At 42.7% G+C, this 288,358-nt stretch overlaps 2 protein-coding genes across 8 annotated transcripts; one reads left to right on the top strand and one right to left on the bottom strand.

Annotated features, from left to right (window-relative positions):
* Positions 1-48,409: 48,409 nt before the first annotated feature.
* Positions 48,410-174,954, bottom strand: LOC119559610 (putative serine/threonine-protein kinase haspin homolog). Of its 5 annotated transcripts, none has more exons than XM_037872639.1 (6): positions 174,747-174,912; positions 173,854-174,694; positions 128,896-129,099; positions 128,542-128,837; positions 48,612-49,110; positions 48,410-48,559 (listed from the first exon to the last, which is right to left on the bottom strand). In XM_037872639.1, exons 1-5 carry the CDS (start codon positions 174,809-174,811, stop codon positions 48,870-48,872), a joined length of 1,647 nt encoding a protein of 548 aa, XP_037728567.1. In that variant the 5' UTR covers positions 174,812-174,912; the 3' UTR covers positions 48,410-48,559; positions 48,612-48,869. The 5 variants fall into 5 exon arrangements, with proteins under 5 accessions (XP_037728567.1, XP_037728566.1, XP_037728565.1 ...); XM_037872637.1 differs by lacking the exons at positions 48,410-48,559; positions 48,612-49,110 and adding exons at positions 91,679-92,116; positions 174,922-174,954 and having other exon boundaries at positions 174,747-174,814; XM_037872638.1 differs by having other exon boundaries at positions 48,410-49,110.
* A 33,980-nt stretch (positions 174,955-208,934) lies between these two features.
* Positions 208,935-212,510, top strand: LOC119559609 (presequence protease, mitochondrial). Of its 3 annotated transcripts, none has more exons than XM_037872633.1 (3): positions 208,935-209,040; positions 209,150-209,764; positions 209,828-212,354. In XM_037872633.1, exons 2-3 carry the CDS (start codon positions 209,208-209,210, stop codon positions 212,352-212,354), a joined length of 3,084 nt encoding a protein of 1,027 aa, XP_037728561.1. In that variant the 5' UTR covers positions 208,935-209,040; positions 209,150-209,207. The 3 variants fall into 3 exon arrangements, with proteins under 3 accessions (XP_037728561.1, XP_037728563.1, XP_037728562.1); XM_037872635.1 differs by having other exon boundaries at positions 208,986-209,511; positions 209,578-209,764; positions 209,828-212,510; XM_037872634.1 differs by having other exon boundaries at positions 208,986-209,764; positions 209,828-212,510.
* The last annotated feature ends 75,848 nt before the right edge of the window (positions 212,511-288,358 follow it).

Here is a 288,358-nt window from a genome sequence, read left to right as displayed (position 1 = left end):
TATGACTGAAGCCAACAACTTATGTCTGCATGCCATAGGAACGATCGTAAAATTGGTGGGAAAATAATATGAAACAAATTATAGCTTCGGTGTTTTTTAACATTTAACCTCCTACGCTTGGAAATAACATTTTTAATTAGTTCTGAATTTCTAATTTAATTTTATCAAAATCGGACGACTATATCATATAGCTGCTATAGGAACGATCGAAAAATTGGTTGGATAATAATATGAAACAAATTATAGCTTCGGTGTTTTCTTAACATACAACCTCCTACGCATGGAAATAACATATTTTAATTAGCTCAGAATTTCGAATTTAATTTTATCAAACCCGGACGACTTTATCATATAGCTGCCATAGGAACGATCGTAAGGTCGGTGGGAAAATAATATGAAACCAATTAAAGCTTCGGTTTTTTTTAATATATAACCTCCTACGCTTGGAAATAACATTTTTTAATAAGTTCTGAGTTTCAAATTTAATTTTATCAAAATCGGACGACTATATCATATAGCTGCCATAGGAACGATCGTAAAATTGGTGGGAAAATAATATGAAAGATATTATAGCTTCGGTGATTTTTAACATATAACCTCCTACGCTTGGAAATAACATTTTTAATTAGTTCTGAATTTGGAATTTAATTTTATAAAAATCGGACGACTATATCATATAGCTGCCATAGGAACGATCGTTAAATTGGTGGGAAAATAATATGTAACAAATTATAGCTTCGGTGTTTTTTTAACATATAACCTCCTACGCTTGGAAATAACATTTTTTAATTAGTTCTGAATTTCGAATTTAAAATTTAAAAATAAAATGAATCAAATTATAGCTTCGGTGTTTCTTGACTTATTATCTTATGCTATTGGGAATAACATTTTTTGTATTTTTAAGAATTTCGAATTAAATTTAATAAAAATCGCACGACTCTAACATATAGCTGTCAAAGAAACGGTCAGAGAAATAATGAAATAATTATTTTTCAAAAAATGTTGCTTTGTTGATTTTGATCGTATTTACTTTTACTCTTGGTATAGAATATTTTAACTTTTCAGAATAACGAAATTAATTTTACACAAAAATCTGACGACTATAATATTTTGCTGAATGGGATGGTGTCAGGACACGAATAACATGGATACAGGTGTTCAAATTATAAGGTAGGATACCTAAGTATACCCGTTTTTCCTATTTTAGATTACAGAAATAACCATAACAAGGTTGCCACAAAACTAGATAACAGGTAATAATGTAGTTCTTACGCAATCCTTAAATTAGGTAGTCAACTTGGTTCACCTAATTTACCTACGAATTGTCCCTAAAACCGGGCATTGCCCGCCATCGAAAGGGTTATATGGAGGTTGATAGCAGGTATAATTCAAACCTATATATTGACTCGTAATCCTAATCCCCGGATTAGTCTGTAAAAACCAGTTGCCGAGTGACAACGTATATATTGTTGTGTGTATGTTTTATACTCAATTACTATAAACACACCGAACGTATAAGGTGAAAAGTGAATGAAAGTCCACCAAAAAGTACAAGGTGATATGTGAATATAAGCCCATTAAATAGTATAAGGTGAAAAGTGATTAAAAATCCACCAAAAGATATAAGGTGAAAAGTGAAAAAACTGTGTAACAAAATAATAAAGTATTATTATACTTTTTTCCTTTGGTAAGTATTTCTATAAAGTAAAACAGGATTCATAAATTTGTAACATATAAGTCTCTTCTGGTGAAATTCAGGTGGAACATCAATAAATATTTTCCAGAATCCCGACCAAAGAGATTTTGAAAATCTCTGACAAACTATAGCCCCTTAACTTTTATTCAATTATTTTTTAACAGCAAAATAAAGAGAATGCCGCGCATATCTTCTTTATCTCAAGAGCAGCGCCGCCAAGCTGCGCTTAGACGAAGCCGATCCCAGTATGCTCTAAATGCGTCACAAATAAGGACCCGTAATGCGCAGCACATTGCCTTGGCCCGTACTGCTACTTTGGAGGTAGCAGAAGAAGCTCGCTCGCGAAATTCCGCTGCTCGCTCTCAGAGAAGGAGAAGTGAAAGAATTCGAGCCAGCGAACGATTGAGAAACACTGACAATCGCGCTACCTGTAGAGCGATCGAGGAAAATCGTGAACCAGAGCGCGCTAGGGACGCTGAAGCGCACGCAAGCGCCAGGTTGAATTCGCCAGGTCGGATTTCGCAGTCGCGAAACACTGCTGATCATGCTACATGGAGATCGATCGAAGAAAATAGAGGAACAGAGCGCGCACGGGATGCTGCAGCGCGCGCAATAGTCAGGTCAGATTCCGAGGAGCGACGACGAGAGCAGTCGCGAAACACTGTTGATCATGCTACCTGGAGATCGATCGGGGAAAATCGAGGACCCCAGCGCGCACTGGACGCTGCAGCGCGCGCAATAGTCAGGTCGGATTCCGACGAGCGACGATGAGATTATTGGCGAAACACTATTGATCATACTAACTGGAGGTCGATCGAGGAAAATTGGGGACTCGAGCGCACACGGGACGCTGCAGCGCACGCAAGCGCCATGTCGAATTCCGAAGAGCGACGACGACAGCAGGTGCAAAACATTGTTGATCATACAACCTGGAGATAGAGCGAAGAAAATAGAGGACCCGAGCGCGCACGGGTCGCTGCAGCGCGCGCAATAGTCAGGTCGGATTCCGAGGAGCGACGACGATAGCAGTCGCAAAACACTGCTGATCATGCTACCTGGAGATCGATCGAGGAAAATCGAGGACTCGAACATTCACGGGACGCAGCAGCTCATAGGATCACTAGAAACAACCCTATCACTAGGTCACAGGAGCAAAGGAGCAACACAGTGCATCATAGGAACACAAGACTTCAGCAATGACTTCGGGAACAGCAAATTCAGGAAATGGCTGTCGAGCGACTTCTCACATACAGGTCGAGTTCACAAAATCGACAGGCGTAATCTTCAAGACAGTCACAGCGCAATATTACTGGAAGAGCACAACTTTCGAAGGATGAACGAGATGATCAACGGGAACGCCAGCAACGGAGGAGTCGAGCTACGACGAGGGAACAATATCTTCGTAACATTAAGGACGGACCAAATAAGTGTTGTACGTGCTGTGGAGGAACGTGATTTCCATCTCAGGTAAGTGGTTTTAACATACCTACTATTTCTTTTAAATACCCCAACTTTAGTGTAGACAATGCCTTTTATTTAAGTAGAAAGTTTCCGAGTCCTCCGGCAAATATCAATTTTGCAGTACATGTCGCCAAGGTATCCATCCCTTGTCTCTCTAATGGCTTCGACTTTCCAGAGATACCTGAATGCCGTAAAAACTTGGCATGTCTTGAGGAGCGCCTTATTTCTCCTCGAATTCCGTATCATGAATAAGAGGCGCTGTACTTAATGTTCCAATTTCAGAACCTGATACTGTAGGCGTACTCCCGCGCACCTTAGAATCGACCCATGTATTCCAGGTTCATTTAAAAAGAAAGTCAGAATATTCCTATAATTTCATGATGGAAACTATTCGACCCGCTCAGGTAATTCGACTACAGGTTCCGACAATTAATGAAATTATTTAAAAGCTCCGAGATATTTGGTGAGTTAAGACTCGTCCATTATTATTGGAGGATCGAGTTCCAGCACAGAGGATCGCCGCACTCTCATGGCATGTATTGGTTTTTTGGTGCCCCAAAGCTAGAAGGACCCGATAACGCCGAAGAGGTCACCCGCTTTATTGATCGTTTCATTACTACCAGCGGGGACGATACTGAAATTCATGAAGTATTTCAATATCAGCGCCATAAGCACAGCGCTTCATGTTTAAGGGAACTGCGAGGCCAACAATTCTTCCGTTTTAATATGCCATACCCACCAATGCCTGAAACTCTGGTTTTGTATCCATTTGAAGAAAACGAATCCAACGTTGAAGAATATAAAGAAATATTTAAAAAAGTTAAAGAGCTCCTAAAGTCTGTTTCCGAAGAAGAATCGGCCATGTTTAATAATTTTGACTATTTTCTCGGCCATCTTGAAATTTCATATGAGGAGTACAAGTTCGCCATTCGGTCTAGCTTATTTTTTTTTTGTATTTTTAAGAATTTCGAATTAAATTTAATAAAAATCGCACGACTCTAACATATAGCTGTCAAAGAAACGGTCAGAGAAATAATGAAATAATTATTTTTCAAAAAATGTTGCATTGTTGATTTTGATCGTATTTACTTTTACTCTTGGTATAGAATATTTTAACTTTTCAGAATAACGAAATTAATTTTACACAAAAATCTGACGACTATAATATTTTGCTGAATGGGATGGTGTCAGGACACGAATAACATGGATACAGGTGTTCAAATTATAAGGTAGGATACCTAAGTATACCCGTTTTTCCTATTTTAGATTACAGAAATAACCATAACAAGGTTGCCACAAAACTAGATAACAGGTAATAATGTAGTTCTTACGCAATCCTTAAATTAGGTAGTCAACTTGGTTCACCTAATTTACCTACGAATTGTCCCTAAAACCAGGCATTGCCCGCCATCGAAAGGGTTATATGGAGGTTGATAGCAGGTATAATTCAAACCTATATATTGACTCGTAATCCTAATCCCCGGATTAGTCTGTGAAAACCAGTTGCCGAGTGACAACGTATATATTGTTGTGTGTATGTTTTATACTCAATTACTATAAACACACCGAACGTATAAGGTGAAAAGTGAATGAAAGTCCACCAAAAAGTACAAGGTGATATGTGAATATAAGCCCATTAAATAGTATAAGGTGAAAAGTGATTAAAAATCCACCAAAAGATATAAGGTGAAAAGTGAAAAAACTGTGTAACAAAATAATAAAGTATTATTATACTTTTTTCCTTTGGTAAGTATTTCTATAAAGTAAAACAGGATTCATAAATTTGTAACATATAAGTCTCTTCTGGTGAAATTCAGGTGGAACATCAATAAATATTTTCCAGAATCCCGACCAAAGAGATTTTGAAAATCTCTGACAAACTATAGCCCCTTAACTTTTATTCAATTATTTTTTAACAGCAAAATAAAGAGAATGCCGCGCATATCTTCTTTATCTCAAGAGCAGCGCCGCCAAGCTGCGCTTAGACGAAGCCGATCCCAGTATGCTCTAAATGCGTCACAAATAAGGACCCGTAATGCGCAGCACATTGCCTTGGCCCGTACTGCTACTTTGGAGGTAGCAGAAGAAGCTCGCTCGCGAAATTCCGCTGCTCGCTCTCAGAGAAGGAGAAGTGAAAGAATTCGAGCCAGCGAACGATTGAGAAACACTGACAATCGCGCTACCTGTAGAGCGATCGAGGAAAATCGAGAACCAGAGCGCGCTAGGGACGCTGAAGCGCACGCAAGCGCCAGGTTGAATTCGCCAGGTCGGATTTCGCAGTCGCGAAACACTGCTGATCATGCTACATGGAGATCGATCGAAGAAAATAGAGGAACAGAGCGCGCACGGGATGCTGCAGCGCGCGCAATAGTCAGGTCAGATTCCGAGGAGCGACGACGAGAGCAGTCGCGAAACACTGTTGATCATGCTACCTGGAGATCGATCGGGGAAAATCGAGGACCCCAGCGCGCACTGGACGCTGCAGCGCGCGCAATAGTCAGGTCGGATTCCGACGAGCGACGATGAGATTATTGGCGAAACACTATTGATCATACTAACTGGAGGTCGATCGAGGAAAATTGAGGACTCGAGCGCACACGGGACGCTGCAGCTCACGCAAGCGCCATGTCGAATTCCGAAGAGCGACGACGACAGCAGGTGCAAAACATTGTTGATCATACAACCTGGAGATAGAGCGAAGAAAATAGAGGACCCGAGCGCGCACGGGTCGCTGCAGCGCGCGCAATAGTCAGGTCGGATTCCGAGGAGCGACGACGATAGCAGTCGCAAAACACTGCTGATCATGCTACCTGGAGATCGATCGAGGAAAATCGAGGACTCGAACATTCACGGGACGCAGCAGCTCATAGGATCACTAGAAACAACCCTATCACTAGGTCACAGGAGCAAAGGAGCAACACAGTGCATCATAGGAACACAAGACTTCAGCAATGACTTCGGGAACAGCAAATTCAGGAAATGGCTGTCGAGCGACTTCTCACATACAGGTCGAGTTCACAAAATCGACAGGCGTAATCTTCAAGACAGTCACAGCGCAATATTACTGGAAGAGCACAACTTTCGAAGGATGAACGAGATGATCAACGGGAACGCCAGCAACGGAGGAGTCGAGCTACGACGAGGGAACAATATCTTCGTAACATTAAGGACGGACCAAATAAGTGTTGTACGTGCTGTGGAGGAACGTGATTTCCATCTCAGGTAAGTGGTTTTAACATACCTACTATTTCTTTTAAATACCCCAACTTTAGTGTAGACAATGCCTTTTATTTAAGTAGAAAGTTTCCGAGTCCTCCGGCAAATATCAATTTTGCAGTACATGTCGCCAAGGTATCCATCCCTTGTCTCTCTAATGGCTTCGACTTTCCAGAGATACCTGAATGCCGTAAAAACTTGGCATGTCTTGGGGAGCGCCTTATTTCTCCTCGAATTCCGTATCATGAATAAGAGGCGCTGTACTTAATGTTCCAATTTCAGAACCTGATACTGTAGGCGTACTCCCGCGCACCTTAGAATCGACCCATGTATTCCAGGTTCATTTAAAAAGAAAGTCAGAATATTCCTATAATTTCATGATGGAAACTATTCGACCCGCTCAGGTAATTCGACTACAGGTTCCGACAATTAATGAAATTATTTAAAAGCTCCGAGATATTTGGTGAGTTAAGACTCGTCCATTATTATTGGAGGATCGAGTTCCAGCACAGAGGATCGCCGCACTCTCATGGCATGTATTGGTTTTTTGGTGCCCCAAAGCTAGAAGGACCCGATAACGCCGAAGAGGTCACCCGCTTTATTGATCGTTTCATTACTACCAGCGGGGACGATACTGAAATTCATGAAGTATTTCAATATCAGCGCCATAAGCACAGCGCTTCATGTTTAAGGGAACTGCGAGGCCAACAATTCTTCCGTTTTAATATGCCATACCCACCAATGCCTGAAACTCTGGTTTTGTATCCATTTGAAGAAAACGAATCCAACGTTGAAGAATATAAAGAAATATTTAAAAAAGTTAAAGAGCTCCTAAAGTCTGTTTCCGAAGAAGAATCGGCCATGTTTAATAATTTTGACTATTTTCTCGGCCATCTTGAAATTTCATATGAGGAGTACAAGTTCGCCATTCGGTCTAGCTTAAAAAAGCCCCAAGTACTTCTTCGTCGCCAATTTTCTGATAGGTTGCTAAATGCTTATAATAGAAATATTTTAGGCTTGCATAGAGCAAACATGGATATTCAATTTATTCTAGATGCTTACGCCTGTTGTAGTTATAAAATTAACTACATTAATAAATCCAACCGTGGCGTGTCGCAACTGCTTCGAAAAGCAATGACAGAAATAAGCCATGGAAGTGTTTCCGTCAAAAGAAAATTGAAGCATTTAGGGAGCAAGTTTATTAACGCTACAGAAATATCTGCCCAAGAAGCCGCATACAACATTTTAGGTTAACACTTGTCTGAGGCTAGTAAAGGGAATGTTTTTATTAACACTTGAAATCCAGATAAAAGGGTCCGGATAGTCCGATCTAACAGAGAATAAGAACAGCTTCCCGCAAACTCAACAGATATTTTTGAGCGAAATTTTCTTGATCGATACGTGCAAAGACATGAACAGTCGTTATGTCTTGCGGAATTTGCTGCTTGGTTCAAATTCTCCAAGCTAAATGCACGATCAGAACAGTCAAACGAAGAATATGACGAACAAATCCACTTTGATGCAGATGAATAAAATAACGTTGCTACACAAAGTTAAGTTAAGTTAAGTTAATAAAGAGCAGTATGAACAGTATGTTTGACGACATGGAGTTAGAGAGAGTTCTTCAAGATCTGCAAAATGTGGATAGATAAGAAAACGGCCCCCTTCCCGAAGGGCCAGCCTCTCAATACCTTGATGAAGAGTTCAGGGCTTTGGCAGTACCCGAAGTCGGACAAAACGTAAATGTACTCCAAGATGAAAATGATTCAAATAATTCAGAAGATGCCGAACTTCTTCTTATAAGACTTCCTCCGATGGTATCTGACGATAACTTTGGCTCGCTTACCCGGTCTCTCAACTTTAAGCAACGCCAATATTACGCCCACGTAATGCATAATGTTGCAGCCAAAAAAACATTTTATGAATATGTTGGTGGAGGAGCCGGAGTGGGAAAATGCAGATTAATTTCTACAATATTTTAGTCTATAACTTGGCGAGCAAGTAAACTTTCTGGGGCAACAGATTCCGCAAAGGTTTTACTTTGTGCTCTTACTGGAAAATCAGCTTTTGGGATTGGGGGACTAACGCTCCATTCAGTTTTCTCCCTTCCTGTTAATCAAACATCTGGTCCTTTAAGACCCTTAAGCAATGACACTTAAAATAAAATGCATTGCAAGTTGATTGATATCCAATTAATTATTATAGATGAGATCTCGATGGTCGGATCAAAAATGCTTATATAATTGGATTGACTTTGTCAAATTTTTAGAGGTCAAGATGTAAGTTTGGTTGGCAAGTCTATAATAGTGTTTGGAGACCTGAAGCAGCTAAGCCCAGTTGGAGATCGTTGGATATTCGCAGAAAATACATCTAATCCCTTTAACATTCTGGCAGGAGCTAACCTTTGGAATAACTTTAAGTTTTTCGAGCTAACTGATAATAATTATAACGCGGAAACGCGACGACCACGCTTTTGCTTTGGCTTTGAATAATATGTCTGAAGCCAACATGACAGATGCAGATATTGAGCTTTTCAGGACAAGAGTTCTTCCAGTAACCGATGTTCCTGACGACGCAATTCACTTATTCTGTTCTAATGCTGCCATTACAACTCCCTAAGGCTTACCCAAATTAGAACTGAAGAATTTGTGTCAACTGCAGTAGATACAGTTAAATCAGCTAATATGTCTGAAAGAAGTCGAGAATCAACTCTTAGGCATGCCCAAAACATGCCCTCTGAAACTCAAGGTCTACCATATATTTTACACCAGAAGACTACTGCAAAATATATGGTTACCGTCAATATTGACACAAATCCATCATTGTAATAATGTAAATGTAATGGGGCATGTAAATGGAGCAACTGATCAATTCATGCGAATTGACAACTGTATGCTTAACGGCTCATTATTAGTTACTGGACTGTGGATTAAGTTTACAGATGCCACTGTCGGTACTATAGCTAGGTCAAAAGTTCGCGGAAATGATCACCCAGACTGGACTCCAATTTATAAAACGGCCCGAGTATTCCAATGCGGAAATTCAGGACATTCTTCTATTGATCGAAAACAATTTCCAGTTGTTCCTGCTGAGGCTATTACCATCCATAAAAGCCAAGGAGAAACCTTTAGCAAAGTCGCAGTGCATCTTATAAGAGGCATTAAGCAAGCTTCGTTGTACATAGGTTGCATCAGAGCAACTAGCGCATCGGGTCTTCTCCTTTTAGGAGATTTTGTCCCTCCAACATGATTTGGAGCTACAAATGTCCAAGTAGAACTTGCACGTTTAAGAGGGGAAAAGGCTTTGACTACGCATTATGAATTTTCGGTCAATAAAATGAGGATATCTCTTTATATTACCACAACGTGGAATCTCTTCGCGCTCATCGCGAAGATGTTGCCAACGACAACATTATTTGTTCTGCCAATTTTTTATGTTTTGTTGAAACCTGGACTCTTCCGCAAGAGGAGTATACTTTAAGGGATTTCGACATTATAAGAAGAATATATTGCAATCGTTTGAATGGTATTGGGAAGAACGGAATACTTTTTTATGCTAAACAAAACATTTCGCAAAATGTATTATTTCTGTTTGAGACAAAGAAGTCCACAAACACAAGGGCAACGTATCAATCGATTGCATTTAAATATCTTGACACGTCATTTATAATTGTTTATAGGAGTCGCGGATTTCCTGAATGAAAGCTGACGTGAAAAAAGTGCGTAGAATGGATAATACTAAAGTAGTAATATTAGGAGATTTTAATATTTGCAGATCCACAGGGACTGATATTCTGGAGGAACATTTGAATGCCTATCAATGATTCTCCCACAACAAAACAAATAACACAAATTAATAATTTAATTTAAATTGTAAGAATTGTAATAGGTTAGAAAAAATAATTAATTGTATATAGCATATTGTATTTAAGTATTTTTATGGTATTATTAATTTATTTATTTCTATCTATCAACGTAGTTTTCAAAATTGTATATATATAAATAAATGATAATATTTTCCGCCTCGTGGATTGTAACCTTGACGTGGTGTGGGGGCTGAGTACGTGAAATTGTTTTAATATCACTGAAGCTAGCAACAATCCTTAAAATGTAACATGGTGTTACTAACATTGAATATTTCTTATAACTGCAAGGGTATTCAAACTTCGGCTTGCCGAAGTTAACTTCCTTTCTTGTTGTATCTGTTATATTCAAGTTCCGCCAATAGTCACTGTTGAATTTCGGTATTGTACTAAGAAGAAGCCCCGCAGTTGTAGACGTTTTCCTTTCAGCTAGACTGGTCAATTGAAGTCGTTCAGAATTATTGCGCTTGGCAGTACTTTCTTGAAGTCCGGTATGTGTTGATTTTTGATAATCTTACATTCTGGTTCTCGAAGGTTCATAAGAGATTTGGCATTCAGATTCCTGAGCTTCTTACGCAGCGCAAGTTTGTTTCAGCAGCGTGCCACGCCCACTTTAACGCCAACAAACTTCACAAAATCGTAAATATGAACGTGGATATCTCGGAAACTATCAAAGATAGAGAATTGGGATCTCAGATTTTGATTCCGTAGCCTTGTACGCAGCGCAAGTTTGTTACGCGAATATGCCACGCCCATTCTAACGCCCAAAAACCGCCCAAACCTGTGGCGCCCACAATTTTCATGCTAGATAAAATTTTTTAACTGAAATGTATTGGTCTCGTCAATACCTATCGATTGATAAAGTCGTGTGCAGTCGTGTGCAAAAACTTGATTGCTGCTGAACCTAATGAGCGTTCATTGTCCATTACAATCCATTTCGGCATACCGAAAGCAATTAACATTTCCCTCAACGGATTTTTAATATCTTCGGATGCTCTTGACTCTAAAATTTTTACTTGAGCATATTTTGAAAATTTGTCGATTCCCGTTAAGACTCTATGTTTTTCTGTGATATAAATATCAATGTGAACTATTTCTCCCGGGTAATTCGGAATGGGGGTCGGTTGGATCTCTCCTTTTGGGGGGTGTCTATCGTATTTTGATTCTTTACAAGTTTGACAGGCTTGAACTATTGTTTGAATTTTTTTTATTGCTTGTGGAAAAAAATAGTTTTTTTAAATTTGTATTTTATTTTCTTTCCATCTCTATGGGCTCTTTCATGTTCGAGTGTTATTATTTCGTTTTGTTGAGATTCTGAAGTTACGTCGTCTATTTCGTTTTGTGTGATCGTTACTTTAAATGATTTAAAATAGTTGGGGTAAATGTTTTGAATTTTTCCCATTACTTCTTCAGATGTAATGATTCCGTTTATAAGTTTAGGGTCAAGTCTGTTAGTTAAAATTGCTATAAGTTTTGTTTTTGAGGCACCGCCTGATTTCGGATAGAGTTGAATGAAATCTCTCTATTTGTCCGTTACTTGTCGATGCATATGGGGCAGTCGTGTGCACTGATATTTTGAGTTCTTTTCTAACATAAACTTGATTGCTGCTGAACCTAATGAGCGTTCATTGTCCATTACAATCCATTTCGGCATATCGAAAGCAATTAACATTTCCCTCAATGGATTTTTAATATCTTCGGATGCTCTTGCCTCTAAAATTTTTACTTGAGCATATTTTGAAAATTTGTCGATTCCCGTTAAGACTCTATGTTTTTCTGTGATATAAATATCAATGTGAACTATTTCTCCCGGGTAATTAGGAATAGGGGTCGGTTGGATTTCTCCTTTTGGGGGGTGTCTATCGTATTTTGATTCCTTACAAGTTTGTTTGAATTTTCTTTATTGCTTGTGAAAAAAAATAATTTTTTAAAATTTGTATTCTATTTTCTTTTGCATCTCTATGGGCTCTTTTATGTTCGAGTGCAATTATTTCGTTTTGTTGAGATTCTAAAGTTCCGTCGTCTATTTCGCTTTGGGTGAACCTTAATTTAAATGATTTAAAATAGGTGGGGTAAATGTTTTGATTTTTTCCCATTACTTCTTCGGATGTAATGATTCCGTTTATAAGTTTAGGGTCAAGTCTGTTAGTTAAAATTGCTATAAGTTTTTCTTCTGTATAAGACTTTTGTTTAATAACACCAGTTTACAAAAAAAAATTGATGAAATACGCACTTCAGGAAACCTTTCTTTTCCGGTAAGATACATCTCCCTGATTAAGAAAAGGGCATTTAAAATTTTTTCTATGGTACCAATTTTTTTTAAAGTGTAAAAAACGTTTTTCGCACTTTTTTATTTTCTAGCTCGAGTTGTGATAAACCGAATTCGGTCATTAAAGACTCATTTTACAGGTAATGGAATGCCCTTTAACTTTCTTATACACATCATTGAGTTCCATTCATTAGTTTAGAAGCTACACTTCGTCAAAGTTGAAAAAGTTGGAAAAAATGCAAGAACGCTGGCATAAATTGCTTCTTTAAAAATACACGCCTAAAAACCGAAATTAGTTTTATGTTGTTTTCTTAAAGGCTGAACTTTAACGGAGAATATAAGCCATTGATCAAGACAATCCGTTGGTAAATCGATTTTTTACAGATTTTTAAACGTATATACTCAAGTTCAGTGTTCGGGAGCAGCGGCCGTTAAACATTATTTTAAATTTTCAGTGTTGGGGAACGTAAGAATTTGGTGCAAGTTCTAGTGCATAACGTCAGTTTCCTTGCTAAAAATATATGAAAATGATATCCTTGTAACTGCAATCGCATACTTTTTAGCTTGCCCAGCACTAATAGCAAAGAAACTGACGTTATGCATAACTACTTGCACCAAAATCTTACGTTCCCCAACACTGAAAATTTAAAATAATGTTTAACGGCCGCTGCTCCCGAACACTGAACTTGAGTATATACGTTTAAAAATCTGTAAAAAATCGATTTACCAACGGATTGTCGTGATCAATGGCTTATATTCTCCGTTAAAGTTCAGCCTTTAAGAAAACAACATAAAACTAATTTCGGTTTTTAGGCGTGTATTTTTAAAGAAGCAATTTATGCCAGCGTTTTTGCATTTTTTCCAACTTTTTCAACTTTGACGAAGTGTAGCTTTTAAACTAATGAATGGAACTCAATGATGTGTATAAGAAAGTTAAAGGGCATTCTATTACCTGTAAAATGAGTCTTTAATGACCGAATTCGGTTTATCACAACTCGAGCTAGAAAATAAAAAAGTGCGAAAAACGTTTTTTACACTTTAAAAAAAATTGGTACCATAGAAAAAATTTTAAATGCCCTTTTCTTAATCAGGGAGATGTATCTTACCGGAAAACAAAGGTTTCCTGAAGTGCGTATTTCATCAATTTTTTTTTGTAAACTGGTGTAATATGTCTGTATGCCTCGAAACGAGATCTCTCCAGCGTTTTAGCTTAGCGTTATGATTATTTACGCTATTTGAAAAACTCAGAGGTTGGTGATCCGTGTATATTATCACCTTCGAGTACCCGTAGAGGTAATGCCTTTGGCTTTGGAGGGCCGAAACTATAGCAAGCATCTCTCATTTACTGGTTGCATAGTTCTCCTCAGTTTTTGACAGGGTGCGCGAAATAAACGTTATTGGCCTATGATTTTGTTCCAATACCGCGCCTATTGCGTAGCTTGAAGCATCGGTAGTCAACTGGAATTCTTTTCCAAAATCTGGATATGCAAGGGTAACGTCTCTGGAGACGAGGGTATTTTTAAGTTTCTCGAATGCTGTAATCGTGTCTTTGCTCAGGTCTATAGCAGTTCTGCTGGACTTGGTCTTAGATATACTGCCTTCTTCGCATCTTAGAAGGATGGTTAGAGGTTTTGCTATTTTTGCGTAGTCTTTTATGAACCGCCTATAATAACCTGTCATGCCCAGAAAAGAACGGAGATCTTTAATGTTTTCGGGACCGGAAATTTTTTAGTCGCTTTTATTTTATATATGTTGGTTCTAACTCCATTTTCTGATATTGTATACCCCAAGAAATCTACTTCGTTTTTGAAAAAATTACATTTCTCTATTTGGACTCGCATGTTTGCGTTTTGTAGGGTTGAAAATACCTTTCCGAGGTTTTGACCGTGGTCTACTTCATTTTTGCTAAAGACTATGATGTCGTCCACGTACACATAGCAGATTTTCCCTATGTATTCTCTCAGTATGTCGTCTAAAGCTCTTTGAAAAATGGACGGGGATTTTTTTAGACCGAACGGAAGTCTCGTAAATTCATATTTTCCACCGTTTACGGCTAATGCTGTTTGTTTGTGCCTAACCGAAGTAGACACTTCAGGGTCACACCGCGGGACAAGGGGGTAATGAGCACTTGTCGCTGGCACGGGGACGCTTTGCTGGCAGGATGATCGCGCCGCGGCAATGGTAACGATGGTTACTGCAATGCCGGACCACAGGCGATGCTGAGCTGCGCTGAGGTTGAGCTAACGTGGTTAGCTGCTAGTTGAGATAGTGCATTACGAGCCCTATTCCCAGAGGTAGGAAGTAGAACCACGAAATTATGAGGTGTGTTGATAACTGATTTATTCTTCATTTGATACATTATTATATACTACTTGGAACACGGAAATTTAGTGTAATGATTAGTGAAGTAAGCTATATTCTAAAGTAGGCCAGGGAATTATGATTATGGTAGCAGTTTGCGTAGTTGGCTCATTGACTGGCAGCAGCCTTGACTGTCAGCGCGATCTGAGCAAGAACATAGCGGGCCCGTTCGGGACAGAGCGAGGGACGGGTATTGCCTCGAAAGGCGCCTGGAGAGCAAGGCTTGTTCACCCTAGTCTGAGAACGGTGACGCTTCCCTAAGCCCACAAGGCCGAACTCTCTGCGAGTCTAAGGCGCAACAAGCGACCCCGAGGCAGCGCGTCGGCGAGCGAGCAGAAGCGGCCACTACGAGCGTCCCGAGACCCAGGAGCCAAGCGGAAGCCGAGTCAAGGCGTCGACAAGCAAGAAAGAGGAGCACCAGCAGCGGAACCAGAGCAAGGAGATACAGAAGCCAGCCCAGCCACACACCAGCTGTACGAATACTACGAGAATAAATCCCACTGTTGCCATTTGAACCCCTTCGTTTTCTCACTGATCTACGGGGCAGTCACGTCATATAAATTTGGTGGGACGAACACACAATCTTCTGAGCTAGCCGCACGAATCTCGTAGCGAGCATACACAAAATCAGTTCGTTACATCTGGCGCCCAACGTGATTGTCCCAAAAGTGAGAACAGAACAATAAAAATGGGAAAGAAGTGGAATTACCGCCTTAAGAAGGAGGACTTCGCCCATGTCGCACAGAGGCTTAATGTCACCCTGGAGGGCAGGCTAGACGACATGAGAAAGGCACTATCGGAATATTACTCAGAAACAGAGAACGATCCACAACTCGTCGACATCTGGGCCGAGCTGGAGGCGACATACCCCGACAGCCGGCCCAAGTATTACGTTAACGAACGCTGAAGGGGACAACCTGGTGGCAAGCCTGAGCATTGACAACATGCAAAAAGAGGCCCAAAGGAGAGAACCAAGCCAAGACAAGAAAACAGCAGCGCTGACCCCGAGACCAAGCCAGTCGGACAATGCAAAGGTCTCTAAACAGGTCCGCGAATGGTCGTTCAGGTTCGACGGGGCGGAAAAACCATTCGAGTTCCTGGAGCAGGTAGAATGGTCCGCCAACACGTACGGCTTGGATCTTGATATGATCCCGCGAGCGATGCCGGAGATGCTAAAAGGAAGGGTTTTGAAATGGTTCATCGCCAACAACAAGCAATGGAGAACCTGGGCAGAGTTCATAGAAAGCTTCCACACATATTTTCTGCCAAGAGATTTCTTCACCAGGCTGGCGGACCAGGTCCGGCAACGGAAGCAAGGCTTCAGCGCGTCGTTCAAGGACTACATGATCGACATGCAGACGATGGTGAGGCCACTTAACTATTCTACGAAAGAGACGTTAAGGGTCATTAAAGAGAACTGCACCCCAAGCCTACGGATTTTCTTAAGAGCATACAAAGTGTCGGACCTGGACACGCTAATGATCCTAGCCGATGAATACGAAGAACTTGAAAAGGAACGGGAAGTTTTCGCACAGGAGAACAAGTTCTCAACGACCAAGTCGGCGTCACCAACACAGGTGACATGCAGAAGATGCGAGGAGACAGATAACCAGGACACACAAGGAAACGACCAATGGTCACCACCACACCAAGCCAGACGACAGCAGGCAACAGACGCACCACGCGGAGGCCATTGGACACCACCCCCACAGCAACAGAGACAGCCAAACAATACCTTGTGGAGGCCGCCAAGCAACACACAGAGGCCACAAGATGCCACCCATATCACAGACCCGCAGGAGGCCTGTCGGAAATGCGGTGGGAACGGACACTGGGTTAGAGGATGTCGAAACCAGCGGCTGCTGTTTTGCTGGATATGCGGCAAGGTGGGTGTTAGGAGCGTCGATTGCTGCCAACGATCGGGAAATGGCCAGCGATCTCAGCCGCAGAGAGGCGAGCGGGGATCGCACAATGCCACCTCTCCAAACTAACGGGCAAGCTAATCGAGGAGGAGCAGCAGTTGTCCGCAGCTGTGATGATTGGTGGGAAAAGCTACAAAGCCACAATCGACACCGGAGCAACTGCAAGCTTCGTTAGCGAAGAATTGGCGGACAATATTGCTGCTCTAGGAAGGATTACCAGGACGAGACGGCAAGTTAGGTTGACAGATGGAAGGTGCGGCGGAATTGATGCGCAGCTCGAGGTGGAGGTCAAATTCGGCAACAAACAAGTGACCATGAGCCTGTTGATTTTACCCGGGGTAGTGGATCCATTAGTGTTGGGATGGAACTTCCTGAAACAAGTCGGAACCGAGATAAGGTGTGCTGGACACGAGATAATAATACCAGCCAGGAACCGACACAATGGATGGCTCGAGGAGAAGCTATCAGTAGCAGTCGTTCAGCAAGTAAACGAGTTGGATGATACTATAGCGTTCCTTGAAGCAGAGCTGGCAGACTTCAGCACAATGACGGGAACATCGAATATGGCAGAACACCAGATCAAAATGAAGGATGACAAGCCAATCAAGCAGAGATACTACCCAAAGAACCCAAAAATTCAAGGGGAAATCAACGCAAAGGTGGACGAGCTTCTCCAAATGGGGTTTATAGAGTATACAAAGAGCCCATACAGCTCCCCCATCGTGATGGTGAAAAAGAAGATCAACGCGAAGTCAGTGAAGGATGCCTACCCAATGCCCCACATAAACTACATCCTAGATCAACTAAGGGAAGCGCGGTACATCAGCAGTTTGGACCTGAAGGATGGATACTGGCAGATCCCAATGGAAGAGAGTAACAGGCAATATACGGCGTTTACGGTACCAAGCAAAGGTCTGTTTCAGTGAAAGGTAATGCCGTTCGGACTTCACTCGGCGTCGGCAACGTTTCAGCGAGTTTTGGACCAAGTAATTGGCCCCGAGATGTCACCTCACGCATTCGCTTACCAGGATGACATAATAGTGATCGGTCGCACGCTGGAAAAACACAAAAGAAACCTGATAGAAGTGTTCCGGCGTCTAAAGGAGGCAAACCTGAGGCTGAATCCAGAAAAATGCCAATTCTTTAAAAAGGATCTGCTGTACCTGGGACATCGAGTGACTAGCGAGGGAATAGGAACAGATCCAGAAAAAGTAGCAGCCATCGCCGAAATGGAACCGCCATCGACCGTCAAAGAACTCCGGCAATACCTAGGAGTAGCGTCGTGGTACCGCCGATTTGTACCAGATTTTTCCAGAAACGTTAGACCCCTGAATGACCTGCTGCGCAAAGGCAGTAAGTGGGAGTGGACACCAGAGCACCAGATGCCGTTTGAGGAAGTAACGGCAAGACTCGTGGCAGATCCGGTGCTAGCATGCCCGGACTTCAGTAGAACTTTCATCCTGCAAACAGACGCCAGCGACTACGGCATCGGAGCGATACTGACCCAGGACACCGAAAAGGGCGAAAGAGTAATCTCCTATTCGAGCCGAACACTGAACGGCGCGGAAAATAACTATTCAACGACGGAGAAGGAGTGCTTGGCGATCGTCTGGGCGATCCGGAAGCTCAGGCCATATCTGGAAGGTTACCACTTTGAGGTAGTAACCGACCACATGGCCCTGAAGTGGCTCAACAGCATCGAAAGCCCTTCAGGAAGGATCGCCAGATGGGCCCTGGAGCTACAACAGTACGACTTCGAGATAGCGTACAGAAAGGGTCAGCTAAACGTGGTGGCCGACGCATTATCAAGACAACCACTACCAGAGACGCTACGAGGATTAAAAGAGGCATCGGCAACAATAGCTTCAGGAGGGTGCAGCTGGATCAAGGACATGGGCGAAAAGATAAGGACCCAACCGCAGAAGTACCCGGACTATGTTATGGATGGTGAGACACTGTTCAGAAACATACCTCACCGAGCAGGCAGTGAAGACGTCGCGTCATGGAAGATGTGCGTCCCAAAGTCGCTACGAGAATCAGTGTTGAGAGAAAACCACGACGCACCGTCTGCGGAACACGTAGGAAGCCGGAGGACAATTGCGCGGTTGGCAGCCCGATACTACTGGCCAGGCATGCATAGAGACGCCCGAGCCCACGTAAGAAAATGCGAGATTTGCATGCGGTTTAAGCCCAATCAGATGCAGGCGGCCGGGAAGATGTTGACCCAAGTGCCGGAGGAACCATGGGCCACGGTATGTGCAGACTTCGTTGGACCCCTACCAAGATCTAAGCACGGGAACCAAATGCTGCTGGTCATGATAGACGGATTTTCGAAATGGACGGAACTGGTGCCCCTGCGCAGTGCGACAGCAGAGTCGCTCAAGAAGGCGTTTAGGGAGCGCATAATCGCAAGGTACGGGGTCCCGAAGGTGGTCATAACGGACAACGGAGTGCAGCTTGCAAGCCGTATCTTCAAGAGTTTTCTGGCTGAGATGGGTATCAGACAACAATCCACCGCACCATACACACCACAAGAAAATCCGACCGAACGAGCGAACAGAACGGTCAAGACCATGATTGCGCAGTTCGCAGGGCAGGACCAGAGAGATTGGGACGAGAAGTGGCCGGAGATTATGCTAACAGTGAACACGAGCACATCGGAATCCACCGGCTATGCACTGGCGTTTCTTACCCAGGGCAGAGAACCACGACTACCCAGCAGCCTATATGATAAGGAAACCCTAGGCACTGGACGAGCTACGGAAAATGCCAGCAAACTGAGGGAGGTATTCGAGATCGTGCGGCGAAATATGGAAACGGCGTCCCAGGACCAAGCCAGACACTATAATCTGAGAAGGAGGCAATGGTCACCAGCGGTGGGCGACATTGTGTGGGCCAAGGAACATAACCTGTCCAAAGCGGCTGAAGGATTCGGTGCAAAACTAGCCCCGAGGTACGATGGCCCTTACCAGGTTGTAGATTTCGTCTCTCCAGTGATCTGCAAAATTCGCCACACACAGTCGAAGAAAGAAAGGACAGTTCACGTTGGCGAGCTCAAGCAACAACAAAACGAGCAGACAGCAGAAACATCATATGTCTAACAACAGGTACGAGGCGACAGGATTAGGCGTCAGGCCGAAGCGAGAGTCATCCATACGCCACACGGAAAGGACAATCAGGATATCACAAGGATAAGGATAAGGATTTCACGTTGATCCAGACTGCGAGGCCACAGGATCATGCGTCAGGCCTAAGCGAGAGTCATCCACACGCCACGCAGAAAGGTCAACCATAAGGATAGGTCACAAGGACATGGATAAGGATTTCATATTGATCCAGACTGCGAGGTCACAGGATTATGCGTCAGGCCTAAGCGAGAGTCATCCACACGCCACGCAGAAAGGACAATTACACGGATAGGTCACAAGGACGTGGATAAGGATGGTTGGTGATCCCAACCGCAAGGCAACAGGTTTCAGCGTCGGGCGCGAGCCAGAGTCAACCGATTACGCCACGTAGAAGAGAGTATGCGCGGAGGGAGACAAGCAACACAAGTCGCGCAGTCCAGACATACACCGTAGCATTCGGAGATTCTATACGGAAGGCGTCGGACGAACTCGTCTAGTTGTTACCCGAGGAAAGGGGGAGGACGGTGCAGAATTAGATCTACACCGTATCCAGTTGGTCACAAGAGATAGGAACACGCAGCGCACCAACAGGTAACAGGAAAAAAAAACACGGCCAAACCCTGAAAGGTAAGAAAAGTAAATGCCGGTTCAACCAAAAATGCAACTCACCACGGGCAGAAAAGTTCTGCTACAAACGAAGGCCAGGCGTTATTCAAGGCCGCTGGGGTTGAGGGCAACAAACGGCATAGGAAGGAGCTGAGAAGATAAAATGGAAAAGACAGATCAGCTAGAAGCTGTGCGGGAAGATCAAAAGTTGCAAAATCTCCACGAGCCAGGGAAGGGTGCGCCTCGATAGGCGATCGGTTGCCACTAGATGAAAGTGCGATCGATGGGTACACGAAAATGTTAATATCGGCCAAAGGTGGAAATATCGCAACGAGCAGGTGGCAACAACGCACCGTCGGTATCGATATGCGAATAAACATCGATCACGCACGAATGGTGTGACCAGGCGGAGGAACCAATAAAAGGAGTAGAACGCAGCAATGAGCAGCGAGCTGGGGATCGATAGCCCATGAGTATCGATATCCCGGTGGAGTCAGGGAGAGTATCGGCGCAGGAGATTCAAGTTCCTACGAGGAGGATGACCAGCGCTGTAGAAACTCAACGGAGTTAAGAGCGTCGAGGGAGCATCGAGGGAGCAACGAGGGAGCGCCGCGGAAATCACAAGGACTCGAAGGCTAGGATAAGCAAGGAAACGCCGGAGAGTACGAACTAGTTTTTAATGTTTCCCGAAGTAAGGGGGGAATGTGAGGAGTTGAATAACTCCCCACAAATAGAAGCAGCAGCAGATGGCCGGCCGCTTACCAGATACGCGGCGAATTCGCGTAGTAACGGCGCGGCGAGGAGAGTTTGGAGACTTGGATGAAGAACGAGAGAGTTTGGAGACCAAGGATGGAGAGCGAGAGAGTTTGGAGACTTCGCAGGCAAGGCAAGAGTGCCGTGTGCAAAAGCTGGTAACGGAACTCCACCGGACTTTGGACTCTTCCGTGAACTTTTGACCGGTAGAAGAAGTGCCACATCTCGGCAGTGGAGCGGCACACAGGAGTGTCACAGGCATCACGGAGGCCCTATATAAGGCCGCAGAGCGCTGGCAGCTGGATCAGTCGATCACGAGGAGTAAACCTTCAAGACCAGTTAAAGTACCAAGTGAACAGTCAGTCAAGCAAGTAATCTACGAGGGAGCCACAACCAAGCGAGTCGTCGGAAACAGCGCCGTGGGAAGCATACAAGGATTGGGACATCAGGAATCTCCGAATTGAGACACAAGTGGCTGAGTTCCGGAAGGCATCACACGGCTAAGTCAAGGCGTTCGTTTTCCAACTTTGTCACGACCACACCCTGGCGAGTCGCCCGGCGGGTCTGTCAGAGACAAGCGGAAGAGTCCTACGACGAAGAACCGTCAGCTTGGGGATGAAAGTTGTCTGAGACCCAGCGTACCTTGCCCGACCAAGCAGGACCTGGCGTGACGGACGAGCGGTAGATCGATTTGCGGTTGCAAGAGGCGGTCGCCTGTAGAGCCCCGCGATTACCGGCGAAGTTCCCGAACAGCAACCGCCCAACTCCCCGAGAGCCAGAACGACAAGCTACTGGCCAGGAGACAGCGCAGAGGACATCGACAGCGACGCCAGCAGACATTTCCGTCAGCCACGTTACCACGTTATCGCCGTGCGGAGCTCATTGGGGAGCGCAATGCGGGAAGATCAAAAGTTGCAAAATCTCCACGAGCCAGGGAAGGGTGCGCCTCGATAGGCGATCGGTTGCCACTAGATGAAAGTGCGATCGATGGGTACACGAAAATGTTAATATCGGCCAAAGGTGGAAATATCGCAACGAGCAGGTGGCAACAACGCACCGTCGGTATCGATATGCGAATAAACATCGATCACGCACGAATGGTGTGACCAGGCGGAGGAACCAATAAAAGGAGTAGAACGCAGCAATGAGCAGCGAGCTGGGGATCGATAGCCCATGAGTATCGATATCCCGGTGGAGTAAGGGAGAATATCGGCGCAGGAGATTCAAGTTGCTACGAGGAGGATGACCAGCGCTGTAGAAACTCAACGGAGTTAAGAGCGTCGAGGGAGCATCGAGGGAGCAACGAGGGAGCGCCGCGGAAATCACAAGGACTCGAAGGCTAGGATAAGCAAGGAAACACCGGAGAGTAGGAACTAGTTTTTAATGTTTCCCGAAGTAAGGGGGGAATGTGAGGAGTTGAATAACTCCCCACAAATAGAAGCAGCAGCAGATGGCCGGCCGCTTACCAGATACGCGGCGAATTCGCGTAGTAACGGCGCGGCGAGGAGAGTTTGGAGACTTGGATGAAGAACGAGAGAGTTTGGAGACCAAGGATGGAGAGCGAGAGAGTCTGGAGACTTCGCGGGCAAGGCAAGAGTGCCGTGTGCAAAAGCTGGTAACGGAACTCCACCGAACTTTGAACTCTTCCGTGAACTTTGGACCGGTAGAAGAAGTGCCACATCTCGGCAGTGGAGCGGCACACAGGCGTGTCACAGGCATCACGGAGGCCCTATATAAGGCCACAGAGCGCTGGCAGCTGGATCAGTCGAACTTTGAACTCTTCCGTGAACTTTGGACCGGTAGAAGAAGTGCCACATCTCGGCAGTGGAGCGGCACACAGGCGTGTCACAGGCATCACGGAGGCCCTATATAAGGCCACAGAGCGCTGGCAGCTGGATCAGTCGATCACGAGGAGTCAAACCTTCAAGACCAGTTAAAGTACCAAGTGAACAGTCAGTCAAGCAAGTAATCTACGAGGGAGCCACAACCAAGCGAGTCGTCGGAAACAGCGCCGTGGGAAGCATACAAGGATTGGGACATCAGGAATCTCCGAATTGAGACACAAGTGGCTGAGTTCCGGAAGGCATCACACGGCTAAGTCAAGGCGTTCGTTTTCCAACTTTGTCACGACCACACCCTGGCGAGTCGCCCGGCGGGTCTGTCAGAGACAAGCGGAAGAGTCCTACGACAAAGAACCGTCAGCTTGGGGAGGAAAGTTGTCAGAGACCCAGCGTACCTTGCCCGACCAAGCAGGACCTGGCGTGACGGACGAGCGGTGGATCGATTTGCCGTTTCAAGAGGCCTTCGCCTGGAGAGACCTGCGATTACCGACGAAGTTCCCGAACAGCAACCGCCCAACTCCCCGAGTGCCAGAACACCAAGATACTGGTCAGGAGACAGCGCGGAGGATATCGGCAGCGACGCCGGCAGCCACGTTACCATCGCCGCGCGGAGCTCATTGGGGAGCGCAGGTGCGTCGCGGACGTCAAGCATTAGGATAAAGCCGAGTGGAACGTTCGTCTGCGCTAGGCGTAAAGCAAAGTGAACTGCTAGGCAGCTTCCTGGCGGCAGCCTTGACTGTCAGCGCGATCTGAGCAAGAACCTAGCGGGACCGTCCGGGACAGAGCGAGGGACAGGTATTGCCTCGAAAGGTGTCGGCCTGGAGAGCAAGGCTTGTTCACCCTAGTCTGAGAACGGTGACGCTTCCCTAAGCCCACAAGGCCGAACTCTCTGCGAGTCTAAGGCGCAACAAGCGACCCCGAGGTAGCACGTCGGCGAGCGAGCAGAGGCGGCCACTTCGAGCGTCCCGAGACCCAGGAGCCAAGCGGAAGCCGAGTCAAGGCGTCGACAAGCAAGAAAGAGGAGCACCAGCAGCCGGCGGAGCCAGAGCAAGGAGATACAGAAAACAGCCCAGCCACACACCCGCTGTACGAATATTACGAGAATAAATCCCACTGTTGCCATTTGAACCCCTTCGTTTTCTCACTGATCTACGGGGCAGTCACGTCATATAAATTTGGTGGGACGAACACACAATCTTCTGAGCTAGCCGCACGAATCTCGTAGCGAGCAGACACAAAATCAGTTCGTTACACAGTCCAAATTAAAATCGATGATTTAATACAAAATAATAACAACCAGTTCGTTATAATTTCTAAAATATTCAAAGAAACAAAATCTTTATCTGACGAATTTAAAACAGCCTTTGAAGATGAATTTCCATTTAGGAAATGTCGTCTGCGCTTGGTTAAATACGCCCTTATGGATTGAATGGACACAATTACACTAGCAAAATTTGATGTATTTAATACTTTAATTCTAAACAATGAAGACGTACAAGAAATTTATAAACATGAACAAAAACCTCCAATCATAACTAACCTAATGGATATATCTAAATTTAAAATCGCTTTGCACCGAGATCTTATTATACTAAACATAATAATACACACATATACATAAAATACCCATTACCATCGTTGTAACGTTTACTAATCAATATAAGTTAGTTAGGCTTAACTAGTTCTTATTTCCAAGTGTATCAATAAACACCTATGCACGTCGCGTAAAAACCCTAAAGTACGCCCGTGTTTTTTGCGTACCCTGAAGGCCCATCTATTTCAGCGATCAAGCCACCCCGCCCCAACAACGGGTATAAATATACAAAAAGAAAGGTCGTATATAAAGCCAATTTTTGGACAAGGGCGGAAAACTTGTCGTGAATGGCTGCTTCATGTACGACTAAAAATGATAATTCGTTTTTATAATCTGCATCGGGAATTCTGATAGAAGTTGAAGCAAACTAAAAGTCCTACTATACACTAAGTGCCTCATCAACTTTGAAGTTCACCGCTCTGGTGACCAATACAGCGATTTCACTACAGATGGTTGTATTTGGCACATCACACTTGCATATACAGCATCAACGCTCCATTTTGAGTGTTTGGATAATGTCGAAGACAAAGACTTCTTTGAAGTCCATGCCGACATGACCTCAAGTTGGATTAATCTCCTCTTTAACAAAAAAAGGACGTATATAAAGCCAATCTTTGGAAAATAAGTTTTGCTTAAAAAAAATAAGTTTGTTATCACTAAATCGATTTGAGTACAAATATTGGCTTCACTGATTTCCGGATATACTTCTGTAAGGCGAAATCCATTGCTCAAAAGATTTGATTTATTAGGAAAAAAAAAGGAAGCTGGCGCCACTGTACGGCGCATACGACAGTGAACGTGTGTGTCAACAAAAGAAGGACTCTGTTTTCGGTGTCTTAAGCACCATAAATGTCAATTCCAAAAACTAAAAGATTATTTTTGTTTTGGTAAACTTAGTAAAATACAGGTTGATAGTTGTTACCTTTGGTGCAGATGCCTTTCCTGAAACGTCCTCACAGTCCTCCGGGCCTGACTGCGAATTTTTGCGGGCAACTATCACGTTTTTCGTAGCGATCGACTAGCTTAGAAAAAGACAAAAAATCTAGTTTTCAATGAAATTGATACACTATTTGAAGCATTTAAGAAATAGATTTTTTATTCGAAGTAGACAAATTTATTTAGTGCTAGATACATAACTACCGTTACAGATTGCTGTCCGGCTTTTTTTAAATGTTCAATATTTGCCAAATTTAAATTTGTCTCTTTTTATCTTTAATTGAAAATATAAAAGTATTTAAAACTATTTTTTGTATATTTTTTAAGTTTTTTTTTTAACATTCTTGATATTTGTAAGTTTTAGATGTGCCTCTTTGTGATTTCAGCTGCTAGAGGCAAAAAAGGTTAAGAGCACATGGTTTCAGAAATTGTATATATGTCGTCACTGACGAAGTTCTTTCTAGATACGGGCGTAATGTATGCTGCTGAAGTACACTTGCGCTGACCAAGAATATCTAGAATCTATATTCTTAATCCTAACTTTCAAGCTCTTTCAGTATTTGTTCAGAGTATTTGAAGGGAGTCTAATGTATCTCTACTTCGTCAAATGTGAATTTATTTATTTCTCCGTTTCTCGTTTATCTGTCAGCATCACCAAGACGTCCCCATACATGAGTACTTTGATAGGTTGTGTTGCAAGATAAGCTTAAACTTCGTACGGAAAAGAATGTTCTTTGTTCGCTTCTCTCAAATTAAACATATGTCTCGCGCAATGTGCGCCGCTTTCAAATAACAGTATAATGCTTTGCAGTTCCTTTAGATTGTTAAAGTGCAGTCTGTGAACCTTTGAATTGATACTTTTATATTTAACGCTATCCATTAGCTTTGCAATAATATAGGACAACCATAGGATATTTGCTTTTGGGGAAAATAATGACCAGTTGTTCCTATAAAAGAAAATAACAATTATAATTATTATAACAGGATAGAAGATAACTTCGGTAAGCCGAATGAAATTAAAACTAGAAAAGGAAGCTAACTTTTGCAAGACGAAGTTTCTATACCCTTGCAGGACGTTCCAGTGGTATCATTGCACTATGGGGAATTTGACCACTTTTTGTGGCACTAATTAATAACTTAAAACCAAGAAACACTTGTTATACCCTTGCAGAGGGTATATTGATTTCAGTCAGAAGTTTGCAACGCAGTGAAGGAGACGTTTTCGACCCCATAAAGTATATATATTTTTGATCAGCATGACTAGTCGAGTCGATCTAGCCATGTCCGTCTGTCCGTCTGTTTCTACGCAAACTAGTCTCTCAGTTTTAAAGCTATCGGGCTGAAACTCTTCCAAAAGTCTTATACCTTTTGCAGGTAGTATATAAGTCGGAACCAGCCGGATCGGACAACTATATCTTATAGCTCCCATAGGAATAATCGAAAAAAAAAATTTAAAAATTATATCTTTGGTGTTTTTTAGCTTATAACCTCCTAAGCTTGGAAATAACATTTTTTAATTAGTTTTGAATTTTGAATTAAATTTTATCGAAATCGGACGACTATATCATATAGCTGCCATAGGAACGATCGGAAAATTGGTGGAAAAATAATAGGAAACAAATTATAGCTTCGGTGTTTTTCAACATATAACCTCCAACGCTTGGAAATAAAATTTTTTAATTAGTTCTGAATTTCGAATTTAATTTTATCAAAATCGGACGACTATATCATATAGCTGCCATAGGACCGATCGGAAAATTGATGGGAAAATAATATGAAACAAATTATAGCTTCGGTGTTTCCTAACATATAACCTCCTACGCTTGGAAATAACATTTTATAATTAGTTCTGAATTTTGAATTTAATTTTATCAAAATCGGACGACTATATCATATAGCTGTCATAGGAACGATCGGAAAATTGGTAGGAAAATAATATGAAACAGATTATAGCTTTTTTTTTGTTTTTTGACATATTATCTTATACTATGGGGAATATCATTTTTGGTGTTTTTAAATTTAATAATTATAGCTGCAAGGGTATATAAGCTTCGGCTTGCCGAAGCTAACTTCCTTTCTTGTTTTTTTTCGAATTAAGTATATAAAATTTAAAGGAATTAAAAAAAGAAAGAATGGTCGTGGTCCCACTATTTAAAAGAATAAAGTTTCTTTTTGTTAATCAAATAAAATACTTTTTTTATTAATTTTCTTTATATGAAAAGACCAATCTAAATTTAAAACAAGGAAGAACGCTATAGTCGAGTACCTCGACTATCAGATACCCGTTACTCAGCTAAAGGGACCAAAGGGAAATGGAGATATGCAAGCAGCAACGCGCGATTGAAATGGGCCACCTACCGGCGGTAGACAGATTTAAGTACATTTCAGTTAAACAATTTTATCTAGCATGAAAATTGTTGGCGCCACAGCTTTGGGCGGTTTGTGGGCGCTAGAGTGGACGTGGCATATTCGCGTAACATACTTGCGCTGCGTACAAGGCTACGGAATCTAAATCTGAGATCCCAATTCTCTATCTTTAAGAGTTTCCGAGATATCCACGTTCATATATACGATTTTTTGAAGTTTGGGGGCGGTTTGTGGGCGATAAAGTGGGCGTGGCAAACTTTTTTTGGGTCAATCGATAGGTATTGATGAGAACAATACATTTCAGTTAAAATCTTTATTCTAGCATCAAAACTGTCGGAGCCACAGTTTTGGGCGGTTTGTGGGCGTTAGAGTGGCGTGGCACTCTGCTGAAACAAACTTGCGCTGCGTAAGAAGCTCAGGAATCTGCACGCCAAATCTCAATAGCCTAGCTCTTACAGTTTCCGAGATCTCAGCGTTCATCCGGACGGACGGACAGACGGACATGGCTAGATCGACTCGGCTAGTGATCCTGATCAAGAATATATATACTTTATGGGGAGCCGCTCACTTCCCGGGGAGCCAACAAGCAGGTCATCCACCTGAAAGAGGAGCAGGAGAGGGAATCGAAATAGATCCACTCCTATCAGACCGCAACATGAAATGGTCTATTCATAGTTTCAAACCATACAAATCACCGGGACCGGACGGAATAACACCGGCTCACATCCAGCAAGCAGGACAAATAGCCATTAACTGGTTGAAAAAAATCTTCCGATCCATCCTGGCGGTAGGAGAACTACCAACAGCATGGCAAGAAACAAAGGTGGTTTTCATTCCCAAGGCAGGGAAGGCCACTCACACCACAGCAAAGGATTTTAGGCCAATAAGCCTAACATCATTCCTGCTTAAGAGCTTTGAAAGAATGATAAGCCTACACATAAGGGCCACCGTAAACCCGACACAAATATCAGAAGCACAACACGCTTACACCAAAGGTAAGTCAACCGAATCGGCGCTACACTTGGTGGTAAACAGCATCGAGAAATCACTCAACATCAAGGAATATACACTGATCGCCTTCCTGGATATAGAGGGAGCCTTCAATAACGTGCTTCCCACCGCTATAACAGAATCTCTCACAGAACTAGGGGTTGAGCCGCCAATGGTGAGGCTAATCCATAAATTGCTGATAAGCAGAATGGTCACAGCCACACTAGGGACCTCAACCCAGACTAGACTAGTGAACAGAGGCACCCCGCAAGGAGGTGTACTATCACCCCTCTTGTGGAATATCGCAGTAAATAAACTACTGCGGATTCTGGAGGGATGAGTTTGTAAGGTCGTGGCATACGCAGACGACGTCACCATCATCTTTAATGGAAAATATCCACAAACACTTTGCGATCTTATGACCGCTAAACTTAAAATGCTATCGGAATGGACGATAGCGAACGGACTCGGGGTAAATCCCTCGAAAACAGAACTTGTTCTATTTACAAATAGGTACAAAATTCCACAACTTAACCCACCCATTTTAAGCAATTGTAATCTCTCCTTTAGCGATCACGCCAAGTACTTGGGGTTAGTACTAGATAAACGCCTCAAATGGGGCTTAAACAACCAAGAGAGAACCAAAAAAGCGACCATTGCACTTTACTCCTGTAAAAAAGCAATCGGGCTAAGATGGGGCATGTCCCCAAGAATAGTTAACTGGATATACACAGCGGTAGTCCAGCCAATCCTACTGTACGGAGTGGCTCTGTGGTGGACCGCCTTACACAAACAATGCATACTGACTCCTCTAAACAAAGTACAGCGAATGGCGGCTTTGTGTATTAGTGGAGCCCTTCGAACCACCCCGAATGAAGCGCTGAATGCGATCTTGAACCTCCCTAGCCTGGACTTAGCAGGCATGGAAAGGGCCAAATCGGCAGCTATTCGACTGAGGGACACAGGGCAATGGAAAGCCCAATTATATGGCCATGCTAAAATTCTCCAGCATGATAAATCGATTCCGAAAATCACGGATCTATGCAAATCTATTGAATATAGTCACACACCCTTTGAGGCCCTGATTCCTGATAGAGGAGAATGGGAACAGGGCCGACCGGGCACGACGGACGCAATCTGTTTCTATACAGATGGCTCCAAATTAGAAGGACACGTCGGCGGAGGTGTATACTCCGAACAATTAGATATCAGGAAGTCATTCAGGCTCCCGGACCACTGTAGCGTCTTTCAGGCGGAGGTCCACGCTATAAAAGAAGCACTAACCTGTTTAAGGAACCTTAGCCTCCAGAGAAGACACCTACATATATAGTGACATATAGTGACAGCCAAGAGGCTATAAAGTCGATCTACTCGACAAACACCAACTCTCGTACAATAGCAGACTGTCGCAGATCTCTCCACGAGATGGCAAATCAGTTTACTATCAGCCTAATATGGGTTCCGGGTCACCGGGACATCGTAGGCAACTGCATAGCGGACGAATTAGCCAGGCAGGGCACCACCAAGCCTCTCCTACCAGGAGAGGAAAATGTCGGTATGCCCATGGCTACTTGCAAGCTAAACATAAAAAACCACTTCAACACACTAGCCAACACCCATTGGCAAAACGCACCACAGTGTCGCATCTCTCACCAGACATGGCCTGTGATAAACAACAAAAAAACCTCGGAGTTACTCAAGCTCAGCCGCACAGAGTGTGGCATGCTGATCCGAGCTCTTACAGGCCACTGGCTTGTTGGCGCGCAAGCCGGCAGGTTAGATTTCTGCAGAAGCTGTAGGGATGAGGAAGAAGTGGAAACGGTAGAACACCTTCTCTGCTTCTGCCCAGCCCTATGCAGACTCAGACTGAAACACTTAGGAAGCCCCTTCATCGACGATCTTACCGAAATATCGGAGATTAATCTCAAAAGCATAAGTGCCTTTATTAAATCTTCCGGGTGGAAGACATGCTGATCAGCTTAACACAAGCTGAAACTACTAGAAACGGGACCCTAGAGAAGGAAGAAACGAGATCATGCGGTATCACAACGGACCCATTGAGGTCTAAGTGTGTCGGACTATAGTCCGACAGCCGCCCTAACCTAACCTAACCTAACCTACACTAAGACCCATTTAAATCCAGTAAATTGTCAGAGCACCATGTTGAAAATTATTTAAATCGGATTATAAGTTGGACTGGCAAGAAGTATCCTTGTACTGCAGGCATAATTTAACATCATCTTCGTACATTGGTACTCGAGAATGAGTTATAACTAAGGAAAGATCATTTATAAATAAAGTAAAAAGTAGCGGCCCCAGGTGGCTCTCTTGTGGGACACTGGAGGTAACGTGGAGTAGACAAGAAAGAGTATTTTAAAAAAGTACCCTGTGTTTTTTGCAGATTAAGTAACTAAAGATTTATCTTTAAAGATCAATAATAAGTCGAGATTTTTAACCAGAAGAACGTGATTTATAGAGTCAAATGTTTTACTAAAGTCAGTGTTCGCAATAGTCTAAAAGGTTAGTGGTTGTTGATTTACGTTTTATAAACCCGCGTCGACACGGAGATATAACTGACCTACCGATGTGCTGCAAATGGGGAGTAATAATATTTTCAAAGAGCTTTGAGATCGCTTATAATTTAGAGATATTTGCTTTCTCTTTCCAGATCATCGATGATTTAATACAAAAAAATAACAACCAGTTCGTTATAATTTCTAAAATATTCAAAGAAACAAAATCTTTATTTGACGAATTTAAAACAGCCTTTGAAGATCAAGAATTTCCGTTTAAGTACGCCCTTATGGATTGAATGGACACCATTACACTAGCAAAATTTGATGTATTTAATACTTCAATTCTAAACAATGAAGACGTACAAGAAATTTATAAACATGAACCAAAACCTGCCCGGCTGGCGGGCGTCGGATGCTCCGATCTGCTTGGTAGCTGTAGGGGAGAAAACACACGCTGCGCGGGCACTTGACCGAAAAGTAATTACGCACAAAAGTTAACTTGTAAAGTAGGCGGGGGTGCGACCGCGGTTTATTCACTTTGAACTCCAAAATCGAACTACTCAAGTCTAAGCTCGGCTCTGCGCTCCAAAGCGCAGCGGAGACTTTACGGAGGGGAGCTGGGAACAGCGCAGGAGAGCGGGAGCGCGAGAGAGCGGGAGAGCGAGAGAGCGGTGCAGCTGGATAGCGGGGCCGGTCCAGATTTGCCGGACAGTGGGCATGAACATTCCGCCCCCCTTGCAATCGCTAGCGTGTAGAAACCTCGTAGTCTCCGAGAATATCTGGAGTGTAGAAACCTCGTAGACTCCGAGAACATCCGGAGTGTAGAAAACCGCGTTGACGCCGAGAATATCCGGAGTGTAGAAACCTAGTAGATTCCGAGAACATCCGGAGTGTAGAATCCTCGGAGTCTCCGAGAATATCTGGAGTGTAGAAGCCTCGTAGACTCCGAGAACAACCGGAGTGTGAAACCTAGTAGACTCCGAGAATATCCGGAGTGTAGAAAACCGCGTAGACGCCGAGAATATCCGGAGTGTAGAAACCTAGTAGATTCCGAGAACATCCGGAGTTTAGAATCCTCGTAGTCTCCGAGAATATCTGGAGTGTAGAAACCTCGTAGACTCCGAGAACATCCGGAGGGTAGAAACCTAGTAGATTCCGAGAATATTCGGAGTGTAGAAAACTGCGTAGACGCCGAGAATATCCGGAGTGTAGAAACCTAGTAGATTCCGAGAATATCCGGAGTGTAGGACCCCGGTAGACTCCAAGTTCACCCGGAGTAGATAAACCCCGCAGTTCACGCCCGGCGAAATCCCCATAGCAAACTCCAGTCGGAGTCATCCAAGTTCACCACCAAGCAGTGCGATCGCCCTCTCAGTACCTTGCTCTGCCAACAGAGGGCGTTCTCAGCGGAAACTCCCAAGTTCACCACCAAGCAGTGCGATCGCCCTCTCAGTACCTCGCTCTGCCACCAGAGGGCGATCTCAGCGGGACCCCCCCCCCCCCCCCAGTTCACCAACAAGCAGTGCGATCGCCCTCTCATTACCTCGCTCTGCCACCAGAGGGCGTTCTCAGCGGGACCCCTCCAAGTTCCCCACCAAGCAGAGCGATCGCCCTCTCAGTACCTCGTGCTGCCACCTCCCGTACAAATTCCTACTACAGGTTCCACCCTTCTATATAAATTTCTTGTATAGGTTCCTTGGCCCCGATTGAGGTTTTACCCCGGCCAGAGAACTACGTGACAAGTGGCGCTCGAACAGGGACCTGATAGGGAGAAAGACCAGGAAAATTACCACCTGTATGGGAGTGCGTAGCCCCGGACGAGTGACATAACCTAAAGGTTCCGCGAAAACAATCGAAAACTAGAACAAAAGTGCCCCGACCGTGGAAAATAACCTCAACGAACTAGTGAATGCGCCCGGTACCAAGCCCACGAGCTTACTCGCGATCCCGTATAGTCCACGCGATCGAGTGTCTGTGAAAATACAAACATATAGCCCAAGAAGTCCAGTAAAGACCCCAACCAACGAAGACCTTATTCCAAGACGAAAACACATCAAAGACACGCTGCAAACATGGACCCCGACCAGAAAATTTCCGGTGAGTCCGTTCAACGCTTGCTTAAAAATCCTGGGGTCCCCTCGCGCTGAATTTATTCCCGCTTGAAGGCCGAATTACTAGCCTTTGCTGACGAATTCGGGTTCTCCGCCGAAGGAGTCGTCGACGACTTGCGGCGAATCTTTTTCACCCTAGTTAGGGACTCTGAACAAACCCAAGAGGTGTGGGCTCGACTCGCCGACCTAGGAAGGCAATTTACCTCACGTGCCCCGAGCCCCGTACCTTTGGGGGAAGACAAACCTGGCCTTAGCGGCCCCGCCGCGAACATTAGCGCCGGATCAAGCCCCGGCGTCTCCTCCGTAGGCCGGTCTCGAACCACCCCTAGGTTCGCTATTACTGGCCCCTCTCCGGGGATAACTAACCGAGCAACTTTTATGGAGCCGAGTCACGACCGGAACCGCCACGAGGTTGTTTGCGTCCCCGAACGAATTCGTAAATGGGGCACCCAATTCGATGGGTATTCAGACCCCTTAGCCTTCATCGAGCAGGTCGAAGGCCGGGCCCTTTCCTACGGGATCGACCTAGAACTCCTTCCTCGAGCCATGGCAGAGCTGCTGACGAGAAGAGCGGACAAGTGGTTCCAAACAAGCCGCCTCCAAGGAGCTGACTGGATCACATTTCGGCGCGAATTCCTCGAGTTTTTCCTTCCACCCCGATAACTCCAGCGCTTCGACGACCAGATTCGGAGTCCAGAGCAACTGGATGGGGAAACGTTTAAAGACTTTATGCTAGATCTTCGAGTTCTCATGCGCCATGCGGGCTACAACGAACACCAAGAGCTGGATAGGTTAAACGAAAATGTCGCGCCAGAATACCAGTTGTATATCCGACGTAGCGAGTTCCGGACCATTGGGGAACTGGCTCAGTTGGCCACATGCGCATCGCCAGAACCCAGAGCTGCTCCGCCAGCTAGGGTTAACCGTGTGATCGCATCCGACCGTGGAATCGACGTGCGGAATGCTTGCTTGCGGAGCACCGGGACATTACAGCCGCGATTGCCGGAATCCACGACTGTACTTCTGTTGGGACTGCGGACGACGAGACGTCCGGACCGTCGAATGTTGTCGACGCTCACAACCGGGAAACCAGATGGGTCCCGTCGACCGGCGGAGTCCGTCGGGACCCAATCCACCAGAGAACCACCAGTAACCGCACCGCTTAGAATAGAGAGAGGAAGGATCGCCGCTGAGGTCGACCTTGGCGGACACGTGCGTTTAGCCACCATCGACACCGGGGCATCTAGGAGTTTCATTAGCCAGGACATCGCCGACGTAGTCGGTCAGCCACACCAGTTTAGGGAGATTCGCAGCCAGATTAATGTCGCTGACACGATTCGAGTCGAAGTAACGCTGTTACTCCTTGCGGACGTGACGCTCGCCCGGAAGTTAATTCAGGTTACCCTTCTAGTGATGCCCGCCATGCTGGAACCTTTAATCCTAGGATTTTCTCGCTTCCATCGGCACTACCATCCGATGTGGTAGGGCAAGCCTCACGCTTTCTCGTACGAAGACCCGGAGAATGTGAGACGATCAGACATAATGAACCGGAGCACGACAACCAAGGCAATCAATCGGAACCACAACCTCGACCCCGACCACGAAGACCACTCAGCCACGAAACTACGCCCAGGACATCGAACACGTCATCAACGGAACCTCGGCTAGGCATAGCCAATCTTGACATAGGACCACAGAATGACAGGGCAACACCGACCCGCGCACCAAAATACACGTAAGCAAGCATACCCAGTGTGAGGGCAGCAGCCAGGGCCCCTATTCTTATCAATTGCCAATACAAACCTGTAACTTAAAAACCCCGTGTGTTATTTCTACCCCTACACCCCCTCCTCCATCTCCTACCCTTTCTCGAGCCAGATCAACGGCGCGTGTTTGGTTTCGCATCCGCGCGGCGCATCTCGGCCGGGAGCTCCCACCTTAGAATCCTCGAAGACTCCGAGAACATCCGGAGTGTAGAATCCTCGTAGTCTCCGAGAATATCCGGAGTGTAGAAACCTCGTAGACTCCGAGAACATCTGGAGTGTAGAAATCTAGTAGATTCCGAGAACATCCGGAGTGTAGAATCCTCGTAGTCTCCGAGAATATCCGGAGTGTAGAAAGCCGCGTAGACGCCGAGAATATCCGGAGTGTAGAAACCTAGTAGATTCCGAGAATATCCGGAGTATAGGACCCCCGTAGACTCCAAGTTTACCCGGAGTAGATAAACCCCGCCGTTCACGCCCGGCGGAATCCTCGTAGCCAACTCCAGTTGGAGTCATCCAAGTTCACCACCAAGCAGAGCGATCGCCCTCTCAGTACCTCGCTCTGCCACCAGAGGGCGTTCTCAGCGGGACCCCCCTAACTTCACCACCAAGCAGTACGATCGCCCTCTCAGTGCCTCGCTTTGCCACCAAAGGGCGTTCTCAGCGGGATCCCCCCAAGTTCCCCACCAAGCAGTGCGATCACCCTCTCAGTACCTCGTGCTGCCACCTCCTATACAAATTCCTACTACAGGTTCAACCCTTCTATATACATTTCTTGTATAGGTTCTCGATTGAGGTTTTACCCCGGACAGAGAACTACGTGACAGCTGTTAGAGTAATTATACCCGTTACTCGTAGAGTAAAAGGGTATACTGTATTCGTCGGAAAGTATGTAACAGGCAGAAGGAAGCGTTTCCCCATAAAGTATATATATTCTTGATCAAGATCACTAGCCGAGTCGATCCAGCCATGTCCGTCTGTCCGTATGAACGCTGAGATCTCGGAAACTAAGAGCTACAATACTAGGATTAGACATGCAGATACCTGAGTTTCTTACACAGCGCAAGATTGTTTCAGCAGAGTGCCACGCCCACTCTAACGCCCACAACCCGCCGAAAACTGTGGCGCCCACAATTTTCATGCTAGATACAAAATTTTAACTGAATTGTATTAGTCTTGTCAATACCTATAGATTGATTCAAAAAAATATTGCCACGCCCATTCTAATGCCCAAAACGCTTAAGTCTGTCTACCGCCGGTAGGATGCGCATTTCAATCTCGCTTTGCTGCTTGCTTATCTCCATTTCCCTTTGGTCCCTTTAGCTGAGTAACGGGTATTTGATAGTCGAGGTACTCGACTAAAGAGTTCTTCCTTGTTTTTTTATTATAATGTGGTTGTACTAATTCTATTTGTGCGATTTTATTATTTTTCAGCTCGTTAAAATCTTTGTAATGTTGTTCAATCGTTTTTTAACATATAATAATTAGGGTATTCAATTGCGTTGCAAAAGTGTAAACTTTGTAAGTTTGCCAGACGAGAATTGTGAACGCCCTCTATTTTAAAACATCGTTGCAGGAAATTGACGTACAAAAGAAAGATAACTTTTAAATTTTTGTATTGCTCCAACATATAACCTAGGACTTTATTAACTTCGCTCTCAGACCATCGCTTAGTTTCGACCTCCCTGGCTCGCTTTCTTGAGGGTTTTTCTTCCATTGAAATTCTTATACAATGATTTTGTTTTATAGTAGACAAATTTTTTTTTTTGCATTTAAAATTCAAATTTGTTTCTTTCCTTTCACTGTCATTACCATGGATTTAAACCCAACTTTTCAGTATATTTTTAGTATTTTAGATAAAATTCCTACCCATTACTAACCCCCTATTTCTACACAAGTACAACAGATTTGTATACATAGGCTGGGGTGTTGTAGGTCTTGAAAACTATTTTGTATGGAAATTGTTGTCGGAACTGCTTACACTTTTACACTTTTCAAACGTTTGCAACGCAATTGAATACCCTAAATGTTATCCATACCCACTTGTTCTCTTAAAATATAATTTATTGCTCGTTGGAATATTCTAGGAGCGTTTGTTAACCCAAAAGGCCTTCTTAGGAATTCGTATTTCCCATTGTTTATTCAGAATGAGGTTTTCTGAATGTTTGCTTCGTTCATGAGAATGTGATAAAATCCTGATTCCAAATCAATTGTAGAAAAGTATTTAGCTTTTCCCAGACTTGACAAAATCACCAAACGGTTCTGCATTGGATATCTATAAGGTATAGTATTTCCACTAAATTGTTTATAATAGTTCACTTTTCGTTGGTACCACTGAACAGTGGAATTATACTACTTGGCCTTATAATTTCTTCTTTTAGCAATCGACTAATTTCAGAGTTTACAAAATGTGAAGCTGATAGAGCTATTTACAGCAAACAGTATCCTTATGTTTGCTGTAAATAGCTCTATCATTTACGGAATTTATTTCACCACGTATATCTATCCTAAAAGGGATCTGCATATTTATATTTGAATGCTCCTCATTGACAATATTTAATATTTCATTCTCCAAATCTTTTCTTTGATCTGCAGACGTTAATATTGTTTATTTTTTGGTTGTCAGATAATTGAACGACGGCGTATTCAGGATTTTTAATTCCCAAACATTTATTTTTGTCGGATGATTCAACGACGGCGTGCTCACATTTTTTACATCCCAAACTTTTATTTTTGTCGTATAATTCAACGATTCTTCTTTTATTTTTAATTACTCCTTTAGCTGTATTAGTCACAGCTCCTATTTTATTCAAACGGTTATAACCAATTAGTAAATTTGAATCTAACCCTTCTATTTCATAAAATGTATATCACGTACCAAATATAGTTATCATAATTTAGTATTTAATTATTGAACATTGGAAGCTCATTTTTATTTTTTTTAATTCCTAAAGATCATTTTTATTTTTTAGAATCCTGTTTTAACATATCTCAAGGTTTCCCCAGTGGCAATTAATATTTTTAACTTCTTATTTATTTAACTATCATTTCTTATTAAGTAGGGTAAGCCTTTTCCTGAGTTTTGTCTAAAAATGGTCCTCAATATTGTTTAATCTCATGGTCTTGTTAGCCGGTTGGTTACCAGTTTCAGTTAGTACCCTTTTATTTTGGGGTTGACCATGCTGAGTGTTCTGGGTTTCATTTCTTTTAGTTTGATCACACTTGTTCTGATTATAATTGTTGATTTTATAATTATTATAACCTTGATTATAACCGTTATTGGCTCTATTCTAAACCTAAATAGACTCGTCTCCATTGGCTCTGGCTTATTTTGTGGCTGCCTATAAGTGTTCCACTGATTTTGTTTATTAAACCTGCCAGGGCTCGAGGAAATATTTCTATTTTGACTATAATTACTATAAGTATTTTTGTTATTGTATTAAGCTGATTATCTCCAACTAACACATTTTTCTTTCTCACCCTTACATTCTGTAACCGTTTTGATGACGTGTCGCACTTAATATCATCAACAATCTCAATCTGAAAATCTACCTTTTTTGTTTTGTGAGATAACTGAGATCTCAGGTTCACAACCTCCTCTTTTAATGGATTCAATACAAAGTTTACAATTTGTTTTATTAAATCACCTACACTTAAGATTGCATTATATGTTACCGCCTGACGGTTTGTAGGTTCCAGAGGCGGATTCATAATGTGTGGTCTATTATTGTATGCTTATGGCTGGTTGAAAGTTCTAAAGGATTCATTTTAAGAATTTTTTCAAAATCAAAAATGAATTCTAAAAACTTTGTTTTATTATTTCCCGTATACAAAATTCTTATATAACAATACAAAAATATTATCGCTCACGAATCGTCTTCTTTATTTGTCTTCTTGTTGCTTGATGATCCTCTTTTTGGAGTCTCTTGATTGATGATCCTATTGGGGTCGTGCTTCTTTTAAAGACTTAAGGGGATTATAAAATTAATTATTTTTCACCTTATTTTTTTGATCAACAAAAATTTTTAATTTTCGTCGGTTTTTTCAGTTTTCGTCGGTTCTATCGGGTTTTTGGTATTTTTTCACTTAAACATTTTTTTTAGTTTTTGTTTTAAAGCCTCGTTTTAAGATTTTAGTTATGTGGCCCACGTTTTGGCGCCAATCCACTGTGAGGAGTTGAATAACTCCCCACAAATAGAAGCAGCAGCAGATGGCCGGCCGCTTACCAGATACGCGGCGAATTCGCGTAGTAACGGCGCGGCGAGGAGAACGAGAGAGTTTGGAGACCAAGGGTGGAGATCGAGAGAGTTTGGAGACCAGCGAGGAGAGCGAGAGAGTTTGGAGACCAGCGAAGGAGAGCGAGAGAGTTTGGAGACCAACGAAGGAGAGCGAGAGAGATTGGAGACCAAGGATAGAGATCGAGAGAGAATGGAGACTTCGCGGGCAGAGCAAGAGTGCCGTGTGCAAAAGCGGATAACGGAACTTCAACGGACTTTGGACTCTCCCGTGAACTTTGGACCGGAAGAAGAAGTGCCACATCTCGGCAGTGGAGTGGCACACAGGCGTGCCACAAACATCATGGGAATCAGCGGGACGGCAGCAGTGGGCGGAGCATCGATTGGAAGCGGTACATGAAGGACAAGTGGGTCAACCAGGAGGCACGGACTTTGGACCCGGAGTGGAGAGATCCAGCGTGCCGTGCGCAAAAGGGGAAGTAACGGTTCCCGTAGGCCCTATATAAGGCCGCAGAGCGCTGGCAGCTGGATCAGTCGATCACGAGGAGTCAAGCCTCCAAGATCCGTTAAAGTACCAAGTGAACAGTCAGTCAAGCAAGTAATCTACGAGGGAGCTACAACCAAGCGAGTCGTCGGAAGCAGCGCCGTGGGAAGCACACAAGGAGCAAGATCGCCACGTCGAGACGTTCGGGATTGGGACATCAGGAATCTCCGAATTGAGACACAAGTGGCTGAGTTCCGGAAGGCATCACACGGCTAAGTCAAGGCGTTCGTTTTCCAACTTTGTCACGACCACACCCTGGCGAGTCGCCCGGCGGGTCTGTCAGAGACAAGCGGAAGAGTCCTACGACAAAGAACCGTCAGCTTGGGGAGGAAAGTTGTCAGAGACCCAGCGTACCTTGCCCGACCAAGCAGGACCTGGCGTGACGGACGAGCGGTGGATCGATTTGCCGTTTCAAGAGGCCTTCGCCTGGAGAGCTCTGCGATTACCGACGAAGTTCCCGAACAGCAACCGCCCAACTCCCCGAGTGCCAGAACACCAAGATACTGGTCAGGAGACAGCGCGGAGGATATCGGCAGCGACGCCGGCAGCCACGTTACCATCGCCGCGCGGAGCTCATTGGGGAGCGCAGGTGCGTCGCGGACGTCAAGCATTAGGATAAAGCCGAGTGGAACGTTCGTCTGCGCTAGGCGTAAAGCAAAGTGAACTGCTAGGCAGCTTCCTGGCGGCAGCCTTGACTGTCAGCGCGATCTGAGCAAGAACCTAGCGGGACCGTCCGGGACAGAGCGAGGGACAGGTATTGCCTCGAAAGGTGTCGGCCTGGAGAGCAAGGCTTGTTCACCCTAGTCTGAGAACGGTGACGCTTCCCTAAGCCCACAAGGCCGAGCTCTTTGCGAGTTTAAGGCGCAACAAGCGCAGCGCGTCGGCGAGTGAGCAGAGGCGTCCCGAGACCCAGGAGCCAAGCGGAAGCCGAGTCAACGCGTCGACAAGCCAGAAGGAGGAGCACCAGCAGCCGGCGGAGCCAGAGCAAGGAGATACAGGAGCCAGCATAGCCACACACCCGCTGTACCAACACCACAAGAATAAATCCCACTGTTGCCATTTGAACCTTTTGTTTTCTCACTGATCTACGGGGCAGTCACGTCATATAAATTTGGTGGGACGAACACACAATCTTCTGAGCTAGCCGCACGAATCTCGTAGCGAGCAGACATACAAAATCAGTTCGTTACACCACTTTCTCACTAGCGCTTTTGTTAAAACAAGGAAGAACGCTATAGTCGAACGAAACCCGTTACTCAGCTAAAGGGACCAAAGGAAAATAGAGATATGCAAGCAGCAAAGCGAGATTGCGCCACCTACCGGCGGTAGACAGATTTAAGCGATGTGGACGTTAGAGTGGGCGTGGCAACGTTTTTTTTTGATCAATCGATAGGTATTGACGAGACCAATACATTTCAGTTAACATTTTTTGTCTAGCATGAAAATTGTGGGCGTCACAGGCTTGGTCGGTTTGTGGGCGTTAGAGTGGGCGTGGCATATTCGCGTAACAAACATGCGCTGCGTTCAAGCCTACGGAATCTAAATCTGAAATCCCATTTCTCTGTCTTTGATATTTTCCGAGATATCCGCGTTCATATTTACGATTTTTTGAAGTATGCGGGCGGTTTGTGGGCGTTAAAGTGGGCGTGGCAAACTTTTTTTTGGTTCAATCGATAGGTATTGATGAGAACAATACATTTCAGTTAAAATTTTTATTCTACCATCAAAACTGTAGGTGCCACAGTTTTGGGCGGTTTGCGGGCGTTAGAGTGGGCGTGGCACTCTACTGAATCAAACTTGCGCTGCGCAGGAATCTCAGGAATCTGCTGAAACAAAAGCAGCGCCGAGAAATGAGAGCAAGGGAGAGAGAACAAAGTGCGCGGCTAACTTATTCAATTAAATAATGAGCAAAAAAATAAACTATTTGTCCTTTTTTTCCCCTGTCCTCTAACCACTTTACTTATTGCTGTAATTTTGTTGATTGCTTATGTTCAACAAACATATATTAATACAAATGTTTTTATTCTATTTTATGTTTTGCTCTCTCTTTCTTGGCGCAGGCTGTAACAAATGCTGGTCAAAAAAAACAATGACAGTTACAGCGCTGCCAACGCTAAGAGAGAGCAGGTCAAAAAAAAAAGAGAACGAAAAGCGCTGCCAACGATAAGAGCGTACAGTGCGCGGCTAACTTATTCTATTGAATAATTAACAATTTACTCCTGTTATCTTCCATAACACCAATTCATTGGTCTATTAATTTTAATTACCTAATTCTGATTATTGTTAGATTTAAATTGCTGAAAAGCAACAGCATGGGCGCGGAAGGGAGGGCTTTTGCTCTTTGCATTTTTTCCCTTCTTAGTGCATTTTTATGCGCCAAAAGAGAAGTATGTTTGAGGGAAAAGGACCGAAATCCGTGCACGTTAAATTGGCGGGCTAAAACTTTACAGCGCTGCAAATATTTCTGTTGTCTTTTAAAAGATATGTATGTTTATTTATGTTGTTTGTATGCTTAATCAATGCCTTTGATTGTCAAAAAAAATAGCCAGTTCACTCCAACGCCCACAAACCGCCCACGGAGTTGAGACAATGTACATATGTAAACATCATTATACCCGTTACTCGTAGTGTAAAAGGGTATAATAGATTCGTCAGAGAGTATGTAACAGGCAGAAGGAAGCGTTTCCGACCCCATAAAGTATATATATTCTTGATCAGGATCACTAGCCGAGTCGATCTAGCCATGTCCGTCTGTCCGGATAAACGCTGAGATCTCGGAAACTATGAGAGCTAGGCTATTGAGATTATTGCGTGCAGATTCCTGAGCTTCTTACTCAGCGCAAGTTTGTTTCAGCAGAGTGCCACGCCCACTCTAACTGAAATGTATTGGTCTCGTCAATACCTATCGATTGATCCAAAAAAAACTTTGCCACTCCCACTCTAACGCCCACATCGCTTAAATCTGTCTACCGCCGGTAGGTGGCGCATTTCAATCTCGCTTTGCTGCTTGCATTTCTCCATTTTCCTTTGGTCCCTTTAGCTGAGTAACGGGTATCTGATAGACGAGGTACTCGACTATAGCGTTCTTCCTTGTTATTTTTATACCCGTTACTCGTAGAGTAAAACGGTATACTAGATTCGTTGGAAAGTATGTAACAGGCAGAAGGAAACGTTTCCGACCCCATAAAGTGTATATATTCTTGATCAGGATAACTAGCCGAGTCGATCTAGCCATGTCCGTCTGTCCGTCTGTCCGTCTGTCCGGATGAACGCTGAGATCTCGGAAACTATAAGAGCTAGGCTATTGAGATTTGGCGTGCAGATTCCTAAGCTTCTTACGAAGCGCAAGTTTATTTCAGTAGAGTGCCACGCCCACTCTAACGCCCACAAACCGCCCAAAACTGTGGCTCCTACAGTTTTGATGCAAGAATAAAAATTTTAACTGAAATGTATTGTTCTCATCAATACCTATCGATTGATAAAAAAAAAGTTTGCCACGCCCACTTTTACGACCATAAACCGCCCACAAACTTCAAAAACTCGTAAATATGAACGTGGATATATCGGAAACTATCAAAGATAGAGAATTGGGATCTCAGATTTAGATTCCGTAGCCTTGGGCGCAGCGCAAGTTTGTTACGCGAATATGCCACGCCCACAAACCGCCCAAGCCTGTGGCGCCCACAATTTTCATGCTAGATACAAAATTTTAACTGAACTGTATTGGTCTCGTCAATACCTATCGATTGACCCAAAAAAAAATTTGCCACGCCCACTCTAACGCCCATAACGCTTAAATCTGTCTACCGCCGGTATGTGGCGCTTTTCAATCTCGCTTTGCTGCTTGCTTATCTCCATTTCCCTTTGGTCCCTTTAGCTGAGTAACGGGTATCTGATAGTCGAGGTACTCGACTATAGCGTTCTTCCTTGTTTATTAATATTTTTTTACGCTAACATAATCTTTGTGAAGCAGCGTTATGGATTTAATAATATGATGGTGAGGCCGGACGGGAATACCTGGCGTTTTGTAACAAAGTTTTTCCGGAAAATCTAGTACTGTAGAGGACACTAGATAATACGGATCTCTTAGATGGTAAATCCGTTGTGTCAAATTCGGATATTAGATGTCCAACCAAAAACATTTCAAAATTGTACATTTCTTACTAATATTGACTGAGCTTAGAATGTTGACAAAGTTGTGGGTGGGAAATCGTATGAGTAATTTTAAAGCAAACTTTGAGGTCGATTCGCAAGGTCTAAATCTCAACAAAAATTTTTTTTAGTTTTGATTACATTTTTTACAGACCTTAATATACCATGTAAAATGGTGAGAACTTTCTTTCATTTTTTGGACCACCCTAGTGGTCACACATGAAAAATTTGTATGGAGCTTTTACCGATAAGACTCATTTTTTTTTTGGGAAGAGTCGAATTGGTCCTAACATGGCTAGAAGTTACAAACGGCATTGAATATACAAGGGTGGTCAAAAGTATTTTCACAAAAAAAAAGTTAAATATATTCATAATTTGAACTTACATCTTGTTTACTTTGGCATCAATGGAAAGGTAATTTAAATGCCGTTTGAATGATACAATACATTTCTTAACACATTCAATACTTATTGAAAAGGACGAAATTGTGTGAAAATGTCCTTTTTGAACTTTTTTCCTCGACTTGAAAACTTAAATTTTTTGATGCAAAAAGTTTCTTCAAACAAAAATAATAGTAACTGCAAAAAGAATTTTTCAAAAATCATTTTGCTTATATTTTTTATGATTTTTTAAAGGTGACACTGTCGGAAAAAATTTGTATGAAAAAGAGAAAAATATGGCTAAAATGCATGTTTCTAAGCATTTTCAAAAAATCATAAAAAATATAAGCAAAATGATTTTTGAAAAATTCTTTTTGCAGTTACTATTATTTTTGTTTGAAGAAACTTTTTGCATCAAAAAATTTAAGTTTTCAAGTCGAGGAAAAAAGTTCAAAAAGGACATTTTCACACAAATTCGTCCTTTTCAATAAGTACTGAACGTGTTAAGAAATGTATTGTATCATTCACACGGCATTTAAATTACCTTTCCATTGATGCCAAAGTTAACAAGATGTAAGTTCAAATTATGAATATATTTCATTTTTTTTTTGTGAAAATACTTTTGACCACCCTTGTATATACAGGGGTGGTCAAAAGTATTTTCAGAAAACAAAAGTTAAATATACTCATAATTTGAACTTACTTCTTGTTAACTTTGGCATCAATAGAAAGGTAATTCAAATGCAAATGAATTATGCAATACTTTTCTTAACTCATTCAGTACTTATTAAAAAAAACGAATTTGTGTGAAAATCTACTTTTTTAACTTTTTTCCTCGTCTTGAAATCTTAAATATTTTGATGCAAAAATCCAACAGGGCTCCCCCAAATACCTCAAGCTCCAGTAACTCCGTCCCAAAATTCCATGTCTTATGGCTGTCGGCTACCTCCTATCGACACAAAGTCTTTCCCTGGCGATTATCTTTGCTGGCCGACTTTCCGGGACCTTTTCACGGCAATAAACATGGCCAATCCCAGTCTAACGCTCGTTGAAAAATGATTCCACTTAAATTCAAAAACAAGTGGCAAAGCTCATTTCATAGTTTCGAGATCTCCACTCACCAATGATGGCTTTCGCTCAGCCTAGAAAAACATAACTGAGCGTTTCGAAAATAAGCGATTGCAGGTGAACAGTCACCTGAAAACACTTTTCAATGTGCAATCCATAGCACAGGAGTCGGGAGCAGCCTTAAAGGAACTTCAACGCTCTTTTCAAGGTTGCTTAACTTTCTTAAAATTTTCCGGTGCTAATATTGAGAATTGGGACCCTATCCTGGTTTATATGTGCTCGACAAAACTACCAAAGCTCACCCTCACCCCCTCAATCCATCCAAAATAAAGCCGAAATTCCTACGTGGCTTGAGCTTGATACCTATTTGACGGAGCGCCATCGAACTCTTGAGGCCGTCGATAGCTTCCGATCTGCCAATTTCCTCCACGTCCAGTCCAAAGACACAAATCAAGTCGCAGAATTTCCAAAAATAAATTCCTTCAACACAAGGTTAGTTCCGATACCCAAAGGCTGCGATCTGTGTTCGAAGAAGAACCACCACGGGCGTATATGTCCACGCTTCCTACAAATGAAGGTAGACGATCGCCTAGCCGATATCCAAAGGTGGCAGTTATGCTCAAATTGCTTTGCAAGCAGCCATCAATTGCCCAAGCGCTCACAACTGTCTCACTTGCTAAGATCGGCATCACACATTGCTTCATCGAAACAGCGGCCCTACTACTCCGCCGGCTCCATCCGACCCTCCAAGGCCAGTATCCGCCTCAGTTCCACACACCATTTCGTCCTATTCAGCGCAAGTTTCCGTACAAAAAGTCCCTCCTAAGAATACTCCATCCGAATATTGGGTTCCATACCCCGCCTTGGATGGCAGACGTACTCGAGGTATTAAATCCTACCAATGCCGAGTCTGCCAAAAGATCCATCCTCTACGGGAGTGCCACCACTTTCTACGGCTAAGCCCCAGGAATCGGCTCCAGGAAGTACATATCCAGAAGTAGTGCTCCAATTGCTTAGCTCACAATCATTCAAAGGACTCCTGCCGCCGTGGTCATCACTGCCACAAGTGTGGAAAGGGCCACCACACTTTCCTACATACGGACGACCGGTCTTCACTTCCAACATATTCCTGAGCCTACTATCTTGCTACGGGTGTCCTTGCAAGGATGGGGAGAATGTTTACGTCAAAAGGGCGTTTAATTTCAGGAGACAGTGCAGAGCGGTAGTTGTATCAAGATGTCTACATTTCGCGCGCTAGCACTGCCGTCCGCTCTCCCTCTCCATCTCTCCCCTAAATCTCCGCTCCGCTTTGGAGCGCTTAAGTTAAGTTAGGCTTAACTAGTTCTTATTTCCAAGTGTACCAATAAACACATATGCACGTCGCGTAAAAAACCCCAAAAGTATCCCCGTGTTTTTTGGATACCCTTCGTTCTTGGGACTTCATCTATTTCAGCGATCAAGCCACCCCGCCAATTTTTGGACAAAGACGGAAAACTTGCCGTGAATGGTTTTTATAATCTGCATCGGGAACTATAATAGAGATTCAAGCAAACTAAAAGTCCTACAATACACTAAGTGCCTTATCAACTTTGAAGTTCACCGCTCTGGTGTCCAATACAGCGATTTCACTACAGATGGATGTATTTGGCACATCACAGATGTATATACAGCATCAACGCTCCATTTTGAGTGTTTGGATAATGTCGAAGACAAAGACTTCTTTGAAGTCCATGCCGACATGACCTCAAGTTGGATTAATCTCCTCTTTAACAAAAAAAGGACGTATATAAAGCCAATCTTTGGAAAATAAGTTTTGCTTAAAACAAATAAGTTTGTTATCACTAAAACGATTTGAGTACAAAAACTGGCTTCACTGATTTGCAGATATACTTCTGTAAGGCGAAATCCGTTGCTCAAAAGTGAACGATAGTGAACGTGTGTGTCAACAAAAGAAGGACTCTGTTTTCGGTGTTATAAGCACCATAAATGTCAATGCCAAAAACTAAAAGATTATTTTTGTTTTGGTAAACTTAGTAAAATACAGGTTAATAGTTGTTACCTTTGGTGCAGATGCCTTTCCTGAAACGTCCTCACAGTCCTCCAGGCCTGACTGCGAATTTTTGCGGGCAACTATCACGTTTTTCGTAGCGATCGACTAGCTCGCCCTGAAATGCGAGTTCTAATCGCCCTAAAATCATTTCCCCTTATTGAGTTTGATGTTTATGAGTATAAAGCATAATACTTTATATTCATACTGTTATTATTACTTACTCTTATGTTTCGCCCTGGTTTGATATTAATGTATACCAGCAACACTACGCGCAAATTCAGTCCATTCAAGCTTTCCTTCTTTCCTAAAGTTCTTGATATGAATGTTTGGACTTAGAAAAAGAGAAAAAATCTTGTTTTCAATGAAATTGATACACTATTTGAAGCATTTAAGAAATAGATTTTTTATTCGAAGTAGACAAATTTATTTAGTGTTAGATACATAACTACCGTTACAGATTGCTGTCCAGCTTTTTTTTAATTTTCAATATTTGCCAAATGTCAATTTTTCTCTTTTTATCTTTAATTGAAAATAAAAAAGTATTTAAAACTATTTTTTGTATACTTTTAAAGTTTTTTTTTAACATTCTTGATATTTGTAAGTTTTAGATGTGCCTCTTTGTGATTTCAGCTGCTAGAGGCAAAAAAGGTTAAGAGCACATGGTTTCAGAAATTGTATATATGTCGTCACTGACGAAGTTCTTTCTAGATACGGGCGTAATGTATGTACCTATTATACCTATTATAAACAAGCATATTAATATAAAAACTAAAAATATTTTAAATTGTACCTTTAAAAATGTGCGCTCCACAAATGTGGGCACCCTGCTGAAGTACACTTGCGCTGACCAAGAATATCTAGAATCTATATTCTTAATCCTAACTTTCAAGCTCTTTCAGTATTTGTTCAGAGTATTTGAAGGGAGTCTAATGTATCTCTACTTCGTCAAATGTGAATTTATTTATTTCTCCGTTTCTCGTCTATCTGTCAGCATCACCAAGACGTCCCCATACATGAGTACTTTGATAGGTTGTGTTGCAAGATAAGCTTAAACTTCGTACGGAAAAGAATGTTCTTTGTTCGCTTCTCTCAAATTAAACATATGTCTCGCGCAATGTGCGCCGCTTTCAAATAACAGTATAATGCTTTGCAGTTCCTTTAGATTGTTAAAGTGCAGTCTGTGAACCTTTGAATTGATACTTTTATATTTAACGCTATCCATTAGCTTTGCAATAATATAGGACAACCATAGGATATTTGCTTTTGGGGAAAATAATGACCAGTTGTTCCTATAAAAGAAAATAACAATTATAATTATTATAACAGGATAGAAGATAACTTCGGTAAGCCGAATGAAATTAAAACTAGAAAAGGAAGCTAACTTTTGCAAGACGAAGTTTCTATACCCTTGCAGGACGTTCCAGTGGTATCATTGCACTATGGGGAATTTGACCACTTTTTGTGGCACTAATTAATAACTTAAAACCAAGAAACACTTGTTATACCCTTGCAGAGGGTATATTGATTTCAGTCAGAAGTTTGCAACGCAGTGAAGGAGACGTTTTCGACCCCATAAAGTATATATATTTTTGATCAGCATGACTAGTCGAGTCGATCTAGCCATGTCCGTCTGTCCGTCTGTCCGTCTGTTTCTACGCAAACTAGTCTCTCAGTTTTAAAGCTATCGGGCTTTTGAATTTTGAATTAAATTTTATCGAAATCGGACGACTATATCATATAGCTGCCATAGGAACGATCGGAAAATTGGTGGAAAAATAATAGGAAACAAATTATAGCTTCGGTGTTTTTCAACATATAACCTCCAACGCTTGGAAATAAAATTTTTTAATTAGTTCTGAATTTCGAATTTAATTTTATCAAAATCGGACGACTATATCATATAGCTGCCATAGGACCGATCGGAAAATTGATGGGAAAATAATATGAAACAAATTATAGCTTCGGTGTTTCCTAACATATAACCTCCTACGCTTGGAAATAACATTTTATAATTAGTTCTGAATTTCGAATTTAATTTTATCAAAATTGGACGACTATATCATATAGCTGTCATAGGAACGATCGGAAAATTGGTAGGAAAATAATATGAAACAGATTATAGCTTTTTTTTTGTTTTTGACATATTATCTTATACTATGGGGAATATCATTTTTGGTGTTTTTAAATTTAATAATTATAGCTGCAAGGGTATATAAGCTTCGGCTTGCCGAAGCTAACTTCCTTTCTTGTTTTTTTTCGAATTAAGTATATAAAATTTAAAGGAATTAAAAAAAGAAAGAATGGTCGTGGTCCCACTATTTAAAAGAATAAAGTTTCTTTTTGTTAATCAAATAAAATACTTTTTTTTATTAATTTTCTTTATATGAAAAGACCAATCTAAATTTAAAACAAGGAAGAACGCTATAGTCGAGTACCTCGACTATCAGATACCCGTTACTCAGCTAAAGGGACCAAAGGGAAATGGAGATATGCAAGCAGCAACGCGCGATTGAAATGGGCCACCTACCGGCGGTAGACAGATTTAAGTACATTTCAGTTAAACAATTTTATCTAGCATGAAAATTGTTGGCGCCACAGTTTTGGGCGGTTTGTGGGCGCTAGAGTGGACGTGGCATATTCGCGTAACATACTTGCGCTGCGTACAAGGCTACGGAATCTAAATCTGAGATCCCGATTCTCTATCTTTAAGAGTTTCCGAGATATCCACGTTCATATATACGATTTTTTGAAGTTTGGGGGCGGTTTGTGGGCGATAAAGTGGGCGTGGCAAACTTTTTTTGGGTCAATCGATAGGTATTGATGAGAACAATACATTTCAGTTAAAATCTTTATTCTAGCATCAAAACTGTCAGAGCCACAGTTTTGGGCGGTTTGTGGGCGTTAGAGTGGCGTGGCACTCTGCTGAAACAAACTTGCGCTGCGTAAGAAGCTCAGGAATCTGCACGCCAAATCTCAATAGCCTAGCTCTTACAGTTTCCGAGATCTCAGCGTTCATCCGGACGGACGGACAGACGGACATGGCTAGATCGACTCGGCTAGTGATCCTGATCAAGAATATATATACTTTATGGGGAGCCGCTCACTTCCCGGGGAGCCAACAAGCAGGTCATCCACCTGAAAGAGGAGCAGGAGAGGGAATCGAAATAGATCCACTCCTATCAGACCGCAACATGAAATGGTCCATTCATAGTTTCAAACCATACAAATCACCGGGACCGGACGGAATAACACCGGCTCACATCCAGCAAGCAGGACAAATAGCCATTAACTGGTTGAAAAAAATCTTCCGATCCATCCTGGCGGTAGGAGAACTACCAACAGCATGGCAAGAAACAAAGGTGGTTTTCATTCCCAAGGCAGGGAAGGCCACTCACACCACAGCAAAGGATTTTAGGCCAATAAGCCTAACATCATTCCTGCTTAAGAGCTTTGAAAGAATGATAAGCCTACACATAAGGGCCACCGTAAACCCGACACAAATATCAGAAGCACAACACGCTTACACCAAAGGTAAGTCAACCGAATCGGCGCTACACTTGGTGGTAAACAGCATCGAGAAATCACTCAACATCAAGGAATATACACTGATCGCCTTCCTGGATATAGAGGGAGCCTTCAATAACGTGCTTCCCACCGCTATAACAGAATCTCTCACAGAACTAGGGGTTGAGCCGCCAATGGTGAGGCTAATCCATAAATTGCTGATAAGCAGAATGGTCACAGCCACACTAGGGACCTCAACCCAGACTAGACTAGTGAACAGAGGCACCCCGCAAGGAGGTGTACTATCACCCCTCTTGTGGAATATCGCAGTAAATAAACTACTGCGGATTCTGGAGGGATGAGGTTGTAAGGTCGTGGCATACGCAGACGACGTCACCATCATCTTTAATGGAAAATATCCACAAACACTTTGCGATCTTATGACCGCTAAACTTAAAATGCTATCGGAATGGACGATAGCGAACGGACTCGGGGTAAATCCCTCGAAAACAGAACTTGTTCTATTTACAAATAGGTACAAAATTCCACAACTTAACCCACCCATTTTAAGCAATTGTAATCTCTCCTTTAGCGATCACGCCAAGTACTTGGGGTTAGTACTAGATAAACGCCTCAAATGGGGCTTAAACAACCAAGAGAGAACCAAAAAAGCGACCATTGCACTTTACTCCTGTAAAAAAGCAATCGGGCTAAGATGGGGCATGTCCCCAAGAATAGTTAACTGGATATACACAGCGGTAGTCCAGCCAATCCTACTGTACGGAGTGGCTCTGTGGTGGACCGCCTTACACAAACAATGCATACTGACTCCTCTAAACAAAGTACAGCGAATGGCGGCTTTGTGTATTAGTGGAGCCCTTCGAACCACCCCGAATGAAGCGCTGAATGCGATCTTGAACCTCCCTAGCCTGGACTTAGCAGGCATGGAAAGGGCCAAATCGGCAGCTATTCGACTGAGGGACACAGGGCAATGGAAAGCCCAATTATATGGCCATGCTAAAATTCTCCAGCATGATAAATCGATTCCGAAAATCACGGATCTATGCAAATCTATTGAATATAGTCACACACCCTTTGAGGCCCTGATTCCTGATAGAGAAGAATGGAAACAGGGCCGACCGGGCACGACGGACGCAATCTGTTTCTATACAGATGGCTCCAAATTAGAAGGACACGTCGGCGGAGGTGTATACTCCGAACAATTAGATATCAGGAAGTCATTCAGGCTCCCGGACCACTGTAGCGTCTTTCAGGCGGAGGTCCACGCTATAAAAGAAGCACTAACCTGTTTAAGGAACCTTAGCCTCCAGAGAGGACACCTAAACATATATAGTGACAGCCAAGCGGCTATAAAATCGATCTACTCGACAAACACCAACTCCCGTACAATAGCAGACTGTCGCAGATCTCTCCACGAGATGGCTAATCAGTTTACTATCAGCCAAATATGGGTTCGGCGTCACCGGGACATCGTAGGCAACTGCATAGCGGACGAATTAGCCAGGCAGGGCACCACCAAGCCTCTCCTACCAGGAGAGGAAAATGTCGGTATGCCCATGGCTACTTGCAAGCTAAACATAAAAAACCACTTCAACACACTAGCCAACACCCATTGGCAAAACGCACCACAGTGTCGCATCTCTCACCAGACATGGCCTGTGATAAACAACAAAAAAACCTCGGAGTTACTCAAGCTCAGCCGCACAGAGTGTGGCATGCTGATCCGAGCTCTTACAGGCCACTGGCTTGTTGGCGCGCAAGCCGGCAGGTTAAAAGCCCCGCAAAATGATTTCTGCAGAAGCTGTAGGGATGAGGAAGAAGTGGAAACGGTAGAACACCTTCTCTGCTTCTGCCCAGCCCTATGCAGACTCAGACTGAAACACTTAGGAAGCCCCTTAATCGACGATCTTACCGAAATATCGGAGATTAATCTCAAAAGCATAAGTGCCTTTATTAAATCTTCCGGGTGGAAGACATGCTGATCAGCTTAACACAAGCTGAAACTACTAGAAACGGGACCCTAGAGAAGGAAGAAACGAGATCATGCGGTATCACAACGGACCCATTGAGGTCTAAGTGTGTCGGACTATAGTCCGACAGCCGCCCTAACCTAACCTAACCTAACCTACACTAAGACCCATTTAAATCCAGTAAATTGTCAGAGCACCATGTTGAAAATTATTTAAATCGGATTATAAGTTGGACTGGCAAGAAGTATCCTTGTACTGCAGGCATAATTTAACATCATCTTCGTACATTGGTACTCGAGAATGAGTTATAACTAAGGAAAGATCATTTATAAATAAAGTAAAAAGTAGCGGCCCCAGGTGGCTCTCTTGTGGGACACTGGAGGTAACGTGGAGTAGACAAGAAAGAGTATTTTAAAAAAGTACCCTGTGTTTTTTGCAGATTAAGTAACTAAAGATTTATCTTTAAAGATCAATAATAAGTCGAGATTTTTAACCAGAAGAACGTGATTTATAGAGTCAAATGTTTTACTAAAGTCAGTGTTCGCAATATTCTAAAAGGTTAGTGGTTGTTGATTTACGTTTTATAAACCCGCGTCGACACGGAGATATAACTGACCTACCGATGTGCTGCAAATGGGGAGTAATAATATTTTCAAAGAGCTTTGAGATCGCTTATAATTTAGAGATATTTGCTTTCTCTTTCCAGGTCATCGATGATTTAATACAAAAAAATAACAACCAGTTCGTTATAATTTCTAAAATATTCAAAGAAACAAAATCTTTACTTGACGAATTTAAAACAGCCTTTGAAGATCAAGAATTTCCGTTTAAATACGCCCTTATGGATTGAATGGACACCATTACACTAGCAAAATTTGATGTATTTAATACTTCAATTCTAAACAATGAAGACGTACAAGAAATTTATAAACATGAACCAAAACCTGCCCGGCTGGCGGGCGTCGGATGCTCCGATCTGCTTGGTAGCTGTAGGGGAGAAAACACACGCTGCGCGGGCACTTGACCGAAAAGTAATTACGCACAAAAGTTAACTTGTAAAGTAGGCGGGGGTGCGACCGCGGTTTATTCACTTTGAACTCCAAAATCGAACTACTCAAGTCTAAGCTCGGCTCTGCGCTCCAAAGCGCAGCGGAGACTTTACGGAGGGGAGCTGGGAACAGCGCAGGAGAGCGGGAGCGCGAGAGAGCGGGAGAGCGAGAGAGCGGTGCAGCTGGATAGCGGGGCCGGTCCAGATTCGCCGGACAGTGGGCATGAACATTCCGCCCCCCTTGCAATCGCTAGCGTGTAGAAACCTCGTAGTCTCCGAGAATATCTGGAGTGTAGAAACCTCGTAGACTCCGAGAACATCCGGAGTGTAGAAAACCGCGTTGACGCCGAGAATATCCGGAGTGTAGAAACCTAGTAGATTCCGAGAACATCCGGAGTGTAGAATCCTCGGAGTCTCCGAGAATATCTGGAGTGTAGAAGCCTCGTAGACTCCGAGAACAACCGGAGTGTGAAACCTAGTAGACTCCGAGAATATCCGGAGTGTAGAAAACCGCGTAGACGCCGAGAATATCCGGAGTGTAGAAACCTAGTAGATTCCGAGAATCTCTTTTTATCTTTAATTGAAAATAAAAAAGTATTTAAAACTATTTTTTGTATACTTTTAAAGTTTTTTTTTAACATTCTTGATATTTGTAAGTTTTAGATGTGCCTCTTTGTGATTTCAGCTGCTAGAGGCAAAAAAGGCTAAGAGCACATGGTTTCAGAAATTGTATATATGTCGCCACTGACGAAGTTCTTTTTAGATACGGCCGTAATGTGTTTACCTATTATACCTATTATACCTATTATAAACTAGCATATTAATATAAAAATTAAAAATATTTTAAATTGTACCTTTAAAAATGTGCGCTCCACAAATTTTGGCACCCTGCTGAAGTACACTTGCGCTGACCAAGAATATCTGGAATCTATATTCTTAATCCTAACTTTCAAGCTCTTTCAGTATTTGTTCAGAGTATTTGAAGGGAGTCTAATGTTTCTCTACTTCGTCAAATGTGAATTTATTTAATGCTCCGTTTCTCGTCTATCTGTCAGCATCATCAAGACTTCCCCATACATGAGTACTTTGATAGTTCGTGTTGCAAGAAAAGCTTAAACTTCGTACGGAAAAGAATGTTCCTTGTTCGCTTCTCTCAAATTAAACATATCTATTAGCTTTGCAATAACCGAAGTAGACACTTGCAGGACGATCGCGTCGCGGCAATATGGTAACGATGGTTACTGTAATGCCGGACCACAGGCGATGCCGGAACTGCGATGAGGTTGAGCTAACGTGGTTAGCTGCTAGTTGAGATAGTGTATTACGAGCCCTATTCCTAGAGGTAGGAAGTAGAACCGCGGAGTTATGAGGTGTGTTGATAACTGATTCATATACTACTTGGAACACGGAAGTTTAGTGTAATAATTAGTGAAGTAAGCTAAATTCTAAAGTAGGTCACGGAATTATGATTATGGTAGCAGTTGCGTAGTTGGCTCGGCTGACACCGCAAATGTGCTGACTGCATTGGCGGGTCAGCGTATCGTTGTGACGTTGAGATGGTGAGTTAGTGAGACCATAATATGCTGACCAGCAATTCTCATCCGCAGTGAGTGCTAATGAGCGCCTGGTACTGTTCCCATCTTGGCTACTGCTTGATTTGTTGGGTGTGGTCATGTTGAGTACCTTTGGGTACGAACAAAGGCTTTGAAGGAAGTCAAGACGCTGGATGACAAAGCGTATCCTATGAAGCTGGATGAGCTAGGGTTTCCAGGGCGGGTGGATGTAGTGAACTTAACGGGTCTTCTCACCAGTCAGAGGTTCAGCTTTTGGTAGGAAGGGGGTTGCTGAAGTGTGATCCTTTGTTGGTAAAGGATCACGTCGGGGTCACCAATGTTTGTGCCTAACCGAAGTAGACAAATGCAGGACGATCGCGTCGCGGCAATGGTAACGATGGTTACTGCAATGCCGGTCCACAGGCGATGCTGAACTGCGATGAGGTTGAGCTAACGTGGTTAGCTGCTAGTTGAGATAGTGTATTACGAGCCCTATTCCTAGAGGTAGGAAGTAGAACCACGGAGTTATGAGGTGTGTTGATAACTGATTTATTCTTCATTTGTACATTATTATATACTACTTGGAACACGGAAGTTTAGTGTAATGATTAGTGAAGTAAGCTATATTCTAAAGTAGGCCAGGGAATTCTGATTATGGTAGCAGTTTGCGTAGTTGGCTTGGCTGACACTGCAAAATGTGCTGACTGCATTGGCGAGTCAGTGTGGCGTTGAGTCGGTGAAACGGTGAGTTAGTGAGACATATGTATAACATGCTGTTCAGCAATTCTCATCTGCAGTGAGTACTACTGAGCGCCTGGTACTGTTCTCAACTTGGCTACTGCTTGATTTGTTGGGTGTGGTCATGTTGAGTACCTTTGGGTACGAACAACCACTTTTTGTGGCACTAATTAATAACTTAAAACCAAGAAACACTTGTTTTTTTCGAATTAAGTATATAAATTTTAAAGGAATTAAATAAAGAAAGAATGGTCGTGGTCCCACTTTTAAAAAGTATAGAATTTTTTTTTGTTAATCAAATAAAATAATTTTTTTATTAATTTTCTTTTTATGAAAAGACCAATCTAAATTTAAACAAGGAAGAACGCTATAGTCGAGTACCTCGACTATCAGATACCCGTTACTCAGCTAAAGGGACCAAAGGAAAATAGAGATATGCAAGCAGCAAAGCGAGATTGAAATGCGCCACCTACCGGCGGTAGACAGATTTAAGCGATGTGGGCGTTAGAGTGGGCGTGGCAAAGTTTTTTTTGGATCAATCGATAGGTATTGACGAGACCAATACATTTCATTTTTATTCTAGCATCAAAACTGAAGGAGCCACAGTTTTTGGCGGTTTGTGGGCTTTAGAGTGGGCGTGGCACTCTACTGAAGCAAACTTGCGCTGCGTAAGAAGCTCAGGAATCTGCACGCCAAATCTTAATAGCCTAGCTCTCATAGTTTCCGAGATCTCAGCGTTCATCCGGACAGACGGACAGACGGACATGGCTAGATCGACTCGGCTAGTAATCCTCATAAAGAATATATATTCTTTATGGGGTCGGAAACGCTTCCTTCTGCCTGTTACATACTTTCCGACGAATCTAGTATACCCTTTTACTCTACGAGTAACGGGTATAAAAATATTGGCGTTTTTTATTTCCCATTTTTTAGGTGAAATTTAAAAAAATGGGCCCAACAAAACACCAAATTGTTTCTTTAACTTATTCTATCCAATGAGCCCTCACTCAGCGTGAAAGTTGGATATTGAGGATTGACTCGACAAAAAGAAATTACCTTACACTAAGACCCATTCAAATCCAGTAAATTGTCAGAGCACCATGTTGAAAATTATTTAAATCGGATAATAAGTTGGACTGGCCAGAAGTATCCTTGTACTGCAGGCATAATTTAACATCATCTTCGTACATTGGTACACGAGAATAAGTTATAAATAAGGAAAGATCATTTATAAATAAAGAAAAAAGTAGCGGCCCCAGGTGGCTCCCTTGTGGGACACTGGAGGTAACGTGGAGTAGACAAGAAAGAGTATTTTTAAAAAGTACTCTGTGTTTTTTGCAATTTAAGTAACTAAATATTTATCTTTAAAGATCAATAATAGGTTGAGATTTTTAGCCAGAAGAACGTGATTTACAGAGTCAAATGTTTTACTAAAGTCAGTGTTCGCAAATGAAGTAAGTTCTAAAAGGTTAGTCGTTGTTGACTTACGTTTTAGAAACCCGCGTCGACACGGAGATATAACTGACCTACCGATGTGCTGCAAATGGGGAGTAATAATATTTTTAAAGAGCTTTGAGATCGCTTATAATTTAGAGATATTTGCTTTCTCTTTCCAGATCATGATAATTTCAGAACATTTCAAATTAAAATACAAAATAATAACAACCAGTTCGTTATAATTTCTAAAATATTCAAAGAAAAAAATCTTTATTTGACGTATTTAAAACAGCCTTTGAAGATCAAGAATTTCCATTTAAATACGCCCTTATGGATTGAATGGACACAATTACACTAGAAAAATTTGATGTATTTAATACTTCAGTTCTAAACAATGAAGACGTACAAGAAATTTATAAACATGAACAAAAACCTGCAATTATAACTGACCTAATGGATATATCTAAATTTAAAGTCGCTTTGCACCAAGATCTTATTATACTATATGTACGTCGGGGGGGTAGCGGGGTACGTCGGCGCTGGTAGAATGGCGTGGGAGGCGACGGCGGTAAACTGGCGGCGTCGGCGGGACTGGTGAACGCGCTGGGCTTCGGCGTAGGGCTACTGGTGCGGCTGGCGGGCGTCGGATGCTGCGATCTGCTTGGTAGCTGTAGGGGAGAAAACACACGCTGCGCGAAGTGCCCCTTGACCGAAAAGTAATTACGCACAAAAGTTAACTTGTGAAGTAGGCGGGGGTGCGACCGCGGCTTATTCACTTTGAACTCCAAAATCGAACTACTCAAGTCTAAGCTCCGCTCTGCGCTCCAAAGCGCAGCGAAGACTTCACGGAGGAGAGCTGGGAACAGCGCAGGAGAGCGGGAGCGCGAGAGAGCGAGAGAGCGGTGCAGCTGGATAGCGGGGCCGGTCCAGATTCGCCGGACAGTGGGCCTGAACATTCCGCCCCCCTTGCAATCGCTAGCGTTGCAAATAAAAGGAAACGGAATTTCGGCCAGTCGCCTACGCCTTAAGCCTGCGTACAGGCGCCGGAGAGGATCCACCTCGTCGACCATGTGGAAGCCCGGCTGTATCACCTTCGGGTAGACGTCCGCGCCCAGGATCAATGAAATAGTGTCTGGCCGGTGGAAACGCTCATCCGCGAGCGGTAGCTCCTTAAATCTTTGGACGACGCTCTCACTGAGCGCACGGCTGGGGGTGCGGATGCGCACGTTCGGCTCGATCTTGAGGACCACCTCCAGCTTGATGGCCTCGTCGACCTTCGAGTGAATCGTCGCCGTGCAGTTGCTCTCATCGCCCACGTTTGTTGTCGGCAACCGAAACGCGGCGGCCAAGGATGCATCGATGGAGCTTGTCGGGGTGCACGGATCGATGAGTGCGGCGGTGTCGAACGTCTTCTCCCCGGTCTCGACGATCACCAAAGCAGTCGGGAGAACATTGACGCTATGACGCTGGAGAAGTGCCGCAAGCGACGGAGCTGGTGTCGAGGATGCTGAGCGCGGTGGAGGGGCAAGCGTTTGGCGAGTTGGCGGATCTTGCTGGCGCGAACGCTGTGGAGGAGCGGGCTGTTGCTTGGAGCCGGCCTTTGCCGGGAAACAAGTTCGTCCATGTGGAGCAGCGTGTGATGGTTCCGATTGCACGTTCTGCACCGGTCACCGCTACGACAGATCCCAGTGGAGTGCTCGTGTGCGAGACAGTTCGCGCAGTACTTGTTTATAAGAACTGCCGCAGCCGCTTCTCTGCGCTTAGCTTTAGGAACCTCTGACACTTCCGAAGAGGATGGATTCCGCGGCAGACTCGGCATCGGTAGGACTGAGTACCTCTCGTACGTCTGCTATCCAATGCCTGAGCGCTACGTGGACGGGGAGCCATTTTCCTGTTTAAAGTGTGGATAAGGAAAAATAAACAGGGCTGATTAACAATGACGTGGATAATGGCTACGGACTTAGGTGTGTAAGAAACGCGGCTCGTTACGAGGTAGTTTTGGACGGCTCTTTTAGAAGAACCACATTGGTCACTGGACGTTTTACAATGCCGCGTGTCGTACGAATGTCGACTACACGGACATTGCCATCGACTCCGGGAAAAACGGAGTCTATTCTTCCGAGTCACCACTCATTTGAGGGCAAATTGTCATCCTTAATGACGACCAGATCGCCGACACGCAGATTTTCTGTGGGGACTTGCCACTTGTTGCGCTTGTGGAGCTCCATAAGGTACTCATCCTTCCATCGAGTGCGGAAATGTTGATGGAGAGACTTTAAGTGCTGCCACCGGTTCAGAATGGACTTGGATTCGCCCTTTACTTCAGGTTCCACTATGGATAGAAGAGGTCCACCAACAAGAAAGTGCCTGGTGTCAACGCTAAGAGATCAGTTGGATCCTCGGACATGGGAGATAGCGGTCTGGAATTCAGACAAGCTTCGATTCTCGCTAGGAGGGTAGACAGCTCTTCAAAGGTGTACTTCCGTGTAGCGGTGGACTTGTAAAACAAGGTCTTGGAGATCTTGAGACCAGCTTCCCATAGGCCTCCCATATGGGATGCCCCAGGAGGAATGAATTGCCAGGTGAGCTGCTGATGACTATACGCATCGGTCACAGACTCCTTAACGGCTTGCAGGAGGTCTCTGAAAAGCACGGTGGAGGCGCCGACGAAGGTCTTTCCATTGTCGGACTGGACTTGGCGAGGACACCCTCTTCTAGAGACAAAACGAGCGAAAGCGGCAAAAAACTTTTCAGTCGTTAAGTCGGATGTAGGCTCTAGGCTTTGTAGAAAAGCAAACGAAAACCAACACATACCCTTTCGTAATGAGACAAGCTCTTCCGGTATAATTTTTTATATCAAACGGGCCGGCGTAGTCCATCCCTGTGTACGTGAACGGACGGGAAAAAGACACTCGCTCTTTTGGAAGACTTTCCACCATCTGGACTTACAATCTCGTTTTGTGGATAACGCAGACCTTGCAGGAGTTAACCACTGCCTTCACCAAGTTCTTTATTCTCGGAACCCAGTATCTGGACCGAGTGAGACGCACCACTAGCTGGTTACCACCATGTAACGAAATGAGATGCGTGAATTTTACCAGAAGCCGCGAGAGTGCACATTCGTACGGCAGGATTATCGGATGTCGTTCATCATACCGCAAACTGTCGCAGGCCGTTACGCGGCTGCATGCCCTTATTACCACTTTCTTATCTAGAAAGGGGTTCAGGGAGAGAATCGAACTTGCCGCGGGCGCAGGACGCTTCTGACTCAAGCAGCGGTATTCTTCAAAAAAATACCTGCGCTGAGTGCAAATTGTCCTGAGTTTTTCCGCGGCGGCAAGGTCCTGGGCCTCTAGACGGACCCCGGAAAGCGGTGATCGTCTTCGACATCGTTGGACAAATCGATGGACATACGCCAGGACCCGCAAAACTCTATCTAAATTGGAAAAGCGATCTAATAAATCTTCTGTCGGCATAGACGCCACATGGACTTTAACGGCACGCTTTTCGATCTCAGTCACCGGCAGGTCGGTTCCCTGGCTGGGCCAATGATCGCGTGGACGTTGCAGCCAAGTGGGTCCATGCCACCAAAGCGGGTTATCCACCAGCTCTTGAAGGGGAACTCCTCGACTAGCCAAATCAGCTGGATTATGTTCGGATTGAACGTGCGACCAATTGGCCGCCTCAGTGGACTCGGTGATCTTCGTCACCCTGTTGGCAACGAACGTTGTCAAATGGCACGCTGGTTTGGCTAACCATGCTAGCACAATCGTGGAATCGGTCCAAAAATGGAATTTTGAGGTCAGCCTCGGCATATTAGGAAGAATGGCTTCGGCCATCTCGGACAAAAGGAGAGCCCCACATAACTCCAGCCTGGGAAGGGACACCATTTTGACTGGCGCCACACGCGTCTTGGCCGTGAGCAAGTGCACCATCGTCTTGTGGCCCACTTCTACGCGCACATAGATCGCAGCACCGTATGCCTTTTCGACGACACACGTCGAAAAGTTGTGAAAGCAGAGAGTGCGGACGCGTTCTAAAATCGCTCCGTTTATTCCTTGAAGTTTTCAGCTTAAAACCAGAAGCGCAGCCGGCCATCCGGCGTGGAGCACTCGGGACACGCACCTGGACATCAGCTGGTGGACGGGAGGCCGTGGACGACATCCAGAAGCAGCTTTGGAATCTATCCCCAACAGGTTTGGCGGCCAGGCAGGGGCCGGTCGTAGATGAGGGAGGGGAGGCATCTCTGCCTCTTATTACATTCCACTCGTTGTTTGTTTAGAAGTTGCCAAATTTTTTCACTCGCGCTTTCTATTTTTGCAAACACTAAATCAGTGGTGGGAAGCGCTTGCGCGACCAGCTGATCGTAGTGTGCGAAAGGGGCTGCGGGTGCTATAGCAGCAAGCGTCGGACAGGGTGCAGGCCAAGCACATAAATAAGTGCGTGCCGTAGCACGTAGGGAATTTTGGGTGGCTCTTTAACAAAAAATTTAGAAAATAAAAACCATAAGCCTTATTACTAAGACTTATCCCTTTTATTAAATAATTCATAAAAATATTAAAGTCCGATCGGAAAACAGCAGATACTGCGGGTAAAGATCCAAGCTTACTGCAGTACCATCGAACTCCCCAGGCGGGGAAATGGCGGGCAGGGGATCGGGGGCACAACACCCTGGCGCTAGCCTAGGGGTTGGGCCAACCAATAGTGGAGGCACGCCGCCAAACAAAGGCCTGGCGGCGCCGGCTAATGCCGACGGCTTCCACACGCCTTTGTCCAGTCTACCTGACTGGGCCAACACGGGAGCTGACCCTTTTAAAAAAAGCAGTGTAATGGCGAGATCGCCAGAAAAAGGGGTGGAGTGCAGTGGCAGGCAGCCTGGCACCCCCCCAGCAGGAGATAAAAGCAGCCCAAAAGCTGCAGATGAGGAGCAGGGGGATATGCTGAAGCAGCTGACGGGCCTGGGATCAAAGGCCAGGGAGCTGAAGAAGCTAATGGAAGGAAAGCGTTCCATTACTAACCCCATGAGGGATATAGTCGACGAAATCGACTATCTCCAGAGGGAAGTCCTGTCGGCTGTGCAATGCATAGTCGAAGAACAGGAAAAAGCTAAGGAGATAGCAAAAAAAACCTGCGCAGAAGTGCTCGCGAGCGGCACCAGCAAGCGACCCAGGGGTCAAGAAACTGGGATGACGCTAGCGGTACCAGCGAAAAAGGCGATGCATAAGGCACCGGCAAGTGATGCCAGTCAAGGTGTAAAGAAAGGGAAACATGCTGGGACAGTTAGCACCAGCAAGCCCCAAAAACCCGGGAAGAAGCCAGAGGAGTGGACACAGGTGAAGCAGAAGGTCCGGAAGCCCAAGGTGCGACCGCCACGGAACGACGCGATAGTCATCGCAGCCTCTGCTGGAGGGTCCTATGCCGACATCCTTAAAAAGGTTAAGGCTGAACCGCAGCTTAAGGAGCTAGGACAAGCAGTACAGGCCGTTAGGCGAACAGCAAAGGGGGAACTCCTAGTGATTCTAAACAAGGTCTCTGACCCTAAAACCGTAGAGCTTCAGACCACAATGAAGGCTGTCCTGGGCAACAATGTCGACGTCAGAGCGCTGACTGAGACAATGCTGATCGAGGTAAAAGACATCGATGAGACCACCGACAAAGCAGACATCTTATGCGCGGTTCAATCACAATTTGATGTGGAACTGCCAGAGTCCGCGGTGGTAAACCTAAGGGTGGCATACGGAGGCACCCAAACCGCCACACTAAGAGTTATGCCCGACATAGGGAGGCGACTCTTGGAAAAGGGCAAAATAAGGCTGGGATGGACCTGGTGTAGAGTCCGCCCAAAGCTAACACCTAAAAGGTGTTTTAAATGTATGGAGTTTAACCATGTAGCAGGGAATTGCAGGGTCCAGGAGGACTGCTCAAAATGCTGCTACAACTGTGGCGCAAAGGAGCACCAAGCCAGAGGCTGCAAAGCAAAGGCCTGCTGCATGCTATGCAAACGCAAAAAGGAGAAAGATTGCGATCACCCAACAATGAGTGGGAAATGCCCGTACTTCAGGAGGGCTATGCAAGGGCTTAGGGGTAAATGAAGTTCCTTCAGATTAACCTAAACCATTGCGAGGTTGCCCAATCGTTGCTAGAGCAAAATGTCATCGAGAAAAACGTAGACATGGCACTCATAAGCGAGCAATACAGGAATAAAAATTCCGGAGAATGGGTAACAAATAATAGCAAGAAATCGGCAATATGGAGCTGCGGTAATCCAAGGCGACAGATTAGCAAGAAAAAATGCGGAAATTGCTTCGCTAGGGCCCAAGTGAATGGTATAGCTTTCTATAGCTGTTACCTGCCGCCAAGCCTTAGCCTCCCCCAGGCAACATCTGCGCTCGAAGAGATTGCAGAAGACGCCCGGGAAAATCGCCCCGCCGTAATTGCCGGGGACTTTAATGCCTGGGCTACGGAATGGGGCTCCCCCCGAACCAACGCGAGGGGAAAGGCGCTACTTGAGAGCTTCGCCGCACTTGACCTAGTGCTGCTGAACTCTGGAACAAAACCGACTTTTTCAAGAGCCGGCACCAGTTCTATCATTGACCTCACATTTGTGAACACTGGATTGGCCTCGGGCTCCAGCTGGGAGGTTAGTGACACCTACACGGGTAGTGACCATGCAGCAATAATCTGCACGATAAATTCTAGAAGTGGCCCACCACGAGTCCCTAAGACCGTGCCAGGGTACAAAATAGAAACGCTAGACGTGGAGATGGTACAGATGTTGTTCGAGGACCTCTCCACAAGCGGCTCAGCTGAAGAAAGGGCAAACCACATCGCAGAGTACACCAAGGTAGCCTGTGATGCATCTATGCAGAGGAGAGGGAAAAACCCATCAAGAAGAAGACCTGCATACTGGTGGAACCAATCCATTGCGGAAGCCAGGAAAGACTGCCACAGGGCAAGACGCGCATACCAACGCTCAAGAGGAAGGCCCGAATTTGAGGCACTCCAAATATACTTCAGGGAAAAGAGACGAGCCCTGGAAAAAACTATAAAAGAGAGCAAACGCAGGTGCTTTAACAATATCTGCGAGGAAATAGACTCCAACCCATGGGGTTTCGCATATAAACTCGTCACAAAACGGCTGCGGGTATTTAGTCGGCCATCACCGACATGCCCAGTCAGCCTAAAAAGGATCGTGGAAACACTATTCCCAGAGCAAGAAGGTATGGCGCGGACCTCACTGATCGTGAACAGGGCGAGCATAAAGCTCACAAGTGCCGAAGAAGTCCTCCAGGTATTGAAGACAATACTGGACGACAAGGCACCGGGACCAGATGGAGTCCCGAATAAAGTTCTCAAAATTGCCATAAAAGCAAACACTAAAGAGTACGTTGACATGTATAACGCATGGCTAACGGAAGGTGTGTTCCCTAGCCGCTGGAAAACACAGCGGCTGGTACTCATACCAAAGGGGGAAAAACCCGCGGAGGAGCCTTCTTCGTATAGGCCACTCTGCATGCTGGACACGGTGGGTAAAATTCTCGAAAGAATAATCCACTCCCGGCTAGAAGGTGCCCTTGCCGAAACCAACGGCCTCTCAGAGATGCAGTATGGTTTTCGGAAGGGGCTATCCACCATCGACGCCGTCGGTAAACTGTGTGAAATCGCAGATAAAGCCATTGAGGGGAAAAGGTGGTTGTACGGCACTAAGCAGTACTGCTTAGCGGCAACGTTGGATGTAAAAAACGCTTTCAACTCCGCCAGCTGGCACCACACACTAAATGCACTGAGCAACTTAAATGTACCAGTGTATATACAGAGAGTAATAGCGAGCTACTTTGAAGGCCGCCTGCTCCTGTACGATACTGATTCCGGGCAATCGACCCACAGGGTCACCGGGGGAGTTCCCCAAGGATCAGTCCTAGGCCCTTTGTTATGGAATATCATGTACGATGGGATACTTAGGATCACGATGCCCGAAGGGGCACGACTCATTGGATTCGCGGATGACGTGGCCATAGTGGTTACGGCAAAGAAACTCCCAGATGCGGAAGGAATCTGCAATGAAGCGGGGAAACGAGCAAGCGCATGGCTCGACTCCAAGGGACTCGCCTTGGCAGCGCACAAGACTGAAGCAGTCCTGATAAGTAGCAGGCAGAAAGTGGAGGCAGCTACTATCAAAATTGGAGAAGCCACAATTACATCGCGTCCAAGCCTAAAATACTTGGGCGTCATGATCGACCACCGGCTTTCTTTCAAAGAACATCTAGCGTACGCTAGTGGCAAGGCAAGTAGGACCGCGGCCGCGATATCGCGAATTATGGCGAACACTCGGGGACCAAGGCAACCAGGACGTAGATTACTGGTTAGTGCTGTCACATCGACGCTGATGTACGCTGCTCCCATATGGGCTCGAGCCACAAAAAATGGAAGTTATATGCAAGACGGCGACTCCGTGCAGAGATTGTGTGCACTACGGGTATGCTGTGCGTTCCGCACGGTATCCCATGACGCGGCGCTGGTAATATCGGGAGGCATACCGATTGATCTGCTGGCAGTGGAATCAGCTAACATCCGCGCGGGCAGCACAGGGGTCGCAACTGCAGAATCCATACGGAAAAGGTGCAGAGAACTCACCATTGCTAAGTGGCAAGAGAGGTGGGTAAATAGTAGCAAAGGACGATGGACGTATAAGCTTATCCCAGAACTGCAGAGATGGCTGGGACGGAAGCATGGACATGTGGACTACTACTTAACGCAACTGTTGACGGACATGGATGCTTTAAATACTATCTGAATAGGTTTAAGCATGAACGTTATCCGCACTGCCCACTCTGCGAGTCGGATAATGAAGACGCAGAACACGTGTTTTTTGTCTGTCCGAGATTCGAAAATGAACGAAGAGATCTGAGCATAAGGGTTGGGAGGACGCCAGCCGCTTGTAACCTGGTGGACATTATGCTCGAATCAGAAGTAAATTGGTCTGCGGTATGCAACATGGCCACAATAGTACCCAAAAAACTGCGCATCGCAGAAAGACTGCGAAATTCCAATAGGATAGAATCCTAGAGAGCCCTAAGGGCATTCCCCCCCCGGCGAAGTAATACCTAACGGCAGTACCGCCGGGGAAGCGGGGAGGGGGTGGAGTTTTTACTGGGTTAGAGTCCCAGACTTCGGCAAGCTAGTTCAGCTCCGAGTTGGCTTTCGATGCTTTAAACCACCACTAACACAAAAAAAAAAAAAAAAACCGTATGCCTTTTGCGAGGCGTCACAGAATCCGTGATGCTCTACGCGGAACTCTGGACGGAAGGAAACCCATCTGGGTATTCTGACCTGGTCTAGGACCGAATAGCTCTGGAGAAAGCTGTTCCACCTTTGGCACAGCTCAATTGGAAGTTTATCGTCCCAGCCTAGATCCTGAAGCCAAATCTCTTGCATAAAGATTTTGGCACACACAACAAATGGAGCGAGCCAGCCTGCTGGATCAAACAGCTTGGCAATTTGGGAAAGGACTTGGCGTTTCGTGTGGGAAATTTCCGTTGCTAAGTCTGGTGGGACGAAAAAGAACTCATCGGACGTCGCCTTCCATCGTACGCCGAGAGTTTTGGCTGTGCTCTCAGTGTCGATCTCGAGGAAGTCGGTTGTCAGAAGATGATCGCTTTGGATATGAGCTAATATTTCTTTGTGATTGGAGGTCCATTTTCTCAATGGAAACCCCGCGGAATCTAGAGCACTTTGTAGCACGCGAACAATGAACTTAGCGTCCTAGGCGGAGTCAGCTCCCGAAAGGACATCGTCTACATACATATGATTTCGAATGACGTTGCTCGCTCTTGGATGGCTGAGCTGCACGTCAGTTGCCAGCTGTTGCAGGTCTCGAATGGCCAGGAATGGCGCGCAATTGACTCCAAAAGTTACCGTCTGTAATTCGAAATTTCGAATGTGCCCCTCGCTGTTGCGGAATAAGATGCGCTGGAACGGGGAATGCTTCGGATCTACCCATATCTGCCGATACATTTTCTCGATATCGGCACTGTAGGACTGTATCGGACTGTAAGACTGGGCCAGCATGAAGGATATCATTTAAACTGACCCCATTCTCTGAAGGGCTGGAGGCATTGAAAACCACACGTAACTTGGTGGTTGTACTTTCCGGCTTGAGCACGGCATGATGCGGAAGGTAATAACTGCCAGAATTATGGGTAGGACGGACTTCTTTCATGTGATGGAGGTCGAGATACTCTTGAATCACGGAGTCGTATTTGGCTTTCAGCTGACTGTCCCTCTTTAGGCGTTGCTCGGTTCTTAGGAACTGCGACAACGCGGAGGATCTGGAGTGACCGAGGGCGGATTTTACGTTTTGGGGATCACGAAACGGAAGACTTACGACATACCTGCCGTTATCGTCTCTCGTAGTCGTTCGGAGAAAATTTTCCTCACATGTCAAATCGGAAGATTTTGTCACTTTTACGGGCAGATCCTCCACCTTCCAAAATTTGGTGAAAAGCCTATCCAGGGACGTGTCAACCGTGTGGGAGATTCGTGTGGAAAAAACGGAAATCTGATTTTCCCTTGGAGCAGGAACGGGACCTGTTAGGATCCACCCGAAAATGGTTTCTTGACCGAGGAGAGAGCCACAAATGTTCGGCCGGGTGCCGCTTAGGAGAACGGATGGCAGTACGTCGGCCCCTACCAGAATATCTATCTGTGCGCTCTCGTAGAACTTTGATCCGCTAGTGGCAGTTCGGGAAGATCTCGTAGAAACTGTTGCGGAATCGGACAAGATGGAAGGTTTCCAGCTAATTGAGGAAGAACATAGGCCGTCGTGCTTATTTGCAAGCCAGGCCTGGTCGGAGAACGGATGGTAAACTGACAGGGCTTTTTGGATTCAGCGGATACTGTCTGGTTTAAGCCTGATACTTGGGCTCGGATTACCTGGTGAGGCAACTTTATTAATTTGAACAGCCGCTCAGAAATAAAGGTTGCCTCTGATCCTGAATCTATCAAGGCACGAGGTTTAAAATTCGACCCCAGGTGACATATGTCAATTATGGCGGTGCCCAGCAAGACGGATCTATACCCCGTCGCGAAGTAATTTTGGACTGTAGAGTCCGTGGACCGGGAAGCGGTGGCAACTGGTGTACTTTGTCTTGATCTGGGTCTTGGGGAGGGATTCGAAGGCGATTGGGAGGAGTTGCCTCTGTGTAGTAAGGTGTGATGGCGGCCGCAGCTGATGCCCTCACTGCTTTCTCTTTATATATGCCGACCGCTCGTCGACCGTCATCTGGAGAAATCGTGCACATGTGCGGACAGGATGGTTTTCCTTCTTACAAAGGTAACATCCTTTGGGCTTGGGTGCTACCCTTGTCTCGTAAGAATTTATTCTTCGAGGCACTGCAGTGGGGGCGGAGGTTTTTGGCAGATATTGACTCGAGCCTGACGGCCGTACGTCGTCTATGGCTTCTAAGGTCCGGTACGCTCCGTAAGGAAGGCGTTCAGCTCCAGCCACGTCGGAATCTCGGCCTTGTTGTGCAGGGACTGTTCCCACAAGGATAGCGTGAGCTTCGGAAGTTTGGAGGAGCACATGTACACTAAGAGACAATCCCAATTTTCAATTTCGGACATTTCTAAAGCCGTGAGGCAACCCTTGATAGCTGTATAGCTGACCCAGATTCCTGATTAACGGACTGCACACCGAAAAGTATTTTTAATTGGCTATTTACTGACAACCGCTTGTTTTCGAAACGCTCAGTTAGGTTAGCCCAAGCTGAGCGAAAGCCATCGTTAGTAAGGGGGGACACTATCGACACTATCGTGTGTGCATCGCCACTTATTTTGGCATTCAGGTGAAACAGTTTTTCGACTGGCGTCAGCCTTGGATTGTTTATATATATGGCCCTAAACAGATCCCTAAAGGTCTGCCACCGCAGATAATCTCCGGTGAAAACCTCGGTATCGCACGGAGGCAGCCGACAGCCAGAGGAAATGTAAGTCTGGGTAGGAACAGCTTGAACTCGGGGAGCCTGGGCTATCATATCCGCGATCTGAGCCCCACATCTCTCGTAACGGATTAGCAGTAGCCGTATTTAGCTTTGAGAATTGGCAAACTATCAGCAGCACTGTCTCCGGCTTCTGCTATGCACCCGGTGCATTCATCGTATTCTACCTTGATGCGGTCCCATAACGCTCGTTTTTCTTCGCGTTGGATGTTCAGCATGGACAGAGTAGGAGGGATCGGCGAAGGAGTGTTTGTTCTCGATTCAAACTCACTAAGCCGATCTGAGACCTCAATGAATTTACTTAGAGCAATTTGGGAAGGTGTCAGTGCCATTTTGACGTTTCCGCGGGTGACCCTATTTCGGGGCGACGAGGACTTAGCGGTTAGTTCGGATGTGGGCGGATCTACGGCTATGACTGGAACTACGGCAGATGGAATAGACAACTTGTTGTTATCACTTCCAACGGACATTTAAAACAGATGACCTTTTTTGGGTCAGAATCTGCTCGCCCTTGTTTATGTCGAATAAATAGGAAACCTGGCCCACTTCTGAAACAGTGGAACGAGGTGTCGACAAAAAAAGTAGTGGATCGGAGAAATAGAAAATTGGAGCAAGTACCGACCTGGTTTACTTTGCGGAATTAAAACCCAATGATACGGATTAGGAACGGCGAGTAAGGTGTTCGAATATCACCCGTTGAGAAATAATACTATAATATTTAACCCTTTTGGTATATGTATTTTGGAATTGGGATCAATTTTGGTATATTTTTTTGCTGGTATTTTTTGCGTTTGAAATACATTGAGAGGGAAAATACCAACTATGTGTTAATATATAGTCCCCGGTGGAGTAATTGTAATATTTCGCCTTTATTTAACCTTCTGAATGAAGAAAAATACCAAGATATGCCAATAAGTTGTTGGCCGGAGGATGCGATCGGTTGGTTATTTAGTATTAGAGTATTGCTTTAATTTAATTTAATATTCCGAAGGAAAAATACTAAAAATATACGGAGGATGATATGCATGCGGTGGAGTGCTGGTATTTTTTGCGTTTGGATAAAATAAATTTTACGGAGTAAATACCAAATACCGAAAAAATAATAAAAAAGTTTGATGGTAAATAAAACACAATGACCAAAAAATTTTCACGTCGGTTGGTGTAATTTTTATTTTATTATTTTTGACCGGATGGCCGACGGAAAACTTTAATTAGTCGGAACGGGATGGTAGAGTTAAAAATTATGTGTGAATGTATGTAGATATGGGTATGTATGTAGATATTTGTAGATATTTTTATGTATGTAGATATTTGTATGTATGTAGATGTTGATAAACGCATTACATCCGTTATTTAATTTTTGAATCTTATTCTCTTTTTGGTATATGAAATACTAAGTTTGCCCTTTTTAATATATTTTGGTGCTGCGTCACACTTTAGAGATTTTTTAGGACTTAGTGTTAAGACTACAACGGAGAGCATCGGACACACAAAAAATGTGACAAACTTATTAATTGAAATACAGTCCACTCAAATTGGGAAATAAAACGTTTTTATTCTACACCTTCGAGCCGGATAGTTACTGATAAACATGGATCAGTTTAAACTTTTGAAGGCAGCTAGAAGTCGTGCGAAGGCAAGCATTACGCGGTTGCTAACGGCGTCTCAAGATCCACGTGCGGGATCAAAATGGGAGCTTGATGAAATACAAGTTTCATTGGAAAGGCTTAACATAGTTTGGAAACAATTCGAGTCCATTAGCGATCAAATGGCCCTTTTTGACGAAGAGGAAGGGTACGTCGATCCGGCCATCGACAACGAAAGGTACGAGGACACGTACTTACAGGCGAGCTCATTATTTCGCAACCTCATACGCACCTGTGAAGAGTCTCAGGAAAATGAAAGAGAAGGCAACAACTTCAGACAACCTGGCAACCCTGATGGGGCCGCATCAATGGCATCAGGAGTGGGAAACGAAAACCTAGTTCGTTTTCTGGAACAACAACAGCAGCTCAATGAGCGTTTGGCTGAGCAACAAGCAACGCTTTTAAGGGCAAACTCGGCAGCAAATGTAATGCATAATGAACTGCCAAAAATCCACATCAAGCTATTCACTGGCGACTACAAGGAGTGGCCAGCCTTTAAAAACATCTTAGAGAGTACGATCCATAGCAAGCAGCATTTAACAGCAATACAAAAGTTGCACTACTTGAAAACATACATCACTGGAGAAGCAGGATGCAGCTTACGACATTTGTTAACTTACCTTCGACCGCCAAAGCAGATGTAACAGTTCTGCGCAAGGTGCCGGACGGAGCCACCGAAATTGTACGCGGCCTGGATGCAGCAGGGCAAACTAATAGGGACTGCTGGATTATACACTTCATCCTAGCCAAGATCGATGCTGAAACCCGTCGCAAATGGATCGAAGGAAGCCGGGATCTGGAATCTCCGTCTGTGGATGATCTACTCAAGTTTTTAGACCGACGTTGCGAGGAATTCGAGCTCAGCAAAAGTGAGGGAGACATAGACTTCAAGGTTGGTCCACAACATGGCAAGGCAAAGCGATCATCACACGCTTTAGTCTCAGTGGAAGCAAACACTTGTGTGAAGTGTAACTCCAAGGAGAACAAGATCTACGCCTGCTCAAAGTTTGGTGAATTGTCAATCGAGCAGAGACGCACATTTGGGCATGTGTCGCGAAAGTGTGAATGCAAATTCACATGCAAGTTTTGCCATAATCGTCACCACTCTCTGTTACATGCTGATATTCTTCATTCTTAAGTCGCTGTCACTTCGACACACGAGATGATGAAAGGCACATTCCAAGCGCTCCCAAAGATGCTACGGTCACCATAAGCCATATCGCACGGACACAAGTGGCTCCCACAGCTGAATCCTTGTGCCACGGTTCAACAACAGCATCATAGCCACAAGGGCTAGGAAAAAGTGCATTGCCAACAGCTCTAGTGTTTGTCAAAAACGCAACAGGATCGCACACTACATGCCGGGTGCTTTTGGACAGTGGTTCGGAACTGTCGTACATCTCCGAGCGGTGCGTACAGGCTCTCGGACTGGCACGCTCTCCGTCACGAATTTTGGTAACCGGAATCTCGTCAATCAAGGCTAAGACAACTAGAGGCTGCAGCACACTGGACTTGCAGTCAAGGATCTCAGATCACACAATGAAGGTACGTGCTTACGTACTCAGCAAAATTACCTCCACGTTGGCAAGACACGATATCGGCGCCTCAGCACTCAAGGCATTCGCTGGCTTTGAGCTTGCGGATTCTGACTATCAGTGGTTGGCGCCAGTTGATATACTCCTGGGCAGCGACTACGTTTGGACCGTGTTCACCGGTCAAAAGATGTTCGACAACCAAGACAACGTCATCGCCATTTCGACCATACTTGGATGGGTCATAACATCTATCGTTACTACCGGATGTTCATCTACAACAACAATGCACACGGCTATTGACATTGACGCATCGCTAAGGCGCTTTTGGGAGCTGGAGGATGTCAATCAGGAATACCATGGGAAACCAGAGGACGATGAAGTTGAACAGCACTTTGTGAAGACGCACACTCGGGACTCTAAGGGGCGTTACATCGTCGAGCTTCCGTTCAAAAACTCAAGGGAACAGTTTTCGGATACATTACAAGGAGCGCTAACAAGATTCAGGGGTGTAGAACGCCGCCTAAAGAAAGACCCCAATCTGCATTCACAGTACGTGCAATTTATGCGAGATTATCTTCAGTTGGGCCACATGCGAGAACTATAGCCAGAAGACATTGACAAAAAGCCGAGCTTTTACTTGCCACATCATCCTGTAATTACTCAAAAATTACGGGTCGGATTTGACCGTTCATTCAAGGACACGAACGGACGGTCCTTAAACGAAGCTCTGCACATTGGACCAATCATTCTACGAAACCTTTTCTCGATTTGTATGCGTTTCAGAATGTTTAAGTTCGTCTTCTCGGCAGATATTGTCAAAATGTACCGACAAATCTGGGTGGCTGCCAACCATTGTGGCTATCAGCGAATTATTTGGAGAGAAGATGAAACGACTCCTATTAAACACTATGAACTGTCCACGGTAACATACGGCACATCCTGCGCACCATTTTTGGCAGTGAGAGTCCTGGATCAGTTAGCTTACGATCATCAACACGACTTTCCTACCGCTGCAAAGATCTTGAAGGAGCAGTTTTATGTGGACGACGTACTGACCGGAGCACACACCGAGGAGGAGCTCATTCGCAATCAAAATGAGTTGATCCAGTTGATGAAATGTGCAGGCATGGAACTTGGTAAATGGGTTTCCAATTCATCTCGTATCGCTGACACATCTCTCGCTACAACCGAAGTACAAGGCAAAGGATCCAATTCTACAGCAAAGGTTCTTGGCATTCATTGGGATCCAGAAGAGGACATGTTATCCTACAAAGTTTGGCTTACAACAAATCCGGACAACACCGAACGCCAAGTGCTGTCAGATGTGGCACGCATTTTTGACCCGCTGGGTATTCTGTCGCCAGTGGTAGTGCAGTTTAAGATTCTGTTCCAAGAATTGTGGCTACTCGATCTCGGCTGGGACACGGAGCTTCCTCCGAAAATTGTGGATTGGTGGAATAAATGCCGTAACGACCTACACATCCTTCGAGATCTACGCCTGCCACGGTTTGTCCAAAACAATGAAGATCACAACGAACTGCATGGATTTTCAGATGCATCCATCAAGGCATATTCCGCAGTCATCTATAGCAGAGTGGTGCGAGCAGATGGCACCGTATCTGTTTCACTCATAGCAGGAAAAACCAGAGTTGCTCCGCTGAAGCAGCAGTCTCAACCGCGTCTCGAACTGTGTGGCGCTTTGCTACTGAGCCGACTGTTCTTATCAGTCAAGGCTGCACTACAACACAAGGACATTGAAGTACATGCATGGTGTGACTCAACCATAGTCTTGGCATGGCTTTCACATCCACCATCTAAGCTTAAAACATTTGTAGCCAATAGGACCTCAGAAATACTCGAAGCCTTACCGCGCAACGCATGGCATCATGTGAACCCAAAGGACGTCTCGTCCTGGACAAAGCTGGTACGCGTTGTAGCTTACGCCTTACGCTTCATCCAAAAGACCAAGCCCATTAAATCGGCAACGCTGGCAAATGGGAAGATGCTCACATTTGAGGAGATTCAGGCTGCTCGCATTCTTTGCCTACAAGAGGCTCAGAAATGTTTCATGGAGACCGCAAACTACTGACGGAAAACAACCACTTCACAGCCGCTCCCAATTGCTGAAGCTCTCGCCGATTATCTGCAAGGATGGCCTTCTTCGAGTTGTTGGACGGCTGGACAACTCACAATTACCAGCTGATGTAAAACACCCTATACTGCTTCCGAAGTCGAACCGCATCACAAGAATGATTTTGGAACACGAGCATACGACAAATCTTCATCCAGGAGTTTCAGCACTTTTTGTAATCGCTCGTCAAAAGTATTGGATCTTTGGTGCGCGTAACCTGATAAGAAATCTGGTTCACAATTGCATCAAATGTTTCCGCCAACGTAAACTCACGGAACACCAATTCATGGCCGATCTACCAGGCATCCGTATAACAGAAGCTTTACCCTTCCAGCACTCAGGTTGTGACTACGCTGGTCCGAAAAACTAAGGGCTACATATGCCTCTTTGTTTGCCTTGTAACATCAGCTATACATTTGGAACTGGCCACCGATCTTAGCACAGACACATTCCTGGCATGTCTTCGGCGTTTCATGTCTCTTCGAGGAAAATGCTCACAGATCTTCAGCGACAACGGGACGAATTTTGTTGGGGCCAAACGGGCATTAGATGAGATGCAGCAATTTTTATCTTCGCAGGAGCATCAACGCAATCTAACACAATCGCTGGCCAATGATGGAAATAAATGGAGTTTTATACCTCCTCATTCGCCACATTGGGGAGGAAAGTGGGAGTCATCAGTACGTTCCGTCAAACTACATCTGCGTCGAGTTGTGGGAAAAACTGTTCTAACCTTTGAACAAATGCAAACTCTGATTGCTCAGATCAGTGCAGTGGTGAACTCGCGACCGTTATGCTATACACCTGACACTGACCTTACCTACTTGACTGCGGCCCATTTTTTAATTGGGCGCCCATTCACAACTGTTCCAGAGGGAGATCTAACTCATTTGCCGATCAATCGTCTGGACTATTGGCAGCACTTGCAATCAATGTATCAAGGGTTTTGGAAACGCTGGCACCAAGAGTATTTAACATCCCTGCAGCAACGTCAAAAGTGGAGCAACAAGGAACGCAACATCGCTGTAGACAATGTAGTCCTCGTCAAGGACTCAAATCTCCCTCCAGCAGCTTGGATACTAGCCCGCATAGTGGAAGCTCATCCTGGACCAGATGGACTTGTACGCGCTGTAAAACTTAAGACGTCTACTGGAGAGATGACCCGTCCCATCACCAAAATAGCTGTACTGCCTAATTCTGAAACATTGTTTCAGGGCGGCCCGGGATGTTGATGAACGCATTACATCCGTTATTTAATTTTTGAGTCTTATTCTCTTTTTGGTATATGAAATACTAACTTTGCCCTTTTTAATATATTTTGGTGCTGCGTCACACTTTAGAGATTTTTTAGGACTTAGTGTTAAGACTACAACGGAAAGCATCGGACACACAAAAAATGTGACAAACTTATTAATTGAAATACAGTCCACTCAAATTGGGAAATAAAACGTTTTTATTCTACACCAGTAGATATTTGTATGTATGTAGATATTTGTATTTATGTAATTTTGTATGTATGTAGATATTTGTATGTATGTAGATATTTGTATGTATGTAGATATTTGTATGTATGTAGATATTTGTATGTATGTAATTTTCGCCGGTTTTAAATTTATTAAATAATTATTGCCGGCGGGGTATGTGTTGTTGTGGACGTTTTCGATTTATTTGTGTGTGGACTGTATTTGGAAAAACGAAAAAATATGTGCAAGTACTTTAGCGGCTGCGGATATAAATGAATTATTCGAGACGAGTTTGGTTTCGCGCGGCGATGACCGTCACGATTTATTTCCAAAATTCAACTAACTCATAAGTACATAAATTCTTAAAATGTAAGCTAGCCCTATGCTCTGAAACTGCTGACCCGGCGACTCGTGCATTGAGTTGGGCAACCGCTGCTTCCGTTGCAGTGCATTGCCCGCTGATTGTGCTGACCGTAGCACCGTCATTGTGCAATGTCCGCAGGTGTCGCTGGCCTTGCATTATTCCCGTCTCGTTATGCGGGATTAGCCTGGGAACTTTCTTGTTGCTGGGTGATCGTGTTAACTCCTCCCCCACTTAGATGAAGGACGTCCTCGGACTTTTTGAAACCGTCAATAATAACTTGAAGGTCATGCTGGCGACGGACCCGCTGGCGTCTCTGATAGAGCTTGGAAATAGTAAAGCATATGGCCAAAAAGGCGATCGCGGCCAGGCCAGATACTATCGGCTTTTTTACCAGCCCCTTTTCCATTTCACCAATGTATCGTAAGTTTTCCATATTTAATTTTTGCAAGTATGGTAAGCTCAATAATTCTTGGTGGCCCGTAATGTTAATGACCGTTGATGCGGCTGGCGCTGGGTATTTCTTTACGTAGTTCTTTACGTTGCGGTAAATTGTGTTGTTTACTTTTGCTTCTTCGTCAAATGTAACGAGAAATGTTCCAGTTACAAGTTGTCCGCCCGTGCGGATTTTTAACATTGACTGGAATTTTTCCATAATTTCGTGGGGTACCTCGATGTCATCAACTTTTGTAAAATTAACATTTTCACATTTCAAAAACTTAATTTCTTCCGAATTGCTGTTAGTTATTAACTTTCTGAATTTTAGGTCAAGTACGACGTCGGTTTTTTTTAACAAGTCCAGTCCAATTATTCCGTCAAACGTTGTTAAGTTCGGTAATAAGAAGAATGTTGTAGTTGTGTTAAATAGGTTTAAGATGCATTTTTTGTTTACAGTGTTGTACCCATGGATTGATTTTACAGAAAATGGCTTATTTACGAAAATAACGTTTTTTAATTCTTTCATAGGTTTAATATAATTTTTGGAAGCCCCCGTGTCTATCAAAGGTTTGATTTTTCTCCCTGCGATATCCCTTTCTATGAACGGGAGCAGGGAGTCATGCCTAAAAAATTAATTTCGTCATAATCTACGAGGTCATCATCTATGTCTACTACTTCCTCTTCGGCTACTGTAGGGTATTCGTCATTGTTTTCGATAGGTTGGTCATTGTTTAACGCCAAATGGTTTATTCTTTGATGTTTCGGTCCCGTGTACCTCGCGCTACTATTATTGGGTCTTTTATGCGCCAGTCCATGGTTATTGTAAGCGTTGGGTTGATTATTTTGTTGATTGGTCTGCCACTGATTATTTTGGGTTTGTCTATGAAACGGATTACTTTGTTGATTTTGAGTTGGTTGTCTAAAACGAGATGAACTATCGACGTCCATTGGCTGGACTGGATCCTGTCTGAGTGGCTGTCTTGGTTTTTTATTAAAATGGGGGTTTTTACCCTCCAGGTTAGATCTAGAGTCTGTTATTGTATTTCTTTCTCTGTCCTGTTGTCTCTGTTCGGACCTTTGAAGTTTTTCCTCCGTGCTACGGGCAAAACTACTTGCGAACATATATCGCTCGTGATTAGCCTCTACCTCTTGTGCTAAGGCTAGAGCGGATGGAAGATCGGATGGTCTAGCCGAAAAAAGAACATCGCTTAGGGATTTTTTTGTTCCCGAAATAAATACGCGAAGCGCATCTGCTCTATATTTTTCGTTCATTGACGCTGCTACGGTATTGTCGTAGGTCATAATTGTCCTGTTTATTAACAGAGTCAGCTTTTTCTCCACTTCGTCGTAGTATTGCAAGAGAGTCATGTTTCCTTGGCGAAGCGTTGACATCTCCTTTTCTACTAAGTATACCGGTCGTTTGTCAGCTTATGTAAAATCTAGTCGGTTTATTATGGCTTTAAAGTTAAGAGGTGTGTCGAAAGACGAAAGAACCATATCGCCTGAACCTTTTATTTTATTTCTTAATATCCCTAATGCCTGGTAGTGCTTGGAACTACCGTCGTATTTTTCGTACACTTTATATGCTGTGTGCGCAGCTTTTCTCCATGAGACGTACGTCTCATTTTTACCCTCAAAGTCCGGCAGGGACTTCATAATATCTAAGGTCTCACTACACGAAACACTTATTCTGATCTCAGCATCTTCTATTTCACTATCACTCATATGTTTTAACACAAAGAACAAAGACTTTTTGTTCCTTTTGTATTTAATTTTTTCTCGAAAATTTTACGAAAATTTGTCTGAACTTGCGCCTATTTTTTGTCAGAGACTCTTGGAATAATTTATGAAAATTTTTGATTTATTCTTAAATTTTTGAATCGCTTTTTATTTGGGCCAGATAAGAGGGAAAAGTATCAATGAACACTCTACTTACATGGTCTTAAAAATTTTTTTTTTTTTAAATAAATGTTGCTGCTCCTGGTACTTCTTGTTGTATCTTCCTTCTTCCTGGCGTATTTAATTGTGTTATGTTATTAATGCTGCTGCTGGTGCTTCTTGTTGTAGCTTCCTTCTTCCTTCTTCCTGGCGTATTTATTTATGTTATGTTATTAATGCTGCTGCTGCTGTTGGTTCAGGGTTCGTTGGTACTCTTTTTATTTATTTATAACAAATTTTATTTTTTAACTGTTCGAGGGTCTTACGAACGCGTTTTAAAATAGTTTAGCTAAACGACGGATCGAGGGTCTTACGAACGCGTTGGGTGCCAATTATTTATTCGAGACGAGTTTGGTTTCGCGCGGCGATGACCGTCACGATTTATTTCCAAAATTCAACTAACTCATAAGTACATAAATTCTTAAAATGTAAGCTAGCCCTATGCTCTGAAACTGCTGACCCGGCGACTCGTGCATTGAGTTGGGCAACCGCTGCTTCCGTCGCAGTGCATTGCCCGCTGATTGTGCTGACCGTAGCACCGTCATTGTGCAATGTCCGCAGGTGTCGCTGGCCTTGCATTATTCCCGTCTCGTTATGCGGGATTAGCCAGGGAACAATCGCTAGCGTTGCAAATAAAAGGAAACGGAATTTCGGCCAGTCGCCTACGCCTTAAGCCTGCGTACAGGCGCCGGAGAGGATCCACCTCGTCGACCATGTGGAAGCCCGGCTGTATCACCTTCGGGTAGACGTCCGCGCCCAGGATCAAGGAAATAGTGGCTGGCCGGTGGAAACGCTCATCCGCGAGCGGTAGCTCCTTTAACTTCTGGACGACGCTCTCACTAAGCGCACGGGTGGGGGTGCGGATGCGCACGTTCGGCTCGATCTTGAGGACCACCTCCAGCTTGATGGCCTCGTCGACCTTCGAATGAATCGTCGCCGTGCAGATGCTCTCATCGCCCACGTTTGTTGTCGGCAACCGAAACGCGGCGGCCAAGGATGCATCGATGGAGCTTGTCGGGGTGCACGGATCGATGAGTGCGGCGGTGTCGAACGTCTTCTCCCCGGTCTCGACGATCACCAAAGCAGTCGGGAGAACATTGACGCTATGACGCTGGAGAAGTGCCGCAAGCGACGGAGCTGGTGTCGAGGATGCTGAGCGCGGTGGAGGGGCAAGCGTTTGGCGAGCTGGCGGATCTTGCCGGCGAGAACGCTGCGGAGAAGCGGGATGTTGGTTGGAGCCGGACTTTTTCCGGGAAACAAGTTCGTGCATGTGGAGCAGCGTGTGATGGTTCCGATTGCACGTTCTGCACCGGTCACCGCTACGACAGCTCCCAGTGGAGTGCTCGTGTGCGAGACAGTTCGCGCAGTACTTGTTTATAAGAACTGCCCGCAGCCGCTTCTCTGCGCTCAGCTTTAGGAACCTCTGACACTTCCGAAGAGGATGGGTTCCGCTGCAGACTCGGCATCGGTAGGACTGAGTACCTCTCGTACGTCTGCTATCCAATGCCTGAGCGCTACGTGGACGGGGAGCCATTTTCCTGTTTAAAGTGTGGATAAGGAAAAAACAAACAGGGCTGATTAACAATGACGTGGATAATGGCTACGGACTAAGGTGTGTAAGAAACGCGGCTCGTTACGAGGTAGTTTTGGACGGCTCTTTTAGAAGAACCACATTGGTCACTGGACGTTTTACAATGCCGCGTGTCGTACGAATGTCGACTACACGGACATTGCCATCGACTCCGGGAAAAACGGAGTCTATTCTTCCGAGTCGCCACTCATTTGAAGGCAAATTGTCATCCTTAATGGCGACCAGATCGCCGACACGCAGATTTTCTGTGGGGACTTGCCACTTGTTGCGCTTGTGGAGCTCCATAAGGTACTCATCCTTCCATCGAGTGCGGAAATGTTGATGGAGAGACTTTAAGTGCTGCCACCGGTTCAGAATGGACTTAGATTCGCCCTTTACTTCAGGTTCCACTATGGGTAGAAGAGGTCCACCAACAAGAAAATGCCCTGGTGTCAACGCTAAGAGATCAGTTGGATCCTCGGACATGGGAGATAGCGGTCTGGAATTCAGACAAGCTTCGATTTTCGCTAGGAGGGTGGACAGCTCCTCAAAGGTGTACTTCCGTGTAGCGGTGGACTTGTAAAACAAGGTCTTGGAGCTCTTGACACCAGCTTCCCATAGGCCTCCCATATGGGGTGCCCCAGGAGGAATGAATTGCCAGGTGAGCTGCTGATGACTATACGCATCGGTCACAGACTCCTTAACGGCTTGCAGGAAGTCTCGGAAAAGCACGGTGGAGGCGCCGACGAAGGTCTTTCCATTGTCGGTCTGGACTTGGCGAGGACACCCTCTTCTAGAGACGAAACGAGCGAAAGCGGCAAGAAACTTTTCAGTCGTTAAGTCGGATGTAGGCTCTAGATGGACGGCCTTTGTAGAAAAACAAACGAAAACCAACACATACCCTTTCGTAATGATACAAGCTCTTCCGGTATAATTTTTTATATCAAACGGGCCGGCGTAGTCCATCCCTGTGTACGTGAACGGACGGGAAAAAGACACTCGCTCTTTTGGAAAACTTTCCACCATCTGGACTTGCAATCTCTTTTTGTGGATAACGCAGACCTTGCAGGAGTTAACCACTGCCTTCACCAAGTTCTTTATTCTCGGAACCCAGTATCTGGACCGAGTGAGACGCACCACTAGCTGGTTACCACCATGTAACGAAATGAGATGCGTGAATATTACCAGAAGCCGCGAGAGTGCACATTCGTACGGCAGGATTATCGGATGTCGTTCATCATACCGCAAACTGTCGGAGGCCGTTACGCGGCTGCATGCCCTTATTACCACTTTCTTATCTAGAAAGGGGTTCAGGGAGAATCGAACTTGCCGCGGGCACAGGACGCTTCTGACTCAAGCAGCGGTATTCTTCAAAAAAATACCTGCGCTGAGTCAAATTGTCCTGAGCTGTTCCGCGGCGGCAAGGTCCTGGGCCTCTAGACGGACCCCGGAAAGCGGTGATCGTCTTCGACATCGTTGGACAAATCGATGGACATACGCCAGGACCCGCAAAACTCTATCTAAATTGGAAAAGCGATCTAGGATATCTTCTGTCGGCATAGACGCCACATGGACTTTAACGGCACGCTTTTCGATCTCAGTCACCGGCAGGTCGGTTCCCTGGCTGGGCCAATGATCGCGTGGACGTTGCTGCCAAGTGGGTCCATGCCACCAAAGCGGGTTATCCACCAGCTCTTGAAGGGGAACTCCTCGACTAGCCAAATCAGCTGGATTATGTTCGGATTGAACGGATTGACCAATTGGCCGCCTAAGTGGACTCGGTGATCTTCGTCACCCTGTTGGCAACGAACGTTGTCAAATGGCACGCTGGTTTGGCTAACCATGCTAGCACAATCGTGGAATCGGTCCAACAATGGAATTTTGAGGTCAGCCTCGGCATATTAGGAAGAATGGCTTCGGCCATCTCGGACAAAAGGAGAGCCCCACATAACTCCAGCCTGGGAAGGGACACCGTTTTGACTGGCACCACACGCGTCTTGGCCGTGAGCAAGTGCACCATCGTCTTGTGGCCCACTTCTACGCGCACATAGATCGCAGCACCGTATGCCTTTTGCGAGGCGTCACAGAATCCGTGATGCTCTACGCGGAACTCTGGACGGAAGGAAACCCATCTGGGTATTCTAACCTGGTCTAGGACCGAATAGCTCTGGAGAAAGCTGTTCCACCTTTGGCACAGCTCAATTGGAAGTTTATCGTCCCAGCCTAGATCCTGAAGCCAAATCTCTTGCATAACGATTTTGGCACACAACAAATGGAGCGAGCCAGCCTGCTGGATCAAACAGCTTGGCAATTTGGGAAAGGACTTGGCGTTTCGTGTGGGAGATTTCCGTTGCAAAAATCTGGTGGGACGAAAAAGAACTCATCGGGCGTCGCCTTCCATCGTACGCCGAGAGTTTTGGCTGTGCTCTCAGTGTCGATCTCGAGGAAGTCGGTTGTCAGAAGATGATCGCTTTGGATATATTTCTTTGTGGTTGGAGGTCCATTTTCTCAATGGAAACCCCGCGGAATCTAGAGCACTTTGTAGCTCGCGAACAATGAACTTAGCGTCCTCGGCGGTGCTCTCAGTGTCGATCTCGAGGAAGTCGGTTGTCAGAAGATGATCGCTTTGGATATGAGCTAATATTTCTTTGTGGTTGGAGGTCCATTTTCTCAATGGAAACCCCGCGGAATCTAGAGCACTTTGTAGCTCGCGAACAATGAACTTAGCGTCCTCGGCGGAGTCAGCTCCCGAAAGGACATCGTCTACATACATATGATTTCGAATGACGTTGCTCGCTCTTGGATGGCTGAGCTGCACGTCAGTTGCCAGCTGTTGCAGGTCTCGAATGGCCAGGAATGGCGCGCAATTGACTCCAAAAGTTACCGTCTGTAATTCGAAATTTCGAATGTGCCCCTCGCTGTTGCGGAATAAGATGCGCTGGAACGGGGAATGCTTCGGATCTACCCATATCTGCCGATACATTTTCTCGATATCGGCACTGTAGACGTATCGGAAATATCGCCACTTCAGGATCTGGATAGTTAGATCGGACTGTAAGACTGGGCCAGCATGAAGGATATCATTTAAACTGACCCCATTCTCTGAAGGGCTGGAGGCATTGAAAACCACACGTAACTTGGTGGTTGTACTTTCCGGCTTGAGCACGGCATGATGCGGAAGGTAATAACTGCCAGAATTATGGGTAGGACGGACTTCTTTCATGTGATGGATATCGAGATACTCTTGAATCACGGAGTCGTATTTGGCTTTCAGCTGACTGTCCCCCTTAAGGCGTTGCTCGGTTCTTAGGAACTGCGACAACGCGGAGGATCTGGAGTGACCGAGGGCGGATTTTACGTTTTGGGGATCACGAAACGGAAGACTTACGACATACCTGCCGTTATCGTCTCTCGTAGTTGTTCGGAGAAAATTTTCCTCACATGTCAAATCGGAAGATTTTGTCACTTTTACTGGCAGATCCTCCACCTTCCAAAATTTGGTGAGAAGCCTATCCAGGGACGTGTCAACCGTGTGGGAGATTCGTGTGGAAAAAACGGAAATCTGATTTTCCCTTGGAGCAGGAACGGGACCTGTTAGGATCCACCCGAAAATGGTTTCTTGACCGAGGAGAGAGCCACAAATGTTCGGCCGGGTGCCGCTTAGGAGAACGGATGGCAGTACGTCGGCCCCTACCAGAATATCTATCTGTGCGCTCTCGTAGAACTTTGGATCCGCTAGTGGCAGTTTGGGAAGATCTCGTAGAAACTGTTGCGGAATCGGACAAGATGGAAGGTTTCCAGCTAATTGAGGAAGAACATAGGCCGTCGTGTTTATTTGCAAGCCAGGCCTGGTCGGAGAACGGATGGTAAGCTGACAGGGTTTTTTGGATTCATCGGATACTGTCTGGTTTAAGCCTAATACTTGGGCTCGGATTACCTGGTGAGGCAACTTTATTAATTTGAACAGCCGCTCAGAAATAAAGGTTGCCTCTGATCCTGAATCTATCAAGGCACGAGGTTTAAAATTCGACCCCAGGTGACATATGTCAATTATGGCGGTGCCCAGCAAGACGGATCTATACCCCGTCGCGAAGTAATTTTGGACTGTAGAGTCCGTGGACCGAGAAGCGGTGGCAACTGGTGTACTTGGTCTTGATCTGGGTCTTGGGGAGGGATTCGAAGGCGATTGGGAGGAGTTGCTTCTGTGTAGTAAGGTGTGATGGCGGCCGCGGCACGTAAAGCAACTATGAGTGCTTTCACAATCACGCAGCTGATGCCCTCGCTGCTTTCTCTTTATATATGCCGACCGCTCGTCGACCGTCATCTGGAGAAATCGTGCACATGTGCGGACAGGATGGTTTTCCTTCTTACAAAGGTCACATCCTTTGGGCTTGGGTGCTACCCTTGTCTCGTAAGAATTTATTCTTCGAGGCACTGCAGTGGGGGCGGAGGTTTTTGGCAGAGATTGACTCGAGCCTGACGGCCGTACGTCATCTATGGCTTCTAGGGTCCGGTGACGCTCCGTAAGGAAGGCGTTCAGCATAATGCTTTATATTCATACTGTTATTATTACTTACTCTTATGTCCCTGGTTTGATATTAATGTATACCAGCAACACTACGCGCAAATTCAGTCAATTCAAGCTTTCCTTCTTTCCTAAAGTTCTTGATATGAATGTTTGGCCTTAGAAAAAGAGAAAAAATCTAGTTATACCCGTTACTCGTAGAGTAAAAGGGTATACTAGATTCGTCGGAAAGTATGTAACAGGCAGAAGGAAACGTTTCCGACCCCATAAAGTATATATATTCTTGATCAGGATCACTAGCCGAGTCGATCTAGCCATGTCCGTCTGTCCGTCTGTCCGTCTGTCCGTCTGTCCGTCTGTCCGTCTGTCCGGATGAACGCTGAGATCTCGGAAACTATGAGAGCTAGGCTATTGAGATTTGGCGAGCAGATTCCTGAGCTTCTTACGCAGCGCAAGTTTGTTTCAGTAGAGTGCCACGCCCACTCTAACGCCCACAAACCGCCCAAAACTGTGGCTCCTACAGTTTTGATGTTAGATAGAAAATTTTAACTGAAATGTATTAGTCTTGTCCATACCTATCGATTGACCCAAAAAAAATTTTTCTACGCCCACTCTAACGCCCACAAACCTCCCAAGAAAAAAAGCTATGACGTCAGAGCCAGACAGTGCGAAATGTTTTTACGCGTGTATGTGTGTGTATGTAAATAGTTGCCGGCCGAACTTAGCGGCAAAGAGAAAAGCACTGCCGGCGCTCAGAGAGAGCAAAGTGCGCGGCTAACTTATTCTATTGAACAATGAATTTGTCACGCCTACCCTGACGCACACAACGCTTAAATCTGTCTTCCGCCGCTAGGTGGCGCATTTAAATCTCGCTTTGCTGCTTGCATATCTCCATTTCCCTTTGGTCGCTTAAGCTGAGTAACGGGTATCTGATAGTCGAGGTACTCGACTATAGCGTTCTCCCTTGTTTTCAATGAAATTGTTACACTATTTGAAGCATTTAAGAAATAGAATTTTTATTCGAAGCTGACAAATTTATTTAGTGTTAGATACAGAACTACCGTTACAGATTGCTCTCCGGCTTTTTTTTAGATGTTCTATATTTGCCAAATGTAAATTTGTTTCTTTTTATCTTTAATTGAAAATATAAAAGTATTTAAAACTATTTTTTGTATACTTTTTAAGTTTTTTTTTAAACATTCTTGATATTTGTAAGTTTCAGATGCGCCTCTTTGTGATTCCAGCTGCTAGAGGCAAAAAAGGTTAAGAGCACATGGTTTTAGAAATTGTTTATATGCCGTTACTGACGAAGTTCTTTCTAGATACGGGCGTAATGTGTTTAGTTATTAACCTATTATACCTATTATAGACAAGCATATTAATATCAAAATTAAAAATATTTAAAATTGTACCCTTAAAAATGTGCGCTCCACAAATGTGGGCACCCTGCTGAAGTACACTTGCGCTGACCAAGAATACCTAGAATCTATATTCTTAATCCTAACTTTCAAGCTCTTTCAGTATTTGTTCAGAGTATTTGAAGGGAGTCTAATGTTTCTCTACTTCGTCAAATGTGAATTTATTTATTGCTCCGTTTCTCGTCTATCTGTCAGCATCACCAAGACGTCCCCATACATGAGTACTTTGATAGGTTGTGTTGCAAGATAAGCTTAAACTTCGTACGGAAAAGAATGTTCTTTGTTCGCTTCTCTCAAATTAAACATATGTCTCGCACAATGTGCGGAGCTTTCAAATGTCAGTATAATGCTTTGCAGATCCTTTAGCTTGTTAGTGTGCAGTCTCTGAACCTTTGAATTGATACTTTTATATTTAACGCTATTCATTAGCTTTGCAATAATATAGGACAACCATAGGATATCTGTTTTTGGGGAATATAATGACCAGTTGTTCCTATAACAGAATATAACAATTATAATTATTATAACAGGAAAGAAAGGTACCTTTGGTAAGCCACTTTTTAAAAGAATACAATTTTTTTTTGTTAATCAAATAAAATAATTTTTTTATCAATTTTCTTTTTCTGAAAAGACCAATCTAAATTTAAAACAAGGAAGAACGCCATAGTTGAGTACCTCGACTATCAGATACCCATTACTTAGCTAAAGGAACCAAAGGGAAATGGAGATATGCAAGCAGCAACGCGCGATTGAAATGGGCCACCTACCGGCGGTAGACAGATTTAAGCGTTATGGGCGTTAGAGTGGGCGTGGCAATTTTTTTTTTGGATCAATCGATAGGTATTGACGAGACCAATACATTTCAGTTAAAAATTTGTATCTAGCATGAAAATTGTGGGCGCCACAGGCTTAGGCGGTTTGTGTGCGTTAGAGTGGGCTTGGCATATTCGCGTAACATACTTGCGCTGCGTACAAGGCTAAGGAATCTAAATCTGAGATCCCTATTCTCTATCTTTAAGAGTTTCCGAGATATCCACGTTCATATATACGATTTTTTGAAGTTTGGGGGCGGTTTTTTGGTCAATCGATAGGTATTGATGAGAACAATACAATTCAGTTAAAATCTTTATTCTAGCATCAAAACTGTAGAAGCCACAGTTTTGGACGGTTTGTGGGCGTTAGAGTGCGCTTGGCACTCTGCTGAAACAAACTTGCACTGCGTAAAAAGCTCAGGAATCTGCACGCCAAATCTTAATAGCCTTGCTCTCATAGTTTCCGAGATCTAAGCGTTCATCCGGACAGACGGACAGACGGACATGGCTAGATCGACTCGGCTAGTTATCCTCATAAAGAATATATATTCTTTATGGGGTCGGAAACGCTTCCTTCTGCCTGTTACATACTTTCCGACGAATCTAGTATACCCTTTTACTCTACGAGTAACGGGTATAAAAATATTGGCGTTTTTTATTTCCCATTTTTTAGGTGAAATTTAAAAAAAATGGGCCCAACAAAACACCAAATTGTTTCTTTAACTTATTCTATCCAATGAGCCCTCACTCAGCGTGAAAGTTGGATATTGAGGATTGACTCGACAAAAAGAAATTACCTTACACTAAGACCCATTTAAATCCAGTAAATTGTCAGAGCACCATGTTGAAAATTATTTAAATCGGATAATAAGTTGGACTGGCAAGAAGTATCCTTGTACTGCAGGCATAATTTAACATCATCTTCGTACATTGGTACACGAGAATAAGTTATAAATAAGGAAAGATCATTTATAAATAAAGAAAAAAATAGCGGCCCCAGGTGGCTCCCTTGTGGGACACTGGAGGTAACGTGGAGTAGACAAGAAAGAGTATTTTTAAAAAGTACTCTGTGTTTTTTGCAATTTAAGTAACTAAATATTTATCTTTAAAGATCAATAATAAGTCGAGATTTTTAGCCAGAAGAACGTGATTTACAGAGTCAAATGTTTTACTAAAGTCAGTGTTCGCAAATGAAGTAAGTTCTAAAAGGTTAGTCGTTGTTGATTTACGTTTTAGAAACCCGCGTCGACACGGAGATATAACTGACCTACCGATGTGCTTCAAATGGGGAGTAATAATATTTTTAAAGAGCTTTGAGATCGCTTATAATTTAGAGATATTTGCTTTCTCTTTCCAGATCATGATGATTTCAGAACATTCCAAATTAAAATCGATGATTTAATACAAAATAATAACAACCAGTTCGTTATAATTTCTAAAATATTCAAAGAAACAAAATCTTTATTTGACGAATTTAAAACAGCCTTTGAAGATCAAGAATTTCCATTTAAATACGCCCTTATGGATTGAATGGACACAATTACACTAGCAAAATTTGATGTATTTAATACTTTAATTCTAAACAATGAAGACGTACAAGAAATTTATAAACATGAACAAAAACCTGCAATTATAACTGACCTAATGGATATATCTAAATTTAAAATCGCTTTGCACCAAAATCTTATTATACCAAAGACCATAGAGTAACAAGATGCGTAACAGCCATACAACGGAATGTACGGCAAAATTTTCGATGTGGATTTTCGATTTTGCTAGTGTGCGTTGTCCGTGTAAAACTCTTTGGTTGTGTTGGTGAATCATTTTGTGTGGTCTGCTGGAATAAGGGCTCAATTTCGCATTTGACTAACGTGGCCTGTAGGCCAGGGGTCTAGTCGCTCAACCGCGGGAATTGCAGGTCGGAGTTCAACCCCGACTGGGAACAACTTCTTTTTTTTATGCAATCGTTTTTTTTTTTAATTAATGAAAATCACATAAAATGCTAATGTTAAATAAATTGATTAGAGTTTTGCTGTACAAACATTGTTAGTGGCTAGACTCCCCAGACAAATGTAAAAGTAGCAATAAGCTAAATATACTTCGTCAAAAATAAATAAATATCTGGGGGTCTATGAACAGTAAAGCTTTAATCCATTTATCAAAATTTGCATTTTGCACTCACCATGTTCAACAAAATATAATGAAAAATCGTTTTCTCGAGTACACATTACGCTTTTATTCAAAGTGAATTGTGTTCATGTTTTTATTGTTATTAGATATTTTTCTAAAGCCTTTGATATGTAATTTACACAAAAAAAAATATCTATAGGAGCGATTAATTGCTAAAGTCCCAATTGGTACATCTAAAAAAAATTTCGGCTATAAAAACATAATTTAAAATAATAAAAAAAATAAAAAATCTATCTATTAAAAAAAAAATTAAAAATAAAATCAATCAAAATACAGCTAAAAAAATATTAAAATACAAAAAAACTATAAAAAAAATTAAGTTGAATCCAGCCTCTGAGTGGACTCGAACATGGAACTCAAATCCATTATCCACGAGTCACCAACATACGCAGAGCGCCACAGCCCGCTTATAATTCGCATGAGCAATGCGTCTCTTAGATCGATTCCTTTTCGTCAACATAATTCAAGAATCGACAATTGAGACAAAAATTGAATTTTGACTTTTTCACAGCGCGAAGTGTCGCGAGCGAGATAGCAAGAGAGAGGGAGAGAGAAGGAAGCAAAGCAACGGCATTCTAAGAATAGATTCCTATACGTGTAAGGGTTGCTTTGCAAAAATTAGCCCGCCTGTGTACATTTTCTTACTCCTAGTTACGCATCTTGTTATTCTATGGTCTTTGATTATACTATACATAAAATACCCTATTTTTATCCATCGTTTTTACTAATCAAGATAAGTTAGTTAGGCTTAACTAGTTCTTATTTCCAAGTGTACCAATAAACACCTATGCACGTCGCGTAAAAAACCCCAAAGTACCCCCGTGTTTTCTGCGTACCTTTCGTTCTTGGGACTTCATCTATTTCAGCGATCAAGCCACCCCGCCCCAACAACGGGTATAAATATACAAGAAGAAAGGTCGTATATAAAAAAAAAAGTTTTGCTTATAAAAAAAAAGTTTGCTATCATTAAATCGATTTGAGTACAAATATGGGCTTCACTGATTTGCAGATATACTTCTGTAAGGCGAAATCCATTGCTCAAAAGATTTGATTTATTAGGAAAAAAAAAGGAAACTGCCGCCACTGTGCGACGCATACGATAGTGAACGTGTGTGTCAACAAAAGAAGGACTCTGTTTTCGGTGTCTTAAGCACCATAAATGTCAATTCCAAAAACTAAAAGATTATTTTTGTTTTGGTAAACTTAGTAAAATACAGGTTGATAGTTGTTACCTTTGGTGCAGATGCCTTTCCTGAAACGTCCTCACAGTCCTCCAGGCCTGACAGCGAATTTTTGACGGCAACTATCACGTTTTTCGTAGCGATCGACTAGCTCGCCCTGAAATGCGAGTTCTAATCGCCGTAAAATCATTTCCCCTTATTGAGTTTGATGTTTATGATTATAAAGCATAATGCTTTATATTCATACTGTTATTATTACTTACTCTTATGTCCCTGGTTTGATATTAATGTATACCAGCTTTCCTTCTTTCCTTAAGTTCTTGATATGAATGTTTGGCCTTAGAAAAAGAGAGAAATCTAGTTTTCAATGAAATTGATACACTTTTTGAAGCATTTAAGAAATAGATTTTTTATTCGAAGTTGACAAATTTATTTAGTGTTAGATACTTAACTACCGTTACAGATTGCTGTCCGGCTTTTTATAGATGTTCAATATTTGCCAAATGTAAATTTGTCTCTTTTTATCTTAAATTGAAAATATAAAAGTATTTAAAACTATTTTTTGTATACTTTTTAATTTTTTTCTTTAAACAGAACAGAATGTTCTTTGTTCGTTTCTCTCAAATTAAACATATGTCTCGCGCAATGTGCGGCGCTTTCAAATGTCAGTATAATGCTTTGCAGTTCCTTTAGCTTGTTAATGTGCAGTCTGTGAACCTTTGAATTGATACTTTTATATTTAACGCTATCCATTAGCTTTGCAATAATATAGGACAACCATAGGATATTTGTTTTTGGGGAATATAATGACCAGTTGTTCCTATAAAAGAATATAACAATTATAATTATTATAACAGGAAAGAAAGGTAACTTCGGTAAGCCGAATGCAATTAAAACTAGAAAGGGAAGCTAACTTCCGCAAGACGAAGTTTCTATACCCTTGCAGGACGTTCCAGTGGTAGCATTGCACTATGGGGAATTTGATCACTTTTTGTGGCACTAATTAATAACTTAAGGGGGTATTCTAGTCTAGAAATTTAAAAAAATTGAAATTTTTTTTTTCATAATTCGATAGTTTAGATATTCAAAAATATCTCCCTAAACGGATTTTTCAAAATTCAAATTATTTTTAAAATTATGGCTGATTAAGAGAATGTAAGTTATACGTGCTATTCTATCAGTTACACTGCCTAAAATTTAACGTAAAACTTTAAACGCGTTTTTCTCCAAACTACTTTTTCTGATACGGTAGCCATAATATTTCAAGTTCTAATCAGCCGATTTACTTAAAATTTGGCATGAATATTCTTTCAATATCTCTCTATCGCATAAACCAACAAAAATTAAGAATTTAAAATTTGTAATATTTTTAAAAAAATCGATAAAAAAATCGACTTTTTTTGAGTGGCCGCCATTTTATGAAAAAAATTTTTTTTTTTTAGTTTTGCTGGTTCATGACATAGCGACATTCGTACTGATTAAGAATCTTTTTATTTTTTATTTTTAAGATGACCACAAGGGTAGAAATCATGGCGACGAGGACACGGCCTTTTTTTTTCCCCCTCTACTTCAAGGACGCATAACTCGATGAAAAAAAAATTTTTTTTTTTTTAATTTTATTTTATGTACTCTTCTAAGTTAAATAAACAAATGATAAAAAACCCGACACTAAAAATGTCAATTGTTTAGCTTTAATTAATTGTTAAAAAAGGCTCGAAACTAGAGCCTCTAGACTAGAATACCCCCTTAAAACCAAGAAACACTTGTTTTTTTCGAATTAAGTATATACAATTTAAAGGAATCAAATAAAGAAAGAATGGTCGTGGTACCACTTTTAAAAAGAATAGAATTTTTTTGTGTTAATCAAATAAAATAATTTTTTTATTAATATTGTTTTTATGAAAAGACCAATCTAAATTTAAACAAGGAAGAACGCTATAGTCGAGTACCTCGACTATCAAATACCCGTTACTCAGCTAAAGGGACCAAAGGAAAATAGAGATATGCAAGCAGCAAAGCGAGATTGAAATGCGCCACCTACCGGCGGTAAACAGATTTAAGCGATGGGGGCGTTAGAGTGGGCGTGGCAACGTTTTTTTTTGGATCAATCTATAGGTATTGACGAGACCAATACATTTCAGTTAAAAATTTTTATCTAGCATAAAAATTGTGGGCGCCACAGGCTTGGGCTGTTTGTGGGCGTGGCATATTCGCGTAACAAACATGGGCTGCGCTCAAGTCTACGGAATCTAAATCTGAAATTCCATTTCTCTATCTTTGATATTTTCCGAGATATCCGCGTTCATACTTACGATTTTTTGAAGTATGTGGTCGGTTTGTGGGCTTTAAAGCAACCTTTTTTTTTGGTTCAATCGATAGGTATTGATGAGAACAATACATTTCAGTTAAAATTTTTGTTCTAGCATCAAAACTGTAGGAGCCACAGTTTTTGGCGGTTTGTGGGCGTTAGAGTGGGCGTGGCACTCTACTGAAGCAAACTTGCGCTGCGTAAGAAGCTCAGGAATCTGCATGCCAAATCTCAATAGCCTAGCTCTCATAGTTTCCGAGATCTCAGCGTTCATCCGGACAGACGGACAGACGGACATGGCTAGATCGACTCGGCTAGTGATCCTCATGAAGAATATATATTCTTTATGGGGTCGGAAACGCTACCTTCTGCCTGTTACATACTTTCCGACGAATCTAGTATACCCTTTTACTCTACGAGCAACGGGTATAATAATAACCAGATCGTTATAATTTCTAAAATATTCAAAGAAACAAAATCTTTATCTGACGAATTTAAAACCACAAGACGAAGTTTCTATACCCTTGCAGGACGTTCCAGTGGTAGCATTGCACTATGGGGAATTTGACCACTTTTTGTGGCACTAATTAATAACTTAAAACCAAGAAACACTTGTTTTTTTTTTTAATTAAGTATATAAATTTTAAAGCAATTAAAAAAAGAAAGAATGGTCGTGGTCCCACTTTTTCAAAGAATACAATTTTTTTTGTTAATCAAATAAAACAATTTTTTTTTATTAATTTTCTTTTTACGAAAAGACCAATCTAGATTTAAAACAAGGAAGAACGCTATAGTCGAGTACCTCGACTATCAGATACCCGTTACTCAGCTAAAGGGACCAAAGGGAAATGGAGATATGCAAGCAGCATCCATCTTTAAGAGTTTCCGAGATATCCACGTTCATATATACGATTTTTTGAAGTTTGGGGGCGGTTTGTGGGCGATAAAATGAGCGTGGCAAAATTTTTTTTGGGTCAATCGATAGGTATTGTTGAGAACAATACGTTTCAGTTAAAATTTTTATTCTAGCATCAAAACTGTATGAGCCACAGTTTTGAGCGGTTTGTGGGTGTTAGAGTGGGCGTGGCACGCTGCTGAAACAAACTTGCGCTGCGTAAGTAGCTCAGGAATCTGCACGACAAATCTCAATAGCCTAGCTCTCATAGTTTCCGAGATGGCTAGATCGACTCGGCTAGTGATCCTCATGAAGAATTTATATTCTTTATGGGGTCGGAAACGCTACCTTCTGCCTGTTACATACTTTCCGACGAATCTAGTATATCCTTTTACTCTACGAGCAACGGGTATAATAATAACCAGATCGTTATAATTTCTAAAATATTCAAAGAAACAAAATCTTTATCTGACGAATTTAAAACCGCCTTAGAAGATCAAGAATTTTCACTTAAGAAATGTCGTCTGCGCTTGGTTAACTACGCCCTTATGAATTGAATGGACACAATTGCACTAGCAAAAATTGTTGTATTTAATACTTTAATTCTAAACAATGAAGACGTTCAAGAAATTTATAAACATGAACAAAAATCTGCAATTATAACTGACCTAATGGATATATCTAAATTTAAAATCGCTTTGCACCAAGATCTTATTATACTATACATAAAATACCCTATTTTATCCATCGTTGTAACGTTTACTAATCAAGATCCATTTCATGAATATTAATATTAACTGATAATTACGTCGCAAAATGTAGAAATAAGTATTACGTAATGTCTAATTTTAAGACAGAAATATTTAATAATTATTGCACAATAAACCCAGTAGGCTCTTGTTCTACCAGATTACTAAATGGAGAAAAATCCTTATGTAACAAAATTAGAGAAAAAATAAATATGTAGATGTAATCCAAGATGGAGCCATTTTTGTAAATGGACAAAATACAGTTAATGGCACTCATTTAAATGGGTCATATGTACTACCCTTTAATGGCACCTCTAAAATTAATAATATATACCACACTAAAGTAGACAATAAGATATTATATATATATACTTATATTATCGATTCTATATATCAAAAATTTACTTATTTTTTAATATCAAATGATTCGATAATATTCACTTAATTTGTAATGTTAATATTATCGAATGAGAGTTCAAATATATATTCAAATCAAACAAACTCAAATAAGGAATGTGCCGAAAAGAAACTGCACACTTTCTTTCTACTATAACTTTCATGTTTTTTATTCGATTTCAATTTTTCTTTTTGTTTTTTTTAAAGCAAAACTTAAACGTTCAATTTTTATAAACAGAATTTAAAAAAAATTAACATCTTCTTTTTGAGCGAATTTTTTGTTTAACTCCTCTCATTAGGTTCTGCACACCCTCCGTGGTGACCTTGCCGGCTGCACGCATCCAGTTTTTTTTCATGTCTATGTTGTTTTGGGAGAGACTACCATTTTTTAATAAATTTCGCTTAACGATGGCCCAATATCTCTCAATGGGACGCAGCTCTGGGCAATTTGGTGGGTTCTCCTCTTTTGAAACAAACTTGATGTTTTCCGCCTCAAGGAGCGCCAATGTTGACCGGGCATAGTGCGCTGACGCTAAGTCTGGCCAAAATATTGTCGACACGTTGTGCTTTCGATAGAATGGTATTAAACGTTTTTTAATGCACTCTCTTTGATAAACGTCAGCGTTAATTGTGCCTTTTGTAAAAAATGGGCTGGTTTTTAAGCCACAGGTGCAAATTGCCTGCCATATCAGGACTTTCTCCCCAAATTTGTCCACTTCTATTTTGGTGACCGAGTCGTCAACTGTTTCACCTTTGGCTTTTGTGTAAAATTGGGGGCCTGGTAAAGTTTTGGAGTCCAATTTTACATATGTTTAATCGTCCATTACAACGCATTCCACTGCATCAGTGAGCAAGCGATCATAAAGTCTGCGCACTCTCGTTTTGCCGACGTTTTGTTGACGCAGACTTTTTTTTGGAACTTTTTGTTTTTTATACGTCTTTAGTCCATGCCGTTGTTTTATGCGTTGAACCATACTTGTACTCGTACGCGTTTTTTTGGCCAAATCTCGAACTGACATCGTGGGATTTTTGTGAATTAAGGCCAGCACCTTCTTATCGACGCTGGCATCCCTTGGACCTTTTTTTCTACCAGTCTTTGGCAAATCTTTTAGAGAGCATGTCTCCCCAAACTTGATTATAATATTTTTAACACTATTAACACTAACTTTGTAGCGTTTTGCCAAATTTCGGTACGAAACACCGTTTTCTGTACAGTAATTGTGCACAATTTTTTGGCGAACATGATCTTCAATTCGAGGCATTGCGAAATGTGCAAAACGAATAGTGAAAAGAGAACATGCAAACAACACAGAATTAATAGAGCTTTCTAACGGTGCATCGCATGGCATGATCGAAAGCTCCCACTGAGAGCTTTTGACAATTGAAAGTGTGCAGTTTCTTTTCGGCACATTCCTTACCAGTTACGTTAATTTTATTGATATATACATTTATATATATTAGGTTGTCAAAAAAGTCCTGCGGTATTTTTATTGAATTTTCAATTGTTCATGAAATAGGTTACAATAATGCGATTCAAGTAAAATATGCGCCGTTTTGTTCGACGACGCGTTCCCAACGAGATGCCAACTTCATATTGCCCCTCTTATAGAGGCTCGCTTCCCGACTGACAAAAAACTCGGAGAGCCAATTTTCACAGGACTCCCTTGTGGCCAACTACCAAGCTCGTTCGCCAAAGACAGAAACAGGTGGTAATCACTTGGTGGGAGATCCGGACTATACGTTGAATGCAAAAGAACCTCCCATCTGAGCTCCCGGAGCTTCTGGCGCATCACCAGAGATGTGTGTGGCCTGGCGTTGTCCTGATGGAAGACAATTCGGCATCTGTTGATCAAAGATGGCCTCTTCTGCATGAGCGTTTGGCCATAGGGGAGCAGCTTATAGTGGATGATTCCCTGCCAATCCCACCAAACACACAGAAGAACTTTCCTGGCCGTCAATCCCGGCTTGGCCACCGTCTGGGCCGCTTCACCACGACCGTTTGCGCCTTACGTCGTCTTAAGTGACCCTCTTTTCATCGCCAGCCATCATCGTTGTGTAGTGGAAAGGAAAACTGTATCGGGTCCATAAACCGCACAAATTTTATTGGCGGCTTGAGATGCATTTTTGCCTTTATCGTATTAGTACTGTAAAATATGCCGTATTTTCTCTTTACAACGAACTACAACAATCAATCTCACATGTGTAAGCACGTGTAAAGAGCTTTCCAAAAAGGTATAGCATGGCCCGATGCGACGAATAAAACTAGAACTACGTGTTTGCAGCGTCAACTAGCGAAAATACCGCAAGACTTTTTTGACAACCTTGTGTGTTCGTCCCACCAAATTTATATGACGTGACTGCCCAGTAGAACAGTGAGGAAACTCAGGGTTCGAATGGTACAGTGTGTTTTATTCTCGTGCTACTAATGCAGCGGGTCTGTGGCTTGGCTGGTCTCGGTATCGCCTTGCACTAGTTCCACTGGCTGCTGATGTTCCTCGTCCTGGCTTGTAGATGCGTTGACTCGACGACCGCTGGCTCCTGTGTCTCGGGATGCTCGTAGTGACCCTGCTCGCTCGCCGACGAGTTGCCTCGGGGTCGTTTGTCGCGCCTTGGACTCGCAGAGAGATCGGCCTTGCGGGCTTAGGGAAGTGTCACCGTTCTCAGACTAGGGTGAACAGGCCCTGCTCTCCAGGGCAACGCCTTTCGAGACAATAAACGACTGTCCCTTGCTCTGTCCCGGACGGTCCCACTAGGCTCTCGCTCTTTTTGCGCTGACAGTCAAGGTTAACGCCAGGAAGCTGCCTAGCCGTTCACTATGCTTTACGCCTAGCGCAGACGAACGTTCCACACGGCTTCACCCTAATCCTTGACGTTCCTGCGCTTCCCAATGAGCTTCGCGCGGCGATCATGACATGGCCGCCCGTGATGTCTGCTGGCGTCGCTGCCGATGTCCTCTGCGCTGTTTCTTGTCTTGCGTGCTCTTGGACAACCGCCGTTCCGGGACTTGCTGAACCGCTGCGCTTCTCCAGGACAACGCCTCTTGAATGCCTCAACGGGTCGATCGCTCGCCCTTCCTGACTGGTAGTTTGGTGCTCTGGCACTCGGGGTGTTGGCCAGCTGCTGTTTCGGGACTTCGCCAATAATCGCAGGGCTCTTCAGGACAACGCGTCTTGAAACCACAAATCGAACGCCGCTCCTCCTTCGCGCCAGGTCCTGCTTGGTCGGGCAAGGTACGCTGGGTCTTAGACAACTTTCCCCCTAGCTTACGGTTCCTCGTCGCAGGACTCAATTGTTTGACTCTGACAGATCCGCCGGACGATACGCCAGGGTGTGGTCGTGACAAAATTGAAAACAAATCGCCTTGACTTAGCCGTGTGATGCCTTTCGGACACAGGTCTCAATTCGGAGATTCCTGATGTCCCAATCCTAAACGTCTCGACGTAGCGATCTTGCTCCTTGTAGGCTTCCCACGGCGCTGCTTCCGACGACTGGATCTGTTGTTGCTGACTTGCTGATGGTTGACTTGGTACTTCGACTTTTACAATTCACTGATCGTGGCGGATTGACTCCTCGTGATCGACTGATCCGCACGGCACCACTTCAGGGTCTAAAGTCCGCGGTTTTACAGTTCGACCTTTTGCCCTCGGCACACGGCCCCACACTAGGGTGCTAAGCGCGGCGATTTACCGGTTACCCTTCGCTCATTCTCTCCAAGCTCTCTTTCGAGGCTTGCTTATGGCCTCCGCGAAATATCTAAGCACGCATCCAGGAATTCCATCGGGACCAGGTGAGTGACGGTCTTAACACGTTGAAGATAAACAAGTAGAGAGCTTTCATTTAAGGTGGGACAGAATATTAAATCCGACTTGGATACTGTGTAAGAATAAGACTGTGAAGAATGAGGTAACGTAGCAGTTGTTTCAGTAATATTTTCAAAAGATATCGAGCAAGGACAATTGGTGGATTTACGCTTATAGCTAACAAAATTATACAACTTTTTCGGATTCTGAGAGAACTGGACTTTACAACGGTTTAAACAAATTTTGTTACGCAGAGAGTTTAGCACGATAAAACTGGACCGAGCACTTAAGTATCTAGAATAAATAGATTAAGAACCGGTATCTATGTATTTCCTATAAAATCTGGACTTCTTATTTCTTAGGTGTGTCAACTCTTTACTGAACCAAGGTAGCTTGTTGGAGACTGACGAATAGTATAACGGAACATAAGAATTGAAAAACAAATAAACTGTAGTATAGAAAATATTTATAGCATCCATATTTTGGGATGAGTAGAATTGTTAACTTCAGTGAAATCATGATGAGCTAATGAAAGTAAGACATTCGGTTTCTCTATTGGTCAGCTTATTTGAGACTGACTGTAGACCGAAAAGATGATTTAAATACTCCAGGAATTCAGATACCGGTGGAATGTACGAACAGGTGATATATATAAAACTGCCAGGAAATGATAGCCTTACACATATACAGGGGTGGTCAAAAGTATTATCACAAAACAAAAGTTAAATATACTCATAATTTGAACTTACTTCTTGTTTACTTTGGCATCAATGGAAAGGTAATTTAAATTTCGTTTGAATGATACAATACATTTCTTAACCCATTCATTACTTATTGGAAAGGACGAATTTGTGCGAAAATCTACATTTAGAACTTTTTTCCTCGACTTGAAAACTTAAATTTTTTGATGCAAAAAGTTTCTTCAAACAAAAATAATAGTAACTGCAAAAAGAATTTTTCAAAAATCATTTTGCTTATATTTTTTATGTTTTTATTTAAAATATATTTAAAAAAAAAAAATTAATGATTTAATTTATTAATTAAATTACAATTTTTAAGTTTTCAAGTCGAGGAAAAAAGTAGATTTTCACACAAATTCGTCCTTTCCAATAAGAAATGAATGGGTTAAGAAATGTATTGTATCATTCAAACGAAATTTAAATTACCTTTCCATTGATGCTAAAGTTAACAAGATGTAAGTTCCAATTATGAGTATATTTAACTTTTGTTTTGTGAAAATACTTTTGACCACCCCACTAAATTCAATATTACAGAATTCCACAACGTCTTGTCTTGCGACGTGAGGGTAGGTCCACTGCAATTAAGACTCCATCTCCTCGCTTGGATGGTCAATCATGCCTATAAATGGTGTACTGGTTTCTACAGGTATATTTCTTTTGTTGTATTCCTTTTCCCAGTATCGAATTCCTTTACCACCATAAGTGCAAGCCAGAAATATGCAGAACATATGGCAGAAAAGAGCTCTTTTGGAACAAAGTGTCCCTAGCATAAAAAAAAATTTTATTTTTCCACGGTAATATTTTTATACCCGTTACTCGTAGAGTAATACGGTATACCAGATTCGTCGGAAAGTATGTAACAGGCAGAAGGAAGCGTTTCCGTCCCCATAAAGTATATATATTCTTGATCAGGATCACTAGCCGAGTCGATCTAGCCATGTCCGTCTGTGCGTCTGACCGTCTGTCCGTATGAACGCTGAGATCTCGGAAATTGTAAGAGCTACAATACTGGAATTAGGCATGCAGATTCCTGAGATTCCTGCGCAGAGAGTGCCACGCCCACACTAACGCCCACAAGCCGCCCAAAACTGTGGCTCCTACAGTTGTTATGGTAGAATAAAAATTTTAACTGAAATGTAATGTTCTCATCAATACCTATCGATTGACCCAAAAAAAAGTTTGCCACGCCCACTTTATCGCCCACAAACTTCAAAAATTCGTAAGTATGAACGAGAATATCTCGGAAACTATAAAAGATAGAGAACTGGGATCTCAGATTTAGATTATTTAGATTCCGTAGCCTTGTACGCAGCACAAGTTTGTTACGCGAATGTGCCACGCCCATTTTAATGCCCACAAGCTGCCTAAACCTGTGGCCCCCACAATTTTCATGCTATATAAAAAATATGGATTGATCCAAAAAAAAGTTTTCCTCTAACGCCCATAACGCTTAAATCTGTCTATCGCCCATATAACGATATATTGAGATCACGGGACGGTGGCGCATTTCAATCTCGCTTTGCTGCTTGCATATCTGCATTTCCCTTTGGGTATCTGATTAGCTGAGTATAGTATCTGATAGTCGAGGTACTCGACTATAGCGTTCTTCCTTGTTAGCTTTTGTTTTATGTTATGTTTTATTTAGTCCAACACCTCGGAGACCGTTTGGTCAGGGAAAAGCCGAGAAACAATTTATTTTTTTGGCAGAACCACTGATAGGGGTGTTGGTACGGTGTATGATGTTTAAGCAGAGCCAAATTATGCCGTTAGAATCGACTCAGTATTTACTGAAGGTAACAGGTTATTTAAGGAAGGAGGAATTGGTGAGTCAATTGCAGACGATCCAAATTGCAATTGATCCAAATTTTTTTTAGCTGCTGATCCTAACAACATTTGAGAATCTGTTGAGGTCGACCGCGGCTCCGTGATGGAGCTCTGATGATTACTCTCTTGCGGGGTGTTCTTCCTACCTACCAACAGTTGCTCATCTAATAGCTTAAGGCTACGCCGACGCTATTAAGAACATCTTTTAAGCCACCTTTAGTTTGGCGCATAAACATCCTCACCTCGTGCGCAACTTCAATACAAGGGTCCAACAATATAGTATGTTATGACCCTTAGCAAGGTCATCACTAGTTCGACCGGCACACTTGGTATGAGCCATTTTTTCACAAAACCAACACGTCAGCTTTGACTGGTCAGCTCTGATTAATAGATGGCATTTTTTAATGAAGCAGACAAAAGTATCCAGAATTTTTTTTATTACGGGGAGAGCACAAACTCTGCACGCTTAAGCTTTATATTATGGGAACAAAATTAAGAGATAGAATGAATAAAAGCAATATAAATCACAAGAACAAAAAACAGAACAGAAAACTACAAATAGTAAATTGATTATTTAAGATTTTGCACAAGAATAGAATAAATTCACTCGCAAAACAAACGAAATAATTAGCCTAATCAACTTAGGGACCGAATGTTACAAGTTTTGATTTAAACCGACTAAGGCAAACCATGAAAACAAATAAATATTAGGAGCGTAATAAAAAACATGACCGTTCCCTTTTTTGAAAGTCACAGATTCTTTAGCATGTTTATTCTAGAGATTCCTGCCCAGCGCCAGTTTGTGTCAGAAAAGTGCCATACCAGCTCTAACGCCCACAAGACCGCTGAAGCTGGCCACTTCATTCGTGAAAAGGGAATATAAAAAATATTTTCAAAATTTGTTAAAAATTAATAGCAAGCAAAAACGTCTCTCAATGAGGTAAGAGAATAGTGTTGGAATACCCCTATACCTATACAGAAATACCATTTAGCTATTATGCATTTTAGGCATTAATAAAAGCGTAGCCTTTGGTCACACTGATCATTCTTCTTTCCCTTTCTTGTGACATCTTCTTGAGCTAAGTTGTGGTGCTGGTGTTGCGGTATAATAAATCATAAAACATAAAACATAATTTCTTCTGCGTAATTACTTACAACAACAACAACAGGTTATGGGCCCACTCCATGCCTAAAAACACAATTGATTTGTGAAACAGTTTATATAAAAAGTCTTATTTCAATTTCTTAGAAATTTCTAGTTCTTGTGAAATTTCGAGTTCTTGTAAAATTACATTGAGTTGAGTACCACGTGTGTATAGCTACACTTGTACAACTGCATATGTATGTACAGTAAAATGGACAGGGGAAAAAGTAATATAAAGCCATTCGATGGCGAGAAGTACGCAATTTGGAAATTTAGAATTTGGGCTCTATTGACCGAACTGGATGTACTTAGGGTCATTGATGAAGATATACCTGAGAAAGTGGATGAACAGTGGAAGAAGGTAGAGCGTTGTGCCAAAAGTGCCTTAGCGATTCGTTTTTGAACTTTGCTACAAGCAATATAACTGCGCGTCAAATTCTTGGAAATTTAGACGCTGTATATGAACGAAAAAGTCTGGCGTCGCAGTTGGCAGTTCGCAAACGCTTGCTTTCTCTTAAGCTATCGAGTGAAATGTCCCTATTGTCCTACTTTACAATTTTTGATGAATTGATAAGTGAGTTGTTGGCCGCAGGTGCAAAAATAGAAGAGATGGATAAAGTGTCTCATTTTTTGATTAAATTGCCTTCGGCTTACGATGGTGTCATAACAGCAATAGAGACATTATCAGAGGAAAATTTAACATAAGCATTTGTTAAGAATAGATTGCTAGACCAGAAAATTAAAATTAAAAATGATCATAATGACACTAGTAGGAAAGCTTTAAACACGATTGTTCAAGTTAAAATCTACAATAATAAAAACAACTCATTTAAAAATCGTGTAACTAAACAAAAGAAAACATTTAAGGGAAATTTTAGGAATAGGGTTAGATGTCACCACTGTGACAAAAAGGGACACATTTAAAAGGATTGCTACCAATATAAAAGAATTCTAAATGAAAGAAATAAAGATAACAGTTCAAGAAAACCCCGCGGTAGATAAATGTGGATTTATTCTTGATTCCGGTGCAAGTGATCATCTGATAAATGATGAGTCGCTGTACATCGATAGTGTGGAATTGGTGCCGCCGCTGAAGATCGCTGTGGCCAAGCAAGGCGAATATATTTACGCATCTAAGCGTGGCATTGTGCGTTTGCGCAATGACCACGAAATAACGCTGGAGGATGTGCTGTTTTCCGAGCAGGCTGCTGGAAGCTTGATGTCTGTGAAGCGACAAGAATGGACGGTGGTTAAGAATTCAGGTATGTTTAACAATATACCTATTGTTCAATTTCATTCATATAATATAGATGCGAAACATAAAAATAATTTTCGATTATGGCATGAGAGGCTTGGTCATATAAGCAATGGCAATAAGAAATAAAACGAAATAATATGTTTAGGGATAACAGTCTTTTAAATAATTTAGAGCTATCAAATGAAATTGGCGAACCATGTTTAAATGGAAAACAAGCAAGGTTACCGTTTAAACAATTTAAAAACAATTTACACTATTGCGTAACTTACTTAATTAAAACACAAATCTGACGTATTTAATATGTTTAAAGATTTTGTAGCAAAATGTGAGGCTCATTTTAATTTAAAAATTGTTAATTTGTACATTGACAATGGGAGAGAATATCTCTTAAAAGAGATGCGTCAGTTTTGTGTTAAGAAGAATATTACTTATCAGTTAACAGTGCCACACACACCATAGATAAATGGTGTTTCTGAAAGAATGATTAGAACCATCACAGAAAAAGCTCGTGCCATGGTAAGTGGTGCACAACTTGACAAAAGTTTTTGGGGTGAAGCCGTGTTAGCTGTAACTTACTTAATTAATCTAATTCCAAGTAGAGCAATAGTTAATAGCGTGATGACCCCTTATGAGATGTGGCTCAGTTAAAAGCCCGATTTAAATCATTTGAGAGTGTTTGCTGCTATTGTATATGTGCACAATAAAATCAAAAAGGGAAAGTTTGATGATAAATTATACAAAGCTATTTTAGTGGGATACGAAGCAAATGGTCTTAAACTGTGGGATGCTGTTAATTAAATATTTCTCGTTGCAAGAGATGTGATGGTCGATGAAACCAATATGGTAAATTCTAGAGCTGTTAAATTTGAAACAGCATTCCTGAAAGATAGTAAGGAAAGTTTAAATAAAAATTTCCCGAATGAAAGTAAGGAAATTAAAGAAACAAAATTTCCGAATGACAGTAAGGAATGCGACAACACACAAATCACGAATGATAGTAAGGAAACGGATGAACATTTTCTGAATGAGAGTAAGAAAAGAAAGCGAGATGATCTCCTAAATGAAAGTAAGGGATCAGACAACCCGAATGAGAGTTGGAAAAATGATACAGCAGAAGACTTAGAAGAAAATGGATATGTTAAGAATCCAATTGGAACTGATGGTATTGAAATAATGAGTAGAAGAAGTGAGAGATTAAAAACATAGACCCACATATTATATTATGAAGATGATAATAGTTTAAATAAATTTGTATTAAATGGTCACACTATCTTCAACGATGTTCCAAATATATACGATGAAATTCAGTATAGGAATAATAAATTGTTTTGGAAGGAAGCCATAAAAACAGAGTTGAGCGCTCATGAACTAAATAATACCTGGACAATCACAGAAAGACCTAAACATAAAAACATAGTAGATAGCAAATGGGTATTTTCCGTTAAATATAACGAACTAGGAAGTCTTACTAGATATAAAGCTAGATTGGTTGCACGAGAATTTAGTCAAAAGTACCAAGTCGATTATGAAGAGACTTTTCCTCCTGTAGCTAGAATTTCTAGTTGTCGATTTGTATTATCGTTGGCAGAACAATATAACTTGAAAGTTCATCAAATGGATGTAAAAACGGCATTCTTAAATGGCACGTTAAAAGAGGAAATATATATGAGACTTCCCCCGGTATACAGTGCAAAGGTGACAATGTATGTAAATTGAATAAGGCAATTTATTAGAGGTGCAAAAACATCGATGGAAACATCGATGCATCGATGTTTTTCAAATTTCTAAAAACATCGATGTTTTTATTGAACCATCGATGTTTCTTCACTGTTCAAAGAAGAAGCACAAAAGCACGCTTAAGGTTTGTAATTTGTTACATTTTTCCTATTTTGTTAATAATAATCTTTAATTATTTACTTGCAACTATAGGAAGTGATATTTTAACGATGGATAAGTTCTTGAACCGTAAGAAATTAAAAAAAAAAACAGCGCAGTACATGGTTAACTGCAAGCAATGTAGTTGATTGTGTACGTCCCACGTGTGGCGGCCAATTCTCATGTGTACATTTTTTATATTATAGGTACAACGAAGGAGAACATTGAATGTCCGTCTCTAAAAAGAAAGCGAGAATCGTCATGTGTGTGGCAGCACCGAAGCCTATATCACAGTAACTTGCCATTTCGTGAACAAAGAGTTCCAGCTAGTTTCAGCGGCCTTGTCCACGGCGAGTCTTGTGACGCCCACTAATCACTCAGCTACTAATATCGCTGATACTCTTCGACAGGTCTTGAATGAGTGGGGTCTTCTTAATAAAGTTGTAACTATAGTTACAGATAACGACGCTACAATAAAGAAGGCTTGCGAACATCTGCAAATTAAACATTTTCCATGTTTTGCCCACACAATTAACTTGCTGGTTCAAGAAATTCTCAAGATGGAGACTATTCGACCCATACTAACCAAGTGCAAGACTGTTGTCGCATTCATTAAGCGTAGCTCGACTGCCATGGCAAAATTTAAAGACGCTCAAATGGTGGCAGATCCCCTAGGACTAATTCAGGAGGTACCAACAAGGTAGAACAGTGCCTTTCAAATGATCGAAAGAAAGAGGCACTTCAATTGCATTGCTAAGAACTGCAAAGGCTCCGGCACCTTTCTCTGCGGATAAAATCGATGTGTTGGATGATCTTTGTTCATTACTTAATAGTTAATATCGGGCGAAAAGTACCCTACTATGTCGCTCGCCATTCCGATGGTTTGCGAAATGGAAATACAAGTTTTGTCATACAAAAATAGCTTTTAAAGAAGCCAGAAGCCATACTATCAATCGACACTTTGAGTGATCGCTTTAAAGACCGATTTGGGCACTACGAAACACGCACCGTTCCTAGGATTGCCACAATGATAGACCCAAGATTTAAACAAGATAGGAAGTTAACTTCGTCAAGCCGAAGTTTGTATACCCTTGCAGTTATAATGCATAATAATATAATATAAAAAATGATATTTCCAATAGATAAGATTCAAAACTAGTTAAAAAATGTTACTTCCAAGCTTAGGAGGTTATATGTTAAAAAACACCAAAGTTTTATTTTTTGTAAATTTTTTTTCCGAATGTTCCCATGGGAGCTATAAGATATAGTTGTCCGATCCGGCTGGTTCCGATTTATATACTACCTGCAAAAGATTTAAGACTTTTGGGAAAGTTTCAGCCTGATAGCTTTAAAACTGAGAGACTAGTTTGCGTAGAAACGGACGGACAGACGGACATGGCTAGATCGACTCGTCTAGTCATGCTGATCAAGAATACAAGGTGAGTTCCAAAGTAAACAGGACTTTAAAAAAAAAGACAGAACAAATAGTTTTTTCGGCGAAATCAATTTATTGTATTCAAAATAATCTCCTTCTGCTTTAATACAGCGTTTTGCACGGTCCAAAAGCATGTCGAACCAGTGTTTTAGCTCGTTGCCCGGTACGGCCGCCAGTATGCCGGTGCAAGCCTTTTGAATGGCCTCTACGTCTGCATAACGCTTTCCTTTCATCGGCAAATGCATTTTTCCGAAAAGGTAGAAGTCGCACAGTGCCATATCAGGTGAATACTGGGAGTGGTTGATGGTTAAAATGTGATTTTTGGTCAAATAGTCGGCGCATTATCGTGCAACAAACGCCAACTTCCATCTTCGCGATATTCGGGCCGAACACGTCGAAGTCGGCGCACCAAACGCTTTAAAACTCCAAGGTAGAATACCGCATTAACGTTTTGGCCGGGTGGAACAAATTCTTTGTGGACAATACCCTTGGAATCATAAAAACAAATCAGCATTGTCTTCACTTTTGACTTCTCCAGGCGCGATTTTTTGGGTTTCGGCTCGTCCGGCGCCTTCCATTCAGCACTCTGGCGTTTCGTTTCGGGACCATATTGAAAACACCACGTTTCGTCACCAGTCACGATCTTGTAAAGGAAGTTCGGGTCTTTTTTTGCCTCTTTAATGGTGTCCTTCGAATGTTGAATTCTGAGCAATTTTTGGACGTCAGTCAATTTGTGCGGAACAAACCGTGCACACACCTTTTGTAAGCCCAAATGTTCGGTCAAAATGCGATAAATCGATGTTTTGGAGATGTTCAATTCTATTTCCATGAATTTCAATGATGATTTCGGCTGATTTTTTATGAATTCATGCACAGTTTCGATGGAATTTTCGGTGATCACGGATTTTGGTTGGCTCACATGTTCATCGTCATTTATGTCCTCACGCCAATCATCGCCATAAACTTGTTTCATCAATTGAAACGTTTCGGTAAAATTTTTACCAAATTTAAAACAAAATTTAATGTTGGCACTTTGTTCGAAGCTCATTATCGCACCGATGACAAAAACATACTGACACTTAAAACGCAATAACCTTACTTCCAATAGATGAAATGTCATGAAATTTTTACCGGAAGTCAATAAACGATAGCAGATTTTAACGCACCAGTTGACATATAGATGGCGCCACTAGAGGGCGCTAGAATCAAAAAGTCCTGTTTACTTTGGAACTCACCTTGTATATATACTTTATGGGGTCGGAAACGTCCCCTTCACTGCGTTGCAAACTTCTGACTGAAATCAATATACCCTCTGCAAGGGTATAAAAACAAGGGTTTCAAAGGACAAATAATGCTGATCAAGCATGACGCGCTTTGGAAGACGACCTTCAAAATGTTTTGAACGAATTGGCTCAAGAACAGTCAACAGCAGCGTCGATGGCGCCTACACCACCCAATCCAACTAATTCGGGCTATTTTACAAATCTGCAATAAAAGTTGAATTCAAAAGCTACGACTATTCGTTCTGACGCAATTATAGTGCTCAGACAACATGTGGAAAGCACAAACGAGCCAGAAACTTACGAACCCTTAAATTTTTGGATGGTAAATATAGAAATTGCGTATTATGATTATTTTAAAATAAATTATTCTAATTTTAGCAGTGTTCAAACAAAATGGAGCCCTTCAAGGAGGGGGCAAAAAAATGTTTGTGTATTCCAGCCACGTCATGCGAGTCAGAAAGAGCCTTTAGCAAGGCGGGCCAAATCATTTCAGATCGCCGTACCCGGTCGAAGTCCGGTATCGTTGACCAACTTATGTTTGTTAACAAAAATTTTCATAGCTTTACAAAGAAATTTGGTTTTTTTTTTTTTTTTTTTTATTTCTTAGCATGTTAGTTTCTAGTTTTATTACGAATTCCATCAATATTTCTTAAAATATATTTTATAATACAATTATGGAAAACATCGATGCTTCATCGTTTGTTTCTGCACCTCTACAATTAACGGACTCAAACAAGCCGCTAGATGCTGATTTGAAGTCTTTGAGCAAGAATTGAAAGACTGTGAGTTTGTAAACTCTTCCGTAGGTCGCTGTATATACAGTGGTCGGCATATGTATTTTGACAAAATAAAAGTTAAGTATACTCATAACTTGAATTTACTTCTTGTAAACTATAGGCATCAATGGAAAGGTAATTTCAATGCCGTTTGAATGATACAATACATTTCTTTACCCATTCAGTACTTATTGAAAAGGACGAATTTGTGTAAATCAACTTTGAAATTTTTAAAAAAAACTTTTTTCCTCGTCTTGAAAACTTAAATTTTTTGATGCAAAAAGTTTCTTCAAACAAAAACAATAGTAACTGCAAAAAGAATTTTTCAAAAATCATTTTTCTTATATTTTTTATGAATTTTTGAAAATGCTTAAAAACAGGCATTTGAGCCATATTTTTGTCTTTTTCATACAAATTTTTTCCGACATTGTCACCTTCAAAAAATCATAAAAAATATAAGAAAAATGATTTTTGAAAAATTCTTTTTGCAGTTACTATTGTTTTTGTTTGAAGAAACTTTTTGCATCAAAAAATTTAATTTTTCAAGACGAGGAAAAAAGTTTTTTTTAAAAATTTCAAAGTTGATTTACACAAATTCGTCCTTTTCAATAAGTACTGAATGGGTAAAGAAATGTATTGTATCATTCAAACGGCATTGAAATTACCTTTCCATTGATGCCTATAGTTTACAAGAAGTAAATTCAAGTTATGAGTATACTTAACTTTTATTTTGTCAAAATACATATGCCGACCAGTGTATATCCTTGATAAAGGTGATATTAAGGAAAATATTTATGTGCTGTTATATGTTGATGATGTGGTGATAGCAACGGGGAATATCAGAACAATGAATAAATTCAATTATTTAATGAAAAAGTTAAAAATGACCGACTCAAAATACATATAACATTTTATTGGTATTAGAATAGAAATGCATAAAGGTAAAATTCTCTTGAGCCAAACTTGGTGTTAAAAAAATCTTAAATAAATTTAACATGGATAATTTCAATGCATTAAGTACTCCCTTACCAAACAAACCAAATTATGAGTTACTTAATTCAGATGAAAACTGCAATGCTCCATGTCGTAATCTCATAGGGTGCTTAATATACATAATGCTATGTACACGTTCAAACTTAACTACTGCAGTAAATATCTTGAGTATATATAGTAGCAAAAATATTTCCGAGATATGGCAGTGCTTAAAAAGGGTCCTTAGGTATTTAAAGGGAACTATTGAAATGAAACTTATTTTTAAAAGAAATGCTGAGCTTAAAATTACATTAATTGGTTATGTAGATTCTGATTGGGGAGGAAACGGGATTGACAGAAAAAGTATCACAGGGTATTTATTCAAAATGTTCGATTTAAATTTAATTTGTTGGAACACAAAGAGGCGGAACTCAGTAGCAACCTCATCAACTGAAGCTGAGTACATGGCATTATTTGAAGCTGTAAGAGAAGCGTTGTGTCCAAAATTTCTTCTTAGTAGTGTTAATATCAAAATCGAAAATCCAATTAAAATTTACGAAGATAACCAAGGCTGTATCAGTATAGCAAATAATCCCTCATATCATAAACGAGCCAAACATATTGATATCAAATATCATTTTGCCAGAGATAAAATTGAAAGTAACACCATTTGTCTTGAGTATATTTCCACAAAGAATCAACTTGCTGTTCTTGGATATACGACATAATAATTTTGATTACTGCAAGATGACTGATCCACTGTTTGCTGATGCTGGATTTTTTTTTTATTTTTTATACACTTGCAGAGGGTATATTGATTTCAGTCAGAAGTTTGCAACGCAGTGAAGGAGACGATTCCGACCCCATAAAGTTTATATATTCTTGATCAGCATGACTAGACGAGTCGATCTAGCAATGTCCCTCTGTCCGTCCGTTTCTACGCAAACTAGTCTCTCAGTTCTAAAGCTATCGGGCTGAAACTTTCCCAAAAGTCTTATATCTTTTGCAGGTAGTATATAAGTCGGAACCAGCCGGATCGGACAACTATATCTTATAGCTCCCATAGGAATAATCGGAAAAAAAATTTTTTTTAATTATATCTTTGGTGTTTTTTAGCATATTATCTTATACTATTGGGAATATCATTTTTTGTGTTTTTAAATTTAATAATTATATCTGCAAGGGTATATAAGCTTCGGCTTGCCGAAGCTAACTTCCTTTCTTGTTTTGATTTGAATTTAATTGATCTCATTGAAATACTTTTGTTCGTTTTTTGTATAAGCATTGTTACTGAAATTTAAAAGAAATTCTATGTTAACATATGTATATGTAAGAGTGATCTGATCGGGTTTTTCTGGGTTTTCCTCATATCCTTGCAGCAAATGCTGGATCACTTAACTATTCCCAAAATGCACACCACCAACACTAAGTACATAACAATTTCAAATGAATATATTATGTTATGTTTATAATTTTATAGATGTTATTTCTGAGGGGGCGTGTTAGAATACCCCTATTCCTATACAGAAATACCATTTAGCTATTATCCATTTTAGGCATTAATGAAAGCGTAGCCTTTGGTCACACTGATCGTTCTTCTTTCCTTTTCTTGTGACATCTTCTTGAGCTAAGTTGTGGTGTTGCGGTATAAAAAATCATAAAACTAAAACATAATTTCTTCTGTCGGACCCGCCGGGTGCAGTGCAGGGTGTGGACAAGAGTAGGAATATATCGCCTTAACTTAGCCGTGTGATGCTTTCAGGACCTCAGCTACCTGTGACTCAATTCTGAAATTCCTGATGTCTCAATACCGAACGTCTCTACGTAGCGATCTTGCTCCTTGTAGCCTCCCCAACGCTATGCTTCCGACGACTTGACTTGTTGTTGTTGTCTTGCTGCTGGTTGACTGGTTCTTTAACTTTGATAACTGCCTGATCTTGATGGATTGACTTCACGTGATCGACTGATCCAGCTGCCAGCGCTCTGCGGCCTTAAATAGGGCTTCCGGGAACCGTTATTTCCCTTTTCCGCACGGCCCGCTGGTATACTCCACTTCCCGACCCCTTTGTCCTCTGTCCACTGCTTCCAACTGGAGTCCTACGTCTTGGCGCGATCCTGCCGATTCTCCTGTGGCAATATGCACGGAGGCTCGCCGTCCCACTGCTGAGATCCAAAGCTCCCAGTCCAAAGCTCACGACAAGATCCAAAGTCCGATGCGATCCGTTATTTTCCACTGCACCCTCGCTCTGCCCTCGAAGTCTCTACTCTCTTAATCTCCAAACTCTCATTCTCCAAACGCTCTTTTTCAAACTTATCGATCTACAATCTCGCAATCTCCACTTTCTCATTCTCCAATTTCTCTCTCTTTCAACCTCTGTTACGTACGCCCTCCACATAGAAAGATTCACATAGAGAAACAACGACGAATCTTTAGCCAGGGGGAGGGGTGCATGTTACTAATCATACTCATACTGGTGAAGGCAGAAGAAAATGAAATTCGGCAATTCTCGGATGTCGCGTGGCCAGAACAACGGCCACGATCGACCTACTGGTAACCATACTCCGGTAGCTGACGAAGGGCAACAGCCGGCAGTTAACTCCCAAGATAGCAGATATCAAGAAACAGTAATCCTAGGTGGGAAGACCTAGTTTATCCGATCCATACCGGCAGCCAAGTAAAAGCTCTAGTCTGGTATAAAAGACCTTAGACAAATAGAGATAGGGAGAGAATCGATTTGTGTGTCTTGCTGACGGAAGCCGGCACCTCCGAGGGAAGACGATTTTCCCTGGGGTAGTCGTCCACGGAGTCTTCTGCCACCAAGACCAGCCACCATATCCAACAGTCCTTGAGGAGAAAAGATTCTTATGTGTCGGACCAGCGCCGCCATTGCCATCAAAGAACGTGGAGAGGATCAACAATAAGGACGACATCTGACATACTGTGATGTTTGTAGCCGCAGTACCTGTGATCCCCATGCTCCTGAAAATTGTTCAGCTGTAGGAGCTATCCGTTCAAAAGCGTAGTGGCCAATAACGTACTTCGAAGAAAGTTGTAATGCAATGTAAATGTGTTAATCGAGCCAATCAAAGCTAAAGTGAACTTATGCATAACCAAAGACCAATATCCTCAAGTAATAAAATTGGAGAACAAGTGAAAAAAAAACATTGTAAGCATTCAAACATGAATTTAAATACATTTAAACACACCGAATCAATAGACAAAGTGCGAATTATGATGAACAATCAGAGAGGACGAAGACGCATGCCTCTGGCATAATATATATATATATATATGTATTTTGTGTGTAAGTGAATTAGTATACTTAAGAACAGCCGTATTTTGGTGCAATATATCCAATATAATATTTTCCCAAAGCCCAGGATCCGGAGCGTCGAGATCTCATCGCCCAGGATTTAAAAAATGGGTAGGTTTGTCGGAACACGGTTCCTTTCTTATAAACATACATATATAAATATTCGTGCAGTATTCTACAGTTTTATAGACTACTATAAACTTTTTTCAGCGGCGAGTATCAGCCTTGTAGTCGTATGTACAATTGCAAGAGCCCTCTGAATAGTCAGCGATTTGCTGATGTGTGCACCTTTCCAGGTGATAAATTCGATAATCTCCGCTAACAAAATAATTGTCAGTTAATTAATTTCCATATGAATTAGCCAACATTATGTTATTCATCCACGGCGCACGCCGATATATATATTACCCAATAAATTTATAATGTAAAAAGATATCAAAACTATGAAGTGCTAGAGCTTTACCAAGGGGGGTGTGCTGACGCGAGAAGAGGAGTAGGTCAAGAACAATGACATAACTTTCGACGGGCAATCGTGACATTAGGGGATCGTATTGCGCGGCCCGCAGCGATCCATTGGCTCACGAATGTGTGGAGGGGAGGGAATATGACCAAATCGCAGCCCGATCGTATTACGATCAAGTGACAGCTAAGCTTGTGGGGCAGTGTGGACTGACGACTGGCGTACTTTATGGACTAATATTATTTTCTAGGCACTTTAAATATTTATTCTTGTTATGTTGCAGAGGAGAGAGGTTTACCAAGATCCCACGACCCAAATTCGACGTAGCTTGTGCCGGCAAATGGTGTCTGAACATCGGACGCCTCTCCCTCGGCCCAAGTTCTTGTCAGAACTCGGGCACAAATATGCCCACGTAACACCTTTCAGTCTCAAAATTCTCACTCTCTTCGCCTTGCCGTTACTACGCGCTAACTCGCCGCATATCTGGTAGCCGGCAGGCCACAATGTATAACTCCTCACAGTGTCTTCACTTCTTAGTCAAATGTTTCTTACAAGCTGCCATGGTTCAAAATGGTCTTTCAAACCTAAAGAAAGCAAAACAGCAACAAACAAAATTTATTTTAAGAAATCAAACAAACTTTTGCTCCAAATCGAGCATACAAAATATTTAACAGCACCTTCCATATTTCTGAATGTTATAGAAATTTTATGAATTGATGTTGATTCCAATTTCTTGCCAATCCTAAGAAATTTTATGCTTTTGTAAATTCAAAACTAAAGTTCTAGCTATCCTCCATTTGGACACTACATCAGCCTCAGCGTTTTTAATGAAGAAACATAATAACACTAGAGGGGGCACTAACAATTTGAGCTTTAAACGCCATAAGATGATGAAGTTAGGAATTATTTTCGGACAATGTCAGATTAGATAAGGTATTTTCATTCTGGTCGAGACACTTTATTAAACTTTCGAGATTTTTTCATGTCATTTTTAAGTGATGCGAAATTTTGAGCCAATCTTGTACCTTTCTTTTCAAATATTTTGGTGCTTTTTATTCTTAGGAATATTACGCAAGAGCTGCAAACACTTCCTGTGCAAGGATAGTTGAAGGTAATATTTGATAATACGGATCTTGTTAAGGTACAGTGGTGCTCATATACCTAAGCCACAAGACTTCAATCAAGAATTTAAGCGAAAATTAAGAAAAGTTTTTATTTCACAGCTCCAATTTTTTGTGTCACATTAGTTTTATATATCAGTGTTCTAATAGAAGAATAACCAAGTTATAAAAATATATATCCAACGAAAAATTTAAAAAATCTGAGACCATCTCCAAAATGTCCTGCTCACATACTTAAGACACCTGGAAAAAAATGGTTGAAAAAGTTAAAATTTGCCCAATATTCCTTATACTTTTAATAAATTTACTTTAATATTGAGTGGGATGACTTTTCTGCTTAAAAACAGCGGATCAACGCTTTGGCATTGAATCCCCAAGACGTGCGCAATGTTGAGGGGTGATTTTCTTCCACTCTTCTTGCAAAATTCGCCACAAATCGTTTTTATTTGCTGTTTTTTATTGGCCAACGACTTGTTTAAGAATTCCCCACAAGTTCTCTATAGGGTTCAAGTCGGGGCTCTGCGGTGGCTATTGCTAAACATTGATTGCCTCTTGGTTAAGCCACGACTTGACTATCTTGCTGGTGAGTTTCGGGTCGTTGTCCTGTTGAAATATCCACGCAAGTGGCAAATTATCGGCATATTCTCCATATAAATTGTTAATAAGGATGTCCCTGTACATTTCGCCGTTCATAGTGCCTTCTATCTTCACTAGGGGACCTACGCCCGATGCGGTGAAACAGCCCAGTTCATAATCGAAGCGCCATCATGTTTATCTGTCTTCTTCCGTCTACTTGTTTTTTTTGGGAGGACGTCGTACATATGGTTTACCATCACTCCCAAAGACATTAAACTTGGATTCGCCGCTCCAAACAATCATGTTCCAAATATTGGGACCTTTTTGAATATGCTCTCTGGCGAATTGAAGGCGATTTTTAACATATTTAATAGACAGCAATGTTTTTTTTTTTGGGTAATGCGTCCATATAACCCGAATTCATTTAGCCATCTTCTTATGGTCTGAGTCAACACATTCACGCCATAATCTGCCACAATTTGACCTCTGATATGCGTCGAAGTCAAGGACGGATCGGCTTTACTGATTTTGGAAATTCGTCTATCGTCGTTTAAAGTGGTTTTTCTGGGCTTTTCATGTGGAATATTTTCCCAAGTTCCATGTTTCTTATAAAATGCAATGGCATTTCTGACTTTGCCACGCGAAAAATGTAAAGTCTAAAAAATTTGTAGAGTACTTGTGTTTTTTTCGTAATATTCCCATATTAGCTTTCTTTCGGCCGGATTTGTATTTTTATTTTTAGCCATAGCGGTCAAATAGTTTTGGGAAACGTATTTAGTATTCAATATTTTAGTTTATAAAATAACTAGCACAACTTTCCCGCAAAAACACAAGTTTGACGATTTTAGCTCAAGGTGGCTTAAGTATATGAGCAGAGCGCAATACTCCTTTTTGACATTTAGTCAATTTTTTTAGAACCCCGAATTCCTACTTGTTATTTTTTACTGTGATCAGCTGCTTAAATAACAGTGTTGCAAAATGCAAAAAATTTCAGGCCGAAATAAATATGTTCAAAAAAGATATTAAGAAAACAGTTTATGGTAGTGGCAGTGGCTTCAGTCTATGAGGACCACTGTATATATAAAGTTTGTATGGTGCCAGTGATGCTACCAGTGCTGGTGCCAAAGATGATTGCACCTGTTAACGAGAATTCGATGGCCCAAGATGTTGTTATCCTCAATCATTCAAAAATACGGTCGAGACCTGCGAAAAAAAAGTTGACACTGCCGATTTTTCAGTGGTTAATGGTACTCTCTAGACAAATAAAGAAAAAACAAAGTTGACATAAATGCGGTCCTCCGCGTCAAAAAGCTATAAAAGTAATTTTATATCATGAAGACAAATTTAAAAATAAACAAAAAAATCTATTCCATATGAGGCTAAAATATTGGTGTCAAAATGCCCCAATCAAATTAAAAATAAAAAAGTTATTAGCCAGTGAAAGAAAATTTAAAACTATTTTTACCCCAATACTGGGGCAAGGATAGTTTAAAATCTATTTTAACATTTTGAAATATTTCTCGAAACCTTTGCAATTGACTTCAAAAGATACCACTTTTTTATAGCTGCTATGTCCAACCAAACTTTTTTTACTCTCCTTACAGAGGAAAACCTATTGCAATTCTAAATGCAATGCACCTTAATTATGTCCTCTGCACAACATGGATTTATGAAGCGCCCATCAACAACGAATTTACTCGAGCTTATCACAGCAATTTGAAATGACTTCAGAATAACCATATAACCAGATGAAATTTTTACAGATTTCACCAAGGCATTCGATTCACCCTTAGACGGACATGGCTAGATCGACTCGGCTAGTGATCCTGATCAAGAATATATATACTTTATGGGGTCGGAAACGCTTTGATGGCAGGTTGATCGCGTCGCAGCAATGGTAACGATGGTTACTGCGATGTCGGACCTTAGGCGATGCGGGAACTGCGCTGAGGTTGAGCTAACGTAGGTTGGGTTCTGGTTGAGATATACTGCGTTTATGCGGTGGCCATTTCACCCTTTCATTTCATGAAATGGGCTGATTGCTAATGTGCATAAACACCGTTTCTTGAATTCGACAAAACAAAAAAATTGATGAAATACGCCTTCAAGGAAACCTTTGTTTTCCGGTAAGGTACATCCCCCTGATTAAGAAAAGGGCACTTAAAATTTTTTCTATGGTACCAATTTTTTTTTTGGTGTAAAAAACATTTTTCGCACTTTTTTATTTTCTAACTCGAGTTCTGATAAACCGAATTCGGTCATCAAAGACTCATTTTACAGGTAATAGAATGCCCTTTAACTTTCTTATAAACATCATTGAGTTCCATTCATTAGTTTAGAAAAAGTTTAGTTTAAAAATTTGGAAAAATGCAAAAACGCTGGCATAAATGGCTTCTTTAAAAATACACGCCTAACAACCGAAATTAGTTTTATGTTGTTATCTTGAAGGCTGAACCTTAACGGAGAATATGCGCCATTGATCACGACAATCCGTTGGTAAATCGATTTCTTACAGATTTTTAAAGAAATGAAAGACGTAAAAATAGCATTAAGTTATATTCTACGGTTTACAATACTAGTCAAATTAAGCGAAAGTAATTTAAAAGGGTAGGAAGGCAACCTAACATCCGAACTGGTATAGGTATTGACAAATTAAATAAAATCCGATGAATTTTAAAACAAATTCTTTGAAGTTAATGGTGCCAAAAGTGTTAACCGAATCTGCAGCCACAAATGAAGTTAGTATTTTTACGCGAGTATGTATTTCAGTAAACGACAAAATCACTATCGCGTTTTTGACAACTATCATTATTCTTCTCTTGCCCTATGGAGACAGCAAATAAACATTATAACGTCTAATAAACCAAGCAAATATTACTATTTGAGCTAGTCTTGGAGAACATAAAATCAAGGCTGTGTTTGGCCCAGACAAATAGTAAAGTTCGCGTGGCTGCATAGAGTTATACGTTTATTTTATGAAATTTGGGAACCAATCCGACATTGGCAGAGCCTCTTGAAACTCAATTGACTTCCTTTCACAGCAGCGCTCAAAAATGGAAACCAAAATCGAAAACTTTAAGGTCAAAGTGGCCAGGAAATCCGATTCAAGCGAGCCAAGCCATATGACAAAGGATATAGCAGAAGAGCCACTTGAAGCACAATTGACTTCCTTTTAACCGCAGCGCTCAAAAATGGAAACCAAAATCGAAAACTTAAAGGTCAAAGTGGCCAGGAAATCCGATTCAAGCGAGCTCAGCCACGAAGATTTGGGTTGTCCCTTACAGATCTTTGAATCTTATGTTCACCAGTTGCGTCCATTACAAAGCAGAATAGAAGAGCGAAAACGCAAGTTAGATGGAATCCTCTCTATCTTTGTCGAACAAATTTCTATGAAAGTGAGTGCGAACCACTTGGTCCAAGGAACTTGTGAGATGGTTCCGAGGACGCCTAGCTGGAGGCGACCAAGCGGGTCGCAGGTTGCGGATAGCGAACGGCCTATAAGGCCAGCTGTGAATAGCAGTAGGCTAGGTCAAACGGATTCCGTCAGACCGAAACCTCTGTAATAAACAGCCCCGGACAGTCAGCGGGTATCTGTCGCTGTTTAGCGGCAGTACCGTCGATGCGAATTGTTCAGCCGCATTTAAATAGTTGCTCTACACAACCCTGTTTCCCCAAACGCACAACCTACCTCCTTCCTATCCCACACAACATCTCACCCAGGGCCGGACTAAGGTGTAAATCGGACCGTGCCGAGAGTCAGCCTGGCTGAGGGCCCGGGTTAAAAACTAGCTCAGTCTCTTACGGTGGGCTCAGAGAGATGGCGGCCCCTGCTCTATTTATCGCCTTACCCGGGCATCGCGGTTCTCTGCCCGGGTGGACCTTCCCTTTCTCCGCAACTCGCGGGAATCAAATATGAATGCCAACAGAAATAAAAATAAAAACACAATGGAGCCGGGCACTCCTAAGAAACCCGTGACGGAGGAGAAGGTGGGTGCGACAAGATCTGCGAGCGTTGGCTCCGCCTTTGCTGGCACCAGCTCGGGGGCTATCCCAAAAGGGCCGCACCCCAAACTGGGGGTGATAGGTGGAAGACAGTCGTCTGCCAGCACCTCTGCAAAGTGCGCGCCGGCGCCAAAAACTGCAGGAGGTATGACTAAGACGGTCGCTCCAACCACCGAGCAAAATAAATTCACCTATGCGGAGAAGCGGACTGCCGCGCAGACACTCCGCTCACATAACAGGAGCAAGATTGCCAACCCCTCAGTCGAATGGCTGAAGAAGGTGGAATGGGCGAAGACGGTGCTCCCCAACTACGGGCAAGAGAAGCCTAATGCTGTAAGTGCACAGCCAAAGAGACAACGATCTCTAGAGTTGCCTGGACCTGCGGCAAAGAGATCTAGGGTCCAACAGAACCTGTCATTTGCGGAGATAGCGCGGGACAAGGTTCTGATTGGACTGGTTGACAAGGGAAACCCCGGAGGCCGGATCCCAAGAAACCAGTGGAAGGCGGTCGAGGAGCAGCTAGCGGTCATCTGCATGGCTTTGCTCCGGGACTTCCCCCAACCGACGCCATGTTGCAAGGACGCAGGCTGGTTCCAGGGCAGCGTCAAGGTGGTGTCTTGCGACAGTCAGAGATCAGCTGACCTCTACAAGAAGGCGACGGAGAAGCTCGGAGAGGTGTATCCTGGGGCGAAAATCGTTGCACTAGATTGGAGCGACGTCCCTAGCAGACCGCGAGCGAGGATATGGCTGCCGTCGTCTATCAAAGCACCGGAGGACATCCCCTTTATGTTGCAAAGATGCAACCCCAATTTGCCCACGCACGACTGGAAAGTCGTAAAAGTGGAACCTCACGAGGGGCCGATCAGCCAGGCCATCGTGGTACTGAATAAGGAGTCAGTATCCCCAATAGAGGCCGCTCACGGAGAGCTGAACTTCGGATTCAGTGCCATTCGCATCACAGTCTATAAGGGAGACTCTAACTCGAAGGAGGACCCGACCGGCAACCCAGCCGAGCAGGTCTTTCCCGAGCAGATAGAGGCTCCTGGAGATGATGAACCGGAAGATGGCTACTCAACCGACGCGTCGCTAAGCAGAGGGATGCAGGCGATGAATCCGGCGGACGAAGACGACGGCGACCTCAGCGGCAGCGAGGAAGCGGACGTCATAGTGGTGGAGGGGAACTCGGCAAATGTCGCTAAGACTACTGCAAGTGAACCTCCATCACAGTAAAGCAGCGTCGGCTGCCCTCCTGCTCCGCCTGGCTGACGGCGGGGCAGATCTAGTACTCATACAGGAGCCTTGGGTGGTAGGAGGCAAGGTTGCTGGACTGGGTACCAAAGATTTCAAGCTGCTGCTTGATCCAAAAGAAGGTAAAATTCGAACCTGCATTCTAGCCAAAAGGCACCTTAGCATATTTCTGCTTCATAATTACAGCAACGGAGACAACACCGTAGCAAGTCTGGAGCTTCCAGCGGCTACATGGCCTTCGAGAAGGAAGACCCCCCAGACGAGCTTGTCCGGACACTGGTCAAAGATAGCGAGGCGCTCAAAATAGGACTGGTAATCGGCTGCGACGAAAACGCTCACCATACTCAGTGGGGTAGCCCAACAAGCAATAACAGGGGTGAGTCTCTTTTTAACTTCATCCTTGGCTCAAATCTATTTCTATGCAACAGGGGTAATACCCCAACCTTTATCACAAAAAATAGCCAAACAGTTATTGACCTTACCATGGTGTCAGGTAATCTGCTAGAAGCAGTCAGAAACTGGGAAGTCTCAAACGAACACTCTTTCTCTGACCATAGATTTATAGAAACCACTTTATCACTAGACCCTTCTACTCCAGCTGAATTCGTCAACTATAGACGTACCAACTGGCGCGCTTATAGGGAAGCCCTACTAAACATTCTTCCAATAGAACCCCCAAATGACAACAGTTATATATTCAGTCTTGATAACATAGTAGGGATGTTCACGAATGCTTGCAACTCGGCTTTCGAGAGAGGAGCCGAGAGGAACCAAAAAGCCTCCTTGGTGGACACAGAAACTTTCAGAACTCAGATCCAGTTGCAGAACCCTTTTTAACAGGGCAAAAGCAGGAAATGAGGATCTAAAATGGCAACAGTACAAGTTAGAACTAGCCTCCTACAAGAAGGCCATAAGGAAAGAAAAAAGATCAGCTTGGCAGACCTTCTGCTCAAACATAGAGGAAACAGCCGATGCAGCTCGGCTTAGGAAGATCCTCTCCAAAACAACCCCCTCCTTGGGGTACCTTCAAAAACCAGATGGCTCGTGGACAGACTCTAGTGAGGAGTCCCTAAGCCTACTACTAGACACCCACTTTCCGGGTAGTCTCCCGGTAGAACGTCTCCCAGAAAATCTTGCAGGTCTAAGCATTGACTTGGAAACGCTTCTTTCCGAACGCAACATAAGTTGGGCCATTAACAGCTTCAAACCCTTCAAATCACCAGGACCCGATCATCTCTCACCTGCGCACATCCAACACGCAGGTCAACTTGCCATCAATTGGCTAAAGACAATTTTCCGTACCATTTTTAGGATAGGAACGTTGCCATCAACATGGAGGGAAACAAAGGTAGTCTTTATACGATGACGAAAGATTTTAGGCCCATAAGTCTGACATCCTTTCTCCTTAAGAGCTTTGAGCGACTGATTGGACTGCACATCAGGTCAGTCATGGACTCGAAACAGTTATCAGCAGCGCAGCATGCATATTCAAAAGGCAAGTCCACCGAATCAGCTCTACACGCGGTAGTCAGCCAAATCGAAAAGTCACTCAATCACAAGGAATACGCACTTGCTGCATTTCTGGACATAGAGGGCGCTTTCAACAATGTTCTCCCTACAGCCATAACCGAATCCCTCACCGACCTGGGTGTTGAGATCCAAGTCGTGGAGTTAATCCATAAATTGCTGATGAGCAGAATGGTAACCTCCACCCTAGGAATCTCAACACAAACAAGGTTCGTGAACAGGGGAACCCCTCAGGGTGGTGTACTCTCCCCCTTGCTATGGAACATCGCAGTAAATAAGCTGTTGTGCTACATGGAAGGGGGTGGATGCAAGGTTGTGGCATATGCGGACGATGTAGCCATTATTTTCTCAGGAAAATTTCCTCAGACACTATGCGATCTAATGACCGCCAAACTTAAAATACTCTCTGACTGGACAACAGAAAGAGGTCTAGGGGTAAACCCCTCGAAAACGGAACTGGTGCTGTTTACAAACAGATACAAGATTCCTCAACTAAACCCACCAATATTAAATAACTGCTCTCTCTCCTTCAGTGACAACGCCAGGTATTTGGGGTTAGTATTAGATAAGCGTCTGACATGGAGACTAAACAGCCAAGAGAGAACGAGGAAGGCAACAATTGCCCTCTACTCCTGCAAAAAGGCCATCGGAACGAAATGGGACATGTCCCCAAAAATCGTCAACTGGATACACACAGCGATAGTTAAGCCTATCTATATCCCACCCAGTACAGATCTATGCAAACCTATTGAATACATCCACACCCCCTTTGAAGCATTGCTCCCAACCAGAGAAGACTGGGAGCAAGGCCAGCCGGGCCCTACAGAGGCAGTCAATTTCTACACTGACGGCTCAAAATTAAATAATCAAGTCGGAGGAGGTATATATTCCGACCAACTTAATATCAGGAAATCCTTCAGACTTCCGGATCACTGTAGCGTCTTCCAGGCGGAAGTATTTGCCATAATTGAAGCTTTGATGCTTCTGAACGATGCAAACTGTCAGAATAAACTGATTAACATCTATAGTGATAGTCAGGCGGCTATCAGGTCGATTATCTCGACCAAACTCCCACACCATATCAAACTGCCGCAAATCTCTGCACGAGATGGCTTGCAGTTTAAAATTTACCTGATATGGGTCCCGGGTCACCGGAACATTACAGGCAATTGTATTGCAGATGAGCTGGCCAGGCATGGCACTACCGTTCCTCTCCTTCCGGACAAGGAGAACATTGGTATGCCGATGGCCACCTGCAAGCTTAACATTAAAAACCAATATAAGAAACTTGCGAGCCTAGCATGGACACATGTTAAGCACTGTCGCATCTCTCGCCACACGTGGCCAATCATTGACGCGAAGAGAACTTCGGAACTATTAAGACTAAACCGTACCGAGTGCGGAATGGTAATACGAGTGTTAACAGGCCACTGGTTGGTTGGCACACACGCAAGCAGATTGGGCGCGCCCCGAAACGATGTCTGCAGAAGCTGCAGGGACGAGGAGGAAGAGGAAACGGTGGAACACCTGTTCTGTTCCTGCCCGGCCCTGAGCAGATCTAGACTGTACCACTTAGGGAATCCCTTCATGAGCAGTCTATCTGAACTGGCGAACATAAGCCTAAAACGAATAATAAAATTCATTAAAGCAACCGGATGGGAATTATGCTAAGCCAGCTGCAATAAAGGCAGCAGATTTTTAAGAAAGGGGATACAGATCCACGCGGTACCACAATGGACCTTTTAAGGACTAAGTGTGTCAATGATTTGGCAGCCGCTCTAATTAGCCTAGTGCGAACCACAAACGACGAACACACCAACATGTTTGCTTAAATGACGAAATGTCCGGGAAAAACAAAAAAAGTCAGCAAACAGCAAGCATGGATCAAGGGGAGCCGAAATTGTAATATTTGTGTTTCACGTTATAACTAGCACATTACTATAAGAAGAGTATAATTGTTTTTTTTTTTTTTGAAAATACTTGCTTTAATTCATTACGCATCATTTGGTAAATATCATATTGATAATCTCCTGATGCCTGAAAAAATTCGTCATCATTTGAGAGGTCAATAAAGTAGCAGCATTCATCAATGGTTATTCTTGAAAGAGTATAGTCAATAATAGTTATGTTCACTCCTTTCGAATCCACAATCAAGTCAGTGTTATTAAATTTAAAACAAATGTGTTTTTTAGTGGTAGATTTTATCAATGTTTCCCCAATGGAGATCCCTATGTTCGAACTGATAATCTTCCTCACCAACAGCCAAAGTCAGAATAATCTAAAAACATTCCAATTCAGTACAAACAGTTTTAAAAATAATAACATTTAAGAGTCAACTGTTGCAATGCGTAATATGACTGTTCCGAATTAAAAAGTATAACATTTGACATGTCACTTCCTGCAAAATGTAATTATGCGTCGAAGTCAAGGACGGATCGGCTTTACTGATTTTGGAAATCCGTCTATCGTCGCTTAAAGTGGTTTTTCTGGGCTTTTCATGTGGAATATTTTCCCAAGTTCCATGTTTCTTATAAAATGCAATGGCATTTCTGACTTTGCCACGCGAAAAATGTAAAGTCTAAAAAATTTGTAGAGTACTTGTGTTTTTTTCGTAATATTCCCATATTAGCTTTCTTTCGGCCGGATTTGTATTTTTATTTTTAGCCATAGCGGTCAAATAGTTTTGGGAAACGTATTTAGTATTCAACATTTTAGTTTATAAAATAACTAGCACAACTTTCCCGCAAAAACACAAGTTTGACGATTTTAGCTCAAGGTGGCTTAAGTATATGAGCAGAGCGCAATACTCCTTTTTGACATTTAGTCAATTTTTTTAGAACCCCGAATTCCTACTTGTTATTTTTTTACTGTGATCAGCTGCTTAAATAACAGTGTTGCAAAATGCAAAAAATTTCAGGCCGAAATAAATATGTTCAAAAAAGATATTAAGAAAACAGTTTATGGTAGTGGCAGTGGCTTCAGTCTATGAGGACCACTGTATATATAAAGTTTGTATGGTGCCAGTGATGCTACCAGTGCTGGTGCCAAAGATGATTGCACCTGCTAACGAGAATTCGATGGCCCAAGATGTTGTTATCCTCAATCATTCAAAAATACGGTCGAGACCTGCGAAAAAAAAGTTGACACTGCCGATTTTTCAGTGGTTAATGGTACTCTCTAGACAACTAAAGAAAAAACAAAGTTGACATAAATGCGGTCCTCCGCGTCAAAAAGCTATAAAAGTAATTTTATATCATGAAGACAAATTTAAAAATAAACAAAAAAATCTATTCCATATGAGGCTAAAATATTGGTGTCAAAATGCCCCAATCAAATTAAAAATAAAAAAGTTATTAGCCAGTGAAAGAAAATTTAAAACTATTTTTACCCCAATACTGGGGCAAGGATAGTTTAAAATCTATTTTAACATTTTGAAATATTTCTCGAAACCTTTGCAATTGACTTCAAAAGATACCACTTTTTTATAGCTGCTATGTCCAACCAAACTTTTTTTACTATCCTTACAGAGGAAAACCTATTGCAATTCTAAATGCAATGCACCTTAATTATGTCCTCTGCACAACATGGATTTATGAAGCGCCCATCAACAACGAATTTACTCGAGCTTATCACAGCAATTTGAAATGACTTCAGAATAACCATATAACCAGATGAAATTTTTACAGATTTCACCAAGGCATTCGATTCACCCTTAGACGGACATGGCTAGATCGACTCGGCTAGTGATCCTGATCAAGAATATATATACTTTATGGGGTCGGAAACGCTTTGATGGCAGGTTGATCGCGTCGCAGCAATGGTAACGATGGTTACTGCGATGTCGGACCTTAGGCGATGCGGGAACTGCGCTGAGGTTGAGCTAACGTAGGTTGGGTTCTGGTTGAGATATACTGCGTTTATGCGGTGGCCATTTCACCCTTTCATTTCATGAAATGGGCTGATTGCTAATGTGCATAAACACCGTTTCTTGAATTCGACAACACACGAAAGTTGACTATGAGTCAAAAAAATTGATGAAATACGCCTTCAAGGAAACCTTTGTTTTCCGGTAAGGTACATCCCCCTGATTAAGAAAAGGGCACTTAAAATTTTTTCTATGGTACCAATTTTTTTTTTGGTGTAAAAAACATTTTTCGCACTTTTTTATTTTCTAACTCGAGTTCTGATAAACCGAATTCGGTCATCAAAGACTCATTTTACAGGTAATAGAATGCCCTTTAACTTTCTTAAAAACATCATTGAGTTCCATTCATTAGTTTAGAAAAAGTTTAGTTTAAAAATTTGGAAAAATGCAAAAACGCTGGCATAAATGGCTTCTTTAAAAATACACGCCTAACAACCGAAATTAGTTTTATGTTGTTATCTTGAAGGCTGAACCTTAACGGAGAATATGCGCCATTGATCACGACAATCCGTTGGTAAATCGATTTCTTACAGATTTTTAAAGAAATGAAAGACGTAAAAATAGCATTAAGTTATATTCTACGGTTTACAATACTAGTCAAATTAAGCGAAAGTAATTTAAAAGGGTAGGAAGGCAACCTAACATCCGAACTGGTATAGGTATTGACAAATTAAATAAAATCCGATGAATTTTAAAACAAATTCTTTGAAGTTAATGGTGCCAAAAGTGTTAACCGAATCTGCAGCCACAAATGAAGTTAGTATTTTTACGCGAGTATGTATTTCAGTAAACGACAAAATCACTATCGCGTTTTTGACAACTATCATTATTCTTCTCTTGCCCTATGGAGACAGCAAATAAACATTATAACGTCTAATAAACCAAGCAAATATTACTATTTGAGCTAGTCTTGGAGAACATAAAATCAAGGCTGTGTTTGGCCCAGACAAATAGTAAAGTTCGCGTGGCTGCATAGAGTTATACGTTTATTTTATGAAATTTGGGAACCAATCCGACATTGGCAGAGCCTCTTGAAACTCAATTGACTTCCTTTCACAGCAGCGCTCAAAAATGGAAACCAAAATCGAAAACTTTAAGGTCAAAGTGGCCAGGAAATCCGATTCAAGCGAGCCAAGCCATATGACAAAGGATATAGCAGAAGAGCCACTTGAAGCACAATTGACTTCCTTTTCACCGCAGCGCTCAAAAATGGAAACCAAAATCGAAAACTTAAAGGTCAAAGTGGCCAGGAAATCCGATTCAAGCGAGCTCAGCCACGAAGATTTGGGTTGTCCCTTACAGATCTTTGAATCTTATGTTCACCAGTTGCGTCCATTACAAAGCATAATAGAAGAGCGAAAACGCAAGTTAGATGGAATCCTCTCTATCTTTGTCGAACAAATTTCTATGAAAGTGAGTGCGAACCACAAACGGCGAACACACCAACATGTTTGCTTAAATGACGAAATGTCCGGGAAAAACAAAAAACAAAAAAAGTCAGCAAACAGCAAGCATGGATCAAGGGGAGCCGAAATTGTAATATTTGTGTTTCACGTTATAACTAGGACATTACTATAAGAAGAGTATAATTGTTTTTTTTTTTTGTAAAATACTTACTTTAATTCATTACGCATCATTCGGTAAATATCATATTGATAATCTCCTGATGCCTGAAACAGTTCCTCATCATTTGAGAGGTCATTAAAGTAGCAGCATTCATCAATGGTTATTCTTGAAAGAGTATAGTCAATAATAGTTATGTTCACTCCTTTCGAATCCACAATCAAGTCAGTGTTATTAAATTTAAAACAAATGTGTTTTTTAGTGGTAGATTTTATCAATATGTTTCCCCAATGGAGATCCCTATGTTCGAACTGATAATCTTCCTCACCAACAGCCAAAGTCAGAATAATCTACAAACATTATAATTCAGTACAAACAGTTTTAAAAATAATAACATTTAAGAGTCACCTGTTGCAATGCGTAATATGACTGTTCCGAATTAAAAAATATAACATTTGACATGTCACTTCCTGCAAAATGTAATTCTAAAACTACGAAAAGTTGATTTTCTTCAAAAAGTCCAGGATGGTCATTCTCTGATCCTTTTTCATCGTCATATCGTTCCCAAAGTTTTACAAAGTGTTGTGGGTATTTTCCATTTACTGTTGATACCTGTAAATGAAAGCATGGACCGTTAGTATTATCCATTTAAAAACAAAGATTCACTATTAATTCGTAAACATTAATATTTTTTTTTTTGAGTTTTTAGTCATTCGACAGATTATACTGGTGGTTTGAAAGCGTACTATAATACGCTCACGCAGACATGTAAACAAAATTTGCGACCGTGTTTCTGGCAGGCCCACTTTGACGATGTGAAGTCGTTTTTCCTCAGAAACAACAGACAAGAGTAGTTGCATAGGTTGGCGTGCTACCCCATGCCCACAATATTATCTTAGTTTTTTTTTTGTACTAGTGTACGCAGTGAAGGAGACGTTTCCGACCCCATAAAGTATATATATTCTTGATCAGCATTACTAGACGAGTCGATCTAGCCATGTCCGTCTGTCAGTCTGTCCGTCTGTCCGTACGTTTCTACCCAAACTAGTCTCTCAGTTTTAAAGCTATCGGGCTGAAACTTTCCCAAAAGTCTTATATCTTTTGCAGGTAGTGTATAAATCGAAACCAGCCGGATCGGACCACTATATCTTATAGCTCCCTGTTCGGAGCAGATCGCCAGCGCCTAGTCATGCGCGCATAGGTGTACGACGGCACCTGCATAGCTCTCTGCTTATCTTTCGCCTTCTTTCTTATACCCATAAAGCTGTCGCTTATCTATTCAGCAACTACTTTGTAAGCCTGCATATGTCTATATGAAGATCTTGGAGCCAAGCTTTTTATACATTCACAGTCCGTCTGCCGCTCCGAATAAACGCTATACATTTTAATATAACCTATTCGTGCGTTATTAATTATAAATATAAGGGTGGCATATTTGTTGTCTTCCCCACAAACACTCCCATTGGAATAATCGGGAAAAAAAATTTTTTTAAATTATATCTTTGGTGTTTTTTAACATATAACCTCCTAAGCTTGGAAATAACATTTTTTAACTAGTTTTCGAATTCAATTTTATCAAAATCGGACGACTATATCATATGGCTGCCATAGGAACGATCGGAAAATAGGTGGGAAAATAATATGAAACAAATTATAGCTTCGCTGTTTTTTTGACATATAACCTCCTACGCTTGGAAATAAAATTTTTTTAATCGTTCTGAATTTTGAATTTAATGTTATCAAAATCGGACGACTATATCATATGGCTGCTTCGGTGTTTTTTGACATATTATCTTATACTATTGGGAATATCATTTTTTATATTTTTAAATTTAATAACTATAACTGCAAGGGTATACAAACTTCGGCTTGCCGAAGTTAACTTCCTTTCTTGTTTTTTTTTTCTTTTTTTCTTTTTATTTGTTTTTCTCCGCTTTTTGGTGTTTTTTCCTTTTTTTTTAAGAAATCCACAGAAGGTGGTTTTGGGCAAGACTTCCTGTGGAGTAAGCTCTATAGGTTTGACTGTTGGCCAATTGCCGACTTAAATTGCAAAAATTAAATATTAATTTTTACGGGAATCAATAAAAGTAAAACTAGAAATTTAAGTTTGCACTGTTTATAAAAATTACCAACTCCGTTATGTGGAGTGGTTCCTTTGCTTGAAAAAATTGGTTCAAGTTTCTGTAATATCTATAGATTTTTAATTTTTTTCGGAGAGTGGTAAATTTTGGGCTGTCAAAGATTTTGTGTTCGGCGTGTTCAGGAATATGGCCAGTTTCACACAGATTTGAGTCTACAGCTTTTATTCTGTGTAAAAAGGATTTGTTATATGTGTGTCCTGTCATTAATCTGTTTAAGATTTTAGCTTTCCATTTCCTTTGTTTGTTCACTTTAACTTGTAGTCCTCGTTCCATCTACTTTCTATTATGTTTTTAATCTCCCTAAAGGCTTCTTTGCTGCTTAGTTTGAGTCTACACCGACTCCTTCCTTAATGGCTTACTTAGCTAAACTACCAGTCTTTTCGTTTAGAGGGATACCCCTATGCCGTGGTATCCACATTATGTCAAGTTTTTGTAGGTTTAATTGTTCTGTTGTGCTGTGAATTTCGTGTACTAAGTACGAGTCAGATTTCTTGTTTTTTACTAAACTAATTGCACCTAGGCTATCACAGAAGATCACAGCATGTTTGTACTTATTTCTTTCTACATAGGATAGGGCCGCCGTTATTTTAAACATGTGCGTTTGTGCTGGGTAGTTCAAAAATCCCTATCCCAACAGTCTCTGCGTTTATGGAAGTATCAGTGGATATGATGTTCCAGCCGTTTTTCAAGTACCAATTTATCACTTCACTATATAGCGCATTTTCTTCTTCGCTTGAGTAGTCTACCTTGCTTTTGGACAGAAGCTTATCTTGAATAACGATCTTGCTGGAAACGAAAAAAAAGTGCCGTGTTGTTGTGTTGTCTGCTGGTGAATTTTTAAGTTCATTAAAAAGAGATGGGTTTAATGATTTTACTTTGAACAGTTCTTTGGCTGTGAGCCATTTGACTCTGAAGATTGGCGGCATTACTTCAGCCAAAACTTCGTATTTGCTGGTGTCCGGTGGTTCCCCTACACACCTTCTCAGAGCCTTTGCTTGCGCAATTTCAAAGTATCTGCTTTCCCCGCTGCCCATGTCGGCAAAACTGGATACTCTTGCTTAGACTTCATAAAGGACTTAAACAGGTTGGTGCTTACTTTGGGTTTCAGATCAGATATGATTGTTGTCGCAGATTGAAGAATTCTCCCACTCACTTTGGTTTCTGTTTTTTTTTTTTTTGGTCTGCTCAGTGCAGGACATGTTTGCACAAGAATACGACCTAAAAAAGTAAAAATCAGTTTGCTTATATTTTTTATGATTTTTTGAAAATGTTTAGAAATATGCATTTGAGCCATATTTTTTTTTTTCAAACAAAATTTTTTCCTACATTGTCACCTTCGAAATATCATAAGCAATATATGCAAAATGATTTTTGAAAAATTCTTTTTGTAGTTACTATTGTTTTTCTTTGGAAAAACTTTTTGCATTAAAAAATTTCAGTTTTAAAGACGAAAAAAAAAGTTTAAAAAGTAGATTTTCACACAAATTCGTCCTTTTCAATAAGTACCGAATGGGTTAAGAAAAGTATCATATCATTCACACGGCATTTAAATTACCTTTCCATTGATGCCAAAGTTTACAAGAAGTAAGTTCAAATTATGAGTATATTTAACTTTTGTTTCGTCAAAATACTTATGACGACCCGTGTAACTTTTCCAGATAATGTGTTTTTGAATAAGCCGGCAACTAGCTTAAGTTTTGATTTCAGATTATATCATCATCAAATAGATACAGTACAGACAATTCATCTATTTAATACCATAAATGCTTGCAGACCTTCCGTAAAACTTCTTTGAAGATACTTTTGTCGATTCTTTTATATGCCTTCATTGTCCTAAAAAAGAACATGTATTGACGTGGTGCCTGCAGAGCTAATATTCATTGCAGCCAAGGCTTCTCACACAATGCCACGACTAACAGGCACACATTAAAAAGCTTACATGTCCTTGCTTAAAATGCTAAACTGAAAGTTAATCAACGTTTTTTTAAATGAATAATTCGCTCTCGCCATCTAACCAGCTTGATGCATGGCACCTAGAAGTCGAATCATAAATTTCTTCTATATATCTCCGCCGATAAATATGATTAAAAGATGTTTTAACACAGGATAATTATCTCTTGCTGTACTTATACCCTTGCACAGCGTATTACAATTTTAGTCAGTAGTTTGCAACGTAGTAAATGAGACTGAAATGTCAGAAGCATACAGTATATAGTCGATATAGTCATGGCCGTCTGTTCGCTTCTCGCAAACTTGTAGCTTAGTTTTAAAGCTAAAAGTCTTTTTGTAGCTGGAGTGCTAATGATTAGTGTCTAGTATGTATATAGAACAAACCGTTTTCAGCCCTATAAAGAACATGTATTCTTGATCAGGATCATAAGCCGAGTCGATCTAGCCGAAATTTTTTTGTTCATCAATTAGAACTGGTCGATTTGGTAGCCTAAAAATGGTATGGGAGGACGTAATCTTAAAAGAATTCTAAGCAATATAAAAAAAGTTGCTTTGCAGGTTTGATATCTCCACCTCTCTTGCGCTTCATTTAGCTGATTAACTGATTATCTGATAGTAGACTAGGAATGCTTTGCTAATGGTCACGGACAACGTCGCAGCGGGTACTGGTAGTGAACGATAAACGTATTGCGTTTCATTTAATTTTCGAGAGTTTATTGGTTCCGAAGTTACTGACAAAACAAACAAAAAAATTAGCGCCACAACAAAACCTTTTTGCAAATTATAATGATTTTATGTTTTGGCTTCACATTTCGATTTAGAATTGCATTCATGAGATAAACTGCTATCCTAACTGTATAATTTTGGTGCTACAGGAATCGTGAAGCGCTGAAATGGCCTGAAATTTATTTTGAAGTTTGTGATACACGAACCACATTTAGCGCTGCGCTTGTTAAATTATATTTAAGTCGCATCGTTTGCGTACCGAACATAAAGGTCGAAAACAGTTCATAATACCTTAACTAAAAAACAAGTTTGAACGCTATAGTCAATGCCAGCTTCCTTAACCAATTCCCAAAATATTTTCCTATTCCGCTTTATTCATTGTGACGTCATGGCCTCCACATCTTACTGTCTCGCTCTCTGGCATATGAAAATAGCCAAGGGTAACCGCATACTAAAAACAAGGATGAACGCTGTTGTCGAGTACCTCGACTATCAGATACCCGTTACTCAGCTAAAGGGACCAAAGGGAAATGGATATATGCAAGCAGCAAAGTCAGATTGAAATGCGCCACCTACCGGCGGTAGACAGATTTAAGCGTTATGGGCGTTAAAGTGGGCGTGGCCAACTTTTTTTGGGTCAATCGATAGGTTTTGAGGAGACCAATACATATCACTTATTGTGGGCGTCATAGGTTTGGGCGGTTTGTGGGCGTGGCATATTCGCGTAACAAACTTGCGCTGCTTACAAGGCTACGGAATCTAAATCTGAGATCCCAATTCTCAGATATCCACGTTCATATTTACGATTTTTTGAAGTTTGTGGGCGTTAAAGTGGGCGTGACAAACTTTTTTTTGGGTCAATCGATAGGTATTGATAATAGCAATACATTTCAGTTAAAACTTTTATTCTAGTATCAAAACTGTATGACCCTCAGTTTTGAGCGGTTTGTGGGCGTGGTACGCTGCTGAAACAAACTTGCGCTCCGTAAGAAGCTTAGGAATCTAAGCTCCAAATCTCAATAGCCGAGCTCTTATAGTTTCCGAGATCTCAGCGTTTATCCGGACAGACAGACAGACGGACAGACGGACATGGCTAGATCGACTCGGCTAGTGATCCTGATCAAGAATATATATACTTTATGGGGTCGGAAGCTCTTCCTTCTGCCTGTTACATACTTTCCGACGAATCTAGTATACCCTTTTACTCTACGAGTAACGGGTATAAAAAGTACCACATGAGGTATTAGAAGAGTATTTTTTTCTTTAACTATTTTACAATACTTGTAATGGTTGCTTTTTATTTAAATAGATGACTTTAACGGACAATTTAAAAAGGCGTCTAAATAAACATTTAATTGAACGAAAATGTGCGAATAAATATAATCTAGGAGGAAAACTTATGAAAATAAGAATACTGACAACAGGATTTGCGTGCATGTGTGTATATATACATAGACATGTTCAGTTACGTAAGAAATAAGATAAGGTTGAATACATATTATTTATAATACGCACTGATATCCTTATGCTAAAAAATATTTTTTTTTTGCAAACTTGTAATACATTTAACACGTTACCTTCAAAGGGCAAAACCTTTTTCAAATTACAAACTAGTTTTGATCATGTACTCAGCATATTAAGGTACGTTACAGAAATCACATAAATTCGTACGTTGAAAAGGGTATACTAGATTCGTCGGAATGTATGTAAGTATATGTAACTATATATATTCTTGATTAGGATCACTAGCCCAGTCGATCTAGCCATGTCCGTCTGTCTGTCCGTCCGTATGAACGCTGAGATCTCAGAAACTATAAAAGCTAGAAAGTTGGGACTTGGCATTCAGATTCAAGCTAGTTTTAACCTTCGTACATCGGAGTTTTCAATTATATCATGTGTTTCCTGAGCCATATACGCAACAGAGTTTTTGTTTTTAACTAAGTTTATAGCACCAAGGCAATCGAGTACCATCACAGCTTATTTGTACATAGATTTATAACAGAAATCATAAGCCATTTTATGCCACTTGTGCCAGGACCTACTGAAGCATCTGTGGAAATTATATTCCATTCCTAGAGTATTAAACTATGATTTACCCATAAAAAACAAAAAGTTTCTCGGTTTAATACTCATTCTTGCACTTGACTAGCACTTTTTAATTTACAATAATATTGAAAGTAACCAAAGTCCTATACGCTGTTTCAGTCAGGGAAGACCTGATATCATCGAAATACAGGGTTTTGGGCTGTCACGCAAAGGAACTCCTTGGCGGTCAAAAATTTAGCCCTGAAGATAGGCGACCTCAAACCAGCAAGCACAAAGATTTCATGCTTACTCGTGACAGGAGGCCCACCAACACATCTTCTTAGAGCTCCAGCTTGAGCAATTTCTAAGCTTTTGCTAGCACCACTGCCCAAGTCCACAATACTAGTCATGACAGTACAGGAGTAACTGTTTTTTGTTTCGACTCTTATCTTCTGCTAGAAATGGTTTTACCCAAAAAGGGGTGTCTACCGCATATCCTATATACGAAAGAAAAGTTTTATTTGTATTCGGTCTCTTGTGTCTTAAAATACATAGTTTTAAGTGCTTTTATACCCTTGCAGAGGGTATTATGATTTCAGTCAGAAGTTTGCAACGCAGTGAAGGAGACGTTTTCGACATCATAAAGTATATATATTGTTGATCAGCATCACTAGACGAGTCGATCTAGCCATGTCCGTCTGTCCGTCCGTTTCTACGCAAACTAGTCTCTCAGTTTTAAGGCTATCGGGCTGAAACTTTCCCAAAAGTCTTATTTCTTTTGCAGGTAGTATATAAGTCAGAACCAGCCGGATCGGACAACTATATTTTATAGCTCCCATAGGAATAATCGGAAAAAAAAATTATTTCTTTGGAGTTTTTTAACATTACGCTACGCTTGGAAATAACATTTTTTAATTAGTTTTGAGTTTTGAATTTAATTTTATCAAGATCGGACGTCTATATCATATAGCTGTCATAGGAACGATCGGAAAATTGGTGGGAAAATAATATGAAACAAATCATAGCTTCGGTGTTTTTTGACATATTTTCTTATACTATTGGGAATAACATTTTTTGTATTTTTAAGAATTTCGAATTAAATATAATAAAAATCGGACGACTCTAACATATAGCTGTCAAAGAAACGGTCAAAGAGTTAATGAAATAATTATTTTAAAAAAAATTTTGCTTTGTTGATTTTGATCGTGTTTTCTTTTACTCTGGGATATAAAATATTTGATTAATTTTACACAAATATCACTGAAGCTAGCAACAATCCTTAAAAATTTAACATGGTGTTACTAACATTGATTATTTCTTATAATTGCAAGGGTATACAAACTTCGGCTAGCCGAAGTTAACTTCCTTTCTTCTTTTACTTGGCAAAGCCGCATTCTCGACAGCTATTTACAACAATTTTACATTCTCTGCTGACATTATTTATCACAGATTTGCTTGAGTTAAAGGAGAAACGAAGGGCCTTACAGAGTAGGTTAAAATCAGTTAGTTTTTTCTGCAAATTGTTGACCGTGCTGTTGAAAGCTTTGCCTGATTAGATTATGATGAAATCATTAGGAAATTCCATAATCCGGGTGTTTACATCATTATTTCACATCAATCATGCACATCCTTTTTATAACCATAGAACCTATAAGGCAAAGTCTCGTTGTTATTTATGATTACAATTGTTACGTACGCCCTCCACATAGAAAGATTCACATAGAGAAACAACGACGAATCTTTAGACAGGAGGAGGGGTGCATGTGACTAACCAGACTCATACTGGTAAAGGCAGAAGAAAATGCAATTCGGCAATTCTCGGGTGTCGCGTGGCCAGAACAACGGCCACGATCAACCTACTGGTAACCATACTCCGGTAGCTAGCAAAGGGCAACAGCCGGCCGTTGACTCCCAAGATAGCAGATATCAAGAAACAGTAATCCTAGGTGGGAACACCTAGTTTATCCGATCCATACCGGCAGCCAAGTAAAAGCTCTAGTCTGGTATAAAAGACCTTAGACAAATAGAGCTTGGGGAGAAGAATCCATTTGTGTGTCTTGCTGACGGAAGCCGGCAGCTCCGAGGGAAGACGACTTTCCCTGGGGTAGTCGTCCACGGAGTCTTCTGCCACCAGGACCAGCCACCATATCCAACAGTCCTTGAGGAGGATACACATCGCTGCTCGAAAGATCCTTATGTGTTGGACCAGCGCCGCCATTGTTATCAAAGAACGTGGAGAGGATCAACAATAAGGACGACATCTGTCCTACTGTGATGTTTTGTAGCCGCAGTACCCGTGATCCCCATGCTCCTGAGGATTGTTCAGCTGTAGGAGCCATCCGTTCAGAGGCGTAGCAACCAATAGCATACGTCGGAGAAAGTTGTGATGCAACATAAATGTGTTAATCGAGCCAACCCAAAGTGAACTCATGCATAACCAAAGACCAATATCCTCTACTAATACAATTGGAGAACAAGTGAAAATCAACAAAAAAAACATTGGAAGCATTCAAACATGCACTGAAATACATTTAAACCAACCGAATCGATAGACAAAGTGCGAATCATGATGAACAGCCGTTGAAGAAGTCGCATGCCTCTGGCATAATAGAAATATATATATTTTGTGTTTAAGTGAATTGGTATACTTAAGAACAGCCGTATTTTGGTGCACGTATATTTATATATATATATATCCAATATAATATTTTCCAAAGCCCAGGATCCGGAGCGTCGAGATCTCATCGCCCAGGATTTAAAGAGGGGGTAAGTTTGTCGGAACACGGTTCCTTTCTTATAAACATACATATATAAATATCCGTGCAGTATCCTACAGTTTTATAGACTACTATAAACTTTTCCAGCGGCGAGTATCAGCCTTGTTGTTGTATGTACAATTGCAAGAGCTCTCTGAGCGACGTTTTGTAGTCGTGAGTAGTCAGCATTTTGCTGATGTGTGCACCTTCACAGGTGGTAAATTCGATACTCTCCGCTAACCAAATATTGTCAATTAGTTTAATTTCCATATGATTTAGCCAACATTATGTTATTCATCCACGGCACTCGCCGATATAAATATTATCCAATAAATTTGTAATGTTAAAGGATATCAAAACATGAAGTGCTAGAGCTCTATTAAGGGGGTGTGCTGACGCGAGAAGTGGAGTAGGTCAAGAACAATGACATAACTTTTGACGGACAACCTTGACAATAGGGGATCGCATTGCGCGGCCTGCGACGATCCATTGGCACACGAATGTGTGAAGGGGAGGGAATATGGCCAAAACACAGCCCGATCGTATTGCGATCAAGCTACAGCTAAGCTTGTGGGGCAGTGTGGACTGACGACCGACGAACTTTATGAAGTAATATTATTTTCCAGGCACTTTTAATATTTATTCTCGTTATGTTGGAGAGGAGAGAGGCTTACCAAGATCCCACGACCCGAATACGACGTAGCTTATGCCGGCAAATGGTGCCAGAATATCGGACGCCTCTCCCTCGGCCCAAGTCCTTGTCAGGACTCGGGCACTAATATGCCCACGTAACAGAATTGGCGCCCAACGCTAGGATTTTTCATATTCCTTAAGGAATTTTATTAGGGTCAACCATCTCGATGCCTGCGGTATCGGAGTGGATGCACCTAAGTATGGCAAAGCTTCCATCTTTATTTGCCATGAGTAATTTGACTATTTTATAGAGCAGGGAACTTAAATAATTTTAAATATGCACCTACTTATTTGTTTTTGTCTTTAAATTAATAACTGTAAAGTCCCCAACTTCTGTGACTGTCAGTGTTGAGTGGCCACTCAATCAGAACTTTGTCGCAGAATAGAGGCCTGACTTTGAAATGTTTTTAACCTTAGAAATTCTCTGTTTTGTTCATGGACAAATTTACCAGAACTTCCTTAAATCAAGAACTATGAGTTATCTTTTTTTATAATACTATACCTATAACTAAGTGTCGACGACTACTTGTTAAAATTAACGTAAATACAATTTATAGGTGCTTTCTGGCCGACGCCACACGACGTACTACGCATTTGCCCGGTCGTTTGAATTGGTTCGAGTCCAGAAAGAGCAGGAGCGCAAGCATTACGCATTTAGCAGTTGCGGTGCGGGTCTACTGTTCGTTTGTCGATCCAGGACAGAATGGGGGTGGGGGAACTGACAGGAAACGCAAAGCCGACGCCCCACAACGTACTGGGCATTCGTCCGGTCGTTTGCTTGGTTCGAGTTTTTGCTGTTTCCCTTGACATATTTGGGCGGTGGACGATTTTTAGTTTCTCTGGCCGACGCCCCACAACGTATTAGGCTAGTTGGTCAGGTCGTTTGCTTGGTTCGAGTCCAGAGAAATAGGAGACGGTTGTGGAGCCCGAGAATGATCGGTCAAACAACTTGTTTTCCGACGACTGGCGGGAGGGGGTTTTTGGACAGATTCCTTATCTAGACACAGCCATTCCGTTTGGAACATTTGGGATGTCTAGAAAAAGGGAAAGTAAGGGCATGTTAGCTTAGCGGAACCGCGTTGTGTAGAAGCGGCTAACACCCCTAGTTAGGGAAATTTATTTTGTTTTTTTTTTGGGGCGTAAGTATCGGACGGTTCTTGACCGAAGAGAAACTTGAGAAGCAGAGAGAAGCACCCCCAGTTTATAAACATTTTTATTGTCGACTTATTCAGCATATACATCGCTGACCGGGTGTTTTGAAAAGAATCACGTGAACCTTTTATACCAAAACGAAAAAAAGTGAAGACAAATTTTAGTGCGTGTATTAATTCGCACAAAGTGACAATCTATAAAAAGAAAGCGGAGGCCTTTAAAAAAGGTCCAATCATATAAATGAAGGGGGCCAAGAAGAAGGTCTTATTCCAACCCAGCACCGGAAGAGTGACCCGAGCAACAACGCGCGGAGACAACCACCAACCCCGGAGTGCGAGCGCGCCAAGGCTAGGAGACTCATCTGAAAGAGAGCCGTGGGAGCTCGCACAGAATCAGCCAGGACAGGTAGATACCCTGTCCGAAGAAAACAATTTGGACCAATATACTGAAATGGAAGGAGCCGCCGGTGGGGAGAATCTACCCCTAGGACCGCCGAAAGGAAGATCAAGTATGCTTCCCCAGTTTCAGAGGCATGAGGAGGACAACTTAGAGGCTGCCGAGCGACGTGAACAAAGCTTGATGGAGCTCTTGAGGCAGAGCAACGAAATGCAGCGTGGAATGAGTGCCCAGATAGAAGCGCTGAAAGCACAAATAACAGAATTGCAGTCTCCGACACCCAGGAGACCCGAACAGAAGGGACTGCCTTCGCCGCCCCGAACTGTTCCGAATCCAACGGACAGCTTCTTGATATACCAAGAGACCCCGCCTCTGGAACCAGTAACGCAGGACATGCTTAGTAGCCAGATGCACCGGTTAAGAACACCCAGGCGGATGGACACCCCGTCCCACCGGCAATCCAGAACAAACGAGAGGGAGACGAGTCACCAACTGCATCCAGAGATCGACCGCAGCTCATCATTCCAGGGACCAAGACCAAAAGACGTCAGATTAGACAGATGGAACCTAAAGTTCGATGGAAGCGGTCGCGGCATGACAGTTGAAAGTTTCCTGTTCCGCGTAGACCGATTACAAGAATTGTACGACCTCAGCCGCCAGCAAGTCTTTCGTGAATTCCATCTTCTGCTGGCAGGTGCGGCCACCAAATGGTATTGGCAGTTAATGGAGGACAAGGCAGAAGACTACGATTTTGACTACTATTCGTTGACACAGGAGATGGAACGAGCGTTTTCCACTACCGGAAGTGACCTTATGAAAGTCAAGGAATTAATGGAACGCAAGCAAGGACAGCACGAAACCTTTAGCGATTATGTCTCCGATATGCACAACTTGCATTTCAAACTGAAGCATAAAATCGCTGAAGATGAATTTGTTGAGCTTTTGAAAGACAACATGAACTCGCAGATGGGCGGCTTGCTGCTAACATCTCCATTAACTTCGTTAGCGGAATTCAAAAGGGAGGGTCTCCGAGTGGACCGCTGGTTAAAAAGTACTGCGAAAAACATGCCCAGCACTACAAAGCTTTCCTAATAGTACAAACGTTCTTACACCTTATAAACATATAAATCAAACATTTCTAATAAATGTGATTTAATCGGTCGTCAGTTAGATTAAAAGAGGAAACATCATAACCCAAATTCCATCCTTTAACATAAAGCAACAGCAGTGGAGATATCAGCCCGAACAGCTCAGCCGATAAAACATGAGACTCTTGATCAGAGAAGTGGGTCGAAGCCACACGTGAATGGGCGCCTAAAAAGGAGAAGAAACACGGTACAGACAACGATGGTCGTACGCAGATTCCTTTTGCGAAGTCAGTCCATGCGGTCCGCATCGATCACTTCGAGCCTGTTACGTACGCCCTCCACATAGAAAGATTCACATAGAGAAACAACGACGAATCTTTAGACAGGAGGAGGGGTGCATGTGACTAACCAGACTCATACTGGTAAAGGCAGAAGAAAATGCAATTCGGCAATTCTCGGGTGTCGCGTGGCCAGAACAACGGCCACGATCAACCTACTGGTAACCATACTCCGGTAGCTAGCAAAGGGCAACAGCCGGCCGTTGACTCCCAAGATAGCAGATATCAAGAAACAGTAATCCTAGGTGGGAACACCTAGTTTATCCGATCCATACCGGCAGCCAAGTAAAAGCTCTAGTCTGGTATAAAAGACCTTAGACAAATAGAGCTTGGGGAGAAGAATCCATTTGTGTGTCTTGCTGACGGAAGCCGGCAGCTCCGAGGGAAGACGACTTTCCCTGGGGTAGTCGTCCACGGAGTCTTCTGCCACCAGGACCAGCCACCATATCCAACAGTCCTTGAGGAGGATACACATCGCTGCTCGAAAGATCCTTATGTGTTGGACCAGCGCCGCCATTGTTATCAAAGAACGTGGAGAGGATCAACATGGAGGGGATCACGGGTACTGCGGCTACAAAACATCACAGTAGGACAGATGTCGTCCTTACATCGTCGGGTCACGGGTACTGCGGCTACAAAACATCACAGTAGGACAGATGTCGTCCTTACATCTGTCCTACTGTGATGTTTTGTAGCCGCAGTACCCGTGATCCCCATGCTCCTGAGGATTGTTCAGCTGTAGGAGCCATCCGTTCAGAGGCGTAGCAACCAATAGCATACGTCGGAGAAAGTTGTGATGCAACATAAATGTGTTAATCGAGCCAACCCAAAGTGAACTCATGCATAACCAAAGACCAATATCCTCTACTAATATAATTGGAGAACAAGTGAAAATCAACAAAAAAAACATTGGAAGCATTCAAACATGCACTGAAATACATTTAAACCAACCGAATCGATAGACAAAGTGCGAATCATGATGAACAGCCGTTGAAGAAGTCGCATGCCTCTGGCATAATATAAATATATATATTTTGTGTTTAAGTGAATTGGTATACTTAAGAACAGCCGTATTTTGGTGCACGTATATTTATATATATATATATCCAATATAATATTTTCCAAAGCCCAGGATCCGGAGCGTCGAGATCTCATCGCCCAGGATTTAAAGAGGGGGTAAGTTTGTCGGAACACGGTCCTTTCTTATAAACATACATATATAAATATCCGTGCAGTATCCTACAGTTTTATAGACTACTATAAACTTTTCCAGCGGCGAGTATCAGCCTTGTTGTTGTATGTACAATTGCAAGAGCTCTCTGAGCGACGTTTTGTAGTCGTGAGTAGTCAGCATTTTGCTGATGTGTGCACCTTCACAGGTGGTAAATTCGATACTCTCCGCTAACCAAATATTGTCAATTAGTTTAATTTCCATATGATTTAGCCAACATTATGTTATTCATCCACGGCACTCGCCGATATAAATATTATCCAATAAATTTGTAATGTAAAAGGATATCAAAACATGAAGTGCTAGAGCTCTATTAAGGGGGTGTGCTGACGCGAGAAGTGGAGTAGGTCAAGAACAATGACATAACTTTTGACGGACAACCTTGACAATAGGGGATCGTATTGCGCGGCCTGCGACGATCCATTGGCACACGAATGTGTGAAGGGGAGGGAATATGGCCAAAACACAGCCCGATCGTATTGCGATCAAGCTACAGCTAAGCTTGTGGGGCAGTGTGGACTGACGACCGACGAACTTTATGAAGTAATATTATTTTCCAGGCACTTTTAATATTTATTCTCGTTATGTTGGAGAGGAGAGAGGCTTACCAAGATCCCACGACCCGAATACGACGTAGCTTATGCCGGCAAATGGTGCCAGAATATCGGACGCCTCTCCCTCGGCCCAAGTCCTTGTCAGGACTCGGGCACTAATATGCCCACGTAACAGAATTGGCGCCCAACGCTAGGATTTTTCATATTCATTAAGGAATTTTATTAGGGTCAACCATCTCGATGCCTGCGGTATCGGAGTGGATGCACCTAAGTATGGCAAAGCTTCCATCTTTATTTGCCATGAGTAATTTGACTATTTTATAGAGCAGGGAACTTAAATAATTTTAAATATGCACCTACTTATTTGTTTTTGTCTTTAAATTAATAACTGTAAAGTCCCCAACTTCTGTGACTGCCAGTGTTGAGTGGCCACTCAATCAGAACTTTGTCGCAGAATAGAGGCCTGACTTTGAAATGTTTTTAACCTTAGAAATTCTCTGTTTTGTTCATGGACAAATTTACCAGAACTTCCTTAAATCAAGAACTATGAGTTATCTTTTTTTATAATACTATACCTATAACTAAGTGTCGACGACTACTTGTTAAAATTAACGTAAATACAATTTATAGGTGCTTTCTGGCCGACGCCACACGACGTACTACGCATTTGCCCGGTCGTTTGAATTGGTTCGAGTCCAGAAAGAGCAGGAGCGCAAGCATTACGCATTTAGCAGTTGCGGTGCGGGTCTACTGTTCGTTTGTCGATCCAGGACAGAATGGGGGTGGGGGAACTGACAGGAAACGCAAAGCCGACGCCCCACAACGTACTGGGCATTCGTCCGGTCGTTTGCTTGGTTCGAGTCTTTGCTGTTTCCCTTGACATATTTGGGCGGTGGACGATTTTTAGTTTCTCTGGCCGACGCCCCACAACGTATTAGGCTAGTTGGTCAGGTCGTTTGCTTGGTTCGAGTCCAGAGAAATAGGAGACGGTTGTGGAGCCCGAGAATGATCGGTCAAACAACTTGTTTTCCGACGACTGGCGGGAGGGGGTTTTTGGACAGATTCCTTATCTAGACACAGCCATTCCGTTTGGAACATTTGGGATGTCTAGAAAAAGGGAAAGTAAGGGCATGTTAGCTTAGCGGAACCGCGTTGTGTAGAAGCGGCTAACACCCCTAGTTAGGGAAATTTATTTTGTTTTTTTTTTTGGGGCGTAAGTATCGGACGGTTCTTGACCGAAGAGAAACTTGAGAAGCAGAGAGAAGCACCCCCAGTTTATAAACATTTTTATTGTCGACTTATTCAGCATATACATCGCTGACCGGGTGTTTTGAAAAGAATCACGTGAACCTTTTATACCAAAACGCAAAAAAAGTGAAGACAAATTTTAGTGCGTGTATTAATTCGCACAAAGTGACAATCTATAAAAAGAAAGCGGAGGCCTTTAAAAAAGGTCCAATCATATAAATGAAGGGGGCCAAGAAGAAGGTCTTATTCCAACCCAGCACCGGAAGAGTGACCCGAGCAACAACGCGCGGAGACAACCACCAACCCCGGAGTGCGAGCGCGCCAAGGCTAGGAGACTCATCTGAAAGAGAGCCGTGGGAGCTCGCACAGAATCAGCCAGGACAGGTAGATACCCTGTCCGAAGAAAACAATTTGGACCAATATACTGAAATGGAAGGAGCCGCCGGTGGGGAGAATCTACCCCTAGGACCGCCGAAAGGAAGATCAAGTATGCTTCCCCAGTTTCAGAGGCATGAGGAGGACAACTTAGAGGCTGCCGAGCGACGTGAACAAAGCTTGATGGAGCTCTTGAGGCAGAGCAACGAAATGCAGCGTGGAATGAGTGCCCAGATAGAAGCGCTGAAAGCACAAATAACAGAATTGCAGTCTCCGACACCCAGGAGACCCGAACAGAAGGGACTGCCTTCGCCGCCCCGAACTGTTCCGAATCCAACGGACAGCTTCTTGATATACCAAGAGACCCCGCCTCTGGAACCAGTAACGCAGGACATGCTTAGTAGCCAGATGCACCGGTTAAGAACACCCAGGCGGATGGACACCCCGTCCCACCGGCAATCCAGAACAAACGAGAGGGAGACGAGTCACCAACTGCATCCAGAGATCGACCGCAGCTCATCATTCCAGGGACCAGGACCAAAAGACGTCAGATTAGACAGATGGAACCTAAAGTTCGATGGAAGCGGTCGCGGCATGACAGTTGAAAGTTTCCTGTTCCGCGTAGACCGATTACAAGAATTGTACGACCTCAGCCGCCAGCAAGTCTTTCGTGAATTCCATCTTCTGCTGGCAGGTGCGGCCACCAAATGGTATTGGCAGTTAATGGAGGACAAGGCAGAAGACTACGATTTTGACTACTATTCGTTGACACAGGAGATGGAACGAGCGTTTTCCACTACCGGAAGTGACCTTATGAAAGTCAAGGAATTAATGGAACGCAAGCAAGGACAGCACGAAACCTTTAGCGATTATGTCTCCGATATGCACAACTTGCATTTCAAACTGAAGCATAAAATCGCTGAAGATGAATTTGTTGAGCTTTTGAAAGACAACATGAACTCGCAGATGGGCGGCTTGCTGCTAACATCTCCATTAACTTCGTTAGCGGAATTCAAAAGGGAGGGTCTCCGAGTGGACCGCTGGTTAAAAAGTACTGCGAAAAACATGCCCAGCACTACAAAGCTTTCCTAATAGTACAAACGTTCTTACACCTTATAAACATATAAATCAAACATTTCTAATAAATGTGATTTAATCGGTCGTCAGTTAGATTAAAAGAGGAAACATCATAACCCAAATTCCATCCTTTAACATAAAGCAACAGCAGTGGAGATATCAGCCCGAACAGCTCAGCCGATAAAACATGAGACTCTTGATCAGAGAAGTGGGTCGAAGCCACACGTGAATGGGCGCCTAAAAAGGAGAAGAAACACGGTACAGACAACGATGGTCGTACGCAGATTCCTTTTGCGAAGTCATTCCATGCGGTCCGCATCGATCACTTCGAGCCTGTTACGTACGCCCTCCACATAGAAAGATTCACATAGAGAAACAACGACGAATCTTTAGACAGGAGGAGGGGTGCATGTGACTAACCAGACTCATACTGGTAAAGGCAGAAGAAAATGCAATTCGGCAATTCTCGGGTGTCGCGTGGCCAGAACAACGGCCACGATCAACCTACTGGTAACCATACTCCGGTAGCTAGCAAAGGGCAACAGCCGGCCGTTGACTCCCAAGATAGCAGATATCAAGAAACAGTAATCCTAGGTGGGAACACCTAGTTTATCCGATCCATACCGGCAGCCAAGTAAAAGCTCTAGTCTGGTATAAAAGACCTTAGACAAATAGAGCTTGGGGAGAAGAATCCATTTGTGTGTCTTGCTGACGGAAGCCGGCAGCTCCGAGGGAAGACGACTTTCCCTGGGGTAGTCGTCCACGGAGTCTTCTGCCACCAGGACCAGCCACCATATCCAACAGTCCTTGAGGAGGATACACATCGCTGCTCGAAAGATCCTTATGTGTTGGACCAGCGCCGCCATTGTTATCAAAGAATGTGGAGAGGATCAACATGGAGGGGATCACGGGTACTGCGGCTACAAAACATCACAGTAGGACAGATGTCGTCCTTACATCGTCGGGTCACGGGTACTGCGGCTACAAAACATCACAGTAGGACAGATGTCGTCCTTACATCTGTCCTACTGTGATGTTTTGTAGCCGCAGTACCCGTGATCCCCATGCTCCTGAGGATTGTTCAGCTGTAGGAGCCATCCGTTCAGAGGCGTAGCAACCAATAGCATACGTCGGAGAAAGTTGTGATGCAACATAAATGTGTTAATCGAGCCAACCCAAAGTGAACTCATGCATAACCAAAGACCAATATCCTCTACTAATATAATTGGAGAACAAGTGAAAATCAACAAAAAAAACATTGGAAGCATTCAAACATGCACTGAAATACATTTAAACCAACCGAATCGATAGACAAAGTGCGAATCATGATGAACAGCCGTTGAAGAAGTCGCATGCCTCTGGCATAATATAAATATATATATTTTGTGTTTAAGTGAATTGGTATACTTAAGAACAGCCGTATTTTGGTGCACGTATATTTATATATATATATATCCAATATAATATTTTCCAAAGCCCAGGATCCGGAGCGTCGAGATCTCATCGCCCAGGATTTAAAGAGGGGGTAAGTTTGTCGGAACACGGTCCTTTCTTATAAACATACATATATAAATATCCGTGCAGTATCCTACAGTTTTATAGACTACTATAAACTTTTCCAGCGGCGAGTATCAGCCTTGTTGTTGTATGTACAATTGCAAGAGCTCTCTGAGCGACGTTTTGTAGTCGTGAGTAGTCAGCATTTTGCTGATGTGTGCACCTTCACAGGTGGTAAATTCGATACTCTCCGCTAACCAAATATTGTCAATTAGTTTAATTTCCATATGATTTAGCCAACATTATGTTATTCATCCACGGCACTCGCCGATATAAATATTATCCAATAAATTTGTAATGTAAAAGGATATCAAAACATGAAGTGCTAGAGCTCTATTAAGGGGGTGTGCTGACGCGAGAAGTGGAGTAGGTCAAGAACAATGACATAACTTTTGACGGACAACCTTGACAATAGGGGATCGTATTGCGCGGCCTGCGACGATCCATTGGCACACGAATGTGTGAAGGGGAGGGAATATGGCCAAAACACAGCCCGATCGTATTGCGATCAAGCTACAGCTAAGCTTGTGGGGCAGTGTGGACTGACGACCGACGAACTTTATGAAGTAATATTATTTTCCAGGCACTTTTAATATTTATTCTCGTTATGTTGGAGAGGAGAGAGGCTTACCAAGATCCCACGACCCGAATACGACGTAGCTTATGCCGGCAAATGGTGCCAGAATATCGGACGCCTCTCCCTCGGCCCAAGTCCTTGTCAGGACTCGGGCACTAATATGCCCACGTAACAGAATTGGCGCCCAACGCTAGGATTTTTCATATTCATTAAGGAATTTTATTAGGGTCAACCATCTCGATGCCTGCGGTATCGGAGTGGATGCACCTAAGTATGGCAAAGCTTCCATCTTTATTTGCCATGAGTAATTTGACTATTTTATAGAGCAGGGAACTTAAATAATTTTAAATATGCACCTACTTATTTGTTTTTGTCTTTAAATTAATAACTGTAAAGTCCCCAACTTCTGTGACTGCCAGTGTTGAGTGGCCACTCAATCAGAACTTTGTCGCAGAATAGAGGCCTGACTTTGAAATGTTTTTAACCTTAGAAATTCTCTGTTTTGTTCATGGACAAATTTACCAGAACTTCCTTAAATCAAGAACTATGAGTTATCTTTTTTTATAATACTATACCTATAACTAAGTGTCGACGACTACTTGTTAAAATTAACGTAAATACAATTTATAGGTGCTTTCTGGCCGACGCCACACGACGTACTACGCATTTGCCCGGTCGTTTGAATTGGTTCGAGTCCAGAAAGAGCAGGAGCGCAAGCATTACGCATTTAGCAGTTGCGGTGCGGGTCTACTGTTCGTTTGTCGATCCAGGACAGAATGGGGGTGGGGGAACTGACAGGAAACGCAAAGCCGACGCCCCACAACGTACTGGGCATTCGTCCGGTCGTTTGCTTGGTTCGAGTCTTTGCTGTTTCCCTTGACATATTTGGGCGGTAGACGATTTTTAGTTTCTCTGGCCGACGCCCCACAACGTATTAGGCTAGTTGGTCAGGTCGTTTGCTTGGTTCGAGTCCAGAGAAATAGGAGACGGTTGTGGAGCCCGAGAATGATCGGTCAAACAACTTGTTTTCCGACGACTGGCGGGAGGGGGTTTTTGGACAGATTCCTTATCTAGACACAGCCATTCCGTTTGGAACATTTGGGATGTCTAGAAAAAGGGAAAGTAAGGGCATGTTAGCTTAGCGGAACCGCGTTGTGTAGAAGCGGCTAACACCCCTAGTTAGGGAAATTTATTTTGTTTTTTTTTTTGGGGCGTAAGTATCGGACGGTTCTTGACCGAAGAGAAACTTGAGAAGCAGAGAGAAGCACCCCCAGTTTATAAACATTTTTATTGTCGACTTATTCAGCATATACATCGCTGACCGGGTGTTTTGAAAAGAATCACGTGAACCTTTTATACCAAAACGCAAAAAAAGTGAAGACAAATTTTAGTGCGTGTATTAATTCGCACAAAGTGACAATCTATAAAAAGAAAGCGGAGGCCTTTAAAAAAGGTCCAATCATATAAATGAAGGGGGCCAAGAAGAAGGTCTTATTCCAACCCAGCACCGGAAGAGTGACCCGAGCAACAACGCGCGGAGACAACCACCAACCCCGGAGTGCGAGCGCGCCAAGGCTAGGAGACTCATCTGAAAGAGAGCCGTGGGAGCTCGCACAGAATCAGCCAGGACAGGTAGATACCCTGTCCGAAGAAAACAATTTGGACCAATATACTGAAATGGAAGGAGCCGCCGGTGGGGAGAATCTACCCCTAGGACCGCCGAAAGGAAGATCAAGTATGCTTCCCCAGTTTCAGAGGCATGAGGAGGACAACTTAGAGGCTGCCGAGCGACGTGAACAAAGCTTGATGGAGCTCTTGAGGCAGAGCAACGAAATGCAGCGTGGAATGAGTGCCCAGATAGAAGCGCTGAAAGCACAAATAACAGAATTGCAGTCTCCGACACCCAGGAGACCCGAACAGAAGGGACTGCCTTCGCCGCCCCGAACTGTTCCGAATCCAACGGACAGCTTCTTGATATACCAAGAGACCCCGCCTCTGGAACCAGTAACGCAGGACATGCTTAGTAGCCAGATGCACCGGTTAAGAACACCCAGGCGGATGGACACCCCGTCCCACCGGCAATCCAGAACAAACGAGAGGGAGACGAGTCACCAACTGCATCCAGAGATCGACCGCAGCTCATCATTCCAGGGACCAGGACCAAAAGACGTCAGATTAGACAGATGGAACCTAAAGTTCGATGGAAGCGGTCGCGGCATGACAGTTGAAAGTTTCCTGTTCCGCGTAGACCGATTACAAGAATTGTACGACCTCAGCCGCCAGCAAGTCTTTCGTGAATTCCATCTTCTGCTGGCAGGTGCGGCCACCAAATGGTATTGGCAGTTAATGGAGGACAAGGCAGAAGACTACGATTTTGACTACTATTCGTTGACACAGGAGATGGAACGAGCGTTTTCCACTACCGGAAGTGACCTTATGAAAGTCAAGGAATTAATGGAACGCAAGCAAGGACAGCACGAAACCTTTAGCGATTATGTCTCCGATATGCACAACTTGCATTTCAAACTGAAGCATAAAATCGCTGAAGATGAATTTGTTGAGCTTTTGAAAGACAACATGAACTCGCAGATGGGCGGCTTGCTGCTAACATCTCCATTAACTTCGTTAGCGGAATTCAAAAGGGAGGGTCTCCGAGTGGACCGCTGGTTAAAAAGTACTGCGAAAAACATGCCCAGCACTACAAAGCTTTCCTAATAGTACAAACGTTCTTACACCTTATAAACATATAAATCAAACATTTCTAATAAATGTGATTTAATCGGTCGTCAGTTAGATTAAAAGAGGAAACATCATAACCCAAATTCCATCCTTTAACATAAAGCAACAGCAGTGGAGATATCAGCCCGAACAGCTCAGCCGATAAAACATGAGACTCTTGATCAGAGAAGTGGGTCGAAGCCACACGTGAATGGGCGCCTAAAAAGGAGAAGAAACACGGTACAGACAACGATGGTCGTACGCAGATTCCTTTTGCGAAGTCATTCCATGCGGTCCGCATCGATCACTTCGAGCCTGTTACGTACGCCCTCCACATAGAAAGATTCACATAGAGAAACAACGACGAATCTTTAGACAGGAGGAGGGGTGCATGTGACTAACCAGACTCATACTGGTAAAGGCAGAAGAAAATGCAATTCGGCAATTCTCGGGTGTCGCGTGGCCAGAACAACGGCCACGATCAACCTACTGGTAACCATACTCCGGTAGCTAGCAAAGGGCAACAGCCGGCCGTTGACTCCCAAGATAGCAGATATCAAGAAACAGTAATCCTAGGTGGGAACACCTAGTTTATCCGATCCATACCGGCAGCCAAGTAAAAGCTCTAGTCTGGTATAAAAGACCTTAGACAAATAGAGCTTGGGGAGAAGAATCCATTTGTGTGTCTTGCTGACGGAAGCCGGCAGCTCCGAGGGAAGACGACTTTCCCTGGGGTAGTCGTCCACGGAGTCTTCTGCCACCAGGACCAGCCACCATATCCAACAGTCCTTGAGGAGGATACACATCGCTGCTCGAAAGATCCTTATGTGTTGGACCAGCGCCGCCATTGTTATCAAAGAACGTGGAGAGGATCAACAATAAGGACGACATCTGTCCTACTGTGATGTTTTGTAGCCGCAGTACCCGTGATCCCCATGCTCCTGAGGATTGTTCAGCTGTAGGAGCCATCCGTTCAGAGGCGTAGCAACCAATAGCATACGTCGGAGAAAGTTGTGATGCAACATAAATGTGTTAATCGAGCCAACCCAAAGTGAACTCATGCATAACCAAAGACCAATATCCTCTACTAATACAATTGGAGAACAAGTGAAAATCAACAAAAAAAACATTGGAAGCATTCAAACATGCACTGAAATACATTTAAACCAACCGAATCGATAGACAAAGTGCGAATCATGATGAACAGCCGTTGAAGAAGTCGCATGCCTCTGGCATAATAGAAATATATATATTTTGTGTTTAAGTGAATTGGTATACTTAAGAACAGCCGTATTTTGGTGCACGTATATTTATATATATATATATCCAATATAATATTTTCCAAAGCCCAGGATCCGGAGCGTCGAGATCTCATCGCCCAGGATTTAAAGAGGGGGTAAGTTTGTCGGAACACGGTTCCTTTCTTATAAACATACATATATAAATATCCGTGCAGTATCCTACAGTTTTATAGACTACTATAAACTTTTCCAGCGGCGAGTATCAGCCTTGTTGTTGTATGTACAATTGCAAGAGCTCTCTGAGCGACGTTTTGTAGTCGTGAGTAGTCAGCATTTTGCTGATGTGTGCACCTTCACAGGTGGTAAATTCGATACTCTCCGCTAACCAAATATTGTCAATTAGTTTAATTTCCATATGATTTAGCCAACATTATGTTATTCATCCACGGCACTCGCCGATATAAATATTATCCAATAAATTTGTAATGTAAAAGGATATCAAAACATGAAGTGCTAGAGCTCTATTAAGGGGGTGTGCTGACGCGAGAAGTGGAGTAGGTCAAGAACAATGACATAACTTTTGACGGACAACCTTGACAATAGGGGATCGTATTGCGCGGCCTGCGACGATCCATTGGCACACGAATGTGTGAAGGGGAGGGAATATGGCCAAAACACAGCCCGATCGTATTGCGATCAAGCTACAGCTAAGCTTGTGGGGCAGTGTGGACTGACGACCGACGAACTTTATGAAGTAATATTATTTTCCAGGCACTTTTAATATTTATTCTCGTTATGTTGGAGAGGAGAGAGGCTTACCAAGATCCCACGACCCGAATACGACGTAGCTTATGCCGGCAAATGGTGCCAGAATATCGGACGCCTCTCCCTCGGCCCAAGTCCTTGTCAGGACTCGGGCACTAATATGCCCACGTAACAGAATTGGCGCCCAACGCTAGGATTTTTCATATTCATTAAGGAATTTTATTAGGGTCAACCATCTCGATGCCTGCGGTATCGGAGTGGATGCACCTAAGTATGGCAAAGCTTCCATCTTTATTTGCCATGAGTAATTTGACTATTTTATAGAGCAGGGAACTTAAATAATTTTAAATATGCACCTACTTATTTGTTTTTGTCTTTAAATTAATAACTGTAAAGTCCCCAACTTCTGTGACTGCCAGTGTTGAGTGGCCACTCAATCAGAACTTTGTCGCAGAATAGAGGCCTGACTTTGAAATGTTTTTAACCTTAGAAATTCTCTGTTTTGTTCATGGACAAATTTACCAGAACTTCCTTAAATCAAGAACTATGAGTTATCTTTTTTTATAATACTATACCTATAACTAAGTGTCGACGACTACTTGTTAAAATTAACGTAAATACAATTTATAGGTGCTTTCTGGCCGACGCCACACGACGTACTACGCATTTGCCCGGTCGTTTGAATTGGTTCGAGTCCAGAAAGAGCAGGAGCGCAAGCATTACGCATTTAGCAGTTGCGGTGCGGGTCTACTGTTCGTTTGTCGATCCAGGACAGAATGGGGGTGGGGGAACTGACAGGAAACGCAAAGCCGACGCCCCACAACGTACTGGGCATTCGTCCGGTCGTTTGCTTGGTTCGAGTCTTTGCTGTTTCCCTTGACATATTTGGGCGGTAGACGATTTTTAGTTTCTCTGGCCGACGCCCCACAACGTATTAGGCTAGTTGGTCAGGTCGTTTGCTTGGTTCGAGTCCAGAGAAATAGGAGACGGTTGTGGAGCCCGAGAATGATCGGTCAAACAACTTGTTTTCCGACGACTGGCGGGAGGGGGTTTTTGGACAGATTCCTTATCTAGACACAGCCATTCCGTTTGGAACATTTGGGATGTCTAGAAAAAGGGAAAGTAAGGGCATGTTAGCTTAGCGGAACCGCGTTGTGTAGAAGCGGCTAACACCCCTAGTTAGGGAAATTTATTTTGTTTTTTTTTTTGGGGCGTAAGTATCGGACGGTTCTTGACCGAAGAGAAACTTGAGAAGCAGAGAGAAGCACCCCCAGTTTATAAACATTTTTATTGTCGACTTATTCAGCATATACATCGCTGACCGGGTGTTTTGAAAAGAATCACGTGAACCTTTTATACCAAAACGCAAAAAAAGTGAAGACAAATTTTAGTGCGTGTATTAATTCGCACAAAGTGACAATCTATAAAAAGAAAGCGGAGGCCTTTAAAAAAGGTCCAATCATATAAATGAAGGGGGCCAAGAAGAAGGTCTTATTCCAACCCAGCACCGGAAGAGTGACCCGAGCAACAACGCGCGGAGACAACCACCAACCCCGGAGTGCGAGCGCGCCAAGGCTAGGAGACTCATCTGAAAGAGAGCCGTGGGAGCTCGCACAGAATCAGCCAGGACAGGTAGATACCCTGTCCGAAGAAAACAATTTGGACCAATATACTGAAATGGAAGGAGCCGCCGGTGGGGAGAATCTACCCCTAGGACCGCCGAAAGGAAGATCAAGTATGCTTCCCCAGTTTCAGAGGCATGAGGAGGACAACTTAGAGGCTGCCGAGCGACGTGAACAAAGCTTGATGGAGCTCTTGAGGCAGAGCAACGAAATGCAGCGTGGAATGAGTGCCCAGATAGAAGCGCTGAAAGCACAAATAACAGAATTGCAGTCTCCGACACCCAGGAGACCCGAACAGAAGGGACTGCCTTCGCCGCCCCGAACTGTTCCGAATCCAACGGACAGCTTCTTGATATACCAAGAGACCCCGCCTCTGGAACCAGTAACGCAGGACATGCTTAGTAGCCAGATGCACCGGTTAAGAACACCCAGGCGGATGGACACCCCGTCCCACCGGCAATCCAGAACAAACGAGAGGGAGACGAGTCACCAACTGCATCCAGAGATCGACCGCAGCTCATCATTCCAGGGACCAGGACCAAAAGACGTCAGATTAGACAGATGGAACCTAAAGTTCGATGGAAGCGGTCGCGGCATGACAGTTGAAAGTTTCCTGTTCCGCGTAGACCGATTACAAGAATTGTACGACCTCAGCCGCCAGCAAGTCTTTCGTGAATTCCATCTTCTGCTGGCAGGTGCGGCCACCAAATGGTATTGGCAGTTAATGGAGGACAAGGCAGAAGACTACGATTTTGACTACTATTCGTTGACACAGGAGATGGAACGAGCGTTTTCCACTACCGGAAGTGACCTTATGAAAGTCAAGGAATTAATGGAACGCAAGCAAGGACAGCACGAAACCTTTAGCGATTATGTCTCCGATATGCACAACTTGCATTTCAAACTGAAGCATAAAATCGCTGAAGATGAATTTGTTGAGCTTTTGAAAGACAACATGAACTCGCAGATGGGCGGCTTGCTGCTAACATCTCCATTAACTTCGTTAGCGGAATTCAAAAGGGAGGGTCTCCGAGTGGACCGCTGGTTAAAAAGTACTGCGAAAAACATGCCCAGCACTACAAAGCTTTCCTAATAGTACAAACGTTCTTACACCTTATAAACATATAAATCAAACATTTCTAATAAATGTGATTTAATCGGTCGTCAGTTAGATTAAAAGAGGAAACATCATAACCCAAATTCCATCCTTTAACATAAAGCAACAGCAGTGGAGATATCAGCCCGAACAGCTCAGCCGATAAAACATGAGACTCTTGATCAGAGAAGTGGGTCGAAGCCACACGTGAATGGGCGCCTAAAAAGGAGAAGAAACACGGTACAGACAACGATGGTCGTACGCAGATTCCTTTTGCGAAGTCATTCCATGCGGTCCGCATCGATCACTTCGAGCCTGTTACGTACGCCCTCCACATAGAAAGATTCACATAGAGAAACAACGACGAATCTTTAGACAGGAGGAGGGGTGCATGTGACTAACCAGACTCATACTGGTAAAGGCAGAAGAAAATGCAATTCGGCAATTCTCGGGTGTCGCGTGGCCAGAACAACGGCCACGATCAACCTACTGGTAACCATACTCCGGTAGCTAGCAAAGGGCAACAGCCGGCCGTTGACTCCCAAGATAGCAGATATCAAGAAACAGTAATCCTAGGTGGGAACACCTAGTTTATCCGATCCATACCGGCAGCCAAGTAAAAGCTCTAGTCTGGTATAAAAGACCTTAGACAAATAGAGCTTGGGGAGAAGAATCCATTTGTGTGTCTTGCTGACGGAAGCCGGCAGCTCCGAGGGAAGACGACTTTCCCTGGGGTAGTCGTCCACGGAGTCTTCTGCCACCAGGACCAGCCACCATATCCAACAGTCCTTGAGGAGGATACACATCGCTGCTCGAAAGATCCTTATGTGTTGGACCAGCGCCGCCATTGTTATCAAAGAACGTGGAGAGGATCAACAATAAGGACGACATCTGTCCTACTGTGATGTTTTGTAGCCGCAGTACCCGTGATCCCCATGCTCCTGAGGATTGTTCAGCTGTAGGAGCCATCCGTTCAGAGGCGTAGCAACCAATAGCATACGTCGGAGAAAGTTGTGATGCAACATAAATGTGTTAATCGAGCCAACCCAAAGTGAACTCATGCATAACCAAAGACCAATATCCTCTACTAATACAATTGGAGAACAAGTGAAAATCAACAAAAAAAACATTGGAAGCATTCAAACATGCACTGAAATACATTTAAACCAACCGAATCGATAGACAAAGTGCGAATCATGATGAACAGCCGTTGAAGAAGTCGCATGCCTCTGGCATAATAGAAATATATATATTTTGTGTTTAAGTGAATTGGTATACTTAAGAACAGCCGTATTTTGGTGCACGTATATTTATATATATATATATCCAATATAATATTTTCCAAAGCCCAGGATCCGGAGCGTCGAGATCTCATCGCCCAGGATTTAAAGAGGGGGTAAGTTTGTCGGAACACGGTTCCTTTCTTATAAACATACATATATAAATATCCGTGCAGTATCCTACAGTTTTATAGACTACTATAAACTTTTCCAGCGGCGAGTATCAGCCTTGTTGTTGTATGTACAATTGCAAGAGCTCTCTGAGCGACGTTTTGTAGTCGTGAGTAGTCAGCATTTTGCTGATGTGTGCACCTTCACAGGTGGTAAATTCGATACTCTCCGCTAACCAAATATTGTCAATTAGTTTAATTTCCATATGATTTAGCCAACATTATGTTATTCATCCACGGCACTCGCCGATATAAATATTATCCAATAAATTTGTAATGTAAAAGGAAATCAAAACATGAAGTGCTAGAGCTCTATTAAGGGGGTGTGCTGACGCGAGAAGTGGAGTAGGTCAAGAACAATGACATAACTTTTGACGGACAACCTTGACAATAGGGGATCGTATTGCGCGGCCTGCGACGATCCATTGGCACACGAATGTGTGAAGGGGAGGGAATATGGCCAAAACACAGCCCGATCGTATTGCGATCAAGCTACAGCTAAGCTTGTGGGGCAGTGTGGACTGACGACCGACGAACTTTATGAAGTAATATTATTTTCCAGGCACTTTTAATATTTATTCTCGTTATGTTGGAGAGGAGAGAGGCTTACCAAGATCCCACGACCCGAATACGACGTAGCTTATGCCGGCAAATGGTGCCAGAATATCGGACGCCTCTCCCTCGGCCCAAGTCCTTGTCAGGACTCGGGCACTAATATGCCCACGTAACAGAATTGGCGCCCAACGCTAGGATTTTTCATATTCATTAAGGAATTTTATTAGGGTCAACCATCTCGATGCCTGCGGTATCGGAGTGGATGCACCTAAGTATGGCAAAGCTTCCATCTTTATTTGCCATGAGTAATTTGACTATTTTATAGAGCAGGGAACTTAAATAATTTTAAATATGCACCTACTTATTTGTTTTTGTCTTTAAATTAATAACTGTAAAGTCCCCAACTTCTGTGACTGCCAGTGTTGAGTGGCCACTCAATCAGAACTTTGTCGCAGAATAGAGGCCTGACTTTGAAATGTTTTTAACCTTAGAAATTCTCTGTTTTGTTCATGGACAAATTTACCAGAACTTCCTTAAATCAAGAACTATGAGTTATCTTTTTTTATAATACTATACCTATAACTAAGTGTCGACGACTACTTGTTAAAATTAACGTAAATACAATTTATAGGTGCTTTCTGGCCGACGCCACACGACGTACTACGCATTTGCCCGGTCGTTTGAATTGGTTCGAGTCCAGAAAGAGCAGGAGCGCAAGCATTACGCATTTAGCAGTTGCGGTGCGGGTCTACTGTTCGTTTGTCGATCCAGGACAGAATGGGGGTGGGGGAACTGACAGGAAACGCAAAGCCGACGCCCCACAACGTACTGGGCATTCGTCCGGTCGTTTGCTTGGTTCGAGTCTTTGCTGTTTCCCTTGACATATTTGGGCGGTGGACGATTTTTAGTTTCTCTGGCCGACGCCCCACAACGTATTAGGCTAGTTGGTCAGGTCGTTTGCTTGGTTCGAGTCCAGAGAAATAGGAGACGGTTGTGGAGCCCGAGAATGATCGGTCAAACAACTTGTTTTCCGACGACTGGCGGGAGGGGGTTTTTGGACAGATTCCTTATCTAGACACAGCCATTCCGTTTGGAACATTTGGAATGTCTAGAAAAAGGGAAAGTAAGGGCATGTTAGCTTAGCGGAACCGCGTTGTGTAGAAGCGGCTAACACCCCTAGTTAGGGAAATTTATTTTGTTTTTTTTTTTGGGGCGTAAGTATCGGACGGTTCTTGACCGAAGAGAAACTTGAGAAGCAGAGAGAAGCACCCCCAGTTTATAAACATTATAAACAGCATATACATCGCTGACCGGGTGTTTTGAAAAGAATCACGTGAACCTTTTATACCAAAACGCAAAAAAAGTGAAGACAAATTTTAGTGCGTGTATTAATTCGCACAAAGTGACAATCTATAAAAAGAAAGCGGAGGCCTTTAAAAAAGGTCCAATCATATAAATGAAGGGGGCCAAGAAGAAGGTCTTATTCCAACCCAGCACCGGAAGAGTGACCCGAGCAACAACGCGCGGAGACAACCACCAACCACGGAGTGCGAGCGCGCCAAGGCTAGGAGACTCATCTGAAAGAGAGCCGTGGGAGCTCGCACAGAATCAGCCAGGACAGGTAGATACCCTGTCCGAAGAAAACAATTTGGACCAATATACTGAAATGGAAGGAGCCGCCGGTGGGGAGAATCTACCCCTAGGACCGCCGAAAGGAAGATCAAGTATGCTTCCCCAGTTTCAGAGGCATGAGGAGGACAACTTAGAGGCTGCCGAGCGACGTGAACAAAGCTTGATGGAGCTCTTGAGGCAGAGCAACGAAATGCAGCGTGGAATGAGTGCCCAGATAGAAGCGCTGAAAGCACAAATAACAGAATTGCAGTCTCCGACACCCAGGAGACCCGAACAGAAGGGACTGCCTTCGCCGCCCCGAACTGTTCCGAATCCAACGGACAGCTTCTTGATATACCAAGAGACCCCGCCTCTGGAACCAGTAACGCAGGACATGCTTAGTAGCCAGATGCACCGGTTAAGAACACCCAGGCGGATGGACACCCCGTCCCACCGGCAATCCAGAACAAACGAGAGGGAGACGAGTCACCAACTGCATCCAGAGATCGACCGCAGCTCATCATTCCAGGGACCAGGACCAAAAGACGTCAGATTAGACAGATGGAACCTAAAGTTCGATGGAAGCGGTCGCGGCATGACAGTTGAAAGTTTCCTGTTCCGCGTAGACCGATTACAAGAATTGTACGACCTCAGCCGCCAGCAAGTCTTTCGTGAATTCCATCTTCTGCTGGCAGGTGCGGCCACCAAATGGTATTGGCAGTTAATGGAGGACAAGGCAGAAGACTACGATTTTGACTACTATTCGTTGACACAGGAGATGGAACGAGCGTTTTCCACTACCGGAAGTGACCTTATGAAAGTCAAGGAATTAATGGAACGCAAGCAAGGACAGCACGAAACCTTTAGCGATTATGTCTCCGATATGCACAACTTGCATTTCAAACTGAAGCATAAAATCGCTGAAGATGAATTTGTTGAGCTTTTGAAAGACAACATGAACTCGCAGATGGGCGGCTTGCTGCTAACATCTCCATTAACTTCGTTAGCGGAATTCAAAAGGGAGGGTCTCCGAGTGGACCGCTGGTTAAAAAGTACTGCGAAAAACATGCCCAGCACTACAAAGCTTTCCTAATAGTACAAACGTTCTTACACCTTATAAACATATAAATCAAACATTTCTAATAAATGTGATTTAATCGGTCGTCAGTTAGATTAAAAGAGGAAACATCATAACCCAAATTCCATCCTTTAACATAAAGCAACAGCAGTGGAGATATCAGCCCGAACAGCTCAGCCGATAAAACATGAGACTCTTGATCAGAGAAGTGGGTCGAAGCCACACGTGAATGGGCGCCTAAAAAGGAGAAGAAACACGGTACAGACAACGATGGTCGTACGCAGATTCCTTTTGCGAAGTCATTCCATGCGGTCCGCATCGATCACTTCGAGCCTGTTACGTACGCCCTCCACATAGAAAGATTCACATAGAGAAACAACGACGAATCTTTAGACAGGAGGAGGGGTGCATGTGACTAACCAGACTCATACTGGTAAAGGCAGAAGAAAATGCAATTCGGCAATTCTCGGGTGTCGCGTGGCCAGAACAACGGCCACGATCAACCTACTGGTAACCATACTCCGGTAGCTAGCAAAGGGCAACAGCCGGCCGTTGACTCCCAAGATAGCAGATATCAAGAAACAGTAATCCTAGGTGGGAACACCTAGTTTATCCGATCCATACCGGCAGCCAAGTAAAAGCTCTAGTCTGGTATAAAAGACCTTAGACAAATAGAGCTTGGGGAGAAGAATCCATTTGTGTGTCTTGCTGACGGAAGCCGGCAGCTCCGAGGGAAGACGACTTTCCCTGGGGTAGTCGTCCACGGAGTCTTCTGCCACCAGGACCAGCCACCATATCCAACAGTCCTTGAGGAGGATACACATCGCTGCTCGAAAGATCCTTATGTGTTGGACCAGCGCCGCCATTGTTATCAAAGAACGTGGAGAGGATCAACAATAAGGACGACATCTGTCCTACTGTGATGTTTTGTAGCCGCAGTACCCGTGATCCCCATGCTCCTGAGGATTGTTCAGCTGTAGGAGCCATCCGTTCAGAGGCGTAGCAACCAATAGCATACGTCGGAGAAAGTTGTGATGCAACATAAATGTGTTAATCGAGCCAACCCAAAGTGAACTCATGCATAACCAAAGACCAATATCCTCTACTAATACAATTGGAGAACAAGTGAAAATCAACAAAAAAAACATTGGAAGCATTCAAACATGCACTGAAATACATTTAAACCAACCGAATCGATAGACAAAGTGCGAATCATGATGAACAGCCGTTGAAGAAGTCGCATGCCTCTGGCATAATAGAAATATATATATTTTGTGTTTAAGTGAATTGGTATACTTAAGAACAGCCGTATTTTGGTGCACGTATATTTATATATATATATATCCAATATAATATTTTCCAAAGCCCAGGATCCGGAGCGTCGAGATCTCATCGCCCAGGATTTAAAGAGGGGGTAAGTTTGTCGGAACACGGTTCCTTTCTTATAAACATACATATATAAATATCCGTGCAGTATCCTACAGTTTTATAGACTACTATAAACTTTTCCAGCGGCGAGTATCAGCCTTGTTGTTGTATGTACAATTGCAAGAGCTCTCTGAGCGACGTTTTGTAGTCGTGAGTAGTCAGCATTTTGCTGATGTGTGCACCTTCACAGGTGGTAAATTCGATACTCTCCGCTAACCAAATATTGTCAATTAGTTTAATTTCCATATGATTTAGCCAACATTATGTTATTCATCCACGGCACTCGCCGATATAAATATTATCCAATAAATTTGTAATGTAAAAGGAAATCAAAACATGAAGTGCTAGAGCTCTATTAAGGGGGTGTGCTGACGCGAGAAGTGGAGTAGGTCAAGAACAATGACATAACTTTTGACGGACAACCTTGACAATAGGGGATCGTATTGCGCGGCCTGCGACGATCCATTGGCACACGAATGTGTGAAGGGGAGGGAATATGGCCAAAACACAGCCCGATCGTATTGCGATCAAGCTACAGCTAAGCTTGTGGGGCAGTGTGGAGTGACGACCGACGAACTTTATGAAGTAATATTATTTTCCAGGCACTTTTAATATTTATTCTCGTTATGTTGGAGAGGAGAGAGGCTTACCAAGATCCCACGACCCGAATACGACGTAGCTTATGCCGGCAAATGGTGCCAGAATATCGGACGCCTCTCCCTCGGCCCAAGTCCTTGTCAGGACTCGGGCACTAATATGCCCACGTAACACAATTTATTGTTTTTCGCAAGCAGGACATCGGGAGATGGAGCTTAATTTTATAACATCAGTAAAATCTTTATTTTTTTGGGAGTTGGAGTAATTCTAGTTATTCTCCATTAATGTGGAAAATCACCGTTTGCGACCTTTTTATTTTATAAAGCTACCAACTCAACTATGGCTTTAGTAGTGACTTTAGTATTATGTATGTAATTAGACCAGCACCTCCTGCGGTGTTTTTATCTTGATTAAAAACTTCTTCAAGATCTTCCAGGACAAACTCCGGATAATCGTTGTTCTTTTTGGAGCATAGACTCTCGTCTGAAGCTGGTCTAAAAGCCAGTTGTTTTCTCGGGGTCGAAACTATTTAGTTTATCTTCCTTATTGGCCGTTTTAATATTTCATTGCATATTTTGATTGACTGCATCTACATAATTTTCATAAGACGGATGCTTTACTTCGGCTGTCAGAAAGTTCTTTGAAAAGTTTCGTTAAATTATCTCTACACCATGCCTTTGGAGCTTTGTCAGCTAAACATTACGTGGCGGCCTTAATTTGGAAACGATTTGATAATGGTGGTTACCATCAATGTAAAAACTCTTCCATATCCACTCAGAACATTGAATACCTTTGGTACATCTTAAACCCAGTACTGATCCAGAAGTTGATTCAGATACGAATATTTTCGATCAAATTGTTTAATTCACCTTTAAATCTACTGAGAGAAATATGAGGTTCAAAAAAGAGTGAGGTTAAGAGAATATTTTTGCCTTGGCTGGAGGCCTTGCTATAATAATATCACAGTTCGTGTCATATAAAAATCGTTTCAATTTTAAGCGGTTTCTGTATTAAACGGCAAACCCTCCGTAGCCATTTTCTCTATGCTTTTCAAATAAGTTGTATTTGATTAAGTTTTTATGCAATAAAACATAAGAAACAAGGAAGAACGCTATATTCGAGTACCTCGACTATTAGATACCCGTTACTCAGCTAAAGGGACCAAAGGGAAATGGAGATATGCAAGCAGCAAAGCGAGATTGAAAAGCGCCACTTACCGGCGGTAGACAGATTTAAGCGGTATGGGCGTTAGAGTGGGCGTGGCAATTTTTTTTTGGATTAATCGATAGGTATTTACGAGACCAATACATTTCAGTAAAAATGTTGTATCTCGCATGCAAATTGTGGCCGCCACTGGTTTGGGCGGTTTGTGGGCATTAGAGTGGGCGTGGCATATTCGCATAACAAACTTGCGCTGCGTACAAGGCTACGTAATCTCAATCTAAAATCCCAATTCTCTATCTTTAAAAGTTTCCGAGATATCCACGTCCATATTTACGATTTAGGCGTTAAAGTGGGCGTGGCAAACTTTTATTTTGGTCAATCGATAGGTATTGACGAGAGCAATACATTTCAGTTAAAATTTTTTCTCTAGCATCAAAACTGTAGAAATTCCCTGTTTTGTTCATGGATAAATTTACCGAAATTTCCTTAAACCAAGAACTATGAGTTATCCTTTTTATAATACAATACTTACAATTACGTGCTGACCGACTATTTGTTGCAATTAAAGTAAATACAATTTATAGGTGCTTTCTGGCCGACGCCCCATGACGTACTAGGCATTTGCCAGGTCGTTTGCTAGGTTCGAGTCCAGAAAGAGCAGGAGCGCAAGCATCACGGTAACGAATTTAGCAATTGCGGTGCGGTTCTACTATTCGTTTGTCGATCCAGGACAGAACGGGAGGTGGGGGAACTGACAGGAAACGCAAAGCCGACGCCTCACGACGTACTAGGCATTTGTCGGATCGTTTGATTGGTTCGAGTCTTTGCGGTTTCTCTTGACATATTTGGGTGGTGGACGATTTTCGAGTCCAGAGAAATTGGAAACGGTTGTGGAGCCCGAGAATGATCGGTCAAATAACCTAATTTCCGACGACTGGCGGGAGGGGGTTTTCGGACAGAGTCCTTCTCTAAACACAGCTAGTTTCCGTAAGGGCAGGTTGGCTTAGCGGAACCCAGTTGTGTAGAAGCGGCTAACACCCTTAGTTAGGGATATTTGTTTTGTTTATTTTTGGGGCTTAAATATCGGACGGTTCTTGACCGAAGAGAAACTTGAGAAGCAGAGAGAAGTACCCCCAGTTTTTAAACATTTTATTGTCGACTTATTCAGCGTTTACGTCGCTGACCGGGTGTTTTGAAAGGAATAACGTGATCATGTTATACTGTGTATTAATCAGCACCAAGTGACAATTTATAAAAGAAAGCGGAGGCCTTTAAAGAAGGCCCAATCATATAAATGAAGGGGGCCAAGAAGAAGGTCTCATTCCAACCCAGCACGGGAAGAGTGACCCCGAGCTACAACGCGCGGTGAAAATCACCAACCCCGTAGTGCGAGCGCGCCAAGGCTAGGAGACTCACCTGAAAGATCAGCCAGACAGGTAGATACTCTGTCCGTGGAAAACAATCTGAACCAATCCACTGAAATGGAAGGAGCCGCCGGTGGGGAGATTCTACCCCAAGGACCGCCGAAAGGAATATCAAGTATGCTTCCCCAATATCAGAGGCATGAGGAGGACAACTTAGAGGCTGCCGAGCGGCGTGAACAAAGGTTGATGGAGCTCTTGAGGCAGAGCAACGAAATGCAGCGTGGTATGAGCGCCCAGATAGAAGCGCTAAAAGCACAAATAACAGAATTGCAGTCTCCGACATCCATGAGACCCGAACAGAAGGGACTGCCTTCGCCGCCCCGAACTGTTCCAAATCCAACTGACAGCTTCTTGAGATACCCAGAGACTCCGCCTCTGGAACCGGTAACGCAGGACATGCTTAATAGCCAGATGCATCGGCTAAGAACACCCAGGCGGATAGATACTCCGTCCCACCGGCAATCCAGAACAAACGAGAGGGAGACGAGTCACTAACTGCACCCAAAGATCGATCGGAACTCATCGTTTCAGGGACCGAAATCAAAAGACGTCAGATTAGACAGATGGAACCTAAAGTTCGACGGAAGCGGTCGCGGCATGACAGTTGAAAGTTTTCTGTGCCGTGTGGACCGATTACAAGAATTGTATGACCTCAGCCGCCAACAAGTTTTTCGTGAATTCCATCTTCTGCTGGCAGGTGCGGCCACTAAATGGTTTTGGCAGTTAATGAAGGACAAGGCAGAAGACTACGACTTTGACTACTACTCATTGACCCAAGAAATGAGACGGGCATTTTCCACTACCGGGAGTGACCTTATGAAAGTCAAGGAATTAATGGAACGCAAGCAAGGACAGCACGAAACCTTCAGCGATTATGTCTCCGATATGCACAGCTTGCATTTCAAACTGAAGCATAAATTCGCTGAAGATGAATTTGTTGAACTTTTGAAAGACAACATGAACTCCCAGATGGGCGGCTTGCTGCTAACATCCCCTTTAACTTCGTAAGCGGAATTCAAAAGGGAGGGACCGCTGATTAAAAAATACTGCGAAAAACATGCCCAGCACTACAAGGCCTTCTTATTAGTACAAACGTTCTTACACCTTATAAACATATAAATCAATCAAACATTTCTAATAAATGTGATTTAATCGGTCGTCAGTTAGATCATAACCCAAATTCCATGCGCCAAGTTTAAGAAAAATACTAGAGTACATAATATACCTTTAACATAAAGCAACAGCAGTGAAGATATCAGCCCGAACAGCTCAGCCGATACAAACATGAGACTCTTGATCATGGGCGCCTAAATAGGAGAAAAAAAACATGGTACAGAAAATGATGGTCGTACGCAGATTCCTTTTGCGAAGTCATTCTATGCGGTCCGCATCGATCACTTCGAGCCTGTTACGTACGCCCTCCACATAGAAAGATTCACATAGAGAAAGAACGACGAATCTTTAGACAGGGGGAGGGGTGCGTGTGACTAACCAGACTCATACTGGTAAAGGCAGAAGAAAATGCAATTCGGCAATTCTCGGGTGTCGCGTGGCCAGAACAACGGCCACGATCAACCTACTGGTAACCATACTCCGGTAGCTGGCAAAGGGCAACAGCCGGCCGTTGACTCCCAAGATAGCAGATATCAAGAAACGGTAATCCTAGGTGGGAACACCTAGTTTATCCGATCCATACCCTCAGCCAAGTAAAAGCTCTAGTCTGGTATAAAAGACCTTAGACAAATAGAGCTTGGAAGAGAATCCATTTGTGTGTCTTGCTGACGGAAGCCGGCAGCTCCGAGGGAAGACGATTTTCCCTGGGGTAGTCGTCCACGGAGTCTTCTGCCACCAGGACCAGCCACCATATCCAACAGTCCTTGAGGAGGACACAAATCGCAGCTCGAAAGATTCTTATGTGTCGAACCAGCGCTGCCATTGTCATCAAAGAAGATCACAATATATCTATATATTTTGTGTTTAAGTGAATTGGTATATTTAAGAACAGCCGTATATTGGTGCACGTATATTTATATATATACAAGGGTGGTCAAAAGTATTTTCACAAAAAAAAAGTTAAATATATTCATAATTTGAACTTACATCTTGTTAACTTTGGCATCAATGGAAAGGTAATTTAAATGCCGTTTGAATGATACAATACATTTCTTAACACATTCAGTACTTATTGAAAAGGACGAATTTGTGTGAAAATGTCCTTTTTGAAATTTTTTCCTCGACTTGAAAACTTAAATTTTTTGATGCAAAAAGTTTCTTCAAACAAAAATAATAGTAAGAACTTTCAAAAATCATTTTGCTTATATTTTTTATGATTTCTTGAAAATGCTTAGAAACATGCATTTTGGCCATATTTTTCTCTTTTTCATACAAATTTTTTCCGACAGTGTCACCTTTAAAAAATCATAAAAAATATAAGCAAGGCCATTCTTCTTTGTGATACAAAATGGTCTTTTTTTGCAATATTATTATTCTGTTTGTAAGGGTAAGTGGGCTTACATATCTTTTAACTAAAATAAAAGTGGTTACGTCCACAATGCGGATGGTTTTTAAAACTTCGATACATTTATCATAGAAGTTGCTAAACTATGCGGCAACAAAAATAGCACTATTAACGGTTTTCGGCTTAAAACTTCATTTGCTCAGATTTTTCGGCTGTTTTCGTTTTGTTGTATTAAGAATAAGTACTACTAAGTGAATTGGTAAAATAATGAATAAAATAGTGTTCCCAATGGGTCACTAAGCGCACTGTGATGGTAAAAATAGAGTAACATTTATAAAGGCAATGCAAAAAATAAGTTAAGTTGAATCGTCGAATTCTTTAAAATAATGATTAGTAGTTACCTAAAACAAAAACACAAAAGAATAGCACGCAGTGCGAAAGCCGCATTGACCACATAACTGTTAAAAAGTCATGCAAGTAGAATGCAAGTAGGTCCCGTTTAAGCCGCCTATCAAGATGCATTTTTTTTTAAATATTTGTAAGTAATAAAAAGTTGGATATAATATACATAAACAAAAACAAGGAGGAACGCTATAGTCGAGTACCTCGACTATCAGATACCCGTTACTCAGCTAAAGGGACCAAAGGGAAATGGAGATATGCACGCAGCAAAGCGAGATTGAAATGCGTCACCTACCGGCGGTAGACAGATTTAAACGTTATGGGCGTTAGAGTGGGCGTGGCAAATTCTTTTTAGGATCAATCGATAGGTATTGACGAGACCAAAATATTTCAGTTAAAAATTTGTATCTAGCATGAAAATGGTGGGCGCCACAGGTTTGGGCGGTTTGTGGGCATTAGAGTGGGCGTGGCATATTCGCGTAACAAACTTGCGCTGCGTACAAGGCTACGGAATCTAAATCTGAGATCCCAATTCTCTATCTTTGATAGTTTCCGAGATATCCACGTTCATATTTACGATTTTTTGAAGTTTGTGGGCGTTCAAGGAGGTGTGGCAAACTTTTTTTTGGGTCAATCCATAGGTATTGATGAGAACAATACATTTCAGTTCAAATTTTTATTCTAGCATCACAACTGTAGGAGCCACTGTGTTGGGCGGTTTGTGGGCGTTGGAGTGGGCGTGGCTCTCTGCTGAATCTTGCGTTGCGTAAGAAGCTCAGGAATCTGCACGCCAAATCTCAATAGCCTAGCTCTTATAGTTTCCGAGATCTCAGCGTTCATCCGGACGGACAGACAGACGGATATAGAATATATATACTTTATGGGGTCGGAAAAGCTTCCTTCAGTCTGTTACATACTGTCCGACGAATCTAGTATACCCTTGTACTCTACGAGTAACGGGTATAATTATGCGCTTGACGTCCAAAAAAATAATCTCCCAGACTCTTTTATGGTCTGGCGGCTGAATATTGCTCATGTTTTGATGAAAAAGGCTTAAAATTCACATCAGATAACCTACAAATTCAAAATTGAGTCTCCAATTCACATTTGCAAGGAATAATAATGGTGAAGTAAGTATCATGGTATAAGCATATTCTCTTACTATAATAATGGTACCATGTCATAATGTAAGCCCATACAGGATCAACATGTAAATTTTGACAGCTCAGAAATTATGATGCAATTTTATTCGTAATGCAAAATTAATTTATTTTGGAAGCTTTACCACGATTATAAACCAAAAAACAATCTGATAGAGTCGTCTAAAGTATCAAAACCCTTAAGCTCAATGGTATAATGGGACCTTTCAAGCCACAGAACTTAAAAACATCGAAAGTCTTTGCAGAAATGTTAAAAAAACTATGTTTTTAATGCAAACCCAAAGAAAAAACTGCCCTTGAGCTATTTTAAAAGTCACACAACAATTTGGCCAAGGAAAGATTCTGGCGTCTAGTGACGTCAAGGTCGGTCGTTGTTGTTGTTGTTGCAGCTCAAGCTTTGGAACAATATTTTTTTACCTTAAGATGTATAAAATCATACATTGCAATCAAAAAAAATTTTCAAATCGCGTTATTTTTAAGTTTTTCAAGCCTTTTCTTTAAGTGGTGCTATTTTTGTTGCCGCATGACTTTTCTACTTTTTTGATAAATGTATCGACATTTTAAGAACCATACGCATTGTGGGCGTAACCACATTTATTTTATTTAGTAGAATACAAATATTGCAAAAAATGACCATTTTGTAGCAGAAAGAAGAATTGCCTACACATTGGTGCTATTTTTGTTGCCGCAGCTGTACATACGAAAACTAAACAAATTCAATAAAGTAGCCAAACAATGCCGTGGAATAAACACATAACCAGCACTATTTATTAGGGATGTCCGAAACAGCTGACAAAACCGGGAAAAATAGAATACGGAGCAGAACAATTGTTGCATTTTACCTAATGACTTGGTCAGAGGATGCCACCCAATTCCTGTTGGATTTAAAAGTTATCTTTCTTTTGTACGTCAATTTCCTGCAACGATTTTTAAAAATTCTCGTCTGGCAAACTTACAAAGTTTACACTTTTGCAACGCAATTGAATACCCTATAATAGGGTAACTACGTGCCGACAGACTATTTGTTATAATTTACGTAAATGGAATTTAGATGTGCTTCTGGCCGACGTGCTAGGCTAAGGCTAGGCCGTTTGAGAGGTTCAAGTCCAGAAAGAGCAGGAGCGCAAACATTACGATAACGCATTTGCGGTGCGGATCTATTGTTCGTTTATCGATTCAGGATATAATAGGGGTGTGGGACAAGAAACGTAAAGCCGACGCTTCACGACTTACTAGGCATTTGTCAGGTCGTTTGATAGGCTCGAGACTTTGCGGTTTCCCTTGACATATTTTGGCGGGGGACGGTTTTAGATTCTCCGGCCGACGCTTCACGACGTACTAGACTAGTTTGACGGGTCGTTTGATAGGCTCGACTCCAGAGAAATAGAAAAACGGTTGAGAAGCCTGAGGTTGCTTGCCCAAACAACCTGATTTCCGACGACGCGTTTGAACGAAATCCTTGTCTAGGCGCAGCCAGTTTTCGTTTGGAACATTTGAGCTGACTATAAAGGGATATAAAGGGCATGTGAGTTTAGCAAAACCCAGTTGTGTAGAAGCGGCTAACACCCCTAGCTAGGGATAGTTGCTTTGGTTTTTTGGGGATTACATATCGGACGGGTCTTGACCGAAGAGAGACTTGGTGAACATATATAAACATTTATTGTCGACTTATTCAGCGTTTACGTCGCTGACCGGGCGTTTAATAACTATCACATTGATCCTATTATATTAAGAGCAAGCAAGTGAAAAATTGTGCGCCTTTATTTATCACCATGAAGTGAAAAACTATTAAAAATTGAGTACCTTTATTAATCAGCACGAAGTGAAAAACTATTTAATTAAGAAGAGGCCTAAAAGAGAGGGCCCAACTGCATAAGTGAAGGGGTGAAGAAAAAGGTTTTATGGATGAGTGACACGAGCAATAACGCGCGGAGGGAACCACCACGCCGTAGTGCGAGCGTTCCAAGGCTACGCGATTCACCTGAAAGAGAGCCTTGGGAGAAGGGACTGTCCCCATCACCCCAAACCATCCTAATGCCACCGACAGTATTTTAAGGTATCCAAAAGGCGCCACCTCTCGAGCCGGTAACGCAAGAAATGCTTAATAGCCATATGCACCGGTTAAGAACACCCAACGCGGCATTACAGTTGAAAGTTTCCTGTTCTGAGGCGACCGATTGCAAGAGTTGTATGGCATAAACCAGCACCAAGTGTTAAGGGAATTCCATATTCTACTAGCAGGTGGAGTCACTAAATGGTACTGGCAACTAATCGAGGACATGGAGAAGAAAAAATGCACGGTACAGACAACTGTGGTCGTACTCAGATTCCTGTTGCAAAGTCATTCCATGCGTGTCCGCGTCGATCACTTCAAGCCTGTTACGTACGTCCCCCCATACAAAGATCCACATAAGGAAGCAACGACGAGTCTTGAGTCGAAGGGAGGAGTGCATTTGACTAACCGAACTTAGACTGGTAATAGCAGAAGAAAATGCAATGGGACAATTCACGGGTGTGAAAACCGGCCACGATCGACCTACTGGTAACCATACCCCGGGAACTGCAAGGTACAACAGCCAGCCGTTGACTCGATAGCGAATATCGAGAAATAGTATTCATAGGTGGGAACACCTAGTTAATTTGATCCATACAGGAATCCAAGTAAGAGGTCTAATCTGGTATAAAAAACCTTAGCTAACTAGAGAAGAGAAGAATTCATTCTGGTGTCTTGCTATCTAGGAGGAAAGGCCATTTTCGATGGGCTTGGGATTCCGCTACCAGGACCAGCTACTCAAACAGCAGCTCAAAAGAATCTTATGCGTCGGACCACCGCTGCCAGAGTTATCAAAGAACGTGGAGGTGATCAACCATAAGGAAGACATCCGACATGCTGTGATGACTGTGGCTGCAGTACTCGTGATCACCATGCTCCTGGAACTTGATAAGCTGTGCGAGGCATCCGTTCAGAGGCGTAGTGACCAATAGCATACTTTGGGAAAAGTAGTGATGCAATAGAAATGTGCTAATCGAGCCAATCAAAAGTTAACTTATACATAACCAAAGGCCGATAGTCCCATACAAATCAATTGGAGGACAAGTGAAAGTCAAAACATTGAAAATATTCAAAATGTATTGAAATACATTTAAGTAAGCCGAATCGATAGACAAAGTGCGAATCCTGATAAACAATTAGAGAAGACGAGTCTCTCCACAGGCCGCTAAAGACGTAGCATGCCTCTGGCATAATATATATATATATATTGTGTTTAAGTAAATTAGTATAATTAAGAACAGCAATAATAATTCAATATAATATTTTCCAAAGCCCAGTATCGGGAGCGTCGAGGTCTCATTGCCCAGGATTTAAAAAGGGGGTAAGTTTGTCGGAACACGGTTCTTATCTAATAAACATACATGTGTAAATATTGGTGCTGTATCCTACAATATAAGCCTAATATTTTATTAAGTAAACTTATAGTGTACAAAGGAACTTAAAACTACGATGGGCTCGACCTTTAACAAAAGGGGACGGACAACCTTGACAATAGGGGATCGTATTGCACGACCCGCGATCATCCATTTTGCACACGAATTTGTGAAGGGGAGGGAATATGGCCGAAAAACAGCGCGATCGTATTGCGATCAAGCGACAGCTAAGCTTGTGGGGCTATGTGAACTGATGACTGACGAACTTTACTCACTAATATTATTTTTCACGCACTCTAAATAGAGAGCGATTTACCAAGATCTCACGACCCAAATACGACGTAGCTTATGAAAAACTTTATTTCCTGTGTTATTGGTAGTTCAGGAATTTTGTGATTTGCTTTCAGCTTATGTTAGTGGGCGTTAGAGGACGTGACTTGAATGCTAAATTATTTACCCACCTTTATTTTATCATTCACAGTACTATCGGTTAAATATTATTTGCGTTGCTATATATCTCTAAGCTGATACCGGCACATAACAGGCTTTTCCTGATGGAGCCAAAGCAAAAGCTTCTACCGCTGACGTTAACGAATGGAAAACCTTAGCTGATAGTGATCTTTAAACCTACTAACAGTTAAGTCTAAGTTAGCAATATATACCAAATAAATACAATACACACAAAAACATAATACAAATTGTCTTCCTTAAAAAAAATAATCAACGAAATGTACCTTTTTTCGCGCTACAAGTGTATAAAACTCCTTTGAGCACTATCAGAAAAAAATATGAGACTATCACATCATAAGTCTTGCATGTTAAAAAGACCTCTAAGCGCATATGAAAACCCCTTAATGGATGTCAGATGTGAAGCACTAAACTAAACTATGGAGGATTAGCAGTTATTTGACGTTTAGTTTAAAGTATTGGCGCTGCACGCAGAGCTATGAGAGCAATGGTACTTTCGAAGCTTACATAATTTTTAAATGTACGTACTTAGGGCTGTTTTCTCGAGTGCCGGCTAACATTTGCCGAACAGAAAAAGTCACTGCTAAGCGATTTTGGCTTTCTCGAGCCTCGAGAACAGCTTAAATTTGGGATTAACAGCACTCTTTAATTGTTTCTCGTTCAGATAAATTTAATGCGTCGAGAAAACCGATTTGCTTTTACGACCACTTTATGTGGTCTTTAAGTTTTTCGGACAAATAGCTATCAGGGACTTTGACAGGGACTCGAGAAACCGGCCCTTAATGCAATAATTTGTATCACTAAGACCTAAAAAATTACCTTTTCAATGCTTGCGAATCCTTGAGTGCTGCTCAATTTTTTAGTAATAATTATTTCTGGCCAAATTTGACCAAATTTTTTTTGTTTTTCTCCATTAACTTCGATAGAACCTTCGATGGGTATTATCTTTAAAACTAGATCATTTTTACATCCTTTACGGTTTGGAGTGTAACGAAAGACTTCTCCGTAAGCCCCTTCGCCTATTTTGTAGGTTTTCAACATTTTATGTTGTGCATATGCAGCATTAAATTTAAGGGGCTTGACTTGATTGCAATATTTTAAGAAGTCTTGTTGACAAATGACCTTTTGCTTATTAAAGCCATTTAAAAATATTGACTTCCGATCCTGGCATACTGAGTTCCGGTTTTCCAATTTTTTGCTTTCATTTAGAGCACTTATTTGAGTTTGGCGAAAAATGTTTAGTGACTTACGCCACTTTCCTGGTTTTAGTACAGCACCAACAATCTTATTCGATTGGTTGCTAGCACAAGCAACCTTATTTGTTTGGTTACTAAATCGTTGCTTCGAACGATAAAACGTCAATTTATAAGATTTGTCAATTTGATTTTTAGGTGGTACTATCAAACCTGCATCCTGATCGGCATTGAATTTCTCAGTTATGTCTCCAAAACCATCAAGTTGTACGCGGTTAATCGGAGACAAACCACAATTAAACAATTCCTTGCCAAAGCGTTTATAATTAGGTGTTGATATAGATACACTTTGATTGCAACTTTTTGGTGAACAACCTTTTATACTGTGGCTGCTATTTTCTACACTAGTGTCGATATTATATGAATATCTTACACTCTCTTTTATTATGTTCAGTTTACATAGTTGCCTAGAAGCAATATTCTGTATATTTGTAAAGATTTCAATCATTTTAATCTTACGGTCTCGGTTCCAACAATTTATCAAACGAATCCTTCCATATTTCGTCTCCTGATGATTTATCCATGTTCTTTATGTATTGTAAATAACGAATAAATATTTCAAGTTTTATAATTTACGGATCAATCGAAACCCACTTCATTGCAATTATAAAGATTTTAGAACAATACAACTCACTTTTTGTTTACATCCTTATCTGTCTTTGCACTGCCACTTGAATCGGTTTAGGTAGCGTTCACACAGCGGAATTGATGCGAAACCCCCATCGTTTACGGGCTGCACATAAAGTGTAAAAATGTAAGGACGTAATAACCCTATTCACACAGAGAGGTTTTTGGCTTCTGCGACCAAATTCCACTTCAGTTTTTTTCCTTCATAAGCCTAGTACTCACATCGGCGAAAACCGCGAGCTAACCATAGGAGTGAGCGAGAGGCAAATACGCGGCAAGCGCTTTTCGTCGGGTTTGTTTTCAAGCGCGGTACTCAGATGAGCTAAGGAAATACCAGAAAAAATACCACATTTCGCGAGTTAATTTTCGATGAACGCCGTTAGCCGCGGCCCAAAGAATAAGAAATTTGATCTGTGGCCGTGTTCGTGCAGAGGCCGGTGGGGAATTTAAAAATAGAAAATGGAAGAAAAACACCCAAAACGAATAAAGGAGGTCATTGCAGATGAAAAAAGACGCCTAATCCAAACTGTTGCCATTATTGTGGAACTTGACCGACAGGAAGCAATACCACAACGGGGCAAATCCGCAGAATAGTTGAAGCGCTGGAGGAGATCCACTAGAGAATCCCAGTGGAAAGGAACATGGGACATTCGCTCGATATCCGACGAGCTCTCAATTGAAGACTTCACCTCCACCATCTACTTGACAGCTAAAGCGGAGATGGAGGACGCGCCGGCTTCTATAGGGAGGAGAAAATAAGATCGCCCGCTAAGGGACAGCTGGAGGAGCCAGCCATTATTGGCCAGCTAGGAGCTGGACTACAGATGGCGCGGGAAAGATGACGAGCATCCGAAGGACGAAAGGGAAGCCTTAAACTTCTAATTTACATAAATAAAAATATTCGTTAAAAATTTCATATATTTTTATTTTAATTTCTTTGTGCACCAGCAGACTCTTCTTTTCTAAATGACTCCAATTGATTTGTTTTCCGTTTGACAACAAGCCCAGCTGCTTGACAGTAAGACCATGCTACATGAATGGCGGGTGAACTTTGAAAACTTCGGTCGCACTACAAAGAATAAGATTTTTCGACTAGTGAAACTTTTAACCGATCTGAGTACTAGGCTATAAGAAAAACACGTGTAAGAAAGAGATGGGAAAAAGTGGTTACAGCTCGCTGCAGCGGAAAATGGGACACTCTAATCGATTCAGTATGTGTTTTTTTCGAGTTTAGGTGATTTTAGTACTTGGCGCTTCGAAATTTTTCAAAAAGGAAATGCAGTTGAATTGCAATGATGCCGTTATAAGGAAATTGTTGTTGGTGCAGGTCAAGAAGCCTCCCAACGGCTCGGAACCCAGCATTTGATCTCAAAAGAGATATATGTCTACGCTTTTGTTAAGGAAATGACCAACCTCCTCCTTGGGAGGACCTGGCATCTGTTGCACTAAAACGTACATTATTTATCTCAAGAAACCATTTGTAGCATTCATACGGACAGACAGACATGATCGTGATCAAGAATATATATGAGTGATTCTTTGTGAAACGTATCGAGATTTTCATTATGATCTCAAAACGGTTTCATATTTTTATCACGGTATTATACCATTTATACAGGATTTTAAAAATATTAAAAAAATTTATCCATTTGACAGAAGCAAAGATATGGCGATGCCCTTTTTTTTGTTAAGATTGTGTATAACTTTAAATTACATGGAGTAAAAAATAAAAAAAAATTCTCCTTAATTATTATTTTTGCCAACCTTTCAGATAAAAATAACTCCCATAACAGTTTCCAAGCAAATTATAGTCCAAACTTAAAAAAAAAAATTCACTCGCGGTTTTCTGCAAATCGGCATTTTTAATTTTTTTTAAAAATTAGTATAATGTTCTAAACATAATCCTTGTTGAACCTTACAAATTTTGACGTGGGACCTCCATGGGTTTCCCCAAAATTAATTAAAACAGTTTATATTAAATCAAAAACAAAGCAGTCTTTTCTTGTTATTACTATTAAATTATGTTGTAACGAACTGTTTTCGACCGTTTTACGCGCTACTTAAACGACGCGACTAGCCCAGAGATATTGTACGTTCGTCCCACCAAATTTATGTTGCAAAATGCAAGATATCCGATTGGGACAATTCGGAAAACTTTATTGTTTGTCTTGGGCTGATAGAATTAATTTTTTATAGGATCATTGAAAAGAATATTAAAATGAGATAAAATGAGAAAGTGGGCTCCCATTTAAAGAAGCGATGTAAGCCACCGCAACTAGCTGACGAGGTCAAAATTCCAGCCCAGACAAACAATAAAGTTTTCAGATTTGTCCCAATCGGATATCTTGCATTTTGCAACATAAATTTGGTGGGACGAACGTACGAACGATTGCATTTTTTTTTTTTAAGTTTGGAATATAATTTGCTTGGAAACTGTTGTGGGAGTTATTTTTATCTGAAAGGTTGGCAAAAATAATAATTAAGGAGAATTTTTTTTTATTTCTTACAACATGTAATTTAAAGTTATACACAATCTTAATAAAAAAAGGGCATCGCCATATCTTTGCTTCTGTCAAATGGATACATTTTTTTAATATTTTTAAAATCCTGTATAATGGTATAATATCGCGATAAAAATATGAAACCGTTTTGAGACCATAATGAAAATCTCGATACGTATCACAAAGAATCACTCATATACTTTATGGGGTCGGAAACGCTTCCTTCTACCTGTTATAACTATCGGACGGTTCAAGTATACCCTTGAACTCTACGAGTAACGGGTATAAATATGCGATACCGTGTGAGTTGGCACAACCTCATGAGAGTAGTAAAACATTAAAGGAAGCTAGCATAGGAGATAGCATTTTTTCATACGGTTACTGTATGGTAAGCTATTTACATTGTGGTTCTGGATTAAACGGCTTTTCATTTATCGTTTTAACTCCGCCCGCTTATATTGGCACAACCTCTACGAGTGAAACCTTGAGTAATTGATTTTTGCATTTTTTTGTTGGTGAAAAACCGGAGGTTGGTTTACTGTTAAGCGATTCTCTCAAAAACTGAGGATTTAATTTGAAAACAACTTTCTGACAAGGAGCTTCAATTAACGCTTAGTCTAACGCCTAGTTTAGCGTGCATATTAGCACAACTGTGAAGGGAGTAGTTAACAACATTGTGGGAACATAAGTAGGTCTCGGTGATGGTGAATAGAGCACGCTAAATGGTAAATTGGGCTGATTAATAATACACAATTATTTCACAATAAGAATTCCTTTTCCTTTTGCTCGTGGTCAGGAGGAAGAGAGAGAGAGAGAGCTAGAAATTCGTGAGACCAGACCATCTCCAGAAGGAATATCTTATAAACCAAATTATTATAATATGTTATCAGGTTCCTCAACTTCCCGGCCCACCCTGAAACTAAGTTTCTGAATTAAGCCTAGTACTCAGATCGGCTATGAGTTTCACTAGTCGAAAAATCTTATTCTTTCTAGTGTGACCGAAGTTTTAAAAGTTCTTACTGTCAAGCAGCTGGGTTTGTTGCCAAACGGAAAACAAATCAATTGGAGCAATTTAAAATAGAAGTGTCTGCTGGTGCATCAAGAAGTTAACATAAAAATAAATGGAATATTCAACGAATGTTTTATTTATGTTAATTTGTAAAATAAAGTATAATTAGTATAAAGCTTTTTTCTCGTCCCACGGATGCTTTGCCATCTTTTCCGGCCCATCTGTAGTCCAGCTCCGAACAGGCATATTGGACCTTGAGGAAGTGGGAGTCGGATTGTGAACGGGGTTGTTCCGCCTGATGCTGCATATAGGCACCCAGCGTCCTGGCAATGATTCCTTCAGATGGCCCTTAGCGGGCGACCTTATTTCCTCTTCCCTATAGAAGCCGGTGCGTCCACCTTCTCCGCTTTAGCTGCCAAGTAGCTGGTGGAGGTGGAGTCCAGTTGTTCCCCAATGGAGAGCTCGTCAAGCGAAGTCCCACTCAGCGTGTTCCTTCCCACTGGGATTCTCTAGTGGATCTCATCTTCACCAGCACTTCAACTATTCTGCGGATTTGTCCTGTTGTGGTATTGCTTCCTGTCCGTGAAATCCCACAATAATGGGCAACAGCTTGGATTAGGCGTAATTTTTCATCTGCACAGACCTCCTTTAGACGTTTTTGGGATTTTCCTTCCATTTTTAATTTTTAAATTCCACACCGCTTTTGCACGAACACCGCCAAAGATTAAGTTTCTTATTCTTTGAGCCGCAGCTTACGGCGTTCATCGAAAGTCACTCGCTTAATCAGGTTTTTTTTTGTATTTCCTTAGCTCATCTGAATACCGCGCTGAAAAACAAACCCGACGGAAAGCGTTAGCCGCGTATTTGCCTCTCGCTCACTCCTATGGTTAGCTCGCGGTTTTCGTCGATGTGAGTACTAGGCTTTAGGCAGAATGACAATTTTAGAAATGGAACTAACAAGTTCACCTGATGAAGTTCGCAGCCCTACGGCGCGAACCAGCCCATCCTTACCTGGATAGACTTCAATTATGCGCGCCAAAGTCCAAGCGGCAGAGGGTGTGTTTGAATCCTTGATGATCGCCATATCCCCAGTAGCAACGTTCTTCCTCTCCGTATTCTACTTAGGGCACTGTCGAAGTGTAGTGAGGTACTCCTGATGCCATCTCTTCCAGAAGCCTTGTAGCATTGCCTAGACATTTTTCCAGTAATCCAGTCGGTTAACTGCTACGTGGCCAAGATCGCTCCCTGGGACTGATGTATAAGGGCGCCCAAACAGCAGGTGTGCGGGTGACAAATAGGAAACCCGATGTCTGACGTAGCGAAGAGTAGGCGTGAATTGACGACGGACTTAATTTGAGCCTAAAAGGTGTAAATTTGCTGAAATGTGAGGATGGAATTCCAGATGACACGACGCAGATGTAGCTTTACGGAGCGAAAAGCTGACTACCAGCCGGCATAGCCGGCAAAAACAGCATATTTGCGTGGCCGCTATGAAGTTCTCTTTTTGTTAGCTTTAAGTTAGTTCCCTTTTGGCATTCATTGAATAAAGAACAGAAGTTTATGGTTTGTCTTCAAACCAAGGTAAGTCCTGCACTTAAGTGAAACACAGAACTTGGATGCTTAAATTATAATATATATTTTGTACTTGGTTATAACTGAGTGATTGTTCAAAATTGAGATCTCTTTTCTTAGTGAGCTTTTTAGCTTGGTTCTTCAAGGAGTGCGCCCAGAGAGGTTTTTTGATACCAATCTATTCTGAGGAGTTTTCAGCGATGCCAGATGGCAGAAAACATGATCGCCACAGTACTCCCCCTAGACTTCATGTTGTAAAATGAACAGGGAGTCTAATTGTACGACGACGTCTTGAAGATTGGTTAACAGCAGGGGTCGTTATGGTGTCTTCGATCCTGTTGCTGAAGTCACTGGATGGATTTGGGGGTGGAATAATTGGCTGCGGAGTTTCGATGAAGGCGGGCTTGAGTCGGTCTATAGACACCTTAATGCATCGAGTGCCGGTGTTTATGGTGAAGTATTTTGATTGCTTTTCTTTCACTTTCCATCGTAAGGCGGTTGAAGGGATCCAAGGACGGTGTCGTTGAGTAGGAAGACGTGAGTTGTCTGTTTCAGCTCTTTAAAAACAAATGGCTTGGAGGTGTCGTGATGTGCCGTCTGGATGGGCCGTATTTCTCGCATGATTTCCTCCAGTTCCTTTGCGAAGTCAGTTTGCGGTTGGAAATGGGACTTTTGATGAAAAAATTCTCCAGAAAGGAGAAGGGTTGTTCCGTACTCAAGTTGTGCTGATGTTGTTTGGATGTCTGGCTTGAATGCTGGCTTGAATGCTCTGGCTTGAATGCAACCCGAGCAGGATCAGTGAACGTTTTTGTGGCCAATTTACACGATTTTTGCACATAATGGCTGCTTTAAGTGTTCTGTGCCAGTTCGATGATTCCGTTTGCTTACGGGTGATATGCTGTTGTGCGAAGGTGGTCTATTCCTAGCTGTCGTGACAATTCATGGAACAATTGGCACTCAAACTGTCTGCCCTGATCCTTTGTGATGCGGGCTGGAACTCCAAATCTTGAGATCCACGAGCCGATGAGTTCAGAGGCTACCGTGTTGGCGTGCATGTCCTCGATTGCGATGGCTTCTGGCCAACGTGTATTACGGTTGATTGTTAAACAGTATCTATATTAACCTGATTGTGATAATGGTCCGATGAGATCTAAATTGATGTGGTCGAATCTTTGTGTAGGAAGCGTGAACTACTGCAGCGGCGAGCGGACGTGTCTAACAATCTTCGATTTTTGGCAAGGTGTACAGTGTTTTACAAATTGAGAAATCTCCTTGCGCATTGAGCGTTGCTCATACGAAGCGTTGCTTGATAAGTTTTATCGTTGATCCAACTCCACTATGAGAAATGTTGTGTAGTTTTCTGATGATGTTCTTCCTTAGAGGCTCTGGAACAAAAGGTCGCACGCTGGAAGTAAACTAAACTCGCAAACTATTGAATTGGTAGAGTTGGGAATGCTGATTGACTTCAACTGCAATGCAGTGGTGTTGTCGTTCAGTAGCCGTTTAAGTTCTTCGCAACTTGCTTGTGCGATGCTGAGTTGGTTGTAGCCGATAATTTCGCGTTCGATGGTTGAGATGCGGAAAAGCGCGTCAGCGGTAGTGTTTTCAATTCCAGCCACATGCACGATAGAGGTAGTGAATTGGCTAATGAAATCCAGTTGTCGAAGTTGCCGTGGAGAGGCTTTTTTAGGTTTCTGCGAAAAAGCGTATACGAAAGGTTTATGGTCTGTGCGAATGTCAAACGTTCTTCCTGCTAGCATGTCGCGAAAGTGTCTGATACTGAGGTATATAGTGAGCAGCTCTCGATCATATGTGCTATACTTGCGTTGCGTTTCAGTTAATTTTACACTGAAAAATCCCATTGGTTGAAACTGGCCGTTCACGACTTGATGTAGTACTGATCCAACTGCGAAATCGCTTGCATCTGTGCATCTGGGTGTACAAGTAACGTTGCCTCTGCAAGAGTTCGCTTAAATTCATCGAAATCGTTGATGGTGGCGGCAGTCCAAGTGATTGGAGTTGAGTCATTCTTCTTATTTCCAGGGATAAGTTGGTTTAGCGGTGCCTGATGTTGAATTGCATTTGGCAAGAATCGCCTGTGGAAGTTAATCATTGCCAAGAACCTGCGTAGCTCCTTTGCGACTTTGGGCAGAGGGAAATTCGAAATGGCCTTTACTTTCTCTGGCAGTGGTTTGATGCCGTTTAAATCGATATATGATGGCCTAAGAAATCGATCGAATTCTTTCCGAAACCAAATTTAGCTGGATTTATGGTGAGGTTGAATTGGCGCAGTCGTTCAAATACTTTGCGGAGGTGAAGTTGGTGCTCTTCCATGTTAACTGATGCACCCGCGATGTCATCGACGTAAACGAAGACAAAATCCATCGCTGAAAATGCGGAATGCATGTATCGTTGAAATGTTTGCGCCGCGTTGCACAGTCCGAAAGCCATACGGGTGAACTCGAATAGTCCAAAAGGTGGAGCTATGGCCGTTTTGGGGATATCTCGAGCCTCGATGGGAATTTGATGGTCTGCTCGGTTTAGATTGATCTTTGAAAATACGTGATTCCCGAAAAATATGTGAGTGCAGTCTTGTATGTGTGGCAAGGGATACCGATCTGGGGTGGTTTGGACATTGAGAGCTCGGTAATCGCCGCATGGACGCCATTTACCAGTAGCCTTACGGACCATGTGTAAGGGCTTTTTGACACGCGGCAAACGCCGAGGTTGATCAGATACTTAAACTCACTTTGGAATTTTTCATTTTTCAATGCAGTGTGTGACGTTGTCGGTTGTTGCTTGAGGAGTATATGAGTTAGGGGCCGTCCATATACCACGTGGACAAATTTTAAGCACTTTTTGACCCCCCTCCTCCCCTCGTGGACAATCGTGGATTTTTAACTAAACCCCCCCCCCCCCCCCCCTATTTTTGTCCACGTCTTTATTGAAATTTTTTTTTAATTTAAAAGTGGCATAAATAACATAAAGGTTAAAATTAAATTTCTACTATGTCCACGTGGACATTTACCTCGACCCCCCCTCGCCCCCACAAAACTGTCCACGTGGTATATGGACGGCCCCTTAAGCTGTGTGATGTCCTTAAATTCTTCCAGTAGCTTGGAGAATTCGCAGTGAATGTTATATGCCCTGATCTCCGCAATTGATTGTTGGCTAAATATACCGCAGCATGATAGGCGTGTTTCGACATCTACTAACTTCGAGTTTGATTGGGATTTTCGTATCGGCTATGGTAAAAGTCCATGTGAAAGGGCGGCGCAAGCCGAGATCCAGCGTAAGGCGGGTGGTACCATAAGTATGGATTGCTGATCTATTGGCTGCGAATAGTGTATGGTTATTATTAGCTTTGATGTCTCGACTAATTGTTTTTGGTGGTATAACAGATACGTCAGCTCCAGTGTCGATGTGAAAACTTTTACCCGATTTGGAGTTCGGAACGAAGAGACGGTTGGAGGATGAAATTCTGCAGATGTTTACTTTGAACAATGGGTAGCGCAGTGAGGCATTTGCGTTACGACCGTCGGAGCTGCCCTGTTGATTTCCAACGCTGGAGCTTAGTTTTTCGAACTGTTGTTGCATGGAAAGAGCACGGTTGGATGCAACGTTGGGCGCTGTCCGCGTACTTGTTGTGGTACCAGCAAAATTGAGGGTTAGAATTTTCCCAGGATGGTGTGTTACTGCGGATGCTGTTGTTGCTGGGCGATCGATTGTAGCTCCGCCCGCGTTGCTGATTGATGGTGTCAAGGAGCTGACTTAGCTTGTTGTTGATCTGCTGTAGCATCTTGTCATTGCCACCCAGGCGTTTAACCAGCTGTGATATGCGATCCTCCTGTGAAGCGTGGTGGGTGTTTTGCTGTGATACTGCACACATGTGATTCGAAGTGTCGTAGTTAAGGGAATTCATCACAGCATCGGCAGCAGTTGCAAGCTGGGCGAGGGTGGTTTTGGGAGAGCTTTCGAGCAGACCCACGATACAGCACGCGGAAGGTGGTAAGCGCTTGATCCAGTAGCGACTTACAACCGATTCGTCATTGGTGGCGTTAGTTTGCTGTAGTTGGCTGAGTAGATGACTTGGACGAACGTCACCTAGTTGAAATCCTGACGCAAGTCTGTCGAGGCGCACCATCTATAATTCGGCAACTTTTGACAAAATTGCTTGCTTGAGGGTTGATTTTGGGTTTGTTTGTGGTGGGCTATTGACAAGATCGTGCACTTGATCCAGGTATTTGGGATCAGCATACGCAATTACTGCTGCGTATTTCTCCTGTTCTTTGCGTGCACCGGGACCTTTTTTCATTTTTGTTTATACTTTGGTTGTTTATTTTGAATCTCTCTCTTACGAGGTTAACAAAATGTGCTAAAATCTTAAAGTATTGCATTATTCTAACAGTTTGTTAAACTGTATTTATGTTAGACTGTCCTAATGATTGTCGCTGGATGGGACGGTCGTTACGACGAAGGCGGGAACGGCTACATACCAACGTTAATGCTCTAGCGAGGCAGTTTGGATGGGTTGACAGCTTTGTATAGTAATTTTCCATGTGTTGCACTATTACGTCTCGAACGTGGAGTATATTCAAGTCTCTCTGAATATATCCACTCCGAACGTACCACAATGCCCCGGTGATAGTTCTCAGGATCTTTGCTTGGGCTCTCTGCACGATTTTTACGTTGCTGTTGCTGGCGCTGCCCCGCAACTGGGAGCCATAAGTCCAGATTGGTTTCAAAACGGAGTTGTAGAAAAGGACCATGTAGTCCAGACTGAGGGGGGAGCGGGAGTTTATAAGCCAATGCAGACTGTTTGCCTTCAGCCTTAGGTGAGTTCGTTTAGCTTCAATATGCGTGGGCCAGGTAAGCCGTATGTCGAGATGTACGCCAAGATATGTTACTTTATCTGACTGAGGAAGCACGGTGTTGTTTAGTGTAAGGTTTGGGCAATTTCGTCTATTGAAGGTAAAGGTTACTTGCTTACATTTTTGCTCATTTACTTCTATACGCCAGTCTGAGAGCCATTTCTCTACTACATCTAGATGGGCCGCAAGTTGCGCTGCTGCTTGTTGTGGACATTTAGATCGGCTGAGGCAAACGTAGACATAGTCAGTTGTCTGCTGTAGGAATATCAGAAGTGTAGAGTAGGTATAAAGTTGGCCCAAGAACGCTGCCTTGAGGAACTCCAGCTTCGATGTTATGTTCAGCTGACATGGAAGTATTGCATCTCACAACAAATATCCTGTTGTAAGGATATGACTTCAAGAGTTTATACGTGTTATTAAGGAGCATTATTTTGATTTTATGCATTAGGCCGTCAAGCCATACTCTGTCGAATGCTTGAGAGTCGTCCAAAAATGCCGCAGTGCAGTTTTTTTCTATTTTCAAACGCATTTCGAATTTCTGATGTTATGCGGTTCACCTGTTCGATAGTTCCATGTTTTTCGCGAAAGCCGAATTGATAAGCTGGGATACTATTATGTCTTCTGAAGTATGGTATGATACGGGTAAGAAGGCATTTTTCAAAGAGTTTTGATAGACACGAAAGTAAACTTATCAGTCTGTATGAGGAGGTGAGCGTGTGGTCTTTTATGATGATTGACTTTTTCCACCTCTTTGGGAAGCAGCCCAGTCTTGTCATCGCGATGAACAGCTGGCATATGGTACCAACAGCGGATAGTGGGAGTTCTATAAGCATTTTTGGAGTTATTAGCTCGCAGCCTGGAGATTTTCTCGGTTGTAGCTGCTCTTTTATAATTTTTATGACTTCGCAATAGGAAAGTCGTCTTCAGTTTGCGATCTTATATTACGCACGTTTGTTGCTGGATTTGGCTGGAACACATTTTTAAGGTGGGCAGCGAATGTGTCGGCACTGTCTTTGTCGCTTCGGGCCCAGCAGCCTGCAGGGGTCCGTTACTGTTGGAGGGCTCAGTGTTGAGTGGGCTTTCCATAGTGGGAATTTTGAGCTGGTTGGGGATAGTTGTTCTATATAGCGTTGTTGGGATCTGTCTTCTTCTTGTCGTAGTGCCTTGGTGAGTCGGCGTGAAGCTTCATTTAACTTCGCGCCGGGAACGACGCTTTGCTAGAACTAGCGGCTCTATTTCTGCATTCGTGTGCTTTGTGCTATGTGTTATGTTTTGCCTTCGTGGTGTTGCGATTCGAGCCGCTGAAGCCAAAACTGACTCTAGCATGCTTACGGTTCTGTTGATGTCGTCTTCGCCGGTTAGCTGTGGTGTAAGTTCAATGTGAGAACTTACGTATTTTTTTAATTTGAGCCAGTTTGTGCTGTTAGAGGTTAACATGACGGGGTTGTCATTACTAACTGGCTGTTGGTTTAGGGTAAAGAGTACAGGCGATTGGTCTGATGATAGATCCGAGATGGGTCTGGTACTGAACTTTCGCAAGCTAAAAGAAAGAACGGTACCCGACAGGTGCCAAATATCTCAATGATATTGGGGAACCTTGGCAGAGCCAAATACTTCACTACGCTCGACCAGAAGTCCGGCTACCATCAAATTACGCTCGCTGAACGCTACCGTATGAAAACATCGTTCTCGGTAAACGGAGGAAAGTATGAGTTCCGAAGACATCCATTTGGGCTCAGAAATGCGGCAAGCATCTTTCAAAGAAAAATTGACGACATCCTGCGAGAGTACATCAGCAAGTTCTGCTACGTCTATGTAGATGATGTAATCATCTTTTCCGAAGATGAGAATGCCCGCGTGAAGCACGTAGATTGGGTTCTAAAGAGCCTATACGATGAAAACATGAGGATATCGGCGCAGAAATCCAGTTTCTTTAAGAAAAGCGTCATCTTCCTAGGGTTCATTTTGTAACGGCGCCTGTAGCGACTGGCGAACCTAGGTTCAGCCTGAAAGCCTACTACATAGGTCCCGCTTAAGCCAAAGCTTGACCTAATGTGGCCACCTGTTTCGGCTATTCGATATTTCGATAGTTTTGAACAGCTGAGCCAGGGTGGTATTGGAAAGTTCTACTTTTGACACCTGTCGGTCGTCATATGATATATATTTCCGCCAAAAGCCTCGCTGGTATCCAGCCGATTCCGGTTAAGTTCTTCTTATTTTAACCAGCAAGAGAAACGGACGTGCGAACAGCTCAAAATTTAATTTTTTCAATTAAAAGGCTAAAAGCCTGAAATATATATTTTTTGAGTGGCATCCAGTATTTTTGAGTGGCATCCAGTATTTTTGAGTGGCATCCAGTAATCTAAGTGGTGTTTAGCACTCAGAGCGGCTGCCAGCTAAAAAAAAAGCTAGCCAGCAAAGAAAGCTTAAAGTAAGTGCAAGTGCATTTTGTTAGAAATTGGTGCGTGTTTAACCTCCAACAAAATTTCACTACAGGTATTTCTAAAATTCTGGGTGGAAACCCCAGTCAGTGCTGCCAGAAGTTGCCGCCAAAGGCGCATCTTATTGATTCGTCCAATTTGCTGGAGGATTTGCCGCCTCACAAAGGCCAAAATCAAAATCGCGGAGCACAATCGTCAGGTATGGTTTTTTTTTGAGACCCTTATGTTGCCATATCTGGAATTAATTTAAATGTACAATCGTTAGGTTGGCCCGCGAGGAATGATTTGGAGAAATTAGTGCCCTGAAGTAAACCCTTTTTATCGCCCAGGCATATCGTAACCGGAGTGCAGTTATGTAGTGCGGACCCGATGGAAATTTAATTCAATTACATAACCTTTTCCGATGCCCATCATGCCGCGGATCCGTACACCAGCCGAGTTTTAAGGGGGTGCGCGTACCCGTCTGGGAGATTCCCGAGTGGAATATCGCTGCCGCAGATTTAGGGACTTAAAGCAGTTTACGTGTAACAGCGCCGCATGTGTGAACGGCCTTAATTTAGCGTGGCACTCTAGCCAACCGTGTTTAACCTCAATCGAGATAAAAACTCTGTCTCTTATTAGATCAGTCCTAACCCAGTCATATAACTAACGCGCTTTGAGAAACCGAATTTAAGAATTAATGTGAAAAGAAAATTAATGAAATCAAAGATATGTAAACCATACAATTTTCGTGAAGCCTCAAGTGGCAACGCTATGTTAAGCGATAGTTATATTCAGCAAATAATAAGGAGATAACAAGTCGATCGTGTTAAAAGAAATAACGCACGCCGAGGAGCTGTGAATTTAATTTAAGAAGAGCTAGGTTTTTTTTGGGTTTAAATGAAAATATGTTATTGTAAAGCATTCAAGGAAGTACGATGAATTCGGAACGGGTTAAAAGTTTATTGTTTAGAAAACGTTAGCGCGTCTAAGAGAAATGAGAGAAATGTTTATTTGCCCTTTAAATTTTACATGGCGAGAAAAATCGCTACCTTTTAGATTACAGCCAACCCACCCCGTCCGGAGATCGATCTTCAACGTTGGAGGAAATGCCGTGAGTCACACTAACTAATCATACATATTTATTACTTTATTCACATTTCTCTCTGATCCGCCGATCAATTAAACATAACCCTCCGATCTAAAACAATTAATTAATTAAAAAACTATGAGTTATTTGCATTCTCTGAGAATTATTTTGGCAATTTTCAAATGAGATTAAATATAAAATACAATCGCCTATCGTTAACTTTTAAGATCTCTGATTGCCTGAAAACATGAATTGATAAATTTAAAAAAAAAAAAAAGTCCCTTGAAGAAGTTTTTAGAGCAAAAATAATACAGAAAACCTAGAACTATTGAAACCTATTTCTTTAAGCTAAAATTTATATATATTAAATACACATTGTCATAACATGAATATATCTTCCTTATCTTTCTATGCCTTATTGTCTTAATATCCTAAGTTCTTTTTATAAATATTAAATATGACTTATATCGCTACCTACGAAAGATTGATTAGCTTTTCGAACAGAAATAAAACCATGGATCGTTAAGTAATATTGAACTGAACTAAGCTGATGATTTCTCGGTCGTAGGGTATCAAAGGGGTCACCGAAGCAATGCTTTAAGGTGGTGATCATAGGTTGGGAGGGCCATACGCGACCACAATACCATCCGTGGATTCGCATAGCTAACTTTCTCTAAAACTTTTCTGTCTCTATAATACTTATTCCCGAATTTAATTATCGTTCTCTTCCGGTTTTAGTTAACTGTCCTCTCTTGTCGCTAGCACGCTTATTTCTGATCTTAGCGATAATAATGTGTAGCCAGTGCGTGAATCTGTAGGCGCAAGACCTCCACCCCCAAAGCCGACGAGCGAGACCGGACCCTAATAGCGTGCCCCGCAACTGCAGATTCCCGATTTCATCCACAGCATCCAATCGTTACACGCTACAATCTTTACCAATAACGGTGCAGCGACAGACCAAGAAAAGGTCAAGGCCATAAGCAAATATCCAGAACCCAAATATGTGTTTGAGGTAAGGCCATTTTTAGGTCTGGCCAGTTATTATAGATGCTTCATCAAAGACTTTGCATCAATAGCGAGACCCATTTCAAACATGTTAGTAGGCATAGATCTAGGAACATTCAGGTACAATTTTCCGAAGCGCAGTGCTGTCCCAAGAGGGACGCTCCATCAGTATGATCTCTAGGACATTATGTGACAGGGAGGTTAACTATGCTACCAATGAAAGGGAGCTGTAAGCCATAGTATGGGCACTAGCTAAGTTGCGACACTATCTGTACGCGGTCAAAGATATAAACATCAATCTCGTTGCGGATGCTCTCTCAAGACAACAACTTAATGTTGTCAGAAACCAAGAGTCAAAATCGTTCGCAGCCACGATACACAGTGAGCTCTCCCTGACCCACACTTTAATTCCACGGACAAGCCGCTGAATTGCTTTTAGAACCAACTAGTTCTTGACGAGGCGCGCTTCCCATTGAAACGCAGTTTCATACTGTTTGGGAACAAGAGGCGTCACTTAATTAGCTTCTCGTGCAAAGAATCATTGCTTAAAGACATTTCGGACATTACCGTTCCTAAAGGTGTAAACGTCATCCATTGTGACCCGCACACGTTGGCCATGATACAAGACGAACTAGTTCGACAGTTTCCAGCCACAAAGTTATGGCACGGAAAACATCGAGTAACAGACATTTTTGCAGTCGCTGAGAGGCGGGAAACTCTCACAGCTGAACATAACAGGGCCCAGAGATCGGCGCAGGAAAATGTGAAGCAAGTACTCTCCGAGTACTGTTTCCCAAAAATGGCAAAATTGGCCAGAGAAATTGTCGCAAGCTGTAAGACATGCGCGAGAGCCAAATATGACAGGCATCCAAAAAAACAGGAGCTAGGCGAGACGCCAGTCCCCTCTCATATAGGAAAAATACTCCACATAGATATTTACTCCACAGACAGGAAATATTTTCTCACGTGCATTGCAGCATGTCCATGTCCATTGAGGATCTTAAACCAGCTTTGCCTCAGCTAATGAAATATTTCCCAAAGGCTAGTCTATTGCGACAATGAACCATCATTGAACTCTCAGACAATATCAACCCTGCTCAATAACCATTTTGGCGTTAGCATTGCAAATGCTCTGCCTCTTCATAGTGCTTCAAACGGACAGGTGGAGCGGTTCCACAGTACCCTATCGGAACTCAGTCGATGCTTAAAAATCGACAGTGGAATAACCGACACCGTAGAAATATTTTTATTAACAACAAACAAAACAAAATACAACAAGTCAATTCACTCAGTAATTGGTAAGCGACCAACCGATGTTGTGCAATCGCACCCGGATGATCCACAGACAGACGTTCAAGACAAAATCAAAAGTGCGCAAGCCGCACTCAGGACCAGACAAAACGCTTCCCGACAGAATAGACCATTTGAAGTCGGTGAAAAAGTTCTTGTAAAATCCAACCGAAGACTCGGAAATAAGCTCACACTGTGTGCGGAGAGAACTGTCGAAGCGGACCTGGGGACCACAGTCCGATTGTCCACGAAGACAATCTTAACAAGCCACTTGGCTCATATTTTATCTATGTATAAGTTCCGTTGCCACTGGCATCATTTTTTCAGTCGGTAATGACTGTTTATACCCGTTACTTGTAAAGAAAAAGGGTATACTAGATTCGTCGGAAATTATGTAATAGGCAGAAGGAAGCGTTTCCGACCCCATAAAGTATATATATTCTTGATCAGGATCACTAGGCGAGTCGATCTTGCCATGTCCGTCTGTCCGTATGAACGCTGAGATCTCGGAAACTATAAGAGCTACAATACTGGGATTATCAGAGTGCCACGCCCACTCTAACGCCCACAAACCGCCCAAAACTGTGGCTCCTACGGTTTTGATGCTACAATAACAATTTTAAGTGAAATGTATTGTTCTCATCAATACCTACCGAATGATCTAAAAAAAATGGCCACGCCCACTTAAACTCCCACAAACCACCCACAAACTTCAAAAAATCGTAAATATGAACGTGGATATCTCGGAAACTATTAAAGCTAGAGAATTGGGATCTCAGATTTAGTTTGTTACGCGAATTTGCCACGCTCACTCTAACGCCCATAACGCTTAAATCTGTCTACCGTCGGTAGGTGGCGCATTTCAATCTCGCTTTGCTGTTTGCATATCTCCATTTCCTTTGGTCCCTTAAGTTGAGTAACGGGTATCTGATAGTCGAGGTACTCGACTATAGAGTTCTCCCTTGTTTTTTATTCATTTTTTCTGCACTTCGCGCAAGTTCTTAATAGACATAAGTTACATTGCCACTGGCAAAATTTTAATATTTTAAGTCAATTTCTTTTCACTAGGCAGACGAATGTATCCCGTTATCTTTCGTGGTCTCCGTCCCTTGTGCACTTTGAGAGAAGCGGTCCGGTACAGTCGCACCCAGTGTTTTCAAATCGGTATGCTTGACTTACCCGAACGACTGGCAAGTCCGCCATGTATCGATCAGTTGTTTGGTAGCGTTGGCGAAAACATATGTGACAAGACTGTGTATGTTTCCAAATCATTTTGCGTGCGCCAAATATCCAATATTGTTGGCGAACGATGACGAAAAGTGCTGTCATACCTGGATGAAGATGTATCCTGTGTTCGAGTTCCAAAATAAGCAGGGAAATGCGATGATGTTTCGGCAGAAGAATTGGATGCTTGACTTCCTCCGGTAGTAGCGAGTTTGTAAGGCGCCCACCTACACGAAGCAGGCCGTTCTCGCAAACCATGGGTGAGAGTGTTTGGAGTGTTGAAGAATTTGCCACAGCTTTACCCCTTTGCAACAGGTGTAGATCAGATGAGAAGCTTCCTTGAGCCTGCCTTAAACATTAAATGCGTGCCTCGCTGATTTCCTCAAACGTGATTGTGAGGTTTGACTGAATCCGTTTCTGCATTCTGCTTCGATGAATAAGGCGTAAAACATTAGCAGTGCAGCGAATCAGCTTGGTCCAGGAAGAAACTCGAGGCGACAGACACTCAATCGGGGACGCTTTAGCTTCAGATTCAATACGGCTGGATAATGAGGAGAATTTCAACCCATCCATTATGGGCGTGTCCAAAATTGTGTTGAGATTATTGCTACTACGCAGCTTTGAAGCAAGCGGATCGTTGCGGTGTAGCCAATGTGGACCCTTCCACCACAGCTCGTAGCTCATGAGATTGGATGCTAACATTCCCCTCGATGCGCAGTCGGTAGGGTTATCCTTTGAGCCAACGTGATGCCATGCGCTGCGTGGTATGATATCCAGGATCTCGGAAGTACGGTTGGCAATAAAGGTCATCAGTTTTGATGGAGTGTGCGAGCTCGGAGAAGGCGAGTGAGCAATAGCGCGCCACAGAGTTCCAGCCGAGAAAGACTTTCTTTCTTTAGTAGGGTGCGCGTGCTTTAGATACCATAAGAGACACCAAGCAGGTGCCGTCTGCATTGCTTACGCCTTTATGGATGCGTCTGAAAATCCATGTTATTCGATTTTTTTCGAGTAAGGACTGCCACCACTCATCCAGCTTTGGCGGATGTTTTGAATCCCAGTAAAGCTCAAAAGCTAGAGTTCTTGGAAAAGCTGTGCTACCACAGGCGCTAGAATACCTAGAGGATTTAATATTCGTGAGAGATCTGACAGTACTTTCCGCTTAGTACCATTTTGTTGCGTAGAAAGTTAAGCCTTGTAGGACAGGATGTCGTCTTGGGGCACTGTTTATTCGGAGCTCATCTTGGCTGACGTGGCTGATGCCGCTGCTGTTCTACACCCATTTGTCAAGCTTAAGCTTCGCCTTGGACATCAGCTTGAGGAGTTCGTCACGTCGGCTAAGTAATTCGTATTCAGTTTCAGCGCCGGTAAGGACATCGTCGACGTAAAAGTCCTCTAGCAGAATTTTTGAGGCTACGGGAAACTCGTTAAGGTGATTTCGCGCTAGTTTTTCAGTACTCTGACAGCAAGAAACGGTGCACAGCTTGTTCCATAGGTGACTGTGTAGAGTTGAAAGTGTTTGAGAGGATCACTGGGAGTGTCTCTCCATACGATCCGTTGAAAGTTGCGATGCTCAGGGGCTATCCAGACCTGGGAAAACATTTTCACTATGTCCGCCAAAAACAAAAGCTTGTGCATTTGAAATCGCAGGCATAGATAAAATAGGATACATTAAATGCTGGGTCCGATATGTAAGGCGTCATTTAGGGTATGGCCGTTTACGTCTTTAAATGACCCGTGAAATACCACGCGCAGCTTCTTTCCTAGAACTGGGTGGTGTGGCATGTAAAACATTTGGCCTGATATATTGCATTATTCTGGCCCCAGCTTACGCATCTGACCTATACATAAAAATTCGTTCGTAAATTTTGAATATTGTTTGCTTAGCTCAATATCACGCAGAACTTCATATAGTTCCCATTGTACAGGGTAATTTATATGAAACTAAAGTTCAAATGAAGGCGGATGGTAATTATAGAGTATTATCGAAGCATCTAACCGACAACAAAATTAACTTTACACGTACGAACTACAAAGCAGCAAGAACCTACAAGTAGTACTAAAGGGCACAGAATCCGATGTAACACCATTAGCGAGTGACTTGGCCAGAAGTTTTCTTTTTTAACGCAGCTAGGTCGTCATATGACTTTGACTCCGAGTCCTCCACAAGGAAAAATATGACATTTGTCAGCGCTTTAAAATCGGGATTGGAGGCTCCTTCTTCAAATATATCGTACTTAAAAGCACTTCACCTAGAGCCTAACCCGACAAAACAGGATCAGCCTGTAGAGCTGCCACACTTAGAGGCTTGTTTTCTTTCCTACAACAAAGCATTATGGAGTTCATGTCTTTCATGCGGACAATTATGCAAGATCTAATGCGTAATCAAAACCTATTTAAACAAATGTTGGTATCACATCAATCCCAATAATCTATGGCTTCCCTACGTATATCCACGTGGAATACTATCGGCGTTTCACAGAATAGGTTTGAGTTACCTCAATTCCTGCTTGACAAACATATCGACGAAACGTTGTTCTCATAAACCCATCTTAGGTTAGGGTAGGTTGTGGTGGCTGTTGGACTGTAGTCCGACACACTTAGACCTCTATGGGTCCATTGTGATATCGCATGATCTCGTTTTTCTTCCTTCTCTAGGGTCCCATAACTTATATGTTTCAACCTGTGTTGAACTGATCAGCATGTCTTCCACCCGGAAGATAAAAGCACTTACTTTTTTAAGATTATTCCCCTATATTTCGGTAAGATCGTCGATGAAGGGACTTCTTAAGTGTTTCAGTCTGAGTCTGCATAGGGCTGGGCAGAAGCAGAGAAGGTGTACCGTTTCCACTTCTTCCTCATCCCTGCAGCTTCTGCAGAAATCATTTTGCGGGGCTTTTAGCCTGCCGGCATGTGTGCCAACGAGCCAATGGCCTGTAAGAGCTCGAACTAGCATGCCACACTCCGTGCGGCTGAATTTGAGTAGTTCCGAGGTTTTTTTATTGTTTATCACAGGCCATGTCTGGTGAGAGATACGACACTGTGGTGTGTTTTGCCAATGGGTGTTGGCTAGTGTGTTAAAGTAGTTTTTTATATTTAGCTTGCAAGTTGCCATGGGCATGCCGACATTCTCCTCTCCTGAAAGAAGAGGCTTGGTGGTGCCCTGCCTGGCTAACTCGTCCGCTATGCAGTTGCCTACGATGTCCCGGTGACGCCGAACCCATATTTGGCTGATAGTAAACTGATTAGCCATCTCGTGGAGAGATCTGCGACAGTCTGCTATTGTACGGGAGTTGGTGTTTGTCGAGTAGATCGATTTTATAGCCGCTTGGCTGTCACTATATATGTTTAGGTGTCCTCTCTGGAGGCTAAAGTTCCCTAAACAGGTTAGTGCTTATTTTATAGCGTGGACCTCCGCCTGAAAGACGCTACAGTGGGCCGGGAGCCTGAATGACTTCCTGATATCTAATTGTTCGAAGTATACACCTCCGCCAACGTGTCCATCTAATTTGGAGCCATCTGTATAAAAACAGATTGCGTCCGTCGTGCCCGGTCGGCCCTGCTCCTACTCCTCTCTATCAGGAAGCAGAGCCTCATAGGGTTTGTGACTATATTCAATGGATTTGCATAGATCCGTGATCTTCGGAATTTTAGCATGGCCATAAAATTGGGATTTCCACTGCCCTGTGTCCCTCAGTCGAATAGCTGCCGATTTGGCCCTTTCCATGCCTGCTAAGTCCAGGCTAGGAAGGTTCAAGATCGCATTCAGCGCTTCATTCGGGGTGGATCGAAGCCGCCATTCGCTGTACTTTGTTTAGAGGAGTCAATATGCATTGTTTGTGCAAGGCGGTCCACCACAGAGCCACTCCGTATAGTAGGATTGGCTTGACTACCGCTGTGTATATCCAGTTCACTATTCTAGGGGACATGCCCCATCATAGCCCAATTGCTTTTTTACAGGAGTAAAGTGCAATGGTCGCTTTTTTGGTTCTCTCTTGGTTGTTTAAGCCCCATTTGAGGCGCTTATCTAGTACTAACCCCAAGTACCTGGCGTGATCGCTAAAAGAGAGATTACAATTGTTTAGAATGGGTGGGTTAAGTTGTGGAATGTTGTACCTATTTGTAAATAGAACAAGTTCTGTTTTCGAGGGATTTACCCCGAGTCCGTTCGCTATCATCCATTCCGATAGTATTTTAAGTTTAGCGGTCATAAGATCGCAAAGTGTTTGTGGATATTTTCCATTAAAGATGATGGCGACGTCGTCTGCGTATGCCACTACCTTACAACGTCCTCCTTCCAGAATCCGCAGTAGTTTATTTACTGCGATATTCCACAGGAGGGGTGATAGTACACCTCCTTGAGGGGTGCCATTCTGCTTATCAGCAATTTATGGATCAACCACACCATTGGCGGCTCAACCCCTAGCTCTGTGAGAGATTCTGTTATAGCAATGGGAAGCACGTTATTGAAGGCTCCCTATGTCCAGAAAGGCGATCATTGATGCTGAGTGATTTCTCGATGCTGCTTACCACCAAGTGTAGCGCCGATTCGGTTGACTTACCTTTGGTATAAGCGTGTTGTGCCTCTGATATTTGTGTTGGGTCGATAGTGGCCCTTATGTGTAGGCTTATCATTATTTCAAAGCTCTTTAGAAGGAATGATGTTAGGCTTATTGGCCTAAAATCCTTTGGTGGTGTGGGTGGCCTTCCATGCCTTGGGAATGAAAACCACTTTCGTTTCTTGCCATGCTGTTGGTTTTGGAAGATTGTTTTCAACCATTTTATGGCTATTTGTCCTGCTTGTTGGATGTGTGCCGGTGTTATCCCGTCCGTTTCCGGCGATTCGTATGGTTTGAAACTTTGAATGGACCATCTCATGTTGCGGTCTGATAGGAGATCTAATTTGATTCCTTCTCCGGCACTTCTTTCTGGAGGGTGACCTGTTTGTTGGCTCCCTGGAAAGTGAGCGTCTAGGAACAGGTCCAAAGACTCTCTGCTGGAGTCTGACCATGATCCATTTGCCTTCTGAAGATAGCCCAAACGCGCGGCTGTCTTTGAGGTAATTTCCTGAGCCTTGCGGCATCAGTTGTTTTTTCTATATCAGAGCAGAATGTCTTCCATGCAGTTCGTTTGGCTCTTCTAATGGCCTTTTTGTAAGAGGATAGTTCATGCTTGTAGTTCTGCCAGCAAGTGTCCTCATTTCCCATTTGTGCTCTGTTAAACAGGCAGTTGGTTCTGAGGATTGATAGTTGTTGGGTCCACCAGGGGGGTTTTTTCCTCCCAAGCACCTGGTCGGCTGGGTTGCCGGCAGAGCTTCCAGCGGCCTTGTAGATCTTTATGTGGATTGCACTAAACCCGAAGTTCAGCACTCCTCGAGCAGCCTCGATTGGAGTAACCGACTCCTTGTTTAGGACTATAATCGCCTTGTTTAAATCCCCTTCATGCTCTTCCACCTTGACGACTTTCCGGTCCTTCGTGGGGAGTTGCGATTTGCATTCCTGCGGCATGTAAAGGATGTCCTCCGCCGCCTTTATCGCAAGTGGGAGCCAAATCCGAGCTCGGGGACTACTGGGGACGTCACACCAGTCCAGTGCAACAATGTTCGCCCATTCGAAGACCTCGCCGAGCTTGCTTGTCGCCTGCTTATATAGGTCAGCCGAGCCCTGACTATCACAGGCAACCACTTTGACGCTGCGCTGGTACCAGCCCACGTCCATGCAGCAGGGCGATGAGCATGACTTTTCTCGTAACATGCGCTGGCAAATGAGAGAAATATGGGATTCCACTGCCTTCCACTTATTTCTGGGAACCCTGCCCTCCGGATTGCCCCTGTCGATGAGACCGAGTAGGGCTCGATCCTTGGTGATCTAGGCGAAAGAAACCGACGGCTGGACCTTAGTTCTCTTCGCCGTCGGTCCGGGTAGTTATAGGGATCGCTGCCGTTTGGCCTGAGCACCTTCTTGGGTGGGCTTAGCCATTCAGGCGAAGGTGTGGCAAGGTTGCTTCTTGCTTGAGAGCGCATAGTCTGGGCTGCCGTCCGCCCTTCCGCGTATGTATATTTACTTGGGCCAGCGGGGTGCCCGGGCGCCTTGGCTAATCCTACCGCTGCTTTAGGTGCAGAAGCGCCCGTGACGAAGGCATTCGCGGCTGGATTTCAGCCATCCGACATCCCCACTTTGGGATGCGGCCCTTTATGGACCGTGCTTGTGCGGATGTTGGAACCAGTGTTCGGCATTTCCGTGGGTTTTTTAAGAGTTCCCGTCTCCGTTTTTTTTTTTGTGTTTGTATTGTTGTCCATAATTGGTCCCACGAGTTGCGGAGAAGGGGAAAGGTCCGCCCGGGCAGAGATCCGCGATGCCCGGGTAAGGCGATAGTTAGAACATTGGGTCGCCATATCCCATACACCGTTCGAGACTGAGCTAGTTTTTAATCTGGGCCCCCAGCCAGGATGACTCTTGGCACGGTCCGACTTACAAAGTAGTCCGGCCCGGAGTGAGATGTTGATTTGTGAGGGGAGGTGGGTAGGTTGGTGTAGAGCAACTATTTAGATGCGGCTGAACCATTCGCATCGTCGGTATTGCTTCGTTGCAGGATACCCGCTGGTTGTCCGGGACTGCATGTTTCCGTGTTTGACTTCTCCCACCAGCTTATTCACAGTTGGCCTCGAGAGAGGTCGACCGCTATCCGTAACCTGCGACCCGCTCGGATGCCTCAGCTAGGCGGCTTTGGAACCATCTCACAAGTTCCTCAGTCCGATTACATTCGTTATGAGCTGCACATCTATATTTACCTGTTAAATGACAATTTATAATAATAAATTTTCACAAATACAACAATACAATTTTCACAAATAAAACAATAATTGAATTCTCATACAACATTAAACAATCTCTATATATTCTCTCTATAAAATGTGATGTGCATTCTTCACCATGATATATTGAATATATGTTAAAGTTATTATTGAATGAACATTTTATGTAATAACTATATATATATGGTATATGTTTTTGAATTAGATATAATATAAATCTGAACTTTTAATATCTATCTCTTCTTATATACATTAAAAAACAACATATATGACAAAAGTAACATCTAATTATTTTTATAATTTTTAAGTTTTAATACCGAATCATTAATACCCGGCATCTCAGTTATAATTTTATTACTCTCCAGACAATGTCGTTCCAGTTTTTTGTTATCATTAAAATATGGTAGACATGTATTGCATAAATACATTTTCTCGCTTGTTTGCGAAGTCATCTAATGGGGCGGGGCGGATTCAAATATTAAACATGTAATAATTTGTTGTTTTATAGAACATGCCAGTTTTATAGATAGTACCTTGGAATATTTTAAATATAAACATACATACATACGTAATAAATATTATCCTTTTCGGGAAGAAACAAGTATATGTTGTGTGATACATTACTAGTTTTATTATTGGTAAAATAATATGGTCCGATTATTGTACTGTCATCCACGTCCAATCCGAAAACACTTATGCTAATTTCAGGATTGTTATCTGCAAATGTTTTAATGCCGTCAACAGGTGTTGTAAACTTAAACCCAGTTAAACTTAAGGTTTTAATATAATTTATAGTTAATATATCCGATTTAATGTTATGAATTCCTTTATGATTATATTGAAGAGGTCGACAATATTTGATTTGTTATACCCGTTACTCGTAGAGTAAAAGGGTATACTATATTCGTCGGAAAGTATGTAACAGGCAGAAGGAAGCGTTTCCGACCCCATAAAGTATATATATTCTTGATCAGGATCACTAGCCGAGTCGATCTAGCCATGTCCGTCTGTCCGTCTGTCTGTCCGGATGAACGCTGAGATCTCGGAAACTATGAAAGCTAGGCTATTGAGATTTGGCGTGCAGATTCCTAAGCTTCTTACGCAGCGCAAGTTTGTTTCAGTAGACTGCCACGCCCACTCTAACGCCCACAAACCGCCCAAAACTGTGGCTCCTACAGTTTAGATGCTAGAGTTAAAATTTAAACTAATATGAATTGTTCTCATCAATACCTATCGATTGACATAAAAAAAAAGTTTGCCACGCCCACATTAGCGCCCACAAACCGCCTACAAACTTCAAAAAATCCTAAGTATGAACGCGGATATCTCGGAAACTATCAAAGATAGAGAATTGGGATTTCAGATTTAGATTTCGTAGCCTTGTAAGCAGCGCAAGTTTGTTATTCGAATTTGCCACGCCCACTCTAACGCCCACAAGCCGCCCAAGCCTCTGGCGCCCACAATTTTCATGCTAGATACAAAATTTTAACTGAAATGTATTGGTCTCGTCAATACCTATCGGTTGATCCAAAAAAAATGTTGCCACGCCCACTCTAACGCCCATAACGCTTAACTCTGTCTACCGCCTGTAGGTGGCGCATTTCAACATCGCTTTGCTGCTTGCATATCTCCATTTCCCTTTGGTCCCTTTAGCTGAGTAACGGGTATCTGATAGTCAAGGTACTCGACTATAGCGTTCTTCCTTGTTTTTACTGTTATTATCATCAACTTTAACGAGGGCTGATATTAATGCCCATTTAAAACAATAAACATCATTGATATGCACATTAACACTTGCTTTTGTATTTAATATTTTCCTCGGCAAACAAATGTAATTTGAACCCTTTAGAGGCATGTAGTTTTTCGGCAGGCATCTCTTACGATAATCGCCACGTCGAAGGGCAAGTCTCGACACTATTGATCGGTGTGGTGCAGACAGAAGCGATAGCACTCAACTCGTCCTGATAGTCCGACATGGTAAGGGAAATTTTTGTGAGCTTATAATGAATTTTCGAGTACCATAGTATTATAGTAACAGTTCATAACACACAAAAACTGTGGGAATTCTGATAGACAGTATGGTATATAAAGAGGAACATTAAGCAAGAAGTAGTCAAGACAAAATGTATAACTTTCCAAGCACAAGTCAGCAAGTTCGTTTGGAAGAAAGCGGTAGGCAGCCGCCAGATTATCCAGAATCAGATCAAAGGTGGAGGAAGTCCGCAGAGAAAGACTAGCGAAACAGCAGCTAGAAGCAGAAGTCCAGGCAGTGAAGCAAAATATAGAAATGCTACAAGGAGCAACCACGGAAGAATTTAAGAGAGCAAAGAGAATCATGGAGATTGTGTCGTATGAGGTGGCGATCAGACGGATAGAACACTGGATGATCACTGGCGGATTTGATGCTTAACTACTTGGTAAGACCAGTACTTACAACGATGTAGACGTGTTCTACTTGTCAGAGAGAGCTGGAAGGCAACAAATAGAAATAGAACACGAAGATTTCAAGTTCAAATTGGACCCCGTTGCTGTACCACTAGGAGCACTAGCAATGTGGAATTTAATAGATTTATTTTCCAGAATTATCTTGAGCTTTGCTTGTCGTGTTGGTTTATTTAGGCACAAGTCTTTAAGTGCTGAATTTAGCTGATTACACACTGATGCATGGACCTCTTTCTAAGAAGTCGGCGATGCGTTCAGCCAATTGCGCACAACACACTACTAATGCAAAGTTAACTATTATCGTATGAGCACGAGCTATACTCAGCCATTGCGCGCCTAACTTTCAGGAGTAAGGTGAACTTGTATAATGTGAGGGGTTATCCTGGACAAGCAGCAACATCTATACAAATTGAATTGATGGTGAACAGATCACGCTAAGTGCTTTGTAAGACCACCTTCGAATTGAGATGATAGTAGACCAGACTATCTCAATGATGAATATCCTATATGCTATCGAAAATATACCAGTAATTATTATAATAAGTTATCAGATTTCTCAACATCCCGGCCCACCCTGAAACTAGGTTTCTGGAGTAGGCAGAATTGCAATTTCAGAAATGGGTCTAACAAGTTCTCCTGATGAATGTCTCAGCTTAACGGTTCGTACCAGCCCGTCCTTGTCTGGATAGACCTCCATTATGCGCGCCAAAGCCCAAGCGGCGTGGGGTGTGTTTGATTCCTTGATGATCGCCATAACCCTAGTAGCAACGTTCATCCTTTTCGTATTCCACTTAGGGCGCTGTTGAATCTAATGAGGTACTTCTGATGCCGTTTCTTCCAGAAGCTTACAAGCCTTGTCTGGACATTTTGAGATTTACAGATTTGCGGGTAACAAGTAGAAAGCCTCTATGTCTGATGTGGCGAAGAGTGGAAGTGAATTGATGACGGACTCAATTCCCGATAACACGAAGCAGATGTAGCTTTCCGCCTCAATGGGTTTGCGTTTGGCATAATAAAGCTCCATTTGATACCCTCGTTGTCCAACGCTCGGGTTACTTGATTGTTATGCTGCTGCGATAGGATGAGCTTATATATATCGTCTAACGCTTTCATTGCTCCCACAAAGTTGCGACCGTTGTCGCTGAAGATGTGGTTACACTTACCTCGACGGGAGATAAAACGGCGAAGGACAGCGAGAAATGTCACCGTGCTGCCAACTCGAAATGAATTAGGGAGGACACTAGGCAAAGAAAAAGACAGATGTATCCTCTTTTCTTTCGTGAATTCCGTCCCTTGTGCACTTTGGGTATGCTTGACGTACGCAAACAGCTGGCAAGTCCGTCATATATTGATCAGCTGTTTTGAGTCGTTGGCGAAAACATTTGTGACAAGCGTGTGTAAGCTTGCGAATCATGTTACGTGCGCCAAATGTCACACCTGGATAAAGACGTATCCTTTGTTCGTGCTCCAAAATAAGCAGGGAATTGCGATTATGTTTCGGGAGAAAACAGTGAGTTTGATAGATGCTCAACTATACGAAACAAGCCATTATCGCAAGCCATGGGTGAGAGGGTTCAAAGTGTTAAAGAATTTGCCCCTGGTTTTCCGTTTTGCAACAGGCTTAGATCGGATGAGAAGATTCCTTGAGCCTGCCTTACTCAAACGTTAGTGTGGAGTTTAAAGGAATCCGTTTCTGCATTCTGCTTTGATGAATAAAACGTAAAACATATGCAGTGCAGCGAATCAGCTTGTTCCAGGAAAAAATTAGATTTAGATATGGCTGGATAATGAGGACAATTTTTCCCATCCAATATGGGCGTGTCCAAAATGGTGTGAAGATTGTTGCCAATAAGCAGCTTTGTAGCAAGCAGATCGGAATCCACCACAGCTCGTAGCTCATGAGATTGGATGCTAACATTCCCCTCGATGCGCAGTCGGCGGTGTTATCCCTTGGGCCAACGTGATGCCATGCGCTGCGTGGTATGACATCCAGAATTTAAGAGAGCAAAGAGAATCATGGAGATTGTGTCGTATGAGGTGGCGATCAGACGGATAGAACACTGGATGATCACTGGCGGATTTGATGCTTAACTACTTGGTAAGACCAGTACTTACAACGATGTAGACGTGTTCTACTTGTCAGAGAGAGCTGGAAGGCAACAAATAGAAATAGAACACGAAGATTTCAAGTTCAAATTGGACCCCGTTGCTGTACCACTAGGAGCACTAGCAATGTGGAATTTAATAGATTTATTTTCCAGAATTATCTTGAGCTTTGCTTGACGAAGTACGGACGAAGTACCACGAAAGGACAATTGTGGGCTGCAAGCCTTCTTTTACAGCTCGGAGAAGGCGAGTGAGCTATAGCGCGCCTCAGAGTTCCAGCCGAGGACGACTTCGTTGGTTTAGTGGCGCAACGCGTGTTTGACCTGCAATAAGAGACACCAACCAGATGCCGTCTGCACTGCTTACACGGCATACGCCTTTATAGATGCGTCTGAAAATCCATGTAATTAGATTTTTCCTGATTCGTTGTGTACATAACGTGGGATCCTCAAGTGTGTTATGTGGTTGATATCGTCACGACAGGTCTGCCACCACTCAGCCAGCTTCGGTGGGACTTTTGAATACCAGTCCAGGTCAAAAAGCCAGAGTTCTTGGAAAAGGATCTTGAACTGCATACCTAGAGGATCAAATATTCGTGACACATCTGACAATACTTGCCGTTTAGTAGCATCTGGCTGCGTAGAAAGTGAAGCTTTGTAGGACAGGACGTCGTCTTGGGGATTCCATGGCATTCCTAAAACTTTAACCGCACTGGTTATTGGGAGCTCGTCTTGTCTGGTGTGCCTGATGCGGCTGCTGTTAGACACCCATTTGCCAAGCTCAAGCTTAGCCTTGGACATTAGCGTCTTCAGTTTCAGCGCCGGTGAGGACATCGTCTACGTAAAATACCACTACCACAATTTTTGAGGCTACGGGAAACTCATCCTGATGATCTCGTGCTAGTTGTTCCAGTACTCAGACAGCAAGAAACGGTGCACAGCTTGTTCCATAGGTGTCTGTGCAGAGTTGAAAGTGTTGAAGAGGATCACGGGGAGCGTCTCTCCATACGATCCGTTAAAGGTTGCGGTGATCAGGGGCTACCCAGATCTGGCGAAACATTTTGAGTGTGTCCGCCGAAAACAACAGCTTGTGCATTCGGAAACGAAGGCATACATGAAAGAGGTTACGTTTACGTCTTCAAATGACCCGTCAAATACCACGCGCAGCTTCTTTCCTAGAACTGGGTGGTGTGGCATGTAAAACATTTTGGCTGATGTATTACATTCTTCTGGCCCCAGCTTACGCATATGACCTAGGCTTATATATTCGTTCATAAATTTTGAATATTGCTTGCGTCGCTCCATATCACGCTGCAGGCGGCGTTCTACAGCATAGAAGCGTGAGACAGCGCCCTCCAGGCAGTCTCCAAACTCTTGGCTGTCGTGTTTGAATGACAATTAAACGATGTATTTGCGTCTGGGACTCGGGAATGTGTGGTCAGAAAGTGCTGCTCCACCTTTTCGTGCGAAGGGTCTCGTTGTGTATGCTCAGTGTTATCCTCGATCTCCCAAAAGCGTTGAAGAGAGGCGCTTATGTCAACAGTAGTCATGAGCGTTTTGGCGGTTGATGGGTGCGGCATTGCAACGGGAGTGATTATCCATACAAAGATCTAGCTGATGGCAATAATATTTCCATCGATGTAATATTTTTTCTCACCTGACAGAACAGACCAAATTTTTTTCATTTCCCAGTAAAATGCCTACAGGTGGAGATTTGTTAAACGAAGTCCGTCGTAGATCCTTAAAGCATTTTCGTCAATGTCGTCCCGTTGAAGTGATGATGTCATTTTGTCCAGCACATGGGCTGCGACAGCAATTGTATACAGTGATTTGATGTGCAGGGGATTGGCAACCCCTGTTAGTTTCGGCCTTGACGGAATCCTTGAGGGTGAACGTGGGAGCCCAAGTGCGTTGACGCATCGTTCAGAAACGTAGGACAGCTCAGAGCCGCTATCCAATAGCACACGGCAAATTGTGTAAGTCCCTTTAGCGTTTTGGACATACACAAAGCTGTGGGCATCGTGCTTCTATTGAGTCCCGGTGACTGTGATGATGAGCTGCTGTTTTGCGTCTGTGCGACCAAAGTTGAGCTACATCCAGAAGTTTTCAGGATGTACAAGAGAATGATGACGGCCATTGACGTGCAGTGCTTGCACGAATGTTTCCATTGACATTGTGAAGATCGGTGGCCAGGCCGTAGGCAATTGAAGCATAGCGACTTTCCTTTCACAAAGGAGCGCTGCTGTGTGGTGTTCAGACTCTGAAATCGCCAGCTGATGGTCAGCAGAGCCAAACTTATTGCAATTGCAATTGTTAACTGCAATAAGTGCGCGCTACGCTTTGGCAGGCTTGTCCGTGTGGCTGCCAGGATCGAGTTTGATTGCCGATGTAGCTTGGCTTAACTCAAAATCCTGGCAACGATCATCAAGAAATTTAAACAAGTCTGTAACGGTTGGTGACGCGGCGCCTCTGGTGTTCTCAACCCACTTCCTTCTCGAGTCGGGGTCAATTTTAGCCAGTACAAAATGAATCACCCAGCAGTCACAGCTGTCTGTCTCATCTCATCTAGCCCACGAATGATTTTATTGGCGACATAAGTGAGTTTGCATAGATTAGACACTTCGCCGTTGGGGGCAGCAGCCAGTCCCATTAAAGTATCCAGCAAGCAGTTCGCGATATGCCTTGGGGTATAGCGCTTGACTGAAGGCCCTAACGACGCGAATAAGGTGAGGGCGTGCAGGTACTTCTCCTCATACGCGTGGAAGTCTTCGGTAGGGCTGTCGAAACCCTCAACGTTTTCGAATAAGTGCATTTCGTCAGTTATCTCCGCAAGGCTCCTGAATGCTTGATTTGGCCGTGCCAGCATGGCATCGACTCCCCAGAAAGTGCTTTGTGGAGGTGGATTCTCGATGTCATTGACCAAGGGAGTCACTGTCGCCTTTAAGAGACCACGTGCTTGGGTAAGGCGTTTAAGTGTCTCCTGCTCCATGATGTGCAGTTTTACTTACACAGTTTGTAGATGCGGAAGTATTCCGGCTCTCGAAGGACCGGACAACGATGGGGAATAGATCATGCTAAATGGTGTGTAAAACCACTTTCGAATTGGGGTAATTAATAAGACATAATAGCTCTCAGGAGGAAGAGAGAGAGCCAGAAATTTGTGAGACCAGACTATCTCAAGAAGGAATGTTACATGCTATTTAATATATACAAAATTATTATAATATGTTGTCAGGTTCCACAACACTCGGATTTGCCGCAAACTTATCTAGATCGTTAGATCTTATTTTCTAAGCATTTCTGCATTTTAGTTTTTTCGGTTTGGTACCCATAAAGCCTAGTAGTCACATCGACGAAAACCGAGAGCTAACCATAGGAGTGAGCGTGAGGACTTAGCAAGTGAATTACAATGAACACCGTTAGCCGCGGCCCAAAGAATAAGACATTTAATCTTTGGTGGTGTTCGTGAAAAAGGAAACTAAAAAAGAAAAATGGCGGGAAAACCGCAAGAAGCCTTGGTCAGTGCAGATGAAGAAGGACGCCATTGGTGGACCACCAACCTCCAGCAGCTACTTGACAGATGTAGGCCGCGCTGGCTTCTATAGGGAGGAGAAAAAAGAGCGCCCGATTTCCTGCAGCATCAGGCGGAACAACCCCGTTCCCAATCTGGCTCCCACTTCCTCAAGGTCCGATATGCCTATTGGGATTCTGAGCTGCTTGACAGGTGCATTGCGGGTGAAAAATCTTATTTCTTTGTAGTGTGACCCAAGTTTTCCAAGATCCCCCGCAATGCACCTGTCAAGCAGCTTGGTTTGTTGAGAAACGGAAAGCAAATCGGAGCAGTTTTAAAAAGACTATTCTGCTCAGATCGGCAAAGAGTTTCAGTAGTCAATATATCATATTCATTGTAGTGTGACCGAAGTTTTCAAAGTTCACCCGCAATGCATGTAGCATGGTCGGAAAACAAATCAACTGAAGAAATTTAAAATAGAAGAGTCTCCTGGTGCACAAAGAAATTAACATAAAAACAAGGAAGAACGCTATAGTCGAGTACCTCGACTATCAGATACCCGTTACTCAGCCAAAGGGACAAAAGGGAAATGGAGATATGCAAGCAGCAAAGCGAGACTGAAATGCGCCACCTACCCCTGATCACAATATATGGTTATGTGGACAGACTTAAGCGTTATGGGCGTTAGAGTGGGCGTGGCAAACTTGTCAATCGATAGGTATTGACGAAACTGGAAGTGGGCGTGACAAATTTTTTTTTTTTGTTCAAGCGATAGGTGTTGACGAGACTAATACATTTCAGTTAAAATTTTTTTTCTAGCATACATATTGTGGGCGCTACAGGTTTGGGCGGCTTGTGGGCGTTAGAGTGGGCGTGGGAAAATTTTTAATCAATCGATAGGTTTTGACTAGACTAATACATTTCAGTTAAAATGTTTTATCTAGCATAAGAATTGTGGGCGCCACAGACTTGGGCTTGGGCTTGTGGGCGTTAGAGTGGGCGTGGCATATTCGCGTAACAAACTTGATTGTTTCCGTTCATACTTACGATTTTTTGAAGTTTGTGGGCGTTAAAGTGGGCGTGGCAAACTTTTTTTTGGGTCAATCGATAGGTATTGATGAGAACAATACATTTCAGTTAAAGTTTTTATTCTAGCATCAAAACTGTAAGAGCCACAGTTTGTAGCGGTTTGTGGGCGTTAGAGTGGGCGTGGCACGCTGCTGAAACAAACTTGCGCTGCGTAAGAAGCTCAGGAATCTGCACGCCGAGATCTCCGCGTTCATCCGGACGGACGGACAGACGGAAAGACGGACAGACGTACATGGCTAGATCGACTCGGCTAGTGATCCTGATCAAAAATATATATACTTTATGGGGTCGGAAACGCTTCCTTCTGCCTATTACATACTTTCCGATGAATCTAGTATACCCTTTTACTCTACGAGTAACGGGTATTAAAATGGAATGTTAAAGGAATGTTTTATTTATGTGAGATTGTAGTATAAAGCTTTTTTCTCGTCCCACGGATGCTTCGCCATCTTTCCCGCACCATCTGTAGTTCAGCTTCGAGTCCCAATAGGCATATTGGACCTTGAGAAAGTGGGAGTCGGATTGGGAACGGGGTTGTTCCGCCTGATGATGCATACAGTCGCCCAGCATCCTGGTAATGGCTGCTGATGGCTCCTCCAGCTAGATTTAGTGAGTCTAATCTCCTCCATCACTTCAACTATTCTGCGGATTGGCCATGTTGTGGTATTGCTTCCTGTCCGTGAAATCTCACAATAATAGGCAACAGCTTGGATTTTGCGTCCTTTTTCATCTGCACACACCTCCTTTAGTCGTTTTTTGGGGTTTTCCTTCCATTTTTAGTTTTTAAATTCCACACCGCTTTTGCACAAACACAAAGAATTAATTTCTTATTCTTAACGGCATTAATCGAAATTCACTCGCTAAGTCTGGAATTTTTTCTTGTATTTTCTTAGCTCATCTGAGTACCGCGCTGAAAACAGACCCGACGAAAAGCTTTAGCCGCGTATTTGCCTCTCACTCACTCGCTGTTCTCGTCGATGTGAGCACTAAAAATGCTCAATGTTCCAATCCCACTATTCCACATTCGTTGCAAACTCGCTGGCGCTATTTTGACGAGCAAGTAATTCTATAGCCAGTATTTGAGACATTAGTGAAACAGTCATACCAGCGATTCAAATAATTATATGTATTTTGTTGTTTGATAGCCATATGTCAATAGCGTTAAAATTGAATTTATTTATTTAAAGTAAGTTAATATTTATTATTTTGCGATGTCCCGTTATGTTTACTAGAAAACCTTGATAACGTTTAGAGCAGACATTTATTAATGGCTACTTTTTTGCTCATACATATAGTCAACTGATTTAACTCCTTTTGAGCCGTGGATTCTTACATACTCACACAGTTAAGTTTATGTTAACGGTGTGTTTATCATTTGTAAGCACAACGATGTTATCTGGGTTGAAATTGCTGAGGTCTGCACATTCCCATTTCGTGCGGGCTCAATTCAGGAAATTATCTAAATTATCCTCAATAAATCAAGTATATATGCCAAGTGTAATAAATAAACGGGAATACATTTATGCAGAAGGAAAAGTATATCATGGCTTCCGATGCGAACGCGTGGATCACATTTCTGAATTTAAGCTTACGTCCTATACGTTGCGTCATGAGTGCACTGGTACTGAATTATGGCATATCGACCGAAATGATGCTAGTAACGTATTTTCCATAAATTTTCGAACAACACCTTTTGATTCCACTGGCCTTCCACATATATTAGAGCACTTATCGTTATGCGGTTCAAAAAAATATCCTGTCCGGGATCCTTTCTTTAAAATGCTCAATCGCTCGGTAGCGACGTTTATGAATGCAATGACTGGACCCGATTATACGATTTATCCCTTTTCGACTATGAATGAGATGGACTTTAGGAATTTGCAGCGCATTTACTTGGATGCCGTATTTAGGTAGGATCAAAAAAAAAAATGAACAAGTGTAAATTTTAATTTTCTCTTTTCTTATGTGATTAGGCCCAATCTTGCGTATTTGGATTTTCTCCAAGAGGGCTGGAGACTTGAGAATAAGGATATACATGATCAAAATTCACAGATTGTGATCAAAGGAGTGGTTTACAACGAAATGAAGGGAGCCTTTTCTGAAAATGCACATGTATTTGGTCAGAGTCTACTTAATAATGTTTTTCCTGACCATACATATGGTCATGTGTCTGGAGGGAATCCATTAGATATACCTAAGCTAACTCATTCTGATTTAGTTGATTTTCACAAAAAATACTATCATCCAAGTAACTGCCGTATATATTCCTACGGCTTATTTGATCCTAACAAAACACTAGCACTTCTTGATAAAGAGTATTTATCAAAACAAACTTGGATTGACAACTCGTACAGTCGGATACCTCAGCAAGAGCGATGGACAAAAGCGCGCAACGTTCACATTTCGAGTAGACTAGATAATATGGGTGCGACAATTGATAAGCAGAACCAAATTGCTATCGCGCTGCTAATGTGTGACTTGACCGACATTCACGAGAGTTTTGAATTAAATGTCCTGTCTGAGGTACTAATTCGTGGACCCAACTCTGCGTTTTTCAAGAACCTAATAGAACCAAACTTTTCTGGCGGTTACAACCAATGCACAGGATATTCATCGAACTCTAAGAACACAGCTTTCGTCGTGGGATTACAAGATATTCGAGTTGAAGACTTTACGAAGTTTATCGAACGTTTTGATCAAACCATTTTCAACGCTATGGTTTGTGGGTTTGAGTCACAGCACATCGAAAGCGTTTTGCACAATCTTGAGTTGTCACTAAAACATCAGAATTCGAACTTCGGAATATTGTTGTTGCTTAATTCTACAGCTTTGTGGAATCATGAAGGCGACGTAGTTAGTAACCTTCGCATATCAAATATGATATCAAGGCTTCGGGCAAGTCTACGTCAGAACAATAACTATTTCCAAGACAAAATGGAACAATACTTTGCCAATAACAATCATAGACTAACATTGACCATGTCGCCTGATGAGTTATATGAAGAGAACTTTACAAAAGCTGAATTGCAGTTGGTAAGGCAAAAAGTAAAAAACCTTGGTAAAAAAAAGTTAAACCAAATATATAAGAATGGATTAATACTGGATGCATTTCAAAAGGCTAAATCGAATACTGAAGTATTACCGTGTCTGGCAATGAACGATGTGAGCGAGCCACCAAAAATACCGGAAGTTTTTATTCGACATATCCAAAATGTTCAGACCCAGATATGCAAAGTCTCGACGAACGATATTACATATTTTAAGTGCCTGTTCAATATAACGGATCTGAGCATTGATGAAATACAGCTTGTGCCTCTGTTTTGCAATGTTATTAGTGCCATAGGCACCGCAACGTATAATCATCAGGAATTCGATAAGCAAGTTCTTTTAAAAACCGGAGGCATCCATTTTACTGTACATTTATTTGAAGATGTGAATGATGCAAAGAGTTACAGGGTCAGTTTAATGATGACCACACACGCTCTTGATAAAAATGTTTTGAACATGTTTGATTTGTGCCAAGAGTTGCTTACAAATTTCAGATTTAACGATTTGGGCCGTCTTAAAATGCTAATTGAAAATTATATGTCAAACATATCTGTAGGAGTGTCAAGCTCTGGTCATTTGTTTGCTATATTAGGAGCGACTTCATTAGTTAGTGATGCTGGTAAACTTAAGTGTCTTTTATCCGGCGTAGATCATATAAATTTCATGAAAAATTTCTTACAATTAACTAACGAGCTTGAAATTCGTGATAAGTTAGCATCGATTGGAAGGAAGGTATTTAACAAGAGTAATATGCGTGTGGTAATTAACAGTACACCATCTTACTTGTCATCGGCTATTAAACATTACAAAGATTTTTTGAAAATATTGCCAGACTTTGAAAAATCCAAGACGTGTAGTAAGATCCATTTTTTCGACCCAAGCTGTCAACAATACTTAATGAACATACCAGTTAACTATTGCGCAAAGGCATTTTTCGCTGTTCCATATCTTCACCAAGACCATCCCACACTGAAAATTTTGGCGAAAGTATTATCAGCCAAGTATCTACTACCTGTGGTGCGGGAGCAGAATGGCGCCTATGGAGCTGGTGCACGGATCAACTCAGACGGCTATTTTAGCTTATATAGTTATCGAGACCCACATTCTACCAAAACCCTAGATGTGTTCGACAAAACTTATGAATGGCTACGATCGGAAAAAAATTTGATTGATCAACAATCTCTTTTTGAGGCAAAGCTTGGTGTGCTGCAGCAATTAGACTCTCCTATAGCTCCAGGAAATATTGGCATTGATTACTTTCTATATGAAGTATCGCAGGAATGTTTAGAGAAGTACAGGTCTCGAATGCTATCGGTAACTATCAATGACTTGCAGGATACTATAGAAAAATACTTTGGAAATCCGCCAAATTATTATGGAAAATGCCTTTTGGGTCCAGCCAATAAAAATTTAGAGTTGGAAACCGGCCAAAAATGGAAAATCATTAACTAGACCAAAATACCCTGTAATTAAAATATCTTTGAATTTAATTGGAGTTTTTAAAAAAATGTGTTATAAATATAATTAGTTTGTCAATATTATTAATTACAAGCACGATCTTAAGCTTGTCAAAACACTCCAGAAATAAAAGCACAAATGGTTACTAAATTCTTAATTATTTTTAATATTTATACCCGTTACTTGTAGAGTAAAAAGGGTATACTAGATTTGTCGGAAAGTATGTAACAAGTAGAACGAAGCGTTTTCGACCCCATAAAGTACATATATTATTAATCAGGATCACTAGCCGAGTCGATCTAGCCATGTCCGTCTGTCCGCTTGTCTGTTCGTAAGTATGAACGCTGAGATCTCGGAAACTACAAATGCTAAAAAGTTGGGATTTGGCGGGTAGACTCCTGTGAGCTTCTTGTGCAGCTCAAGTTTGTTTCGTCAGTGTGCCACGGTAGTTTGGAATGTGTGGCCAAGTCTGAGTCAGGTGGTAATAATTTGTTTAGGGAAGAGTTAGGAATCGGAAATGTCGTTTAGGTTTTGGTTGGCGGTGTAAATTGGAGGGAATTTTGGCAGCGTTGTCCGCGTTCTCGTTGCCAATTATTCCTGGGGATCCAAATAAGTTTTATATTTGGGAAGTCTTGGGTGGTTTATAATAGCGGAAACTCATGAAAGTGAGTCGGTGCACATGGCCTGTTTGCCTGGAAATTTTGTGCAGATTTCTATGGCTTCCTGGATTGCTATGATCTCACTCGATAATACAGAGTAGTTAGGTAGGAGTCCCGATTTTGTTGTTTCGCAATCGCTGGTTATGCTGGAGGTAGTCATTTCACTTTGAAACCATCTGTATAGATGAAATTGTGTAAGATTTGAGGGAGGACGAGTTGTTGGAGTACTACAGTGGTCGGCTTAAGTATTTTGACAAAACAAAAGTTAAATATACTCATAATTTAAACTTACTTCTTGTAAACTTTGGCATCAATGGAAAGGTAATTTAAATGCCGTTTGAATGATACAATACATTTCTTAACCCATTCAGTACTTATTGAAAAGGACGAATTTGTGTAAACATCTACTTTTTAAACTTTTTTCCTCTACTTAAAAACTTAAATTTTTTTCTTTAAACAAAAATAATAGTAAGTGCAAAAAAATTTTTTTTTAAATTATTTTCCTTATATTTTTGATGATTTTTTTGAAGGTGACAATGTCGGAAAAATTTTGTATGAAAAAGAGAAAAATATGGCTCAAATCCATGTTTCTAGGCATTTTCAAAAAATCATAAACAATATAAGCAAAATTATATTTGAAAAATTATTTTTGCAGTTTTAAAGTAGATTTACACAAATTCGTCCTTTTCAATAAATACTGAATGGGTTAAGAAATGTATTGTATCATTCAAACGGCATTTAAATTACCTTTCCATTGATGCCAAAAGTTTACAAGAAGTAAATTTAAATTATGAGTATATTTAACTTTTGTTTTGTCAAAATACATATGCCGACCAGTGTATAAGGGGATAGAGTTTTGCTTGTAGCTTTGATGACGTTTAGCATGCTAAATTTTTCTTGCAAGTAAGTTGTTAATAGGTGTGAAGCGGTATGCTCTCAGTGCTGATATAATTGCAGAGTTTAGTGAGGTTTTTGATTGTAAGGCCTAGCATTTTTAGGGAGTTGCTGTACCTACCTATACCTATGTTTGTTTCGCGAGAGATTATCTTGACTTGCAATTATGTATACGGCAAATGTGTAATATTTGGCATTATTCCATTGAAAGGGCTGAGCCCGAATGTGAACACCATCCGTCCCTATTCGTCCCATATAATTGCTTAGCAAGACATCAGCTTTTCATTTTATATCTTTCAATTTTAAGTCGTATTGCCCCTTGTTCTTTTTAATACATGCAAGAGAGAACGATATAGTCGATGCCATCGACTATCGAATACCCGTTACTCAGTTAAGAGGAGTGCGAGGGAGATTGAGATATGCAAAGTGACTGTCCCCAAGATTGCACACTTAACCTGCTTATAACTTTTTAGTGAATGGTACGATTTGAATAATATTTAGCATGTAGATGGGTATTGATAATAAAAAGCAAGTCTCATTTAATTGTTTACAAGCTTTTTAAATATGTGGGCGCTATTTAGTTTTAATCGTCATGGGCGTTGAAGTGGGCGTGGCACCCTTCTGAAATAAACTTGCGCTTCTCAAGAAGCTCAAGAATCTATATCCCAAATTCTAAATTTCTAGCTTTTATAGTTTCCGACATAGTTAGATCGATTTGGCTAGTTATGCTGATCAAGAACATATCGGAAACGCTTTCTTCTACCTTTTACATACTTTCCGATGAATCTAGTATGCCCTTTTACCCTAGGAGTGACGGGTATAAATAGTGAAGCCAGATAATAAAGTTTTTGTATTTCGTTCCCATATCCAAAGTGAAAGTCTTCATTGGAGCGAACTTTAAAATAAAAGATTTTAAAATTGTTATAGCAGTATTTACACTTTTTTTTGCTATTGGGACTGCCACTAAATATTAAGATAAGTCACATACTAATGTGACTGCACTTAACTTTTCTGATTTGGGTAAGGGCCCAATTGTATCTACTTTAACCCAGCCAAATGCACATAGTGGTGTGTCTTTGACAGTTAGGGGTGATTTTGTAAGTGTAGTTATTTTTTATCTGTGGCATTTAGACATTTATTTATGTATTTAATTTATTTGGACACACTGGTGTGGTCAAAACAGAAGGTGTAATAAGTACACTTGGCCCTCGCTTAACACTGACTCTTTTAGCACGAACTCGGTTTTACACGGTTACAAATTTGCTCCCATCCCCCTTTTAACACGCTATAAACCTCGTTCTTACACGATTGCAAAATATAGAGATATAATTTTTTTCGAAGATGACTTTCTTTTCGATAATGAGCCACCAAAAAGAAAAAAATAATGTTGAAACAAACTGGCTTAAACTATAAATGCCACCAAATGCATTTCAAATTTTATATGAATAGAAACATATGATCTCCTTACTTCTTAATATTTTTAAGTTTCTATGAAGTTTAACCTGTTCTTTAATTATATGAAGCACCATTTTTTATTTTTTACCAACTTTTATTTTTGAATATATGAATATTATGCGTTTAATAAAGGCATATACATAATAACTTTTGGTTAATTCCTTACAAATTTATGAGTCTTTAATAAAAACAGACCAAATTTGAACAATAAAAAATTTTTTTGCTGCCAATTTTGAATTTTGAGAACGTAACACCTTATTTTGTACTGAATCCATGTTTCGCTTAACACGATTTCGCTTAACACGAGGATTTCTAGGAACGTAACCGCCGTGTTAAGCGAGGGCCAAGTGTAGTCATTTTCAATTTAAACCGCGCAAGCCTAGCTGGTCGGCCTAGTACTTTTTTTTTGAGTCGGCAGGTCTGTTGATGAAATCTGGGCCAAGTTTTATGCCAATGTCATTATCAGTAATAGATTTATGCTTGCGTTTGCCAAACGACCAAGAGTGCATTTTTCGACTGAAAGCGCTAAATTTCTTGCAAAAAATCGTAGCTTTGATGCTTTCTGTCTTTCAGGACAAGCTCAAATGCATGGAATTATGCTTACGACCCTGAAAAGTCCGACCAATCAAGCGAATATCGTGCTAAAGGCGAGGCCAGTCCGAAAGGAACACGTCCATCGAAGTCGTTCAAAAATCAAGGTCAAGATGACATTTTTTTTTTTCGATTTTCTTGGAGTGGTGCACTAAATTTCTTCCACCCGGCAAAACAGTTTTAAATAGGAATATTATTTGAGCGTTGTGCGTCGTTTGCGTGAATCAATTCGTCTAAAAAGTCAAAAAATAGGGGCCAAGAACTCCAAGAACAAGAAGACCCGTAGCTGTACGGACCATAGCTACTCTGATGACTCCGTCCCCGCCGGGTATGACTCCCTGGATGCACCCAAGCTGCTATCTCAAGGGTGGAACGTTGTCTTCCTTCAGCAAAGCTATGCTTCCAACCTTTATGTTAGACGTTTCGCCGCGCCACTTGCTCCTCTCTTGAAGTAGGGACAAATACTCGCTGCTCCACCTTTTCCAGAAATGTTGCTGCATTGGGGTCACCCGCTGCCATCTGATGAGGCGGGCTTCGCGAAGATGAGTAATGTCAGGCTCAGGAAACTTAGTGTAGCTGGAACCCTTCAGGAAATGAGCCGGTGCTAGCACCTCAAGGCTTTCAGCATTTTCTGAAATTGGACAGAGTGGACGGGAGTTAAGGATGGCAGAAATCTCATATGCAAGAGTTCTTAATTCATCGATGGCTAAGATGGATGCACCGACGACTCCGTAGATGTGTGTAGTATGCACATATATAGAATATCTACTGTACCAAGAGTACTTGAAGCAAACACACTGTAACACTTTGTTGCAGTGTTTACATAAACAAAGGTCCGGTCAAAAATCTAAGTGGCCGAAACATGAGTTGATCGGCGCGCTCACAGAAAGTGCAAGTGTCAGCATTCTCTTACGCACGCCGGCCGCTCAGCCAAACTCAAGTACATATATATACCCTCGCGCTCCAGCTAAAGAGAGCATAATTAAATACACATGATATACATAAGATATACATAGCCGTCTCTCTGCCGTCCAACTGTAGGCAGCGCAGCTACGAGACTTAGGCTTACTTAGAATCTAAGGAAAATTGTTAAATCAGAAACAACTCGACGTTGGAAGCGGCACTAGTGCTGCTCCTGATTACAAATAAAGAATATTAAAAATATAAAAGATGCGTTTACACTACATGGCGACCGTGACATTGGTCCAAAGGATCTGGATCTGGATCACACACAGTATAAGCAATAGAGCGACGATATGCCTAACCCAATAGCGCCACCAAATGTACACCTCCGTATAGCAGTCCTGTGGCAGATCCTGCAATAACTGTGTTTATATAGTCATCCTCCCCACGGACAAACTGCAACAACACCACACACGCCGAATAAAGTACCGCAAGTGTACCCAACGTATTCGCCGTGCCTGAACCTTGCTTCATAACGTGATTAATTAACTGCGCTCGTCGAAGTTTTTCAGTCTGTTCGAGCGCCTTGGTAACTCTGATACCATTATAGACACCTGCCATTCCGCCGGTTCCGCCTCCAATCATCACAGAAGTGCCTATTTGTGAGAAGGCAAGCTCGAACCGCCCACGCTGTTTATTGGCACCCTCGGGAAATATGAATTCTTCCGGTGCCCCCACCAAAGAAGTAACAACCTGTGCAGCCAGCACCGGTGGCCCACCATAGAAGTACAGCCTGTGCAGCCAGCACCGGCACCGTCGGGCGCACCAAGCCAGACCAAGGAAGAGTGAACCGACAGCGCTACCAAGAGCGCATAATTTTTTTTCTCTGCACTGCGTTGAAAAATTTTTTTAATTGCACTGCGATGCATATTTTTTTTATTTATTTCATAAAAACAAATGTTAAAATTGAGCGACATAAAAGTTGCCCGATTAGAGTATGGCCTGAAAACCATACACAAAATAGGCAGGAAATTATATGTAAAATATAATAATAATTGGTCAAAACAGTCAAATCAAAATTATTCAAATCAAACTAATTGTTAATGAATAACATTAACAAAATTTACGAATTAATTAAAAAATCTAAAAAATTTTACAGACCAAGATATATATTAAGAATACCAACCCCAAAGATGGGTTTAATAGATACAAAAACAGTGGACTCCACTGCAAATGTTATCAATAAAGTCGAGTCGGATAACATTGACTTAGAATTAATTCATACATTGTTAATAATAATTGTTGTTATAATGTGCGCAAATTGTTTCTATAAACTTTATAAATTGCATAATAAATGTCTTAAGAAGAAATATATAAGCCAGGCAAATGATCTGGACAAAATTAAAAAAAAAAAAAATGAAGCACAAACAACATTAATAGAAAAATAATTCTGTAATCACATTTTAAAATTAAAGAAAATGGAATAAAACAAAAATAAATAAATAAAAATATATTAACTAACAAGGGAGAACGCTATAGTCGAGTACCTCGACTATCAGATACCCGTTACTCAGCTTAAGCGACCAAAGGGAAATGGAGATATGCAAGCAGCAAAGCGAGATTTAAATGCGCCACCTACCGGCGGAAGACAGACTTAAGCGTTGTGTGCGTTAGGGTAGGCGTGACAAATTCATTGTTCAATAGAATAAGTTAGCCGCGCACTTTGCTCTCTCTGAGCGCCGGCAGTGCTTTTCTCTTTGCCGCTAAGTTCGGCCGGCAACTATTTACATACACACACATACACGCGTAAAAACATTTCGCACTGTCTGGCTCTGACGTCATAGCTTTTTTTCTTGGGAGGTTTGTGGGCGTTAGAATGGGCGTAGAAAAATTTTTTTTGGGTCAATCGATAGGTATGGACAAGACTAATACATTTCAGTTAAAATTTTCTATCTAACATCAAAACTGTAGGAGCCACAGTTTTGGGCGGTTTGTGGGCGTTAGAGTGGGCGTGGCACTCTACTGAAACAAACTTGCGCTGCGTAAGAAGCTCAGGAATCTGCTCGCCAAATCTCAATAGCCTAGCTCTCATAGTTTCCGAGATCTCAGCGTTCATCCGGACAGACGGACAGACGGACAGACGGACATGGCTAGATCGACTCGGCTAGTGATCCTGATCAAGAATATATATACTTTATGGGGTCGGAAACGCTTCCTTCTGCCTGTTACATACTTTCCGACGAATCTAGTATACCCTTTTACTCTACGAGTAACGGGTATAAAAATGGCTACACTAAAGGCAATTATAGACACATATGATAGGGACATTCATTTTAAAGAAAGAATCCTGCAATTAGTTTCAGCAACTTCAGTAAGCATTTATGATTTAAAAAATTTATATATTGAATCATTTAATTTAGATGCTTCTCCACTAAATCATTGCACAAGCACCCAAACGGGAATTGTCCTATCCACCATTCCAGGTGTACAAGTTAGATCAGTAGTAGACGAACACCCAATACTAGGTAGAGCAATATTAATGATGGTCTTTAAGAAATAATTCATCTCCACAATATAATGGAATGGAATGAATTATATAAGCAAATAAATAACATAAAAGTTGACCTTGATAAATCATATAAGTCACTCAAAACAGGCCAATTCAAAATACTATTAAAAAACATGTGGAAATACTAGTAAAATGCTTTAATGAAGCACGAATACTAATACATGGCCAGAGGGAAAAATTAAATCAAGATCATTGGTCCCAAGTATCAAAATTCTTTATCAGACTACGATCTAATTAAATATCAACTAAACCAAAGTTCGGTTTAGACATATCAGTGCCGACTATACTTAACACTTCCCTAACAGTTGAAATTGGTGATGAACCGGAATCAACAAAACAAACTGACACTGACCAAATAGAATCAGAAGACCTTACAGAAACAAACCCTAAAATAGAAGAGCAAGATTTAAATAATCTTACTATTCCAGCTGTTTTAATGTCAGATCTGGATAATTCTACAGATTCTGATGATAGTTCAAGCATAATAGAAAATAAAATAAGAAACAATATCACCTTGGCACAATCTAATATTGATTTTATTAATACAGCATCGAAGCTTATACCAGTTTTCGAAGGTAAAGCTGAAAACTTAACAAGTTTTATTGATGCATTACAAATAATAGAAAGAATAAAAGGCGAGCACGAACAATTAGCACTTTCCATAATAAAAACAAAGCTAAAAGGTGTCGCCAGAAATCTAATCGGAAATGAAACAACAATAACTGAAGTCATTTCCAGATTAAAAAGCAACGTAAAAGGCGAAACTGTAGAAGTGTTGTTAGCAAAACTGATGAACCTACAGCAACGCAATAAAACTGCCAACCAGTACACACAAGAGGTTGAGCAGATGACAAAATCTTTAGAAGGTGCATATATAACAGATGGCTTACCCCTAGAGTTAGCCAGAAGTTATTTCACTCAGCATGCAGTCAAAGCAATGACTAAAAATTGTACAACCGATAAGGTTAAACTTATTATGCAAGCTGGTACTTTTAACACTATGAATGATGCCATATCAAAATTTGTAAGCAGTTGCACAGAATCAACCGGACAGCCAAACACTCCTATATTACAAAAATTACCCGCAGCGCGGCGGAAACCGCGGTAGTCGTAATAATAATTACAACAACAATAGTACCCAAAACAATACTGGACGAGGCCAATATAGGGGAAACTAGAGGCCGTGGCAACTTAAGTCGAGGCCACAACAATAATAACCAAAATAATATCCGAGTAACCAATAGTACATCGGGAAACTCACAAAACCCTTTAGATATTCAACAGTAGAAAATGCAAAGTTTCATACCGTTAATCTCAGTCAGAACATATTTGTATCATTCAATCATGTGGCTACAGGAAAAGAACTTGTCTTTTTAGTAGACACAGGTGCAGACATTTCAGTAGTTAAAGAAAATTCTGATGTCTTTCATGACATACAAGATAATTATATTATAGACATAAGAGGAATAAGTCAAGAGGTAACCAAATCCAAGGGGTTACTTTCTATTGAGATACAGACCACTAAGTACATAATCCAACACGATTTTCATATCGTGGATTTACATTTCGCTATCCCTTGTGATGGCATTTTAGGAATCGATTTTATAAAAAAATACAACTGTCAATAAGACTTCTAGTCATCTGAAGATTGGCTTATAATCAGACCTAATAACTTAAAATTTTTAATTTATGTTCCAATAACTTACAGTTCTGGCAACAACTCAATACTTCTGCCAGCAAGATCCCAAGTTATTAGAAAAATTCAACTAAATTCAAAAGAAGACAGTGTATTGATTCCAAATCAAGAAATTAAGCATGGTATTTATATAGCAAGTACCATAGCAACATCTAAAAACGGTTTCATAAGACTACTAAATACCACAAATAAAGATCAAGTAGTCAGTACAAATAATTTAGCTTATGAATCACTTTCGAACTACGATGTAGTCAACACTAATCTAGAAAATAGAGAAAAATCTGTATTATCTCAACTTTCAAAAAACTTTCCTCCACAATTCAAATCACAGCTTTCAGGTCTATGCACCTAATATAATGATATATTCGGATTGGAAACTGAACCAATAAGCACAAATAATTTTTATAAACAAAAACTGACGTTAAAGGATGATGAACCAGTGTATATAAAAAATTACAGAAGCCCACACAGTCAGGTGAACGAAATGCAGAAACAAGTCGGAAAATTGATCACCGACGGGATTGTTGCACCATCTGTATCTGAATATAATAGCCCATTGTTACTTGTTCCTAATAAACCATCCCCAGGTTCAGAACAATGGCGATTAGTGATTAGCTATCGTAAAATTAATAAGAAATTACTGTCCGATAAATTTCCACTCCCAAGAATTGATGATATTTTAAATCAACTGGGACGAGCAAAATATTTTTCATGCCTTGGCTTAATGCCAGGATTTCATCAAATTGAACTCGAAAAAAGTTCAAGGGATATAACGTCATTTTCAACGAGCAATGGCTCGTATCGCTTCACTCGATTACCTTTCGGATTAAAAATAGCGCCTAGTTCATTTCAAAGAATGATGACTATTGCATTCTCTGGATTAGAACCTTCACAAGCATTCCTTTATATGGATGACTTAATAGTTATAGGTTGTTCCGAGAAACATATGCTTAAAAACTTAACAGACGTTTTTGAGAAATGCAGGAAATACAATATAAAGTTAAGTCCAGAAAATGTTCATTTTTTATGCATGAAGTGACTTTTCTCGGTCATAAATGCACAGATAAAGGAATACTTCCAGACGACAAGAAATATGACGTCATTATGCGCTAGACGATTTGTAGCATTTTGCAATTATTATAGACGTTTCATAAAAAATTTCGCCGAATATTCACGGCACATAACAAGATTATGTAAAAAGAATGTTCCTTTTCAATGGACAGATGAATGCCAAAACGCATTCCAATATTTAAAAACAAAACTCATAGAACCTACTTTGCTACAATATCCCGATTTCAGCAAAGAATTTTGTATAATTACTGATGCAAGTAAACAAGCGTGTGGAGCGGTTTTAACTCCAACTTCCCATTGCATATGCATCAAGAGCTTTCACTAAGGGAGAAAGTAATAAGTGTACAACAGAGCAGGAATTAGCTGCAATTCACTGGGGAATACTACATTTTCGACCATATATATATGGAAATCACTTTACAATCAAAACAGATCACAGACCATTAATATATCTATTTTCAATGATAAATCCGAGTTCCAAACTGACACGTATAAGGCTAGAGTTAGAAGAGTATGATTTCACAGTTGAATACCTAAAGGGAAAAGACAATTATGTAGCTGATGCGTTATCAAGAATATCCATTAAAGATCTACAAAACATTACTGGAAATATAAAGAAAGTCACTACTAGATATCAAAATAGACAGAAATTCCGCGCGGAAAACAAACATATAGAATTGCCTACGCAATCTGTATATATGAAGTCATAAACAATGACGAAGTACGTAAAGTAGTGACCTTGCATGTAAAAGATATGCTATGTTTATTTAAACATGGTAGGAAAATTACTGCAAGATATGAAGTTAGCGATTTATATACCAATGGAATCCTAGACTTAGGTCAATTTTTCCAAAGGCTTGAAATGCAAGCCGGTATAAACAAAATCAGCCAACTCAAAATGGCACTGTGGGAAAATATCTTTGAACATGTATCAATAGATAATTTTAAACAAATGGGCAACAAGATATTGAATACCTTAAGAGTAGCGCTACTCAACCCGGTGGTCCTTATAGAAATACAAAACGAGAAAGAAGCAATACTGTCTAAACTCCATGGCGATCCAATACAAGGAGGTCATACTGGCATTACAAAAACCTTGGCCAAGGTCGAAAGACGTTACTTTTCGAAAGGTATGACTCGAGATATTAGTGAATACATACGAAAATGTTTGAAATGCCAAAAAGCTAAAATAACTAAGCACAATAAGACTCCATTAATAATAACTGATACGCCTATAAATGCTTTCGACAGAGTGATAGTGGACACTATTGGTCCACTACCAAAATCAGAAAATGGCAATGAGTATGCAGTCACTCTAATATGTGACCTGACTAAATATTTATTTGCCATACCAGTTTCAAATAAAAACGCGAACACTGTCGCTAAAGCAATTTTTGAATCATTTATTCTGAAGTAAGGTCCAATGAAGACGTTCATTACGGACATGGGTACAGAATATAAGAATTCAATTATAAATGACGTGCAAATACCTAAAAATTGAAAATATAACATCAACGGCACACCACCACCAGACAGTAGGAACAATAGAACGAATTCATAGAACTTTCAATGAATACATACGCTCATATATATATATGATGGACGTTGATGCACTACGAGCAGTACAAACAAGTGGCCCAACGACACCATGCACGTGCTTGTTACGCGCGGGGCCCTTCTATAAATTTGGGCAAAAATGCGAGTTCGCGAGGAAGATACAAAAAACAAATAGAGACGGGACACAAATGAAAATAAAAGAAGCAACTAAGAATGAAGCAAATGAGTTAAAATATTAGTTTTTAATACCGGGATAGAAGTTGATGTGCAAATTAAATGGTAAAGTTTGTTATAATTATTACATAGATCGCGAAAGGGCTCGTGCAGACAAAAATTTGATGTACATCGTGGCAAATTTAGGGAATAATAATTTCGTGTTAGTCTAGCAGGGACATTGAAAGTTAGGCGGTTTACAAGTTCTACAGAATCAATATCATTTCTAATAAGATTTTGCATAAAAATAGTACCAAGCATTGTTCTACGATTTACAAGTGTAGGTAAATTAAGCAATAGTAATCTACTCTGATAGGAAGGTAGCCTTACGTTTTGATCCCAGTTTAAACTACGAAGGGCAAAAAGAAGAAATTTTTTTTGTACCGACTCAATACGGTCAATGGCACTTGATATTGTGGACTCCAAACCGATGAACAATATTCCAAAATAGGACGGACAAGGGAGGTAAATAATAATTTGGTTTTATAAGGGTCATCAAATTCTTTTGACCAACGCTTTATAAACCCAAGAACACTCATGGCCTTGTTGACAGTGGACATTATGTGGCAGTCAAATTTAAGTTTTGGGTCCAGAAGAACGCCTAAGTCATTAACGGAATATATACGGTCGAGTGACGTATTTTGAAGAGAGTAACTAACAAAAGTAGGAGTACCCCTATAAAAAGTCATAACGTTGCATTTAAGGCAGTTCAAATTTAAAAGGTTGTACTCACACCATCCCTGTAAACAATCAATATCTGACTGTAAGTTGAAACCCGACGCTATATCGTTATATGATAAACAAAGCTTAACATCATCAGCATACATTAGTACACGAGAATGTTTTATGGTAGAGGGGAGATCGTTAATAAACTAAGTAAACAGCAAAGGACCCGAATGACTACCCTGAGGCACTCCAGATGTCACGTAGATCAATTTTGAAACAGCGTTCTTGAATATAACCCTCTGAGTCCCACCATTCAAATAACTTAATATCAAATTTAATAGATTACATGGAAACCCAAGCTGATTTAATTTGAATAATAGAAGAGAGTGGTTGACAGAGTCAAAAGCCTTACTAAAATCTGTATATATAACGTCAGTCTGCATTTTTTTTAAAAATCCATTAATTACAATAGAAGACAATTCAAGAAGGTTGGTGGTGGTCGATCTTCGCTTAACAAAGCCATGCTGACACGGTGATATTAGCGAGGAACATAAATGTTGCAAATGATAAGTAATAATACGTTCAAATGCTTTAGGAATTGCCGACAATTTGGAAATACCTCTATAATTCTGGGCATCCGCCTTCGCACCCTTTTTGTGATGTGGAATGATAAAAGAGTCCTTCCAGATAGTAGGAAAAACTGATGATGAAATAGACAAATTAAAAAGTTTAAGAATCGGTTTACATATGGTTGACGCACAAAACTTAAGCACACAGCCGGGGAGTCCATCTGGACCGGGAGAATAAGTTGGCGTTGTTGTTGCTAAGTCTCTTAAGAGAGAACTTTCCGTAATTTCAGGGGTAAAAATACAATTTGCCCTATTTAAGGGATTAGGGTAGTTAGAATTTGACCAAGCAGCCGAACTATAAGTAGTTTGGAAAAACTCGGCAAATAAATCAGCAATTTCAGAATCCGTCGATGCCTCCATTGAGTTAAAACGTACAGATGGAGGCAATGCCGACGACTAACGCTTGGCATTAACAAAGTTATAAAACTGCTTCGGATCATTTGAAAATTCGAATTTTCATCGACTTAAATACATAGAATAGCAATGACTATTGAGAACATTAAAGTCCGATCGAGCCACTACATATTTTGAAAAATCAGATGGCTTACCCGATTTTTTATACTTTTTATAGGTGTTTGTTTCAAGGTTTTTAAGTCTTTGAAGCGCATTGGTAAACCAAGGAGGCCTGTTTAGCTTTAAAGGAAGCCTATCAGGAACGCATTCATTAAAAAAAGTATTTAACACTATATAGAATAGTTCAGTGGCACTTTCAATATCCATACAATTGTACAAGTCTGTCCAATTATATTGAGAAATCATATCGTTAAGTTTTTTATAGTCACATTTTCGAAAACATCTCATTTTAGTTTGAGGAACTAAAGGAGAGAGGGTATCAACGCATGGGAGGCCGATTGTCAATTCCATTGTTGGATGATATCGGTCTTCAGGTAAAACAAGAGCGTCAATTCTAGATACCGTGACTTCAGACGGGTCTGAAACAAACACAAGATCTAGTTGTCTATTTAATGAATTCCGTATAAAGCTTACTTGCTGTAACGATAATTCTAAAAGACCATCTACAAAATCATGGACGGATAAGGGTATAGCCACAAGTGAGTCAGTAGGAGAAGACCAAGAGATATCAGGGAGATTAAAGTCACCCAAAACAATCAAAAGGTCTCTGTTAGAAAGAAGGGATAGAACAGATTTTATGGCAGACAGATGGTGCTCATAAATTATTAAATCAGAGCCAGGTGGAATATAGGAACATGTAACAAAAATAGATAAGGATTGCAAGGAAACTTTCACACTAACAAATTCAATTTCGTTATGGGTATCATAGTACATTTTTTCAGATGTTAAGCTAGTGGTACCGGCAATCAGCACACCGCCTCCCCTACGTGAGGAGCGATCGGTCCTATAGGCTTTAAAGTTATTTGACAGAACTTCAGAGTCAGATATCTCTGGTTTCAGCCAAGTTTCCGAAAAAGCCAAAATATCTGCCAAAAGCTTTAAGAAAGTAGTACCTTAGACACATCAGGCGGTGCAAATATTTTAAAAGGGGATATACTACGAGCGTATGAAAATCGAAATTGTTCAACTGAAATATTCTCGGATGGGAATTTTTCACGTATAAATTCCAAAACATCCTCAGATTTAGTATCTGGGGTGAATCTAGAAACAAATAATTGCTTCCTATGAGGAACAACTGACAGTTTCTAACGTCCCCCAGCAGCAGATTGAACCACACTAAGCTGAGAGCCAGAATCAGTACCTACTGTACCTATAGGTACGGTCGGCACCGTAGCCGGCACTGAAGATTTTTTTACCACCAGACTTCGAGGAACAGTGACTCCACCTGAATCAGCTGTATCCCTAGGCGCAGTTGGTTCACTTACCCCAGTGTCGACAGAAACTGCTGCAGCTACTAAGTTCAGATTTGGGGAGGATACCGTGACCGTATTAACTGCCGCCAAGCTGGCTTTTTTGGGCTTAGGCGACTCAGTTAGTAATTTTTTATTATTAAATTGGGCACAAACGGAATTGAACCCCTCATTGAGCTGTTTAAAAGCACCTGAGAGATTCAAAAGGCTGTCTCGAGTCTGCTTCATAAAGCCGCTCATCTCAACTACCATTTCCTTGCAGGATCCACATGACCACATGAGACCAGAATTCAGATCAATGAAGTCTTTGACTCTGCCAGTAAATCCTGCGCATTTAACGTGCATCATCGATTCGCAGGTCCAGCAGAAAATAAAAGAGTCTTTAGTTGAAGACGAAAGAGTACAATTTTTCTTAGAGCAGACAAGAGCCATTTAAAGGAGATGAAATAAAATAAAATAAAATATGAAAACACCTCAAGTAAATTTGGCACTGGGATCAAATTCCAAAACCACAAAGGCACAAAACACGAAAAAAATAAGAGCGCGAGCTCGCGTATTAATTTAAATGCAATAGAGCAGGAGAGAATAAATCTTCTATCGACTGAGCGTTGCTTGTGGGACACTGACAACTTTACGCACGAACAGTTACAATGTAAAGCAAGCAAGAGATAGAGAATAAGAGAATAACACACCAAAAATCTACCAGAAAATCGGCAGGTTCCAAAAGAGTTTAAATTACAGTTGTAATATAGAGCGGGAGAGAGAGTGGGAATAAAAGAGTTTTAGCAAGATTAGTGAGTGTAAAATTACACTAACAAAGCTAGGAGATTAAACATACCCGTTTAATGGGGGATCAAGTCAAAAACACTAACACAACTATTAGGCTATGCTTTGTTAAAAAACAAACACAAGATACTCGCAAAAAATCACCGAAAAAGACAAAAACTCAGAGCACAAAAGTAAACACGTCTGTTCACAAGCGACGCTAAATCGAAGACTATTTCGGTTAAAAAAACTGATTGGGACGTATGGCTTCAATATTTCGTTTATTGTTTCAACACGACCCCTTCAATGGCACATAATTATTGTCCATACGAGCTAGTATTTGGTAAAACAAATAATTTACCAAAACAATTTGATAGTATAGAAAATATAAAACACATATATAATATAGATGACTATGCTAAGGAAAGTAAGTATAGATTAGAAGTAGCATACAAAAGAGCTAGAATAATGATAGAAAAAAATAAGGAAAATAATAAGATGGTATATGATCAGAAAATAAAAAACATAGATATATCAGTCGGTGATCAAGTCCTTTTAAGAAATGAAAAAGGGCATAAGTTAGAATATCAATATACCGGTCCGTATAAAGTAACGGAAATAGGAGAAAGAATAACATGATAATAACGAATAATAAGAACAAAAAACAAACAGTTCATAAGGATAGATTAAAAACGTTTATTTCATAATTGCATTTAGCATGGCCATGCTTAGAAATACTTATTCTTTAAATACGAATATTATTCCCAATTCCATTCTCTTTGTATCTAAAAATATAAAAAAAAAGATTAAAAAAAAAATTATTCCTTTAAGTAAAATATACTAATAAAATAACTTCATAATATTACGTTATTTTTCAAAAGGAGGGAGATGTAGTATGCACATATATTGAATACCTACTGTACCAAGAGTGCTTAAAGCAAACACACTGTTGCAGTGTTTACATAAACAAAGGTCCGGTCAAAAAACTAAGTGGCCGAAACATAAGTCGATCGGCGCGCTCACAGAAAGTGCAAGTGTCAGCATTCTGTTACACACGCCGGCCGCTGAGACAAACTCAAGTACATACATATACCCTCGCGCTCCATAGCCGTCTCTCTGCCGTCCAACTGTAGGCAGCGCAGCTACGAGACTTAGGCTTACTTGGAACCTAAGGAAAATTGTTAAATCAGAAATAACTTGACGTTGGAAGCGGCACTAATGCTGCTACTGATTACAAATAAAGAATATTAAAAATATAAAAGATGCGTTTACACTAAGAGTGATATTAAGCTGACTTCACAGAAGCCTCCCATAAACCACCGAAGTGCGGGGCACGCGGAGGGATGAACTTCGAATCGATCCCATCAGCTAAACAGACGGAAGATATCGATGCTGTGTGCTGCTCGCTCAAAAAGAGCTCGTGAGATAAGCAGCCTTCGTGGAAAAGCAGACAAAGACGTTAATATAGCACTTCTGGGGTGCTTTATTTCTGGCCTCTGCCTTTTGATAGAATGGCCCACAATAGTCCACTCCTGTGATATGAAAAACTGGATTGGGCTGCACTCTATTTGGCAGGCTACCCATGACGTGCTCCCATAGGCTTCATTCGGAAATATCGGACGCATTTGTTGATAACGCTAGCGACGAACTTGCGGCCTCCAATCGGCCAGTACCTTTGCCGTAATGCGGCAAGCAGCGCCTGCGATACTCCTCATGATAATAAACGATGCTCCCCTTGGTGACTAGGTGACTGGATCCTTGGGCAACAGTATCGGATGCCTCGTAGTTTGCGTTCTGAAGCCTTCCACCCACGCGAAGTAACCCATCGGAGCCGAGTATAGGCCTAAGCGAAACCAGCTTGCTTTTCTGTGGAAACGGCTGGTTAAGAGATCCATACTCCTTCGCCAAGTTAACCTGTTGGATGCTCCTTAAAAGCAGTACAGTTCCAGAGTTAATCTCCTCCACCGAAATACGACCTTTTAACGGCGCAGATTTGGCTCTGCAATGTGAAATGAACAGATAAATGTATGTACCGAAAGAGTTTAGGAATTTGCAGTTTGATGAACTGTCTATGCAAACGGTCCCAATTAGAGCCACAGAACGGAGCTCTGGAAGATCCCTTACTGAGTCTAGCAGGGACGGCCAATTCGACGAGCTTTGCAGAAGGAATGGAGTCCCGTTAGCCCAAAGGGAATGTTCCAACAATTCTCTTGGGGTACATCCTCGCGATACGACGTCTGCCGGATTCAAGTTTGTAGGAACGTGATGCCAAGTCATGTCTTTCGTCATCTCCTGAATTTTCGCGATTCTGTTTGATACGAAAACAATAAACTCCCTCGGAGGTTGCTGAATCCACGCCAACACAATAGACGAGGCAATGAAAGGTGCAATCGAAATCTATGGCTTCCTTGGCGTTTATGATTAGCTCAGCCAATAAAAGCGCTGCGTAAAGTTCTAATCTTGGAATGTTTAAGGCCTTCAATGGAGCTACCCTTGACTTGACACAGAGCACATTGGTCTCCGATCGCAAGTATAGACACGCTCCATAAGCTGACATGCTAGCATCGCAGAATCCATGCAACTCAACGGAAGCCCTTGGTTGCAGTACGAATCGTGGAAATTTTAAGTTCTGTACGACCGATAACTGTTAGGTCAACTCCCCCCATGACCAAAGAATGGGCTCTGGCAGTGCGTCATCCCAATCAACGTTCGCACTCCATAGAGATTGCAGAAAAATCGTAGTTTTTGGACAATTAAACCGAGTGGATCATAGAATTTTGCCATCTTTGACAATGCAACCCGCTTAGTGGGTCGTTGATTGGTTGGCAGCTGATAAAAATTAAATAGGAGTTGATCACAAGATAGATCCCAGACTAGTCCCAATGCCTTGGCGACATCCGATCCATCGTGAAATTTGATTAACTGCTCCTTGTCGCATTCAGACTCTCCTTCCAGGGCTGCTGACTCATTCGAACACCATTTGCGGATTGGAAAGTGGCCTCGCGACAGTAGTTCCTTCACCTGACGACGAAAGTCTCGCACCTCCTTAAGAAGGCAGCTGGCTTGGTTCCATAAGTCAACGTGTTCAATTTAAAAACACTCAACTCTTCCGGGGAGCTCTCTCTCAAAACGATGCACTGCAAAAAATCATCCGGGTACGAAACACACACGCAACGGTACATCTTGCAGATGCAAAGGGAAACTTTAGAAAATCGAAAGCGAAGCAGTATATTGAAATTTTTTTGTTGAATTGTTGGTCCTGCCAGAAGTAAGTCGTTCAGAGAGCTACCAGAAGTTGTTTTAGCAGATCCTGCTTATGTACTCAATGGTGGGGCAAAAAGAATTGTGTTTCTGACGGTTCCTGTGTTGCAAGAGACATGTGACCTAAATCGATATACTCCCTCAAAAATGCTGAGTACTGAGCTTTCAGGGCTGGGTTTCTATCTAGTTTAGCTTCCAAACTCTTGAAACGACGACGAGCCAGGCAATAAGAATCACCTAGAGACTCGAATCCGGAAGTGGACAAGAGACGAACAGAGAATTTTTTCAGTGAAAAGATGCTCACATCGCAAGTCTTCTGACAATAAAGATGGCTTAGACGAAGTGAAGTCCTCAATTTCCCAAAATCGCTTTACTATGGCGGCAAGTGTGTCATCGGAATGATCAGCTGGGTGCTTGATGCTGGCTTGTAAAACCGATTTATGAGTTGCATTGCTCGATGATAACCCTTCAGAGACTATCCAACCAAGTTTGGTGTTCTGAAGAGTTGGCAAATCCCTATCCAAATGAATTTGTTCTATAGAAAAACAACCCAGCGCCGAGTAAAAGGTCAATTTGTTCAGCGAGCGAAATGTTTTGCGGTTTGCTCCATGATGTTGCATTTATATTGAAATGGGGCTGATAATCATTCATACTGTGAGTCACAACCGCTGTGAATGCCGTACGATAGCTTGCATCCCGTGATTGCACAAGAATATCGACAGTCTTATCAGAGATCATGGAAGATTCTCCTATCCCAGAAATCGAGGTTTAAGATCTTCTATGATTCAAATTTAGTTGGCTGGCTGAGCGAGGGGTTATGAAGTTTAGCTGGGAGGGCGAATCTAAAATTGCTTGGCAAGGCATAAATGCTCCAATTCTATTTCTAACGTAGATAATAGCAGTTGAAAGCAACACGTAGTCGATCGGCAAAATATTTGAGTTTTTTTTGGGTGGAGGGTTTATTAAATGATGATCAGGATGCAATGATGTATGCGAACATGATACTAATGCTGATGAAGTAGATGGTAATGGCTGAGAGCTCGAGGATGGATCGCATGATGGATATGAAAATGAAGTGGATGTTGCGGTTTGGTCATGGTTCATGTGTAAGAATGAATGGTGCTTCATGCGACAATATTTGCAATGAGTTGACTTGCATTGCTGCAAACTATGCCCCTTGCGCTAACAGTTGAGGCAAGGGTGCAACTTCTTTGTTTCTCTATGTGCATCGCAAAATAAGCATATCAAATGATTTGAGTTAGTAGCAGAAGCAATAAGTGTATTTTGGTTATATTTGTGCAAGTTTTTTTCCACCTGCTGGCCTGGTGTTTGAGTTACCAAGGCTTGATCCAAGTTTTCCATCATCCTGCACCTCTTTTCCAAAAACGACTCCATAACATCCCAGGTAGACAGCTCAGTGATTGACAAATCCTCTTCCCATTTTTCCCGCGTCCTCTGATCCAGTTTCCGGATGACGATGTGATTTGAAAGTCCATCCAAAATTTGTTGCGTAGTGGCCAGGGTGCGTCTGTCCGTCTGTCCGTCTGTCTGTCTGTCCGGATGAACGCTGAGATCTTGGAAACTATGAGAGCTAGGCTGTTGAGATTTGGCGTGCAGATTCCTGAGCTTCTTACGCAGCGCTAGTTTGTTTCAGTAGAGTGCCACGTCCACTCTTACGCCCACAAACCGCCCAAAACGGTGGCTCCTACAGTTTTGATGCTAGAATTAAAACTTTAACTCATATGTATTGTTCTCATCAATACCTATCGATTGACCCAAAAAAAAGTTTGCCGCGCCCACTTTTACGCCCACAAGCCGCCCACAAACTTCAAAATATCGTAAATATGAACGTGGATATCTCGAAAACTATCAAAGATAGAGAATTGGGATCTCAGATTTAGATTCCGTAGCCTTGTGAGCAGCGCAAGTTTGTTACGCGAATATGCCATGCCCACTCTAACGCCCACAAACCGCCCAAACCTGTGACGCCCACAACTTTCATGCTAGATGCAAAATTTTAACAGAACTGTATTGATCTCGTCAATACCTATCGATTGACCCAAAAAAATTTGCCACGCCCACCCTAACGCCCATAACGCTTAAATCTGTCTACCGCCGGTAGGTGGCGCATTTCAATCTCGCTTTGCTGCTTGCTTATCTCCATTTCCCTTTGGTCCCTTAGCTGAGTAACGGGTATCTGATAGTCGAGGCACTCGACTATAGCGTTCTTCCTTGTTATAATTAGCATTCGAGGGTTCGAGCGAGCGTATGGTTTCCAGAGCCACGCCGCCCAAACTCGAACGCAAATATTGTAGTTTTTCAGTTTTTGTCTTATTCAGTGATTTTTTGCGAGTTTCTTGTGTTTGTTTTTTAACAAAGCTTAGCATAATAGTTGTGTTAGTATTTTTGACTAGATCCCCCAGTAAACGGGTATGTGGCTATAGTTATTTTAACATTTCTTTAGATTTATTTTATCTCCAGCCTTGTTAGTGTAATTTTTACACTCACTAATCTTGCTAAAACTCTTTTATTCCCACTCTCTTTCCCGCTCTACAATACAACTGTAATTTAAACTCTCTCGGAACCTGCCGAATTTCTGGTAGACTTTTGGTGTGCTATTCTCTTATTCTCTCTCTCTTGCTTGCTTTACATTGTAACTGTTCGTGCGTAAAGTTGTCAGTGTCCCACAAGCAACGCTCAGTAGATAGAAGATTTATTCTCTCGTGCTCTTTTGCATTTAAATTAATACGCGATCTCGCGCTCTTATTTTTTTCGTGTTTTGTGCCTTTGTGGTTTTGGAATTTGATCCCAGTGCCAAATTTACTTGAGGTGTTTTTCATATTTTATTTTATTTTATTTTATTTCATCTCCTTTAAATGGCTCTTGTCTGCTCTAAGAAAAATTGTACTCTTTCGTCTTCAACTAAAGACTCTTTTATTTTCTGCTGGACCTGCGAATCGATGATGCACGTTAAATGCGCAGGATTTACTGGCAGAGTCAAAGACTTCATTGATCTGAATTCTGGTCTCATGTGGTCATGTGGATCCTGCAAGGAAATGGTAGTTGAGATGAGCGGCTTTATGAAGCAGACTCGAGACAGCCCTTTGAATCTCTCAGGTGCTTTTAAACAGCTCAATGAGGGGTTAAATTCCGTTTGTGCTCAATTTGATAATAAAAAATTACTAACTGAGTCGCCTAAGCGAAAAAAAAGCCAGCTTAGCGGCAGTTAATACGGTCACGGTATCCTCCCCAAATCTGAACTTAGTAGCTGCAGCAGTTTCTGTCGACACTGGGGTAAGTGAACCAATTGCGCCTAGGGATACAGCTGATTCAGAGTCACTGTTTCTCGAAGTCTGGTGGTAAAAAAATCTTCAGTGCCGGCTACGGTGCCGACCGTACCTATAGGTACAGAAGGTACCGTTTCTGGCTCTCAGCTTAGTGTCGTTCAATCTGCTGCTTGGGGACGTAAGAAACTGTCAGTTGTTCCACATAGGAAGCAATTATTTGTTTTGTAACGAACTAATTTTGTGTCTGCTCGCTACGAGATTCGTGCGGATAGCTCAGAAGATTGTGTGTTCGTCCCACCAAATTTATATGACGTGACTGCCCCGTAGATCAGTGAGAAATCAAAGGGGTTCAAATGGCAACATTGGGATTTATTCTCATAGTATTCGTACAGCGGGTGTGTGGCTGGGCTGGTTTCTGTATCTCCTTGCTCTGGTTCCGCCCGCTGCTGGTGCTCCTCTTTCTTGCTTGTCGACGCGTTGACTCGGCTTCCGCTTGGCTCCTGGGTCTCGGGACGCTCGTAGTGGCCGCCTCTGCTTACTTGCCGACGCGCTGCCTCGGGGTCGCTTGTTGCGCCTTAGACTCGTAGAGAGTTCGACCTTGTGGGCTTAGTGAAGCGTCACCGTTCTCAGACTAGGGTGAACAAGCCTTGCTCTCCAGGCCGACGCCTTTCGAGGCAATACCTGTCCCTTGCTCTGTCCCGGACGTTTTTTTTATTTTATTTTTTTTTTTATGGACGTTGATGCACTATTCCCGTTCCCGCTAGGTTCTTGCTCAGATCGCGCTGACAGTCAAGGTTGCCGCCAGGAAGCTGCCTAGTAATTCACTTTGCTTTACGCCTAGCGCAGACGAACGTTCCACCCGGCTTCACCCTAATGCTTGACGTCCGTGACGCTCCTGCGCTCACCAATGAGCTCCGCGCGGCGATGGTAACGTGGCTGCCGGAAATGTCTGCTGGCGTCGCTGCCGATGTCCTCTGCGCTGTCTCCTGTCTAGTAGCTTGGCGTTCTGGCACTCGGGGATTTGGGCGGTTGCTGTTCGGGAACTTCGCCGGTAATTGCAGGGCTCTCCAGGCGACCGCCTCTTGAAACCGCAAATCGATCTACCGCTCGTCCGTCACGCCAAGTCCTTCTTGGTCGGGCAAGGTACGCTGACGGTTCTTCGTCGTAGGCCTCTTCCGCTTGTCTCTGACAGACCCGCCGGGCGACTCGCCAGGGTGTGGTCGTGACAAAGTTGGAAAACAAACGCCTTGACTTAGCCGTGTGATGCCTTCCGGAACTCAGCCACTTGTGTCTCAATTCGGAGATTTGGCTCGATCGGACTTTAATGTTCTCAATAGTCATTGCTATTCGATGTATTTAAGTCGATGTAAATTCGAATTTTCAAATGATCCGAAGCAGTTTTATATCTTTGTTAATGCCAAGCGTAAGTCGTCGGCATTGCCTTCATCGGTACGTTTTAACTCAATGATGGCATCGACGGATTCTGAAATTGCTGATTTATTTGCCGAGTTTTTCCAAACTACTTATAGTTCGGCTGCTTGGTCAAATTCTAACTACCCTAATCCCTTAAATAGGGCGAATTGTATTTTTACCCCTGAAATTACGGAAAGTTCTCTCTTAAGAGACTTAGCAACAACAACGCCAACTTATTCTCCCGGTCCAGATGGACTCCCCGGGTGTGTGCTTAAGTTTTGTGCGTCAACCATATGTAAACCGATTCTTAAACTTTTTAATTTGTCTATTTCATCATCAGTTTTTCCTACTATCTGGAAGGACTCTTTTATCATTCCACTTCACAAAAAGGGTGCGAAGGCGGATGCCCAGAATTATTGAGGTATTTCCAAACTGTCGGCAATTCGTAAAGCATTTGAATTTAAAATCACCCTGTCAGCATGGTTTTGTTAAGCGAAGATCGACCACCACCAACCTTCTTGAATTGTCATCTATTGTAATTAATGGACTTAAGAAAAAAATGCAGACTGACGTTATATATACAGATTTTAGTAAGGCTTTTGACTCTGTCAACCACTCTCTTCTATTATTCAAATTAAATCAGCTTGGGTTTCCATGTAATCTATTAACTTTGATTTCAAGTTATTTGAATGGTGGGACTCAGAGGGTTATATTCAAGAACGCTGTTTCAAAATTGATCTACGTGACATCTGGAGTGCCTCAGGGTAGTCATTTGGGTCCTTTGCTGTTTACTTTGTTTATTAACGATCTTCCCTCTACTGATGATGTTAAGCTTTGTTTATCATATAACGATATAGCGTCGGGTTTCAACTTACAGTCAGATATTGATTGTTTTCAGGGATGGTGTCAGTACAACCTTTTAAATTTGAACTGCCTTAAATGCAACGTTATGACTTTTTATAGGGGTACTCCTACTTTTGTTAGTTACTCTCTTCAAAATACGTCAATCGACCGTATATATTCAGTTAATGACTTAGGCGTTCTTGTGGACCCAAAACTTAAATTTGACTGCCACATAATGTCCACTGTCAACAAGGCCATGAGTGTTCTTGGGTTTATAAAGCGTTAGTCAAAATAATTTGATGACCCTTATACAACCAAATTATTATTTACCTTCCTTGTCCGTCCTATTTTGGAATATTGTTCTTCGGTTTGGAGTCCACAATATCAAGTGCACATTGACCGTATTGAGTCGGTACAAAAAAAATTTCTTTTTTTTCCCTTCGTAGTTTGAACTGGGATCAAAACGTTAGGCTACCTTCCTATCAGAGTAGATTACTATTGCTTAATTTACCTATACTTGTAAATCGTAGAACAATGCTTGGTACTAATTTTATGCAAAATCTTATAAGAGGTGATATTGATTCTGTAGAACTTGTAAACCGCCTAACTTTCAATGTCCCTGCTAGACTAACACGAAATTATTATCCCCTAAATTTGCCACGATGTACATCAAATTTTTGTCTGCACGAGCCCTTTCGCGATCTATGTAATAATTATAACAATCTTTACCATTTAATTTGCACATCAACTTCTATCCCGGTATTAAAAACTAATCTTTTAACTCATTTGCTTAATTCTAAGTTGCTTCTTTTATTTTCATTTGTGTCCCGTCTCCATTTGTTTTTTGTATCTTCCTCGCTAACTCGCAATTTTGCCCAATTTGATAAAAGGGCCCCACGCGTAACAAGCACGTGCTTGGTGTCGTTGGGCCACTTGTTTGTACTGCTCGTAGTGCATCAACGTCCATCAATATTTCTGATGTCCCAATGCTGAACGTCTCGACGTGGCGATTTCGCTACTTGTATGCTTCCCACGGCGCTGTTTCCGACGACTCGCTTGGTTGTGGCTCCCTCGTAGATTACTTGCTTGACTGACTGTTCACTTGGTACTTTAACTGATCTTGAAGGTTTGACTCCTCGTGATCGACTGATCCAGCTGCCAGCGCTCTGCGGCCTTATATAGGGCCTCCAGGAACCGTTATTTCCTTTTTGCGCACGGCCCGCTGGATCTCTCCACTCCGGGTCCAAAGTCCGTGCCTCCTGGTTGACCGACTTGTCCTTCACGTACCGCTTCCAACCGATGCTCTGCCCACAGCTGCCGTCCCGCTGATTCCCGTGAGTCTTGTGGCACGCCTGTGTGCCGCTACACTGCCGAGATGTGGCACTTCTTCTCCTGGTCCTGGTCCAAAGTTAACGGGAGAGTCCAAAGTCCGGTTGAGTTCCGTTATCCGCTTTTGCACACGGCACTCTTGCTCTGCCCACCAAGTCTCCATTCTCTTATCCTCCGCTCCTTGGTCTCTAACCTCTCCTGATCTCCAACCTCACAATAAAATGTACAATTTATTGCATTGCGAATGTCACTTAAATGCATTTGTAACTAGTATGCACTTCTACACATAAAAACACTCCTTAAACTTAACAGCTAGCAAATTGGTAGGTGTCTCTACATAAAAGCGTAGAGTTCTCTATAAATCCTAATCCTGTAGAAACATGAGTGCCTTCTTGGCTGACGACTTGGGGCCCAATCCCCACTTGCGCGGATATGTGTCTCGCTCCATGATCGCACGCTTGATCTTGGCAACCACACCATGGCCGCAGGACGACATGGTGGCTGTGGTCATGAGGGCGATAGCCAGGCAGATCGCCTCACCCTTGGTGGTGCAAATGACGATCTCCTGATCGATCTCAATGCCATCTTTGAGCGCAGGACACCGGGCAAAATAATCTTGGCACCATAGCACACGGCATTTATCGAACTGTTCTCATGATGATGCGCTTGTGGCGGCTTGATCACTCGTCGCAGCATTGTCTCGTCCTTGTGGTTCTCTCCTGATCTCCAACCTTGGTCTCCAAACTCTCTCGTTCTCCATCCAAGTCTCCAAACTCTCCTGTTTTCCATCCAAGTCTCCAAACTCTTCTCGCCGCGCCGTTACTACGCGAATTCGCTGCGTATCTGGTAAGCCGGCCGGCCATCTGCTGCTGCTTCTATTTGTGGGGAGTTATTCAAGTCCTCACATTCCCCCCTTACTTCGGGAAACATTTAAAACTTGTTCCTACTCTCCGGCGTTTCCTTGCTTATCCTAGCCTTCGAGTCCTTGTGATTCCCGCGGCGCTCCCTCGTTGCTCCCTCGATGCTCCCTCGACGCTCTTAACTCCGTTGAGTTTCTACAGCGCTGGTCATCCTTCTCGTAGCAACTTGAATCTCCCGCGCCGATATTCTCCCTGACTCCACTGGGACATCGATACTCATGGGCTATCGATCCCCAGCTCACTGCTCATTGCTGCGTTCTACTCCTTTTATTGGTTCCTCCGCCTGGTCACACCATTCGTGCGTGTTCGATTTTTATTCGCATATCGATACCGACGGTGCGGCGTTGCCACCTGCTCGTTGCGATATTTCCACCTTTGGCCGATATTACCATTTTCGTGTACCCATCGATCGCACTATCGTCTAGTGCCAGTCGATCGCCTATCGAGGCGCCCCCTTCCCTGGCTCGTGGTGATTTCGCTACTTTTGATCTGCCCGCACAGCTTCTGGCTGATCTGTTTTTCCATTTTATCTTCTCAGCTCCTTTCAGCCTATGCCGTTCGTTGCCCTCAACCTCAAGTACAATGGCCCCAGCGGCCTTGAATAACGTTTGGCCTTCGTTTGCAGCAGAGCTTTTCTGCCCGTGATGAGTTGCACTTTTGGTTGAACCGGCATTTACTTTTCTTTCCTTTTAGGGGTTGCCCGTGTTTTTTGTTTCCTGTTAACTGTTGGTTCCTATCTCTTGTGACCAACTGGATACGGTGTAGATCTAATTCTGCACCGTCCTCCCCCTTTCCTTGGGTAACAACTAGACGAGCTCGTCCGGTGCTCCGTATAGAATCTCCGGATGCTACGGTGTATGTCTGGACTGCGCGACTTGTGTTGCTTGTCTCCCTCCGCGCATACTCTCGCGCCCGACGCTGAAACCTGTTGCCTTGCGGGTGGATCCCTTATCGTTTATCGTGTCTTTTTGTCGTCCTCGTAAGTGTCCTTTCCGCCTGGCGTAATTTCGGATGACTCTGGCAACAGCCCGACGCTGAATCCTGTTGCCTTGCGGTTGGGATCACCAACCATCCTTATCCACGTTCTTGTGACCTATCCTTATGGTTGACCTTTCTGCATGGCGTGTGGATGATTCTCGCTTAGGCCTGACGCATGATCCTGTGGCCTCGCAGTCTGGATCAAAGTGAAATCCTTATACATGTCCTTGTGCTATCCTGATTGTCCTTTCCGTGTGCCGTATGGATGACTCTCGCTTCGGCCTGACGCCTAATCCCGTCGCCTCGTACCTGTTGTTAGACATCTGATGTTTCTGCTGTCTGCTCGTTTTGTTGTTGCTTGAGCTCGCCAACGTGAACTGTTCTTTCTTTCTTCGACTTTGTGTGGCGAATTTTGCAGATCACTGGAGAGACGAAATCCACAACCTGGTAAGGGCCATCGTACCTCGGGGCTAGTTTTGCAGCGAATCCTTCAGCTGCTTTGGACAGGTGATGTTCCTTGGCCCACACTATGTCGCCCACCGCTGGTGACCATTGCCTCCTTGTCAGATTATAGTGTCTGGCTTGGTCCTGGGACGCCTTTTCCATATTTCGACGCACAATCTCAAGTACCTCCCTCAGTTTGTTGGCATTTTCCTCAGGGGTCTCCGTAGCTCGTCCAGTTCCTAGGGTTTCCTTATCATATAGGCTGCTGGGTAGACGTGGTTCCCTGCCCTGGGTAAGAAACGCCGGTGTATGGCCGGTGGATTCCGATGTGCTCGTGTTCACTGCTAGCATAATCTCCGGCCACTTCTCGTGCAATCATGGTCTTGACCGTTCTGTTTGCTCATTCGGTCGGATTCTCTTGTGGTGTGTATGGTGCGGTGAACTGTTATCTGATACCCATTTCAGCCAGGAAAGGTTTAAAGATGCGGCTTGCAAACTGTACTCCGTTGTCCGTTATGACCACCTTCGGGACCCCGTACCTTGCGATTATGCGCTCCCTAATCGCCTTCTTGAGCGACTCGGCTGTCGCACTGCGCAGGGGCACCAGTTCCGTCCACTTCGAAAAATCTGTCTATCATGACAAGCAGCATTTGATTCCCGTGCTAAGATCTTGGTAGGGGTCCAACGAACTCTGCACATACCGTGGCCCATTGTTCCTCCGGCACTTGGGTCAACATCTTCCCGGCCGCCTGCATCTGATTGGGATTAAGCCGCATGCAAATCTCGCACTTTCTTACGTGGGCTCGGGCGTCTCTATGCATGCCTGGCCAGTAGTATCGGGCTGCCAGCCGTGCAATTGACCTCCGGCTTCCTACGTGTCCCGCAGACGGTGCGTCGTGGTCACTGTTTCTCGTAGCGACTTTGGGACGCACATCTTCCATGAAGCGACGTCTTCACTGCCTGCTCGGTGAGGTATGTTTCTGTACAGTGTCTCACCATCCATAACATAGTCCGGGTACTTCTGCGGTTGGGTCCTTATCTTTATTATCCCAGCTGCACCCTCCTGATGCTATTGTTGCCGATGCCTCTTTTAATCCTCGTAGCGTCTCTGGTAGTGGTTGTCTTGATAATGAGTCGGCCACCACGTTTAGCTGACGTTTTCTGTACGCTATCTCAAAGTCGTACTGTTGTAGCTCCAGGGCCCATCTGGCGATCCTTCCTGAAGGGCTTTCGATGCTGTTGAACCACTTCAGGGCCATGTGGTCGGTTACTACCTTAAAGTGGTAACCTTCCAGATATGGCCTGAGCTTCCTGATCACCCAGACGATCGCCAAGCACTCCTTCTCCGTTGTTGAATAGTTCTTTTCCGCGACGTTCAGTGTTCGGCTCGAATAGGAGATTACTCTTTCGCCCTTTTCGGTGTCCTGGGTCAGTATTGCTCCGATGCCGTAGTCGCTGGCGTCTGTTTGCAGGATGAAAGTTCTACTGAAGTCCGGGCATGCTAGCACCGGATCTGCCACGAGTCTTGCCTTTACTTCCTCAAACGCCATCTGGTGCTCTGGTGTCCACTCCCACTTACTGCCTCTGCGCAGCAGGTCATTCAGGGGTTTGACGATTCTGGAAAAATGTGGTACAAATCGGCGGTACCACGACGCTACTCCTAGGTATTGCCGGAGCTCTTTGACGGTCGATGGCGGTTACTTTTTCGGGATCTGTTCCTATTCCCTCGCTTGTCACTCGATGTCCCAGGTACAGCAGTTCCTTCTTAAAGAATTGGCATTTTTCTGGACTCAGCCTCAGGTTTGCCTCCTTTAGACGCCGGAACACTTCTCTCAGGTTTCTTTTGTGTTCTTCCAGCGTGCGACCGATCACTATTATGTCATCCTGGTAAGCGAATGCGTGAGGTGACATCTCGGGGCCAATTACTTGGTCCAAAACTCGCTGAAACGTTGCCGACGCCGAGTGAAGTCCGAACGGCATTACCTTTGTCTGGTACCGTAAACGCTGTATATTGCCTGCTACTCTCTTCCAGTGGGATCTGCCAGTATCCATCCTTCAGGTCCAAGCTGCTGATGTACCGCTCTTCCCTTAGTTGATCTAGGATGTAGTTTATGCGGGGCATTGGCATCCTTCACTGGCTTCGCGTTGATATGTCTGAAGTCGACACACAGTTTCCACTTGCCTGTCTTCTCTTTCACCATCACGATGGGGGAGCTGTATGGGCTCTTTGAACGCTCTATGAACCCCATTTGGAGAAAGTCGTCCACCTTTGCGTTGACTTCCCCTTGAATTTTTGGGTTCTTGGGGTAGTATCTCTGCTTGATTGGCTTGTCATCCTTCATTGTGATCTGGTGTTCTGCCATATTCGATGTTCCCGTCATTGTGCTGAAGTCTGCCAGCTCTGCTTCAAGGAACGCTGTAGTATCGTCCAATTCGTTTAAATTGAACGACTGCTACTGATAGCTTCTCCTCGAGCCATCCATTGCGTCGGTTCCTATCTGGTATTATTATCTCGTGTCCAGCACACCTTATCTCGGTTCCGACTTGTTTCAGGAAGTTCCATCCCAACACTAATGGATCCAGTACTCCGGGTAAAATCAACAGGCTCATGGTCACTTGTTTGTTGCCGAGTTTGACCTCCACCTCGAGCTGGGCATCAATTCCGCCGCACCTTCCATCTGCCAACCTAACTTGCCGTCTCGTCCTGGTATTCCTTTCTAGAGCAGCAATATTGTCCGCCAATTCTTCGCTAACGAAGCTTGGCGTTGCTCCTGTGTCGATTGTGGCTTTGTAGCTGTTCCCACCAATCAAAACAGCTGCGGACAACTGCTGCTCCTCCTCGATTAGCTTGCCCCTTAGTTTGGAGAAGTGGCATTGTGCGATCCCCGCTCGCCTCTCTGCGGCTGAGATCGCTGGCCATTTCCCGATCGTTGGCAGCAATCGACGCTCCTGACACCCACCTTGCCGCATATCCAGCAAAATAACAGCCACTGGTTTCGACATCCCCTAGCCCAGTGTCCGTTCCCACCACATTTGCGACAGGCCTCCTGCGGGTCTGTTATATGGGTGGCATCTTGTGGCCTCTGAGTGTTGCTTGGCGGCCTCCTCAAGGTATTGTTTGGCTGTCTCTGTTGCTGTAGGGGTGGTGATCAATGGCCTCCGCGTGGTGCGTCTGTTGCCTGCTGTCGTCTGGCTTGGTGTGATGGTGACCATTGGTCATTTCCTCGTGTGTCCTGGTTATCTGTCTCCTCGCATCTCCTGCATGACACTTGCGTTGGTGATGCCGACTTGGTCCTTGAGAACTTGTTCACTGTGCGAAAACTTCCCGTTCCTTTTCAAGTTCTTCGTACTCATCGGCTAGGATCATTAGCGTATCCAGGTCCGACACTTTGTATGCTCTTAAGAAAATCCGTAGGCTTGGGGTGCAGTTCTCTTTAATGATCCTTAACGTCTCTTTCGTAAAATAGTTAAGTGGCCACACCATCGTCTGCATGTCGATCATGTAGTCCTTGAACGACTCGCTGAAGCCTTGCTTCCGTTGCCGGACCTGGTCCGCCAGCCTGGTGAAGAAATCTCTTGGCAGAAAATAGGTGTGGAAGCTTTCTATGAACTCTGCCCAGGTTCTCCATTGCTTGTTGTTGGCGATTAACCATTTCAAAGCCCTTCCTTTTAGCAACTCCGGCATCGCTCGAGGGATCATTTCAAGATCCAAGCCGTACGTGTTGGCGGATCATTCTACCTGCTCCAGGAACTCAAATGGTTTTTCCGCCCCGTCGAACCTGAACGTCCATTCGCGGACCTGTTTAGCGACCTTTGCATAGTCCGACTGGCTTGGTCTCGGGGTCAGCGCTGCTGTTTTCTTATCTTGGCTTGATTTTCTCCTGTGGGCCTCTTTTTGCATGTTGTCAATGCTCAGGCTTGCCACCAGGTTGTCCCGTTCGTTAACGTAATGCTTGGGCCGGCTCTGTCGTGGTTTGTCGCCTCCAGCTCGGCCCATATGTCGACGAGTTGTGCATCGTTCTCTGTTTCTGAGTAGTATTCCGATAGTGCCTTCCTCATGTCGTCTAGCCTGCCCTCCAGGGCTACATTAAGCCTCTATGCGACATGGGCGAAGTCCTCCTTCTTGAGGCGGTAAATCCACTTCTTTTCCATTTTTATTGTGCTGTTCTCACTGTTGGGACAATCACGTTAGGCGCCAGATGTAACGAACTGATTTTGTGTCTGCTCGCTACGAGATTCGTGCGGCTAGCTCAGAAGATTGTGTGTTCGTCCCACCAAATTTATATGACGTGACAGATCAGTCAGAAAACAATCAGTGAGAAAACAAAGGGCTCAAATGGCAACAGGGATTTATTCTCGTAGTATTAGTACAGCGGGTGTGTGGCTGGGCAGGCTTCGGTATCTCCTTGCTCTGGTTCCGCCGGCTGCTGGTGCTCCTCTTTCTGGCTTGTCGACGTGTAGACTCGGCTTCCGCTGGGCTCCTGGGTCTCGGGACGCTCGTAGTGGCCGCCTCTGCTTGCTTGCCGACGCGCTGCCTCGGGGTCGCTTGTTGCGCCTTAGACTCGCAGAGAGTTCGACCTTGTGGGCTTAGTGAAGCGTCACCGTTCTCAGACTAGGGTGAACAAGCCTTGCTCTCCAGGCCGACGCCTTTCGAGGCAATACCTGTCCCTTGCTCTGTCCCGGACGTTTTTTTTATTTTTTTTTTTTTTTTTATGGACGTTGATGCACTATTCCCGTTCCCGCTAGGTTCTTGCTCAGATCGCGCTGACAGTCAAGGTTGCCGCCAGGAAGCTGCCTAGCAATTCACTTTGCTTTACGCCTAGCGCAGACGAACGTTCCACCCGGCTTCACCCTAATGCTTGACGTCCGTGACGCTCCTGCGCTCACCAATGAGCTCCGCGCGGCGATGGTAACGTGGCTGCCGGAAATGTCTGCTGGCGTCGCTGCCGATGTCCTCTGCGCTGTCTCCTGTCTAGTAGCTTGGCGTTCTGGCACTCGGGGATTTGGGCGGTTGCTGTTCGGGAACTTCGCCGGTAATTGCAGGGCTCTCCAGGCGACCGCCTCTTGAAACCGCAAATCGATCTACCGCTCGTCCGTCACGCCAAGTCCTTCTTGGTCGGGCAAGGTACGCTGACGGTTCTTCGTCGTAGGCCTCTTCCGCTTGTCTCTGACAGACCCGCCGGGCGACTCGCCAGGGTGTGGTCGTGACAAAGTTGGAAAACAAACGCCTTGACTTAGCCGTGTGATGCCTTCCGGAACTCAGCCACTTGTGTCTCAATTCGGAGATTTGGCTCGATCGGACTTTAATGTTCTCAATAGTCATTGCTATTCGATGTATTTAAGTCGATGTAAATTCGAATTTTCAAATGATCCGAAGCAGTTTTATATCTTTGTTAATGCCAAGCGTAAGTCGTCGGCATTGCCTTCATCGGTACGTTTTAACTCAATGATGGCATCGACGGATTCTGAAATTGCTGATTTATTTGCCGAGTTTTTCCAAACTACTTATAGTTCGGCTGCTTGGTCAAATTCTAACTACCCTAATCCCTTAAATAGGGCGAATTGTATTTTTACCCCTGAAATTACGGAAAGTTCTCTCTTAAGAGACTTAGCAACAACAACGCCAACTTATTCTCCCGGTCCAGATGGACTCCCCGGGTGTGTGCTTAAGTTTTGTGCGTCAACCATATGTAAACCGATTCTTAAACTTTTTAATTTGTCTATTTCATCATCAGTTTTTCCTACTATCTGGAAGGACTCTTTTATCATTCCACTTCACAAAAAGGGTGCGAAGGCGGATGCCCAGAATTATTGAGGTATTTCCAAACTGTCGGCAATTCGTAAAGCATTTGAATTTAAAATCACCCTGTCAGCATGGTTTTGTTAAGCGAAGATCGACCACCACCAACCTTCTTGAATTGTCATCTATTGTAATTAATGGACTTAAGAAAAAAATGCAGACTGACGTTATATATACAGATTTTAGTAAGGCTTTTGACTCTGTCAACCACTCTCTTCTATTATTCAAATTAAATCAGCTTGGGTTTCCATGTAATCTATTAACTTTGATTTCAAGTTATTTGAATGGTGGGACTCAGAGGGTTATATTCAAGAACGCTGTTTCAAAATTGATCTACGTGACATCTGGAGTGCCTCAGGGTAGTCATTCGGGTCCTTTGCTGTTTACTTAGTTTATTAACGATCTCCCCTCTACCATAAAACATTCTCGTGTACTAATGTATGCTGATGATGTTAAGCTTTGTTTATCATATAACGATATAGCGTCGGGTTTCAACTTACAGTCAGATATTGATTGTTTACAGGGATGGTGTGAGTACAACCTTTTAAATTTGAACTGCCTTAAATGCAACGTTATGACTTTTTATAGGGGTACTCCTACTTTTGTTAGTTACTCTCTTCAAAATACGTCACTCGACCGTATATATTCAGTTAATGACTTAGGCGTTCTTCTGGACCCAATACTTAAATTTGACTGCCACATAATGTCCACTGTCAACAAGGACATGAGTGTTCTTGGGTTTATAAAGCGTTAGTCAAAATAATTTGATGACCCTTATACAACCAAATTATTATTTACCTTCCTTGTCCGTCCTATTTTGGAATATTGTTCTTCGGTTTGGAGTCCACAATATCAAGTGCACATTGACCGTATTGAGTCGGTACAAAAAAAATTTCTTTTTTTTCCCTTCGTAGTTTGAACTGGGATCAAAACGTTAGGCTACCTTCCTATCAGAGTAGATTTATGCAACATTTTATTAGAGGTGATATTGATTCTGTAGAACTTGTAAACCGCCTAACTTTCAATGTCCCTGCTAGACTAACACGAAATTATTATCCCCTAAATTTGCCACGATGTACATCAAATTTTTGTCTGCACGAGCCCTTTCGCGATCTATGTAATAATTATAACAAACTTTACCATTTAATTTGCACATCAACTTCTATCCCGGTATTAAAAACTAATATTTTAACTCATTTGCTTCATTCTTAGTTGCTTCTTTTATTTTCATTTGTGTCCCGTCTCTATTTGTTTTTTGTATCTTCCTCGCGAACTCGCATTTTTGCCCAAATTTATAGAAGGGCCCCGCGCGTAACAAGCACGTGCATGGTGTCGTTGGGCCACTTGTTTGTACTGCTCGTAGTGCATCAACGTCCATCATATATATAACTTTTTAGTGAATGGTACGATTTGAATAATATTTAGCATGTAGATGGGTATTGATAATAAAAACCAAGTCTCATTTAATTGTTTACAAGCTATTTAAATATGTGGGCGCTATTTAGTTTTAAGCGTCATGGGCGTTGAAGTGGGCGTGGCCCTCTTCTGCAATAAACTTGGGCTTTTCAAGAAGTTCAAGAATCTATATCCCAAATTCAAACTTTCTAGCTTTTATATTTTCCGACATAGTTAGATCGATTTGGCTAGTTATGCTGATCAAGAACATATCGGAAAAGCTTTCTTCTACCTGTTACATACTTTCCGATGAATCTAGTATGCCCTTTTACCCTACGAGTCACGGGTATAAATAGTGAAGCCAGATAATACCGTTTTTGTATTTTGTTCCCATATCCGACGTCTTCATTGGAGCGAACTTTAAAATAAAAGATTTTAAAATTGTTATAGCAGTATTTATACTTTTTTTGCTATTGGGACTGCCACTAAATATTAAGATAAGTCACATATTAATGTGACTGCATTTAACTTTTCTGATTTGGGTAAGGGCCCAATTGTATCTACTTTAACCCAGCCAAATGCACATAGTGGTGTGTCTTTGACAGTTAGGGGTGATTTTGTAAGTGTAGTTATTTTTTATCTGTGGCATTTAGACATTTATTTATGTATTTAATTTATTTGGACACACTGGTGTGGTCAAAACAGAAGGTGTAATAAGTACACTTGGCCCTCGCTTAACACGGACTCTTTTAGCACGAACTCGGCCTTACACGGTTACAAATTTGCTCCCATCCCCCTTTTAACACGCTAAAAACCTCGTTCTTACACGATTGCAAAATATCGAGATATAATTTTTTTCGGAGATAACTTACTTTTCGATAAGCCACCAAAAAGAAAAAAAAATGTTGAAACAAACTGGCTTAAACTATAAATGCCACCGAATGCATTTGAAATTTGATATGAATAGAGACAATTGATCTCCTTACTTCTTAACATTTTTAAGTTTCTATGAAGTTTAACCTGTTAATTAATTATATGAAGCACCATATTTATTTTTTACCAACTTTTTATTTTGAGTATATGAATACTATGCATTTAATAAAGGCATAAACATAATAACTTTTGGTTCATTTTTAACAAATTTATGAGTCTTTAATTAAAACAGACCAAATTTGAACAATAAAAATTTTTATTGCTGCCAATTTTGAATTTTGAGAACGTAACCCCTTATGTTGTACTGAATCCATGTTTCGCTTAACACGAGGATTTCTAGGAACGTAACCCCCGTTTTAAGCGAGGGCCAAGTGTAGTCATTTTCAATTTAAACCGCGCAAGCCTAGCTGGTCGGCCTAGTACTTTTTTTTTGAGTCGGCAGGTTTGTTAATGAAATCTTGGCCAAATTTTATGCTAATGTCATTATCAGTAATATATTTACGCTTGCGTTTGCCAAACGACCAAGAATGAATTTTTCGACTGAAAGCGCTAAATTTCTTGCAAAAAATCGTAGCTTTGATGCTTTCTGTGTTTCAGGATAAGCTCAAATGAAAAGACTGAAAAGACCGACCAATCAAGCGAATATCGTGCTAAAGGCGAGGCCAGTCCGAAAGGAACACGTCGATCGAAGTCGTTCAAAAATCAAGGTCATGATGACATTTTTTTTTTCGATTTTCTTGGAGTGGTGCACTAAATTTCTTCCACCCGGCAAAACAGTTGTAAATAGGAATATTATTTGAGCGTTGTGCGTCGTTTGCGTGAATCAATTCGTCAAAAAAGACCAAAAATAGGGGCCAAGAACTCTTGGTATCGTTCCGCAACCACCGTATTCGCTATTCCAAAAACTCAAGAGACCACTCCGGGGATCGCGTTTCGAGTCGATTGAGGATATAAAAGCTAAGTCGAAGAAGCCGCTGATGAGCAGCCTTCGTGGAAAAGCAGAAAAAGACGACGATATAGCACTTGTGGGGTGCCTTATTTCGACCCTCTGCCTTATGATAGAATGGCCTACAATAGTCCACTCCTGTGGTATGAAAAGCTGGATTGGGCTGCACTCTATTTGCTGGTAGGCTACCCATGACGTGCTCCCACAGGCTTCATTCGGAAACATCGGACGCATTTGTTGATAACGCTAGCGACGAACTTGCGGCCTCCAATCGGCCAGTACCTTTGCCGTAATGCGGCAAGCTGCGCCTGCGATCCTCCTCATGATAATAAACGATGATCGCCTTGGTGACTGGATGATCCTTGGGCAACAGTATCGGATGCCTCGCATCTTAGTCCAAGTTTGCGTTCTGAAGCCTTCCACCCACGAGAAGTAACCCATCGGAGCCGAGAATAGGCCTAGGCAAAACCAGCTTGCTTTTCTGTGGAAACGGCTGGTTAAGAGATCCATACTCCTTCGCCAAGTTAACCTGTTGGATGCTCCTCAGAAGAAGTACAGATCCAGAGTTGACCTTCTCCAACGAAAGACGACCTTTTAACGGCGCAGATTTGGCTCTGCAATTTGAAATGAACCGATAAATGTAAGCAAATACGCGCTGCAACTTACCGAAAGAGTTGAGGAACTTGCAGTTTGATGAACTGTCTATGCAAACGGTCCCAACTAGAGCCACAGAACTGCGCTCTGGAAGATCCTTTACTGAGTCCAGCAGGGACGGCCAATTCGACGAGCTTTGCAGAAGGAATGGAGGCCCGTTAGCCCAAAGGGAATGTTTCAACAATTCTCTTGGGGTACATCCTCGCGATACGACGTCGGCCGAATTTAAGTTTGTAGGAACGTGATGCCAAGTCATGTCTTTCATCATCTCCTGAATTTTCGCGATTCTGTTTGATACGAAAACGTTAAACTCCCTCAGAGGTTGCCAAATCCACGCCAACACAATAGACGAGTCCGACCAGCATTGAAAGGTGCAATCGAAATCTATGGCTTCCTTGGCGTTTATGATTAGCTCAGCCAATAAAAGCGCTGCGTAAAGTTCTAATCTTGGAATTGTTAAGGCCTTCAATGGAGCTACCCTTGACTTGACACAGAGCAGATGGACTTTCGATTCTCCATTGGTCTCCGATCGCAGTATAGACACGCTCCATAAGCTGACATGCTAGCATCGCAGAATCCATGCAACTCAACGGAAGCCCATGGTTGCAGTAAGAATCGTGGAAATTTGAAGTTCTGTACGACCGATAACTGTGAGGTCAACTCCCCCCATGACGAAAGAATGGGCTCTGGCAGTGCGTCATCCCAATCCACGTTCACACTCCATAGAGATTGCAGAAAAATCTAGTATTTTGGATAATTGGAGTTATTAAACCGAGTGGATCATAGAATTTGGCAATCTTTGACAATGCAACCCGCTTAGTGGGTCGTTGATTGGTTGGCAGCTGAGAAAAATTAAATAGGAGTTGATCAGAAGATAGATCCCAGACTAGTCCCAATGCCTTGGCGACATCCGATCCATCGTGAAATTTGATTAACTGCTCCTTGTCGCATTCAGACTCTCCTTCCAGGGCTGCTGACTCATTCGAACAGCATTTGCGGATTGGGAAGTGGCCTTGCGACAGTAGTTCCTTCACCTGACGACAAAATTCTCGCACCTCCTCAAGAAGGCAGCTGGCTTGGTTCCATAAGTCACCGTGTTCAATTTAAAAACACTCAACTCTTCCGTGGAGCTCTCTCTTAAAACGATGCACTGCAAAAAATCATCCGGGTACGAAACACACACGCAACGGTACATCTTGCAGATATCTCCACAAAAGGCAACTTTAAAAAATCGAAAGCGAAGCAGTATATTGAAAATTTTTTGTTGAATTGTTGGTTCTGCCAGAAGTAAGTCGTTCAGAGAGCTACCAGAAGTTTTTTTAGAGATCCATCAAAAACGTCACGAAGCTTCGTACTCGTGCTCTCCTGCTTATGTACGCAATGGTGGGACAAAAAGAATTGTGTTTCTGACGGTTCCTTTGTTACAAGAAACATGTGACATAGATCGATATACTCCCTCAAAAATGCTGAATACTGAGCTTTCTGGGCTGGGTTTCTATCTAGTTTAGCCTCCAAACTCTTGAAACGACGACGAGCCAGGCAATAAGAATCACCTAGAGACTCGAATGCGGAAGTGGACAAGAGACGAACAGAGTATTGTCCGTTTCGAAGTCTAGTGCAATTTTCAGTGAAAAGTTGCTCACATCGCTAGTCTTCTGACATTAAAGATGGCTTAGACGAAGTGAAGTCCTCAATTTCCCAAAATCGCTTTACTATGGCGGCATGTGTGTCATCGGAATGATCAGCTGTGTGCTTGATGCTGGCTTGTAAAACCGATTTATGTGTTGGCATGTTCGATGATAACCCTCCAGAGACTATCCAACCAAGTTTGGTGTTCTGAAGAGTTGGCAAAGCCAAATGGGGCTGATAATCAGTAATACTGTGAGTCACAACCGCTGTGAATGCCGCACGACAGCTTGCATCCCGTGATTGCACAAGAATATCGACAGCCTTATCAGAGATCATGGAAGATTCTCCTATCCCCGAAATCGAGGTTTGCGATCTTCTATTACTCAAATTTAGTTGGCTGGCTAATCGAGGGGTTACGAAGTTTAGCTGGGAGGCCGAATCTAAAATTACTCGGCAAGGCATAAATGCTCCAATTTTATTTCTAACGTAGATAATAGCAGTTGGAAGAAACACGTAGTCGATCGGCAAAATATTTGAGTTTTTTTTTGGGTGGAGGGCTTAGTAAATGATGATCAGGATGCGCTGATGTATGCCAACATGATACTAATGCTGATGAAGTAGATGGTTGCGGATTGGTCATGGTTCATGTGTAATAATTAATGGTGCTTCATACGACAATATTTGCAGTGAGCTGACTTGCATTGCTGCAAACTATGCCCCTTGCGCAAACAGTTGAGGCAAAGGTGCAACTTCCTTGCTTCTCTTTATCGAAGATTCGGACTCAAACTTAAAAATCGAGAACACTTTGGCAAATAATGATCCCGTGCATCGCAAAATAAGCATATCAAATGATTTGAGTTAGTAGCAGAAGCAATAAGTGTATTTTGGTTATATTTGTGTAAGTTTTTTCCCACCTGCTGGCCTGTTAATGATGTCAATAGATGTTGAATTTGCAGCGCTTGAAGCCAGCAATTGTGACTTGCGATGAGCAGCCAAATCTCGGCTTAGTTTCGCCTTCACCTCCATTAAAGCCTCGGCAAATTCAATCCGATGGTCGCTCGAGATCTCTGCAAAATCCAGTCTTTCCAACGATGTCTGCGCAGAATCAAATGCCTGGTTTAAGGAATTGATCCATTTCATTCGCGCCAGCAAATCAGCTTCGTCCAACTGATTAACCGCATCAGTCCTTAAATAAGATTTCATCGAGTTCATTTGCCGGAAAATAGATTGGGCTTTGACTCGGTAGTAGTCAACGTCACTTGTGGATTCATTTTCAGCCCGATCCGAGTTTTCCGTATCAGACATTTTTCAATCGCGAGAGAAAATTAAAACAAGGCAGAACGCTATAGTCGAGTGCCTCGACTATCAGATACCCGGTACTCAGCTAAACGGACCAAAGGGAAATGGAGATATGTAAGCAGCAAGGCGAGTTTGAAATGCGCCACCTACCGACGATAACAGATTTCAGCGTTATGGGCGTTAGAGCGGACGTGGCAAAATTTGGATTAATCGATAGGTATTGACGAGAGCAATACATTTCAGTTAAAATTTGTTATCTAGCATAAAAATTGTAGGAGCCACAGTTTTGGGCGGTTTGTGGGCGTTAGAGAGGGCGTGGCACTCTGCTGAAACAAACAAACATCAGGAATCTGCACGCCAAATCTCAATAGCCTAGCTCTCATAGTTTACGGGATCTCAGCGTTCATCCGGACAGACGGATAGACGGACATGGCTCGATCTTTACCTGCTTATAACTTTTTAATGAATGGTACGATTTGAATAATATTTAGCATGTAGATGGGTATTGATAATAAAAACCAAGTCTCATTTAATTGTTTACAAGCTATTTAAATATGTGGACGCTATTTAGTTTTAAGCGTCATGGGCGTTGAAGTGGGCGTGGCACCCTTCTGAAATAAACTTGCGCTTCTCAAGAAGTTCAAGAATCTATATCCCAAATTCAAACTTTCTAGCTTTTATAGTTTCCGACATAGTTGGATTTGGCTAGTTATGCTGATCAAGAACATATCGAATATGCTTTCTTCTACCTGTTTCATACTTTCCGATGAATCTAGTATGCCCTTTTACCCTAGGAGTCACGGGTATAAATAGTGAAGCCAGTTAATACCGTTTTTGTATTTCGTTCCGATATCCGACGTCTTCATTGGAGCGAACTTTAAAATAAAAGATTTTAAAATTGTTATAGCAGTATTTATACTTTTTTTGCTATTGGGACTGCCACTAAATATTAAGATAAGTCACATGTTAATGTGACTGCATTTAACTTTTCTGATTTGGGTAAGGGCCCAATTGTATCTACTTTAACCCAGCCAAAAGCACATATTGATGTGCCTTTGATAGTTAGGGCTGATTTTGTAAGTGTAGTTATTTTTTATCTGTGGCATTTAGACATTTATTTATGTATTTAATTTATTTGGACACACTGGTGTGATCAAAACAGAAGGTGTAATAAGTACACTTGGCCCTCGCTTAACACGGACTCTTTTAGCACGAACTCGGTCTCACACGGTTACAAATTTGCTCCCATCCCTCTTTTAACACGCTAAAAACCTCGTTCTTACACGATTACAAAATATCGAGATATAATTTTTTTCGGAGATGACTTATTTTTCGATAAGCCACCAAAAAGATAAAAAAAATGTTGAAAAAAACTGGCTTAAACTATAAAATGCCACCAAATGCATTTCAAATTTGATATGAATAGAGTCAATTGATCTCCTGACTTCTTAACATTTTTAAGTTTCTATGAAGTTTAACCTCTTAATTAATTATATGAAGCACCATTTTTATTTTTTACCAACTTTTAATTTTAAATATATGAATATTTTGCATTTAATAAAGGCATATACATAATAACTTTTGGTTAATTCTTTACAAATTTATGAGTCTTTAATAAAGACAGACCAAATTTGAACAATAAAAAATTTTTTTGCTGCCAATTTTGAATTTTGAGAACGTAACCCCTTATTATACCCGTTACTCGTAGAGTAAAAGGGTATACTAGATTCGTCGGAAAGTATGTAACAGGCAGAAGGAAGCGTTTCCGACCCCATAAAGTATATATATTCTTGATCAGGATCACTAGCCGAGTAGATCTAGCCATGTCCGTCTGTCCGTCTGTCCGTCTGTCCGTCTGTCCGTATGAACGCTGAGATCTTGGAAACTATAAGAGCTACAATACTGGGATTAGGCATGCAGATTCCTGAGATTCCTGCGCAGCGCAAGTTTGTTTCAAAAGAGTGCCACGCCCACTCTAACGCCCACAAACCGCCCAAAACTGTGGCTCCTACAGTTTTGATGCTAGAACAAAAATTTTAACTGAAATGTATTGTTCTCATCAATACCTACCGACTGACCTAAAAAAAAGTTTGCCACGCCCACTTTAACGCCCACAAACCGCCCACAAACTTCAAAAAATCGTAAATATGAACGCGGATATCTCGGAAAATATCAAAGATAGAGAAACGAGATTTCAGATTTAGATTCCGTAGGCTTGAGCGCAGCGCAAGTTTATTACGCGAATATGCCACGCCCACTCCAACGCCCACAAACCGCCCAAGTCTGTGGCGCCCACAATTTTCATGGTAGATAAAAAATTAAAACTGAAATGTATTGATCTCGTCAATACCTATCAATTGATTTAAAAAAAAGTTTGCCACGCCCACTCTAACGCCCACAAACCGCCCAAGCCTGTGGCGCCCACAATTTTCGTGCTAGATAAAAAATTTTAACTTAAATGTATTGGTCTCGTCAATACCTATCGATTGATTTAAAAAAAAACTTTGCCACGCCCACTCTAATGCCCACAACGCTTAAATCTGTCTACCGCCGGTAGGTGGCGCATTTGCTGCTTGCATATCTCTTTAGCTGAGTAACGGGTATCTGATAGTCGAGGTACTCGACTATAGCGTTCTTCCTTGTTTTTTACTGAATCCATGTTTCGCTTAACACGATTTCGCTTAACACGAGGATTTCTAGGAACGTAACCCCCGTGTTAAGCGAGGGCCAAGTGTAGTCATTTTCAATTTAAACCGCGCAAGCCTAGTTGGTCGGCCTACTACTTTTTTTTTGAGTCGGCAGGTCTGTTGATGAAATCTGGGCCAAATTTTATGCCAATGTCATTATCGGTAATATATTTACGCTTGCGTTTGCCAAACGAGCAAGAGTGCATTTTTCGACTGAAAGCGCTAAATTTCTTGCAAAAAATCGTAGTTTTGGTGCTTTCTGTCTTTTTAGGACAAGCTCAAATGCATGATTACGGGAGGTGATACTTGGATTTATGCTTACGACCCTGAAAAGACCGACCAATCAAGCGAATATCGTGCTAAAGGCGAGGCCAGTCCGAAAGGAACACGTCGATCGAAGTCGTTCAAAAATCAAGGTCATGATGACATTTTTTTTTTCGATTTTCTTGGAGTGGTGCACTAAATTTCTTCCACCCGGCAAAACAGTTGTAAATAGGAATATTATTTGAGCGTTGTGCGTCGTTTGTGTGAATCAATTCGTCAAAAGAGACCAAAAATAGGGGCCAAGAACTCTTGGTATCGTTCCGCAACCACCGTATTCGCAATTCCAAAAACTCAGGAGACCACTGCGGGGATCGCGGTTCGAGTCGATTGAGGAGATAAAAGCAAAGTCGAAGAAGGCGCTGATGGCTATTCCGGAAAGGGACTATTTGGGTTTTTCGAGGATTGGAAAAAACGTTGGTGTTTGTGGGGAAGACAACAAATATGCCACCCTTATATTTATAATTAATAACGTACGAATAGGGTATATTAAATGTAAAACGTTTATTCGGAGCGGCAGACGGACTGTGAAAAAGCTTGGCTCCAAGATCTTCATATAGATATATGCAGGCTTACAAAGTAGTTGCTGAATAGATAAGCGACAGCTTTAGTGGTATAAGAAAGAAGGCGACACAAGATAATCAAAGAGCGCTGCAGGCGCCGTTGTATCTGCGCTGGCGATCTGCTCCGAACATACTCCCCGCGTTGGAAGAGGTAAGGTTCCAACTATCTCGGAATCGATGGGCAGAACAGCTAGCTTGGCGACGGCTCTCTTGATCAGACCCGTAGCTGTACGGACCATAGCTACTCTGATGACTCCATCCTCGCCGGGTATGACTCCCTGGATGCTCCCAAGCTGCTATCTCATGGGTGGAACGTTGTCCTCCTTCAGCAAAGCTATGCTTCCAACCTTGATGTTAGACGTTTCGACGCGCCACTTGCTCCTCTCTTGAAGTAGGGACAAATACTCGCTGCTCCACCTTTTCCAGAAATGTTGCTGCATTTGGGTCACCCGCTGCCATCTGCTGAGGCGGCCTTTGCGAAGATGAGTAATGTCAGGCTCAGGAAACTTAGTGTAGCTGGAACCCTTCAGAAAATGCGCCGGTGTTAGCACGGCTTTCAGCATTTTCTGAAATTGGACAGAGTGGACGGGAGTTAAGGATGGCAGAAATCTCATATGCAAGAGTTCTTAATTCATCGATGGCTAAGATGGATGCACCGACGACTCCGTAGAAGTGAAATTTAGCTGACTTCACAGCAGCCTCCCATAAACCACCGAAGTGCGGGGCATGCGGAGGGATGAACTTCCAATCGATCACATCAGCTAAACAGACGGAAGATATTGATGCTGTGTGCTGCTCGCTCAAAAAGAGGTCTTTCAGCTTGGCAAACTCGCTCTTTGCACCGGCAAAGTGCGTAGCATTGTCGCTCCAAATGGTACGCGGACTGCCTCTAAGGCTGATAAATCTCCTCAGCGCTGCGATGAAAGAATCCGTCGTGAGATCCTGGACCACTTCCAGATGAGCAGCGTTCGTGGAAAAGCAGACATAGACGGCGATATTGCACTTGTGGGGTGCCTTATTTCTGGCCTCTGCCTTATGATAGAATGGCCCACAATAGTCCACTCCTGTGGTATAAAAAGCTGGATTGGGCTGCACTCTATTTGCTGGCAGCTGAAGCCTTCCACCCACGCTAAGTAACCCATCGGAGCCGAGTATAGGCCTAAGCGAAACCAGCTTGCTTTTCTGTGGAAACGGCTTGCCCTGGCTAAGAGATCCACACTCCTTCGCCAAGTTAACCTGTTGGATGCTCCTTAAAAGAAGTACAGTTCCAGAGTTGATCTCCTCCACCGAAAGACGACCTTTTAACGGCGCAACAATTCGCTTGGGGTACATCCTCGCGATACCACGTCTGCCGGATTCAAGTTTGTAAGAACGTGATGCCAAGTCATGTCTTTCGTCATCTCCTGAATTTTCGCGATTCTGTTTGATACGTAAACGTTAAACTCCTTCGGAGGTTGCCGAATCCACGCCAAAACAATAAACGAGTCCGACCAGCAATAAAAGGTGCAATCGAAATCTATGGCTTCCTTGGCGTTTATGATTAGCTCAGCCAATAAATGCGCTGCGGAAAGTTCTAATCTTGGAATTGTTAAGACCTTCAATGGAGCTACCCTTGACTTGACACAGAGCAGATGGACTTTCGATTCTCCATTGGTCTCCGATCGCAGTATAGACACGCTCCATAAGCTGACATGCTAGCATCGCAGAATCCATGCAACTCAACGGAAGCCCTTGGTTGCAGTAAGAATCGTGGAAATTTGAAGTTCTGTACGACCGATAACTGTGAGGTCAACTCCCCCCATGACGAAAGAATGGGCTCTGGCAGTGCGTCATCCCAATCGACGTTCGCACTCCATAGAGATTGCAGAAAAATCTTAGATTTTGGATAATTGGAGTTATTAAACCGAGTAAGTCATAGAATTTGGCCATCTTTGACAATGCAACCCGCTTAGAGGGTCGTTGATTGGTTGGCAGCTGAAAAAAATTAAATAGGAGTTGATCAGAAGAAAGATCCCAGACTAGTCCCAATGCCTTGGCGACATCCGATCCATCGTGAAATTTGATTAACTGCTCCTTGTCGCATTCAGACTCTCCTTCCAGGGCTGCTGACTCATTCGAACACCATTTGCGGATTGGAAAGTGGCCTCGCGACAGTAGTTCCTTCACCTGACGACAAAATTCTCGCACCTCCTCAACTGAGTTCCCACCAGATATTAAATCATCCACATAGAAATCTCTACGAACAATTTTTGATCCAATAGGAAATGAGTCCATATCATCGTAAGAGAGTTGATGCATGGCCCTTATATCCAAGAAGGCAGCTGGCTTGGTTCCATAAGTCACCGTGTACAATTTAAAAACACTCAACTCTTCCGTGGAGCTCTCTCTTAAAACGATGCACTGCAAAAAATCATCCGGGTACGAAACACACACGCAACGGTACATCTTGCAGATATCTCCACAAAGGGCAACTTTAAAAAATCGAAAGCGAAGCAGTATATTAAAAATTTTTTGTTGAATTGTTGGTCCTGCCAGAAGTATGTCGTTCAGAGAGCTACCAGAAGTTTTTTTTAGAGATCCATCAAAAACGTCACGAAGCTTCGTACTCGTGCTCTCCTGCTTATGTTCGTAATGGTGGAGCAAAAAAATTGTGTTTCTGACGGTTCCTTTGTTACAAGAGACATGTGACCTAGATCGATGTACTCCCTCAAAAATGCTGAATACTGAGCTTTCAGGGCTGGGTTTCTATCTAGTTTAGCTTCCAAACTCTTGAAACGACGACGAGCTGGCAATAAGAATCACCTAGAGACTCGAATCCGGAAGTGGACAAGAGACGAACAGAGTATTGTCCGTTTCCAAGTCTAGTGCAATTTTCAGTGAAAAGTTGCTCACACCGCAAGTCTTCTGACAATAAAGATGGGTTAGACGAAGTGAAGTCCTCAATTTCCCAAAATCGCTTTACTATGGCGGCAAGTGTGTCATCGGAATGATCAGCTGGGTGCTTGATGCTGGCTTGTAAAACCGATTTATTAGTTGGCATGTTCGATGATAACCCTCCAGAGACTATCCAACCAAGTTTGGTGTTCTGAAGAGTTGGCAAAGCCCTATCCAAATAAAAAAAAAAGGATAAACAATCCAGCGCCGAGTAAAAGGTCAATTTGTTGTGATTGATTGAAATGAGGATCAGCGAGCGAAATGTTTTGCGGTATGCTCCATGATGTTGCATTTATATTGAAATGGGGCTGATAATCAGTAATACTGTGAGTCACAACCGCTGTGAATGCCGCACGAGAGCTTGCATCCCGTGATTGCACAAGAATATCGACAGCCTTATCAGAGATCGTGGAAGATTCTCCTATCCCAGAAATCGAGGTTTGCGACCTTCTATGATTCAAATTTAGTTAGTTAGTTTCTTTTGGGTGGAGGGCTTAGTAAATGATGATCAGGATGCGATGATGTATGCGAACATGATACTAATGCTGATGAAGTAGATGGTTGCGGATTGGTCATGGTTCATGTGTAATAATTAATGGTGCTTCATGCGACAATATTTGCAGTGAGCTGACTTGCATTGCTGCAAACTATGCCCCTTGCGCAAACAGTTGAGGCAAAGGTGCAACTTCTTTAATTCTCTATATCGAAGATTCCATCATCCTGCACCTCATTTCCATAAACGACTCTATAACATCCCAGGTAGACAGCTCAGTGATTGACAAATCCTCTTCCCATTTTTCCCGCGTCCTCTGATCCAGTTTCCGAGTGACGATGTGATTTAAAAGTCCATCCAAAATTTGTTGCGTATTGGCCAGGGTTCGAATTGCTCGCAGATGCGAATTCATGCAATCACTGAGCTCCCGAAGACCCTTCGACGATCCCTTTTCGACACCCTTTAAACCGATTATTGCTTGAACGTGTGCCTGAAGGTGTAAAACTTTATTATTAAACCGATTAACCAGCAAATTCATAGCCTTTTTATAATTAGCATTCGAGGGTGCGAGCGAGCGTATGGTTTCCAGAGCCACGCCTCCCAAACTCGAACGCAAATATTGTAGTTTTTCAATGTCGCTTAGCTCATCATCATATTCGATAACCGTATTGAAAGTCGCAAGAAAATCCGGCCACTCAGAGTAGGATCCATGAAAACGAGCAATTTCCATATTTGGCAACCGAGGCTTCCTAGATCGAAAAGAAAGATCCGCATTATTAATGATGTCAATAGATATTGAATTTGCAGCGTTTGAAGCCGGCAATTGTCACTTGCGATGAACAGTCAAACCTCGGCTTAGTTTCGCCTTCACATCCATGAAAACCTCGGCAAATTTAATCCGATGGTCGCTCGAGATCTCTGAAAAATCCAGTCTTTCCAACGATGTCCGCGCAGAATCAAATACCTGGTTTAAGGAATTGATCCATTCCATTCGCGCCAGCAAATCAGCTTCGTCCAACTGATTAACCGCATCAGTGTTTAAATAAGATTTCATCGAGCTCATTTGCGGCAAAATAGATTGGGCTTTGACTCGGTAGTAGTCAACGTCACTTGTGGATTCATTTTGAGCCCGAGCCGAGTTTTCCGAATCAGACATTTTTCAATCACGAGAGAAAAATAAAATAAGGCAGAACGCTATAGTCGAGTGCCTCGACTATCAGATACCCGGTACTCAGCTAAAGGGACCAACGGGAAATGGAGATATGTAAGCAGCAAAGCGAGATTGAAATGCGCCACCTACCGACGATAACAGATTTCAGCGTTATGGGCGTTAGAGTGGACGTGGCAAAAAAAAGGTCTTTCAGCTCGGCAAACTCGCTCTTTGCACCGGCAAAGTGTGTAGCTTGTCGCTCCAAATGGTACGCGGACTGCCTCTAAGGCTGATAAATCTTCTCAGCGCTGCGATGAAAGATCCTGGACAACTTCCAGATGAGCAGCCTTCGTGGAAAAGCAGACAAAGACGGCGATATAGCACTTGTGGGGTGCCTTATTTCTGGCCTCTGCCTTATGATAGAATGGCCCACAATAGTCCACTCCTGTGCTATGAAAAGCTGTATTGGGCTGCACTCTATTTGCTGGCAGCTGAAGGCTTCCACCCACGCTAAGTAACCCATCGGAGCCGAGTATAGGCCTAAGCGAAACCAGCTTGCTTTTCTGTGGAAACGGCTTGCCCTGGCTAAGAGATCCACACTCCTTCGCCAAGTTAACCTGTTGGATGCTCCTCAAAAGAAGTACAGTTCCAGAGTTGATCTCCTCCACCGAAAGACGGCCTTTTAACGGCGCAGATTTGGCTCTGCAATTTGAAATGAACCGATAAATGTATTCAAATACGCGCTGCAACTTACCGAAAGAGTTGAGGAATTTGCAGTTTGATGAACTGTCTATGCAAACGGTCCCAATTAGAGCCATAGAACGGCGCTCTGGAAGATCCTTTACTGAGTCTAGCAGGGACGGCCAATTCGACGAGCTTTGCAAAAGGAATGGAGGCCCGTTAGCCCAAAGGGAATGTTCCAACAATTTTCTTGGGGTACATCCTCGCGATACCACGTCTGCCGGATTCAAGTTTGTAGGAACGTGATGCCAAGTCATGTCTTTCGTCATCTCCTGAATTTTCGCGATTCTGTTTGATACGAAAACGTTAAACTCCCTCGGAGGTTGCCGAATCCACGCCAAAACAATAAACGAGTCCGACCAGCAATTAAAGGTGCAATCGAAATCTATGGCTTCCTTGGCGTTTATGATTAGCTCAGCCAATAAAAGCGCTGCGGAAAGTTCTAATCTTGGAATTGTTAAGGCCTTCCATGGAGCTACCCTTGACTTGACACAGAGCAGATGGACTTTCGATTCTCCATTGGTCTCCGATCGCAGTATAGACACGCTCCATAAGCTGACATGCTAGTATCGCAGAATCCATGCAACTCAACGGAAGCCCTTGGTTGCAGTAAGAATCATGGAAATTTAAAGTTCTATACGACCGATAACTGTGAGGTCAACTCCCCCCATGACAAAAGAATGGGCTCTGGCAGTGCGTCATCCCAATCCACGTTCGCACTCCATAGAGATTGCAGAAAAATCTTAGATTTTGGATAATTGGAGTTATTAAACCGAGTAAGTCATAGAATTTGGCAATCTTTGACAATGCAACCCGCTTAGTGGGTCGTTGATTGGTTGGCAGCTGAGAAAAATTAAATAGGAGTAGATAAGAAGAAAGATCCCAGACTAGTCCCAATGCCTTGGCGACATCCGATCCATCGTGAAATTTGATTAACTGCTCCTTGTCGCATTCAGACTCTCCTTCCAGGGCTGCTGACTCATTCGAACATCATTTGCGGATTGGAAAGTGGCCTCGCGACAGTAGTTCCTTCACCTGACGACAAAATTCTCGCACCTCCTCAACTGAGTTCCCACCAGATATTAAATCATCCACATAGAAATCTCTACGAACAATTTTTGAGCCAATAGGAAATGATTCCATCTCATCGTAAGAGAGTTGATGCATGGCCCTTATATATTGTGGACGTTGATGCACTACGAGCAGTACAAACAAGTGGCCCAAGGACACCAAGAACGTGCTTGTTACGCGCGGGGCCCTTCTATTAATTTGGGAAAAATGCGAGTTCGCGAGGAAGATACAAAAAACAAATAGAGACGGGACACAAATGAAATAAAAGAAGCAACTAAGAATGAAGCAAATGAGTTAAAATATTAGTTTTTAATACCGGGACAGAAGTTGAAGTGCAAATTAAATGGTAAAGATTGTTATAATTATTACATGGAACGCGAAAGGGCTCGTGCAGACAAAAATTTGATGTACATCGTGGCAAATTTAGGGGATAATAATTTCGTGTTAGTCTAGCAGGGACATTGAAAGTTAGGCGGCTTACAAGTTCTACAGAATCAATATCACCTCTAATAAGATTTTGCATTAAAATAGTACCAAGCATTGTTCTACGATTTACAAGTGTAGGTAAATTAAGCAATAGTAATCTACTCTGATAGGAAGGTAGCCTTACGTTTTGATCCCAGTTTAAACTACGAAGGGCAAAAAGAAGAAATTTTTTTTGTACCCACTCAATACGGTCAATGTGCACTTGATATTGTGGACTCCAAACCGAAGAACAATATTCCAAAATAGGACGGACAAGGGAGGTAAATAATAATTTGGTTGTATAAGGGTCATATAACACTCATGGCCTTGTTGACAGTGGACATTATGTGGCAGTCAAATTTAAGTTTTGGGTCCAGAAGAACGCCTAAGTCATTAACGGAATATATACGGTCGAGTGACGTATTTTGAAGAGAGTAACTAACAAAAGTAGGAGTACCCCTATAAAAAGTCATAACGTTGCATTTAAGGCAGTTCAAATTTAAAAGGTTATACTCACACCATCCCTGAAAACAATCAATATCTGACTGTAAGTTGAAACCCGACGCTATATCGTTATATGATAAACAAAGCTTAACATCATCAGCATACATTAGTACACGAGAATGTTTTATGGTAGAGGGAAGATCGTTAATAAACAAAGTAAACAGCAAAGGACCCAAATGACTACCCTGAGGCACTCCAAATGTCACGTAGATCAATTTTGAAACAGCGTTCTTGAATCTATCCCTCTGAGTCCTACCATTCAAATAACTTGAAATCCAAGTTAATAGCTTACATGGAAACCCAAGCTGAACTAATTTGAATAATAGAAGAGAGTGGTTGACAGAGTCAAAGGCCTTACTAAAATCTGTATATCCAAGAAGGCAGCTGGCTTGGTTCCATAAGTCACCGTGTACAATTTAAAAAAACACTCAACTCTTCCGTGGAGCTCTCTCTTAAAACGATGCACTGAAAAAAATCATCCGGGTACGAAACACACACGCAACGGTACATCTTGCAGATATCTCCACAAAAGGCAACTTTAAAAAATCGAAAGCGAAGCAGTATATTAAAATTTTTTTGTTGAATTGTTGGTCCTGCCAGAAGTAAGTCGTTCAGAGAGCTACCAGAAGTTTTTTTAGAGATCCATCAAAAACGTCACGAAGCTTCGTACTCGTGCTGTCCTGCTTATGTACGTAATGGTGGGGCAAAAAAATTGTGTTTCTGACGGTTCCTTTGTTAAAAGAGACATGTGACCTAGATCGATATACTCCCTCAAAAATGCTGAATACTGAGCTTTCAGGGCTGGGTTTCTATCTAGTTTAGCTTCCAAACTCTTGAAACGACGACGAGCCGGCAATAAGAATCACCTAGAGACTCGAATCCGGAAGTGGACAAGAGACGAACAGAGTATTGTCCGTTTCCAAGTCTAGTGCAATTTTCAGTGAAAAGTTGCTCACATCGCAAGTCTTCTGACAATAAAGATGGCTTAGACGAAGTGAAGTCCTCAATTTCCCAAAATCGCTTTACTATGGCGGCAAGTGTGTCATCGGAATGATCAGCTGGGTGCTTGCTGCTGGCTTGTAAAACCGAGACTATCCAACCTAGTTTGGTGTTCTGAAGAGTTGGCAAAGCCCTATCCAAATAAAAAAACAAGGAAGAACGCTATAGTCGAGTACCTCGACTATCAGATACCCGTTACTCAGCTAAAGGGACCAAAGGAAAATGGAGATATGCAAGCAGCAAATGCGCCACCTACCGGCGGTAGACAGATTTAAGCGTTGTGGGCGTTAGAACGGGCGTGGCAAAGTTGTTTTTAAATCAATCGATAGGTATTGACAAGACCAATACATTTCAGTTAAAATTTTTTATCTAGCACGAAAATTGTGGGCGCCACAGGCTTGGGCGGTTTGTGGGCGTTAGAGTGGGCGTGGCAAACTATTTTTTAGATCAATCGATAGGTACTGACGAGACCAATACATTTAGATTAAAATTTCTTATCTAACATGAAAATTGTGGGCGCCACAGATTTGGGCGGTTTGTGGGCGTAAGAGTGGTCGTGGCATATTCGCGTAACAAACTTGCGCTGCGCTCAAACCTACGAAATCTAAGTCCGAAGCCCCGTTTCTCTATCTTTGATATTTTCCGAGATATCCGCGTTCATACTTATGATTTTTAGAAGTTTGTGGGCGGTTTGTGGGCGGTTTGTGGGCGCTAAAGTAGGCGTGGCACACTTTTTTTTAGATTAATCGGTAGGTACTGATGAGAACAATACATTTCAGTTACAATTTTTGTTCTAGCATCAAAACTGCAGGAGCCACAGTTTTGGGCGGTTTGTGGGCTTTAGAGTGGGCGTGGCACTCTTCTGAAACAAACTTGCGCTGCGCAGGAATCTGAGGAATCCGCATGCCTAATCCCAGTATTGTAGCTCTTATAGTTTCCGAGATCTCAGCGTTCATACGGACAGACGGACTGACGGACAGACGGACAGACGGACATGGCTAGATCGACTCGGCTAGTGACCCTGATCAAGAATATATATACTTTATGGGGTCGGAAACGCTTCCTTCTGCCTGTTACATACTTTCCGACGAATCTAGTATACCCTTTTACTCTACGAGTAACGGGTATAAAAAGGAAAAACAACCCAGCGCCGAGTAAAAGGTCAATTGTTTGTGATTGATTGAAATGAGGATCAGCGAGCGAAATTTTTTGCGGTATGCTCCATAATGTTGCATTTATATTGAAATGGGGCTGAAAATCAGTAATACTGTGAGTCACATCCGCTGTGAATGGCGCACGAGAGCTTGCATCCTGTGATTGCACAAGAATATCGACAGCCTTATCAGAGATCATGGAAGATTCTCCTATCCCAGAAATCGAGGTTTGCGACCTTCTATGATTCAAATTTAGTTGACTGGCTAAGCGAGGGGTTATGAGGTTTAGCTGGGAGGCCGAATCTAAAATTACTCGGCAAGGCATAAATGCTCAAATTTTATTTCTAACGTAGATAATAGCAGTTGGAAGCAACACGTAGTCGATCGGCAAAATACTTGGGTGGAGGGCTTAGTAAATGATGATCAGGATGCGGTGATGTATGCGAACATGATACTAATGCTGATGAAGTAGATGGTTGCGGATTGGTCATGGTTCATGTGTAATAATTAATGGTGCTTCATGCGACAATATTTGCAGTGAGCTGACTTGCATTGCTGCAAACTATGCACCTTGCGCAAATAATTGAGGCAAAGGTGCAACTTCCTTGCTTCTCTATATCGAAGATTCGGACTCAAACTTAAAAATCGAGAACACTTTGGCAAATAATGAATCCCGTTCATCGCAAAATAAGCATATCAAATGATTTGAGTTAGTAGCAGAAGCAATAAGTGTATTTTGGTTATATTTGTGTAAGTTTTTTCCTACCTGCTGGCCTGTTAATGATGTCAATAGATGTTGAATTTGCAGCGCTTGAAGCCAGCAATTGTGACTTGCGATGAGCAGCCAAACCTCGGCTTAGTTTCGCCTTCACATCCATGAAAGCCTCGGCAAATTCAATCCGATGGTCTCTCGAGATCTCTGAAAAATCCAGTCTTTCCAACGATGTCTGCGCAGAATCAAATGCCTGGTTTAAGGAATTGATCCACTGGTGTGGTGTAATAAGTACACTTGGCCCTCGCTTAACACGGACTCTTTTAGCACGAACTCGGTCTCACACGGTTACAAATTTGCTCCCATCCCCCTTTTAACACGCTAAAAACCTCGTTCTTGCACGATTGCAAAATATCGAGATATAATTTTTTTCGGAGATGACTTATTTTTCGATAAGTCACCAAAAAGATAAAAAAATGTTGAAACAAACTGGCTTAAACTATAAATGCCACCAAATGCATTTCAAATTTGATATGAATAGAGTCAATTGATCTCCTTACTTCTTAACATTTTTAAGTTTCTATGAAGTTTAACCTCTTAATTAATTATATGAAGCACCATTTTTATTTTTTACCAACTTTTAATTTTAAATATATGAATATTTTGCATTTAATAAAGGCATATACATAATAACTTTTGGTTAATTCTTTACAAATTTATGAGTCTTTAATAAAGACAGACAAAATTGGAACAATAAAAAATTTTTTGCTGCCAATTTTGAATTTTGAGAACGTAACCCCTTATTTTGTACTGAATCCATGTTTCGCTTAACACGATTTCGCTTAACACGAGGATTTCTAGGAACGTAACCCCCGTGTTAAGCGAGGGCCAAGTGTAGTCATTTTCAATTTAAACCGCGCAAGCCTAGTTGGTCGGCCTACTACTTTTTTTTGAGTCGGCAGGTCTGTTGATGAAATCTGGGCCAAATTTTATGCCAATGTCATTATCAGTACTTCACTTCTTGCAAAAAATCGTAGTTTTGGTGCTTTCTGTCTTTCAGGACAAGCACAAATGCATGATTACGGGAGGTGATACTTGGATTTATGCTTACGACCCTGAAAAGACCGACCAATCAAGCGAATATCGTGCTAAAGGCGAGGCCAGTCCGAAAGGAACACGTCGATCGAAGTCGTTCAAAAATCAAGGTCATAATGACATTTTTTTTTTCGATTTTCTTGGAGTGGTGCACTAAATATCTTCCACCCGGCAAAACAGTTTTAAATAGGAACATTATTTGAGCGTTGTGCGTTGTTTGCGTGAATCAATTCGTCAAAAAAGACCAAAAATTGGGGCCAAGAACTCTTGGTATCGTTCCGCAACCACCGTATTCGCTATTCCAAAAACTCAGGAGACCACTGCGGGGATCGCGTTTCGAGTCGATTGAGGAGATAAAAGCAAAGTTGAAGAAGGCGCTGATGGCTATTCCGGAAAGGGACTATTTGGGCTTTTTCGAGGATTGGAAAAAACGTTGGTGTTTGTGGGGAAGACAACAAATATGCCACCCTTATATTTATAATTAATAACGCACGAATAGGGTATATTAAATGTAAAACGTTTATTCGGAGCGGCAGACGGACTGTGAAAAAGCTTGGCTCCAAGATCTTCAAATAGATATATGCAGGCTTACAAAGTAGTTGCTGAATAGATAAGCGACAGCTTTAGTGGTATAAGAAAGGAGGCGACAAAAGATAATCAAAGAGCGCTGCAGGTGCCGTCGTATCTCCGCTGGCGATCTGCTCCGAACATACTCCCCGCGTTGGAAGAGGTAAGGTTCCAACTATCTCGGAATCGATGGGCAGAACAGCTAGTTTGGCGACGGCTCTCTTGATCAGACCCGTAGCTGTACGGACCATAGCTACTCTGATGACTCCATCCCCGCCGGGTATGACTCCCTGGATGCACCCAAGCTGCTATCTCAAGGGTGGAACGTTGTCCTCCCTCAGCAATGCTATGCTTCCAACCGTGATGTTAGACGTTTCGACGCGCCACTTGCTCCTTTCTTGAAGTAGGGACAAATTCTCGCTGCTCCACCTTTTCCAGAAATGTTGCTGCATTTGGGTCACCCGCTGCCATCTGCTGAGGCGGCCTTTGCGAAGATGAGTATTGTCAGGCTCAGGAAACTTAGTGTAGCTGGAACCCTTCAGGAAATGCACCGGTGTTAGCACGGCTTTCAGCATTTTCTGAAATTGGACAGAGTGGACGGGAGTTAAGGATGGCAGAAATCTCATATGCAAGAGTTCTTAATTCATCGATGGCTAAGATGGATGCACCGACGATTCCGTAGAAGTGAAATTTAGCTGACTTCACAGAAGCCTCCCATAAACCACCGAAGTGCGGGGCACGCGGAGGGATGAACTTCCAATCGATCACATCAGCTTAACAGACTGTGTGCTGCTCGCTCAAAAAGAGGTCTTTCAGCTTGGCAAACTCGCTCTTTGCACCGGCAAAGTGTGTAGCATTGTCGCTCCAAATGGTACGCGGACTGCCTCTAAGGCTGATAAATCTCCTCAGCGCTGCGATGAAAGAATCCGTCGTGAGATCCTGGACCACTTCCAGATGAGCAGCCTTCGTGGAAAAGCAGACAAAGACGGCGATATTGCACTTGTGGGGTGCCTTATTTCTGGCCTCTGCCTTATGATAGAATGGCCCACAATAGTCCACTTCTGTGGTATAAAAAGCTGGATTGGGCTGCACTCTATTTGCTGGCAGCTGAAGCCTTCAACCCACGCTAAGTAACCCATCGGAGCCGAGTATAGGCCTAAGCGAAACCAGCTTGCTTTTCTGTGGAAACGGCTTGCCCTGGCTAAGAGATCCACACTCCTTCGCCAAGTTTACCTGTTGGATGCTCCTTAAAAGAAGTACAGTTCCAGAGTTGATCTCCTCCACCGAAAGACGACTGTTTGTGCCTAACCGAAGTAGACACCTGCAGGACGATCGCGTCGCGGCAATGGTAACGATGGTTACTGCAATGCCGGACCACAGGCGATGCTGAACTGCGCTGAGGGTGAGCTAACGTGGTTAGCTGCTAGTTGAGATAGTGTATTACGAGCCCTATTCCCAGAGGTAGGAAGTAGAACCGCGGAGTTATGAGGTGTGTTGATAACTGATTTATTCTTCATTTGATACCTGCTTATATTCTACTTAGAACACGGAAGCTTAGTGTAATGGTTAGAAAAAAGAAGCTATACTCTAAAGTAGGTCAGGGAACTATGATTACGGTAGCAGTTGCGTAGTTGGCTCGGCTGACACCGCAAATGTGCTGACTGCATTGGCGGGTTAGCGTATCGTTGTGACGGTGAGATGGTGAGTTAGTGAGACATATAATATGCTGACCAGCAATTCTCATCTGCAGTGAGTGCTACTGAGCGCCTGGTACTGTTCCCAACTTGGCTACTGCTTGATTTGTTGGGTGTGGTCAAGTTGAGTACCTTTGGGTACGAACATTCTCCCCCCCATTGAGGGGTACCCTCAATTAAAGGCGTGATGTCGGTCAGCCCTTGGCCGAATTGTATAGAAAGCACCTAACAAATCATTGACCAAGGGGGATCTTTCCTTCAACTGCGGCGGTTCCTGTTTGTGATTCAGGTCCTTCACATCTTCTTGATGCTGCTTAACACTCCCCTTTGCGATAAAATTTACATTACCGTGGGGACTGAAATTGTGCCCTCGTAGAATTTGATCATTTGGCACGTCTATGGTATGTGGACGTTCTGCAACAAAACTAAGATCTTTCTTGGTTAAGTTTAGAAATGTTGAACCAAAGTCAGCTTTCTTGTAGGTTTTGAATTGATGAGACGTCGGTTCTATATTCATCGGATTTTTATCTTTCGTTGGCTCATAAGCAGCGTTCGGTCCTGCAAAATCATCTCTGTTTTCTATTAGATTGGGGTTGATTTCCTTATCAGATGAGGTTTCTTTATTGAGATAACCTGTGATTACATAACCAAGCCTTGTGCCTTGTGCCAAAGGTATATTAGGTCCTAGTTCAAGACGTTCACCGGTAATTACACGAGAAAATACTTCAACCCCTAAAGTTAGGTCAATGGGTCCTGGTTGCCGAAAGTCAGGATCTGCTAACGGCAGTCCCTCGGGAATATTAAGATCGGTTGTAATCGGTACTGACGGTTGGTCTGTAATGACTGTGGGCATAATAAATACCTCTAATAGTTTTTCAAACCCTGATGTACAGGCTGAGAGCTTTAGTGTTGATCTAATTGCTGTTGATATCTTTCCTCCGATTCCAGATATTTCAATCGGTGACCTTTGTTTAAGAGATAGCAGATCTGTAATTCTCTTTGAAATAAGATTCACCTGTGATCCACCATCTATTACAGCGCGACATGTTTGTAATTGACCGTTTGGCCCTTGTAATGAGACCTTGGCGGTCGCGAGCAAAGTATATCCTCCTACGTGGTCGTAGCCTGCAACGGTTACTGCGCCGGCCACTGGATTGCTAGTCGGTCCTTGGTATAACAGTGAATGATGCCGTTGCTGGCAGACTCGACAAGTGGTCGGTGATCCACAGTTTTCAACCTTATGAGCTGTAGACAAACAATTTGTGCATGCTCCTACTTGAATAATGGCTTGGCGCCGTGCTTTGGGGTCCATTTGCTGGATACGGCTACATGCTCTAAGATTATGTTGTCCTAGGTGACAAATCTTACAGCTTTCTTCGTTGTGAACTGACTGATGGCGGAGTGTTGCTGTAGGTTGAGCGCTTATCGTCTCCAGCATGCAAGCGCGCCGCTCAATAAACGTCAGTACACTCCATAACGTTGGAATTTCCGTTGGTGCATCCGCTGAATTTTCGAGAGCAGCTAGCGACTGCTGGTCTAGTTTTCTTCTGATAAGAAAACACAGGATTGGATCCCAGGATTTTGTGCTGATATCAAGGTTTTTAAGAGTACTCATTGAATTTTTTATAGTGTCATGCAAGGCCCTTAGTTGGCGCGAGGAGCCGTCTATAGGCTTATGGTCAATAATTTTTGCAATGGCGGCGAATACTAGTATTTTTCCGTTCTGGTACCTGGCCTTTAAACGCAACCAGGTGTCGTCATAGCCACCCTGTGAGAAGGCTGTGTCTGTCAAGACGTTTCTCGCTTCACCACGAAGCGAACTCTGTAGAATATGTAGTTTTTGACTGGCCGAATATGGTTTGTTATGTACCAATTCCACAAAGAGATCATGGAACCGTGGCCAGTCTAGATACTCGCCGTTGAACTCCGGAATGCTAATTGGCGGAAGCGCCAAGTTTAGGCTCAGTGGCGCGTCGTTTTCTCGTGCAGGTTCATTTCGTATTCCTCGAATAATGTGTGGAATTGGGCTAGCTCTGCTTCTGCCAGAGCTGCGGCCCCAGGTGTGCTATCCAATTCGTCGTGGGCTTGCCTTAGTAACGCCCAATGGAGATCCAGGTGCCTTTGTAGGGTGACAGTTGGGGCGTTCGAGGCTAATGTTAATGATGACTCCAATTCGTTGCATCTTCTCTGCAACTGTCGGATTACCGTGTCAATTGTGGAATCTCCTTTGACTTGATCTCTTGTTGCGAGTTTGATGTTGGTCGAAGTTCGTCTGGGGGCCTTCGGAAGCTCGCTTCCAGTCGGCATGTTGTCCAGAAAGATATTCTGATATTTTTCGACCAGCTCTTTAAGTGCTACTAGTCGTGAAGAGTAATCACTTCCAGTGGGTAGTGCCGCTTGCTGGACTTCTTCATCTAGGTCTCAAAACTGCTGCCAGAGATCGTTTGACTGAATTAGCTTTCCGGAATAATAGCCGTCTCGGTGGCGTCGGTCGTCAGAATCCTTGCCATAATTCTTAATGAGCGGTTGGATTTTCCCTTGCAGCTCGTTTTGGGTGTCTAGTAATCGATTGTGTAAATCGATTCTTGTGTGACTTGTTTCCTCAATGAACGAAGTAGACATATTGTGTGTCTTGGAAACAAAGAATCTTGTGAAGCTGGATGAAGCTGAGTACCCTGTGAAGCTGGATGAAGCTGAGTATCCTGTTAAGCTGAATGAAGCTGAAGTTCCTGTGACGCTGGAAGAAGAAGCGTATCCTGTGAAGCTGGATGAAGCTGAAGTTCCTGTGACGCTGGAAGAAGAATCGAATCCTGTGAAGCTGGATTAAGCTGAACTTCCTGTGACGCTGGAAGAAGAAGCGTATCCTGTGAAGCTGGATGAAGCTGAAGTTCCTGTGACGCTGGAAGAAGAAGCGAATCCTGTGAAGCTGGATTAAGCTGAAGTTCCTGTGACGCTGGAAGAAGAAGCGTATCCTGTGAAGCTGGATGAAGCTGAAGTTCCTGTGACGCTGGAAGACGAAGCGTATCCTGTGGAGCTGGATTAAGCTAAAGTTCCTGTGACGCTGGAAGAAGAAGCGTATCCTGTGAAGCTGAATTAAGCTGAAGTTCCTGTGACGCTGGAAGAAGAAGCGAATCCTGTGAAGCTGTATTAAGCTGAAGTTCGAAGTACGAAGCGTATCCTGTGAAGCTGGATGAAGGTGAAGTTCCTTTAGTGGGAAGGGGGTTGCTTGAGTGTGATCCTTTGTTGTTAAAGGATCACGTCGGGGTCACCAATGTTTGTGCCTAACCGAAGTAGACACCTGCAGGACGATCGCGTCGCGGCAATGGTAACGATGGTTACTGCAATGCCGGACCACAGGCGATGCTGAACTGCGCTGAGGGTGAGCTAACGTGGTTAGCTCCTAGTTGAGATAGTGTATTACGAGCCTTATTCCCAGAGGTAGGAAGTAGAACCGCGGAGTTATGAGGTGTGTTGATAACTGATTTATTCTTCATTTGATACCTGCTTATATTCTACTTAGAACACGGACGCTTAGTGTAATGGTTAGTGAAAGAAGCTATATTCTAAAGTAGGTCAGGGAATTATGATTACGGTAGCAGTTGCGTAGTTGGCTCGGCTGACACCGCAAATGTGCTGACTGCATTGGCGGGTCAGCGTATCGTTGTGACGGTGAGATGGTGAGTTAGTGAGACATATAATATGCTGACCAGCAATTCTCATCTGCAGTGAGTGCTACTGAGCGCCTGGTACTGTTCCCAACTTGGCTACTGCTTGATTTGTTGGGTGTGGTCAAGTTGAGTACCTTTGGGTACGAACAACGACCTTTTAACGGCGCATTAGGCCCGTTAGCCCAAAGGGACTGCTCCAACAATTCTCTTGGGGTACATCCTCGCGATACCACGTCTGCCGGATTCAAGTTTGTAAGAACGTGATGCCAAGTCATGTCTTTTGTCATCTCCTGAATTTTCGCGATTCTGTTTGATACGAAAACGTTAAACTCCCTCGGAGGTTGCCGAATCCACGCCAAAGCAATAAACGAGTCCGACCAGCAATGAAAGGTGCAATCGAAATCTATGGCTTCCTTGGCGTTTATGATTAGCTAAGCCAATAAAAGCGCTGCGGAAAGTTCTAATCTTGGAATTGTTAAGGCCTTCCATTGAGCTAGCCTTGACTTGACACAGAGCAGATGGACTTTCGATTCTCCATTGGTCTCCGATCGCAGTATAGACACGCTCTATAAGCTGACATGCTAGCATCGCAGAATCCATGCAACTCAACGGAAGCCCTTGGTTGCAGTAAGAATCATGGAAATTTAAAGTTCTGTACGACCGATAACTGTGAGGTCAACTCCCCCCATGACGAAAGAATGGGCTCTGGCAGTGCGTCATCCCAATCCACGTTCGCACTCCATAGAGATTGCAGAAAAATCTTAGATTTTGGATAATTGGAGTTATTAAACCGAGTAAGTCATAGAATTTGGCAATCTTTGACAATGCAACCCGCTTAGTGGGTCGTTGATTGGTTGGCAGCTGAGAAAAATTAAATAGGAGTTGATAAGAAGAAAGATCCCAGACTAGTCCCAATGCCTTGGCGACATCCGATCCATCGTGAAATTTGATTATCTGCTCCTTGTCGCATTCAGACTCTCCTTCCAGGGCTGCTGACTCATTCGAACACCATTTGCGGATTGGAAAGTGGCCTCGCGACAGTAGTTCCTTCACCTGACGACAAAATTCTCGCACCTCCTCAACTGAGTTCCCATCAGATATTAAATCATCCACAAAGAAATCTCTACGAACAATTTTTGCTCCAATAGTAAATGATTCCATCTCATCGTAAGAGAGTTGATGCATGGCCCTTATATCCAAGAAGGCAGCTGGCTTGGTTCCATAAGTCACCGTGTTCAATTTAAAAACACTCAACTCTTCCGTGGAGCTCTCTCTTAAAACGATGCACTGCAAAAAATCATCCGGGTACGAAACACACACGCAACGGTACATCTTGCAGATATCTCCACAAAGGGCAACTTTAAAAAATCGAAAGCGAAGCAGTATATTGAAAATTTTTTGTTGAATTGTTGGTCCTGCCAGAAGTAAGTCGTTCAGAGAGCTACCAGAAGTTTGTTTAGAGATCCATCAAAAACGTCACGAAGCTTCGTACTCGTGCTCTCCTGCTTATGTACGCAATGGTGGGGCAAAAAAAATTGTGTTTCTGACGGTTCCTTTGTTACAAGAGACATGTGACCTAGATCGATATACTCCCTCAAAAATGATGAATACTGAGCTTTCAGGGCTGGGTTTCTATCTAGTTTAGCTTCCAAACTCTTGAAACGACGACGAGCAGGCAATAAGAAGCACCTAGAGACTCGAATCCGGAAGTGGACAAGAGACGAACAGAGTATTGTCCGTTTCCAAGTCTAGTGCAATTTTCAGTGAAAAGTTGCTCACATCGCAAGTCTTCTGACAATAAAGATGGCTTAGACGAAGTGAAGACCTCAATTTCCCAAAATCGCTTTACTATGGCGGCAAGTGTGTCATCGGAATGATCAACTGGGTGCTTGATGCTGGCTTGTAAAACCGATTTATTAGTTGGCATGTTCGATGAGAACCCTCCAGATACTATCCAACCAAGTTTGGTGTTCTGAAGAGTTGGCAAAGCCAACTCCAGTCTTTCCAAGGATGTCTGCGCAGAATCAAATGCCTGGTTTAAGGAATTGATCCATTCCATTCGCGCCAGCAAATCAGCTTCGTCCAACTGATTAACCGCATCAGTGTTTAAATAAGATTTCATCGAGCTCATTTGCGGCAAAATAGATTGGGCTTTGACTCGGTAGTAGTCAACGTCACTTGTGGATTCATTTTGAGCCCGAGCCGAGTTTTCCGTATCAGACATTTTTCAATCACGAGAGAAAAATAAAACAAGGAAGAATGCTATAGTCGAGTGCCTCGACTATCAGATACCCGTTACTCAGCTAAAGGGACCAAAGGGAAATGGAGACAAGCAAGCAGCAAAGCAAGACTGAAATGCGCCACCTACCGGCGGTAGACAGATTTAGGCGTTATGGGCGTTAGGGTGGGCGTGGGAAATTTTTTTTTGGGTCAATCGATAGGTATTGACGAGACCAATACAGTTCAGTTAAAATTTTGTATCTAGCATGAAAATTGTGGGCGCCACAGGCTTGGGCGGTTTGTGGGCGATAAAGTGGGCGTGGCAAACTTTTTTTGGGTCAATCGATAGGTATTGATGAGAACAATACATTTCAGTTAAAATTTTTATTCTAGCATCAAAACTGTAGGAGCCACAGCTTTGGGCGGTTTGTGGGCGTAAAAGTGGGCGTGGCAGTCTACTGAAACAAACTTGCGCTGTGTAAGAAGCTCAGGAATCTGCACGCCAAATCTCAATAGCCTAGCTCTCATAGTTTCCAAGATCTCAGCGTTCATCCGGACAGACGGACAGACGGACATGGCTAGATCGACTCGGCTAGTGATCCTGATCAAGAATATATACACTTTATGGGGTCGGAAAAGCTTCCTTCTGCCTGTTACATACTTTCCGACGAATCTAGTATACCCTTTTACTCTACGAGTAACGGGTATAATAAGGAAGAACGCCATAGTCGAGTACCTCGACTATCAGATACCGGTACTCAGCTAAAGGGACCAAAGGGAAATGGAGATATGTAAGCAGCAAAGCGAGATTGAAATGCGCCACCTACCGACGATATTAGATTTCAGCGTTATGGGCGTTAGAGTGGACGTGGCAAAATTTTTTGCCGGACCACAGGCGATGCTGAACTGCGCTGAGGGTGAGCTAACGTGGTTAGCTCCTAGTTGAGATAGTGTATTACGAGCCTTATTCCCAGAGGTAGGAAGTAGAACCGCGGAGTTATGAGGTGTGTTGATAACTGATTTATTCTTCATTTGATACCTGCTTATATTCTACTTAGAACACGGAAGCTTAGTGTAATGGTTAGTGAAAGAAGCTATAATCTAAAGTAGGTCAGGGAATTATGATTACGGTAGCAGTTGCGTAGTTGGCTCGGCTGACACCGCAAATGTGCTGACTGCATTGGCGGGTCAGCGTATCGTTGTGACGGTGAGATGGTGAGTTAGTGAGACATATAATATGCTGACCAGCAATTCTCATCTGCAGTGAGTGCTACTGAGCGCTTGGTACTGTTCCCAACTTGGCTACTGCTTGATTTGTTGGGTGTGGTCAAGTTGAGTACCTTTGGGTACGAACAACGACCTTTTAACGGCGCATTAGGCCCGTTAGCCCAAAGGGAATGCTCCAACAATTCTCTTGGGGTACATCCTCGCGATACCACGTCTGCCGGATTCAAGTTTGTAAGAACGTGATGCCAAGTCATGTCTTTTGTCATCTCCTGAATTTTCGCGATTCTGTTTGATACGAAAACGTTAAACTCCCTCGGAGGTTGCCGAATCCACGCCAAAACAATAAACGAGTCCGACCAGCAATGAAAGGTGCAATCGAAATCTATGGCTTCCTTGGCGTTTATGATTAGCTCAGCCAATAAAAGCGCTGCGGAAAGTTCTAATCTTGGAATTGTTAAGGCCTTCCATGGAGCTAGCCTTGACTTGACACAGAGCAGATGGACTTTCGATTCTCCATTGGTCTCCGATCGCAGTATAGACACGCTCCAAAAGCTGACATGCTAGCATCGCAGAATCCATGCAACTCAACGGAAGCCCTTGGTTGCAGTAAGAATCATGGAAATTTAAAGTTCTGTACGACCGATAACTGTGAGGTCAACTCCCCCCATGACGAAAGAATGGGCTCTGGCAGTGCGTCATCCCAATCCACGTTCGCACTCCATAGAGATTGCAGAAAAATCTTAGATTTTGGATAATTGGAGTTATTAAACCGAGTAAGTCATAGAATTTGGCAATCTTTGACAATGCAACCCGCTTAGTGGGTCGTTGATTGGTTGGCAGCTGAGAAAAATTAAATAGGAGTTGATCAGAAGAAAGATCCCAGACTAGTCCCAATGCCTTGGCGACATCCGATCCATCGTGAAATTTGATTATCTGCTCCTTGTCGCATTCAGACTCTCCTTCCAGGGCTGCTGACTCATTCGAACACCATTTGCGGATTGGAAAGTGGCCTCGCGACAGTAGTTCCTTCACCTGACGACAAAATTCTCGCACCTCCTCAACTGAGTTCCCACCAGATATTAAATCATCCACAAAGAAATCTCTACGAACAATTTTTGCTCCAATAGTAAATGATTCCATCTCATCGTAAGAGAGTTGATGCATGGCCCTTATATCCAAGAAGGCAGCTGGCTTGGTTCCATAAGTCACCGTGTTCAATTTAAAAACACTCAACTCTTCCGTGGAGCTCTCTCTTAAAACGATGCACTGCAAAAAATCATCCGGGTACGAAACACACACGCAACGGTACATCTTGCAGATATCTCCACAAAAGGCAACTTTAAAAAATCGAAAGCGAAGCAGTATATTGAAAATTTTTTGTTGAATTGTTGGTCCTGCCAGAAGTAAGTCGTTCAGAGAGCTACCAGAAGTTTGTTTAGAGATCCATCAAAAACGTCACGAAGCTTCGTACTCGTGCTCTCCTGCTTATGTACGCAATGGTGGGGCAAAAAAATTGTGTTTCTGACGGTTCCTTTGTTACAAGAGACATGTGACCTAGATCGATATACTCCCTCAAAAATGATGAATACTGAGCTTTCAGGGCTGGGTTTCTATCTAGTTTAGCTTCCAAACTCTTGAAACGACGACGAGCAGGCAATAAGAAGCACCTAGAGACTCGAATCCGGAAGTGGACAAGAGACGAACAGAGTATTGTCCGTTTCCAAGTCTAGTGCAATTTTCAGTGAAAAGTTGCTCACATCGCAAGTCTTCTGACAATAAAGATGGCTTAGACGAAGTGAAGACCTCAATTTCCCAAAATCGCTTTACTATGGCGGCAAGTGTGTCATCGGAATGATCAACTGGGTGCTTGATGCTGGCTTGTAAAACCGATTTATTAGTTGGCATGTTCGATGAGAACCCTCCAGAGACTATCCAACCAAGTTTGGTGTTCTGAAGAGTTGGCAAAGCCAACTCCAGTCTTTCCAAGGATGTCTGCGCAGAATCAAATGCCTGGTTTAAGGAATTGATCCATTCCATTCGCGCCAGCAAATCAGCTTCGCCCAACTGATTAACCGCATCAGTGTTTAAATAAGATTTCATCGAGCTCATTTGCGGCAAAATAGATTGGGCTTTGACTCGGTAGTAGTCAACGTCACTTGTGGATTCATTTTGAGCCCGAGCCGAGTTTTCCGTATCAGACATTTTTCAATCACGAGAGAAAAATAAAACAAGGAAGAATGCTATAGTCGAGTGCCTCGACTATCAGATACCCGTTACTCAGCTAAAGGGACCAAAGGGAAATGGAGACAAGCAAGCAGCAAAGCAAGACTGAAATGCGCCACCTACCGGCTGTAGACAGATTTAGGCGTTATGGGCGTTAGGGTGGGCGTGGGAAATTTTTTTTTGGGTCAATCGATAGGTATTGACGAGACCAATACAGTTCAGTTAAAATTTTGTATCTAGCATGAAAATTGTGGGCGCCACAGGTTTGGGCGGTTTGTGGGCGATAAAGTGGGCGTGGCAAACTTTTTTTTGGGTCAATCGATAGGTATTGATGAGAACAATACATTTCAGTTAAAATTTTTTTTCTAGCATCAAAACTGTAGGAGCCACAGCTTTGGGCGGTTTGTGGGCGTAAAAGTGGGCGTGGCAGTCTACTGAAACAAACTTGCGCTGTGTAAGAAGCTCAGGAATCTGCACGCCAAATCTCAATAGCCTAGCTCTCATAGTTTCCAAGATCTCAGCGTTCATCCGGACAGACGGACAGACGGACATGGCTAGATCGACTCGGCTAGTGATCCTGATCAAGAATATATACACTTTATGGGGTCGGAAAAGCTTCCTTCTGCCTGTTACATACTTTCCGACGAATCTAGTATACCCTTTTACTCTACGAGTAACGGGTATAATAAGGAAGAACGCTATAGTCGAGTACCTCGACTATCAGATACCGGTACTCAGCTAAAGGGACCAAAGGGAAATGGAGATATGTAAGCAGCAAAGCGAGATTGAAATGCGCCACCTACCGACGATATTAGATTTCAGCGTTATGGGCGTTAGAGTGGACGTGGCAAAATTTTTTGCCGGACCACAGGCGATGCTGAACTGCGCTGAGGGTGAGCTAACGTGGCTAGCTCCTAGTTGAGATAGTGTATTACGAGCCTTATTCCCAGAGGTAGGAAGTAGAACCGCGGAGTTATGAGGTGTGTTGATAACTGATTTATTCTTCATTTGATACCTGCTTATATTCTACTTAGAACACGGAAGCTTAGTGTAATGGTTAGTGAAAGAAGCTATAATCTAAAGTAGGTCAGGGAATTATGATTACGGTAGCAGTTGCGTAGTTGGCTCGGCTGACACCGCAAATGTGCTGACTGCATTGGCGGGTCAGCGTATCGTTGTGACGGTGAGATGGTGAGTTAGTGAGACATATAATATGCTGACCAGCAATTCTCATCTGCAGTGAGTGCTACTGAGCGCCTGGTACTGTTCCCAACTTGGCTACTGCTTGATTTGTTGGGTGTGGTCAAGTTGAGTACCTTTGGGTACGAACAACGACCTTTTAACGGCGCATTAGGCCCGTTAGCCCAAAGGGAATGCTCTCTTGGGGTACATCCTCGCGATACCACGTCTGCCGGATTCAAGTTTGTAAGAACGTGATGCCAAGTCATGTCTTTTGTCATCTCCTGAATTTTCGCGATTCTGTTTGATACGAAAACGTTAAACTCCCTCGGAGGTTGCCGAATCCACGCCAAAACAATAAACGAGTCCGACCAGCAATGAAAGGTGCAATCGAAATCTATGGCTTCCTTGGCGTTTATGATTAGCTCAGCCAATAAAAGCGCTGCGGAAAGTTCTAATCTTGGAATTGTTAAGGCCTTCCATGGAGCTAGCCTTGACTTGACACAGAGCAGATGGACTTTCGATTCTCCATTGGTCTCCGATCGCAGTATAGACACGCTCCATAAGCTGACATGCTAGCATCGCAGAATCCATGCAACTCAACGGAAGCCCTTGGTTGCAGTAAGAATCATGGAAATTTAAAGTTCTGTACGACCGATAACTGTGAGGTCAACTCCCCCCATGACGAAAGAATGGGCTCTGGCAGTGCGTCATCCCAATCCACGTTCGCACTCCATAGAGATTGCAGAAAAATCTTAGATTTTGGATAATTGGAGTTATTAAACCGAGTAAGTCATAGAATTTGGCAATCTTTGACAATGCAACCCGCTTAGTGGGTCGTTGATTGGTTGGCAGCTGAGAAAAATTAAATAGGAGTTGATCAGAAGAAAGATCCCAGACTAGTCCCAATGCCTTGGCGACATCCGATCCATCGTGAAATTTGATTATCTGCTCCTTGTCGCATTCAGACTCTCCTTCCAGGGCTGCTGACTCATTCGAACACCATTTGCGGATTGGAAAGTGGCCTCGCGACAGTAGTTCCTTCACCTGACGACAAAATTCTCGCACCTCCTCAACTGAGTTCCCACCAGATATTAAATCATCCACAAAGAAATCTCTACGAACAATTTTTGCTCCAATAGTAAATGATTCCATCTCATCGTAAGAGAGTTGATGCATGGCCCTTATATCCAAGAAGGCAGCTGGCTTGGTTCCATAAGTCACCGTGTTCAATTTAAAAACACTCAACTCTTCCGTGGAGCTCTCTCTTAAAACGATGCACTGCAAAAAATCATCCGGGTACGAAACACACACGCAACGGTACATCTTGCAGATATCTCCACAAAGGGCAACTTTAAAAAATCGAAAGCGAAGCAGTATATTGAAAATTTTTTGTTGAATTATTGGTCCTGCCAGAAGTAAGTCGTTCAGAGAGCTACCAGAAGTTTGTTTAGAGATCCATCAAAAACGTCACGAAGCTTCGTACTCGTGCTCTCCTGCTTATGTACGCAATGGTGGGGCAAAAAAATTGTGTTTCTGACGGTTCCTTTGTTACAAGAGACATGTGACCTAGATCGATATACTCCCTCAAAAATGATGAATACTGAGCTTTCAGGGCTGGGTTTCTATCTAGTTTAGCTTCCAAACTCTTGAAACGACGACGAGCAGGCAATAAGAAGCACCTAGAGACTCGAATCCGGAAGTGGACAAGAGACGAACAGAGTATTGTCCGTTTCCAAGTCTAGTGCAATTTTCAGTGAAAAGTTGCTCACATCGCAAGTCTTCTGACAATAAAGATGGCTTAGACGAAGTGAAGACCTCAATTTCCCAAAATCGCTTTACTATGGCGGCAAGTGTGTCATCGGAATGATCAACTGGGTGCTTGATGCTGGCTTGTAAAACCGATTTATTAGTTGGCATGTTCGATGAGAACCCTCCAGAGACTATCCAACCAAGTTTGGTGTTCTGAAGAGTTGGCAAAGCCAACTCCAGTCTTTCCAAGGATGTCTGCGCAGAATCAAATGCCTGGTTTAAGGAATTGATCCATTCCATTCGCGCCAGCAAATCAGCTTCGTCCAACTGATTAACCGCATCAGTGTTTAAATAAGATTTCATCGAGCTCATTTGCGGCAAAATAGATTGGGCTTTGACTCGGTAGTAGTCAACGTCACTTGTGGATTCATTTTGAGCCCGAGCCGAGTTTTCCGTATCAGACATTTTTCAATCACGAGAGAAAAATAAAACAAGGAAGAATGCTATAGTCGAGTGCCTCGACTATCAGATACCCGTTACTCAGCTAAAGGGACCAAAGGGAAATGGAGACAAGCAAGCAGCAAAGCAAGACTGAAATGCGCCACCTACCGGCGGTAGACAGATTTAGGCGTTATGGGCGTTAGGGTGGGCGTGGGAAATTTTTTTTTGGGTCAATCGATAGGTATTGACGAGACCAATACAGTTCAGTTAAAATTTTGTATCTAGCATGAAAATTGTGGGCGCCACAGGTTTGGGCGGTTTGTGGGCGATAAAGTGGGCGTGGCAAACTTTTTTTGGGTCAATCGATAGGTATTGATGAGAACAATACATTTCAGTTAAAATTTTTATTCTAGCATCAAAACTGTAGGAGCCACAGCTTTGGGCGGTTTGTGGGCGTAAAAGTGGGCGTGGCAGTCTACTGAAACAAACTTGCGCTGTGTAAGAAGCTCAGGAATCTGCACGCCAAATCTCAATAGCCTAGCTCTCATAGTTTCCAAGATCTCAGCGTTCATCCGGACAGACGGACAGACGGACATGGCTAGATCGACTCGGCTAGTGATCCTGATCATGAATATATACACTTTATGGGGTCGGAAAAGCTTCCTTCTGCCTGTTACATACTTTCCGACGAATCTAGTATACCCTTTTACTCTACGAGTAACGGATATAATAAGGAAGAACGCTATAGTCGAGTACCTCGACTATCAGATACCGGTACTCAGCTAAAGGGACCAAAGGGAAATGGAGATATGTAAGCAGCAAAGCGAGATTGAAATGCGCCACCTACCGACGATATTAGATTTCAGCGTTATGGGCGTTAGAGTGGACGTGGCAAAATTTTTTTTGGATTAATCGATAGGTATTGACGAGAGCAATACATTTCAGTTAAAATTTTTTATCTAGCATAAGAATTGTAAGAGCCACAGTTTTTGGCGGCTTGTGGGCGTTAGAGAGGGCGTGGCACTCTGCTGAAACAATCTTGCGCTGCGTAAGAAGCTCAGGAATCTGCACGCCAAATCTCAATAGCCTAGCTCTCATAGTTCATCCGAACAGACGGACAGACGGACGGACGGACAGACGGACATGGCTAGATCTTTACCTGCTTATAACTTTTTAGTGAATGGTTCGATTTGAATAATATTTAGCATGTAGATGGGTATTGATAATAAAAATCAAGTCTCATTTAATTGTTTACAAGCTATTTAAATATGTGGGCGCTATTTTGTTTTAAGCGTCATGGGCGTTAAAGTGGGCGTGGCACCCTTCTGAAATAAACTTGCGCTTCTCAAGAAGCTCAAGAATCTATATTCCATATTCTAACTTTCTAGCTTTTATAGTTTCCGACATAGTTAGATCGATTTGGCTAGTTATGCTGATCAAGAACATATCGGAAACGCTTTCTTCTACCTGTTACACACTTTCCGATGAATCTAGTATGCCCTTTTACCCTACGAGTCACGGGTGTAAATAGTGAAGCCAGATAATAAAGTTTTTTGTATCTCGTTCCCATATCTGACTTCTTCATTGGAGCGAACTTTAAAATAAAAGATTTTAAAATTGTTATAGCAGTATTTTTCGGCCAAAGATCTAGTGGGATGGCTCGGAGGGCGCCGAGCTGAAGGCTACCGAACGGGTCGCAGGTTGCGGATAGCTAGCGCCCTGGTTTTCCAGGGTAGCTACGAATAAGCGTGGAAGTTGGACACGGCCCGGCTACCGCCAAGCCCCCAACACGAAGCGTAAATAAGTAGCCCCGGACAGTCAGCGGGTATCTGAGCCGTAGCAGTACCGACGTCGCGCTTGTGCTGCCGCCTCCGACAAATAGCTCACACATACCCCCTTCCCACACTCTTTGAACCTACCTCTTCCCTACCCCACACAACTCATCTCACCCCGGGCTGGACTAAGGTGTCACTCGTACCGTGCCGAGAGTCAATCTGGCTGGGAGCCCGAGTTATCAAAAAACCCAGTCTCAAACGGTGAGCTCAAGCAAGTGGCGACCGCCTGTTCTAAGTCAGCCTTACCCGGGTACAGCGGATCTCTGCCCGGGTGGACCTGTCCCTTCTCCGCAGCTCATGGGAATAAATATGGAGAAATTTACAAATAATAGCAACAAAAAAGATCCCGACACTCTGAAAAAATCGGAAGTCGTAACCAACGACGACAAGAAGAGCAAGATCACGGCTCCGACTACCCTAGTTCCTGTGACGTCCACCCCTGCCAAGGCCAGCTCACCACAACGACAAGCCCAAGCCTCCCACTAGCACAGGTGTGGCTAACCAGCTACTCCAACCTGAGGGGATCGCCAAAGCCGGTCTCATGCTGAGTACCAGGGCAAAGGAGTTCAAGAGGATACCACCTAACCAGGCAGGACCTCTTGAACGAAAGAAAGCTTTTCGGATCCTCAAACGGCTGGCCACCAACCCGATACAAAATTGGACTACCTAAAAATCCAAGAGGACATAGCCTGGGCAAAGGCGGTAATCCCAGACTTCGACATCGCTATGACTACCAGCACCAGCAACAAGCGAGAGAGGTCGATGGAGACAGCTCAACCAGCGAGCAAGAAGGCCAGAGTAACCAACCGCGGCACATGGTCGAGATCCTTTGCTGAAGTGGTAAAGGATCGGAAGATCATTGGAGTCATCGACCAGAGCGATGAAGGCGGTAGGATCCCAAAGAACCCTTGCGTCAGTGGCCTTGAAAGTGCTGGACGAAAACCCAGGTCCGCCACCCGATTACACAGATGCAGGGTTTTTTTTTTTTTTTGTGTTAGGGGTGGTTTAAAGCATCGAAAGCCAACTCGGAGCTGAGCTAGCTTGCCGAAGTCTGGGACTCTAACCCAGTAAAAACTCCACTCCCTCCCCGCTTCCACGGCGGTACTGCCGTTAGTTATTACTTCGCCGGGGGGGAAATGCCCTTAGGGCTCTCTAGGATTCTATCCTATTGGAATTTCGCAGTCTTTCTGCATGCTTCCGTCCCAGCCATCTCTGCAGTTCTGGGATAAGCTTATACGTCCATCGTCTATTGCTACTATTTACCCACCTCTCTTGCCACCTAGCAATGGTGAGTTCTCTGCACCTTTTCCGTACGGATTCTGCAGTTGCGACCCTTGTGCTGCCTGCGCGGGTGTTGGCTGATTCCACTGCCAGCAGATCAATCGGTATGCCTCCCGATATTACCAGCGCCGCGTCATGGGATACCGTGCGGAACGCACAGCATTCCCCTAGTGCACACAATCTCTGCACGGAGTCGCCGTCTTGCATATAACTTCCATTTTTTGTGGCTCGAGCCCATATGGGAGCAGCGTATATCAGCGTCAATGTGACAGCACTAACCAGTAATCTACGTCCTGGTTGCCTTGGTCCCCGAGTGTTCGCCATAATTCGCGAGATCGCGGCCGCGGTCCTACTTGCCTTGCCACTAGCGTACGCTAGATGTTCTTTGAAAGAAAGCCGGTGGTCGATCATGACGCCCAAGTATTTTAGGCTTGGACGCGATGTAATTGTGGCTTCTCCAATTTTGATAGTAGCTGCTTCCACTTTCTGCCTGATACTTATCAGGACTGCTTCAGTCTTGTGCGCTGCCAAGGCGAGTCCCTTGGAGTCGAGCCATGCGCTTGCTCGTTTCCCCGCTTCGTTGCAGATTCTTTCCGCATCTATGAGTTTCTTTGCCGTAACCACTAGGGCCACGTCATCCGCGAAACCAATGAGTCGTGCCCCTTCGGGCATCGTGATTCTAAGTATCCCATCGTACATGACATTCCATAACAAAGGGCCTAGGACTGATCCTTGGGGAACTCCCCCGGTGACCCTGTGGGTCGATTGCCCGGAATCAGTTTCGTACAGGAGCAGGCGGCCTTCGAAGTAGCTCGCTATTACTCTCTGTAAATACACTGGTACATTTAGGTTGCTCAGTGCATTTAGTGTGTGGTGCCAGCTGGCGGAGTTGAAAGCGTTTTTTACATCCAACGTTGCCGCTATGCAGTACTGCTTAGTGCCGTACAACCACCTTTTCCCCTTAATGGCTTTATCTGCGATTTCACACAGTTTACCGACGGCGTCGATGGTGGATAGCCCCTTCCGAAAACCATACTTCATCTCTGAGAGGCCGTTGGTTTCGACAAGGGCACCTTCTAGCCGGGAGTGGATTATTCTTTCGAGAATTTTACCCACCGTGTCCAGCATGCAGAGTGGCCTATACGAAGAAGGCTCCTCCGCGGGTTTTTCCCCCTTTGGTATGAGTACCAGCCGCTGTGTTTTCCAGCGGCTAGGGAACACACCTTCCGTTAGGCATGCATTATACATGTCAACGTACTCTTTAGTATTTGCTTTTATGGCAATTTTGAGAACTTTATTCGGGATTCCATCTGGTCCCGGTGCCTTGTCGTCCAGTATTGTCTTCAATACCTGGAGGACTTCTTCGGCACTTGTGAGCTTTATGCTCGCCCTGCTCACGATCAGTGAGGTTCGCGCCATACCCTCTTGCTCTGGGAATACTGTTTCCACTATCCTTTTTAGGCTGACTGGGCATGTCGGTGATGGCCGACTAAATACCCGCAGCCGTTTTGTGTCGAGTTTATATGCGAAGCCCCATGGGTTGGAGTCTATTTCTTCGCATATATTGTTAAAGCACCTGCGTTTGCTCTCTTTTATAGTTTTTTCCAGGGCTCGTCTTTTTTCCCTGAAATATATTTTAAGTGCCTCAAATTCGGGCCTTCCTCTTGAGCGTTGGTATGCGCGTCTTGCCCTGTGGCAGTCTTTCCCTGCTTCCGCAATGGATTGGTTCCACCAGTTTGCAGGTCTTCTTCTTGACCAGTGTGCAGGTCTTCTCTGCATAGATGCATAACAGGCTACCTTGGTGTACTCTGCGATGTGGTTTGCCCTTTCTTCAGCTGAGCCGCTTGTGGAGAGGTCCTCGAACAACATCTGTACCATCTCCACGTCTAGCGTTTCTATTTTGTACCCTGGCACGGTCTTAGGGACTCGTGGTGGGCCACTTCTAGAATTTATCGTGCAGATTATTTCTGCATGGTCACTACCCGTGCAGGTGTCACTAACCTCCCAGCTGGAACCCGAGGCCAATCCAGCGTTCACAAATGTGAGGTCAATGATGGAACTGGTGCCGGCTCTTGAAAAAGTCGGTTTTGTTCCAGAGTTCAGCAGCACTAGGTCAAGCTCTCAAGTAGCGCCTTTCCCCTCGCGTTGGTTCGGGGGGATCCCCACTCCGTAGTCCAGGCATTAAAGTCCCCGGCAATTACGGCGGGGCGATTTTCCCGGGCGTCTTCTGCAATCTCTTCGAGCGCAGATGTTGCCTGGGGAAGGCTAGGGCTTGGCGGCAGGTAACAGCTATAGAAAGCTATACCATTCACTTGGGCCCTAGCGAAGCAATTTCCGCATTTTTTCTTGCTGATCTATCGCCTTGGATTACCGCAGCTGTGGCAGCGCCACAGTTGTAGC

The sequence above is a fragment of the Drosophila subpulchrella genome, unplaced genomic scaffold, assembly GCF_014743375.2.
Source record: "Drosophila subpulchrella strain 33 F10 #4 breed RU33 unplaced genomic scaffold, RU_Dsub_v1.1 Primary Assembly Seq26, whole genome shotgun sequence".
NCBI classification, from domain to species: domain Eukaryota; kingdom Metazoa; phylum Arthropoda; class Insecta; order Diptera; family Drosophilidae; genus Drosophila; species Drosophila subpulchrella.
The sequence above is the reverse complement of the archived record's forward strand: the minus strand, read 5'-3'. Positions and strand labels throughout refer to the sequence as shown.

What these genes read in the sequence shown, in the direction of transcription:
- LOC119559610 (XM_037872637.1), bottom strand. Translation starts at nt 174,811, where the DNA reads ATGGATAAATCATCAGGAGACGAAATATGGAAGGATTCGTTTGATAAA. An exon ending in GATTCGCAAGCATTGAAAAG is followed by an intron (nt 129,100 to 173,853) that starts GTAATTTTTTAG and finishes TTTCATTTACAG; the next exon opens with GTATCAACAGTAAATGGAAA. An exon ending in CATATTACGCATTGCAACAG is followed by an intron (nt 128,838 to 128,895) that starts GTGACTCTTAAA and finishes TAATGTTTGTAG; the next exon opens with ATTATTCTGACTTTGGCTGT.
- LOC119559609 (XM_037872634.1), top strand. Translation starts at nt 209,208, where the DNA reads ATGTTAACGGTGTGTTTATCATTTGTAAGCACAACGATGTTATCTGGG. An exon ending in TACTTGGATGCCGTATTTAG is followed by an intron (nt 209,765 to 209,827) that starts GTAGGATCAAAA and finishes TTATGTGATTAG; the next exon opens with GCCCAATCTTGCGTATTTGG.